Here is a 248,521-nt window from a genome sequence, read left to right on the forward strand (position 1 = left end):
TCTCAGGGTCAAAGAACAAATGGCGAGCAACAAAAAGAGTTTCCTTGTGTCAGCTCCATGTTTTCTGTCCACAGACTGAACAGTCAAACTGAATTGCATTTTCACTCTTCAGCGGGACCCTTTTTTTCCGGTTATTTAAGATACAGGCGATACTTGTGCACAGTGCGGCTTTGTTTTGGCTTATGGTCCTCATACTAGTGTTGCGTGTTAGCATCTTTACACTAAACACATTGTAGATGAGTGACATCTTGCCAAGGAGATACATTTTTTTTTTAAAAATCAGACGAGAAAATCCCTCTATTGTTGATCTGTTCATAACCGCGACAACCTTTTCAAGAGCAATTACAAATTCCTTTTAATCAAACTCTTCAGCTTTGGTCAAATTATCAACCAGATTTCTATGAATAAATTATCTTTTTTAGCGTCACTTAAATTTGGGAAACAATCGTTTTTGTGTGTCCTCTTCATTGTGAGGTGGAGGAAGTGAGAGAATATCTCACCACGGAGGTGCTGTGGAAGTAAATGTTGTTGCAGATGGAGGAGAACAGCTTCATGCTTTCCTGAAGACGATTCTGCAGAGAGGAGACACAAAGCATCACACGGCTGCAGAGGGGAACACAACGTGTGCCTTCCGGTTGCTCTGCACGGAGAGCATGAATGTTGGTGGAGGAGTTGTAGAGTGAAGCCTGTACCACGGAGGGGTCCTCCACCAGGGTCATGTCGTAACCGCTGAGCGCCACCACGAACAGGACGGCCCGGACATCCTCGAAACAACCGATCCACTTCCTCCGCTCGGTTCTCTGGCCTCCAACGTCGTACATCCTTCACACAGACAGGCGTCAAGTTAAAGATTTATCTAAAAAGAAAGTAATCTGAAAAAATATATATACATTAGTTGACTAATGACACATCCAGCAGACGAAGCATTAACCTGCAGCGGTGCATCTGCAGCCTGTTGAATGTCCACACACACACACACACACACAAAAAGTGACAGTAAAACAAAATAGTAAAGTTGTGGGTCATAAAACCAAAATGAGGAGCTGAAAGAAGCTAAAACACATCAATTATTAAAAGACACAAACAAACAAAAAGCTGTGTGACGTGTGCAGAGGCTCAGATAGATCCACGCTGTGATTGTGAATCCAGGTGCAATTGATTTAGAAAAAAAATAAAAAATCAACTCAGATAACAAGTTTCTTATCGAGGCGAAACATTACATGAAGTAATCAAGTCACGATTTCATTAAAAAGCAAGATTGCTTGTCTATCAATTCATCGCTCATTTGACATGGAAGGCAGCACTGGATTTAAGTCGTATAACAGCATGCGTGTGCTTGTGTGCAGGTACGCCGTATGACATCACATTGTGACTGACATGTCCTTTATCAGGATTCAATTCCCAGCAGAGACGTGTGAGCCGGTGCTGCGCTCGTGACCTTCCGTACCGACGGTGGAGCGTACGAGAGCGCCGAAGGGCAGCGCTCATCACTGGCAGATTGTATCGGCCAAGATATTCCTGGAATATGCCACGCAAGTGTTTTTCACTTCTCTGAAGACCGGTCTGCTTCCTTTTTCAATCATAACATTTCCCCCCCAGAGACAAATCACAACGCGGCAGCAAAGGAAGCGTTAAGGTCAAAGCTCTCCAAAAAGAATGAAAGCGAAAAACACAACAGGAGTAAGAGCACATGAGCACAGAGACGGATTAGTTTGTCCCACTTCACCCATTTTCAAAACCAGATGTGCTCCCAGATCTCCCACCTTCCATTGCAGCATCCATCGAGTTAATGCAGCGCTTTATTGAGAGGGGAAATGAACATGTGGAAACACGGACGCGCAAAGAGGGAAACAAACCGTGGAGGGGGTCGCAAAGCAAAGAGGAGGGAGGATTCCCGATAGAAATTTTCCGTGGAAAAATGATGTGCAACCCAGAACATGTCAGTGAAGTGGACACTTTATTACACAAACCCGCTCCCCAGCACATGTGCACGACATCACTCACACTCAACACACACCTCAATCCCCTCATAAGAGGACACCTGGGGCTTCAGGTTTGTTCTGATATATCTCTGATAACTCTGATATATCCGTTTATTACAACACGATTAGGATTTTGAAGCTCTTGGTACAGCTTGTACCAATCAGCCTGTATCCCACATCACACAGAACCACGTAATGTCATGGCACCTTCAAAGAGGCAAAATAATGTCGCTCCAGATCGTTTACCAGAGGAGTGAAACATCTACAAAAGGTCCTCATCTTATACTAAACCTCCGGACAGCCAGAGCCAAACGCTAACTACCATGACAGCATCGCGTTTCTACGACTGCACAAGCTTCAGTTGGAAATGTTGCAAACATTAATTGACAATTACAATTAAAATGGGTGTTCAAATTTCAATTAACGTTACGTTGTTTTGCGAACACCTTTTTTTTTCTTTTACACAAAAGATCAGGACTGTAGTCCGTCTATGGTGAAAGTAGGATCCATTATTTATAAAATTCTGTAGATGAAAACTGATTAAGCCAACTGAAAGCCAACATGTTCCAAACCTGAACCCCGTCTGTACATACAGTAAAAAGGCTTTTCCGTAAATGTGAAAACCGTAACGTCAGCTTACATCGCCTCTCCTGCTTTACGCTGTGCACCACGGCCCTTCCTGCACCATAAGTTCACCCTCATCAGCGGCGTCGGCATGCCAATTATCAGACCGGGCGAGGTGAACGATTCAGGAAAAGACCCACATCGTTATTACACTGACAGGTTAAAGGTCAAACAGGACGTTTGTATGCAAACTACGCCATGTCTGGGTTTAAAATTGTGAGACGCTATGCTCATTCACACACACACACACGTTTCTCATTTGCATGGACACGCTCATGCAAACCTGCACACACAGACGCAGTGAGCAGACGATGGCTCGAGGTCACTGCCTGCGTGGTTGATTAAGTGTTTGAACAGCAGGATAATAAGACCTGTTCTGTGGTGATTGAGGGGATAACTTTAGTTTTTTAATAGTGAGTAACATGAGCTTCAATTCCTGAGAATATGTCATTTAAAATTGTATTTATTCCAATAGAGGATGATAAGTGGAGATCAGTCTAACCCACTCGTTCATATACTAGAACAGCTTTTTTACAAAGATGAAAAGAAGAGGTGCACAAGGTAGAAAGGAAGAACGAGAACGACGGATGAGAGGATTGATTCCACTTTAACACGTGAGCGAGCAGCATTGAGGCGAAGGACTGATTGCACACTATTGTGCTGTGTGATCAGTCCGTCCCTCTTGCCATTTAATGTGAATTACCGGTATACAAATCATGAACATTTGGTCCCATTCATTACACATTATTCGTAGTATAAACTTCCACAGAAGGAACAGTGAAAGCACATTGTTAATGTGTTTTATTATGTAATTATGCTATGTAACGGATTCCTCACAGTACAAGTGTTTTCTAGTTAATGTGAGATGCAGCAATAAAGAGCATTCGTTATAGCTCAAATTAGGACTGTCTGAACCCATGTAAATATTCATCAACTACTATCTTTTTTTATGGAAAGCTCTCATGTCCATCTATGTTGAATAGTGTGCTCGCCTGTAGAATAATTTCACATTCATTTAACTTGATGCACATCCACAAAATATTCAACAAAAGTCTAAAGGCAGACTCAATTTATTTCCATTTCATTCTATATGAGATGTCGAAGTATACTGAAGCACCTTGAGTATGAAGCAACTGGTCATTTAACTGTGGGAGGCAGTTTCACATTGTGTCATCTACACGTGCAGCCTCAATATTTAAAAAATGAGACGCGGTCGTTTTCCTACACCTTTGATGAATAAACACGGATACCTTTCAAATGTTGAAATAAGAGTTTAATACTTTACAAATTTAGTCATAGAAATAGTAATTTTGCTCAAGAACGGTCATTAAAGATTTATAATCAACCATTGACAAGTAAAATATCAAAGCAGAATGGAATATACAATGACAGATGTTTGTCATATTGTCTTTGAACATGGAGATATTCTGCATTATCACAACGCCCCATCAACACCTGAGCTGTTAAACCCTGTATTGCACCTAATACCTATCGACACATTTCAGACTAATCATTAATTCCTGATCTTGTGCCAGAGAATGATAAGAGGTTTCAACAAAATAATAAGAAAAAGCTATAGAAAGGTAGGTAGTAAGAGGTAATAGTACACAAACGTAAAATAGTAAATCAGTAAGAGCTAGTCAAATAGGTAAACTAGAACAAAAAATAAATATTGAACATGATGTGGCCATTATTGTTTTCAGTGTCTTATGTTTCAAACGTCCTTCCTGCAGAATGGGGAGGACGCAGCAACGCTGGTTTCAGGTACTATGCACCTTTCAAAAGGTGATGAACTGCACACTGCGGTTGTGTAATCTTTCTGGGGATTTTTAAGCTTTATTATCTGATGTTTTTATTAATTAACTGCTTTTAATTTCTTGTTGTTGTTGATGCGCTTTTGTTCTTGTGAACTTTCTTGTTCTCAGGTGGGGGAAATAAAAAGATGAAATCAATGAAGACTCTTTTCATAGTAGTTTTACGAAACTAAGTCTGAATGGAAAAACTCAAGCTCACTTTCTGATAAACTCTCCTTTTCTCTAAATCCCCTTAATATCTCTTTTGTTTCAAATAATTACATTGACTTATGCTAAGCTCTTCATCAACCCCACGGGCTTGATCTCACACACACACACACACACACACACACACACACACACACACACACACACACACACACACACACACACACACACACACACACACACACACACACACACACACACACACACACACACACACACACACACAGGCTACTCAAATGATTAAAAACCTCAATCAACAAGCTTTCTCTACCTGTCGGGCGCGACCCTCTCGTGAGCCGCAGTAATATTACAGGTATTAGATGGGGAAATTATTTTACTTTATTGAGAACTTCCCACATTAGAAAAGTACAAAGTACACAGACTGCTGCAATCTGGTTCACTTTGAAAGCGATTGCATTTTTTTAATCCACCATTTGAAAAACGCCAGATGGAGGAGTCACAAAACGTCAACATAAGGTTTTGTTGGGCCGGTGGAGCATAAACATTTTCCTTCTCCAAAGTGGGTCGTGAGTCGTGTCCGAAAAAGTTTGAACGCCGCTGCTCTACAGTGACGCAAACAGTAAGACTGAAGTAAAAGCTGTGCTGCAGAACAGATACGGTAAAACTTTTCCTGGTCTGAAATACTGTCAAATAGCCAAGAACACTGAAGCCAGTAGCAGACGTAAGAGCAGCGTTTAGATTTGACACAATTACCCGTGACGGCGTTCACCTGCTGACAAACTGACTCGCTCTACAATGTTTGTATGCTAAACAGAGATCTTATGAAAAGTTCACCCAACGCGCTTTATCATTTTAATTCCCTATAAGTTGTGACGTGGAGCGCGGACGGTGGACAGCTTGTTATTGTGGTAGAGGAGAGGAGCTCCTCGGGTAGACATTACCAACAATGAAGAGCAATCGCATTTGCTCTAAGTGACACACACAATAAAATCCTTTAGTCCTTTAACCCTGTATCCACGCACCATTGGTCTCCTTATGAAACCAAACGCTGGAAAATCCCACCCGATCCCCCAAGCTGCTGCCAGCCAACACACTAAAAGCAGCCCTCCAGATATTCTCTTCTACGGATCACAAATATTTAGTGTCAATTTGTCCAAACACACAAAGAACTGACAATATTCCCATCAGCATCAGCGTAGTTTGCGTTTAGTGTCTGTGCGCCTGCATGTTAAACAAAGGTGACGGGATAAACACCATTCCTGTGTATCAGTGTGTTCACATCAGAGAGTGTTGATGTGTTCAGATTTCTTTCAAGGATTTCCTTAAATTAAGAGTTTCTAAATATATTACAAATATAATACAATCACTCTCCAGTCAGTTCTCCAACATGAGGATTTTGTTAAATTAGGTTCACAAAATCCTCTTGTACAGTTTGTTGTTTCTCTACTTTTACAAGTTTCAACACATATAATTCCAAGGAACTGACCCCGGAACAGTTTTTCAACTCCATATAGGCCTACCACTGCCATTTAAATGTATTTCAATTTTTAATTATCGACTTCCCCCTCAACTATGACATTGCGAATGTCAGCAGCAAGTATATGAAACCGTTTTCTTCAGTAAATGTAACTACTTCCAGTTTTGATTCCAAGCTGCGATAATAAAACAAGACCAACAAAATCCGGCTTTTAGAACAGTGTGTAGAAATTGTGATTTTGGGCTTTTTTTTATGCTGGTTTTGAAGCATCAGTCAGGCGGCAGATTAATCAAGTTCATCAATATCCGACAAAACCATCCGCAGCTTCAGCAAGTACGGTTCAGACATCGAGAATAGTGACGTATTACGGGGCATCGACTCATTGATCGGAGGGGAATATTGTCCCCCGGCATCAGCTTCGGGGGAGAGGGGGAGGGGGGTCGGGTACCTGCACTCTGCTTCCTCGCTGATAAGAAGCAGCCACTCGTGCTGTGTCGGTATACGTGAAAGCCCAACGACAGGCGCCATGTGGACGTATTGAACGCAGCCGCCCCGCGCGTCTGTAGACGGAGATAAGCGTGCCGCGGCTAAAAGGAGTGAAGTGAGTCGGTGCGACAGGCGCTTGTGGAGAAGTTCAGCTCGGCGTGAGTCATCGCTCATATGCGCCCTTACTCTGCGCTGGTAAGTCTCAACCAAAGGCGTCTACCTGAAAATGAGACGGTTGACTTTGAACTGCGTCTCGATCACGCCGGTCGTCCTCAGCCGTACTCGCAGGACGTCCGTCTCCGTGGGCACGTAATCTGGAGACGTGATGCGGGTCAGGTTCTGAAAGAAACTGTGCAACCAGGAAAAAGAGGGGGGGGGAGTAGAGGAAGGAAAACTTAATGACCTGCAACCAACTTGAGATCAAAAGAGAATCGTGTATTAGTTGCTGGAGTCTCACACATTGTGTGTGTGTGTGTGTGTCGTGGTACTCGGATGCCAGGTGGCGGGCAGAGCGTGCAGTGATAACGCTGTGGACCCGGGGGGGGGCGCAGCCCCTCATCACCATGAATATTCACACTGTTGTTTACCATAATAAACACACTGAGGCGAAGCTTTCGAACACAGATTAACTATTAAGTCAGCTAAGGTGTAATCGACTGGATCATGTGTGCGCGCTCAGTGAAATGTGAGCTTTTTACACACGTAGACACAAACAAACACACAGGCAGTGACGTCTCTGCCTGCCTCAAAGTGACCGTGACATTCTCCGCTAGTCATCCTGCATCAGTTTCTTGCATAGGGACGCGCATCCCGTGGCTCGAATGACCCACTGCCTGCCGGACGCCGCACGCTGGCAGCTTCTGTTGTGTACTTGTGTATTTGTGAGGACCATTCTGAGCTTTAGAGAAAGAGGTCATCTCTCACTTGACTACATTTTGGCCAATCCCACAACAACAGTTAGAGACCTGCTGGTGTGGATGGTGAAGAAAGCTGCAGCTAAAAACGGAAATTTCCCTCAGGAGTTACAGACCAAAAAAAAGAGAATATTGGACTTGCATCCATCAGGTGGAAAGGGACTCAACTTAAAATTACAAATTGTTTGATATGTTAATATCATCTTTAAGATGTCTAAAGCCGCTCTGAAATGTTTGTAACAATCCCTGATTTTACAAGACAAAGAACTTCTAAGTACATTCAGTAAGGGGAGTAAAGTAATTGATGTGAAGGTTTGTTCAATCGTCTCAGTAATAATACCAATTAAAAATGATTGCCTTACTACATGAATAAAATCCAAGTTGGATTTAATTGGAAAATCCCTTAAAAGTTAAGATAAGGATATGGAACATGTATTATTTCAATGAGGGTCCTTACAAATATAGAAGTATAAACACGTGTGTGCGTGTGATGTTTGGTGGTTCTCAGTGGGAACCAGGGAGGCTGTCGGTGTGGATAACCCCAGAGCGCAGGCCTCTCGCTGGGGTGGAGGATGAGAACCGACAGCCTCCCGTTGGGTCCGAGCTCCGCCTTACACACGACGTCCTTTCCACAGTCACATCTTCATCCTCATCCTCACCTCTTTACTTATTTTCAAACATTCACAGTAATCTACGTGTGAGCTTTTTTTTTTTCTTCTAACCTTGCTCTGCATCCCAAACCATCATAGATCCAACTCGCGCACCTTTTTTTAAAGACGTTAAATGTGTGCTAATGCTAGAATGCCTATGAAGGTGTAATTACCAATTGTGAGTGGAGAGGTTACTTTCCTCTCCACTCCCCAGACTCTCATTCCCAGTGACAGCGAGCACACGGCCGAGCAGGTCATCAGCAGCCGCTAATTGGACCCCTGCATCTCCCCGGCACAGCGGCAGTGTGTGTGTACTCACTACAGGGCCGAGTCATTGAGCTCGTACTCGTATCCCCGGGCCGCCGCCGCCCTCACCCCCTGGTCGGCCAACAGACAGGACAGGGCGTGACCAAGGAAAGGAAACAGCACCGTGTCCTCGTCGAAGCAGCGCCCGCATGACAGGACGGAATGGGCGTGGACCTGCAAGGAGAGACGGAGACAGATATGTGGATGGATGGACGGCTGGTCAGGAAGGAGTCGGGGCAGATGGAAAAGAGGACGAGGAAAAGAGTCCGGCTTGGCGCTCAGGACTCGGTAATTGTTACGGATGGATAACTATATGGGTGTACACGCAAAGACGTTTGAAAAAGCCCATGCACACACACACACACACACACACACACACACACACACACACACACACACACAGATACATACATACACACCATGGTGAGATTTAATAGAGGAAATCATTTGGTCATCATCTCCCGGCAAGATGTGCCGAGTGTGCGGACAGTCTTTGAGTTTGATAACTAAAGTTCAATTCAAATTGAAACTCGCAATCCAGTCGTCGACGGAGCCTAGCACTCCGCTCTCGTGCCTTCATATACGTGTGTGTGTGCGTGTGGTGCCAGATGCAGCAGCTGTGGCTGCAGTGCTGAGATGCTGCTCTCTAGTGGAGATCTGGTGCAGTGAACCAGAGACGAGGAGCACGATGGCAAAGACAAAGACCAGAGGGAGTGAAGCATTTGATAGAAATGATGAAGACAAAATGTAAAAAAAAGGTATAAAATAAAATACCTTGTTCCTGGTGTTGGCCAGGTTGATCCGAAGGACGCCCATGCCATGGAGGACAAACTTCATGGAGGTTAGGAGGTTATCCAGCACTGCAGGCTGCCGAAGATCAATGGTCAATGGTTAAGTTCATGAACAGCCATGGCAACGGGAAAAACGCAAATTCATCATTTTGAACAACTATTGAAAACCAACATTTTTGGAAATACCTTTACTCACTTTTTTGCAGAGTGTGAAGATAAGACTGATAACGCTCTCATTTTAAACATGAATATGAGTGGACTTTAGCACACACACACACACACACAGGTCTGTGTGTTCTATCACACCCCGTGGATCAGGGATCAAATCCTGTGAGTGAGCGTGCCGTGTAATTCACGTGAATTAAACTCATAACTCTGGTTTAGTGCCTGATGAGAGGGACTCCTGCAGAGTCTGAACGTGTGTATGCGTATGTGTGTGTCTGTGTGTGTGTGTGTTATCCTCTTCGTCACTCTCCTGCCAGCTAAAGATAAGCTTCACATTCCATCACGGTCTGGCCGCTCTTCTCTCTCGGTGTGTGTTTCAGTGTTCAGACTGAGATGCGTTGCTCTCTAAGTGACATGCGCAGCGAGAGATAATTCCCTGCGTTGACAGGGCTTCATCTTCTGGAGGGGGGGGGGGCTGAGCTAAGGGCCGCTCAAATCACGTCTTCAGGGACATTTCGGGGGAACCTCGGCTGACGGGGACGCATTGATTTGTGTGGGCAAATAAACAGCTTGCCACACTCCCTCTGCCTCATCATCTCGGCATCTGCTCGGATATGCAATTCCATACAACACCGGATATGTTCCATCATAACAGCATTCTAATAGCATTACAAACAATAACTACTGGATGTTGCATGGTGCTGATCATAGGTTTTATGAGCATAAACCATGCAGATGGTGATATAAGGGTGATGCACTCTTAACGGTAGTTACGGGTCAGTTGACACAGATGGTTTGAATCCCACTTCTGCTCAGGGTATTCAAAGCACACAATTAGCCCGGTTAAACAGAACATATATTTAATTGGGCCTGATAAAAATTGAAGGGAGCGTCGGAGCTTTGTAGGGGACTGCTGGTAAATGTGTCATTTCATTAAGGATCAATCAAGGCTCGTTTAGAACATTTGAAGGATTTAAAAAAAAAAAAAAAAAAAGTGAAACAGATTAATTACTGCCTTTCTCTTCTGTCCATTCAGTTGGTTCATTCTTTCCTTCCTTCCTTCCTCTATCTTTGTCCTCCGTCGCAATAGTTTCCAGGATCCTCCCTTTCTGACTGAAGACTTGCTTTGGTTTTGTGTTGCTGCAGCAACTTTTGTGTACCAATCAACTGGTTCCAAATATTGCAACACTACCAGACGGCTACGTTACCCCTCATATACAAACACTGGCCATTCTTTTTACATACCAATGTGCACACGCACGCACGCAATCTACATCCACCATCACACCGTACGTCACCTCTGTGGCAGTGTAGTGTAAAAATACACCCCTAAGTGTGCGTGTCCGTTTACCAGGAAGTGCAACACACACACACACCACAGTTTGAAGCCTTGTGGGAGCCTTATTGTACAACTCCCATTAAAAGCAGTGAAACCTCTAAATCCACCCAGATACACTGGACTATTGTTCATACCTGCTCGCTGAACCCAGAAAACCAACAGTCATTAGCAGTGGTCTTGTGTCAGAGCAATTTACTACCGAAGTAGAACAACAAAGAACGCAGCTGAACGGACGATGGTCTGGTATTTAATTATTAACCAAAAGCTGTTCCGCTAACAATGTATAACTAACTATCTGAGAACGATCCCTGATTCACAAACCTATCCGTCAAACAAACGCCTGAATCAACAAAAAGATTCTTGGCTCGGGAATACAAATTCAGCTCAGAAATGTCACGCATTGCCGCATTAATTTGCGCACACACAGACACACACACACACAAAGCCTCACTTTTGTTGATCCACAGTTGTGTGCATTGGAAGAGAATGAGGGGAAATAACACCACGGCCTCGGGCTGCAAATAAAGGAGGGATGAGACAAAGAGGAGCCAGCTTCCTACATTTCTTCCACTCCAACAGGCCGTCACGGTCCTAACGCAATGCAAACACAACGGCAGGACAACAGCCCGACCAGACAGGGAAAGGGAGAGACGGGGCTGTTCTCCCTGCGCCTTCAGTGGAAATGTGATGGAACAGATAGCGTGCAGCAGCAGCAGCAGCAGCAGCAGGGATTACCTGTCCGGTTCCAGACAAGCTCCGGGGGGTTCAATGCTAAACCGGTCAAGATAGCAGGAAGAGAAACAAATGCACACGTGGAACAATATGCACACAGGCCAGATAATAAAGAACTGAGAGAGGTGTGTGTGTGTGTGTGTGTGTGTGTGTGTGTGTGCGTGCTGGAGTGATCAGGAAAAGGGAAGGGCAGGTCTGGGAGTTAGTCTCATTTTTTCCAAAACAAGGGCGTCACCTGAGAACAAAGGCGAAACTAACTGACAGCGCGGACAACAAAAGAGAGTTTGACTACTGGCATTTAACACGTGTTCACACGCGTGTGCATGCTTGAACGTGTAAGAAAGATTTGCGTACTGCTAAGATTATTCCTAATGCAGCCGTAGTCAAGCGATGAAAAACGTTTGAGCTTTTTAGAAGCTTTGCGAACGATGAAAACGTTCAATAACTGGGCATCATTTACAAAGACCCCGTTAGCCGCCATGGGGGGGAGATGAGCTTCTTCTTTTTCAATTGAAGTGTCTCGTCATCTTTGAAAAGGATTGTTGTGGAGTTTGGTGTGGATACTCAGGATCTCCTCAGGGCTGTTTGCGTTTGGGGGTGATCATCAGGTAAAAACGAGTCATAGTCCAATACTTGAATAATTAATTCACATCGACATTCACTGCAGCTGCGCTTTTCGGTGAGTGTTGTTTAGCAAAGTCTTCACAAGTGATGATGGTGAATGAAGTAACCCATGTTGTTATTGTGAGCATGTTAGTACGCTAATGATAGCATCTTGCTTCTTCAGCCTCACAAATCCACTTTCATCACTGCAGACATTAACCAGTAGTCTGGTTTGTTACTAGTAGCAGTTTTTGGACTAATATTAAAAAAAATAAAAGCATATTAAATGTTGTCAAGCAGCAATGTAAAAATGTTCCTAAATAAAGTCTGAAATAAATGTATACAGTAAGACTGTAACTGTTTATTTAAATTAAGGATAAAATACCATGATAATGAACCAGTGAATCGATACCAACTTGAGGTACTTTTAGGCTTTTTTTTTTTTTTTTTTAAACATCCCAGCTGCCAGTACAGACAACTGGGACCGTCATGTGTCACAGCAGGGCCTGGGTTCATAATCCTGACAATGAGCGAATGCAAAAAAAAAAAGGTTTTGCCAAAGTTTGACAGTGTTTTGAACACAAAGGGGGAATTGACTTTGTTCAAAGTTTGCCTTGTCACTGCGTTGCAGTGAGAGCATGAACCTGCAGCAGGATGAAGACAAAGAAAAGCCTTCTGTCGCCACACAACCCTCATGTGAATGCATGACAGGAAAACATATAGAGTAGTACAGAGCGAGGGGAGGGGAAACGAGGTAAAACTATAAAAGGAAGGGGGGTGTGGGGAAAGACGGGGATTCAATCCAAACAAGCTAGTGTGTGTGTGTGTGTGTGTTCAACCATTTCCATTCTCCAAACCGCTTGTATGATGGAGAAATCAGGCTTCCGGTTGCTCACAGACACACAAAGCCAGAAAAAAAACACTGCGTCCCAACTTGGATGTGACTAAGCCTCGTTTTCCATCTCATCTCCGGTTCACCTGCACCGACTCCACATCTTTCACTGCGCCTGCTGCAAATACCTGGCTTCGCTTTGCTGGAGTCAAGTATATGAAACTGTGCCATGACGACAACATAAACAAATGACATCTTGATGGGTTAAAAGAATACACCAGCTTTACCACTTCCCCTCAGAGGGATTTAACTGCTATCCTGTGTCGTTCTTCTGGAAACCAAACACCGAGTCTACTGTAGACTAGCAAACGGTTACCCGATCAAATGGAGACATCAGGCTGCAGAGTGAACCTGTGTGTGCATTTCCCACCTTGAAGCTGCAGAGCTCTTGCTTGGTGAAGCCGTGGCTGTGAATGATCTTCATCTGTTTGACCAACGTGCTTTTACCGCTCTCAGCTGCACCTGAAGGGAGTTGGAAAGGTGTCAAACTGGGACTTTCTTTCAACGCAGTGGTAATGAATTTCATTAGTTTCATCATCGAGTCTACGAAGGTGCAAATCAAAACAAGTGGACATTGTATACTATCATGCAACGTGCACGCCAGTGCAGAGGAAACATCCGTGAGGTGACCTGAAGGTGTGCAAGTCGTCAGTCTCACCTAGCAGGAGTATTTTAACCACATTCATCTCCCGCTTGGCGCACTCGTACAGGTCTCGGTCTATCTCGGCACTGTGTGTCCTCGCCTTCTTCTGCTCCTCTGTGACTTCGGTACCGAGGCACAGTCCCATCCCGAGCGCTCATCTCCTCCCCGGACCTCCGGCCTGAGAGGAAAGACGGAGGCGGCGAGTCCACGCTAGAAGCTGCAGGTTCTTTACCCTTGACTTTAGAAAGCAGGAAGGTTTCCGGCCGCCTGCGAACGCATCGCTCCTCAAAGCGCACGGGCGCATTCGCTTCCACGCATCGGTCCGGTGGCTTTTTGGCGTTTCCTTCCCCGCGGTAGATCGGAATGTCTGCTTAACTCTTCAGCGAAGCGCGTTTCAAGTCGTGAAAAAACTAAACAAAGCAAAAAAACAACACATTTAACTGTTGTCCCCGTGCGCCACCGCGGTTCAAAATGCGCCCTACCGCCTTGGCAAGGAGCCGAGGCGATCCCAAAAGCGCCTCCTCCTCCTCCTCCTCCTCCTGCCCGCGGTGCAGCCTGCTGCACGGATGGAAAAGTTTAGGACTTCCCTGGGAAGTGACGTCCCGAGACAAAAATACGCTGAATACGCGATTTCACCTGTGCGGGACAAGGAACGGATTCAGTGAAGCTTCATCCCCTCAAGTGGAGCAAAGCAACCGAGCAATTTAAGAAAAGTACCTCCAGTTACGTTTTCTACACATTCGCTATTATATAATTGAACTAATAGAAATATAAAATAAAAGCCCGTGCAATCACACACAGGTGCTGTCAATCATCACGGACGATGGTGTACTATGACTCGTACACACCACGGGTGTCTTTTGAGGAACTAAATACAAGACCAGAACTATTTTTTTTTAAATGTTGCTAAATAAAAACTTCTGTCGTGATCGTTTATTATTCTTCGGCAATCCTTACATTAAAATGTCTTTTACAGTCGTTTCTATCATAAGCCCTTCAGATAAATGGCCCGATAATAGTAAAATCAACAATGCACAACAAGTGGTTAGGACATTGGTTCCCTCTGGAATGAATGTTAATCTTCACTATGTGGAGAGTGAGATCTTGATGTTTCTGTATCATTCAGCTGAGTGAATGGGTCCTTCCTGCAGAAGCTCCTCCAGTACCCTCAGGCTGCAGGATTAAAGGCTCTTTGTGTTTGTAACGAGGGGACAGTTTGCGGTTTTTGTTCAAATCTGAGAGCAGAGTAAACAAGACAGATGGGATTTAGCCGTTTCTGAGCGGCTGTGGCCTCATTTCACAAACTCAGTGAACTGTGACAATGTGCTGATCCAACAAAGATTTCATCAGGCTGCACACATGAAGCTGTAAAACAGACATCCAATGACACCTAATACCGTTTATCCTTTAAAGGGGGGGTCGATGCGTGGCAATATAGTGTTTGAAAGGTTGTGGAAATTCCCATCTACTATTGAGTAACTAATCACTAAATCTTGTCAGTCTCACACGGTTTATAATTCACCTTGGAGTAATTTGCTTCGTGTAACAACAAGAAAGGCGATTCACAAATGTTTGCAGAAGCAGTTTGACCGGAAAACTGGGTGCCAGTTTATTAAGCTGTTGGATTCACTTGGACGAGACAAGAGGACACACTAGTTTGTGAAAACACACCGAGCAGCCAACCGAGGAGAGACCTTACCAACAGCTGTAGTGACACAGTTTAGACTTTTTTTTTTTAAACGTACAATTAAAAAGCCTTTAAATTAGTTAAAGCTATAGGAATGAGGCATGAATTTACAATCATTTACAGTGCAAACCCTCCCACTAACCTCATTCAACACACACACACACACACACACACACACACACACACACACACACACACACACACACACACACACACACACACAAAATCAGGTAATTCAAATCCACATTAAAATATTAAAAGACTACTCCACAGATTACTTAACATACTAATAAGTATGTTTGTCCAGGATGAAAGTAATTTCTCGAAACTATAGATTAAATCTATAATTCTGTGTATTGAAAAATAGACCACATTCAATGTTACTGATCCTTCTTAAAGACTAATATGTTTTAAAATCTAAAAACATAACGGAAAGGCTACGGCTTATTGCAAAATCAGCACTCCCCTTTGAAAGGCAAACCGGAACACATACTGTGTGATTACATCAACAAAAACACTACATGACAGAAGAATTCAATGAGAAGTTCTCTGCGGAGGACAAACGGGATCTGCAGGTTAAAGCGTAGCATGACTTTGGATTTGTTGTGTTCGTGTTACGGCAGATCTGCCAGCTTAGTCTGAAGCAGTCTGTGTAGGTAACTGCTGAAAGAAGCTAAGCCGGCCTTGTGCATCCAACATGTTAAAGCAGGATTCTGTGTCCAGTCCGACACGGCCGTCCGTCCGTCTGCGGTTAGTTCAGTCCGCCCTCTCAAAGCCGAGTGTACCAGGACGAGTGAATCAGACACACCACCAGGGCTGAGGGCTCACTAGAGAGCAACCTGAGCCGCATCGTCACCCTGCTCCTGCTGCTCTCTCCTCTTCATTGCCTCGATCACCGCCATCTCCTTGGCCTCCTTCTTCTGATTCCTGGCTTCAAACTGCAGCCTGGGAACATGCAGAGGTACACAATTAAACGTGATGAAAAAACAAAAAGTATGATTACTACGGCGAGAAATGGAATGCGGATGAATAATGAAGGCGGTCGCTGACCTGTTTTCAATGATCCTCTTGACGATGTCATCGGTGGTGAGATTGTTCGCACTGTCAATTGTCCTGAAAATCCCCCTTTTCTTGGGCTCCTGAGGGTAGAACACAAATAATCGTCAAACCAACATAAAGGTCAAAGGGTCGGTGATTTGGGTTTTTCAGTTTGTGAATGCATGTATGGCAAGTCGGACCAATAAGATCATCCACACTCACATTCATTTGTGGTATTTGTCTTATTTGTTTGTCAACTTGCCAGTGTGAAGAAGACCAGTTGTGGGCAAACGACTTATTTTAACTCTCAAATACAGTGGATTCTGCATCTCGTCTCAAGGCAGGAGGCCCCTGTACTCACAGCATAGGGGTCCGACGCGTCTTTGTCAGGGATCACCTCCGTCTTCCCATGACACACCAGGTCGACCTGTATGGGTACGCAAAGACGTCAGGTTAAACCTCCCAACACAAGCAGAGAGAGGTAACAGAGCCGGTCGCCCGTGAGCCCCGTTGCTGCCTCTGGCTCTCTCACACTAACCACGCACGTCCTCTTCACACTGCACAGGAGGTGGCAGACCTGTATTTAGCTACCGTCACACACTACTCATCCAGACTAGAAGGGGCACTCTAGGGAGCAACAGTATGGAAGTAGTGTGCCACTGATATAAAATGAGCAATTCAGGCAAACATTTTTTAATTCATTTATCTCTGGCTTTTCTAACTGTGGATCAACATTTGAAGAAAAAGCACAGTTCGATATATCTCTCTATGATCAATAGGGTCCTTCCTACCTTGAGTACCTAACTTATACTTACTAAACTTGCATAACTACCTAGAGCCAAGTCACTTCAAATTGAGCCTTTACTTTCTGGTTTGTTGCATTTGTCCACTAGAGGGCGCCACATGGTGCAATGTGGGTTTTTTGTAATTTACAAAGTACATCAATTATCTTAAAGGAGATTATTTCAAATGCAGCAAACAGGAAGTAATCTATGGTTCGGTCTCGTTACTGTCCGAGGCTTTAAAGAAATCGCATAGCCCGGATTTAAAGTCAAACAAAAGCAACTCACCTTAAAGTGATCGAGCAGATCTTTGCCCACTGCATAGGGAGCACCGATCACCACCTCTGACACATACTGTGAGACATGCCCGAGGACGGCCACATGGAAGACAGACATTAATTAAACCTCCCATGAGTGTCACATTAGTTAGTGCAGTTAGTTTACATGTAAAAGCAAAACTGACAAGCACCTTTTGGATACAACCCTGCTCAAGGGTGAAGGTGTTTTTATAGTTCACTGCCTCGATTCTGGCAAATTGAGTAACTCTTTATCAGGCGGTGAGTAAAACTGATGGCAGAGCAGTTTAGCTGTTTTGAGAGCGTGTAACATCTTTGCTTTGTGTAACGTTGGTCTAACTTAAAAACAAACATACACGGCGCCGATTCTTTGTTCTAGACCAGCGGTTCCCAAACTTTTTTTCATGCGCACCCCCTTCCATGTCTCAACCGGGTTGGCGCACCCCCAATTCACACTTAAAAAAAAAAACGCAACAAAACTTTGTTTTATCGTCATATAGACTCATGTTTAAACATGCGCAAATAACCACAACACGCATGACAATAACAACATCAACACAAGCTGAATTAAAATGCAATGAATTACAAACGATCCACAACATTAAAAAGAATAGGCTCCGAAATAGATAAAATAAATAAAAACGGAAACTTCAAGTGCGACAATAAAATTAGCCTACACACGATCCACAACATAATTAAGTAACAAAGAGCGGCTCAAACATAAACTAAATTAAAAGACAATAAAAGAGAATCCATCTGCAAGTCTAGCGCAAAAGTCGCTCAGCCTGCAGAGAGAGAGAGAGAGAGAGAGAGAGAGAGAGAGAGAGACTGAGTGAGGGAGAGAGAATGTGTTAGTATTCCCAACACCCATGTTAATGCGACGGGTGGGCTTGCATCTTGGCACAAAGCTCTTCAAAGTTTGGCGCAATGGAAGACAGTTTAAGCCGCAATTCCTTCTCAACATCATCCAGTCTTTGCCGATGTTTAGTTTTAACTGCTGCCATAGCAGAGAAACCAGCCTCGCAGAGATAAGTTGTGGCGAAGGGCATCAAAACTCTCAAGGCTTGCTTTGCCAAGACTGCGTATGATGTCAGTGACTCGGTCCAAAAATCCACAAGTGGCTTTCGTTTGAACTGTAACTGCAGTGCTCCATCAGATGACAGCTCGATCAGCTGCTCCTGCTCGTGAAATGACAGCTGTGGGACGGGCAGGGAAACTTCAAATGGGTTGCGAATCCAAGCGCCAGATGTGTCCATAGGTGGAAAGTGTTTCCGTAGCTGCTCGGCGAGTTGGTTGAGGTGTTCAATTATGAGCGTTTTTACATGCTCACCCAGGTGCACGTCATTTTCCACCAAGAACTCGTGAAGCGTAGGGAAACACGGGTGTGTGTTCCCACTCACACAACTTGCCCAGAACCGTAGCTTCTTTATCATGGCCTCAACCCTGTCTTGTGTGTTGAACACAGTTACACTGACTCCCTGCAGACTTAGATTGAGTTCATTCAGAGCTGAGAAGATGTCCGCTAGATAGGCGAGCCTTTTCAGAAAATCTTCGTCATGCATACTGGTGGCCAAATGAAACGGATTCTCCTCAAAAAACTGCTGCAATTCGTGCCGGAGTTCAAAGAGCCTTGTCAGCACTTTGCCGCGGGACAGCCAACGCACCTCTGTGTGCAGCAGCAGTGATTTGTGTTCGCTGCCCATCTCGTTACATAACAGTGTGAATATTCGTGAATTTAGTGGACGAGCTTTAATGAAGTTCACCAGTTTGACTGCGTCGTTCAGCGCTGCAAGTAGATCAGCTGGCATGTTTTTGGCTGCGAGGGCCTCTCTGTGAATACTGCAGTGTAACCAGCTGATGGATGGGCAGACTCTCCTAATATGAGCTATAAGCCCTGTGTGTTTCCCCGTCATTGATTTTGCCCCGTCTGTGCAAATTCCCACACAGCGCTCCCAGTCGATGCCATTGGTCCTCATAAAAACGTCAATTAAATTGAAGATTTCCTGTCCGGTTGTTCGGGTAGCAAGGGGCCGACAGAACAAAAACTCTTCTTGTACCGATCCTTCAAAAAGGTAACGGACATAGAGAAGAAGATTGGCCAGATTTGCAACATCTGTAGACTCGTCTACTTGCAGAGAGTAAAACTCACTTTTCTTCACACGGCTGAGTATTACAGCCAGGATGTCTTCAGACATGGCATCAATGCGGCGCGACACAGTGTTATTGGACACAGGAATCATGTCCAACTTTTTTGCCTCTTTCTCTCCAATCATACACGCCACCATTTCTTTGGCCGCTGGCAAACACACGTCTTCGGCCATTGTGTGCGGCAGCCCCTTTCTCCCTAGTCTGTAACTGAGCAGATATGAAGCCCGTAGTGCGTCTTTCGTAGACCCAACGCATGAATGAAACTGCATTTTCTTTTGGCTTTTCTGCAACTCCTCCAATTTCGCTTTAAAAAATGTAAGGGGCTTGTGACTTAAATGGCCATGCTTCGTGTGCATGTGACGACGGAGATAAGATGGCTTCAGACAGCTGTTTGCTAGAACCTCACTGCACAACACGCACTGCGGCTTCGGACAATCTGTATCGCCGATCCAAGTGAAGCCCAGACCCAGATAATTGTCATCATATTTTCTTCTTTTTTTTCCCGTCTGGTGTTCACCCTCATCACTTCTTTTTTGGCATCTCCTACCCTGCTCTTCGGTTTCCTCCCGTGCATCTTCTGACTCCCGCTCATTTTCTGTCTCTATCCTCTCCGTCTCTGTTGCCTCCAAATCCTCTCTCTCTCTTGGTCCCTCTCCTCCTTCGTGACTAATAACTTTATTATAAGACGTCCCACTTGACAGTTTCCCTGATTTCAGCCAGTTAAGCATATTTACACAATCAATGAAACGAGTTGGCGCGCATATTGCCTAGCGGCTGCAGTGTATGAAAGAAGAGCATGCGTAGAAGAAGACAGCTGCTGTCTTCTTCTACGTTTCTATCAAAAAATAATATATTATAGTATTTATATTTAAAATAAAAGCGATTACAAAGGAAATGTTTACTTACTTTCATGCTTTTTTATTGTATGGAAAAATCCTTTTATATATGTCAATGAAAAAATCCCACTTAAAAAAACTGACCGCCATTATATTTTTCCTCTCGCGCACCCCCTGGTGGCAGCTCGCGCACCCCTGGGGGTGCGCGCACCACACTTTGGGAATGGCTGTTCTAGACTGAAAGCTGACCAGCAGGATCAAAGGGAAGAGAGCCAAGTTCACCCTGCCGCACTGCGCGTATTCAGGCCAGAAATACATCCCACTGTGCTGAACATTTAGAGCCCCGTGTGTGTGTGTGTGTGTGTGTGTGTGTGTGTGTGTAAACTCACGCGACAGGCAAGGACACTCAACGTCCTCTCATGGATGTTCATGATTGGATAGTTCTTCCCCTTGTACCGATTCACTTCCTGAGGAAAATGAGGCAATATTTTACTACTTTACATTTTCCCCTTTTAGATGTTCAGCCATCAGACCCAGCAGGGGGGTTGATTGTGAGAATACTGGAGTGTTAACTGCACCTGATCAAAGTGCAGACCCACGATGACGTAAGGCCTCTCCGCCTGCTTGTACACCATCTCCAAGAAGTCAACATGGCCAATGTCTGCAATTTGTGGTCAAGGCAACAACAATAACAACAAACATGTACCACATACAGTTGCAATCAAAATTATTCAACCCTCCATTGCACATTAGGTTTATTGGCAGAATATACAATTTCTCAGTGGTTTGCAATAAACAAATTACACAAGAATTGTTTAAGTAGTTTAATGAAACTAATATTACAAAGGTTTTATCCAAATTCAACACAAAATGCTACTTTTAATGACTTTAATGAATTTACTGCAGTCTCAAATGATTCAACCCCTTCATGACAAGCATCTTCAGTACTTAGTAGAGCACCCTTTTGCTGTTATGACCTGCTGCAAACGTGATGCATAGCCAGACACCAGCTTCTGACATCGTGCTTATTTATATGGTTTTCAGCATATTGGAGCAGACTTTTCTTGTGCTTTTGGGTCAGTAGTGGTGTGCGTCTTGGGGTCCGGGCATGGAACCCTTCAGTGTTTAGTATGCGCCTTACTGTGCAAACTGAAACCTCAGTGCCTGTTGCCACCAAGTCTTGCTGCAGGTGTTTTGAGTCACTCGAGGCTTTTTGACCAGTTGCCTCCTCAGGAATCTGGTGGCAGCCGCTGATAGCTTCTTCTTTCTGCCACGTCCAGGTAGTGTAGCCACTGTTCCTTCAACTTTGAACTTGCAAACTATGTTTCCAACTGTATTTCTAGGGACATTCAGTGATTTTGCATCCTTTTGTATCCTTTTCCTTGTTAGTGCAAGGCAATGATCTCTTCTCTGAACTTTTTGGACAATTCTTTTGACTTAGACATATTTCTAACATGCAATCAAACGTCACTCTGAACCAACCCGGAGCCAGACCAGGTATTTATGTGTTCTATCTCAAGCACACCTGAACTAATGAAGCCCTTGATTAGTTGCACCTGGTGTTCTTGATACAGGGAGTTGAATCATTTCAAAGGGTGCTCTACTAGTACTGTACTACTAGTAAGTAGTAGTATAGTCTACTAGTAAGTACTGAAGATGCTTGTCACGAAGGGGTTGAATCATTTTGAGACTGCAGTAAATTCATTAAAAGTAGCATTTTGTCTTGAATTTGGATAAAACCTTTGTAATATTAGTTTTATTAAACTACTTAAACAATTATTGTGTAATTTGTTTATTGCAAACAGCTGAGAAATTGTATATTTTGCTAATAAACCAAATGTGCAATGGAGGGGTTGAATAATTTTGATTGCAACTCTATAACGCAATATTAACTGAACCACTGGAGAACATGTCTGTATGTTAGACAATGAACTGTTGAAGGGTTTTATACGTTGTATTGCTATTCTTTTTATATCTATCACCATGTGTGTCTGGGTTGTACTGGATTATGGATCCCTCTGGGTCTGAAATACATCAATTATAATAACTCAATTTTGTATATTTCTGTACAATCAGGATACGAAAGAGGTCAAATGCCCCGGCCACGTAGATGATGGTGTCTCCAGGCTGAGGCTCCTTTCCTGAGGCAAACTGGATTATCTTCTGGGACGTCTGGAGGAACTGCGACACTCCGGTCCATGGACTATGGCCTTTAGGACCCTTGATTACAACACAAGAAGAAAGAAATATAGTAAATGCCAGGTGATGTCTGCCATGGAGAAAGGTGTTTAGGATTCATTGTGATGGTTTGACTAAAATAAAAGCCCGTCACTCACTTTTCCAAAGTTGTCTGTGTGCTGCTGGTAATCCGGGTTATCCTGCAGAAATTGTTAAGAGAGGAAATGATGAGGACCAACAAAACAGTTGTTACATGTAGTTGACATGCAACCCCTTCATGAATGCAACTACACATCACAACTAGCAACACAAGTACACACAGTTTAGTGTTGCGGTTGTAATTCCACACCTGAATAGTAGCTAAAAACAAAAAGGTACAAACACAGATCAACTCACCATGTTGCTGTGATGGGCTTTGGTCATGAGAAGCATCCGTCCCACCAGGTCAGTGGTGGAGACCCCCTGTGTGCGTTTACACTCCCGGTAGCGGCCTTCGCGCTTCACCTCCTCATACGTGTCCTTACCGTCCACCGTCAGCGTGATGTCGTCTAGTAAACACATGAACAATGACATCAGCCCCCCCCCCCCTCTCCCTGGAGGTTTGCCCGTGGGACTGGGACACAGAAATGACGGACGGCCGTCCTGTTTGTTAGGGACAGGAAATGGGAGTCACAGAGCAGCTGTGAAGCGGCTCACCTCCGTGCACACAGAAGTCACAGTTGTACTTGTCCAGAGTCTCCAGGGTGGTGACGTAGGGTGCCCCTTCTACCATCTCATCCACCCACTTGATGGCCCGGACCATCTTGTAGCGTTCTTCTTGAGTGAAGACGGGAGGACCTTTGTGCTTGGAAATCTCAGCTTTGAGAGAGGATGAGAGGTAAACAATTATTCATTATTTGCACAATTTGCATCTGTACGGCTGCTTTACTAAAATACAGAATTTCTTGTTTCTGTATTTAAAGAAATGTCCCATTGAAACAAACTTAATCAGTGGGGCTACAACCGGGCTCTATTAACTTAGTGCACCTAATTGTGGACCTGGACAGTTGATGACGAAAACCTTTGACAGAAATGTGTTTCAGTCTCACCGTCAGTATGCACCCCGACTATGAGGTAATCCCCCATGGCCTTGGCCTGTCGCAGCTGGTTGGAGTGGCCGTAGTGAACCATGTCATAGCTGCGGACACAGAAAGAGAGCAATGTCATAAGCATGGAACACTAAATGAACTATAAGTGCACAGACAACAGGAGACACATTCAATGTTTGTTTTTTAAATTTCCTTTAAAAACCACCTTTGCAGGACCGGTCCAACTGGACGGCTCCTGCTGGTCCGTTGTTTAACATTACCTGATCTATTTTTATAGTGACCTTCAAACCAGAGCCAAGTGGGTGTAGGCTTTGCTTTGAAAACTTGCTCTCTAAATCAACACTGGCATTTTAACACGGTGAGGGAAAATAATAAAGGTTACTGGGAGAAAGGTAATGACCACAGACACTGTGCTAATACTTTTTTGTTTAGTTTCCTGACATTAAGTAACTTCTGTTGTGTACTGGCATGCCTTTTTCAAAAGGACGGTATCGGAGTTCTCCTCAGTTGCAGCCACGTTTGTTCAGACTTGAAAATGTGCGTCTGATCCGGCACCCTGCAACTCCACATGCCTACAGAATTAAAACACGACTGGCTCAGGACTGTCCAATACAACCACAGTGTGAGCGGCCCCAAAGACAGCGGCAGGAGGTTACGAGCAGTGCCGACGGTTTAAAATGATGTATTACAAAGGACGCGTTTACATTTTTGCAAATTTAACACATCTCAGATAACGGTCGACTATAAAGACTCCTGTACCTGTAGTCAAACAGGTCGCACCTTATCGGTGACTGGTACGTCCAGCGGAAACACCCCTCCTCCGTAATGACATTATCCCAAGCTGCTCGGCCGAGTTCCCTTAGCAATAATCCCACAGCTCACCTGATCGGGATCAGGCAGACAGCTGATAACATCTCCTGTTCAGAGCGATGTGAGCAGATCCGTGTTTGATCTACAACATAAGATCGAGCTCCTCTTGGCTGAGTTAACATCTTTCTCCCAATAAATACTGAACCCAATAACTGCTACAGATGGCGGGGTATTTATTTGGGGGCTTGACACTGATACACATGATATAACATCTGTGTCTCCATCTCCCTCGCCTTGTGCTATAGAGTCTGTTGTAATGTATATGCTTGCTCTCAGTCGGGCCCCTTCAAACCCCCCCAAGAACAGGGACCCCCGCTGGTCGATCAGAGTGGGGTTTAAATAACAATAGGTTGTCTGACTCAGAGTTTGCTCCATCAGATGTGTGTCGGAGTGACAGAACGAATAACCTTGAGTAACCTCCAGATTATTTACCATTAAGTAGTAACCAGGCATAAAACCACTAACCACTAAAGCACTTTACTCACAGCGGACTCACTGGCTTTTACAGTTTAAGAAAACAGTTAGAACAAAATAATAACAGAAAGCAGCTGTTAGTTGTTCATGTGATCCATTTTTCACGGGAGATCCTCGTTTAACTTTCCCTCCTGGTTGTTTGCGTGTTTACAGCGCGACACACAACACAACGCGCCACGATCGTCCTTAAATAGTCCTCACAGATCAGTCAGGTAGAGTTTCTGGCTCCTCGCTCACCTCGTGTCACCGGCCACAAAAACAACAACAACAACAAGTCAAACATTAACGTGACGCTATAAAAATAAAATAACGACATGTAATAACGCTGCGTTGTTTTATTTAGTTTGCGCTCGGATGGGTTGAATAGCAAAAGTTACTTGAATGTGAAACTAACGACGCTGATGTCATTTAGAGAAAAACGTAACTTTAGGTATTCACGAACACCGTTACGATGAAACGGTTTAACGTCCCGTTGTCACCTGCTGAGTGTATGTACGCAGCTAGCTAGCATTAGCATGCTACCGCCTCCCGTTGGTCCCCGTGTGTGGACCAACGGCCACTTACAGGAAAACACATGTGTGAAGAAACAGTTTAGTGAACCAGAGAGTGAAGAGTAAGTCGGTAAGGCCGGAACGGAGACTCACCAGCCGTCACACCACAAGCGGACAACCCGCTTCCTTTTCTCCGGGCTGCGCACCGAGCCGCCCGGCTCGCTCCAAACAACCTCACCGCCCGCGTCGCCGGTGGTGTGGTGACCGTTTCTGATCATTTCGACGGGTTGTAAATACTCGCTGCCGTTGTTTGTCCAAGACGTGAAGTGCGCTCCAAAGGGTTTGATCCCGACTTCTCTGAGGATTCAGTAGACGTCCGTCCTCCGCCTCGCGTACCAATGCAGTGCCGCTAACCGGCCAACGCCTCCGGTTCTACGTCACAGGGTCCGCCGCCGCTCAGGTTGCATAATCCCTCCTCCCACGTGATCGGGCACAAGACACTCGTGCGTGAGATTCGTTCTGTGGGTTGCAAATCAAGAACATTTATTTTCACTAGACATTGTATTAATGCACAATCTCTGAGGCATTTTAATTAACTTGGCAGCACTCAGCGTGGAACGGAACTGTCAGACCGGGCCAAACTAATACCTTTAATACGGAGGGGGGGATCGAGCGACCCCTCCATATTTGGACTGATCCACCGTTTTGTTTGAATCGTATCCTATTCCTTATATCCGCAGGACATTATGATGGAATGTCCTGCGGAACAGATCTAACTGTGGGGAAAGCACTTTGTTTAGTCTTACGATATATCTCGAAGTTAATATATACGTTTTTACAGCAGTAATGTATAGAACTTTTTATATTTGAATGTGCATGAATTAAAAAGCGATGTTGTAGCAACAAAGAAATGTTGCATGACTCACTGTGATAGAGATAAAGGCCAGCAGCATCTGCTCTGACTGTCACCGGGCTCAGGAGGTCTGCCCTGTGCTCCGGGGCCTGGCACTAAAGTCTAAACTAAATTATGAATCTGTGTTGAGTGCTGTTGGATGAGAAAATGTCTGTTCATCGTCGAGAACCTTTTTACACCATCATTAGCATCACAGGCTTTAAACTTGGAGTACCGGCCATGGTGACACTGTCATGGACGGCAGTGTGGGGATGAAACTTATTCTCACTGAATTTAGGAAGAGGACATTGGATGGGACCCAAGGCCCCTCTGGGACCGACTGGCTTCAAACGTTCAACTCAGCATCCAATTTTTGTGACTGCCTTGTATATTTATGAATTGGAAATGTGTATTGTTGAGCTACGTACATTTATGAAATGAAAAAGTTTAATAAAAAAAGATGTGGGGGCATAACACAGCCTTTCCCTGGCGGGTTGTCCTTTATCGACCTGCCAAGAGCTAATTAAGAAGAAGGAAATGTAAAAGGAGAATGGCTGAATGAAGACAACAAAGACAACTTGGGTGTCTGGTGAACTGTGAGGGTCCCGCCTGGCCTTCCCACCGTTGATCAGAGTTCATTGTTATATAACTTTCAGCTAACCTCTGGTTACGTGCTAGGCTGTTTATAGCGATTAAATACCCAATTCCTTTGTTAAACTCAAAGATTATGGTAAGAAGGGACATGGAGGTTTTAAAAAAATAATAATTTTCCTACGGTTACCAACGTCAGTGGATAAGCACTTGGCTAAAGTGCCAAAAGTACAGCCTCATTACCCCCGTAGGAGGAAAGAAAGAGTCGGGTTGGTAGGAGCACTCCTGACAAAAACAATTGTCCCGGCAATGTTTTTTTATGCAATACTATAACATTTTTAAATCTGCTTTTCATGCCACATTGTGCTAAAATGCATATGCAATTAACATTTCAATGTAAATAAATCTGAAGGCAGCTGAAGGAAGGAGGTAGAGCTGGAGAACTGTGAAATCTGTGTTCTGCATTAGTCTTACTGATATTACCTCACTTGTTAAAGCAAAAGCCAATACAACAAAACTGCACAGGATCCAGACACAAATTCCAAAAATGCATCAAATCGGTTTTTCACCACTACTTTGAGCTAAAAGAATGCGTAAGAATGTACAGCAGGTCGAGTTGCTAGACTGGCCTTTAATAACAGAAATGACACGTTTAGGATGAAGTTAATAGCACCAGATCTCCCTGAGACGTATTCATACCAACACACACATGAAACTAACCTGACACAAAACTACTAATGATAATTTTAGTAAAATTAAAATAAATTTAGATTTAAATTCTTGTAGATAAAAATATGACAAGTAGAATCTCTGCATGGTTTTGCAAAATGTAAACAAATTCAACAACTTCAGTAAGCCGAGGTACAACAGCTGTGCTACTTCGTCTGCAAACCTGAGAATGCTCGACAGCGGATATGAACGTTGACTGAGTTCAGGAAATAATTTATGTAAACACAAAAACCTTTAAAATGTACTCTTTTTTTTAAAGTACATTTGACATTGTGAGTTGTAAACGTCTGAAATAAGACTACAAACATATTTACTACACGTAGAAAAGATCTCTGCTCTGTAACTTGTGTTCTAATGAAAGATTTACCTTGCATGAGCATTTATGTCGTGACTTTCACAACAGACACCTGTGCTTGAATGTCCATTTACATCCAGCTTCTGCTCAAACATGATGGACTACGAGTGTAAACAAACTGACCATAAAGAGGGTCAGCAGAAAGAAAAAAATACATTTCGCAGGAGTTGGTTTGAAACTTTAGGCTTTTTCTTTGCAGGAGACCTCACTTTTTGGTGCGAGAATAAACCGTCTCTGTGCCGGGACCATGCGGAGCGCTTCTAACAAAACACAACCAAAGCCCCCTTTGGCTTTAGGCTGTCATCAAACACTTCATGGTTTCAAACACATTCTTGACCACATTGAATAAATCTATTATGCAGCTTTCTTCTTCTTCTTCCGTCCTTTGCCTTGGCCTCGCCCAAACCAGCCACCCAGCACAGCTGTGGCTTCTTCTGCCGGCTCTCCAGAACCAGGAAAACAGACCTCCTGCCCATCAAGGGGAGCTATGACCTCGCGAGTGTGGCTGTTGACCTCTTCTTGACGCAGAGCTGTGGCTAGACTGAAGACGGGGTCCTTCGCCCTGATGAGACGAGAATGAAGGAAACTGAGCTTGAAGTCAAAACGTTGGACTATTGTTCAGTGGGAATATTCCTAAATCAAAGTGTTGAGTAAAGCATGAAAGATGCACTGAATGAACAGCCAATTTGGATATACATTTAGAATTAATCAAGAACATACTACATTTATAATGATAATAATACAAACATTTTGTTTGTATTGGGGGTAACTACACCATTGAAAAGTTATCCTTACCGGTCAAACACAGGAATTTGAATGTTCAGCGCCTCCATAAGGAGGCTCATGACATCATCACACTTGCCATGAATTTTTAGCACAGCCAGGTCATCTTTTGGTGTCCACTAGACAAAAGCACAGCCACATAACTAGAACCTGAACGGACAGAACTCAATTAGCATCTTATTCAGCTAAAATATCAAATATAAGTGTACCTGGAGGTTGACAATGTAGAGTTTGGGCCTTTTGCTTCCTGGTTTGTTCATGCACCAAAGACAGGGGTATTTCTTTAACACCTGGACAAGCATCAAGAGAGTGAAGATGCAGCAAGCTGATAAGCCATCAAATATAAATCATAATTTCACCTCAATTTTTTCAGATAATCAAATGCAAATGTAGACAAGACATTTTCTTTTTTTAGACCTACTTTAAGGCTGGAGCCTAAGCAGAGGATAACATCTGCCTTCTCTGCGGCCTCAGAAGCGCCCTTCCAGTTAAGCGGCTGCTCGAGGGTCCCACGTTCCCCAAAGTGCACTATGGTGTCGCTGAGCTCACCACCGCAGTGGCTGCACCTGCGTCCTGTCCCGTGGCGGTGCAGCGACGTCCGCTCCGTCACGTCAAATAAACGCACATACTCCCTCACCGGCGAACAGGATGTACACACCTAGAGACGGGCGGGGAACATCACGTCAGGGTAACTTACTTTATTTGGACAGTTTTGCCAGGACGGTGTGAAATCCAAAATCTGAAGAATGTCGTTTCATGCACAATTCCAATGTGAAAGCATTGTGTTTAAACAAATAAGGATATCCTGCTAAAGTCTCCTACTCTGATATTTAAGTATTTACTTTCAGTGTTCACATTCTACAGCCCGCCATGCAACATTTGCAACAACCTTTGATGGTCTCCCCTCCAAACAGTGCACAGTTCCATCATACTGAAGTTTCAAAGCATAAAAAATGCAGCCAAAGCAGCTCAGCCTGTCTTCCTGACGCACACACTCACACCCTTTTTTCTGAGCATTGTTAAAACAGCTGGTGTGCCCAAAGCAAACAAGCCACAAATGGATTAAGCTTGACATTGCCGGTACAGATCCAAGCAAAGTTCTTTTTAAATTTTGAATCATAATGAAATAATACTTTTGGAGACAGCATTGCAAATATCCGGACCCCCCTTTCATCACAGAGTGCGAAACAAGCCATGGACAACAGCTGTGTGTGTGCGTGTGTGAGAGAGTCTGCGAGTGAAAAGGTCTGTATCTACGTGTCTCACCTCGATAAACATGTTTCCGTGCAGCTCAGACAGGGCGTGTCTGGGTAGACCGCTACGCAGGTGAAGTCCATCACAGTTTTGAGAAACAACATGCCTTACCTGTAGACACACAAACAGTATGACAGCATGCGTGGACGCCAATGGAACTTCTACCAAGTCATTTTTCCAGGGCTCACATACCAGGTTTTCCTTATGAAGCATTCTAATGCACATGTGCGTGAGGGTCGGCTCAGCTTTACTCAGATCAGACGAACTGTTCGTAAAGAGAAACAGATGAAACAATAGTAGGTGGGGTTCGGGGTGCGGGGACCAAACCAACGCCAGTGGCTGCACCTCCCACCTGATGGTCCGGCCCTTCTGTAGCTGCGTCCACACACCATTGGGGCCCCTGTAGTCCGGAATGGATGCTGCCTGAACAGAAAGACATCGTCAGGTCGTGTGAAAGTTTTAAAAAGGGAACCGAAGATGCGGAGATGGGCGTACCGTACTAATACCAGCTCCGGTGTAAACCACCAGGTGCTTTGCTTGTTCGACCGCCGCTGCCAACTGCTTGACTTTGCTCTTCAGCTCATCCGCATCATCATACACCTTTGGATAATACAAGCGGAAGCAGATGTTTCAGGTTAAAACAAAACACATCTCTTGTATCTCTGTCATTGTCTCAGTTATTGTCCTCGCTCACAAAAAAAATGAAATGAGTAGTGCTGCACCCTTCTGCGCCGTAAGGGGCCTTAAAAAGATGGGTGCTGCATCATCATTTAACCTTGTGGCCATGTTTTGTGAGGGGCAGCGGCATAAGTTTGACTTCCAGAGTTTACTAAGATTTGGAGATTGATCCCAAATAAACCTTTGGCTTTTGTCATTTAACCAAGAGGCGGCTTCTTGGTTCTTCCACCGCGCGGTTCTGAACGATTGCAGGTGAAATCCCACCGGGCCAGTTGGCTAAACACGGAGTATTTGAGTAAGTCTCACCTCCTCCTGCTTCCTCTTCAGCACATTTCTGCGGACTTGTCTCTTGCAGAGCTCCTCCGCGGTTTCTCCGTGCAGCAGCAACACGGCGGCCTCCTCCTCCGACCGCTCGGCCTCCGGCTTCTTCAGGACCCGCCCGACCTTCGGTGAACAGGACCGACAAGAACCCGATCAGACTCACCTGCCGGGGAACCAGAGTCACCTGCGCGCTCTGCTGCTGCTCCCCGGAGCCGCTAGCTCCTCGCAGCCTGCTAGCTTGGAGAAAACAAAAGTTATTTGGTTTGTGGCCTCGTCTCACCATTCGAACGAGCTTCCGGTCGCTTTCGCGTTGAAGTATTTTGGCTTTTTCAATCGCTTTCCTCTCCGTCCGTGAAGACACGCCGGGCTCTGCCTCCTCTTCCATCCCGTTCTAAGTCAGCTGAGGGGCAGCGAACTGTTCAAAACACCGCACGTTACGCGAGAGAGCAGCGACGGGGCGGGGAGGGGGCGTGGCTGGGATGGGGGCGGGGCCTGTGCGGATGAGGACACGCGGGCAGCAGCGCCCCCTGGCGTTCGGAGTCTGTAACGGTTTTAAATGAAGCTCAACCTCAAAAGATTAAGATAACGTTTATTACCAACGACATGCAAATAAATAACATAAAAAACAGGTCTCTAAATATATATATATATATATAAGCTGCACATTGACATTTCTGTAAAAGTGCCGTATCCCTCAAAACAATCTGTTAATTTCCTTTATATGTAGTTAACATGAGCCAATACATCTGGAGATGGACGGTTTTTGGTGGCAGTGAATTAGGCACATCAATTTGAGACATCAGAATAATTTAATGTTCAAGTCCACCCTCAAAGTAGAGATTCAACATCAGACAAATGGAAAAACAGCTGAAAAAGTAACCCGATGAGCAGGAAACATTTTGAGGTGTAAATAGTATCTTTCACCGTGGCTTTGTTCCAGCAGATGTTTTGGTTTCTGAGTCTTGGTATTGTGGCACGCTGGCTTGTAGCCATGGCTTACTTCATGCTAACTTTTCAACTTGCCAGCCACTCAAAGTGAATGTGGGTGGAACTCCCATCACTATAGTATACTCTGGTGGTAGAGTGTAAAAGAAATGCACAACAGATAATAAATACAAAGATACCGTATGTGGTCTTAAGCAACGGGAAAGTCAAATGATAAATTATACAATAATTAGGTATTTGCCAGAGTATTAAGAGTCCTCACTGGAGCCAAATAGGAAAGTTTAATCACGGTCTCGAGTAAGAACTCTTGGGGAGCCTCTGAGGATTTGTTCTGAACTCTCGTTTGGTTGCAGGCGGCGTTTGGGCAGAGAATCCAGTATTATATCCATCCTTTGTCACAACTCCTCCGTGCCTTTCTGCTGCTTTTTTCTGCATCCTGCAGGGAAGATAATTTTAGCCATTGGCGAAAAGACTACTTATTAAAAAAAACTAGGAGTGGAAAATTTCTATTTAAACATTTGAGATAAAGTGTTTTTTTAAGCTGCTTGCAACATTACTGGAACAACTCTGAAACATGTCTGATCATATAAAAACAATAAATGCAAAATCTACTTTGACATCTGGTGCAGATCTAGAATGTTTTCATCGGATGAGTTCATAGTGTACTGGGGCACAAGCTTATGGTAACCGGTAATCAGGTCCAAGAACTAAGAATTCAAAATAAAAGCATGTTTTGTCTTTATCAGAGTAAAGGTAATAAAACAGGACTGATCCCGTGAGAACTCACATCATTCCTCTCTTTCTCTCCAGGGATTTTTGCGGTGCAGTTGACAGAGAACCTTTCCCTCTGGGATGGCCTGTGTGCACACTCTAAAACACACACACGCACACACACAATTAGTCTGTGCATAATGCACAAGGTTTATTATGATACTACCAATCTGTATCAATAGATAGGAAGCATAGATTAAAACAGAAATAATCAATATTTCCATCCTCTCGGTCTACTTAAACAAATGAGCTCAACACCATCGGTAGTGCACTGGGAAAAATAAAGCAACAATACTAACATACTCATCATAAAAGTGTGGACAATACTAAATCATGATGGTATTCTGAATTTGGATAATTAGACCTATTAAAACTTCTGATGTGTCTAAGTAGTGTCGTTTGGCCCAGCGGAGTACAATCACACATCTGGCTGTAATAATGTAATGTAATCCCGTGTCATAATGTAACACACATAATTCCTCTGGTGTCATCTGTTGGGGGTATTATTTGTAATTGCTTCATTATTTGAAATTGCAGCTCAGTGAGACACCAGCACTCCTGCGCTCTCCAGGATTTGTTCTTCATGTGTAAAGGTTACCCGTCGTCTCTGCTCTCTCTCCTTGACCAGCTCTCTGTCCCAGCGGATCAGCTGCATCCTCGCTCCGGCTGACAGGCTGAAGAAGATGTCGTGGACCTCGTAACGTGCGGCGCGCAGCTGGACGGGGGAACAATTACAGAGCAGACAATGGCTTGAGTGAATGAGCGTAATTATAGTATCTGTTGAGGGAAGTGCAAATGGAAAGAGTAATTGCTCGTTTGGCAGCGAGGCAGAGAAAGTGTAGAAAGGTTAACAGATGTTGGCAAAGTGTGCTTGCGTCAATACCTGCAGAGTGACTCTCTCCTGCAATAAAAGATCCTGTCTGCTCGAATACTCTGCTCCGCCGGGGCTCCGCTGCTGGAGGGCCAGCAGCAACTGATGTGTGTCCTACATAGCCACACACACACACACACACACACACACACACACACACACACACACACACACACACACACACACACACACACACACACACACACACACACACACACACAGTTGTGATTTGTATACAATCTGGTTTGGTCTATGAGAGAGACATGACACCGCTGTTTCTGCTCACCCTGATGGTGCGCACCAGCTGCGCCACTCTCTCAGTCTTCAGAAGCCTGCGAGCCAGGAAGCCTTTGACAGCTGCTAACAGCAGGGGGTGGTGGTGCTCTGAGAATGGGCCGGACGACTGAGGAAGAGGAGGAAGAGCAGAGAAAGGAGCGATGAGAGGGGTGAATAATGAGGACCAGAGGGGGAACTGGGAGGAGAATTCTAATTTCATCAATGACAACCAATTAATTTTCTCACGCAGACTCTCAAGGTCGTTTGTTTGGCATCTGCTCAGCCCATCAACGTAATGGGATCATTGTAATTGGAAATAATACGCAGAATAATAAAGCTTCACTTGTTGATTCTAAAGATGTTGCATTAGGGCGGCGACTTTGTTGAACAACTTCGCTATAACCGAAGCGGAGCTGCCGTTCCCGAGTGCATATGGGAGGAGTCACTGATGGGGATTGAGCGATCAAGGGAGACGACGTTGTTTGTTTCCACCGAGTGTGGCAGCTGACCGCTGATGATCGAAACAAAAACACAACATGAGTCAACAAATGTGATAGTGATACCTGAGAGACGGTAGAAGGGGTCAACGTGTCTCCAAGGTGTGAGCTTGGCACGGAGCAAGGAGAGGACACGCTCTGGAGGAGGCGGTAACGCACCGCCAATGTCTGGGAGACAGAGAGAGAAAGAGAGAGAGGGGAGAAAGATACATGAGAATGGAGGGAAGCAACAGGGGGGGGGTGTGTGTGTGTGTGTAGGCACGCGTACGTGCATGACGGAGAAGGTGGGAAAACATTGAATTGGAAAGGACAGCGCATGAGGAAGAAATTAATTGGGGGTAGTGAAACAGAGACAGAAGGAGAAAGATGGGGCACAGAGGCAAGAGGGATGAGATGAAGAGGAGGAGGAGGAGGAGGAGGAGGAGAGAGGGAGGATGATGAGACAGGAGAGATGGAGAAAATGAATAAAGCCAGAGAGAAAAAACAACGTTAGAGGAGGTAGGAGAAAAAACAAAGCGGGGGATGTGAGGAGACCTGGGGGGATGGAAGAGGAGGGGGAGGGACCATTAGCCGTGGCACTCAACGGGACGATCTGGCACTTAACCACAGACGCTCATGAATTAAACAAATGATCCTTTCTGTTTCTGTGTCAATTCCCTCGGCCCCCTCCACCCTCCACCAGAGGGGTCCAGCTCGCTCTCTCAGCGCACCGCCAATGATGGAAGGACAGAGGGGAGTCGAGAAAGAAGTCTTTTTGTTATTAAAGAGTTATGTTAATTATATTGTTGTTACGGACACATAAATTAAACAGAGACTGTGATTAATAGGCCAAGGACACTGGCCAAGAACGACTACAGACACAAGCTGCAGAAACAAGAACTGGCTGCCAGAGAACAGCAGGCGTCCTTGAAGTCTTGCACACACACACACACACACACACACACACACACACACACACACACACACACACACACACACACACACACACACACAAATACCTACACACACACACGGGCGACCGTGCCAGCTCCTCTCTTAGGGATGTAATGAAACATTTATGGAAGAATCCCTGTGTGTGTTTTTTTTTTTACTGGGGAGAGTCTGAAGGTCTCTTGTAATGAGCAGATTTCTGTAGTCTGCCCACGACCTGCAGGCTCCACAAGCACGCTGTAACAGGTAGGGCAGCACCCTCTGTGTGTGTGTGTGTGTGTGTGTGTGTGTGTGTCCACCTATGGAGCCGAGCCAGAGCCTTTCAAGGGTCCGCGTCTGGTTTCTGAGGAGCATTTAGGGTCAATGTTATCTCACAGCTTAGTGAATCGGTTAGCTTATTCTCTGCTTTTTATGGAAACACTTTTTTGGCCTTTCTACAGGTGACTTTGGTGGTGATTCATGGTTGCCTTTACAAGAACGACACTGGATCTGTACAGCAACAGGTGATGCAACATAATGCAAGAAGCGGACCAATGGGATGGAGGAAGCATCAATATGACGGAGTTTGAAACATGTTGGAAAAAAACGTGTCTGGTAGTCCTTGCGGACCTCTCTTGCGGTTTCTAAATTTTCCATTTTGACGCTTTACTTTTCAAGAAAAAAACAACTTACAGCTGGTAGTATTAGATATATTTTTACGACTGTGAATGAATCCCACGATGCTCCCCTGTAGCCTCGGGATCGAGAACATCTTATTATTACGCTGTGAACTTTGCTATCAAATAACCGGCTAAAACAGAGCGGCTATGTATCTTTAGTGAGTGTTACACAAGCGGAGGTAGATGGACTATTTGTTGGGAACTATTTTCAGTGTATCTGCAGCGTTCATCAAATTAAACTAGACTTTTTGATGACAAATAGAATGCGTTCTGATTTCACATGGTCATACAGGCCAAAGACTAGAAGATTAGAAAAATGACTGAACGTTTTCTCAGTACTTCCAAGTGTATAAAAATAGTGCTTAGAATTGAAGGAATCATTATCCTCCTGCATAAACAAGTCCCACTTCAAGCCTGCAGGCTGTAAGCACATAAATAAATACATATGCTACTAATGTAACCAACTTTAATGAAACGTGACTTTATTTAATCCATGAAACTTTGAGCCCTGCAGATTTGTGTGTGCTAGTATTTATGTAGGTATTTATGGCAGCAAGATGGTGTGTGTGGGATTGTGGACACAACTGGAGAAAGAACTCAGACTTATATCAGCTACATGGGGCTCATCAAGCAAAACCTGATAGTAGTTACAAAATTTAAAATATTGAATTAATTAATTAATATATTCATATTTAATATTCATAAAAAATGTTTGAGCTCTCCCATTAGCAAAAACAATAATTGGGAAGATACCGACTTTGACTATACTATTATTGAAGCTTTCTTGGCTGCTTATGTAACATATTGTGATGTACTCGTCTCACCTGCACGAGTTCCTCTCGTTGTCTCTGGTGCTCATCCTGCAGGGCTCTGACCTGAGCAGCGTGGGCCCTCTTCAGGTCTTCCTGCTTGTCTTCTTGACGGCCACGGCCTTCGTACCACGGCACTGCAGGCAGGTCATACGGGTCAAACGTGGTCCCATAATATGTAAAGAAATGAAGAATATCTGGACAAATACAGCAGAGTGTTTGTGCTGGGTTGTGAGCAAATTTATTTATATATCTAGTTTATCTTTTCTATTTTTTTTCCAATACAACCCAAATAAGGCCTACAACAAAGAACACACGAATGCACTTTCAGCGATTCGTCCCAATTCAATTTTCTTTTTCTCAATCTCTCCGCGCCTTAATAACAACCCTGTATAGCAGACGCATTCTTTCTTCCTAATATTGCCGTGGCCTTACCTGTCGGAGTGCCTGCTCCTCTGCCGGCTTCCGCCCTCCTGTCCCGCGTCTCCTCCGTCATGTGCATGAGCAGCCTCCGTTTGACCTTGGATGTCCCGCCCTGACCCTCGCTCCCACTGTCGGGTGTCAGGTGTTTCCCCTGAGCGAGTGGACCTTCCAAACCCTTGTCGCATCCCGACCTGTCAAGGAGCCACAGGCCGGACGGTGCTTCCACGTCATACGACTGGTTGAGGGACGGCGATGGGGTAGAGTCGGGACTCTCTCCGGCTGTCTCGCTCCTGCGTTCTGCTGGACGGTTACTGGAGACCGAAAGCACCGAAGCGCGACGCCGAGCCGCGGCCGCGGATGGAGCCTTTCTGAATACATCGGGAACTCTCATCCGCTGCGTCACAGAGAGGATGCATTTAGCCGGAGGCCTTCTGCTGGCCCCATGTTGTCCACAACTCTGTGGAAGTTCTTCTTTCCACGGACCTTTCTCCTTCCCTCTCTCTGTAGCTACGGCTTTGACTATCCTCAGCTCGCTGCGGTTAACTGCCTTGGTTTCTCTTATCTGGACGATGAGCGGAACATCGTCTGTGTCACAGTGGTTCACTTCAGGTCCAATATCTTCCTGTATTTTCTTGAATTTGTCTGACGACGGTCTTCTCGGCCACCCTTCGGAACTTTTGTCTTGTTCTGGATCAGCGTTATCGCCACGAACCCACAGTTCTTCTGCACAATAGTCACAATCACTTCGACGAGAGTGCTTGATGCTTTGAAAACTTCTCTCACTTGGAGCGTCGCTCTCAGTTTGATCGTTTTCTGTCAGCGTGGACTCCAGATCCGAGATCAGTACTTTCAGACTGGACAGGTTGGACTCCAGCTCATCCATGTGCTGGGATTTCTTGGCTGACAGGCTCGTTACATCCTGTTCAACCATGAGATTCGCAGCGGGCGGAACCGCTTTAACCTTCGAGTCTTCATTCGAACCCGTCTCATTTACAAAAACTTTCTTCGAGGCCTCGGCCCCATGGAGGATTTCTCCATCTTGGATACTACCTTTGCTCTTGCAGCGCACAGGACTCTTACATAAATTAGGGACTGGGATGTTGTGATACCGCCCTACATCATGAAACAACTCGGCGGGACAGGTGGCCAAGTGAAGCGCTTCCTGAATAGGCGAGGTCTCTGTCGATGCACGCTCCTGGAGGAGGACGGGGCTGATTTGTTTAGGCTCTGTTATCACCTCTTGGGAAATATTCAGCTGATTATTTTTGATGATGGTTTCCTCCTCAATAGTAACGATCTCCTTAGTTTGTTCATCTCCTGTTAAATGTGTGCTTTCAGATTCAAAGTTCGCCCTTCCCCCAAAAAACTCACTATCAATTATACTCTCATTTTTCCGAGACTTCTTTGGCGACGTTTCCGCAGACGGGATAAAGGCGCCCCTCCTCTCTCTAGTGTTCTTCCCCTCTGTGGTCACGGTGGTTTTGCCAGGGAACTCGTCATTCTCCTTATCAGAGAGGCTCTCCTCCGCCCTCGTCCGTTCTTGGGCCCTCTCCTGAATTCTGGTGTTCTTGGCTTGGTTCCTGAGCATCCGCTGGCGCCCCCGATACTCCTGAGATTTCTTTAGCAAGGCCTGGAGCCTCAGACGGTTGTATTCCGCGGGCTCGGATTCGGTGGAGTCGTGCTCCAAATGCAACCCGGTTGTTGGACTGCGGTCGGCGCTTAGTGTCTGTGGCCGCTCTAGGTTGTCTGTAGGGCGACTGCTTTCTGATGAGGAGACTGGGACATCAACTCTGTTCAAATTGTTATCTTTGTCAACATCGAGTCCTACGCTAAAGGAAAGGTTATCTGCACCCTCTCGGCTGCCCAAATGAACACTTTCAGAATTCTCTTCGGGCGGAGGGTCACGCATCACCGAATCCTCTTGGAACGAGGTGCAACAAATGTCTTTTACAACTATTAAGTTATTACAAAAGGATGACTCCAATCCACTCCTTTCCAATTCCTCTCCATCTATGGGCGGGTAGCTAATAATATCTGGCATTTTGGTGATTGTGTTTGAGGTGTTGCGAAGGAAAAAGCCACCCATATTATTATTATTATTATTATAGGCTTTCTCCGACGAGCCAAAGCCATGGCTCTCTCTCTCTGCATCAAACCTTGCAGAAACACTGGGGATGTTCTCCACATTCTCCTGGGTCGAACAACCAGAGGACACCGGCTGGTGGATTGGCTGTGATCCCTGCTGGCTATAATGCTGGGCGATAAGGCATCCTTCATGGTAACTTGGCTGAGGTGTCACTGTGGCAGAATAGGTACTGTATGTTACTGATGTCAAGGGAGGAAGAGAAACACCATCCTGTCCTTTCCTTTCGGGTGGTGGTGAAAGCAAAGTACCGTCGTTCGGTCCTGTGAATAAACTGCACTGTGAGTCTGCACCATCGATGGCGTTAAGGGAATCTGAGGATTTTGTGCTCATCTCAGACTCACGAAGCAGCTCTTCTAGTGTTGGCGTCTTCCTCAGCTGTAATTCACAAGAGGAAACAGTTAGATCTAGTCACAGTAATTAATGAGTCAACTTATCGTATGACCTTATCTTATGTCTGACAATGACTTTTTATACAAGACTTTGTGCACGTTTACATGGAACCACGTGGTGTAAGTCGACTAAAGCGAAACACCAAAAACAAATACCCGAATAAGAGGACAGCTAAAGGATCCGGATTGATATTACCTGAACACTGTGTAAGATAGTTTGAACAAAGGCCATTCTTGAATCATCGTTGCACGTCGTCCTCTTGTGGACAGCAGCTCTCTGTGTCGCTGCATCTCTGTCTCGCTGCATCTCCTCTCGCTGCTTTCCTGAGAGCTGTCATCATCATCATCAGGAGGCAGACATGAGACGTCAGGCACGTTGAATAACAGGGATAGAAATGGCAGCTGTATAGACAATATAATCTAACAAGCTGGACAAACTATGACGATTCAATAAATGGATCAGTTCTGATCTAAAATTCAAAACAAAGAGACAAAGTGATGCCGTTCACGCTTCAATGGTGCAGTTAATAAGTGTCTGCATGTCGTAAGCTAATAGTTAAGTCATGAAACTAAAGTCTTACGAGGGGAGGAAGGATTGATTGTCCATAGAAGCGGATAAGAGAAGCAGCAGGTGGACGTTTGTTGTCTTTCTCCTCACTTCTCCTCAGATGGGAGAGGCGATTCTGCACAAACTCTTCGTAGGCCTCCATCAAGTTTCATCGGGCGCGGTAGGTAACTAGTACATTAACTTAAATATACCGTTGACACCTTGAATGATCAGTGTTTGCTAACGTTAGCTGTTGAGCTGTAACGCTCGCTAGCTTGAGCTAACGCTTTAACCGTCGTTGCGTTTGACAACAACGTAATATTTAAGTCTAGGTAAAAACGATAAAAGAAGAAAAAGAAGAGCAGCTCTGCTCACTTGCTTATGATAAAATGGCGAAAAAAATAGTCAAGCGAGCCACCAAACTGAACGAATCGGCACCGGGATGGATCTGTTTACACTTTTACCCGCCTCTCCTCCCGCAGCAACGCTTAATGAACTCCGAAGACCCGGAGCGGATTCCCAGCACGGATCTGGACTCACCCAATTAAACCACGAATAGACCAATTAAACCACGACCCGCACCTTAAATTCACGAACATCCACATTAACTGCACATATGCAACAGTCTTCTATGTAATAATACTGTTTTAAAGTGTGCATTGATACGGATTATATTTTCACGGCGCTCCGTGTTTTCACGAGATCCAGAGCGGTTGTAGTGGAATGGAGCTGCTGATAACTTGATACCGCCACCTATCGGCCGAACACGCGCGTGGCCTCCATTCATAATACCTCTGAAAATAAACGTTTAGTTCTGATGGTGCATTAAACATCAGCCTCGAGCTTTTGAATATTGCATCACAACAAATCATATTACGTTTCACAACAAATTGAATGTTAAAATAATGAATCATTCATTATTTGATTCAGTATACGTTCCATGTTCTCTTATACATTTAAATGATTCCCTCTCAAACTGATTTGTCTTGTAAGACGGTCATTCATCGAGCCATTGCATTCAAATAACAGACATGTTGTCACATTAGAAATGTTTGTTTATATCTTAAGTAGACTTGATTACATACAATGTTTTCGCTACATTCTTTATTATCTTTTCTTCCTTTCTTTAATACAACAGTAGGACAGACTTGACGTTTTGAGTGCTGGGTGACTGTAGTCTGACTGTAGAAGGGCTGTCACTGGTAAATGATGGATTATATTAGTTGTTGTAGGTATGTTTTTCATTCATAGGACTAGACACTTTTTGTTGAAAAATGTTGATTAATCGAATGTGATTGATTAACATCTTTAAGGCTTATAATTGGGGAGGTGTACGTCTATCCAGGTATGTACATCCATCACATAAAATATTTGCATTGCACAGATTTCTTTTGTGAATAACAAAAAGAAAGATAATAATATGGCTCTAAAGAAGAACTTAATGTAAACAAATTAACTGTTTACAAGAGACACACAATACCATGTTCCATTTCAAAACATGTTTATTGGTCATATACAAAATAAAGTAAGCTGTTTATCAACAAACATACAGTATATACATCAATAAATTAAAAGATGCATTAGACATGATAAAACTGTTAATTTAATGAATACCTTTTCATCATCGCTTATCTACAAATTGGCAAAAAAAATACAATAATTTAGTTGAAGATAAATACTTACAAAGACTGTCACATTTTAAGTATTTTCCCATGTAAAGTACTATCATAGAATAAGTTATTACACCCCATACAGAAATATTACAAAACACAAACTTTCCCATCACAAGGACTCACGACTTTTCTACAGCTTTGAACGGACACTTTTGGAACACAAAAATATGCTCACCAGTTGACACATCTGGCTTGATGGGGAGGAAAATGTTAACTTGACTAAAATAAGACGGAGACTGTTAATAAGTGAATATGATGAAGCGATACTTAAACTCTAAAGTTGTAATGTTGGGGGCTGTTGCAACTGGTAAGGGGCCGCTGAGGGAGCACTACGCAAACATTATGGATGAAAACACCAAACAAACGATCAAAGGAATCGCTTGTTGATTTACTCCCATCGATCCGCATTGGAAGTGGGTGAAAGGGCTTTTAGAGTCCAGTGGCGTGATTCACTAGACAAGATAACAACCCCAATAACTGCATAACAAATGGAAGATAAGAAGTTAATGATTTGCATCTTCTAGAAAGAGTGGATGCATTAATAAGAGGTGGTCGGCAGCCCGCTCAGTTAACTGGCAGACACTTGTAAAAATGGATGGGATGAGTGGAGGGGAAAGCGTTTCATCAGATGTGTCTCCATCACATGTTTGGTTTAAGAGCAGTCGCTCGGGTTTGAGGGGCGGCGTCTTTTCATAAGGAGGTTATGACCCCTGTACAGGCCGCGCGAAAATAAGGTCAGCGCGTCTGTCAAGCTCCTCAACTAAAAACTACCGACCTGCGTTGTTTGATGGTTCCTATTGGTCACCACTGGTCAGCTGATCATATCTGCACAGTGAAAACTCGCAAAGAAACTTCTGAAATCATGTCATTTCTCACTCACTTGTTCGATGGTGCACTTTATTTTTTAATATTTTTTAACTTTAAATATATATTTTTTTTAACTTTATTCTTATTTTATACTAACCCATAGCCTTATTCTACTAACCCATTGCATTCGAATTTCATTTTATTTTATTACTTGTGCACTGCTTGTTGTCTATTGTTACACTGTCTACTGTCACGCACCAACCGCCAAGACGTCCTTGTACATTTGACATATTTTGGCAATAAATGTTTCCTGATTCCTGAAATGTTTCACCTCACTTGTTTAGAGAACTAACACCCTGACATGACGCAGAGCTTCACATCAGAGGAATAAAATAACCACAAAATGTTCGTCCCGGAAGACAAAAATAATGATCTTGTTCAGTCGGACTGCAGGCATTGCATCACAGCTACTTTGCCTCGTTCTGAATTGGAAATGGATAAAACATTTTTGATTTGATGTTTTCACAGTTAGTTGTTAAGTGACAAAGACAAGCCCGATTTAAACAGAGACCAAGAATACATTTTAAACACAGTATATAAGCTCTTTAACCCTGTCACATGATGCAAATACCTGCAATTATAAAACAGACAACTTGACACGACCACAACGAAGGTATCATTGCTCCTGTGCGGCAGGAGTTCTAATTCTGCCTTGCACAGTTTGCATAATTAGAAATGTCTATGAAACAGCAGCCGCCAAGTTGACACATCTGTGCTTCCATAGTACACATCCAACTGAGAGAAGAGGAGCATAGACATGCATGCAGCTCGACAGTGGCACTTTCAGTACAAACACTTTAACTGACCCAAACAAAGCTTAGTTGCGTCTCTTTCTATTTCACACCACCATGACCACAAACACCTCACTATACCTGCCAGCGAACAAACGTCTTTCAACAAGCAAACGAGCGATACAGACAGGAAGCAACAAAACAACAACAACAAAAAATCTAGATAATCAAATAATAGCATTCTGACCGCGGAAACGTGACAAATTAAAAAGAAAACACATACATAAATATACTGGGTGCCATATCTATATTTGCTCGTAGCTGAACACCCTGGAGTATATTCCTGTGGCGTGACATGATAGACGTGAAACCATTTCACGGTCGACTGAACCTGCAAACCAGTGTTAAGATTATGGAGAAATCCTATTTTTAAATCTCAAACCCATTTCCCTTCCAAAGCCGTTGTCACCTGTTTGATATTGTATGAATGCAGATAGAGACAAAACCTCGCTACTCTTAATAACTGCACAGCAGTAGGCTAGTTAACCCTTTTTACTTCACAGTGGAAAAGAAGTGGTTCAGGTGAAAGGCTGAATGTATGCAGGCTACTGTTGATTATATTTCGGTAAATTAACAGCATTAGGTAAAAAACAAAACAATTTGTGAAGTAAACCCAACTCTCTGACAAACAAACCATTAAATAGCGTAATACATTTTTTTCACTTCATAAAACATCAAATACATTAACAAATTAGTTTCACTTCCCTGACACTTACAGAACAATTCAAAAAACAAACAAAACAGGAACATTATATATACAGAACCATATAAAATCTGCACATCAAAAACATTTTTTTCCCCCACACACTAGAAAAATAAGTAGGGGCGATGCAGCCATTGGGGCCCATTGTTAAGGGTCCCATCGCTGATGCCTTGGAACACACAACAGCTTGAAGCTTGTGAGGTTCACCGTCTCACTTCCTCCTCCCGTCAGTCATTGCACCGCCAAGAACGAGCTTCCAACGCTTCGGATGACCAAGATAAAACCACGGGGGTAGAACCGAAGCGACACGCGGCTCTGCCGAAATCAACTTGAGAATGTAAAAGTTGTGAGTGCGGACAACGAGCGGCAAAAAGAGCCGATCCAACAGATGTTCAGTGCTGGAGCTGAATGATGAGGCCGCGAGGACGAGGGTCTTATGATTAGAGAAAGAGCGCAGTGACCCACCGTGACATCACCCGCCTCGGCCTGATGTCCATCCAGGATCCGAGTCACACCCATGAAACAGTGAACGTTACAGTGACCTCGTCACATACCTACACAGCACAGCACACGCTAGTTCACGGTAACACACACGTGCCTAGTCACTAGAGTTAAAACAAAGCTATTCAGTAGTTAAGCCACTTTTGGTACAATTGCAAAATAGAGACACACTGTATATCAAACTGATTTTGTTATTCCTTTTTTTTTTTTTTTACAGGTCGTTACAAACAATGCAAAGATAATTGTCTTTATAAAATTCCAGACTCGAGACCAGACATCGACAACGGATTCTTGGAGTACAGAACACCACGTAAGACTATGGTGGGACTCTGGTGAGATGAAGGAACTCAGAGCGATGTCTCTGCTGGCCGACCGCACCGTCCAAAGTCACACCCGGACTCGCAAAGCGACTTTTGCTGTTAAAAGCAACAACTGCAACATAAAGCACTTTGATTTGAGGGCAGAATGTTGCTGTTGGTGTAATAACCCAGATGCGCCCATTCGGTTGACAATCAAACTCATAAACATGCACACCAAGTATTTTACATAAAAAACTATTTATGTACTCAACAAAAAAGGATGTCCTGTGCAAGAAAGTGGAGCTGTTATGACGACACTTTGTAAATATACTGCCAAGTGGCACAAACGGGTGGACTTAACATCATTAAACCTGCTACTACACAGCAACGCACAGGTAAATGCTGTCACGACCTGATTCCTGACTGGGCAATGTTTCACATTAAGCATTAAGCACAGGTACAGGCAAACACCTGCGCTGAATCCCCACTGTCCTCTTCCCTTCTTCTTGATGCATATCTTTAGGAGACCAAGGCACTTGCCCTTCCAATCATCTTGAATACTTTGAGAGAAGCTCACATTTTGAAATTGCCATTTCCCTGAAAAACCCTACAAACTTAGATAAGACTTTATCCCCTTCTGTCTATAGCATGTTTTTTTTGGCTAAATATCAATTGCCTTGTCCCTCCCCCCCCCTCTTTCTGTGTTGTTCTGCCAGGAAGTACTATATGTAATGAAGGGAACCAGCTGAAATCAAAACTGAATGAGATGGAACAGGCGAGAGGAACTTGGACACAGGAAGTGAACAAACCGTAGAAAAAAAAAATGAACGCTAACTAAATGTAGCAATACCAAAACCAACACGCGCCACAGAATTTCACAGAATTCCTGATATATAACAGTTGACACACAGAGAATACACTTTGGACCTCATGTGCATGACAACACAGTACAAAACAGTAAAAATACAGTTACCACCGTGTAGTATTTATATATATTTCTATGGTTCTTTTGTGAAAAGGTTTTTGGCTTGGGTCGAGCATAACAGGACTTCTCTTCAGCCACTGAAACCAACAGGCCACATGAAAGCTAGTGAATTCTTTTGGAGCTCAGGGACCCAACACTTGTGTCAATGTAATCCAATAAATTCTATGACTAATACATTAATACCATCTTTTTTTTTGTCTAACATATATGCAATGCTAATATTAGAATATTTTTATGTAGGACGAACAAATTTAAACTCACATCTTCTACATCATCATTTGAGGGGAAACAAGCACTTCAGATCTAGTGGGCATTTATGCGAGATTATGAATTTACAGACATCTTGATCTACCAGCAGTAAAACACCTGACTCACATAAATAGCAACTGAACAAAATTACATGATTGAGTGTCTCGGGCATTGACATTTTTGGGATTACCCCCTCCATCCATGGCCTGGATTAAAACTAATCTCAACTCCTTTGACTTTCCCGACCTTTCAGTGACCGTAGGAATGCCGTGTGTCGGTCCTGTGCTGAGCGATTGCGCCTTGACCTCCATCGTTATGGTCCCAATAATCTTCCTCTGCTTCCGTCCTTTACTCCACTTTTACTGATCTGAGACAGGTGACAGGAACATGCTGAGGCCTAGTGGTGAAGACTGCCTCGCTGTTTGACGTCAGTGCAGGTGGAGGAAAGGTGGCCGGCAGAGAGGAAGGATTAAGCCGCCGCACCCGACCCGCCCTCATCCATCGTCCCCTTCCTCAAGACCGCGCATCGGTTTTTGACTTCACTATTGTGATTACGCTCGTGGCTGTTGCCATCTTCCCCGGTATGAGTGGACCAATGACTGATGACGCCATCCCTCCCCCTCCTCCTCCTCCTCCTCCTCCTCCTCCTCCTGCGCCCCCGCCCGCCCTCACCCCGACCCCGACGGAGGGGCTCCGCGCCACAGTCCTGGCGAAGGTCTGTAACGCCTCGTACTTCGACCTCAAAGCGTCGAGCTCGATTCTCATCGACGCGTTCTCGTTGGCCAGTTTGTCCACCTCCTGCTGCAGGTGGGTCTTCTGCTTCTCCAGCTCCTCCTTCTGGGTGACTCGCTTCACCCGGCAGCTGGCGGCGTAGCCCCGGTTCTTCAGGGTGCGCCGCCGTTGCTTCAGCTGCACGATCTCCTCTTTGGTGAGCCCTCTGAGGTGCTGGTTCAGCTCCCGCACGGACATGGTCACCAGCTCGTCGTCTGTGAGGCTGGTGCCATTCTCCCCTGGCTCGCGCTTCACCTGCAGGGGAAAGGCGAGTGAAGGTGAGTGAGACGGAGCGAAACACAAGGGAATCCGGAGTGAAACAGTCACTCGCTTACCTTCAAGGCTTTATTTCCTTTGTTAGTCGTCGTCATGCCACAAGTGCCTTGCTCTTCTGAACAGACCTGCGGAGACGCACAAGAGTGCGAAACGTGAGCAAAGGGAGACCACACGAGGAGAGCGAGTTCTAGTAACGGCGTAAAGAAATACAATCACGTGCTACGGTTATGTGTTTGGAAGAACAACAACGGTTCCTCAAGATCAATAAGAGCATAGTTACTGTGTGTCAATACACACCAGGGTCAGTGGAGACAGGCCCAACGTGAATCCAGTTTTGGAGCCCTGTGGTGTGAGAATGTCACAGGATCACGCATCTCTGTCACAGTGTGTGAATAAAAGTGATGCACAAACCTTTCTTCGAATTTCCCTCACTTCCTGTTACATGGTGGTTACCCTGCAGTGCCCACTACCTTTGTTCTGTTGTTGATCTCTTATTGGTTGGTTTCACGCCAATAGGAATGAAACGAGTGTAAAAGCAAACTGTTAGAGCCCGAACACAAACACACAACACACACACACACACACACACACAGTGTGCAGACAGCAGAGAAGTAGAAAAACAAAGCGCTTTCCCCTCCTCTGGGTTAAAATGAAGGCAAACCAAACGGTGTAAAAACATTTGTACTGCGGAAGGAACAGGAGACAAAAGGATGGAGGCAAACCAGAGAGTCAACAAAGACAAAGCCTGGAAGGGCAGAAGATGAGATCAGACCTCGGAGCGCCCAGCTCCACAGATCAGCGTCTGCACCAGCTCTCAATGAGATGCATTGTGTGGCGCGCTGATCTGGCTCTCATCTCTCAGACCTGTGTGTGTGTGTGTGTGACTGTGTGTGTGTGTGTGTGTGTGTGTCTGTGTGTGCATGCTCAATAAAGAGCAGCTATTGTTTCTGCTGCTAAGCGATCATCATGAAACCGGTCATGGTGATTCAGCAGATTCCTCTCGATACCCCCCACCTCGCCTCTCCCTCCTTACACACAACATTTCTGCTCATCCCCTCACCCCTCACATCTCTGTTGTTACGCCACATACAACCATCAACCTACTTTCCTGAAAAGATGAGGGTTTGCCAAAAATGTAGCTGCAAGCTCAGGGCCTGCGGGGTCAACAAGGACATGTGCTTACATTTGATTGGTCCTCAAATGCACCTGCTTATCTATCAGCCTTCCTAACCTGATACTGCTGAATCAGACATTTTGTTAGAACAATTTTCTGAGTAAGGACGGTTGTCTTCCAATGTAAAATGTACATGTATGTAATGTAATATGTAAAAAAGTAAGTAATGCAATATTGCATTCACAAGTTGGGAAATTTAAAAATCTTTAAAGGAAGTTAAGACGTGAGGCAACAATTCTGTTCTTGTTTCATTCTTATTCTTTCTGTCAAACCGAGCGTGCCATTGAACTTCCCCCACAATGCACCTCTGTCAGTCTTTGAGGGTGCGTGAGTGTTTGTGCAAGCGCTGCCACAAATCCCACAGTTATAAATAGCTGTAGATCAATGTTAAATGTATGCTACAGACACATGCAAGTAATAGCACGTGCAATACAAAGCACATCAAATGCACAGCAAGGCCAAACTCAGACAGGAATTCAGTGGAATTATGAAAAATGTGGAGGAATAGCAGTTTCTTCCACTACCATTATAACAGTGTGGTGAAAATGTCTGGAATTAAAAATACACACTGACCCGTGGCGAATATGTCCGTGTGGCGTTGTGACCCGGGGGAAACACTGAGCAGTGATGCTCCACTTCTCCTCACATGGGAACTTTACTGTAACGGAGCTTAATCCGAGGCCTTTGACTTTAAGCATTCTTTAATGAGTCAGGCTAAGGCAATTAAAATGGACCTCCATTTCCCCGCGTGTAGGTGGAGCTTCTTCTCGATAAACAAATGTCTTGCGTCCTCATAAGCCACTGCAGTTTGCGATATGTCACGCAGCCTCCTACAGCTGGAGGTGCATCGCATAATAGATGGATCAAAGACATGAAGACCGAGGGTGGCTGTTGGGGGTGGGGCTGGAGGAGAGGAGGGGGAGAGGCGGTTTTCCTGCCAGGCACTGGTTTATTTCCCCTGTGCCCAAACCCCCCCACAACACCATCTACATACAAACAAAAAGCATGCCAGCAAAGCACACACACACACAGACATTCCCCTGCTGCCATGCCAGTGGGGCACAATAAAACACACATGGAAAATGCTCTGCTGCAAGCACATAAAAATGCAAATGTAGTTTTGTTTTAAGTGCCTAACAATACTTTTACTACATGCATAAATAGAGTTTGGAATAAAACCTCTGAACCATGCATGTACTGTTCAGAGGTTTTATTCCATATTTGACAACACATAATTAAAATATCTTAGATAAATGGAATTGCTGCAGGTGAACAAAAGGTTTGTAGTAGATAGATTGGTAAAGAAGTCTATAGATTTATAGATGTCTGCCGTTGTCTTAGCTACAGACAGTATGCAGACAATAGCATTTTTTTTCACATTTCAGAAGCTTGAACTAATTGATTTTTTTTTGTTTGTTGCTTGAACAAAATACCCGCTGTTATAGCTAGTGAAGTGGTACTTGCGGTGTTATTAAACTTGCAGAGCAGGAGAGTAAATTAAGTTTAGGGTTATTTGATCAAGGTTATAAAACTGACCTACGCCAAAGCATAAAACTGCAATGAACTCATTTGTGTGTGTGTGTGTGTTGTCTGAGAGCTCAGGCCATGTGTAAGTCATCCAGGTTAAGGATCATCTGCTGAGCGAAGGCATCGCCATTCATCTAGGGCGCACACACGCACACACACACACACACACAGTGCAAGAGGTGTCCTTCCCATAATGCTTGCGGGGTGGTCGCTGCGGTCTGGTCAATGCCACAGCCACCGTTGCTACAACAGACAGCTTTTCTGCTGTTGCAGGCTGTATTTTTATGGAGCAAATGAAAGAATGCTGACAACTCAGGAGCAGAGCTGCTCACAGTGGAGAGACAACACACACACACAAGGAGGACAATAGGGACAGGGATGGAAGAAAAGGTGGAGATGAGTACAATACGGCTAGAAAAGAGCAAAGAAAAGATAAGAAAGTGAGGAGGATAAATGGCGTGGTGAGACTTGGTAAGTGAAGAGGAGGTGGGGGGGGGGGGGGGGTTGGAGTTGGTGAAGGAGGACTGAAAGAATGCTGACGTCTCCAAAGCTGATTAGCGTTACAGCGGAGACATCACACCCACAGCCGAGAAAAATGCTGAGTATGAAGGGAGGACGGGTGCAAATGACAAGGGAAGAAGGAGGAGAAGAGAGGCAAGTGAGTCGGGTGGAGGAGGAGGAGAGGAGGGGGACAGAGGTGAGCGTTGAGGAGGAACAGGATGCAAGGGGTTGTGTGTGTGTGTGTGGGGGGGGGGGGGGGGGGGGGGTATAAAGGGGGGCGGAAAAGCGTTTGGGTGAAAATGCATCCTCAACACATTTGTAAGAGCTTAGCTCTTGGGTACGGAGGGGGTTGTGGGGGGGAAGGATGGATGGCGGTGGATTGGGGGCGGAAAAAAAAATAAACCTGGACTCAGCAACGACCACGACTAAAACCTCCAATTAGAAAAGTTCTGAAGCTGATCCGGTGTAATGAAACTCCTGCTGACCATCCGTCTCTCTCCTCCACGTACGCGCCGTCGCCTCAGTCCAGGAGACGGGATGAAAACAAGAGTGATTGTGAGACAGTGGGTGAACACAGCGATCGCGGGGTTCATGGAGATAGATTGAAGTGCGTAAGGGACTTAAAGCAGGACTCTCTTCCTTTGTGTAGTGCACAGGAAGGTGCACTGTGTGTGTGTGTGTGTGTGTGTGTGTGTGTGTGTGAGCGTCTGGCCTTAGACGGAGCTCTAATTAATCTTGTTTGAGAGAACCTTTTGCTCGCTGCCAACACACAGAGAGAGGAATTTCTTAGAAAGAGACGTCCTACTTAAAGCTGGTGGCATGCTGCACGCACGCGCACACACGCACGCGCGCGCACACACACACACACACACACACACACACACACACACAGGGAAATCGCCAGATTAGACGCTTCAAATGCGACCCGGGGGCTGGTGTGTGTTTGTGTGGGTGGATGCAGGCATAAACAAGCTAGCGTATAGCGAGTGATCAAGAACAGGCCGTGAGAGTCACACGTCGGTTGTGATGCAGTGGCAAGACGGCCTTTATTCGAATAATCGCATCATAACACCTGCCTTAACTGCGCCTCCTCCCTCAGGCAACTCTCTGAGCAATAATGGAGAACACAAAAGGATGGCAGCCGAGTGAGGCGGCGAGGACACCGAGAGGACATGATGGAAAGACACAAAGGGAGCTAAATGTGGGCAACGTGAATTAAAACCTCAGAGCGCCATAAAACTCGCCCCCCCCCCCCGGCTGCAGTCCACCTTGGCTTTGTTTACAACAACAACAAAAAAAAAAACTGCCCTCGCTGATGGAGCGTGGGCCGCGGGCGTTGAGGGAGTCGGCGAATGACGAACAACGAGCACCGCGCGCGCAGGCTAATTGAGAATTAGGAATCGGATGAGCGATAATGGCGACCTGTGTACATGGGGTGGGGGTGGGGGGCCCGGAGATGCAGGGCCACGGGGAGAAGGTGAGGGGAGGAAAACCGAACGCCACTCTGAGCCGTGTCCGTGCAGAGGGAGGCTATTAACCAGGAGGTACGAAGAGCGTGAAATAAGCACGATAACACGGACAGTGAGGGGAACATAGGAGGAGACACGGGGAAAGGGTTGCAAAGGAGGCCCCTCATATGCATATTATAATATAAAGGCGAGAGAAGAGAGATCACTTTCACACTCTCCTGAGTGCTCAGAGGGGGTGCGTGTTCGTGCGCGCGCCGGTTAAGTGTGTGCGTGTGCGTACGTAAGTGTGTTATTAAAAAGGCACGAAAAAAGTCCTGCCGTCGACACGTTTTTTTCCCCCCATTCCAGGTAGTAAGTCGGAGTGTGATGACAAATTTCCCAACACAAGCAAAAAAAAAAAAAAAACTGCACCGTCAGGGCAATTGAGCTCTGGCTCCTTTTTTTCATAAGCGCTTTTTTCTGTTAGAGGAGTGAAGCATGTCCCGTAGGAGAAGTCCTCTCTTTGTGGGTGAGGGAGACAGCGATAAATAAAAACACGACGTTCATGTTTATTTCCCCCGGACGCTGTCAGCACTGCCAAGTTGAGAGAAAAGTTTGGCCCCAAACAAAACATTGTTGTGCGTCTGTGGGGACCCACGCATCGTGTGTCAGTCACGTGAGGGAGGTGACATCAGAGACACACATTCAACACACAAACAAGAGGAGATTGTAGCTCCCGGAGGTGTCATGGAGGACAGGGGGGGGGGGGCTTTTTACCAGAGGCCTTCATTGAGACCATTTGCAGGTCCAACATGTGCTGCCACTTTAAGGGGGGACAAACAAACACACTCACAGGACGGTAGCATTCTTCACAAAGCCCCTTTTCCTTCATAAAGGCCGTTTGTATAGATAGTTCAAATACTTTGGTGTGTGCACATTAACCAATTGGTCTGTTTCTGCGTTTGCGCTCATTTAATAATATATTGGTCTCCAGTAAACACTAAAAATAAATCAAGATTAACCTTGTGTTATACAATTCTGTTTTTTTGTCTTCCAGCTTTGTCAGCTTTAGAGCTGAAAGGTGAGGTTGATTAATCAATGTGTTGATCAATTGAAAAAAAACAAAAAACTGTCTTCGACTTCCAATTAATCCTTTAAGTCATTCTTTAGGAAACTCTATAGGACGACCAGGTTCCAGCTTGTGATGAAATTGAATATCTATAAGTTGGGAACTGTTGACTGGACAAAAACAAACATCTGAGGATCACATGGTGATCAATGTGTTTGGCATTTTTTTTTTAAATGAAATTTCATAAACTAAACAACTTATCTGCTGAATAGACAAAAAGTTGGCTGCGGGTCTATAGTGACCTTTGTATCCAAAAGGTCAAACAAATATACAAGAGATGCATTGGATTGAAATACGAGAAGGGAACTTTCCAAACTTCCACAGGTGAAGGCAAAGAGTTGAGGCACACACGTACATTTGTTCCCTCTCGCCGCTCCTCTGCATTGATCCACGCGGTGTGTGTGTGTGTGTGTGTTGATGCGTGTGTGTATGTATTTTTGTTTTAAATAGGTTCAGAAATTCAAACCCCAATTCTGGGATCGTCACACTGCAGTTAAAAAATGCGGCAATTTGGCGCATGGAGATGATGCAAGCAGCAGACAACCTCTGGTACGGATACTCCTGTTACTACTCCACAGCTTCGTTCTCCATATCTCCGCACTGCACGCACAACAAAACCATTGCTCTGGTATGGAGTTCAACGCGTTCAGCGTTCAGAGTCCGCTGAGGGGAAACGTGGAAACTTTTAAGTGCTGATCACAGAGAGATTGTTGATACAGAACAGCAGCTTTCTAATATTGTTGTTTCAATACATTTCGGGTCAGAGGGTTGGATCGGTAATAGGAACCACTAAAACTGAATTAATCGTGTTTTTAATTTTTTTCATCCTCTTGGCATCTCGCCGGTGTCTGCTGCCGTAGGTTTTTATCTGGGTTTTGTACATTTTTCGGTTCTCAAGGAGGTTTTGTAAATAAGGAGTGAAAACACTTGTGGATGGAAGGTAGATGTAACACACAAACACACAGTCAAAATAACACAAGGACATGCAGCACACTCACACGGAAGCAGGAAAAACAGAGCACAGCAATGATTATGCACTAGATCTGCTTACACCACATTTCATCATTACTGTGGAGAAGAAACACTCCACTATTGATCTGCTTCCTTTTCTCTCTCTCTCTCTCTCTCTCTCTCACCCACTCGCCCGTTCCGTCTTTCAATCCTGCTTTTACTTTCTTTACTTCTCTCTCACTCCCGGAAATTTGCAAAAATAACAACACTTAATAAAAACAGGATCCCAGCAGTAAACAAGGTCATAAACACGCATGATTTCCACTCATACCAAACTCTCTCTCAAACAGACACACACACACACACACACACACACACACACACACACATACACACACACAGGAGATGGACACAATAATGTGAACACCTGTGCAATCTAATGCAATCCAGTACGATAGTCCTGCAATAAAAGGCGACCTTTCTAAAATGTCTTCTGCTATTCGACACAACTAAAATAAACAGTGACACGTTTCAGACATTCACCTTATTTTGTTAACGGGACGGTTTACAAAAAAAAAAACCTTTCACATTCCTTAAAGTAGGTTGTCAATCGTTCTGGTAAATGTCGGCCTCTCAGACACCGATCACACTGGCAATTTGACTAAAGTACAACATTATTAGCTTCCCGGGGACGTTTACAATAGGCAATTGCCTTTTGTGTTATGTCGCATGTGTGTTCCTTGTGCACTTCTTTGAGCTGAAGCAAATTATCAATAAATCACTGAATGATAGTTTTTGGATTAAAATCATTAATTTCAAGCAAGTTACTGAAACCTTTGATTCGAGCGTCTTCAAGAGGGGATTTGCTGCGATTCTTTGTCATACATCACTGAAAAACAAATACATCGCAAATTAGAGAAAGATTTTAACACAACACTAATAATTATTTTCACCATTGATAAGTAATATTTTGGATTAACGGATTAGCAAATTAAAGGCCAAAGAAAGTAAAAAATGTTCATTTTAATTGCATAAATCACAAGCTGAAGTTTCGGTGTTCATCAGCTTGTTTCATCTCACCATCAGTCTACAAAGACGTTTCACTCAGAAGAGACTGAAACCTTGACTATAAAAAAATATTTCTCCCTAATTTTCCTAATCAACTGATCATTTTAGCTCTCAACATTTGTGCAAATCTTCCTTTCAGAGGTAGGGTTCAGCGTTACATCAACTTCTCCCTTGTAAATGCAGAGAATCAAAAATTGTTTTTTATGGTCCCACCCACACACAGCAAAACACATACAGCTCTGATGAGAAGTTATATTAGCACTCATTACTTGGCATTATGGCAAATGCAAAATGCCATAATGACCAACGGTCAGTAAAACCACCTCCCATTGCATCTTCTTTCAACATCTTGCAGTCAACTCTCTCTCTAACCCTTGTTAACACACATGTGCTCTTACACGGCAACTAGCATCTTATAGGTGTTTGACATACCCTGCCTTCTCTTTTCCACACTAACGCGCGTCCACACACACACACACACACACACACACAAACGTGCACGCACATGGCAAGGCAAAGAAACTAGCTGTGGTAAGTAACAAGTGAAAACGCCATCTGTCAAGCGAGAGATTATTTGCTTCGCCTCAGCATTTTCAGGGGAATGCCTTGAAGACAAAAAGGTCCTTGTTCTCAATCTCTCCGCAAATCCCATCTCTCATTCTTCCTCCCTCTTCCTTCATCCCCCTTGCTCCGCGCGCCTTGCCGCTTCGCCACCATCAGCAAAGTTGCACACATAAGCATTGGTCAGCGTTCAATTACCGCAAACACCAGGGAAGGATGGGGAAAGTACTTGACAGAGAAATGCACTTCAAGCACTGATTAAATACTGATACCGAGTATAAAAAGTTTAGCCCCTTGGTTGTGTGTGTGTGTGTGAGAGAGAAAGACAGTGAGGGGGGGGGTGCTCTCCTCTCCAATACTGATTCAACTGTTTCATCATTATGACCCTCTATTACAGTACTTGCCAACTTGCTTACTACATACTTTTGATACACTCCGCAGAGTGCTGACTCGAACTAAAGCTGCTGATATGGAGTCATTAGGGTGTGAAGTTTGTGTTTTTCTTGAGCCCACAGAGCTTCCAGATTACTCCTCTTGCAATACTCATAGGTTGCTAGGAGGCAGCAGATAATGGCCCATCCACAAGAGATCAATCAGAGGATATTCTGTTGCATTGCATGGAGTTCGTTGAGGCGAAGTCTCTGTGCGGGTTCATGAGCAGTCAATGCTCCATATTAAACAGACATGGGAATGCCTCCTGCCCTCTGGCTTATATCGGTTATTGTCCAAATAAATGTTACACTGGCAAAGAGGGCTTTTTTTTAATTATTTGTTGACTATTGGGGGAAAAGGTGAGTGAGGTCACTGCAAGACATCATGGACAGCAGGTATCAGCTGTGTCAGAGTGCCATAAAGGGTTTATTCAAGTCACAACCAGAAAAAAATAAAAATAAAACCAGATTAATCTGATAAATAATCGTCATTGCATTGTGCATCACGCCATTGGTCGCGCTCTTCATGTTTGCTCTAAGGCCACTTTAAGGGGAAACGTAAACGTCTTTGAACGAAAACGTAAGTACTGATGAGATTTTTTGCAACACACCGACAGCTCTGATCATCCCATAAAGCCGTCAACGTCCTCAGAGCCGGAGCCTCGGATACGGAGCGAGCCTCGCTGTTGCCATGGCTCCCTCCTGCCTCCGCTGCGCTCGCGCAAACCTTGAGAAATAACAACGTTGTGATGAATCAGCATCTCTGTCCAGCCGGCGTGCAACCAGGAAATAGACGGTTCCTCTGCCCTGTTTAACCCGCCGCTCGTGTATGTGACATAAATGGAGCACCGAATGTCGATTAATAGATACGCGAACAGACGGTCCGTCGGACGAGCAGACGTCTGACACAAAAGCAGAGTCACCGCCTGACGGCCGGCCGGTTTACCAACACCGCGGTGTCGGCCGGAGTTGTCTACCGCTGTCCGCCGGTTTTTTGTTTGCTTTATTTACACATTACACATGTTTACTTCTGTCACAACGCCGACTCAGCACGCAGGCAGAGAGCGGGCGAAACGTGAACCCCGGGAGTCCGGAGGAGGATTTAAATAAATAAATAAACAAATGAAACGTAAACCGTAAACACAGTGAAACAACCCGAGCACACTTTAACGGACGTCTTACCGGAGGAAGAAGGCGACGGAGCCACAGACGAGTCCGCCGCCGGCGAGGAGGAGGCGGCTGCGGGCTGCGCGTGTCCGCCGCGGCCGCTTCAGCACCCGGAGAGAGCGGACAGTCGGAGGGGCTAAACGCGGAGGTCGTCGTGTGGGTTTCGCCGCGCTAAGGCGTCACGCCGCGTCGGGGCGGAGGTTCCTCCCTCGGCTATTCTTACTTTCAACCTTTTTCTAAATGTCGCGGCATTTAGTGGCCACCGAACAAGGGAATCCCCGACCGCTCCACCGGCGCAGAACAGCCCCCCGACCCCGCACCCGGGCTCCTAATTCCGACACATGGCTTCTTCTTCTTCTTCTTCTTCTTCTTCTTTTTGTGAAGCTTGACAGCCGTGACGTTGCGCCCCCTCTTTGTCTGTGTTGTTACGGGGGGAAGGCGCCGGCCGGTCGGTTGCTCGGTCGGTCGGCGTGGCTTTTCCGCTCAGACCGACCGGCTCTCCCGGCGGCGGCTCACAGTGCGGACGACGGCCGGACCGGGATGATTCAGCACCACCGGCCCGGCGGAGCTGCCGGGGAGTTTCGGCGGGACGAGCGACGGGCACTGGCGCGGCGGTGACGGAGGAGGGCGGCCGCGCACACTCAGCAAAACAACACCGCTACATTCAGCACTTTTAAAAGAAATGCAAATGCTTGATTTATAACCAAACCGACTCACCAGAAGTCAAACCAAGCGACTTTCGCCCCTCGCAGGTTGTGGGTTCACCGATGGTTCGTTGGACCCGGGTGAGGAGAGACCCGATGGAGAAACGCGTGCGTGTCTTTCCTCCGCAGGGCTACATACATGAATCCACTCCTTCCTTCCTTCCTTCCTTCCCCGCTTGTTTTAGTCTCTGGTCGGAGGCGCCAGACGTCAAACGATGTTTGGGTCACGTGGTTTCATTCATGGAGGATCTACGCGGCCCGCATTTAAAGAGACACGGGGCTCCTCCGCCGCGTGAGGCGTGATAACACAACTCGGCGTGACAGCCTCTCTGCGTGTATGTACACCTTCAACACAGGGATGCCATTTAAAAAGGAAATATCTGTGTTGTGGTTTTAGATTATTATTTGTGTGTGTGTGATTAAGGACCCACCAAAAAATGACATTCATTTTAAAGTGGAGAAAACAGAAAAAAGATACAATGAAATAACGTGAGGAGTTGCAATTTCTTTGTGGAGGTCCTGTTTAATTTTGAAAAATCAAAGTGACGTGTAGATTTCTATCGTTGTTCTGAAAGAAGGAAATGATGAAGCACAAAAATATCAGCATTACTTTTGACTTGGTACAAATAGCGTGGATATGTATATTTTTTTAGGACGGTAGCAAAGAACTACATTTAATATCTAATTACATTTATAATGCACATGTGAGAGGTTGACTAAAGGTGTTTTTTCATAGATTGTTATAACTAAGCTTTTTGTTATTTTGCATTTTTGTCTGTTGGCTGTACGTGACCACTTTCTAATCCCACTTTTCCGATTTTAGTTCAGAAGCCAACTGAAAGCCATTAACCTCTATCATAAATTATACATTATCTAACCTCAATTACAATTTAAAACCAAACCCAAACCATTAGGGCCAATGCAGCAGTTCATCAATACTCTATTTCCACCTATGAGGAACTAATGACTTTTTAAACACAAGACAAGAAAGCACTCAACCAATATTAGCAGCCTATTTCTGGATAATGCCAATCAATTTATGAAATACCGCCGGTATTTTAACAACTCATATCTCCACTCCAGCTTTCACAGGCCGAAGCAAAACACTGCCAGGCTGCCAAAGGTAAAGATTTTTAAATGCCACTTAAATCATGGTATGATCTTTAAGAAATTCCCTATACGTATCCCAACTATAGTCACACAGCCTGCTTGGTTGTTGAGAACCAAACAGGCTGAGTTTGAGAACCTCGTACAAGAGACTGAAAAGGCCGGCCAAGCTACGTCAACAGAGCATAGAGATGGTTGGACTACAAAACATAAAGTGATTTCGTCCTTGGCTCAAATGGACATTAGTGCTCCGAATCGTAATTTCAGCAGCTTTAAATTGATGCTTACACTGAAATGCATCAGGAACTGCTATTACGTTACTGTAAAGTGGAGCGTTCTGCATCATGAACACTTTCAGCTTAGTATTGCTGCATTTACTCAAGTAAAATATCGAAGTACTCAACCCAACGCTGCTTGTGCTTGTAGGCCCTCATTGAAGTTAACCACTGAAACAGTCTTGATATATCAACACTGAGGTGAAAAGGTGAAACGTTTAATATATAAAATTTCCAAAAAACAGTTCACCCCGACCAGGAAAAACGTGTACATTCTGTTAACGTACACATTGTTTTGCTGCTTTGTCTTAAAAGATCGGAATATGAGGGTCAGACTACACACCTCTGTGCATGTCTGACTCCCAGGTAACGATCAGTGGACCAGAGCTCATGTGTTTCCCCAGGAATCCTTTGAGAGGAAACCCAGAATGCAGATTCACTCGCTGTGTGGTAACTGTTAGAGCTTCCTCTTTCCGCAACCGCTCCTCCAGACAGCTGCGGCACGCTGATACTGTATCGGCCAGGAGATCATAGCTGTGCATTGGACACTCACACGCACACATACACCGACCGTACACTGGTGCCCCAGTGAAAAAGAGGAATATTTACGACTGATTTCCCACTAACACCTCTTTCCCCGGCTCGCCTCTTTAACTTTTTCATTACGGAGGGGATTAGGGGGGTGTGTGGTGGTGGTGGTCAAAGGAGAAAAAGACCTTCAATCTACTCACTCATCTTGATTTCTGGCACGCGTCCTGCCTCCGCTACGACATGCAAACAACCGTGTTACTACAAAGGTCAGTGATTACACTGATTGAGTGGAGATGACAGGTAGCATCTGGCCTACCTGTGGATAGAAACCCCATGCTGGGTTGGAGCGCGCTCACACACACAGTAGAAACTCCTTGGGATTATCTGCCATTGAACTGCCAGTTTCAGACCCTTTGCTGGTGTTGGGGTGATTGCCGCAGCGCACACACCCTCTTCACCTCAGATGGAGGAGAGATGCTCATAGCTGCCCGACCGACAAAAGGAAACAGAAGTCTAATAATGAGAGGAAAATGGAAGTCTTTCCAGGAATGGCTAATCTTTATGGACAGCGCTAGGAACATGAAGAGAATAACCTTTCACAATAAAAGGGGGATTAACCAAGACACTTCAGTGGCAGAGGGAAAAAACATCGCCCGCACAAATAAACGACACGAGTGCACTAAGAGCATGCAGGGCGCAATTTAATCAAGGGACACTGCTGTGTGTATTAGTTTAAGGGAAATAAACTAATCCTACAACAGCTACAAATTGTTCAATTATAATGAGGACACGGTTCTTCACAAACCATCACTTTTCTTGATGACTATTTTCCTTCTCCATTATGCACCTGTGTGCTGTCTGAATAGACCGAGGGGCCTATCTCACTCCAACACAAAGTGGCATCTGTTAATCCAAAATGTAGCGGCCTGGAGCGCAGGAACGGGCCCAGATATCTCAACTTTAAGTCTGCAGCAAGCTCACAACTTACCCAAAGGTAACGGCTCTCCCGTCACACCCATTCCGAACACATCCATGTGTAGTTTCAAAGAGCGCAGCGATGGCGAGTAACATTTATTAATGCACCGTATTTAAATACACCATTGAGGTTATTACTTATTTCAGATACACATTTCATATAAAAAAAAATATTATGGTAATTTTACAAAATATGTATCCAAAGAGTCCAAAAAGTTTGTCGCCAAATGAGCCTCCATGGCAAATTTCAGTTGAAAGCAGTTTTCCAAAAGCACAGTTCGTCCTAGTGACTCTTGATATTCTTTCATTTAAATGACAATTTGAGGCCCAAAAACTTCAGAAAAGAGACAACTTGAAAAGAGAAGAAAAAAAAGTTTAAAAAAATAGTTTTAGAACCAACTCAAGCAGTAAAGTGTAAATATTTAGCTAATTCCCCATAAGAATATACTACAGTACAATGTTAGTTACGCAAAGATAAAATAATCCAATAATGTCATCAATAATAACAAAGGTCACAGGGGACATATTACTCCAGAATCACTGGTATCAGCTCATACGTACATTGAGCTGATAAAACATTTCTACATTTACATAAAATGGATATTTTATGCAGGACTTTGAAATGCAACTTTGCTTAAGGTTCCTCTTTTCAAGTTTATTTTCTGAATTAGTTTAAAAATACTGTTAAAATGTTAATGTTAAGATCAATAGCAGAGAAGAGGAGACGTTCTGATCTGAGGAGAAATCCATTATCTCATTCATCGGCCATTTGTCCCGTTGATGGAAGGCTTCTAAAATTGGCCTCGGTTTCCCCCGACCGCCAATCACAATGCCCCTCCAGGTTAGAGACGAAAACACATTCATCTCTCTTGACTTAGGCCATACAGGGGAGGACACGCCAGAGGACAGAGGGGACAAAACAAGACATTTTCCATGAATATGAGTGAATGAGTAACTGCTCGACAGCTAATGCTATTAACCAGTAAGAGGGCTTATGTGGGTCAATTAGATGGTTGTCCACGGTCAATATTTAACCATTCCCAACAAGCAGATGTGCTAGAGGCTAATTTGATCGTAGGGCGCCATCTGCAGGCCAGGGTACCTCTAGATTAGATAGTGATGAGTCAGGGAGAGACAAACATCTTTGACACAGAGTGGGTAAAAAAAAAAGCAGTGAACACACAACCGAACACAAATAACGCAGTCAGACGGACGCATTCAACTCAGGGACAAACCAGCGTTAGAAAAAAAATATATATCAATCTACTTTTTTAATTTTAACCAGCACACTGACACTCAATGATTGGTATGCCAAAAAAGAAATGTACATAACGTGTAACATTATGGGGATAAAAATTATAACTGGCATTACAAAATACATCATAATCTATACAAATATATTGTGTCGATTATTGTCCGGTGAGACTTCCAGGTAACAATCTTCCATTCCTTTGAGAGAAAATGTAAAAAAGAGCCTTTCTATAATAAAATTAAAAAAAACAAGTTTCAGAGGTTTTTAAAGAGATTTGAATTTTGAGTAAATATATACCTAAGATGTCCTTAACAAACAGGAAATAAAGAAAATATATATTTGCCAACAAATATCAGATTCTTGTTGAACAACAACCGAACCGTCTGGATTGGGGACGGAACCGTTTATATCTATGCATTGGTTTATCATGTTTTGTTTTATGAAGTTAAGAATAACGTATGTTGTAGCTTGTAGCTTTCCACCTTATATTATGAATGAAGAGCAGTGTTCAAAATCAAAAATTAAGTTAGATTAATTTTGTCCGATCCATATTCAGTCTTTGTTAACAGTGAAATACTGGTGGTTAAACAAAATACAAGTACTTGCAGAAGTAGAATGAGGGTATAGAACGATTTACATTCCAACTTCATTTAATAATAATAATAACAATGGCAAAGATCTTGATCGTTTCCCAGCAGCTGTCTGTGTAACAGGAATCCATGACGGCCCACTGGGCCATTATGGTTTAACAGCCCACAGTAGTCCTTGCCCCAAAACAGACAGACTCCCTTTTGCTCTTCAGTGTGTATTTGGATTCGTCATTGTGCACGTTTGTGTGTATACGGTAATTCTGCATCCCAACATTAGGCCATAGCGGTCTGCAGAGCATCCAGAATGCACCTAAGCTTGTGTGTAAAGTGGCCGTGAAACCCCTGGATGTAACTTCAGTATGAATAAATTATTTGGAATAAACGTCAAGTGTTTTGGAAGCGATTTAAGACCAGATGAGCAGTATGCCTTTTTGCGTGGGTCAGTTCTTCTTCTTGATACTGGGACCGCGGCTGTTAAACAGGCTGAGCCCCGATCTGCCGTTCCCATTAGCCACGCCGCTGACTTCGACTCCGGGCTGCTGGAGCACCTTGTCCAGCGTGGTCTTCTTAATGGCTGCTGGGGAGATGCGCTCCTGGTCTGCCAGATACTGCAGCTCCCTGAGCGAGGAAAAGGAAGCCCACAGATCAGAGGTTTGGCACAAATGTTGGAATGTGTGCGTTTGTATTTCCTTCATCGGTAAACAACTATAAAGTGTGAAAATAATGGTTTCGTAATAAATCATTATTTCCATCAGTTCCTTTGTAGCCGGTGTTGATAGTCCAGTAGTGAAGTGAGTAATAACATGCTCAGCTCTAGTGCCACGATAGTTGGTGTTTGATCAAAGACAATGCTTTTTATATTATTGTAAAATAGTCTTCTTATCTACTAATCAATTGAAATGTATTATTTTATTTATTTATTTGAAGCAGAAAAACAAGAAAATAATCCAAATTGTTGAATAATCTTGTGACCCATGAACATGAAAACTGAGAAAGCGGCAGTGGTTTAAGTTGGCAGGTGCGACTGTCTCACCGTGTTCTAATGCACGAAGCCTCCACTGCATTGATCAGCAGGCTGCGGAAGCCGCCGCTCTCGAGGACGTGCAGGGCGTGGATGGTGGCGCCCCCTGGGGAGCACACGTTGTCCTTTAGCTGGCCGGGGTGCTGCTCCGAGTCCAGCAGCATCTTAGCTGCTCCCTGAAGAGAAACAGGAACAACGCAAAAAACTTAACGAGTGGAAGGAAAACATTGTGTGTTTTTTTTAAGGACCTTCTGAGCCAGTCAGAAACGTTTGTTGCATTAAAACCAGCACCTCAGCTTCTCCGTTTCCAAATAGACAGCTGACCAGTACATCGAGGGACATTGTCATTGACAATAGGAGAGGGGGGAAAAAAAGACATAAATAGTGTGCATGCTCACACAGACACACAACTGACCAATAGGGCCTGAGCTCCAAGTCTGACAGCCAATCTTCTGGGGAGACCCATCTTCACTCCTCCGTCAGCAAGAGCATCCAGGGCTGTGAATGCCTGTTAAAAACACACAAACAGCTGGGAGTTTGTTTCCCCTCTAGGCAGCACAGACATCACATCTTAATCAAAAGTACAGACATCATATCAACGTACTATTGGAATCAACAGATGTGTGGTTTGTCCAGCTTGCAATTCTTTTCCCGTATTACGTGGCCTTCTGTCCTGTCTGCTATAATACATCTTAAGGCACTGACATCTAATAAATTGCTAACTCCTCACAATTATTAAAAGGAGATACAAGCCATTACCACAGCAGGGCTACATTGTACATCATATGCACCCACTTGACCTCCCCTCCCTGACTTATTTTTATATGTAAATATATTACCAGCCACAGAACGATTGCAGAGGATTTTAAAAAAGAAAAATCATTTACTGCTCACAGCAAAGCAGACTTTCTTCCTTCTTCACGTTAGGATTTTGACTTTCTCAACGCTAGTGCCACTTTGATTACTTGTGACTGTCATTATTAATAATACTTATATCCATTCAGGTTAGTCCCTGTAGCTCTCTTAAAAGAAAAGAAAGTTCCTAACCAGTCTATTTTAGGATAAAGGATCACAAAGTGCTACCTTCTACTACAAATCTGGTTCTATGAATCACACACACGCCTTTTTGACGAACACGCAGCTCTGAATTTACTCACGTATGCTGGTCCACTGCCACTCAGCCCAGTGACAGCATCGATGAGGTCCTCCTCCACCTCCGTACAGAAACCTACACTGCCCATCAGCTGCTCCAGCAACTTGCCGTCCTCCACCTAAAAATGCAGAAGAATTAGTTAAAGAAAAACATATTGTATTATAATATCTCAACCTCTTTGGACAGCTTTTGTGATGTTGACAGTTATTGTACAGAGAGATAAAACTAACATCCTAAAAACGTACAAGTCTTTTATTTACTTAACACTTTACCCGAGCATGTGTCCCAGTAGCGTACACCGTAGCTCCCTCTCTCACCACCACGGGGGTGTTTGTCATACACCTCATGACTTTAGGAGCTGGACGGTACTGAAGCAGCTTCTGTGAAAGGAAACACATAACAGGTCGGTAGAGGAGGCACCGTGTTAAACAATGGCCTTAAATCAGTTTGGAAGCATGTCCAAACAGCTCAACAAAGCTTCATTTGAGATATGGAGGAAAAAGACAGAAACATAGACAGGGAAACGGTATTCAACACCGGTCCTGTCCAGAGGGCAGTTTGCCTTCATGTAAACTGGCTGAACTTTGTCATTATGACACGATCAGTTCCGTGAACCGCACTCAGATCGATGAGTTTGGAATAAGCTGCATGTCTGTGGTGTCCGCGGTCATCGATATAAGCAGATCTGTTGGGGAGAACAGGCGAGGCTTTTCAGCGCAGGAGAGGGATAGAAACAGAAGGCTGACCTTCTCTATGGAGCTGATTGTCACGCCTGCTGCACAGGAGACTATGAGGTGACGGTCCTCGATGTCCGGCCCAATTTCATCCAAAACAAAGGGGATGATGTGGGGTTTCACGGCCAGGAATAACACATCACTCTTATTGACCGCCTCTTTGTTGCTCGTCGTCATGTTAACGCCCATTTTCTGTTGAAGAAAAAGGGGGGGTTGTAAGGCTTGTTTTTTTTTTTTTTACAGCAACTTTATAAGCCCTTGGAGAAGCCCACACCCGCACCAATGTTTTGATTTTAACTCCCATTTCAGGGATTCACACAACAAAGCAGAGCAGTTTCTCTTCTCACCCTCAACCCTGACACTGTTAGCAACTCAGAGTCTGGGGAACTGGCTGTTATCCTGTGAGTAGCGATCACACCTGGGGAGGGAGACAGGAGGCCGTGGAGAGTGAGTGAAGAAGAGGAACCATGAGATGTTATATGACAACTGTAAGACAAAACCTTGCAGATCCCATGAGGTAGAATAGTACATAAGGCCGACAAACTAGACAGTCTAAAGAGGCAGGAAACAGAAAAGTGCTTTCTAAAGTGAATACATAAAACAATATAAATGCAGGAAAGAACTCCTGCATGAAGATAACTAAGACCATAGCCGAGATGAATGCATTAGCTGGGAAAGGATAGTCATGAATCTAGTTGTGCAACTCTGTAGGCCTCAATTCAAGCATCAGTGAACGCATGTTCTCTACAGGGCAAATATTGTATAATAAAGACGAGGCATCACCTGCAGCCATGAACCCTTTCACCAGTGCATGAGCCAGCTGGCCCGCGCCAATGAATCCAACACTCATCCTGTCAGATGATGGTTCTCCTCCGACCTGTAAAAACAGCCACATGCATTTCAATGTGCCAAATGAAATGTATTATTATATACAGAATAGAACTTGTCAAGATTGTTACTTCCATATAATTGTTGATCCAATTATTGATAGATAGATACTGGATGATGAAACATCTTTTCTGACACTTGGCAGTACTCCCGGGTGATTTGACTGAGAAATGGGCACATTTAATGATTGATAAAAATAATAATAACGTTCTGGTCCCAGAGACTCAGTTACTAGCTACAGCAGATACAGTGCAGTCTGATGACATCTTCTGCAGGTCTTGATGAAGTCTTACTCCTTAAACAGTGGAGTTTGTAACAGTGTTTTCCAAAACCACTGCTTTATGAAAGTGAAAACCCGCTTTCAGCGGAGTTCGCTGTTTAGCACCGTTTAGCACTCTCCCGTGTAGCTAACGTTAGTGCTAACATTAGCTCTCCAGTTGATGCTGAGGGACGATGATAGCATTTCGTAGCTAGCTGCCTGTGCTCGAATAGCCGCTCCGTAAGCGAGGTTTCATTACCGACAATGAATGAGAAATACGCCGCATTCATAAAATACTCACAGTCTCCTGTTTTTAAATGTTCCAGCTGAGGTTTCCTGAGCAGCAGGTGCGCGCTGACGACGTGACGGTCCGGTGCCGGCGTGAGAAATCCACCCGAAAACAATACTTTTAGTGTCAACGTGGCTTCGCTGGTAGTCAACTTCAATTGTGCGCACGTAACTGTACCAGACAGTGACGGAAGCCAATCACGAAAGAGACATGCGGATTTTCTGGCCAATCAGGGAGTAGATCACAAGATTTGGGCGGGGTTTGCAGTCCTCACGCCCAGTTGCATCAGTCTTCTGGGCGGTTCTTAAGCGGGCACTACCAATGAAGATATAGGTTAAATAAGGGGACCATGAGTCGTAAAGTGGGTTAAATGTGCATTACTGACATGTTTACATTGAGACCATGTATAAGTGATTAAACACAGATATTCTGGACGTTTAGTGTGTGTGTGTGTGTGTGTGTGTGTGTGTGTGTGTGTGTGTGTAGAGAAGAGAGCTTATTTTACTAGTATGTCGTTTTACTACAGAATCAGAGCATGCTGTCCCATTCCTGTACTCAAATAAGAACCTGCATACAGGTATAGTTTTCTATAAAACCAGCCTCTTGCAATCATTACCGAGCCTGTATCTGAACACTCCAGTATTCAAACACACACTCGAACCAGAAGATAATGCGGTCAGTCATATTTACTCAACAGAAAAAAAATCTCCCCACCCTGACCTTTTTTAGAATAGGCCAACATTCATTGCAGGACTGGATAGAGTTTAATCAGAGGACGTTTTTATCGACTACCCTTGAGTGAGACATTATTTTAAAAGATATGTACGTATTTAAAATAAGACAAATTTTCTTAATCGATTTATCTGCTGAATGTTTTGTAAATGCATGTATCGTTGTTTCTTTTAAATGTTACGAAAAAAACAAATGGCAATCAGAAGACAGAGAGCTGGAAGTGACATAACTAAATGGAATGTTTAATCAAACCAATAATTATATGTTGTTAGATTATAAGGTTGGTGGTTCGGTTGGTGAAAAAGATACTGAACCCCAACGTGCTCCCGATCGCTTTATAGCAGCGAGTGCTGCTTAATGCCGGGTGGGTTTAACAGAAGAGGTCACGTATGATCCTGACCACATACGACAATTGTAATAAACTTCAAGTTCAATCACATATGACAAAGAAAAACACCAAAGCCTAATATTTCGGATGCTGGTCAGAGAAATCTGACATTTCTAATTGGAAAATCTCTATTGAAAATAGTTCCAGCAATACAATTTCCATCAACTGACTCATCGATCAGCAGACTAAACATTTCAGCTGTAGTAAGAAAACATTTAAAATAGTCAAATTCTGTTTTTTCAGATGTTATTCATCTGCACAATTTATTTGCCATTTCTTTCTCCTTGAAATACTGTGTCATATTTTCAGGGTTAATTTATTTTTGGATAGAAATGTTCTGAGATTTGAAGATGACTCCCCAAGACACTTCAAGGTACAAGTAGTGGTTTGTGATGTATAAGGGACCTGAATTTAAATGAAGGATTGTTATTCTAACATGAGACTGTCCACCAGCGTCTCTTCGTCTCCCCTCAGATTCGACAGGATCTGCGATGAAGCACAGTGGAATGGGACGCACACTAATGAGCCACGGATCCCAAACACAGTTTGGCTGCCTATCCCTTGGTGGTTCACCAATGCATATTCTCAAAATGAGCCGCAAACTTGGCTCGCAACTGTCAGTTTGATGCTAAAATCTCCCCTGTGCACGTTTTAATAGGACTAACCCTCTTGTCTATCCGCCTTCCCCTCTGTGTTTCTCATGCCGTGCCAGGCCATGCCCGACTAAATTTATACTCCACAAGAGGTGCAGTGCGTCTCCTTTGAGGGAACTCGTTCAATTGACTTTCCCATGGGGCTGCTGCACAGGAATGCAGACAGAGGGAATGCATATGCTCCCGTCTATATATAAAGCAGAAGGCCTTGCAACAGCACCAGCTGTTAGTCCTCTCCAGTCAGCTGGGCGGTGTGATATTCTATCTACGTGTGAACCCCGAAACACAGCGAAATACTGTCATTTATTTTATCCCAGGTCCTTTGTCAGCTAATTTGGATTACTAAAAGAATTAGTCCAACGATACAGTATATTCGGTCAAATATTGTCTAATATAGTATGAGGGCAGATTTATGGATAGATAAAACTTGATCACAAGTCACTTGGTTCTTGAGTCTACACTTTAGAGCCGTCATGTCTTCTGTGGTTCCGGAGGAGCTTACAGAAATCTGATTTCATAGTCGTCTCATCTGACTCACCAGTTTTAGGCTGTGGGCATAAGCCTGCAATTTGGCATCCTATTTCAGTTGACATTCTCCTGCCCTTCCGTTATCTGCGCTGTATATTTGGCCAAGTCATCCGCACAAGACGATTGGGATTGGTTTAAAAAAAATACAAATAACCCAGAGCATTTTTTCAGACAGAAAGATAACGCGTGGAGCGACTGACTCTGCGCTGTGGAGACTAAGTTACAAACTGAAGGTGTGTTTTTTTTAAAGACGGGACATTTAGGGGGCAAAGTGATGTCATTTCATTCTGTTAAACGGAGCATTTAGTGTTTTTGAAGTCCTGCCTACAGAACAGGAAGCGTCAACTATTTGACAAATCTGTCTTTTTAAGTGCCCCGAATTTATGGATTTGCGATTGTGTAAATGTTTTACATTGCAACATGTCCTTGAGTCAGTATACTTTTGAATTTCTTCAAAACAGGACCAGGAAATATACGATTATTCCCTCCCTTTTGATGTTGCAAAGTGCATAATGACAGACGGACACGAGGGGGGAACGGCACAATGTTTCCTTCCCCTTCTTGCTTCAGCTTTTACAATAATTACTTGCAAAACTACCCGCCGAACCTAATCTCAAACAAGCTGAAGACTTCAGTGACGTGGATCCCTGCGACTCTGCCTCTCAGTCACACACAGCACACACACAAAAAGTCAATTTACCACCGCCTGCTTCTGTACCATCTATCACTCAGACCTGGCATGTGTGCTGAGGCGTGACAACGCTCAGTCGCTCCTTCTTGTTTTGACATACGCCCAAGAGATTTATTAAAAATACCCCAAAACAAAAAACAGATTTTTTTCACTTCTTTTCATCCCAAACAGACGCAGGCAAAGCCCGTCTGTTGCCAGCAGTGATAAGGGCCCAGAGGTGTGAGTGAAAAACGTAAAAAAAAAAAGAGAGAGAGAGAGGGAGGGACAGCCGTATTGAGAGAGAGGAGATGTGAATATTCAAAATCACCCCGACGGAAACTCTTCCCCAAGTGTGACTTCATCTCCCTCCTGCAGTCTGAGACAAGAATGAGTCCGAAACAGGAATTACTGCAAAGTAGCTCTAATCAATGTCAGCCTTCAATTTCATGTTGACACCCAAACTAATAAAGCATTTCCCTGAGCTTATCACAACATCTCACAGACAAATCTAAGCAAAACTGGGATAAAGGGATGAAAAAGATTTCCATTTGCAGGCACTGAGCTTAGAGGGAGCTCATTAAGTGGCAAGAAGGTTGAAAAGGACGAACCGTCGTCACGAGGTCACAGGAGGGTATTGATGGATTGTTGTGTTTTTCGTTGTGGAGGATGTCTTTGATTTCCCGTGTCTGGATGTTCTGCAGTTCACACAGTATTTAAACGTTTTTCACTTATAGGCTCAAATCCAGCGAGCCGATGATTTATACAATATTCCACAATAACATTTGGCAAAACAAGAGCCGAGGGCGACGGCGAGGAGGTCGGCGTCAGCAGCGCGCACCAGCGGAGATGAGACGTGACAGCAAGCCAGCAGTCCCCTGTCCCTCCGCGGCCCCGCGGCCATGGAATGAGGAAGGGGCGTCTCCGATGGACACCTGTCGCAGTTCATCTCTGTCAAAACAATTATAAAGACACTCTGGGCTGTATGTGTGTGTGTGTGTGTGTGTGTGTTTGAGACGGAGGCCCGCAAGGAGTGAGGAATAAAATGAGTAGTGAACATGGAACAGCTGCTCGCCGGGGATCTGCAGAGGAGCAGAGGAGCACACAGGCCTCGACGCGGCCACAGTTACCGTCTGTCCCTTTTAGCTGCTGCGTTCTCTGGGCTCCGTCATATTCCAGTTATTTTGTATCCTATTTTGGAAATATCCGCCAGGGTGTAAAGTGAGTAATGCCCCCGGAGGGCCTGTCCATAGAAAGGACCGCAGGAGGACGGCGACGCTTTCCAAAGACACAAACACGGCGCTATTCATGTTTATTCACTGCTGAGCAGTTAAACAGTTGCTGATACAGATACTGCTCATCTGCTTTTTCTGAATGAACACGTTGCTCACTTGGATTCTTAATTACAAAAAATGGTGCATCTTAAAAAGCAAAACTCTAATAACACACAGCTCTTGGATAGATTTGGATACCAGAGCAGCCAACTGGAGACGGTCTTGCTCTACGTGTGCGGTGACTTAATATTATACGTCCATAGCACTGTGGGATACATTGATCACTGTGGGATACATTGATCCTGGATTAGAGCGATGAAGTGACCAAAGCTGAGAGGAGTGAGGATGGAGAGGAGGAGAGGGACGAGGAAGAGGAAAGGGAGGTCGTAGGATGTGAGAGAGGGAAACGGGACAAAAACATCATTTGAGGCTCACGTTTAAAAGTGATCACACGGCTGCAGCTTATCCCACCCAAATAAAACGTGTAATCTTGTGGCACTGGGCAATTGTTACGTTATTACACTACATTAGTGTCTCCGTCTCTCGGCACTAGTCTCTGGTCACAAGCTGCGTCTGTCTGCTGCTCGCCGGTAGACTTTCATAGTTTATTAGAGCTCCAGTTAACGTGGACAACTCACAGAAAAACAATGCTTGGGTTTCACAAAACAATACGAACAATCAGTCAGGTTTAGGAAATACGTCATGGTATGTAAAATGTAAACAACTAGCATAAGAATGAACACATCACGCACGACACCAAAGTAACTCCACAGTGGTCCTGAACAACCGCCTTCTCGGTTGCAAGTCAGTGTTAAACTACGGCATCACTTTCCCTGAGCATTCCCTCTCTTGTAATAATGCAAATGGGTTTACATTGTAGTTACTGAAAGAAACCAGTGCATTTCACATTTATTCTATATAAAACATGGACAGAGGTTCTGTGACGTAAGGGAGATTAAACCAAAACAGTTCCGGACCATAAAACCAAAGAAGAAGCTTAGCGAAGCTGTAAAGCTGAAGGGGAACTGCAGAGTTCTAATAAACATAGTGTACGTAATCATTTGATCTATTGTGAACATCGACTTGATGTTAAACTATGAACCAGTAGTGATTCACACACATCTACAGATTTCTCAGTTAGCTGTAAATGAAAATCTGTTAAATAGAAACAAATCTCTATTTTTGCATTTGACCTGTTGGTCAAGGACTTGTTTGACCTTCTGTGACAGCGTGCAAACACGTTTCGGTCACACTGGCCATGTTCAGATCGTGTAATTGTGGGTCAAACTTCCAATCACCTCATCGATGGGCTTGATGAAGAAGCCTCTCAGAGATGCTTCATTGTGAGTGCAGGCAGCTTGTGTTTATTTTCGGCGGTCAGGTTGAGGGGTGAGGGGGTTCTCAGACGCCACAGATACCACAGATGCCGCAGATGCCACAGATGCCAAAGCCAGATGTACTATTTATAGATGTGATGTATTATTAGAGCAGCATTATAAGTGTGTTATGCCGCTGGTCAAGAATAGCAGGAGTGTCTTTGTTTATGAGGCGCCTGGGCTGCTCGGGTGAGGCTGGCTGTCCTCTCAGAGTGAAGATGGGGTGTCACCTCTGGGATGGGGGGGGGGGGGTTGCCACAGGGAATGTGGGCTTGAAATTCCACGCTCACATTCCAGAGTGGTTTCACGTTGAATTTGAGGTGTCTGGGTGCCTCAGTTAGACCACGAGCAGCACCAGCGATGTTCAAGGATCTTTAACTCCATCACATCCCCCAGTCCCCCAACCCCCCCCTCCACATCCCCCTCTATATGTCCTGTCTTTAAACATCCAATAAATGCACAAACCAAATCAACATGGACGCAGGTAAACGCGCTGTTAAGCCAACATGATAGCGACGTGTGCTAGGCCCGCGAGGCATGGGAAGAGACAAATCTAATCCTCTGAGAGTAGACCAGGTCCGCCACATACAGTCCAAAGTTGACGAAGGAGAACACAGCCACCACCAGCTTGCTGTCCCATGGACACCTCCCCTGAGGGCACAACGACGGCCTCCACGGGGAGCCGTACTTTGCGTCGAAGCAGAACACCGGCCACACCACCGACGCGCTCAGGTAGAGCAGGACCTGCAGGAGGGTGCACACAACCACAAAGCGGTCAAAGGGCAAGCAGCGCACGGCCTTCGTCCGCCCGCACACCGTCATGACGACCACCAGCGCGGTCAGAGCGAAGCAGAAGGCGTACACGGCGACGCAGAAGATCGTCGCGCCGTGACGGGAGAACTCGCTCCCGTTGGCCACGGCGCCAAAGACGATGCAGGCCACGAAGCCCTGGACGACCTTGAGGAGGCCTGACACGGTGGCCATGTAGCCCACCACAGCCTGGCCCGGCCTGGCTCGGCACAAGGCCACTTCGGCCCCGTAGGCCAGAGCACCCAGGATGGAGCACACGGTCACAGCAATGCGGAAATTTCGGACTTCACAGCCGGCGTAGGGGCACTCAGAGCGGACAAAGAAGAGCGGGTAGACCACAGAGGCTGTCACGTACCTGAGGAAGAGGAAGAGGAAGAAGTGAGGGGGGGCAATCGCAGACGCCGGGGGGCTGTTGAAAGGTCTGACGGAGCTTGTAAGTGGAAGTTAAATTTAGTTTGTATAGTTCTGATTGGTTTCTTTTGGCCATAATAAGCTGTAAACACATCAACACTGTAAAGTGAATAAAGTGAAGCTGCATCATGGGTTTATAATGAGAATTGTTCTCTTAATAAATGTAAAGATTTTTTTTGGGCTCTTTAGCTGCTGCTTCTTTCACTAACCAGCTTTCACAGAATTACTTATTCATTTTGTGTAAAATAGGAAATATGTACCTTTACAACCTAACCTTGATGAACACAGTTTTGGTCCGGGTCTAATGTTTGATGGCTCAATGAATTTTTGCTGCGATTGAAATGAATGGATACCCATTTGTTACACTAATGAAGGTGGACATGTAACCTTTCCATCACCGTCAGAAACGTCCCTACATGTGAACTTAGTTTTATCACACGACGGAAAGTAAAGACGTGGAAGCAGAGCTGTTGGACACCATCTCGTCTCCTCACACCAGCACCGCAAACCCAACTGAACACGTGACTTACATGAGCGTCGCGAAGGCAGCGCACGTGACGGTGAGGTTGTCCCAGGAAATAGGGAGGCAGCTGTAGAGACGAGTGGCGTCCAGGAAAAACACCACCACCGTCATGGCAAAGCAGAAGCACCACGCCGCCATACAGAACACGCCATGCGAGCCGCTGTAGCCCGCGCTGTGGGTTACCATGGCGATCACTGCACAGCCCATGGCTAGCTGACAGAGGCGGGCGGCACCCAGGGGTGAGCAGAGGGCCCTCGTGTTGAGGTACGGACCGCCCTGTGAATCCATCACCGGGTGGGTGCAGGAGAGCAGGGAGACGTTGGTGCCGTTCTTCAAGGGGTTGAACCTTCAGGGTTCTTGATGCGCAGTAGAGAGGATGAGGTGGAGTTCAGAGTCTTAAAATGTTTCCGCTCAAGCTTAAAGTCCAAACCAATCCCACAAAAATAAGAGGGAAGGAGCGAAGGATGTGATTGTTGCATCCAGAGATGTCTTTCTCATTCCAGCATCCAGACTCTCGGGTCCTTTAAGGTGCTGTTGTAATTGGTTGTGAGTCTTCTGATGTTGATGAAACTGTGTTCCAGAGACACAAAGTACGAAAACGACTATCCTGACTCTCTTTGAGGTCTTCTATTGAGTCTAAAGCTGGCCAGGCAGTCACACACACTCACCTCTGTGCTGAAGATCACACCGAGTCATCGGTCAAAAATATCCACCGCTGTGCACCAGTCAGTGTTTGTGACACAAGAACTTCTTGTGAGACCAGGATGTTTATCCACCAGCTGTCAGTCAAGTTAAGGGACACGATCAAGTCAAATCTTCCAGCTGAAACGCTCCGGCCCGGAATCGATATTAACAGTCCAGACAGGTGCGCGTTGTGTCTGCTGCTGCGCGACACTCGCTCTGAATCCACGTGGCCACACGAGTCCAAGGCGGCTTTCACACGTCACTCTTCCTCACACACTTTCTCCTTCCTCCCCGTCCCTGCTTGTGCAGTGAGTAGGTCAGTCGGAGTGGAAGTTATTTGGGGTTGGGCCACGAGTGTCACAGGGATGTGTACATGTGGTTGGGCGTGGAGCCGGGCATGCAGACACATTGCAGACCCTGTGGAATGAGGTGCAATAGCTGACCGAGTGGGGTCAGAGTGCACAGATTAGGACCAATGGCAGCGAGTCATCAAATGTCAGCGAGTGTAGGTGGATGTAACCGGGTGGGTTATAGTGACAATGGAAAAACAGAGATACTTTGCATTTCGTGTACTAGATTATTTTCTTCCTGTAGAGCTTCAAAAAAGATCCACCCAGTCTCAGAAGTTCTAGTTATGGCAAAAAATGCACTACTATTTTTTGTCCACATGGGGGCAGTATAGCAAACTAAGAAAATAGCTTTGAGTGGTTCACTCTTTTCTTCTCCAACAATTCCTGAGAAAAATGAGCAGCATTTAATTACAAACTCAGTCTGCCTGTTGTTTGTTTCTACAAGCGTACTTGTGGCCGGCGACTTCTGACAGCTTGGAGCATAAAGGGATAAAGGAAAAGTCACCAAACGCTGTAGTTCTGCCTTGTGAAAATAACACCTGCTTCTGGGTCATTAACTAAATTAATTTCTGTAGTCGAGCAGTCCAGACAACGGAGTCACTTCACCTGCAAAAAAAAAAAAAAAACTTTGCATGTACTCTGTACTTTAATAAAATGAACAAAAAAGAATCCCTCACAAACAGAATGACAACTTTGACATGAGCGAACTAGAAAAAAAACTAAACATTAAATTCTATAAAAAATAATAGCATCCTATGGGCGGGGCTGCAAACTGCTCTCTTCTGCTCGGGGCCACTTGGTTTATCCACAGCTGCCACCAGGGGCCGTCATCGCAGTGACCCAGCTGCCCCCACCTGCAGACCCCACTGCCTCATCACAGCCTCTGGATGCCCAACTGCGTCCGTGCAATAAATACATGAGCAACGAAAAAAGCTGCTTTTTGATATTCTGACTCAAAATAAATCATAAAATACTTCTGTGGAATTGGATCTACATATATATTGTATTTGAATGGCTGTAACTGTACATCTCACAATAGTTAAGTTGTGCCAAGCTGATCGGAGGATAACATTAAACTTCTCACAGCGAACATAAACGCAGAGAACAGCTTCCGAAGAGACTCCAGGGGCAGTTGGAAGTAATTCATTTGCAAGAGGGAAACAGAAAGTGTGTGTGTGTGACAAGTGGAAGGAATGCAACACACACACACACACACACACACACACACACACACACGCACACACGCAGGCACACGCTCCCCGCTGTGTTTGGCCTCTTTTTGAAGTCCCTCCTGAAGCCAACGCAGTGACTGAGGGACATGAGGACGTCTGTGTGTGTGTTGAGCTGCTCGTTTACTCACCAACAAACCAATACAGCGCCTCTAAATGACGGATCAGTACACGTCTTTGGTCGTACCTCACATATTACTTTGCCTTGCCCTGGAAATTATAATAGCGTTTGTTTTTTTCAACTCTACAAAAGGGAGAAAATACAGGAATAAAAGCTGAGAAAAAAGGCTTTGATGATGAAATGCTGGCCATGAAACTGCATAACAGTATTTCATGTTATTTAAAACCACAGAAGCTACAGAATATACTTTACTAGAAAATCCCGACCTCGCTGTGGTTTTGAGTCCTCTGCCCAAAAAATTCTAGTGAAGAAGTTCCCTCCTGGCGTTTTTTGGGATGCACACATTGGGGTGAAACGACCGGACGGACAACCAGAAGACATGACGCGTACGGCCACGGAGCTCACAGACACACAACACCTTCGGTTAAATAGCGGGAATGTACGAGGAAAGTTTGGTTCAGTGTTGTTACGTTTTTTTTCCGCTATCTAAAAGTGAAATCAATATAAAAACTAACTCTGAACTCGAACAATGAACTTCAACACTGAGCGGTTTTAGTACAACCATCTTTATTCACTTTACACTACATTTTCACCTGCTGAATAAAAGCAGCAACTTTACCACTCATCTCTTTAACACTGTCACCAGACCAACCGGAATGAAGCCCAACAATCCTCCAATGCATTTTTCACAATCAGTCTCATTATCTTTGGCCATTTTAAAAACTAGTCAAGTGCAAGCTTCTTCCTCCCTGACGGATTTAGTCCGCTGCTGCCTCAAAGTTTGCCTTCATCAAAGCGCTGCCAGGGTTTAAGAACTCCGTCTTCAAGCAGCTTATCTGACGTCAGTGGGGAAGTCGTCCCACCAGCGGCCTCATTTCTTACCTGTGAAAACAACAGCAGGCGGCAGTTAACAGATCTGAAGAATAACGTGCAGCGTTAATAATTCTTCATTCTCAGATGAACACTTCACTTATTTTGTTTGGTCGAGCTTCAACACGCGAGAAAAACCAGACAATTTTCCAGTCCAGATGTTCCGATATAATTGCCGTGATGCAATTTATGAATATTTTTATTTAAAAAAAAAAAACCACACTCAATAGAAAAGGAAAAAGCTTGTACAGACAGAAAAAAAATAAATGCAACCCGTCCGATCATTACATTCCGCCAGATGTTTTTCTTTTTTTTGTATTTTATTCATCGATGTTTGTGGTCTCAAAAATATTTATTTTGTAACAGCTCATCAACCCCAACTTTAAAAGGGTCAAACGGTTTCTATGCTTCTTTCATAGTGAATGAACCATTTCACACAAACGCGAGATTCAAAGAGGAGCTTTTGTGTGATTTTTTGTTGTGAATCTCAGTTCTGAAGATCTGTGGATTAAATAACGTGTCTGTGGACGCGCACACGTGGCACTAGCGGACACACACACAGCGAGAGAGACACAGACAGACATCAACCAGAAATTAAAACGCGCACACGAAAAAAATGGGAGAAACAAAACCATCAGTGCAGCCGCCACCAGAAACACACATGCTTGTGTAACATGTTTTGCTGCACACAAAGAAAAAATAAGTTGTTGACAAGCAAAGACATCTCCCACGTGTACTGCAGAACTAGATCAGGGACCACAATATCTGTCAAGTGTGACCAATATGTCACAGGAAGTCACGATGAGGCGCTTAAGAAGCCAGATAGAATCCTTCTGACCCTGAAGCCGGACGGGACGGTGTGAGCCTTTGGATACTTGCATTAGCGATAAACCAGCTGCACTCGTCCTACCGATGCGCACAGTCCACACTCCATCTGGAGGGTTCCCACAGAACATTTATAAACTATATCTCCAATGTAATAATCCAATGTCGTTTCCATCCCGTTTGACAAATAATGACCCTGTTAGGACTTCGACTCAGTCCCAGTTGTTTTAATGTTGTCCCTGTCTGTGGATGAATTTGACGTCCCTGCTCTGTCCCGTCCTCACCTGGAAGCTTGAGCCACTTGGGCACCTTTCCCGGGTCAGACCCGGTGGGCCTAGCCGCCCGGGTGGGTGCAGTAGGGTCTGCCTCGCCCAGCGTGGACCCGCTGGTTTCCTCCGTGGGCTCCGGAGGGGGCAGCGGCTCCTCTGAGCCTTCACAGGCGGAGGAGGCCGTCGGGGAGCGCTGCATGCAGCTGAGGTGGTGGAGGCAGGAACAAAAACAAAAAGGTTAATGCTACATTCTTGGAAAGATGTAAAACAGAAGAGTGATGACCGTGTTAAAAGAAGCAAAAAGGACAGAAGCGGGGGTCACTTTTGGGAAACAGGCTCTATATTTAGCAGGGCTGGAAAATCATTTTATGTGAATGCTTACGTGTGTGTGTGCACACGCACACACGGACAGAAATGAGGGCGCACGGGGCACCTGCTGTTTCGGCTGAACCTCAAAGGGATTCCAATGATGACAGCTTTGTGACAGGAAAACAGTCTGGTTGCCGCGGGATACAAGTGCCTACATCCAACCTAATGCACGCATGGCCAGACACACATGTGATAACCCACATGCACACTCACAAAGTGCACACATACCTGGCAATGGACTCATTAGCTTGTAAGGCAGAGACAGACGACTCAAGCAGGTCCGTCTTCATGTAAAAATCTGGGTAGGAAACGAACACACACAAAGTAAACTATTGTTTTGCTGTATTACATTCCTCAGCAAGGCACCAGTATCTCATTCAAAATTGGCATATGAAAGAAAAGGACCTGTCTTAGCGTCAGATCCAAAGTACACCAGGGCACCAGGAAACAGGTCGGCCTGCAGACGGAGAGGAGGAGAAGTGAACGGAAGCCTTCACAATTCATTAAATCAATCTCTGCAAAAACATGGAAAGATAAAAACTTCACTGCAGCCCTGCCACACACACGCATCCATGCACGCAACAAGAGGTGGCAACAGATCCAAGCCAGAGTCAAGTGCATTTTTGTAGATGATTCATTGCTCAGGGGTTCTGAACCAGTAACCGAGGTTTCTTTGAAGCAAACCACTAAATGAGCAACCGTGAAATGATAAGTGAAAACACTCCCTCCCCCCCCCCCCCCCCTCCCCCCGGAGCACAGCTCTCCTCTGTGCTCGTCTCAACACTTATAATGCACCATTTGCATGAAGATACGTTAGCAAGCGTACAATTATGAGGAAGAAACGCAGACAGTCGGGCAAGCAGTGCACGTGTCTGGGACAAACAAAACTAGTTCAAGGTAAACAGTCCCTGAGGGGGGGGGGGGGGTGTCAGCGGGGTTGGGTTGTTTTGAGTGATTGATGATGTACTTGAAACGACTTTCAACTGTGTGACCAACAGCAGGGACGAACCTCAACTTCACACTAAAGAAAAACACAAGTAGCCCCCCCCCCCCCACACTAATCGTTTAAATTTAGCCTTTGACCACAAAAACGGGTACAGGAAAGATACAGGAATAAATGGAATCGTCACTTTCATGAAACTGTTGCTGCTTTTGACTGTTCTCCCTTTTGGTTCCAATTTTAAGAGGCGTCAATCCTTAAGCAACAAACTCCAGCCAATTAAACTCCTGTTTAATGGAGGACGTCCTGTGTACCACGCTAATCAATAATACAACTTACAAGTAGCACTGGGATTAGGCCAGTTTGCTCTAAACAACAACCTGCCTACACACGGTCCTCTCCGCCCCCACTAGCTGGCTGCTAAATTGGGATCAGTGTTCCTAATTGGGGGGGGGGGGTGGTGAAGTAGAGAGAGAGAGAGGGACAGAGCAAAACAACAAAACGTGCGAGAAGGGAGGGAGGGAGGCAGCACGGATCCTGAGGGATGGCAGAGGGAGGCGATGCCTGGTATCAAAGGGCTCTTGCGGTGGAAACATTCCTTTCCTGACATGACACAAAGTGATTAAAGTGTGCGTCCTTGTGCGTGAGGAAGAGATATGCGTTTGCACTCATGTCTACGGGACATGAAGAAAAACCCCGTTCCCTATGTACGTGTGGCGTGTACGTCCAAGATTGATGCATTGACAAGGAAAAACGTGTGTGTGTGTGAGAGAATAATCCAAGGAGATTTTGTTTTTGTGAGCTTTAACGCGATCACACTGCAGTATCACTGCACCTCCACCTCTTTTCATCTAGTTTAGGTTGCGTCGAAGTGTCCAAATGAAAAAAACAAGAGGCACTGTTGCGTCAATCTCCGGTCACAAGCCGCACAGAGAACTCAAGGCCCATATCCACCCCGGACAGTCGGAGCGCACCCAGACTGCAGGGGGCGACGATGCGGCTAATGGAGATTCCACTCACAGGAAGTGCCTGCGTACGAACAGGAAGCGCATGGCATAAAATGTTTGTGGAGAGCTCGGATAGCCCTCTCACTCGGCCCTGAGGAAAAGGACACTGTGGCCACGGCTCCTAATCTCCCAGAGACGCAACTGGTTATCAACCTGCTCTGTTCTTTGTCTGATCCACCAAACCACCCTTAAGAGGAATAAAGGATCACAAAATAAACAGTTCTCGAGTTGTCCTTTGTGTCCACCGGAGAGAAAGCTCTTTTCAAGTTTGGGCAGAGCCGTGATTAATCAGAAAAAACACACGAAACTTGACAGTTGATAACCAGCGTGGCAGCAAGAACAAGGATCAAAGGCCTGAAGTCAAGCTGTCGACGCAAAGGAAGAATTGACTGGAAACGTTTTCACCATGGCAAAGGAAACTCTTTGGTCAAGCAACTAAAGCAAGAGCGAACCTTAGCTAAATCTGCTTTCACTAAGCAAGCAAACTACCTGAACAAAGCTTCAGATGGGATGATTAAACATGAACTTCTAGAAGAGTTCAGCAAGCTCAGTTCCTTGGCAAAGCATGTCAGCGATGCTAATGAAGACTACAGGGCTAGACTACTGGCTGAAGTAGGAACTGAAGAGGACGAAGAAGTAAAGCTCAACGAGCACCAGCAGGCTGAGCTTGAAAGGACAATGGAAGAGTGCGACATGAGACTGGGGAACATCCGTGAGGCAGTCCAATCCAACCTCTGGCTAAGATATGGTAAAGAGGAGGTAGACTTTGCAATCCAAGAAGCGAAAAAAGCCTGTGACAGAGCCCAAGCAAGCCCCATCACTGCTATCAATCGGGACGGCTATGAACTACAGCTGGAGAGAGCGAGGAGGCTGATCCATAATACAACTATAAGCCTGAAAGACTGGGAAAAATGGATCCCACATGTTCAGGCAGCAGACCTGAAGGGCAGATTGAAAGACCTGAGAATATTTGGGAGCAACCTTGAGGCCAGGAGAGCAGAATTCCTCACCGCACAAAGAATTGCAGAAGACGAAAGAAGAGGTCCGGACCAACCGCTTCAACCAACAGCAGTCCCACAGCCTGTGGTGAGAATAAAGCCAACACGTCTACCCAAATTCACTGGGATTAGGAGAAATTTCCATAGATGGCAGAGAGACTGGGAAAGTCTGCAAAAGCAGGGAGAGCCGACTGGATCGGTGGAAGTGAAGAAGTTCCAACTCCTTGACAGTGTGGAGGAGAGGATATGTAAAGACCTGGGTTTGTCAACATACAACCGTGCTGAAGACATTTTTAGAGTACTTCAAAACAGGTATGGAAACAAGCAAACGATTGCTTTGGAGGTAATTGAGGACCTAGAGAGGATCCCTCCCTTAAAGTCACACCAGCCAAGGAAGGTAATTGACCTAATTCAGGCTGTGGAAAAGGCCCTGAATGACCTCACGGAGCTCCAAAGCACAGGAGCCATAAAGAATCCCCTTGTGATCAGATCCATAGAGAGCAAGCTCCCGGATAATATAAAGAGGGACTGGCTGGCGTTCATGGTCAATCCAAGAAATGGAGTCACCCATGATAATCACTTCGACAGCCTTCTAACATTCTTAAAGACACAAGAGGAGATTCTAGAGAGGCTAGACCAATTGGGCGTAGGTGAAAAACCTGAAAAGAAAGTTACGTACCTGGAGAAGAGGTATGCCTTCACAAAGTCAACAAGGAAAGGAGGATGTGTTGTCTGTGGAGAGGAGAAGCATCGTGACAAGATCTTCTTTTGTAAGCAGTTTAAAGAACTGGAACCTAATGAAAAGCTGAATGTTATTGAAAGGCTGGGAGCATGCAGAAGATGCCTCCGATGTCACGCAGATGATGGTGAATGCACCGACACTTACCTGTGCAGGAACAGAGACTGCATGAGAGGAGGCTCTTCAGATCACCATTTCTTTCTCTGCCTGAAAGGAGGATTCAAGGGGAAAAATCCTGCGAAAGTGGGAAAACCCAGCACCAGGAGGCAAACATTCACGGAGGAACAAGAGAAATTGATATCCGAGCTGACCCCAGACATGGCAGGAAAAGTCAGGAGAGCCTTCTCCAACATGGCTGCAAAATCACAATGCACTGGAAGAAGCCTCCCTGTAGTGATGGACTCAAGGACATGCGAGTTACCAGTTATTCTTATGCTTCTCGAAGTAACTACCAACGCAGGACAGAAAATTGGAACTCTCATTGACTTGGCATCAGATACCAACTACATCACTCATGTTGCCGCCAAGAGACTGAAGCTTCAAAGTGAAAATATCACGCTTGTCGTCCATGGAGTTGGAGGCATGGCCATGAAGGTGGAGACCAAAAGATACTTACTCAAGGTAAGAGTCAAGACACCCAGAGGCACGGATAGAGCTCATGAGTTAATCTGTTATGGGTTGGATGAAATTGCAAATGTTCACAGAGTAATCAAAGCACAGCAACTCAAGAAGTTCTTCCCTGAGACCAACCTGGAAGATCTTCACAGACCGGAACATGTTGAGCTTCTCATAAGCCACCGTGAAGGAAGACTTGCTCCACAGAGAATAAAAGTAGTAGGAGATCTCGTCCTGTGGGAAGGCCCCTTAGGAAAAACTGTTGGCGGAGCACATCCAGACCTCTGTGAAGTAGTGGGTATGGCCCTGCACAATTCTGAGACTCACTTTGCACGGTCAATGAGGGTCACAGCAGTGAAGTACCAGGAAATTGCCAAGATGCAGGAATCCAGAGCTCAAACCAAAGCCACTGTTATTGGCAGGGAATTCTTGGACTGGTGGAAGTCGGACAGCATTGGTGCGGCTTGCGAACCCATGTGTGGAGGATGCCGGTGTGGTAACTGTCAGCCAGGAGGCAAAGACATGACTCTGAGTGAAGAAAGAGAGCTTGAGATGATCAGGCAGGGCCTCAGCTATGTGAAGTCAGATGCGCATAGTCGAGAGCCTCACTGGGATGCAAAATACCCGTGGATTGAAGATCCAAGTTCCCTGCCCAACAACAGAAGCGCAGTGGAAGCCACGTTTCTGAGGACGGAGAAACGGCTCAAGAAAGAACCAGAGTGGCGTACAGCATACTCAACTCAAGTCCATGAGATGGTGGAAAGGAGGGCAGCGAAGAAACTCACTAGAGAGACCATTGCTGACTGGAAAGGACCAGTATGGTACGTCAGTCACTTGGTGGCGCCAAACCCGAACTCTGTAACGACACCTGTCCGACTGGTATCGAACAGCAGCCAAAAGTTTAGAGGAATCAGCATGAATGACCTTCTCCTGAAAGGGCCTGATGTGCTTAATCCCATTCGAGCAGTGCTACTAAGGTTCAGGAGAGGAGTCCATGCTGCCCTCGGCGACATCAAAAAGATGTACAATTCTGTGTGGCTCGAAAACCTGGAGATGCACCTCCATAGATTTCTCTGGAGAAACAGCGAAGATGAAGAAATTGAGGAATTTGCCATCACCAGGGTCAACATGGGCGATAGACCGGCAGGGTGCATCGCACAACTGGCCATGAGAGAGACAGCAAGGCTGCCCATGTTCACTCACCTGGAAGAGGAACGGAGAGTCCTTGAGGAGGATTCCCATGTAGATGACATTCTGACATCCCACAATGACCTGGAAAAGCTAGACAGAATCACCAAAAAGGTCGAAGAAATTCTGAAGGCAGGTGGATTCTTCCTAAAGCCATGGGTCCGATCAGGCCAAAGTGGGAGGCAGACGTCCACATCAGAACGTCCAGCATCGTTCGAGGAAGTCTTCATTCTCCCCAACCAAATGAGGGAAGGGAACAAAGCCCTGGGAGTTGGTTACCTGGTCGAACCAGACAAACTATACCTCACGACCTCGATAAACTTCTCAAAGAGAAAAAAGAAGATGAGAATCGGTCAAAATCTTGTCGAGGAAGAGGTGAGGAGAAAAACTCCAAACCCATTGAATAGAAGACAACTGCTTAGCCAAGTAGCTAGTTTATATGATCCAATAGGCCTTGCAACACCTGCCAAACAGAAAGGAGCCATTCTGGTCAGGAAAGCATTTCAAGAAACGGGAGGCAAGAATCTTCTATGAGACACATGGGACACACCGCTGTCTGAAAGACTCAGGGAAGAAGCCATCCACCTGTTTGAGGAATACACACGCCTCAACCAAATTACCTTCCATAGAAGCCTCACACCAGTCAGAAGGATTGGAGAACCCTGGGGGATAACATTCTCAGATGGTAGCGACCAGAGCTATGGAGCTGTTGCATACTTCAGGTGGGAGACCGAGCAAGGCATTCTGGTCCGGCTCATTGAGTCCAAAGCCAAGCTCACACCACTTGACCAAAAGGGAGAAGCAGTGAAGGCTGAGGTCTGTGGTGCTGTATTTGCGGCAAGACTGAGAAAATACATTGAAAAGCACAGTCGGATACAAGTCAAACGGTGGCTCCATCTGCTGGACAGTCAAACTGTGCTGGGTGCCATCCAAAGGGACAGTTATGGGTACCAAACCTTTTTTGCGAACAGAGTGGGAGAGATCCAGAAGTCCACATCAGTTGGAGATTGGAGATGGATTACAGGTGAACAAAACATTGCTGACCTTGTTACAAGAGGAGCAACGCCAGAAGACCTCAAAGAAAACTCTGTGTGGCAGAATGGCCCAGAGTTTCTGAAACAACCTGTGGAAGAGTGGCCGACAAAGTCAGCCAAAGACGTCGCTGCGGATGCTAAAGAAGGTATAAACCGGCTCCAAAGGAAATGTTTTACAGCAGCACTGACCCGAGCGCAGTTGGAAAAAAACCGACATGCTCCACCTGCCACTGCAATGCCCCCACCGTCAAACCAAAACAAGGACGACTTGCAAATCCAAATCCAAGTCCGGAGGCCACCTTCTGGTTCTTCAGTGAGGAAATTACTTAACATCAGTAAGTTCAGCTGTTTAACCAGGTTGATAAGAGTCATTGCCTGGGTGTGGAGAGCTGCCACAAAGTGAAAAGAAATGCTGGCCAAGACCCCAACCAGAAGCAAGCCAAAGAGGAAGGAGATTCTTTCAACTCTTGAGATCAAGTCCAGAGTCAAGGAAGCTACACTTACCATCATGGAGTGTGAGGATGCACTCAGGGATCTCTTCCTTGCAGCTCAAATGGAGGTAGTCTTGCCAGACACCACACTCAGCAGGCTTGCCGTGGTCAGGGAGGAAAACACTGGACTATTGCTCTGTGGAGGAAGATTCCAAATCTTTAATAAAGAAAAAACTGCAGTACCAGTCTTGCCCTGCACATCATGGGTATCCACTCTTCTGGCTCAAGAAGCCCACAAGGCAAACCATGAAGAAATTGCAGGCACACTCCTCCGGATGAGAAGGAAAGCATGGGTGGTGAGAGGCCGTAAACTAGCTCAGAAGATCGTTGATAACTGTGTGATATGCAGGAGACTTAAGGCCCGATGGTGCCAACAGATCATGAGTGACCTTCCATCGGAGCGAATAACACCAGCCAATCCATTTGAGTACACAACGGTGGACTTATTTGGACCATATGAAGTGAAGGATGAGGTAAGAAAGAAAGTGAAACTCAAGGTGTGGGGAATCGTCTTCTGTTGCATGGCGTCCAGAGCTATGCACACAGACCTAGTCAGTGACCAGTCGGCTGAAGGCTTCCTGCTAGCCTACCAAAGATTTACGGCACTGAGAGGACACCCAAGGAAATTGTGGTCGGATCCTGGGAAGAACTTTGTCGGAGCCAAACCTGCCCTCAAAGAGCTCCACAGGTTTCTGGACCGACTGGAAAAATCAGAGCTTGGAAATGACTGTTCCAAGCATGGCACAGAGTGGAGCTGGAAGATCCATCCAGCAGACTCACCTCACAGAAACGGAGCTGCTGAGGCTGCTGTCCGGACTGTGAAGCGGGCTTTGCACAATCTGGGGGGTAATGGAGTCTTCACATGGGGTGAGTTTCAAACTTTCCTCTATATGGCTTCCAACCTTGCCAATGAACGACCTATCGATGCCAGGACTCAGAGCCGAGAGGACTGTATTGAATACATTAGCCCAAATGCACTTCTGCTTGGAAGAACTGGACCCAGAGGGGATCCAGGGACCTTTGACTTTGAAGGCTACTCTTACAGCAGGTTAAGAACCATCCAAACAGAAGTTGACAGGTTCTGGAGGAAATGGAGCCAGTTAGCCGGACCAAACTTGTTTGTCCGGACTAAGTGGCACACAGCTCACAGGAATGTGGCAATTGGAGATGTCGTCTGGCTGGCCGACCAGAATGCCTTGAGGGGTCAGTTCAGGCTTGCCAGGGTCATTGACGTCAGCACTGACAGGAAGGGAATTGTGAGGGATGTATATCTCCGATCCTTTCCCAGCTACCCAGTCGCAACTGTGAAACTCACTAAAAAGGGAAAAAAACGCTCGAGCAAGATACCTGCAACAATTCTTCACAGGGATGTCCGGCGGATAGTTGTCCTACTCCCAGTTGAAGAGCAGCAGTAGCAACAGGATCAAAAGTGGAGTAATTAAATCTGACACTACATAGGTACTGGTGTGACCTCCTTGGGTTGAGGAACCAGGAGGTCAAGTGGGAGGTGTTGCGTCAATCTCCGGTCACAAGCCGCACAGAGAACTCAAAGCCCATATCCACCCCGGACAGTCGGAGCGCACCCAGACTGCAGGGGGCGACGATGCGGCTAATGGAGATTCCACTCACAGGAAGTGCCTGCGTACGAACAGGAAGCGCATGGCATAAAATGTTTGTGGAGAGCTCGGATAGCCCTCTCACTCGGCCCTGAGGAAAAGGACACTGTGGCCACGGCTCCTAATCTCCCAGAGACGCAACTGGTAGGACAGTATGATTTATTGTTTGTTCATGCTTTGCTTTACTTAGTGAAATGTGTCATTTAAATTAAGTAATGGGGACTTATCCTAGGTTTATCTGAATAATTTGGGTTTGGTTTGGGAATTCAGTTGCATTTATTTATTATTACTTTAAGAAAGTTATTATCGAAATGTACTCGACTAATTCATGGGTTTTGCTTTGTCTGAAAGGTTATCAACCTGCTCTGTTCTTTGTCTGATCCACCAAACCACCCTTAAGAGGAATAAAGGATCATAAAATAAACAGTTCTCGAGTTGTCCTTTGTGTCCACCGGAGAGAAAGCTCTTTTCAAGTTTGGGCAGAGCCGTGATTAATCAGAAAAACACACGAAACTTGACAGGCACGGATGAGGAAAAGGTTGTGGTCGTATTGAACAAAATGGATCTAAAAATAAAAGTCGAGGAGGACGTCTTGGCCAATGAACCACATTAGGGAACAACTATTTGTTTCTCTTTGCTCGCTTTCATTATTTGAATAGTTGAGAAGAGGCGACAAAGCATAGCTGCCCAATTCTGTGCGTGTGTGTGTGTGTCAAGATCAAAGCGAGGCCTGTATTAACCCCATGTGCCAGTCTGGAAAAAAAAATCAAGCCCAGCTGGGGTCAAGGAGGGTGGGAGGAGGGTGGGAGAGACGAGGGGGAGAACGGGAATGTGTTGGGGCTTTGAAGAGGAGAGAGGGACCACGCGATACATTTTACAATCTATCTCCGAGTGTGTGTGTGTGTGTGTGTGTGTGTGTGTGTGTCTCGAGATTTTTGTTCTTTTGCGTGTCTGACTGTTCTGGTTTGTTTGAGTCAAACCATTCAGTTCATCACTGGGGAGAAGAAAGTGTTGTACGAGAACTCACCTGAAACAGTGTAGCTGAGGGGTCGTCCAGGATGGTTTTCGGGGGGGTGATGACTGAACAAAAAGCGAAGAATTAGAAAGACGGAAGACCGGTAAAATCTTTACTGAAGCCAATGACTTTTCACTGGGAAATTAAACGGAGTGAATTTAATAAATAGAGAGCGATGTTTGCAGAGCGACTATTTGTTAAACTTGTGGCTTTTCCGACTCACTGTAAACAGTTTTCATGTGAAATGAATGACATTTTCATTACATCGACCATTGACCATGTACAAAGAGGCACTGGATGTCGAATAAAAACAAAAATGTGGCTATTCAATTGAGAAAAGTGTATAAATTAACCAATAGGAATTCCAGTTAAACACAAAATAAGTCTTATTTTCATAGTCCTGGTCACCAATTTATTGCCAAGATTTTCAAATTAGATCATTAAAGAGAAGTCAGGGGGGGAAAACACGAGCAATCAGACGATCGGACAGACTTTAAAAGGAGAGAATAGCCAAATTAAGTTTGAGAGAGAGAGAGTAAGTAATAATCTCTCGGCTTGTTCACAACCTCTTTGACTGTTCAACTTCTCCTGTTGGTTTGGAGTGATGGACTCAATCAGAACTACTTCCTGTTTCCAGGTCTCAGCAGTTACTTAACGATGAGACGGTATGACCGTGTGCATGATGGCTGATAACAGGAAATTTTGGTCATAATCTTAAACAACAATAAAGACTTACACAAGTAGAAACTGAGTTGAGGGTCCTGCAGGTGGCTCCTCACAAAATGCATCACAGCACCAACTGGACAGAAAACAAAGAAATCATGAACAAACTGATGACTGTGACCTGTGACTGTGTGGAGGATAATTCCATTTTGGGATGGGATTTCCCTCAGATTTGTTGTTCTGCCGGTTGTCGTGTCGCTGTCGGGCCTGAGGTGGATTTAATCTCTGGCATTACAGACCTGTCTCATTATTTCTGTCTCTGGTGATAAATGTGGTGAGGGAGCCGCCAGTAGCTCGAACATCGCAGTCATACCTGTGGCTAGCCAGCTGAAATGAGCCCCCTCCACCCGCACGCACACACACCTGTTTCTAGAGGCCTGAAGAAGCCCTGTAGAACATGCCTGTCTGGAAACTGGACCCTCAGGACCACCTGGAGACGGAGTGGCAGCGGGTTATATACGGTCTGTATATTTCCGGCAAAGACGGCCATTTCAAAACAAGATTGTGATTCTCCATCTGTCCTTGTGCTAACTTTAGGATATCGTTCCATCTTCTCCCTCATCTGTGCTTCTCTCAGAGATTTAGTCATCAGCGGAGTCTCCTCCAGCAGCTTCCTGGGGAGAAACAAACACACAGTTACAATAAAAAGAACAGAGAACCAGTGGAATCAACAATGGGAAAGACAAGCGGACGATGTTTCATCTTCTACCCTCACGCAGAGGCAGATACAAATTGCTGTGGTCGGTTTAATTGTAATCGCAGTCATTGACACAGTAGTAGCGAAGCCATGAGGCTGCCGGCTACGTTGGTGTAGGCGGCGATTAAAGGATGTCCGTACGCGGCGGGGTTCCAAGCGGACGGCGTTTGGCCGAAGGATAAACGTCCTACTAACTAAACAGGCCTACTAACGGCTCCCTGGATGCCGTATTTAGAAAGGTTTGTAGTGTGCGCCGTGGGTGGTAAATGAGTAAATGTTTGCAAACACACACACACACACAGCCGCTGGAGCCGCATTCACAGCGCACGGCGGAAACTTCTCCACATCTGTTTTTGAAGAAGCGCTCATAAACAAAAGCGTCTCTCAACAAATAAGCAAACACATTTCAAAACGCATGCGGTGATAACTAGCATTCTCCCCGCCTATGGCCTCTCATCACGGCTATGGTATTCTGCAATTAAGGGTTGTACATCGACGAAACACTGCAGGACTGAATGCCGGACAGACTAATTATCTGGTACAAACAGTGCAGGAACACATCTGATCCAGACGCGTTTCTGCAGCAACACGGTATTTATACGAAATATCACACGCAGTCCTCGGACCTAAAGCCATCCGACCGATTCCATCCGCGTCCTTCTCCCACCTCTCGCTCTTCAGCTGGGCGAAGCGCTTCCGCACGTCATCCATCGTCACTTCAAAGAACTCGTCCGGCGGATCTCTCTGGTCTGCGGAGTGTCGGGACATCGCGTCCAGGTGGTAGACAAGAGGCTCCCTCCCCACGGGCTGCAGGAAGAGCGCGAGAGTGAGGGACAGGCTGGAGACACGGTGCAACGGGGACAGCTGGTTAAAACGGAAGTGTAACAGGTTAGACGTCAGGAAAAGTGTTTGCACCTCCAAGGACGTCTCCCCTTGATCCATGTCCTCGTCTGGCAGATTGGATTGAGGCTGGGGGAGGAACACAGAAGGGCGTTTATCCAACCGTTTCAGGGTCATTAAATAACCATCAAGGACAATGATGGGTAATCTACTTAAATTAAATAAACTAATCTGTCAATGAGGCGTACACTGTTACCACAGTGTCCTCCAGTTTGATTACAACTCTGTCTATTACTTTCAGCTAAATGTTGGAGCTAACAAGGAACATTTTTACGTGTTTAGGACTGATGGGACTCACCTTGGTGAGAGAACTGTGGCTGGATTTTGCTTTCTTGGCTTTTGGTGATTCTACTGCTGCAGTCAGAGCTGGCAGAGACGAGGAAGACGAGGACGAAGATAGAGAGCGTCCCGCAGCGCTTCCCCGTGGACCCCCGAGGCGCTGTCCACCTCCAGAGAAGGGGATGAAAGGAGCCGAGGGAGCAGCGACGGGGGGAGTAGATGGGTCAGAGTTCAGCCCCGATGGCCCTGCTTTCTCGCCATCCTCCTCAGGCTTTCCTCTCCCGACAGGGGGGATCTTTGGCCGAACTGCATCCTGCGAGTTTGGAACCTCTTCCTGTTGAACGGGAAGTTTGCTGCATGGGGCAGGGGCGGGAGTTGGAACTTCGGTTCGCCTATAGGGGCCAGAATTCTTATCTTTCACGTCTGTTGTTGCCGTTTCTGGACATGAGGGAGCAGGACCGGGCTGAGATGATGGGCTAGGGGCGGTTTCCTTGGCAACAGCTGTGGTTGGAACAGCAGCTGTTTCAGTAGTGTCTACGGCGTCTTCCTGTCCCGGTACTTTGTTCTTTTTAAGTAAAAACCTTAAACACATTGAACAATAGCGTATAATAATAACAATAACAACGCGGTTTTATGTGCAGCATGATGTTCGTAAACAAGCAACCTACCGGACGATGGCATTTCCTCCTGTAAGACCCAGAGACTTCAGAGTGGCTTTCTTAAGTGCTTCTTCACCACACACCTGCACAAACACACAGCAGCGCACACACACAGACACACACACGCCTGAGTACCCATAAAAGCCACTTTATTTTCTTGAAACATTAAAAGCAACAGGGCTTACCTCCTCTCTCATGTAAACACACACAGGGGTGGATTCTGACTCGGACAACTCAGACCCACTGAGGTGGAAACAAGAAAAACAGATTCAAGTTAAGGGTAACAGCTGCATGTGTGCGTGTGGGTTATCGAACGCAATAACGCCTTCACTTTACAAACCTTGTGCCTACTTGTTTGGACCATCTCAAGCACCTTACCAATGATGCATGTTGTCAATACATAGTGAAATGGGAGACAAAACTAAATAATCAAACTTGGTCAACACCAAGAGACGGTGAGACGGTATTTCAGGCAACCCTGATGGGGGGAGTAACAGTCCCATTCATTAATCCACAGACAAAGTCAGTTATATCACATCTGTCTTAGATCGGTATGGAACTCTGCTGGTTGAATCCTCTGTACTACGCTCAACCCTAAAGCCAAGTCCTTAACTGTGAGGTTAGAAACACAGGAAGATGTTCAAGTGGTTCTCAGTTGGATCCTCAAAAGGATAGATGTTCAAATCAAACACAGCTGTACACATGCGTGCAAACATACACACACACACACACACACCTGATCTGGGGAAAATGTGTGAGCAGTTCCCACAAACTCTGTCCACACGAGAAGGAGCCCTGGAGTCGAGAGCCGTCCTGCATCTGTAGTGCAATCCGCACCTGAGGGACACGAAACCAGTCACACTCAACTTCAGTTTAAACACCATGAACACAATTTACATAAAAATCCGATCTAGGAATCAGAAAAGGGTCAAAATCATCAACAATTCTACCCCATCTCCAACAGTAGTTCTTACTATAAACAGGTGGTACAGGCAGTTGTGAAATAACCCTAAAGGGCCAGTAAGTAACTGACGTTGTTGTTTAAATTATTTAATAATTTTACTTAACTTTTAAAAAGTGCCGCATAACTATTCACGTTAATTGAACGCGTTACAAAGAGAAAACTCATTAGGCATCCGTATGCTCTTAGCTCTGCAGTCTTGAGACATTATGCAGGAAGAAAATTCTTTGCTAATCAAATCAGATAAAGGTGCACAGTCCGGCAGTGAGTCACACCAGGCATCAGCGCGTATCTCTGTTGTTCTTTTCCTCTCAGAGCTGTTTGTGTTTCCTCAACAACCATGTTGTCAGGCATAGAAAGCCTGCTGCACATCGGTGCACCCGCAGAGATGAAAAGAGCACAGAGGTGAACGTCGGGAGGTAAACGAGTCAGTGTGTCTGAGTACATGAAATCTGGGAGGTATCAACAGCCAACCGTCTATCAAATGAACTAGAACAACAGATTAAACCCAGCCGGGATCGTACTCGTGATGTCATAGGAAACTACAGCTCAGCTACAACAAAGGGTTTGTGTGAATACAAGTCAGGTCAGACTTCTGAATATCTAGGTGCCGTCTATAAAAGCCCACACAAACGTCTGACAGAAGTACCCAAATATTACCGAGATTATAACCATCAGTTCTCCCCAAACATGATTTTGGGGGGAACTAATAAATCAATACCTTGATATGGTTATGTGACCAAATCAAGATATTTTTACCCGACTATCACATTTGATTTTGTTAACTTTTTTATTTAAAATTGACAGCTCTGAAGTTTCACCGCACAGAATCACACAAAAGCACCAATTTAAATCTTGTGTTTATCAAATATGCACCCATTAGTTTCTTGGAAATTAGTCATTAAAAAAACATTAAAAACTGCCTTTTAAAGAAGGGAAGGTTCCTAAGCTTCCCAAAAACATTCAGTGTGTATTCACCGAAAATTATTGCATTGGTATTATTCTTTTCCCAAGTGACATTTTGGATGTGTACCCAGTATCGAATACTCAGCCAATTATTTCCTTTTCTTAATAATAACAGTAAGTCAATTCAAAATACAAAATATTATCGATGTTTCATATATAAAACATGATAAACAGAACTTTTGTTCATAATTGAAACAGGAAAAACTATATGTATGTGTGTTCAGTATTTTACACAATAGATTACTACTGTAACAACTGCGGTACAAAGAGGACGATCCTGTACTGACTCACGCGCATACCCCCATGACTCCCATTGTGTGTCTTCACTATGTAACTGTGGTCGGACACCATCGTCTCGCTCACAGACTTGACATTTTTGTATAAACTAACCTGGCTTTCAGCTACAGCCTGTTTCCTTGGTCTTGTCACCATTTCCAGTTTTGCATTGTTGGGCAGGTTGGCGAACCTCCAAGGCAGCGTGAGGTCAACGGCAGTCCTCTGAAACCTGTCAAATGGACACATTTGATGAAATAGCAATCCTCTTGGCTTCTCCTATTATTTCAAATCAAGTAAGTATTTCTAATCCCATTGTAAATAACATAAAAGTAACGATTCTAATCTCTTTGTATTTGATACAAATTGTGCAAATGAGATATGATTGTAATAATCAAAATCAATGTTAAAAACAGTCTCACTGATAAGTACAATCCAGTGCTTGATTTCACCTCTTCTCACCCGAGTAAGTTGGGACAGACCACTGCTGCTCATAATAACAATCAACTCGTCCAATATGAGCAGCCATGTAAATGCACACAGAATTCGTCCCTACTCTCTGACCTCACGTGCTAAACTCAATGCAGTGCACACATACGGCTCAGTACAGACACGCAGTCTGTGCTCAGGGCTTCAGTAATTTAGGGTAAATATCAGAACTGTGACAGCTAGCATCCCCGACTGATACTCACTTTAAACCGTGTTCGTCAGGGTTAAATCCATGTTTTTTGCAGACATCCTCCAGCACCTGAAACCGAAAAATACAGAGTCAGTAAGAGCGTTGAAGAACTAATAAGGGAATACTTTTCCTTCATCCGTGGGGGAAAAAAAGAAACTGATCCGTCACTGGCTAACGAGTTTTAGCCAAGTACGGTTAGCCAAACAAATAGTTGCTCTGGATTGAAGACAACAGGAGCGAATAAAACAAAACCACCCACGTCATAAAACATGTCATTTGACCACAAGCTACCTGTAATAACGGGGTGTTTGAGGACACTTTGACTGCTTGTCTTCTCCCATTAGGAGTGAGAACCGTCACCGCTGTACCGCTGGCCGCCATTGTGTGTCGTGACGACGCGGTGTTTGTTTGAATAAACTTTATTGACACAATACCAGTTTACATTTCAATGGGAATTACATGAATTGATGTTTGGCAGCAATATATCATTAAAAAAACAACACAATGTAGATTATGCTCACTTCCAAACCATGCAATGATACAAAAATAGATGCATCGTTAATAAATAAACCGTTTAATGTATCACCCACACGAATGCATGCGAACGATTGACAAACTAAAAAGAGAACTTGAATAAATTAGAAGAGAAACAAAATGATGCTTTCATACAGTACGGGTACCATATACTGTGGAATACAATATGATTTTATTCTTATAGAAGCATGTTGATGTAGGCATAATTGATTTGAATTACACCTGCCTTTACCTTATTATTATATAAAATGTTGATGCCTTCATGTACAGGGCACAAAGAAAGATGACATTGATTTGAGTCCAACGCTATCTGGATTTTTACAACACACAGAGATGGGAGATTTTCAACAAGTTGTCAGCCAGAGTCCTCACAAGTCTGACATACAGAGAACATACAGACAAAACAGAGCAAGCCGCCTTTCACTTACGCATAAATCTACAATATTAAAGTTTTTCATTTAAAACTTTAGAGAATGTCAAAAATTCTCACAAGTTATCTTTTTGTCATTCGCTCTACAGTAAAATCTTAGTTTGTTTCATAAATCTTACCATTCTCATTTAAATATATCTGTATTTATATTTCAACAATATTAATCATCACACCTTAAATTTGACAGCAAAGTGTGGATGCTAAGATTTATTTAACACAAATGAAATAACTGCCATATAAAGCTCACAATTTGTTTGCAAAACAACCAAAAGATGATTTATTGTTGTGCTAACTAAAAGAACATATTACACAACACAAGGGCACTTGAAGTGCACCAACACTCATAAGAGAAGAAGATTTGGTGTACTGTACATCCAATCTGTTCTAACGTGGCCAACCTTCATTTCTAGTTTGACAGACAACCTGCACCGACGTAACATTGAGGCCTTTTTTCTTTAACGTAACTCGTGTTGGATCACAGCATGAATCACACTGCAACAGGCAACAGGACAGGTGTTGCCAACAGATGAAGAGGTGTGAAGACAGAGCTTCAGAGGACAACTGAGACTGAGCTACCACAACATTCAGAGTCCAGCTGAAAGAGGGAGAGGTGAAAACAGTTAACTGTGTTCCAGGGGGAAATGGCCAGCTTTGAATAAACATACAAATAATGAGCTCCTTCCTCACTCTGCAACTTCTAAATTTAAAACATGTCATCCACAGCATGTTCAACAAAAAGGCTTTAATCATTGATTAATGAATAGCAACACTTATTGAAAACAGGATTTCCTCCCTTTCAACATCAGAAAACAAACTCAAATTTAATGGCAGTGTGGCTGAACATCAGACATCAAGACGGGTGGTCTGGTTTAAATCACACTGATTTCAAACAGTCTATCTTGGAGTGAATAAAATAGAGCTTATATTATTTGGATCATGACAGGTTGACGACGGATTTCAAAGCAACATGTGTTTTTTTAATGCGCTTAGACGAGGATGGGGAAAAGAAAGAAAGAAAGAAAGAAACTCAAAACCTTTACCTGAGAAATGCACTCACATACATATGCACTCTTCTCTAGAGGATTAAACACATGCGTCACAGGAAACTTGTTTGCGTTGGACAACCGGGGGATGGTGTGACCATCCGCAGCATGTCCAACTGCGGTCCTCCCCTCGCACCACATTCAACCAGAGACACTTCAAAGGCAGCGAGCCCATACGATGACACTACATCAAAGAGCCCATCCACTCAACCGACTGGGGGGGGGGGGGGGGGCGTGCCAGGCATAAGCACACTCTTGGTGTGAAACCGACGCCCCGCAACGAGCATCCGCCAACGATAATAACTATTGGCCCGCGGGAGTGACAAGCACGGGGCAGGGAGCATTAAGGGAGGGGGAGGGGGGGGGGCTTGACATAAATGTCCACCTCGTCTACAGCTCTTGAGGACCTGGACCAAGACTTAGGAGGGACACTTAGCTGACTGATTGAGCACCGGGGACTTCCACGCCGCGCGTAATGACGCTTTACATCGCTTCCTCGGGGTTTTTAGAGGATGATGCGCGCAAGCATTCGAAGTGAATTCTGAACCAGCTCTCCATCCCTCGAGGCACCATGGCGAACCAGAACCTGACTTCATCCTGCTCACCTTTCACAAGCGACCACTGCAAAAAAGTTTTCGTGCGTTTTCAAAGAACTCTTTAGTTTTCTAACGACTCTCTCTTAACATATCCCGTGTTTTTTATTGACGTCCCCTGCGCACATTTGAGATCGGCTTTTTCCGCTATCCGCTCCCAGACATGCAGAGCCGTAGTGCGCCGGGGTGCTGGGCCGGTCGGTCCGCGGCGCGCTCCTGCTTGCTGCTGCTCTTGATCCACACGAGCGCACAAGTGGGGGAGAGGAGCCCAAACGGCGGTCGGGCGCAAAGTCGGCGAGCGCAGCACCAGCAGCAGCTGCTGGCGCACAGGGAGCGGGTGGATGGAGCAGAGAGCTTCCCGTTGGACTTCACGGCCGTGGAGGGCAACATGGACAACTTCATGGTACAGATAAAGAACTTGGCGCAGTCGCTGTACCCGTGCTCTGCGCAGAAGCTGGATCAAGACATGAAGTTGCACTTTTTGAAGAACGCAACCGTGACTTGCAACGACGGGTCATCAGCGGGGTAAGTGAGCGGGACGGGCTGCACGTCCACAACTTAGAACATGGCACACGTGGTACGCTGTTTAGAGTTTAACATGTGCACTTTGGATGTGACTTAAAAACGGATCAAAAGGATCGGATCAGTGTGAATGCACGTGTTCTGCTGCTGAGCGCTGTGGTGGTTGCACGCGTGCGCGCACCCGATAGAGTGTCACACGCTTCATAGACCCTCAAGGGCCAATTAGATTTTAGACTGAAGTTGTTGAGTGTGACGTTAGATTTGCACCAGCCAGGTGAAGATCTATTATAATGAAAGCTTTCACTGCAGTGGAACAAAAAGAATCACAACAGCTTGCATATTAATTCATCAGTTACGTTTATGGACTAAAGCACAACGAGCAGCAAGGTGTTTCACGTCAGCAGTTTTGACACAACATAACTGTCAGTCTCAGCCGAGATGTAACTCTCAAATAATGATAAAAGTGGATCTTCAGAAGGCCCACGTGACTCCACTGCTGTGCTGCAGATCTGTGCAAGATCCCACTTTTAGTCAAATTTTAACACGCAAAAAAGAAGTGAAAGGATGGATAGAGGGCACGTTCTGGTGCCCCAAGGGTTGTGCCAAATCAATTCAATATACATCCACAGAAACAATACATCACATGTCACATGCGCATGAATACAATCTCATGATCGTTATTGTTTACGGATGAGGTGCAGCTAATTGACAGTCTGTGACGCTTTAAATTTACTACACAGCTTTGATTCTACATTAAGCTGTAGTGAGTCTGCAATGCCTCTGTGATTGTGTGCGCTGCCAGCAGCTTGATGAGTTTCCTCATATTCTTTTTTCAGTTTGAGAAATACCATATTTAGCTGTGAAAGCCACGCAGCAGACTCCTGCTGTGATGCATTTTAATGGTGCGATCAAAGCCAAAATCTTTCAGGTTAGGTTAGATCAAAAGAAGCATCCCTACTGTGTAGCTTGTGCTGTGTGTGTGTGTGTGTGTGTGTTTGTGCGTGTATGCAATGATCTGTGTGTGCATACTCACACATTAACAGGGATGTGTTTGGGCGCTCCCACGCAGGTACTACATCAAGGAGTCTAAAGGCAGCAAGAGGTGGCTGCTGTTCTTAGAAGGTGAGAATAAACCCACCACAGATGTAGAGCTCATTACAGGAAAACACAAGCGTATGTAACGAGTGTGTGTGTGTGTGTGTGTGTTGTTCAGGTGGATGGTACTGTTTTAACAGGCAGTCCTGTGACAGCAGGTATGAGACAGTGAGAAGACTGATGAGCTCCACCAAGTGGCCGCAAACCAGAACGGGTAACAAAAACACGCGTGTGCTGCATAATCTATGCACACATTTTATGCACAAACATGTACACACACGGCGGCGTCGGTTCCTGCAGCTTTTGAAAACTCTGCTCGGCCTCACTCCCATTTTTCAGTTTCCCCAGAAATCGCCTGAATGAAGAAGATTCATAGACATGTTTGTGTTTCCTCTGTAGCTGAGTTTGCGCTCATCTTTAAAAGTCAAGTTCATGGCCATCGGGGGACCACTTGTTTGTTTATGACTCCGCCTCTCTCTCTGTACAACGTACGCTGGGGGCCGAGCAGCAGCACAGAGCTCTTCAATGCCTGCATGTAAATGCTGAGCAAAGCAGGAAAAGTGAAAAACAAAACATGCAACAATACAATACAAGATTAAAACATGCATCTTACAATGTTAGCCTTTCTTACGATGAGGACATCGGTCGAGGGAGTGTAGCAGACGTTTGATCTCCCCTTCTGTCTCTCACAGGAACAGGAATCCTGTCTCCTCAGCCGGAGGAAAACCCTCACTGGTGGAACGCCAACGTGGTGTAAGACCTCTATTTCCATCATGTTATGGTCTTTACTGCGTCACATGACTGTGTGTGCTACTTGGAGTTACAATAAGTACATTAAAGATGTAACTGGACAGTTTGGTTTCCCCTCGCGGTCAGTCTGATCCGGTTCTCTATCAGCAGCTTCTTGTCATTAATGAAAGATACGCACTCATCCCACCGCACAACGTCTCTCTGTCTTTGAACACACGCTTTCTTTGCCAGGTGGGAGGTTATAGGAATAGGAATATTGTATCAGCCAAATGGTGCAAGTAATAGTGTTGCTCTCCCTCTGCTGTAGCTTCATCCCGTACTGCTCCAGTGACGTGTGGAGCGGAAACACACCGAAGACCAATCACAGTAAGACAGAATGAATCGTCTGCGAGCTTTTAGATCTGCTGGACTGGCTTTTTCAAAAAAGGCGGAGAAGAGGAGCGAGTGAGCCAACAGATCACAGTTCGCTTTGCCTTTAACCATGTCTGACTCATTTTATTGTGTTGCGCCGTGTTCAGCAGCTGTATGCCACAGATGTTGAGTTTGAGCAGCAGTGTGTCACGAGGGTCCGTGTCAGTAAATAAAACAACTCATATTCGTTCTCAGGTGACTATGCGTTCATGGGGTCTCTGATCATTCAGGAGGTGGTGAATGAGCTGCTGACAAAAGGTCTGGACAACGCTAAGGTCCTGCTTCTGACAGGAAGCAGGTAAGTTCGGCCCACAAATGTGTGTGTGTGTGTGTGTGTGTTTGACCAAAGACACCAGCTCACTTGCACCTTCCGATCCGACTCTCCTTGCCCCCCAGTGCGGGCGGTACAGGTGTCCTGCTGAACGTGGACCGCGTTGCGGAGCAGCTGGAGTCGCACCGCGGGGTGCAGGTCAGGGGCCTGGTTGACTCCGGGTGGTTCCTAGACAACAAACAGTACAAGTTCACGGACTGCCTGGACACCATCAGCTGTGACCCCACTGAGGCCATCAAGAGAGGCATCAGGTAGGGCAGGGTGTTAGCACGTGGGAGACGGGTGGATAGACCGATGCAGGATAAGGAGTTGAGGTTCATAAGCACTACAGGTTGTGTAAAGCGGTGACACTTTGCAGGTATTGGGGCGGTTTGGTGCCAGAGAGCTGCAGACAGGTCCACGTGGGAGAAGAGTGGAACTGTTTCTTTGGATATAAAGTCTTCCCCACGTTAAAAAGTGAGCGCTCTTGCACATGGCTGACGATAGAGGCAGTCGCGTCAAGTGGAAGTCCGACCTGATGTGCGTCGTCTCTCCCGTCCAGGCCCGGTGTTTGTGGTGCAGTGGCTGTTTGACGAGGCCCAGCTGACGGCTGACAACGTCCACCTGACCGGGCAGCCGGTCAACGAGGGCCAGTGGAGATACATACAGAACCTGGGACAGGAGCTGAGGAGCACGCTGCGCCAAGTACCGTAAGGCTTACGCACACAAACACACACACACAATGCAGCAGAAGAGACCGTTGTGTTGACTGTGTGATTTCGTGTTTTTGAATGGCAGGGCGGTGTTTTCTCCGGCCTGTCTGTCGCATGAACTCATTACTAGAACGTAAGTAAATAAGACTTTCCCATATGTCTTAAAAGGTTTCACGATTGAATCCACCACTCTGCTGCTAATGTAACGCTGCAACTAAAGCAGTAGCATCGACTTTGACGGATCAATGATTAGATATTGTCAAAGAAATATCTTGAGACGCCTTAGAAACATTGTCGCTGTTGCATAGTTTGACTGACAGGCACATTGGTAACAATTCCGAGAAGTGAATTCAAGGGATGCAGCTCGATCAAGCTTGTATGATATGTTTGTGTAAACAAAGTCGTGCTCGTGGTACACATCCTCATGTCGCACAATCCTATCACTGTGTTAAATCACACTGCAGGACACAAAGATTGCATGCGAGCATGTAGATTTCACATGTCAATAACCTCTATGTATTGTTATCGTCCCTGCAGCTACTGGACGGACATTCAGGTGAAAGGCACCTCTCTGCCCAGAGCCCTCCACTGCTGGGACCGAAGCCTCCAAGGCAACAACCACGTCAACGGCAGCAAACGAGCCCACGGGACGCCCCCGGCCAGGGGTTGCCCACTGCATTTGATGGACAGCTGCCCGTGGCCTCACTGCAATCCCTCCTGCCCGACCATTCGTGACCAGCTGACGGGACAGGAGATGAGCGTCATCCAGTTCCTGAAGCACATGGGCTTCGACGTGCAGAAGATGGCCCAGCAGCAGGGGATGGACCCCAGGGAGCTGCTGGGCATGCTCAGTAACGGGAGCTGAGGGGCTTTTTTTCGTCGGTGCAGAAAGGTGAGGGCTTCTTGCTGGCGTGAGATGCTGAACGTAGATGGAGGACAGCAGGAGCATGAACGTTGTACTCTAGAGAGAAAACTGCCAATACTTCCAATATTGTCTTCTATCAACAGCAAACAAGACTCAAAACAGCACAAGTGCCGATGAGTTTGGTGTTGTTAAGCTGTTGAAACTCAACATATGGGCTCACTTGTTTTAACACACAGATATGTTCTGAAGACATGCAATTAATGTGAGATGTACACAAAGACAAAGGGGGTTACGATGTTTGTAGTACACCCACTTTGTTGATAAATCCCCACCAGAGAGATACACCTGCTGCTGTTACCACCCTCATTCAAATATGCTGCTTTTCTCATTTTGAAAAAATATTATTTAACGGGGTATTATTTACTAATAAAAGGTACAAATATTGAGATTATTACATTGATCTTCAGGGTACTTGAAAGTGAAGAAATATATATTTTTCTACTGAGAATATCTAGTCTACTGTATCTTCCGATCAGATCCATTTATCTACTGTAACAGTATCGCCATACATTTTACTTTTGTATTTGCATGTTTACTTGATATATTGTAAGTAACCATATGTACTATTAATGCCAATAGTATAAATTATATCCATATCATTTTGACTGTTTTTGTTCTTGTGCTGTAGTAGTGCTCACACTTAACATAAGTAATACAAATACACACTGAGATGATAAAACATTATTTAATCACTACAGTATGACAATACAGTTGCCTCTAAACAGAAAAACTCATTTTCAGTTTTATTCTACTCTGATCCACAACATTCAAACTTAACCTCATATAAAACATGCATACTAATAAAAGAATTTAGAAAATGTAAAGCATTTAGAAACCTTGCAGACAGAAAGGTTTATACACAAGAAATGATAAAAATGTTTTGTTCACAGTTGATATGAAAGTGCTTTTACGAGAGACGACTGAAATCTATGTGAAATGATTGACATCAGTAATTCTGTAACAGGCATTTCATCTATAAACAGCACCGTATAAAGCACACAGCTTTGTTCCACCTGATGTTTCCACTTGATTGCTTTTGCCTCACTACAAACAATCCAGCCAGTAAAATCCAACCACATTTAAAAAGATTACATTTGCATTTGAACCGTGCTCCTTTCCTGTTATTATTCCAGTTACAGTCATGCAGGTCAATGATCTCCCCAGCACTCAGTGCTCATACGTTGAGCAGGTTTTAGCTACTCGAGGTTGAGATCTCATCACCGGGACTCCTGAAGGAAATTGAAAAAACACACACACACACACACACACAGGTTAGAGGAGGTGAGGGTATAAAGATAGTTTTAGTAAAGCACTCGAGCAGCAAACACTGACCTGACTGGTGAGTCTTTGAGCAGGAGTTTTTCTCCTTTCGTGGATGGACTGGAGGCGAGTGATTAGAAACTTCTTATCCTCTCCCTCCTGAGCAGAGATGTGACAAAGCAGACGGGGAACCGGATCAAAAAGAAAAAAACACATCAGACAAGAATTACTTTCACATCCAAATATTTTTTATTCAACTGTATATTGAGAGATAAAAAAGACTGAGCGCTTTATGTGAAGTTGATGTCTTACGTTTTCTATCTGTTCCTGTAGCAATGCGATAATCTTCCTTTGACCGTCCACCACCTGACTGTGGAAGTAGATGACAACCCTGATGGGAGGAAACGACAGAATATAAGAGCGATACAAACACATAATAAACGTGCTTCATGACAGATACAGGAAGTTACACCAGATCAGAGTCCGTCTGCGTTGTATCTCTTTGTACTCACAGGAAGATGCCTGCTCCCACAAACAGGAAGAAAGGGTTTTCCACCAGGTACGAGTGAGCCCTGGCCAGCACGGAGAGGTTGGGATTGTCTTTTTCTAGTGCTTCCACCCACCGCTTCCCCGCCTGGAACATCGTTTTGAGCTCGCGGAACGGACCGCACGATGAGGAGGGCGTGAGGCTGAGGGCAGACGTCAAGACTGTCACACAGGGCTCTTCATTTATTGCACCTTTCTCTGAGGTGTCCATTAGGACAGAATATCAGGACCAAGCGCGCGTACACTGATCTGTTAATAATGACTACAGGTATCCATAGCAACGGTATTACCAGTTAACTCTCACTTGTCAAACCAATATGACCATTGATCAAAATTAATACAACCAGTCTTTAAAAATGAGTGATGATTAAAGTTATTGGTACCTTATTAGTGGGATATCTATGGAAGCCCTCAGAGTTTAGTGGGAAAAGTAACTGCGGCTTGTCATTTTCTAAGTATGATCCAATTTTTGGGACATGAGAACAGGTGAAAGAAAGGTTTAAACAGGATAATTTGAGTTTTGTAATAAGCATTTATCAAAAAGCCAGTTTTAGCAGGTGAATGGAGGAGGAGCTTCAGCGAGACGGATGTGAGCATGCTATTCGCAGAGGGCCTTAAACGGCTGCAGTTTGATGCTGGATGAACCAACATTTACATCCAAACTCTTCATCACCTCCATGGGGTCAAAAAGCAAAGAGCGGTTGTTAACCACAGCGAACAGGCACAGGTGGCTAATGGCCACACTCCAAACAACACCGGCCTCAACGGGCCGGCAACACGTCTCAAAACAATGAAAAGCAGCCGTGTTTTCTTCCATGTGAATTTTCACACTCCACTAAATAAAAGAGAGCAGATGTAATGTGTAACAAGCGCTGTAAATCAAAGTGTTGTTGCCAAAACTTTTCCTGTTTGACGGTTTGACCGGTTCCCATGTCATAAACACAGGGGAGGATTCTTTTTTGAAAATACCTAAGAACGTTTTACATCCTCACCTGACTGTGTGTGTGTTTATTTAAAGAAGGTGTCATGTCGAGGAAAATACCATGACAGCACAAAGGTGTGTGTGTGTGTGTACCTCCACATGGTGTATGTGACACACACAGAGGCCCCGAGGAAGGAGGGGAAGCAGAGGAGAGTGATGAAGACGGTTGTCATCTGGCTGACCCTGTAGGGCTTCCTGGGGGCCTGACAGTTCATCATCACGCTGCTCTGTGGGGACAGAAACAGAGGGTCACCGCCTCCATCAGCCAACAACTACGGCTCCACCAAGAAATCTCGTTGTCCCACTAATGTTGTCGAAGTCACGAATGAACTTTCGTGTTAATACAAGTTGCCGTTCAGTAGACATCAATTGAAAGCGTTACTTTTAGACAGTGATGCATGTATTACATACAGGGAAATAGAAGGAGTTATTATTGTAAAGATGACTGTTAAAACGTTTTTTCTTCCCTTGTATTTTTATTAAAGCTTACATTTTGAGCATTTTGATTGTAATGTATTAGTTTATCTACCATTTTAATGTAGAATAGTAGCAGGAGTTTGCAAATCTGCACTGCAGGAAGGAGAGGAGTGAAGAGAACGCCCAACCTGAAAAACACATCGACAATCTCATTACACAAGAACTATTTGACTGTACGGAACGAGACTGTGTACATCGCAACAGCGAGTCGGCTACCAGGCCAATGTCTGTCCATAGATGAGCTCAAGGACGTTCCTGGCGATATCAAACACGGGCTTCCTCCTCCTCTTCAGCACCTTCTCAGAAAACAACCTGAAGACAAAAAAACCTGAAGTGAGTTCATAAGTTGTCATGTTTTCAGCAAGAGTGAATATAAAAACTTAATGCGAGCTTTGCTGTAAAAAAATAAATAAAAATACAACCTCCAAAGAAACTCCCCAAACAAGGTGTCCAGTAGAGTGAAGATAAACTCCACGAGAAGGAAACGATAAAGCTCCTGGCCCACAAAACTCTCCCAGCACTGAGGACAATATTATCAAACCAGAACAAAGTCATCTAATAAAGAAATACCACACTGAGCCACTGCTCCGCTAGCATAAAAGTGAGTCATCTCTTACCGTCCGCTTAATGTTAGGGTCCGCAGCCACACGACCCAGCCAGTGGTAGCACAGGACTCCCAGCACGCTTACTTTTAACATCAAGTTTCTAAAAAAAATTTTAAAAAGCAGACAACCCCCAACATGTTATCATCCGCACGGCCCTTTCATAAACTCCTTACATCTGCACGCGCCCCAAAGCCACGTTCCTCCGCCCGTACCTGCCGATGGCGACATATGTGCGTACTGACGGCGAGTCGTAGTCCTCCATCCAGGCTGCCAGGTTGAACAGGCCGGGCAGCAGCAGGTTGATGAGGGAGACGACCACAGGGAGAGCCAGCAGGCTGGCCTCGTCCAACAAGGGCTGCTGGGTGGCACGAGAACTTCGCTGGAGGTTGTGGTGGGGAGAGAGACTTCAGGAGTCACTTCTTGAATACCATCTATTTCTTACCCTTCTATTACCAGCAGGAGTCACCAGAAACTCTATTGGGGCTAAAAAGTCAATATAGTTAGAGCTGCTATTGTTTTATATGAAGCAACCACGTAGCAGCTATTCCCAACTAGCTGATATTTTGGAGTAATTTATAAAGTTTGTTTTGATAACCTAATCCAAATTGGCTCAATAATGCACATGAATGTGAAATTCAAATGCATGATTTCAACGACCGTGGCAACTATCCTTCCCCTAACAAAAGGGTTTGGTTTTTGCAAAACAAGGAAGTGATGTGAGAGACAAGCTTCCAGTAAACGCTCTGAAGCGTGCCAATGTGTTGGCCTTGAGTTTCATAAAGTTGACAAGCCCAGGTGTAAAGAAGTCTTAAACATTTGATTGGAAGTCTGACAGCAAAGATGTACAAAGTTTAACTAAATACAGCCTGAAGTCTCAGTATTCATTCATGGAAATGTTGACTTCGGACCCTGATTCAAACACGCCTCACCTGATGCATTTTATCAGAGAAGTAGTAAATAGCGAGCACACAGGCGGTGGTGCTCGCTATGCAGATAGCCCAGGCCAGGCCATGAACCATCATTCTCCACAGCTTCTGGCACCCAGTGTTCTTGACATGCTTATGATTCACCTCCGCTAGCAGCTCCTGCAGACGGAAGAAGGGCGATAGAAGAATTACTGACGGGGGAAGGATAAGATCATCCCATTCCTACCTGCCAATTACGTGACAAAGAAAGAGACCAGGAGAGTGATAAAGTGTGTGTGTGTGTGTGTGTGTGTGTGTCAGCCGTCACGTACCTTGACCTGGGTGCAGATGTTCTCAGACATGAGTTTGACAGAGGATTTCTTAATGACCTTGAAGTCCCAGGAGCAGAGGACCTTCATGGCCAAAATACTGTGAGAGTTGTCGATTCTGAAGCTCCGACCAAACGACTTGGACATGCTGTTGGGACATTGCATGTTGGCGCGCTTCATGAGATATCATTACAGTAAAAACTAAAAAAGGACATTTAATGTTAGTAGAGTTTGTGCTACAGCATGCCTTTGAGCTAGCAGCAACAACGCTGTACCTGTACACAAGGATGATACACGTGATGAAGAAAGAGACTCCGATGGTGGAGAAGTACGCGAGCGGCATGTTGTACGAGAGGCGCTTGGACGTGCAGTCCGGCCTGGTTCCATTGGACAAGGAGACGTTCTGGCCTCCATCTTCATCCCTGCAGCTGCTACTCAGTGTGTAGTTACAGTAGTACCCATAGTACATCACTGTGTCCGAGAAGTAGCCCTAAGACAAAGAAATAGAAGAAATAGAAAAAATCTCCACCACTGAAAATTGTATGAAGTGTGTACTTGTTGCTTAACAGCTACAGCACTTGGACACACGAAGAATGCAGCTGGTGTTTTTTGTCAAACAGGAGCCTCATTGCGCATTGGAGGTTGTTGCAATAACATGTCACAACGGCACACGGCTCACCGCTCCGGTGAGGAGCTCCAGTCCGACGAAGGAGCGTCTCTCCGCGGGCAGCACGGGAGGGTGTATCGCCTGGGGCAGCACCAAGAAGGCCCCCGTCACCAGGAAGAGGAAGAAGTTGAAGAAGAGCAGGGTCTTAAGGAACAGGAAGTACGAGAGGACGCCGGTGCCGAAACGCCCGCTCACTCTCTTCAGCGGCACTTGCCACAGCTGGAGGGAGTGCAGGAAGGACAGCCAGCTGTACCAGCTCTGTCTGGCACCCTGGGGAGAGGGGGAGGGGGGGAAACTTATCCATGTTCTACACAACGTGACTCACAAGGCAGCAGTACAATCCGGGCAGAGTGTAAACACATGTTTGTTGAGTCTGACATCTGTAACATGCTCAGGCAGTGATTACACAGAGCACTCTTGTGTCAAGAGTGGTGAAACAGGAACAGTCACAACTTTATTATGTCCAGTTGTGAGGACTAAACATAACAAATGGAACACAAACAGAAACTGTGGCAATGTTCCCACAGATTACAGAGAGCGACTCCCAGGTCCTCAGTGAACTACCTGTCAATCACAAGTAGCTCACATCACAGGCAGCAGGATGACTCCGGCTACTGGACCGTGTGCTCTTTGTTGTAAACGACACTGACTGAGATATTAAATGATCCTGTTAAAGTAGTGGTAGTGTCATAATACATAATCGTTCAGTTTCCACCCTTGAAATGGAAACGTGAAGATCTGCAAACGTCATTTTCTGATGAAGATCGTATGACACAATGAAATCATTAAAATACAGTAAATGTACTGAATGGACTTATAAAGGAGCAATAACAAATACAAGCTGGTACAGTATTTAGAGTCAGAGGAAGAAGGACTCAGCGTTGTACACGTGGGAAAGTAAGTAGAGCACAGAAAGATGTTTCAGATGAAGTGCGTGACTTACAATGATGATGTAATATTTGAGTTGACTGCAACAGGGGATGTGACTGGCAGAGATTGGGTTTTTCCCCTGATGTAAAGTTGACTGGCTGGAGACAAAGAGAGAAAGAGTCACGCTGAAGCACAAAAGACACAGTGAATCGACAGGAATACTGAGAACAGGGATCACATCTACCGGAGATTCCTCTTCTCAGTTAAATTGAGAGGCATCGCTCTGAGCATCCGGATTCTGTCGCCCACCGACAGGTTCTGAAGGTTGTTCACCAAACGATCCCGCTTACTCACTGTAGCGCACACACACACACACACACACACACACACACACACACACACACACACACACACACACACACACACACACACACACACACACACACACACACACACACACACACACACACACACAGAGCGGCAGCATTGATCACACAGTGAACTTCTGGGTGGAGCTCTTGTTCCAGGTGTGTCATCGCATCATTCCCCTCACCCTCTGCGTCCGTAGTGTCGACCTCGATGCCGTAGCCTCGTATGCTGGGCCGGGCGGAGTGGGGGAAGTCCCGGATGGCGGGTCTGCTCTGCCTGCGTCTCCGGAGCTGCATGGTCCTGTTGTAGTACTGAGAGATGATGGCTCCCCTGCTGCGACCTGACGGAGGAAGAGGAGGGACAGCATTTACTGCTTCTGCGGAAAAAGACGCGTCCGTCTGTGTCTGCAGGCTTCCCGTAGTTTGCAATGAAATAGCAACGCTTACGAAGGTTGGACTGAAACCCGGGACGCAGCGTTTAATGGGACAGCACCGTAAGAGTCTTAAAAAACCCCACCGGTAACCAAATCTACAGTTTAACCAAACCAAGGAACTGATTTTAAAAGAGTTTATAACATTGAATGCAAGAGACCTCATGTTGCTGTCTGCAGTTTGATCTCCAGCAGCATGAGGCACCTGACAGGAAGACAAACAAACAGCTTCCCCATGAAACTGCTCAACTAAAACTGTAATACGTGTTTTGACTGATCTGCAGCTCAACATGGGCAGCAGCAGGTTCCACTGAACGCACCAGCATAGCTTCGTGCGTTACATGTGGTAGTGCACATACTTTCAACATGCCATGTATGAGTGTGCTGACAGGGTTTCCTGTATGGAAACTTATGACCCACAAAGGTACATTTTTCAGGAACTAAAATAGAGGTTTTGTCTCTGCAACCAGTCCTGCGCTGGGCTTTGAATGTTTTTTAACAATTGCAGTAGGTTTCTCTACCCTCAAAGCAGCTTTTGGCATTTGAATACTACAACAACCTGCTCAGTCCTGCTGCAGCTGATAACAGCGGCCGTGTCCCAGAGTGATTTTACCCCTAATTATTGTTCCAACGTGGCCGTCCACAGGACTCACCGATGGTGCGACTGGGCATGGAGGACAGGACCCTCATGGTTGCTGAGGACCAACGTTCGCCTAGGAGGGAGTCTCCCAGGTTTACATCCTCCTCCCTTCCCACGTTCCTCTGTCCCTGCCTCCTGTCCCTGAACACGTGCCCAGGGCTGGACAAGGAGGCCACATCGTCTGAGGAATTAGAAGAGGGAGAAAAAGAAAACGCATGAAGAAAATAGGTCTACTGCTGGGAATGAAAGTCAGATGTGTCATTTCGATCCTCCGTGTCTATGATGTCAGGATGCGGATTAGGGACGTCAGTTCTATAGACATGATGACTAAAAGAAGGTGCGATTCAACTGTTAAATATTAATTAATTAATTGATCTAACTGTATAATAAAGTCACTTAAATACGAAAAAAAAACATCTCCCTTTGCCTGGTGTGTGTGTACGCGCGGCTCTTCTTTGTGCATTCACGTCTGGCCCGGGACTCACATGGATCCTCCTCGTGCAGTTGTCTCTGCAGCTGCTGCAGCTCCACAGCGTCAGAGGCTCCTCCATGGTCCCTCTGCTCCGCGATCAGCCGACTGAACGAGTCGTGGACGCCTTCCTCGTCCACGGGGCTCCTGACAGAGGGACACGGGGACAGATATCTCAAAGCTCAGAGATACAGGTTGGGATCGAGGAGCCTGGGAACCGCAACCAAACGGCCCATGTCATTTCATTCAGCGGTGGGAAGCGCAGCCCAGTTTGCCTGCTACGTGACCCCCTTCCTGCGCTATCTAGACGTGCTGACATGGCAAACGGGACGCATTGTTTTCGTCTCAGAAAGTCCAGTTCCCGTTGAGTCAGATAGCACGAGAAGAGGGCCACACAAGAGACAATCAGGACCGCGATGTCTTCTAAACAGAGCGTATGCAAACACGGTGCAGCCAAACAAATAGGAGTCTCTTAAAGTTAAAGTAGGTCTCGCGGTTTACGAGAGGCGACGAGGCGCATTGCGATCTGCCCGCCCGCCCAGTGCCTAAAGGGACTTCAAAGAGCACCGCTGATCCCGTCACCTCGGCTACTTATTTTCGTCCCGCCAAACAGTGAACCGAACAGCGAAACAAAAAAGAAAAGAGGAGGAGCTCGACGGCATAGAGGACCGATTGAACACTTACTCCAGTTCAGATTCAATGAGCAGGTGGTCCAGGACAAAGTTGACACGCTGAACCATTCTCCTTCTCCCGGGAAGGACCCGATCTGCGTCGCACAGCGATCACGCCCTCTCCCGCTCAGATCCGCACGCCACTCCCACCATGGTGTCTATTCGTCTACCTGAGAGGGGAAAGGGAGGGCGAGGCGGGACAAAGGTGAGACGAAAAATACCGTCAGACTTCTCAGGAATTTGAAGGATCTGGTCTCTGCTTGTCCTGAGCACATTTTTAACTGCATGCTGAGGAAACAAACCGGGAGTGTATCCATGATCATTTACGCTTCAGTGTGTGACCTGTGTCTGGATAAGACACAGATTACGTACCAGAGGACACATGAAAGAACTCCAGATGCGCCATGATGGGTCAAGCAGTTCAGGGATTGGGTCATTTTGTCCAGACTGTGAGCTGCATTGTGACGCTGCTTATGATGGAGGCTGGTGGAGGGTCAGACAGCACGGTGTCACCAGCTAAATGAATATTCATGGCTGGAGACAGAGCGACGCATTGTCAGCATTGTGAGCTTGTTGTGCGAGGGCTCTGGAGGAAGTACGCTGGTTCCTCTGACTTTGTGGACATTTAAAGGGCCACTCTTCTATCCAAAATCTGTCATGTCATGACATCAGATCATGTTCTGGTCTTTTAAAACATGATCGCAGAAGTTTTCAAAGCCTTTGAAAGTCTTCAAATAAATTGGAGCTGGATATCTACTGGAGACTAGATTTATTTTCCAAAACGGCCTTGTTAAAGCAAAGAAAACTTTCAAATAAAAAAAAAATAAAAGTCAATCAACAACTAAATTATGCTGTGTGAAGACTTGAGAAATTGTAGCAGAGCACAGAAAGAACCCATCTGATTATATACCCACATACCTTACAGTTCAGTATAATATGATATTTTAATATTATTATTATTATAATATTGAATTATTACCAAGCGGCCCTGTTTGAATTCCAGAATAGAAACTTAGCCTTGAAGTCTCGGTTAGGGATGTTTATGGGTCGGGTAGCAGCTTTTTTCCAAAGATGAAGATCCAGGTCAAATATAAATGTCAGTTGAAAGTTCACTGTAAAGAACACTTGAGGTCCCATTAACGTCAGATCTACATCCTGTTTACACGCGCCGCGTGCAGACAGAAGTTCATAGGGATGTGCTGTGTGATAACATCTAGTGATTGGGGGTCTCCTCTGTGATACAACGTTGTAGTTCCCCTGCATGTACACCTATGTGGGTAAACTAGTCTGAGGTCAACAGCTAAAATCCTCTTAAAACTGAATCTTACAATATGCACTCACGTTGGGCAAAACTTCAGCGTTTAAACATCCATCATACAACAAGTGTTGGTTGTGTTTGTTTAATGGGAGTGCCCTCTGTAATGCGAAATGGATTATAGCAATGTGCAGTGTGTGAATATTTCAAGCATTACACACGCACAAAAGTGTGAGTGCGACACCCAGCCTTCTGCTCGGGTGGAGGTCCCTCAGGTTCTAGTCTGGAGTGAATATGATATCAGCAGCATGAAGAAGGCGGAGCTCTCAACATCAGCCAACAGCGACCCAACGGAAGAAAAATGTCCCTCTGCCAGCACCAGCGGTAATCCTTCTTTTGTGCCCGTTCTTGTTCAGGCCCACGTTGACCCAATCCACTGCACACAGATTGGGTGTTTCCAGCATCCCGTTACACCTTTCATAATGGTCCATTTTCGCTGCAAAATTGTAGTTTTGGACGATCCTTTCTCGTGTTACTTCATTTCTGTCTCACACGCACGGAAACTAACACGGGTGTATTGAACCTTGTGTTACTATTTGTGCCTTGTTATGATGTTGCATGTTGCAGGATAATAAGAGGGTGGGACGAACGCTTTAATGCGCCCTGACAGGCGGGTCACAGCTGAGCTGCACTATTGCCAAATACAAGATGGGAAAACCAAGTAGAGGAATAACAGAACACAGATGGGTGAATCAATCAGAGTCTAAGTTGGGTTACAAGTAAAGTTACAGAAGGTCACCGGAGAGCAGTTTAACCTGGAAGGTTTCCCGGTCAATAAAAGAAAACAGAGGGCCGTTATACACAATACAAGTGAAGGGAGGGATGAGAAGGAATCTGCCCAATGAGTCAGATTTCAACAACAGCATGGAAATCAGTTCCCAGAGTGCTGTGAGGAAGAAAAAACAATAGTGGGGAGCAATGCAGCCCAAAGCTACAGCAAACATGCCAGCAGATCTACTTGTATTCAGCTACACACATGTTGTGTGTTGGGCTGCAGCTGGCCTCGAGAAGGAGGGTTCGCTGTAAGAATATGGAGACGATTAAACAAGCAGATGTTTTAGTTCAAATCGAGAATACGTCATGTAATGCTGGCGGGGGGGGGGGGGCATTGCCAAGAAAGACAAGTAAAGGGGGGCAGACAATGGTAACAGGGTAGTAACAGCGGAGATGAGGAGGACAAAAGGAAAAATGTGCTCGCAATTAAGTGGACTTGTGTCTGTGTCTAACGCGGTCAGGCATGCGCGTGCGTGTGCATACGCAACTGACAGGTTACGCGCTTAGTGCGTGCGAGGCCCATCGCACTTGCAGGTCCTCGTTTAAAACAAGGACACTAACGTTGCTAAAACACAGGTGTTGCAAAAAAAAAAGTGGACGTCACTGTTCAAATTGCCAAAGTGTCCAACGTTAAAGTTTAAATGTGAACTCTGCACCGACGGCGGGCTGCGCAGAGACAACGTGTGTCGTGAGGCTGACAAATGTTTTACCTTCAAGGTGACAGCCAGGCGGTGGTTTAAGGGAATCCAGAGGTAGCGAACAGCTTAAAAAAAACAACTTGTTGTTGTTGTTTTGCAGTTGTTCACTCTTCCGTTTGGTGCCTCGAGAAACCAGTTGAGTGAGTGTTGAAACCACTGTCAGTCAAAGGAGTCTCTCCTCGCGCAGCCGGGACTGCCGGGGAGAAACCACTTCACACGAGGGGTGTTCGGTTTCTGCTGATCTCAGACAAAACGCTACGAGGCGAGATTGGAACATTCACTCAGGTTTACAAATTCCCGTTGCTCGATTACCCGTAGTCTTCAAAACATGCATGACCTTAACTTGTTCACCAGCTGCTGATAAACAGGTGGGTTAAATCTGACCCCCCACATGGAAGACACTTTTGGTTCAGTCGCATTCAGAATTTAAATCGTGGTTTAAATAACCAACAAAACAAGACAAAGGTACTAAAAGGCAGTCCGACAACAACAATACCAGGACCGTGTTAAATCAATTTGAAATGTAAGTGGGTATATAACCTACAAATAGTGCCTTTAACACTAAAATGTAATAAGAGCTTAACTAGAAGTAAAGTCATTACATAACACACCTGATAACTTGAGATAGGGAACAAACATTACTATAAGTCAACTTCCAACTTAAAAAAAGAGTCACAAAGTGACTCACCTGCCTATACCTGACCACACCTAGGCTACGTCAGCAACAGCAACGCTCTGCTGTGTCAAAGTAGGAAAAGTACAAATGTAAATGATACTGAATGAATATGCTTGAATTCCATTGGGCTTATTCAGTTTCAGGATTGTGATATTTTGCAGCTCACTGTCTCTCTGTTGTGGCTTACTGGATCACTGTACAGCCATCTTTAATGTCATTATTAACATTAGTGCTGTTACAGTGAAAAGGCCTATAACCATCCATAAATACATGTGCACCACCGCAGGGGCATTATTCTTACATTTGTAGTAAAACCAGGTGTCCTTATAGGATCTGGGTAATGACAGTGCAACAATTGAAACTATGCATACTGACAAGCTCATAAGAAAGGAAACCAATGCTCGAGTTACTTTGAAAATGAGTCTTACTGGAGGCCTGTAATGCGTTTGTGGTGATAGTGGGTGGAAACAGCCTTTCTGCTACATGAATGAAATCAAAACGTTGGTTTCCAAATGATGGTACTCACCAGTGAGGCTCATGTCAATTCTGTATTGTATGAGAGTGAGTCAGTAAAAAAGCCAGATGACTACTTACTTAATTCTTTGACTTTGTTGGCTTCACACACATTAAAACCATACTTTGGGAGCAAATAACACATAATATTGAGATTCATTTTAAAGTTTGTTCAACATTGTTTCCTAGTGGGTTTACAAACATTTCCTCATTTGTTTCAGTCAAATGTGTTTGCTTGGGTATTTCTTGTTATGTTCAGCCACCAATGCAACACCTGCTTTGGCATCCTGTCATGTGATTTCCTGTAAGCTGTCAGACAAAGTCATATTTGGACAGTTTAACAACAGCTCGACTCGCCTGAAAGTGAGCCGTATACAAACAGGACTTTGGGAAACAACGGCACATCGGCCGCTCGGGGGTCTTCCTTTCAGGGGGACGTTGATCGGGGGAAAAGCAGGATTTTTAGATTCACTTTGAGTTGCAGCTTTGGTGGCGATGTTTGTCAACTGATGCTTAATTCACTGCGAGAAGAGGAGTTTTTAAGATTTTTGATCAAAGAGGAAGTGCACGGAGAATAAAATGGGGGAGCACAAGGCTGTCAACTTCATGAGACTCCTGTCAGGTAACAGAAAGATTTAACCAAAATATGCCTTTTGTGTTTTCTGTGTGTGCGTGACATTAAGGAGTTGCATGAGCTTTGAATTTAAATGCAAAGGCTGAAAAAGACCATTCCAATGTTATATACAGGCTGGAAAAAGAAGAAAAGGATGAAAATGGATATGGTTCTCTATTATTACAGATATTGTGTAACATAATTAGTAATTGAATTATTATTTCAAACCATAATTGTCAAACATCTTCTGGTTCCAACCATGCAAACGTAAATGTTTGTGTCCAAGCCGCTGCTTCATTTAATATATATTTGCCAGAATACAGATGATATAGACATCTTTAATACACATCTCAACAATAGCTACAATTCAAGAAAAAACAAAACCAGGTCTGATTGCAAGTCACAATACAGTAGTCTCTAATAAATTATCATATCAATTTAATGTTGAACCAATTAACATACATAACATATTTGACGATGTGATTTTGGAACTTCTTAACTACTTTCTCATTGCAATAAAGTCAATAATCTGCAGACTCATGATGACAGTGAGCGTGACTGCCACCTGTAACGAAAGAGCTACGTGAAACATCTTGTGTGTGAACATGCACTTTAATCTCATTCCCGCGTTCCAAAGAGGAAAGCACTGTTTCCAGCGCGTCGTCGGACTCCTGTGAGTACTACCAGACCGAGATATTTGATCAGCTGCCCAGCATCCAGGCCAGCCGGCCCGAGCAGGACAGGCAGGCTCTCTGGGGAGCCAGCGAGCCCCACCAGGGTGGCCCAGAAGCAGCGGAGAGGATCGGCCATGACCACCTGTCCAGAGGACCCAAAGACAAAGCCTTTACAGAGCCGCTCAGGAACCTGGTCATGTGCATTCAGGGGAAGAGAGGCGCCAGGTGGGGGAGATTATTTTAATATCTCTTTTTAGGCCACAGCAGAGGGCACAGATGACTTTTTGTTATGCTTTTTCCTGGATAGTTGATCTTTGGGAGGGATAATTGCAGACAACATACAATTGTTCCTTTAAATATGTTCAATTACAAGTTAGGAAGAGACTGTTTGCCTTTTTTGCAAAGCGTAACGTTCCATTTTAAAGTGTTTAAAGTATTTTCCTGCACCGTGTTTTACACGTTAAGATAAAATAGAGATTCACGAAATCACTTATGGACTCTGCTCATTAGGGATAGAAGGAAGATGCAAATCAGCAACATTGGTTTCTGGGAGTCCTGGAGGCGGAGCCAAAGCATAAACAGGAAGAGGGTTTGGGGGCAAATGGGAGGAGCTCTATCAGGCCTGTTGCCATGGCAGCACACGCTCCACGCCATCGAAGGTAAGACATGTCTGAGTATGAGAAGGAGTACGATGACTTGTTCTGCCACTGGTTGGTTTCCAGTCTATTGTGTTACCATGACCAGACGATTTCACCACAACACAATTTCAAGTTCTAACCCTCGCTGTGCTGTTCCAGGCAGGTTCGGAGTTGGCGTGAAGGCTTACTTTGTGTTCCTCAGATACCTGGTTTACTTAAACCTACTTCACTGTGCTCTTGTCGGGGGTTTCATTCTGGGGCCTACAGCATTTTATGGCAGGAGCAAAAGCAGTGGTGAGTCCCCTGTAATGACGCATGAAATCATCTGCAACTCAGAAAAGCCTCCTGTGTGAACACTGCTGAGCTCTCTGTGCTATCACAGGGCCTTTGAGGTTTGGAGGCAACGACTCGGTTTTGGATTTCTTCCTGGGATCGGTAAGAGTTTGTTTGCTTGTGTGCTGTATGCGTTGTGCGTCTTTCACTTAATGTATCTTCTCCTTTCTACAGGGTTACCTGGATCGTTCTCCGGTCTTCTTCGGTTTTTACACCCGTGGTTCCCTGAATTTGCAGTGCTTGAATACGCCTCTGCTATACCTCGCTGGAATGTTCCTCATCCTCATCCTCAGTCTCATCCTGGTGGTCCGTCGGTCAGTTAGGAAATAACTGCAAAAGGACACTTTAAAATAAGAACCAAACGCTTTAAAATCACTTTTAAACTTTGCATCTTAGAGGAAGCTTATTAAATCTGTAAACTCCTTTGATAGAACGACGGTTGGCTACAAGCACACCTGGATGCTCGGGAAGCGTTACAGTACTAACGTGAGCTACAAGATCTTCAGTGGTTGGGACTTCACCATCCAGGACCCTTCTGCTGCCATTCTAAAACACAGCTTCATCAGAAACGACCTCAAGGTGAAGGGACGCACATATTTAACAGACATACAGTACGTGATGGTGCTGCTCTGGATTACCACGGTTACACGCTAAATGCTGGTCAAACGGTGAATCCGTTATTTCCCAAACTATAATGATGGGTCTGCCATGATGGTCTATGGTGTTCAATCACCCGGTAGTGTCTCCAGGCTTTCAAAACAGACACACACACACACTTTGAAAATGAAATATAAATGTTATATTTGATTGAGTTAAAACACGGCAGATGCTCACAGTTGAGAGGTTTTCCTCTTTCTGTCCTTCCTCAGCTCTTTCTGGAGGAGGAGAGTTTCTCTCTGCGAGAGGCTCAGAGGACAGTTGGACAGGCGGTGCGTCTCTACCTGCTCCGGTTTGTCCTCAACCTGCTGGTTCTGTCCCTGCTGGCCGGAGCCTTCTATCTCATCTACTATGCCGCCAAAACATCCCAGAAGAAGGTGAGACCTTCATGCTGGTTTTGTCACAGTATGTCCTGGTCCTCTCCGGCCTCGTGGACTTATGTCCCCATTTGACTGTCTTTCTCAGAGTGGGGACTACTGGCTGGTCAGCCTGGTCCTGGAGTACCTCCCTCCCATCACCATCACCTTTGTCAACCTGGTCCTGCCTCACATTTTCCGAACGATCTCTTCTTTTGAGGACTATTCTTTTACCATGCAGGTCAATGCCACGCTTGTGAGGTAAAGTGCACACGGAGATAAACACAGTAGGACATAAAGACAACAGACAAACAAACACGCACACATCTGCACGTGTTCACCCCGTCTTTTCTTCAGGAGCGTCTTCTTGAAGCTGGCCTCGCTTGGGATCTACTTATATCTCATCCTCACAACTACAGAGCCTCATCAAGTGAGTCAATAGATTCATGTCTCATGGACAATGACCAGATCCATGATTTTAAATGTGTTCTTAATCCTTTTTTCTGTTACAGAATCCTTCTCGCTGCAGGGAGAACGTGTTTGGTAGAGAGATGTACAAACTGTGCATCTTCAACTTCCTTGCCACTTTCTGCAGCACGTTTCTCTTGAACTACCCCTGGAAGTGGGTTTGTTTGAGATCAACAGCCTGTTTCTCTTTCAGTCATCGTTGTGGTTTCAATGGAAAGATCGATCTCTTAACTACAGTTTTTCTAATCCAAGGAAAGAATGAAGCTCACTAAGCCGAGCCATGAAAAGATTCATTCATTTTCCTCTGACTGACAGGCTGCTGCAGGAGACGTACCCCTCATCCCCGCTGGTCCGGCTTTTAGGGAAACAACGATTCCTGATCCCTTTCAAAGTGTTGGATCTTGTGCACAGTCAGACAGTGTCCTGGGTGGGAGTCTACTACTGCCCTCTGCTGCCTCTGATCGGAACCGTCACACTGATGGCCACCTTCTACATCCAAAAGGTTGTGTGGGATACGAGAGCTATGGACTGTCTAAACTCACATCACTCTCTCGCTCTCTCTCTCTCCTTGTTGTGTCTCTTGAATCCGGTCTAGCATCCTGTCCTAGCACAAATGTCACAAAACATCTAAGAGCAATGATCTAAAATAAACTAGATACTACTTCAATAAATACATTTGAAAAACTTTGAAGAAACCATGCGTTCCGTATACAGCCGGGTGATATTGTTTGTTAAGTAACGTAACACTTTTTGTGCCAAATATTCTAAAGAAAGTCCAATTTTGAAAAAAATGACAGAAATACGTATATTTTCTTGAGAAGAGTTAAATTAGAGGATTGTCTGTGTGCTCGCGGCTTGTCTGACCTGCAATGTTTTGATAGTTAACTATCTTTATTATACAGTTTTTTCTATTTCCTATTTTTGTGTCTGGTTTGACCTAGATCATAGTAAATGACTAGATGGAGATGTGACCCATCACCAGAAGCACCGGTGACCGTCCAGACTATACACGAACATCTCCCAGCAATGTTCATGTCCTTTTCTCCAATTCTGTCTTCAGTTCACTGTCCTGCGGTGCTGTGTGGCAGAGCAGAGGATGTTTCGAGGTTCCAGCTCCTCTGTGTTATTCCACTTCATGTTGCTGCTCGGCCTCCTAATGGCTGCAACCACGCTGGGCTTTAACATTTACCAACAAGAAGCCACACCCGACAAGTACATGCACTCACATACTGGCCGCCTCAACTTTTTAAAAGTATCCTTTTTTGCACCACATTTGTTTCTTTAGCTGTTACATTTTTTATATTGTCAATTTAAAAATGTTTTTTTCTTTTTCTGCCTATAGGTCCTCCTGTGGTCCATTTGGAAATGGAGAAACTGTATTTAATGTGACAGGAGTGTGTATGAACAGCCTCCCAGGCCCGGCACAGAGCGCGCTGCGGTACCTGACCTCTGAGGCCTTCGCCCTGCCGCTCATACTCGCTGAGATGTGAGTATGCAACGAAAAATAAATAGAACGAGAAGAACGAGAAGCTGAGTTTACAGCTGCAAACATGTAATGATGTTCAATGGCTACAAGCTGCTTTAGAGTAGACAAACAGTCCTTTCTTCTGATCTCCTGATCTTGATTCTTCTAGTATAATCCTAACCTCATATGTGTCACGGGGACAAGCCAATCAGAAGGCCATCGAGAGACTGAAAGATATGCTGGTTATGGTAAATGATGTCATCAAACACAAACGTCATACCAGAAGCAGATATTTCAGTTGCTGCATTTGATTTGCCGTACTTGAAATACTTTACATTTCTGTTTGTGTTATGCTTCTCTGGTGTATCTGTGTGCGTGCTGTACTTATACTTTCGTATGTGTTTTGTCTCGCAGAGCAGCTCAGATAAGCGTTTCCTGGTTAAACAGCATGCCACGGGGCTCAAACGTCAGAGAAAACCCCAAAGAGTCTGTCCTACGGCCATCGAAGAGGACTCCGCCCCCTCCTGACAACCCCCCCCCAACACACATACTTCAATATAGTATTAAGCTGGGATATAAAGACTTTCCGTCAACCACAGATGGGCTCGGGCCCGGGGGTGGCTGAAACTAAAAAGTCAGAAGGACTGTTCCAGTTACACAATATGCAAAGATAAGAAAAGCACTTTCTGCAAAAGTCTTTTCACAACATTCAGAGGATGTATTCTCACTTCTGCTGTCCGTTTGATAATCAAAGCTTTTATCATTATGATTAGCCAAACAGTGATATGCAAAAATGCTTTCATTTTTTATATACCTTTAATTAAAAGGTATATAAGGTATACGGTTAAAAGATATATTACGGTCATAATGTTTGTATGTTTAAAAAATAAATGTCCCTCTACCTAAATTCAATAAAACTGTGAGTGATTTACAAATGTGTGGCTCATTAAAACTTTGTTTAAAAGTTTTGTTTGTCTTGCTTACATTAAAACCAAACATGCAGTCTAATATGTTATCTATTTGCAACACATGTGTTGTAACACAATCCTTCACACCCCCACACGCAGACACACACACACACACACACACACACACACACACAAGATGGGTATATTGAGCCAGGCTTTGGAGAAACCATGTCAAAGATAAATGTGGAGCTCTGTTATGAAGAATCAACAGACTTTAAATTTGCTGCCAGTTTTGGGTGAGTTAATCAAAAAAGTTAAAAATAGCAACATGAATAAATAATTTGATTGGTTCATTTACATTATTTTAACAATGTGTTGTTGTTTTCCAGCTCTAGCAAGTTTCTTCGATGGTACGTTGGAAGTGGAGCTTAGTAAGATCTGGTTCCACACTGACTGACGGATCTTTAGTTGCTTCAGAACCCCCGATATTAATTTCAAAACCTGAAATCCAAAAATAAGTGGCTGCATCTGCTCTTACTCTCTTTAAAACTTTTCCGGTCTCTACCTAAACTCCATGTCTGTCCTCAGGTGGATCAATGTCTCTTCAGCCGGTGCTTAGTGGTCCTGACGCGGCGTTCCTCAGTTCCAGGGTGACCTTCCGCTGTATTCGACCTGACTCCTCTCTGCCAGTCACCTATGAGCTGATTAGGGACGGCAGCGCCCTGATCGCCGTAGTCGCTGACCTTCCTGGGGATCAAAAGGCTTTATTTCACCTGAAGGTCACTGCAACGTCGGAGGGGTCGTACCACTGCAAGGCGACGACACCAGAAAGCACAGGAGTCAGCAACAGCATCAGGCTGAGTGTAGTCAGTGAGTGAACCACAGAGAGAATCTTATTTCCCTGGAGACACTCTCAAACCTGACCTCCGTCTCTCCTGCCCAACCACCCGTCCTTCCCTGCCCTTCAGCTCCAGCCTCGAACACCAGAGTGACCTCTGACCCCTTCCCCCCTGCCGCGTACGAGGGGTCACGCATTGCACTGAGCTGCAGCGTTGCAAAGGGCTCCCATCTTTTCTACACCTGGTTGTTCAACAGGAAGGAGGTGACATCTTTAACCTCTCCTCCCCTTCTCCTCACTGGGAACGAGCTAGTGATGGGGAAGGTGGCTCCAGAGCATGCTGGGTACTATTCTTGCATGGCTTGGTCCGAGGTGCAAGGCGACAGGAGGTTTTCCAGCAGCCAAGAGGTCCAGATGACAGTCAAAGGTGAGGGCTGAAAAAAGACAAAAAAAACGAGACCTACTCAAAACGTTGGTTCAATGTATTTTCACTTCAGCGTAACTTGTGCTGTATCATCCCTGTCCTCGTCTTCTCCCCTCTTTATTCCCCCAACAGCCTACCTCTCAAAGCCAAGAATCTCTTACTCCATCTTCAAACAGGGAGCCAGTCGGTATGGCAACGTGACGTGCTGGTCAACAAGAGGGAGCCCTCCGGTCAACATCTCTCTCTCTGTAAATAACAAAGAGGTGGGATCCGTCACAGGCGCTCAATCCCTCGTTGCCTGGTTCCTCGTCGCCATGGCACCGAGGCAGGACACGGCCGTCGCTCGGTGTCGCGTGAAGACTGAGGTGCAGGAGTTGACGAGTGAGCCTGTGACTCTGGAAATGGGTATGAACTACACCGACATGTGTAGGAAGTGTGTGTGTTTGTGATTGTTGACCCGTCTTTCTCTGCCGTTCGTCCAGTGCCAGTCGGAGGTCACGTGAAAGTGGAAGTTGAATATCTTTACAGTGCTGATTCCAAACTAGTTGCTGCCAAGCTGACCTGCCAGGTCAGCAGAGGAACTTTCCCTCACATCTCTTGGCTCTTGAACAATTCCAGCCTTCCCTCTGAGACACATGAGGACTCCCTCACTCACCCCGTCCCGTATCACGGCGCCCTGGCTGACCGTAGACGAACACTCTTTCTGGCCAAACTTGGCCCAGAGGAGTCTGGGTATTACGTCTGCAGGGCCAGGGACAGCTACAACGACTCCGGCGCCTGGCTGGAGAGTGCAACCGTGCTGGTGGGAGTCACAGGTGAGATGTCTGTACGGTAAAGAAGCCGCAGTCAAACGGCTGCCTTGGTTCTGTCCAAAGTTCACCAAATCTACCAACCAAACATCTAACGCTCACTAACATACATGTTCGTAAGTTAACTGGTCATGTGTGTGTTGTTTGGGCTCTCAAGTGTTCCACGTCACAATTTTGTGTGTTTAATAAATGCCTCGAGCAACATCCTCCACTGAACCATCCCGCAGAAAGTAGCACATATTGTTTCTCATTCAATTCAACGAAAGAATGACTCATGTATATTTGGATGCGTTACTTGCTGCCTCCACAGTACGTAATACTTCACCTCGTGCCTTCTCCTCCACAGAGGTTTTTCTGAACACCATCGAAGTCCTCACCATTGTGTTCTGCTGCTTCCTTTTTCTGATGCTGGCCGTCGGTGCCGGCTGTGTTTACAAGATGTTTGACCACAAGCACGGTGTGTGTGTGTGTGTGTGTGTGTGTGTGTGTGTGTGTGTGTGTGTCTATTTGTATCCAACAGAGAAATGAACCCACTGGAGATGTTTAACTTATAACATTTAATCTATGTTCATTTCTTTCACAGCTCAAGCCCAAGTTGCTACAACAGAGTAAGCTTGGTCTTTGGAGGCCTGGAAGTTAACTGTTCTGTAAGTCAAGTCAACTTCTTTGACCAACTTTTGTGCCTTCCTTTCCCAGTTCTGATGCTTTTCCTCTATCGGCACACACATCCCCGTCAGGAGGCAGACAGGACGATACTTTGTCCAAAGACTTTGATTTTGAGAGTGAGGTACACGGCCGCGCTTCATATGTTCAGATGTATGTTCTTCATATAAACATTGATTGTGATTTAGAATTACTGTCATATGACGTACTGTCCGGTGATTTGTCACTTTATAAGTCCCTTAGTTTTGGCATTTACTAGACTGAACCGATATTTCACTGTAATGTTACCGGGAAAGACAATTTTATTAACCTAATCTGTATGCTGGAAAGAAGTGATGGTTTTGTTTTCACTAATATGATAAACAGACTTCTACATGGACTCTTGTATAAACAAGAAGACATGACTGTTGTCTCTGCTCTCTCTGATCTAGATCACTGTATGAAACAGGAGGAACCTGCACCTCTCCTCATTTCCATCACCGCTTCATGAAAATTAATCAAAATCTGCAGCTACATTTTTTTTATCTGCAGGCAGGGCAACAATGTCTTTTCCAGAACTGCCGAGTTGCTTATAAAAACTGGTGGAACATTCTAAAGTACAACTAAAAAGAGTGAGATATTATATTCAAAGCAAAACTGTATATCATTATGTGTTGGAAAATAAATACAAGAATACCAACTAATGTCTTATTGCCGGTCTTCTTTTCAAAAGTTAAACCAATAAAATATATTAGTGAATCGATTACACCTTCACGTCCTCACGAACACTCCAACTTTTGTTGTTGCTTTGACACTCACATTTTTCAAAATATGTCACAACACTTCTGTGTACACTCGTGATGTTACTCAGGGGGACGCAGCAGGGAGGGGTTAGTTTATCACTATCAGCCACATGTCTGTCTCTAAGTCAGTGTGTGTGTGTGTGTGTGTGTGTGTGTGTGTGTGTGTGTGTGTGTGTGTGTGTGTGTGTGTGTGTGTGTGTGTGTGTGTGTGTGTGTGTGTGTGTGTGTGGGAGGGAGGGTACGTTTTACACCACGATCAAAGCTGTCACGCATAACACTGCGTTAGAAGTGTATAGTCATATTAAACTGACCTTCAAGAATGTTTGCTTGCCTCTTTGTGGTCATGCTGGGTAAGCTACTCATCACAAACCGCCCTGCAGTACACTTATTACACAACATCACGCTGGTGTAAACCTCTTGACTTCGTCTTCCTTTCAACAGGGCTTTGCTTCTGTAGCAAAGGGAACAGTAAGTCATTTTTGAGTGTGCGTCAGTACATTTCAGTCAATTATGAAACTCCTAAGTGTATTTTTGTTTTGTTTGTGATAGGCCAGTCTACTCTGGGGCGTCCAAGCCTTTTCATCCCTTCGGAAGCTCTGGTGGACAGCTTTGCAGTTTTTTATTGTGAAATAGAATTCCCTCCAGAGAATGAAACTGTCCTGTTTCAGGTATTCAAGTGAGTATCGGTTAGTACAGTAAATCCATCCTCTAAATTAGAAAGCTTTAAGTAATGACAGAAAACCACTCTAATCATCAACATTTTCTAGCAAGGATAACCATGACAGGTTGCTGGGCGAATACACCTCCTTGAACAGAGAGGCTGCAATAATTCCCAAGATAATCCAACTGTACCATGAGGGCAACCTGGAGTGTGTGGCCAAGGCTCAAAACAACTCTAACGTGGAGCCCACTGTCAGCGACACACAGTACCTGAAGGTCATTGGTGAGTCTCTCTATTTCCAATTATGCATTCTATCTCAAATATACATGGCTTCTTTGTAGCAGTAACAGTTTGTGCAAGTAAAAGCTCAGCAAAATGATTGGAAAACCTTTCTCAAACTGTATTATTTTGCAATGTGCAGGGCTGTAACTTTCCTCTGTGCCAAATCTCTCTCAAACAAACAGATTTGAATCGCAGGGAGATTTATCTCCAGCAAAATAACTAAATTAACCAAACAAATAATTCAGAAAATATTACATTTTGTGAATTGAATGCAGGCCCCCCTTCAACAAATGCCATTAAATATGTGACACCCAGCTGTTTGGTGGATTTGGTGTGAAATAAGACCAGGATCTCCGTCTGTTGCAGAGCCAGTGAGGGGTGCAGAGGTTGTCGTTCCACAGAGTCAAGTGGACTTCTTTGAAGGGGAGACACTGCAGCTAAACTGTGAACTCACTGCTGGAAACCATGTCTCCTACAAGTGGCTGTTGAATGGACAGCTTGTCTCACCGTCACCTCTCCACCATGTTGCAGATAAAAATCTCTTGATCGACAGGTTAGTGGAAACCCATTGAGATGTTAGTAGATGGTTGCCATGGTGTTGTCAGCTGCTGAATGTGCGGTTGCTAACATAAGACTGGGGTCCTATACGTCGTTGCTACGTAGTTGACAAGGGTTTCTTAGCATGTTTTCCATTGTGGTTCCAGCTGGCAGGGAGTGATGCGCGAGTGATAAGGTGAAGAATGTGTAAATGATCGTCACAGAGTGGTAGAAGTAGCCGTAATGTTAGTAGTAGCAGAAAAGTAGGAATCATTTTTTTTTCTCCACTTAGCTGAGAGTTGTTACGTTTTATATGAAGTAGGAGCAGCATATGAGCCTATTAGTTAGCGTAGTATTTAAACTGGACACAGTTAGCTACCTTGGCTATAAGTACAAAGTACCGCAAAAGCTCACTAAACAACATGTGAGTTGTTCGTTTTATTTGTTAGACCGAAAGCTAAAACCCTGAAGTACTAAGAGAGACATCTAACCCCAAAGAAATGCACTTATTGTAGGTAGCTTTGGATAAAAGCGTCAGCTAAATGAAATGTAAAAGAAAAATATAAATGTGTCGATGAACCAAAGGGACGCTCTAAATATTACACAGACAAAAAAAGGGGGCTAGAATGCTCAACAAACATTCAAGTCTGTCTGTTTTTCATGGAGGCCAAGTGTATAACTAAAGGTGTGATGACGGGTCAATGACGGGATGATCTGTGTGATCTACAGAGCTACTTCGAAAGACACGGGATACTATATGTGCGTCGCCACCAACCACTTCAACAAAACTAACATCTTCACCTCCAATAGCTCTGAAGTTATGATCACATTCAAAGGTCAGCTGCAATGAATTGACTCTCAGGTTCAAAGTCTGCAGATGTGAAATGGTTTCATTGGACAACATTACATTCTCTTACATCTTACTCCCTCAGAGAGGGTGTCAATCCCGGACATCTCCTTCACCGTGTTGAAGGAAGATTCCCACAACTTTTCTGCCATGGTCACCTGTCGGGCCACAGAAGGGACTCCGCCGGTCACCTTTTCAGTATACAACACGACAGAATTGGTTGCCAATGTAACAGTTGAGGAGAGAAACGCAACATTTAAGGTTCCGCTGGTTTTGGGCCGGGACTTGGGATGGCTCCACTGCCAGGCGAGCAACGGAGCCCAGATCCAAAACAGTCCACGCATTCTGCTGAAAGTTGGTACGTGAGATGTTTAAAGCTGCTGACACGACGCTGTGGCACACACTGCTTTCCGTAATATTACTCCAGGGTTTCTCTTTCTGGTCCATAACATCTCCAACAGTGCCGGTCGGTGGGCCTGTGAGGATCCGTTACGACTACGACGTAGAAAACTACGCCGTAATCGGCCTGCGGTTCTACTGCCGGGCAGCGAAGGGATCTCTTCCCCAGTACCGGTGGTTCCTCAACAAAACCCTCCTACACGACAGAGGAAGCTTCTACCATGTGGTCAACCAGCCTCCAGAACAATCCATACTCCTGCTGTCGGCAGGCCGGAGCAGCGCTGGAACGTACCACTGCGACGTGTCGGACAGCTTCGACAGCAGCAGCTCCATCAGCAGCAATAAGCTGTATTTGGATAAAGAAGGTATACAGTTTGGCCACTGATAGTCAGGTAAAACATGGGAGAGCTGGCCTCATCTCCTCTTCTTCCTCCGACTCCACCAGTGCTGAATCGTCTCCCCGTCCTGGTGGTGGCAGTTGTCTTTGGGTGTTTTACCTTCCTGGTTGTCCTGGTCTCCATATGTTGTTTGGCTGGAGTGATATTCAGTGAGTTCTGGTTTTTATTCGGTGTAGCTACTTCCGCATTGCTACTGAGAATAAATCTTCTTTTTGTTCCCTCTTGTTGCAGAACAAAGGCAGTATGGAGGGAATTCTCTGTGAGTTAAATGATCCCCACATTGAAAAGTTACTTCCTCTTATGAAGAGAGCTGTGCTAACGAACCCTGGCTCAGTTCACCATCTTTCTTTTACTGAAGGAGAATCTGATTTTGACTGTCTAGACCACTTTAAAATAAGAAAGAAACAACGTCCAACACTGTGTAAGGTGCTCCATGTTTAGTGCACTGCAAGGGTCCTAAACAGGAACAGATAATTTACTGTACAGTCTGGTTCATCTACATTTTTTGAATGCACTAATATTAAAAATAGATGCACTGCACTTTTAATTAAAGTTGCAACTTGCATATGCAACAACTTTCTTTTTGTCCTTTTCAGGTTGAGCTTGGAGATGAAGGGACTGGCAGCTGCATATGAGGACGAGCTGGTTGGTCAATATTTTTTGTGGCTCACCATTTTTCAAAAGCCTCTCACTTCCCCCATTGAGCCGCTCAATAAATATTGACACAGATCTCACTCTCTTTCCTTCCAGGATTTATCAGAGTACAATAAAGACGCCGTTTTTGTGGAATTTGATCAGGTTAGAACTAAACTAATTGGAATTAATCACGGAATCAACCAGCAAGAAGTCCAACTCTGTTTTCTCCTTCAGGCATCCGGGGCCTCCTCAGATGAATGGCCCCGAATTGAGGAAGAGAGGGCGTCGCAGGATGAACCAGCTGAGGGGCCCTGAGGGGCCAAACAGTTTAAACACGTCTGTTACCGTTAAACTGTCTGCTCGTGCTGTCACGTCTTTTCAGTGTGATGCATTAGACCGATTAAAGCATTTGTGGTGACAAACAGTAACGATACGACTCGTGGTTTTTTTGTTTCCGGGCCGCTGCGCGCGCTGAGCTCCGCCCCCTCTGACGCGCGCGCAGCGGCTCCTCTGGGTGCCGCTGGTCTTCACGCGGAGAGGAAGCACGACGAGAGCTGACACTGCGGCGCGGCTTAGTTCGGTTCAATTCAGCGGGCTTTACCGTCAGCTTCGTTTGGGGGAAGCGGTGAGCTCCGGACAACCTGCTCCGACGGGAGGGACACATGGAGGAGACGGGCGGTGCGAGTGCGTACGGGGCTTCTCTCGCCGGGGGAGGCTTCGACTTCTACAAGTTCGTCCGACAGCCGCAGACCATCGTGCGGGTCCTGAGCTGGGTGAGTGCGCCGCAGGTGTAGGAGATTTACCAGCGCGTGTGTTCGAAAGGGGGTACAAAGGCGCACGCGTCTTGCCCGACAGGTGCCCGGCAAAGTGGCCCAGTTGGAGCTGTTTCCATCTGGCAGAAACAACTGTGCAGGTCGCTCCGCGGGGCGTCGTGTTGCACGCAGCTGGTGTGAGACAGCAGCTCGGCGACGAGCTCAGGTCGACGCTGCGTGTTTTCAGAGGACAGAAGACTAAACTACTGTGCGACAACGAGGGAGAGAAGAAAAACACCAGGTGGTTTGATCGTGTTCATGTGTCTGTGACACCCAGGAAGGTGACCTTTGACTCCTAAAGACAAACCGCAAGACTTTTCTGCCACAGTACTTTTATATATCTGAATAGATACATGGCAGTGATATAAGCGGTTGGTGCTCATCACCTGTTGCTAGGTAGTCTTGTGGCAAAGATTTATTTTTGTGGCTGAGACCGGATCTGGAAATTCCCACATGAGTTGTTGCCGGACAGGTTTTGCAATAGAACGTAATTTGCTTTGTTTTCTGAGCACTTGGATTGGGTTTGAACCGTAAAGTCCATGAACCCCACATGAAAAGTTAAACAAACGATCTGGACCCTCATTCACTCTGTTTTATTATTTATTGTTTTATCGCGTAGGCCTTTGGCTAATAACACATGCAGGGTGATTGTAGGTGTGTGAGAAAACACACAGCTACCCGAGGATACTGTAGAATATGATTCAGCGTGGTAGATGAGGACGCAATGTGCCCTTGGCCTGTTTAGTGTTTATATGTTGGGGCAAATGGATGATGTGCGTGTCACTGGTAAACAGGGGCCGATGGACGGGTAAGGTGATCCCTCTACTCGTGGTGAATGTGTACCACTGATCTCCCCCTTAACACACAAACACACACGTTGATTCAGTTAGGCTCCTCTTAAATTCACACTGACTCTGCAGATTTTAATCTTACTTCCACCTGAACATTTATGACACCAGAGAAGATTACTCAGTCTGCAACACCACCAGCCGGTCCCATAATGCACCACTCTGGCTCCTATATTTAAGATAGATAATGTCACTGCTATTCATCATTTAAACTCATGTCAACAGTAGAAGGCTGTCGGTATTGTTTGTGCTACTTAAGAACATCTGACAGAGCAAAATGAGCCCCCAAAAAACATCATGCGTGAACACGTGGGCCGTTTTTAACATGTTTATAACATCCGTCACTCGGCACCCAAACCATCATTCCTATTACCTCGTTGACACGACGCACAGAAGCATCCGTCTGCTCCGCTAGCGATCACACGCTCTCTCTCACTTATTGTTTTTGAGAACTCCCCAGTTTCACTTCCCTAATGTCTGCTGCTACTTTTTGGTACTTTCCATCTCATCCTATCAGCAGGATTGCGGCCTGTTTCCTCTCTCACCTCGTCTCTTCCTTCCCTCTAATTAAACAGTCCCTCTCTGTCCTCCTGTCAGGCTCATTGCGAGTGTTGTTGGTGGAGTTTGTAGCGTCATTGGAGTCACACGGCAGGCAGCTGCACTGAGAAGGTCACATGGTTTGGGTGGGTAACCAGAGGAGGAACCAACACCAGCTCTACACCAGTGGATTGGCAAATGTTGTCAAGTGATGCATGTATTTTAAATTGTCTGGAGTATTTGCTTGTGTCTATGTTCAAAAAACTCCTCAGGCGTCAGTTTAACAGTAAGCGACATGATATGAGAAAAAAATGAAATCTTTTTTTTAGCATGAAGGCCACAGTCCAAATCCTGAAAGCGCAAAGTGACCAGCAGGACTGTGAAGTATGCAATTGGAAGTTAATGGATAAACTGGAAAGGCCTGTGCTATTTCTCCTTCAAAATGGCCCTTCCTATTTGTGGCTTTCCGGATCATTGAAGGCCAACCTTCCTTTTTGCTCTTGATTCAATGTAGATATTTGCCCTGGTGGTGTTTGCCACCATCACAACAGAGGGATACGTCAACTCTGTCCACAGTGCCGAGGCACAGTGCATCTTCAACCACAACGACTCGGCGTGTCATTACGCCATTGGAATCGGAGTGATTGCCTTCCTGGCATGTGTGGCCTTCCTGGTGCTGGACGTTTACTTGCCTTTCATGAGCAACGCTCAGGAGAGAAGGTACGCCGTCATGGGCGACCTGGGATTCTCAGGTGAGCGAGAGCGTAATCTTTGTCTGAAAGTGACTTTAAAGCTGCAACTAATTCATATTTTTGTATTCACAGCAGATCACATGTCTTTGTATAGTGTGAAATGTGTTGCCCATAGCGATACATTGTATTTAAAAAATGTTTAGGTCCCACTACTTTACTGTTTTGGTTCGCTCTCAATATTCTCATCAACCTCGTTTCCAGCCACAGTCATGTTGTCGGTTCATAGTGAAATAAACTACACTCTAGGGTTGGTGGGGACCATAACCAGAGCTAAAAGAGAGAAACTGTTTCACTAAACCGACTCCAAGTGAACTCATGCGTATTAGAAGCTAATGTTTGCTAACATGGTCGCCACATATCAACCTTTTTAGGTGGCGTGTATACAAATGTTTGTTTCTCCAAACAGAAAGCCCCTGGAATTGTCGTAATGTGCAACATATCGCTGCCTCTTTTCCAGACATAACATGACCTGTATTATTCTTTGTTTGACTCGGTAGCAACGTCCGCTGTACGCGCCACAGTTCACAGTCGGCCATTCTTCAGGGAAACAAAGAAGTCGTAGTTTGAAAAACCGCTTGTGGCTCATTTGAGCAGACAGGAGCGCCCTTTGTTTCTACTCAACATTGTTTATTTTCACAGGAGTTTTATTTTTCAAACTGTATTTTCACACTTGATGTCTTTTCATCCAGTAAGAGAAACATTTCATATCGGTGTGTGTTTATGCACCTGTGTGTGGTGTGTTTTTATAGGGGCTTGGTGCTTCCTCTGGATGGTTTGTTTCTGCCTGTTGGCCAGTCAGTGGGCTAAAACTCTGGATGTCACTGGCGTGCCGCAGGACGCAGCACGAGCCACTGTGGCCTTCTCATTCTTCTCTATCACCACATGGGTGAGCAGGACTGCTGCTGTCTTCCTTTTCATTAGAAACGGCGCAGGATTTCCATCTCTAATTACCTGCAGGATAAAATGTATAAGTATTCCTTTTAAAGAACCCAAGCTGGTACAACAACTTGCCAATTACTTTAAATCGGCATAAATACAATTGAATTGTATTTCCCCTCCGAATTTAGTAAAATAACACATTAAGTTGTTTGAAAGTGTTTTTAAAAGCACTGCAGGATGTACTCTAGTTCCTCTCATACAGACGATCCATCTTGGAAAATGCTTCTATGAGCCTTAAGTTACAATAAGAACCTGCAATTGTTTGGTTCTTTTATCTTGCTTTCAATTTGTGTTGGAGCTTCACTTCACAAACTCTCATCAGCACACATAACACATGTTGCAATATGTAATGCATCGGCCGACTAAATGTCATTGTGGAGGAATGTCTCCAATAAGACGCCTCAGGTCTCTGCAAGTTTATGTTGACACTGATACAAAGTAAACCGGGTCAGTTAGAAGATAATAAAAATCCTGTACCCCCCCAAAGGTATACAAAATAGAACAGTTATTTATAGAAACAATGGTGGAAATAATTGTAATAACATGGGAATTTGTTTCTCCTCTTGCAGGGAATCCTGGCGTACTTTGCATTTATCCGTTTCCGCCGCGGTGTGAACGAAGTAACCATCCCGACCTACACAGAGCAGCCACCAGATCAGCACACCCCTTACCCGCCGACCTACGCCCCCACCTCCTACAACCCCACCACCTACACCCCCACCACGTACAACTCCTATCCCAGCAGTGTGCCCGACACGCACAGGCAGCCGCCCTTCACGCCAAACCCGCAGTCGCAGGGAAACGCCGAATACCAGCCGCCCAATTACTGAGACGCAGGGAGGTCACATGGACCGGATCATCTGTTGGCACACTGACTGTAGTTGCACTGCACAGACTCCAAGCTGTATCATATTGATGTGGTTCTTACCTTCCACCTGTCGTACAATTGGAGAGCCTGAGCAGTGCAACTGCAAGTTAGAGACGAGGGACAAACGTCTGTGGATGTCAAGACGTTGTGAAGAATGTTTTCCTCTTTACTCTCTGGGGGAACCGGAGAATCCACCTTACAGAGCCGCCATGTGCCTGACTTTCTTTGCTTATTTGGTTCAGTGGATGTGGGTTTTTGTAAAATGTCGATTATGTATAAATTGAGCATTCAAGTTTCTCAGCCATAAAATCACCCTTGAGAAAGATTTGCAATCTTTTTGCCACAGTAATGTTGCTCCTTGGTTTGCCGTCTCTTAAGACCGCTTTAATGTCCTGCTTACAATGGTGACATGAGAAAACACAGAACCCCCGTTTCTTCGAGTCTGATCCTTACGATATAACAAACTTATGTGTGCCAACCTGTGGAGGCGTTAATAGTTCATACTTAGTGTTGCCCTTTTAAACTATTAGCCAACTTTCAGATGAACAGGAGGAAGGACAATGTATAAAACCACTTATTGAACAGGTTTGTCCACCTATCAGAAAGAATCCTCCCCCTTACGGCTGCAAACAGAGCGGTCACACACATCCTGCGAGGTTTAGTTTACAGGGTTCTTAAGATGAGCAGTTTAAAGTGGACAGTGGTGGATGTGTCTTTACCAAATTCAGATTAACATCTCAGCCTGCAGCACCTTTCCTCAGAGTACAGGTTTACTTGTTGCTTTGCCTTAAATCATGAGCCGAGGTCCCAGTGGATTTTTATTAACCGACTTGATCTGCACATGACATACCGGGATTGTGTGCATATATCATGATGCTATTGTAACAAATCAAATACATTTGTACAACAGGAAATACATGCTTAATGGAAATCACATGCACTTTGGGGAGCCAATCTATGAAAAACACATGACTTGTCATTGGTGCCTTCAGAAGAAATGTAACATTAAAGGGTTTTTGTGAAAGAAAAATAAGTGAGATATTGTAATTTATTTTGAGTAAGATTGCATCAACGATGTAGAAGAAAGGCTGGATGACTTATTGTGCCTGATGAATAGAGAAAGAAAATTGCTGCTCAATTAATCTTTATCAGTTAAGTTTGGCCTCTTTGGCATAATTTTCACCGTGATGTCAATTATTATTCACATGGTGTCATTGTAGCATCTCTACACTGCAGTAACACAGGTTTTATATTCTAGGGATGACAATATTATTCCACTCCAACTGCAGTGTCAGAGCCTGCCAGGATTTAAACAGGTTATTTTGGTCCCCTGTAGTATGTGAGGGCGTTGGGTTACAAATCAGAGTTAAGTGTGCCAGAGTTAAAAACATACTGTAAGTTTTAAAATGGGGGAAGGAATAAATTAGTATAAATCCAATTTGACCTAAAACAAATGATAAATATGACAAAACATTAAAAATGTATTTTCTTTATAACTAAGCAGAAAATACAATACGCATACATAGAAATGTTAAAAACCTTTGGATCGATCAGCTTGTTACAGTTAAAGATGTTGAGAAATCCAAACGGCAGTGTAGTGAAACCAAAACCTGTCCATTTAAGGTCATTAAGTGCACGGTCAATAAAAAGAAAGAAAAATATTTCACACCACATACAAATACACACTAGAGATTGAGCGAAGAGAAAAGCTTCCTTGGAATCGCAGAGTCCGCCAGTTTTCCTGAGAGGATTTGTTGTGGTGTTTCTTTCCTGAAAGGAGACCTGTTCTCTTTGTCCACCACCAGACCTCCGTAACACGTTCTACACACCGCCTGATACTTGTCCGCTCCACCAATTACTTCCACCTGAAGCACACAGGAAAAACAGTGAGAGGTTTACAAGAATTCGATGAAAGAAAGAGGCAGAAGGCTGACAGACATCAAAAATATTGCACCTAGCAAAACGTTCTGGAGAGGTGGAATAAATACATAAAGTATTCTGTGAAAATATCCTGTTGTAATAGTTACGGCATACAGGGGGATTTATTTATTTATTGAACCCAGAAAAGGGTTCTGAAGCACTTTTCTTTCTCTCTTTTTTAAAGGATCGCCTCCTTACCTCCTTCTCGGCTCCTATCCTCTTAGTGTAGGCGGCTTCTTTGTAACACTGCATGCAGACGGCGTGGAGCTTCACAACGCTCTCCGCCAGAGGGATGAGGTTGAGGATGTTTCCGAATGGCTACGACAATGCACAGGACAGCAGAAAAGCACTAAGTACCACTGAATGGACGACGGTACGATCGCATCACGAGGACAGAATGGACGCACTGTAGTGAAGAATAATGAGCACATTGAACTCAGTTATATTGCTGCTCTTGCAGGTTCCACCGTTAAGGAGTTTCTAGTCTTGTACATTTTGCTGCGTCCACATCTAGAGGTGTTCCGTCTGCCTCCGCAGCATCCAGTGCAGTAAGGCCGAGATCCTCCTTGTGGCAGTGGCAAGTGGGTGGCATCAAACTTGAGAGCCCCACCCCCTACACGGAACCCGCTGGTCCAAACCTAAAATTAGCCTCTGTAATAAGAAGACGGGGGCTCACGTGTCTCAAATAAAATTAAATAAAATTAAATAAAATTAAATATTTACAGCAGCTGACCTGTCGTACAAATAACAGTGGTTTCTGGGAAAAATTGGCTCCTCCCACCCAGCGTGCCGTCGTGACGCCGACTGATTTACTGGCGATTGCCGCTGCCTGTCACAAAGTTGCCACCCACTTGCCACTGCCACAAGGAGGATCTCGCTGTCACTCATCCAGTGTGCGTTCGTTAGGAATGTTTCCCAGTATCACAATTACACGTGGAGACGAAAACACAAATACTCACTTTTCTCTGAAAGGTTCCATCCAAGGCAGCAACAATGACGGTCTTCCCTAAATTTGCCATCTCTTCACAAAACTCCACCGTGTCTGGAAACTACAGCAGCAGCAGCAGTTAGCGGGGAGGTGTTCTCAATTGAAGTGAATAGCAACAGAGGGTAAAGAGGAAAATACACAGTATATGTAGACTTACAAACTGCCCTTCATCAATGCCGATGACACAGGCCGCTAACGCCAAAGGCCGCATTTCTCCCAGACAGCTTGCTGGTACAGCTTCCATTGTGCTTCTAAAAGACAGACAAGAAGGTTGTGTTGGTTCCAGCCTACATCAAGTTGCTGAAATATAATGCAGAGTCCGAACGCAATAGAGGTGTGTGTGCAATAAATAAACAAAAGGCACTCATTTATACAAGCGCTTTCTCAAGCTCCTGCGGTATTAATGTCAAATATTTATACGATTTCTTTGATTAAAAAGGTAAATTGTGATCAATAAAAATAAAAAGTCCAATAATAATGTCCAGACAAACATTCTTATGAAAGAGTACCTTTGCTGAATAAAAGGGTTAATGAGGACTACCCACTTGTCATGCGTGGCCATGCCCGTGTCCGAGTAGCGCGTGTCTCTGGTGTACTTGATCACCAGGCAGTCGTACTGGGCGACCTGGAACCGGCGCACTCTCCGCATGAGCTCAGTGCTGCAAGAACAAGCGCAAATATTACTATTGAAGTGAGTTGATCTCAGCAAAATGATGCTGAGATCAACTGATGGTCCGCGAACATGACCGGTTTTAGGTGTTTTTTGACAACAATATCCCACAACTTGCAAATGACGACTATGCGGTCAGACTTCGGGCGTGAGGTAATAAGTACTGTGTAATATTGCTTGGTATAATGCGCATTATCAATCAAACACACACGCGGTTCATTCCACAGGAGGGAACGGAGTAAACAAAGGAGGACATTTGGCGGCACGTTCAAATTTGAGCGGAACATATTGTTCTGATCCGGATAAGATAATGTAAAACATTGGAGCTGAACAACAACAACAACAACAGCTAAACGCGCCTGTTAGGAGACGTGCTCAGTCGATGTTCGTGGGTGAAGAACTCACCTTTTGCCTGAAAACATCGGTCCAAAGATGACCTGCCGAAGAAGGTGGAGAAGCGGTTAGTCAAGACCAGGAAGTGTTCAACCTTAACGGAGCAGAACGCACATAGCAAGGCACGCATTAAAATGAAGACCACTACAGCGACCCACTACTGCGTTTGATGCTGGCTCATTTTAGTTTGTAAGGGGAACGATGTGATAGAGACAATGTCGTTGTTCGTTTTCAGCTTAAACAAATACGAACCTGGATTTGTCCCCGTGCTTTCCTCGGGGAGTTTGGCAGAACTCTCGGAAAATCCACACAATCCATAATGATTCAAAGACGCGATGAATAAACAGTTCAATAAATAAAGAAATATACTACAAATGTAATCCGACAGGCGAAGTTGTCCTGAATCACAGCGTTGAAGTAGCGCGCCAGCAGATGGGGGCTGTTTTATGTCCAATTGATCCAATGAACGTAGAGTCACCCGAGTCTTTGAACCAATCAGCGATCTCAGATTAGAAAGCGCTGGCGCCACTTCTGACCAATCAGAGCACAGAACGTAATGTCACTAGGACGACACGCACCGGTGTCACAGCTTAACTTCTTTTCCCTTTTTTGGACAGGGATTCACGATGACTTGTTAAAATACAATGTGGGATTATAAAATGATACTTACATAATTTAGAAAGAAAAATAAGATATATAACATATATTTTAAATACAAATAAAAAAGTATATAGCTCAGTTTGTAAACCTTCCCTGAAGAAGCTAGATACAGTTTAAAGCCTCAGGTGCCATGAAAACAACACCTGGAAGAGCTCTGGTGGAGGCAGAGGAAACCCTCCTCTGTCTAACTTTTACTAAACTCTCAACTACATATTGGGTCAGATTACAGGGAAGTACTGACAATCCAGCAATATCTGTACTTAAGGATTGTTGGGAGTGCTACAACAAATCTAGTGGGTTTGTATGGAACATAGATAATACAGCATATCAGTATGGAATGAAAAATCTAGAATGTAGCCCAACATTAGCTCTGAGTTCCTCCTCAAAGATGGCAAGAAGATGAATGGGAATCTGACCCTAAAGCTTGACAATACCACAAAGTACAAAGCCAGGTGGGGGGGAAAAGAGTCTCCGCATTGGATATTGACGGAAGAAAGGAAAGGGCATATATAGACTTAGATTAGGTCATACACGTCTTAATTCCACACTTGATGATAGGAAAAGGTAATGGTTTATGTACTGAATGTAATGTTAAGGAAGATGTTGCACATGTTCTTTTCAATTGTAAGAAAAATAATAAGTTCAGAATGAAATGGCAAGAGGTTGAAGCTGAAAACAATAGGCTTATAAATTATATTCTTGAGGAACAAGGGATGCAACGAGAGAGAATCAAGTCTTTTGTTATGTTCCTGAATGATTCAGGTCTAATGAAAACAATCAAAGTTATTTATTTAGTTGTATTTTTTATTTATTTGATCTTTTTTTTTAAATGTTTCGACTTTTGAACAATAGCCTTGCCATAAGTCCCTTGACACACTAGGTGGCGGTATACGGTAATATCGCTGTAACTCGCCGAAAAAAGAAGAAGAAAGAAAAAGTAAACACTTGGCAGCTCACTCGGAAGATAAAACGCACATAGTCCATTATCATTGGCGAGGTGCACCTAAGGTTAGTAGTCCAGAGTCCGGAGGCCTGGTCCCCCACCTGCACGCACGCGGTTCGGATCTTTCTAGCAGGACACTTTCCGCGACTCCCAAGGAGACAAAAAGAAGATGCATTGGACTAAAATGAAGAAAGACGTAAGTTTAACTTTAAGTACTTTACTTGTCTCTCTCTGTTTGCATTCTGAGCCATTTGGGTTAACGTTAGCGGGACTACTTTAATTGTGGGATCAAATTAATTTGAACGTTTTGAAATAAAACATATTGGTCACACGGTGGATCGGCTCCTCCTGGCCGCCCGACTGACCGGCTCTCTCCCCCCTCTCCCCCCTCCCTCTCCCCCGTGTGACAGGAGCTGGAGCGGCAGTATTCACCCAGCAGGTGGTCGCACAGGATGTCGGCCGACGACGTGATTGAGGACCACGTGAAGGCTATGAAGGAAGGTCGGTCTGTTTGGGAGCTAAAATGCTGACATGCGGCTCCATACATACATATATATGTATTTATGTGTGTATATATATGTATATATATATATATATATATAATGTATATGTGTGCGCATTCCATTATGTAATCATGTGTAAAAAAATAACCAGAATACTTGGGACACAAAATGGGAAATTGGGAATAAGGGTTTAAAATGTAATGTAATTTCGATCAGCAGAATTTGAAGTCTTTGGAAATGTTAAACCTTTTTAATCGAGCCCCAACAGCAGGGAAATGAGATGAAAGTGACCATGAGGGAGTTGGGCCAGTCAACGCAGTGCTGACGATCTGTTCCCTCCCAAGCGGAGCTCCCATGACAAACTGCTAAAGGATAAAACAACTAATGGGAATGTCTTCTTTCATCTAAATCGGCAAATTAAGACACGTCAGGAAATTATGGCATCGTTGCCAAAAAAAAAAAATGTTCACAATCCTTGACCACACTGACCTAACACACCCAGAAATATAATGTCCCTCACAGTGTCCTGCGCTGAACTGTGTGTCCAGGTACGGAGCGAGCTCGAGGGCTGGCTCAAACGTTGCTCAACGTGCCGTACGGGGAGGGCGATGGAGAGAAACTAGACGCCTACATACCCAGCACCAACTCCTTGGGTACGGACGTGTGTTACTCCAAGAACACCGCACCGTTGGCATGCCGCAAATAGCACCAGCTTTGATAATGCGTGAGGGTTAAACGGGCCCGAATCCCTCTTGTTTCAGATGTTCCCCTCGTTATTTACATCCACGGGGGATACTGGCAGTTTCTCAGGTCCAGTTTTGTGTTCTCGTCTGCATTGTTGGCGCATTTAAATGTCTTGTTTAGGTTTGTCACATTAATGGTTTGTGCTCCCACAGCAAGGAGCAGTCAGGGTTCATGGCTGTTCCACTCGTTGATAAAGGTGTGGTGGTGGTTGCTGTTGGTTATGACACCGCTCCCAAAGGTAGAGTCTCTTCGTTTCTGAATTTGTTCAATGACGACAAGTTAAGCGTGTCGGCCTGTGCCCCTTTCAGGCAGCATGGATCTGATGGTATCTCAAGTACGCAGAAGTGTCGTGTCCATCGTCCAGCAGTATTCCCACATCAGGTAATCGTGCTGGTTCATCTGACACCTTGTAAATTCATTTCAAGGCATCACATTAAAAAGCATTTTTAAAGGTTCCACCCGACCTCGTTCTGCTCTCACCCAAAAAGAGATCAAATCAACGTCATCATCACCGTCACATCTGTTTGTCTTCCCCGTTTGAATCCCTCAGCGGTCTGTACCTGTGTGGCCACTCCGCTGGGGCTCACCTGGCTGCAATGGTCCTCTCCACCGACTGGTCGCAGTACAGCATCGCTCCTCAGATAAAAGGTGAGGTCCATCACGTCAAGCAGTTAAGTGACGGAGGTGACCTGCCAAACGCAAATATTATATATATTATAATATAGCTGATGTAGTTCTTTCTCTCACTGTCTGACAGGTGCATTCCTTGTTAGTGGCGTATATGACCTCCTGCCCATCCTGTCCACCTACGTCAACGAGCCTTTGAAGATGACAGAGTATGTTCCTCACTGCAGCGCTTGTACCTGTGGTGCATTCACGCACTGATTGCTACCGACCTTCTACAGCAGGCTTCCCACGCGTCTTAGGGAAACTGGTAAAAATGTTGAATCATTTTTCCAGTCATTTAAAACAACTGAAAAATAAGTTAGATTATATAAATAAAATATTGTGTTTTCCACTGTGGAAATTGTTCCAACATCCGCCCCAGTAAACAGTACAAGTCTATCAGAACTTCCCACATTGTAATCTGAAGGGGTTTAGTTGCATCCACGTTGATGGATGACCATATTTTTGAACATTTGTGGAAGAGCCGTTAAACAACCCTGAATTTAAGTAACATGGCGGCGCATGCAGGTTGGTCACGTTACATTTGCTTAAGATGTTAACAATAGTCATTGCAGGCTGGCAGGAGTGGTGGTTTTTATTATATTGTTCTATGATTAATAAGTCATGATTTATAAGCATGTAAGAGATGATTTTATAAATAATCTAGTCACAGACATCTTTTAAATCAGACCTCCACAAACCGGAAAATATTAGTGTAAGAAAAGCCCCAAGTGACACTCAGCGTGGTTACATGGATTCGAATAACTGGCTTAGTCGGACTAAAATCGAGTTATCCGTTTCATGTGAACACCTTTGTCCGACTATGTGCGGTCCGACTACGATCCGACTAACACCCCCTGATAGCTCGATCCGATCCAGTTGATAGTTTGACTATTGCGGCATGTAAATCGGATGAGGAACTGGACTTTGCGTCTTTGCGCATGCTTGAGATCCCGACTGCGTCTTCTCTCCGTTATCAAATCAGCCAATAGCGCCATTCGCATTCGCTGTGCTCCTATTAACATCATGCACACATAGTAGAGGGTTGTAGCTTCACCTTGCTCTCCGCTCGCCATCTTACTCGTAATGTTGATGTTGTTGTTGTTGGTTGTTGTTGGTGGTGAAGCGGTCAAGCGGAAATGGCTGTATCACAACTAGTTGTAATGAAAACAGCGCCACCTATCGTATCGGATATGACATGCTTTCGGCCAATGATTCGATTTATTCACTGCCATGTATATTGGGATAATAGCACTTTCCCCGAAAGAGAGCATAGTCCGACTAAGCAAAGATTCCAATTATACCATCATGTAAACACACTGAGTGAGTTCATTGATGAATGGGATGGTGAAACCCTGGAGGAGAACTGTATATGTAAAGCTTGGTGTGTGTTTGACTCCTCTCTCCCCCCCCGGGTGTCCCTTGTTTGCAGGGAGGTGGCGTTGAGGAACAGCCCCAGCAAACTGCTCCCTCAGCTCAAACTCTCCTCCTCCAGCTGCCACATCGTCGTGGCCGTTGCGGAGAACGACTCGCCCGAGTTTCGCAAGCAGTCGGGGGAATACTACAAAGTCAGTGCTACTGAGCATGGGCATCGCTTAGAGCATTCAACCATCCATTATCTTTAGCCAATTATCCTGTTGCAGGTCGTGGGGAGGGGGTTACCCCCACAATCTGAATGCTAAAAGATTAACCAACGCTTCAAAAATGGAGGCAGGTGGAGGGAATAAACCCTGCCTACTTCTGTATGACTACATCTACGGCAGCTTTTACAGTTGTGACCATTTCACAAACTGAAAAATGAAATTTCCTTGCAAATTATTTGTATTCATGTTTTACTAAGATGTATGATTTTTTTTTTTAAATAACTGTGTGTGTGTGTGTGTGTGTGTGTGTGTGTGTGTGTATAATGTGTACTATTCCTTTTTCTTCTGGCTCTAAAGACTTTGGAGGCATTGGGACTTAATGTGACCATGGAGGATGTGGCCAACACCGACCACTTCAACATCATTGAGCAGCTGGTAGACGAACAGTACCAACTAACAAAGGTACACGCGTTCACAAAAAAGGCAGTAATGAAGGTCGATGTGATTTTTCCAGTCTTATTGATTTTGTCCGACCAATGTTAACCCTGTAACTGTGTAGCAGTAGTCTTTAAACAGCCTCATTTTTATCTTCCTCCCCACCTTTCAGTAGCTATTCACAATATTCAGTCGACACTTATTGACTGTCCGTTAGACTTTAAACGTTGTTTTGGGGTCATGTAAGGCACTTAAACCAGTTTTTGAATTCATTTCCTCTATTTTTCCTCTGTAGCTTCTGTTGAAGACAATGGGGAAGAGCTGAGCTGGAGGTCTTTGTTCCATCATCATACATCTGCACCTCCAGATCATACACAGTGATAATGAATGCATTATTTAAGCTTTGTACAACGGTGATTGCACCATTTGTCATAGACACTTGTTCAGTGTGTGTGTGTGTCAGAAAACCGTTTCATGACAACATCGACCGCATTGAAAAAAGAAAGCCGAGTCACTTCAAGGATGCTGATTCTAGCAAATGACACCGCTGCCAAACCTGCTTGGGTGGAAATAGATTATTTAACGACCATTGGGCCCAAAGTTATCATGGGGAAGTTCTGTTCCTCCACCAGTGGTCAGATAAGTAGATTATTGTTGTACTACAGTGGTTATTTTGATGAAATGTGCTTTGGATTTGTAGTTAATTATTTTATTTTGTCCATGGGATTGTACTTGTTGTATGAAAATTGCTTTTGAGTCATTTATATGAATACATATGATGTCATTCTTCATGATAAATGTGTTTTGAATAAGTTGAATTTGTTGTTTGAGAGCAGACGAGTCTGTTCCTGTCCACGTTTAATCCGATTCAGCGACTGGGTGGTTTAATAGCAGATTTATGTTGTGTGTCGTGATCTGATGATTGGCGGGTCAGACTATATAGGGTATCCTTTGGGGGCTCGTCCGGTGTTTCCAGTTTTTGACTGCTGTTTAGTATCATGTTACGCTCTGTTTGGATGTATGTGTGAAACGTCTGATTTAAAATAAACTGGCAAAAAAATGGACTCATTTGTATCTTAACTGAAAAGCAACTGGACTCCCATTCATCCCTCATGGTAAATTAGCAGCGCGTCAATTAGGTTTCCTGTTAAAATGCCTCAGTGGCTTAAAGCATTGGCTTAGCTTAGCTTCTACAGGTGGTTTAATAGCACATGGTTGTCTTCAAAAGGCCGATGTGTTTGTGGTAGTGGGGATAACTTAAATACCTTGAGCTCATTGCATCAGTGAAGCAGCGGAAAAAAAGAAGCTCGAGCACAGAATAAGACATTTTAATATAAGTTTCAAAACAACATTTGGGCATAAAGATGTTCTATTAGAATAACAATTAATTGGAATCACATTAGCATTAATACTACTACATTTGGTTACATAACATATCAATAACACAACTATAATACATTCTGGTGGGTTGCAGAGGGAATCCTCAGGGAATAGTGGAGGGGACCTGCGTATCCTGCATGTGTTCCTCAGCATTCTCATTCGACGGCTTAATCAGACAAAACACAACCTGTAAAATTCCACACCACCTACAAACGCACTTGGTGAAAATGAAGCTCACCTCTACTCCCAGTTCATTTAGGGACAGCGCTTCGATGAGTGCCACGCCGAAGCAGTCTCCCAGCACATTGACCACAGTGTTGCAGCGGTCTCTGGAAGACGCCGATCGCGGTAAACCATGAAAGCAAATGATACAGCAACAGGACACGATACATTAACTCCATTTCTCGCGAGCATTAAAACTTACAGCAGCCATTCCGTTGCCATCAAGATGGCGGCATTCTTTGCAGGTATGCCGACTAGTGACATGACAAAGATGGTGGTCGTGGCTCCCGCCGATGGAAGCGCTGATGATCCCAGACTGGAGACCGCTGAAGCCACTCTGCAGGGAAAACACACCGAGCAGTGAATCACTAGTGTCTGAAAACACAGAAACATGAAACAGTACTTTTCAATTCTTAAATACGCCATATTATGTCATCTTAATTGATATCTAGGGTTTCTTTCAATTGAGGAACAGAAAAGAGAAACAATAACTGCGACTAACCCGATGGTGAGTAGCTGGCCCATGTTCAGATTGATATTGTAGAATTGTGCAACAAAAACTGCAGCGGCTGCCTCGTACAGGGCCGTCCCATGCTTGTTCATGGTGGTGGCGATGGGCAGCATGAAGCGGGTGATTCTAGGGTCAATCTTGTTGCGGCTCTCACAGCACCGCAAAGTCACCGGCAGTGTGGCGGTGCTTTGAGACACAATGCAATCATACACATGCATTATCTTACTTAGCTAATCTGCAGCTTTGATGATAAATATGAGAATGGAGCATCTGCTGAACTGTGCTTTCAAATATCCTCTTACCTGGAGGTTACGAACCACGCAGTGAGTAAGGCAGGAAAAACCCCTCTGACCACAGTCCACGGGTTACGTCTTACAATCCAATAGTACAGCGCCGGTAGAATGACCACTGAATGGAGCACGAGTCTGGAACATAATAACGTCAAACATGTCTTGTGGGAAGAACTTGCCAAACCTGCAACCCTCATTCCCTCTCACACACATCAAGGGGCCTTGAGAGACATAATACTTCAAAATCTACAAACATGCTGGTGTTTTGGTGCCAGTGAGGAAACGAGAGCATACCCTAACAGAATCACACCCAGGAACTTTGTCAGTCTGTAGAAAGTTTCCAAGTCGTGAACCTCAAGAATACTGTTGGCAGTCAGGAACAGCATTCCAAACGGGAAGTAACTGGAAAAAAAAGAGTTCTACTCTAGTTCTGCAAATAAGTGTGATATTCCCACATGGTATTGATTAGGCTGTTTCAATTTACCACAGTATCACGCTGACCACAAATCTATTGGCCGCGTTGATGACGGCAACGATGTCAACAAGGATTCTGCTTCTTTCCAGCGTATCCTGCAGAATCCGTCCAGCAACGAAGGAGAAGACGATCAGGCCCAGTGTGCTGGATCCGCCTACGTAGCTTCCCACCATAGAACGTGTCCCGTTTGACGTAAACGGGAGCAGCACAGTCTTGTGCTGAGAAAATAAAAGATAGTAAATCAAGTAACATTGTACTCACGTGAATATTAAATTGTGGGCGTTGAGGAAAGAGGTAATCGGTATCGGTCTGAGAAAACATACATGTTGGAAGCAAGCCTGGATGGGATTCGGTGGAAACATGTTTCTATAAAGAATAAAGGAGACTTGTTGACCAATCACACGTTAAATTGAGCTTAAACTCTGATGTAATGGCACTTTCTTCTCACCTCACTACATCGAGGAACGCATGGAGTGGGGGGAGCACTTTTTCCAGCTCACCTTGTCCAACCGTCTGTCCCACTCCAGGCTTAATCAGGAGGACCAACGCCAATCCTACAACACGTATTCAAGGTTGGACATGAGCGTCAAATGTGACACGCATGCCATATTTAATATGGATCGCAACTTAATGAAAATGACAGTTTAATATATTTTTATGAAGGTTCTACTGAAAATTAGAACAGAAAGAGGATACCTATTCTAAAAAAATATAATAAGCCTGTTTTCATTGTCTTCAGGGTTAGAGTTGCTCCATGGTTATTTGTAACTAAGAGTAAATAGACTTACTTTTCATTACAAATTAGTTTACATACAATATGAAAATAAAACATTTTGTAAAAATTACATTTAAATACGAAAACAAGAAAGAAAGAAACATTTCTCTTACCTAGACACACACATATGATTGTCAACAACAAAATGTATGCTGCCCCACGCCAAGCTATTTTCTTGGTGGCCTCAGCAGTCAGGGCAGTTACTCCTACATTCAAAAGATAAAAATAAAAGATAAGAAACTAATAATAATATGCATGTATGAAAAAAGCTAGCTGAAATCTCACAAGCCACATGTGTAACAGTTGATGGAGGTAGAAGTGCACGGGTTTACCTAATACTATACTCGTAGTAAGCGTAGGAATGGAGACCAACTGAAGCATACGAATCAGGGAATCTCCTGGGATTCTGATGGACATTTTCTCAATAGGGGTGAGATCCATGCAGTTTTTCAGAAATAAGCCCATCGCAAGCCCTGTGTGAAAACAATAAAAGAGATAACATAGAAGAAGTAAATGGTTCAAAATGTGTGTGGGTATAGGAATGGGGAAAGAAAAAGAAAAACCTAGCTATTGGCAAAGGAGGTAATTACACCGGTGATTGAGCCTACACCCCCCCCAAACACACACACACACACACACACACACACACACACACACACACAAGACTAGTTAATCAATGTCTAAGTGACATCATCATTGAGTCAATAATGCCTCCACATCCATTGACATACAATTTAACTGTCATCATTCAAGTTGAGCAGGGATAGAGATCACATCTGACCCCCAAATGCATTACAGCCCGATCAAAACAAACGATGAATCAGCCATAATAAACACATTTTAAAAATGATTTTGAATGTGGATTATAGGAAACTGTTCACCAGATGGACGCGTTTAATAACGGGATCAGACCCCCTCGTCTCACACAGCACTGTATGCAACGCCAGACACGGGGCTACGGTTAAAGCCCACGTGGAAACACTGGCTTTGAGCGGGGAGGCAGAGCCGAGCTAACGTTGCACCAGCTGGCCTTCCGTGACGCGCCCGTTGCCCGGGCAACAACAGGCGGCGATATTAGCAGGATTCCCCACGCAACGATAGTTAAGTTAGCTGAGACTAGCATAAACTGCTATAGTAGTAAAACAAAAATAATATCATGTTCAAATATATAAAACCAAAGGAAGAATCACTGTCACAAGTCAAAGTATCAGTTAACTATGGGGCGCCGTTTGTAAAATGTCGCACGTTCTAAAATCCTGCGCAGTTTTGCCACATTTAGCATTATCATATGAACAAAAAAGCACGACAATATTCACATGTCACTTTTTCAAACATTTAGAGAGCCCCATAGTTAACGTTGTTATTTGGTGAGTAACAAGCGGGACATGTTGGAATACCTTTCAGAGACGCACTAACATATGACGTCACCAACCCAGTGAAATTACGACTCACCTAAAAGAACAGCTACCACGTTTGTAATATGGAAGGCGTTCATGGTGAAGTAATGCCAGCGGTTCCTCCTGCTCCGAGTGTGAAGTCCCGGTGAACCGTAGAGACTAACGGTTCTCTAACCGCTGTTTGATGTGCTTCAAAACGCGATTCGAATCATTAGGAGAAAAACACAGCACTCAAAACTGATTAAAAAAATGCAGTCTTGTTTGACAGTTCGTAAATTCTCATTATGTTATTTGTGTTTGAAATATTTAACCAAACTTTTAGCTGTCAAAAAGACAGACACACTTCCCAACCCAAACAAAAAGAAAATAAGGGAAACAAACCAAAAGAAATACAAACTCAAGGATTAACTACTCAGTTAGTCAGCGAGAATAGCAGTAGACAGTCCAGACACTCCTTCGTCCTTTAGCCGGGGGGACAAACAAAAAAGGCATTACAACACAGAAATAATCTCTTTAATAATATGTAAACATTGGTACTTCAATCTGAAAGTTAGATATAATTTTTGGGGAGATTCTTTGGCTTCTTTTTACATTTTAGTAATTTCAACAAATCTAAATCTCCCGTGTCCCAATAATCCACCATGTATGATTAACAGTTTTCATGGGGTCCTTTTTTAAGTGGACTTTTCCAACCAATGAGAGAAATAAACACGGTTTTATTTATTTTGCCTACATTTAGCATCATCACAAAGCTCTTTCAAGAAGATTTTAAAGAAAATTAAAGCTTTCTTGAGCTCAACATTACCATTACCTTGTTGCTGTCCTCCAAAGCTTGCACAATGACGGCCACAACGAGGTTGGCGAGCACGAACTGTGCGATGACCACAAAGGTGATGAAGTATATCGGAGAGACCCACGTGAGGTAGAGTGAACACTCTCCAGGACGGCACTGCTTCAAGGTGTCCTTCAGAGGAGCAGAGAGAGGTTCAGAGAGGGAAGAAGAACTTTAGACAGACGAGGAAGTTAAAAGAGAGAAACAAGTTTCATCCCTCTCATTTGCTGCAGGGTGTGGATCACCTTACCTTCCATCGGATGTGTGTGTGTGTGTGTGCATACCATCATGATCATGCTCCAGTTGTCCCCGGTGCACACCAGGAAGAGGGTGAACAGGGCCATGCCGAAGTGCTTGAAATTGACATACTCGTTTAATCCGAGGCACAGGTCGTCCTCGGCGCATTCTGAGAAAAAACAATGCACGCGATTCAGACGCCGACTTTGCACTTTTTGAACATTTTGATGGCGCAGGATGAAAGAGAAGGACCCAAGTATTCTGTGTACTAGTCCACCATCAAGATGAGCTAAGACAACATTGGCCAACGACACTGAACTGTTTCTGATGTAGTTACTACACTCACTAGCCCGCCCTGTTTAGCTAAGAGCTTTCTTGGTTTCCTTAGCAACAATATGTTTTGGGGGGGAGCTCTGGGGCCGCAATCCTTCGCTGTTAGCCTTCGTGCATGCGTTTGTTCTGCTGCCAGTGTGACTGACCTAGATGGCCAAAGAACTCCACTCCTAGCGTTGCGTAGATGGTAAAGAAGAACAGGAAGAGGAGACAAATGTTTCCAACCTGGTATCAAAAATAAGAGTTAGCTCCGCCAGGTGCAACAAAAGCTACAGCATGGAGGACGTCAGGTCTGAACCAACATGATGTGCGTCAGCACACGCCCCTTCCTCAACACAAACACAGATGCAGGAGAAGCAAGCCACAGATAAATGCATTCATTCTCAGTCTACATTGATGAGGAATAAATATATAAAGGGTTTACCTGCGACAGCGTTTTGCCGATCGTTGTCAGCAGGACACGAATCCTTTTGGCCTTCAGGACTAAAGAGAGATGCGGTGGTGGTGATGAATAACGTTTCTTACGTGCATTCAAAACGTGCGCAGCCATCTTTTAAAAATCCCCACAATCCCCTTTTGTCGAGTGTGCGTACCTTGTCCCATCCTCAGCACTCTGAGGACTGTCAGGATGGTGGGATTTACAGGAATTTGCTGTGACACACTCATCATGTTTAAAGCGATGCTCGTGATGGATACCGAGACGACCACGAGGTCCACGAGGTTCCAACTAAACACAAACACGGGAAGACGTGAGTCACTGACTGGAACAAGCAAACACAGACCTTCCCCCGGTTGAAGTGCGTCACCTGTTTCGCAGGAATCTCAGCCCGCCAAACGCCACGAGCTTCAGCAGGACTTCAATCAACAGGATGGAGGTGAACACGTAGTGGGAGTACTCTGTCAACCTCTTGATGTACTAGACACATGGACACACACAGAAACTCCATGTAACACTCATTCTCGCTGTGGCTGTGGCCAGTGATCGTATCGTGCGTGTGTGTGCGCGCGCATTCACCAGAGGTTCTTGGTAGTGCTCGACGGCCATGATCAAAACACTGATGACGATCAGGACGGCTATGAAGAGGTCCAGCGGCCCGCTGGTGCACAGGGTGTGGATGGACAGACGCATGCGGGAGTAGGACGCTTGGTACGGCGTCTCCTTGGGAACCTCAGCAACATCCTCGCCTTCGCACGCACGAATGCAGATGTTCAGATGGTCACACACGTGTCTGCAATCCCTTTCTGTCCCCACGCTCCTCACCTGCGCCGCGCCGCAAGCTGTTTCTCGCCTCCTCAGACAGTTTATTTTGTTTCTTCTGACAGTCGTGGAAGGTGTGCACCATCGCGCCGATGAACATGTCGAGCAAGAAATAGCTCACGATCATGAATGAGATGAAGAAAGGAAGTATCCATACATTGTAGTTGATCATGGGCTGAGGGGGAGGCGGAGGAGGAAAGACACGTCAGATTGTATTTTCACTTACACCATGTCAGTGTGAGAACATCAATCCGATACCTGTTGGTCCACTCCAACGGCGTCCAGTCCATCATACATGAGGGTCACCCAGCCGTCCTTGGAGTACATCACGAACAGTGAAAGCAGGGCCTGAATGGGAGACACTCTTATATTGAACTTTGATGTTCAGCTAGCTGAATATGGTTCTTTCCGTTTTTTAATCAACTCGAAAAGACATTTAACAAAAACATTTTCAAAGAGAGGCCATTTTTATGTCTAGTGGCCCATTACGTTAAAATAATGTCAAATTTGTGAAAGTAACAGCATTTGAATGCTACTATGTCGACCTCCAAGCGCGATGGTCCGTACCTGCGGCAAGCTGTCAAAATTGAAATCCTTCTGCTCCCAGCGCTGGTTGGCCGACAGACAGTCCGTCTTGTTGGTGACGTCATCAATGAACTCGCCTCTGCAGATGTAGAACTTCCCCTTGAACAACTGCAGTGTGAGAAAAGCACAGAGACAGTGTTTCTTTTCCCCCCACTGTGCTGTCCTCTTCTGAACTGCATCACACTCACACAACCGATCCGCGTGTGATTTCCCGCGTTACCTGCAAGCCGAGGATTGCGTAGAACAAGATGAGGGCGCAGCACAGGAGCAAGATGTTCCCGACGGGTTTGACGGCGGTGATCAGAGCCTCCACCGCCAGCTTCAGTTTCGGGGATCGCTTGACCACCCTGGGGACCCACAGGCAGAAGAATGTTTGTTAGATGCTCACATTCACAAACAACCATCATCTACACTGTACACAACCACACCGTGCACAACAACAACAACAAGAAATGGCGTACCGCAGCGCACGAAGTATGCGCAGCAGGCGCAGCACTTTGAGGATGTCCAACATTTTGCTGTGGCTTGCAGGGGACAGCAAGACGACGGTGTCGACCACGGAGGCGACCACCAGCAACCCGTCCACGATATTCCAGGCAGAGCGGCAGTAGCTCTCGCTCCCAATGAACAGGCCGAGGGTCAGGACCTGTTGATACGGACAGTTAAACAGTGATATTACTACTTCATACTGCATTATAAAACATTTATAATGTATTACCATCTTCCTTTACAAAAACACATATAAGAGAGCAGAAAGTATTACAATACTAGACCTTACAAATCATGTGATGCTTATAATAACAATTAGTAAATACTATAAGCAGACAAAGCCTTTTAAGTAGGTTTGTAATGAATCATAGTGTTGGTGAAAGAAGCCACAACGTACTTTTATTGATTAGAACCAAATCAACATTTCCCAGTGACTAAAGATTTTACCTTAAAAAGCATCTCTACCATGAAGACTGCAGAGAAGACGAAACCAGAGATGGTCAAGAACGTTCGCTCCTAAAGGGCAGAGGGAGATTCACTTCAGACCTGCATGTGTTTTTATTAGGGCTGTCAATAGAAAAAATGTAACTCATTAATCAAACATTTTGAAAGTCCGGCACACCGGAAGACCGAAATTAAACAAAGTTGTGTTAACTGCTTTAAAATACATTATAGCATTAATCTCTGCCACATTAATTGCATAGATTAATGCATTTATGTTAACAGTCGTAATTTTAATTACATATAATCAGATTCATGTTAGATATTAATTGAGTCATTAAGTGCATAATGTCCAGCTTGACTGACTGTGTGTGTTTCTCTCTGTTTCTTTGCACACAACGCTCCTCCCCAGGCTGCATTATACATTTTATATACATGTGTGTGTTTGTGTGTGTGTGTGTGTGTTCTCACCTTGCTTCCAGGCTCAATTCCAGGTCTCTCCATTGCAATGGTGATACAGTTTAGGAGAATAAAGAGGAGAACTGTGTATTCGAACAAATGGTGAGACGTCACACTCTTGCAAAAGAGCCGGAGCCTAAACACACACACAAACACGCACAGGCACACACACACATAGAAATTCATTGGTGCTAGTCTGCCATCCATACAGGACTTGTACATCTGCAGTCAGGAAACATAACTGAAGACGCGTCTCACCCGGACACAACCCGTGCCAAATGAAGAGAATGATGGTTAAGTCCTGCTTTGTGTGTGTTCATGAGTGTGTGCGTGTGAGACTTACCTGTTCTGGGGTGACAACACGTAGAATGACCACTCTTCACGCTTTTTGCACCAGCGCAGCGCCGTCTGGTTTCGGTTCTGAGATCTCTGCGGTGGCAAATTATCACAGATCAGGCGCCTCATAGACTCATGTCAAAATCATGAGCTTGAAAAGACGCTGCTAAGAGTAAAGACAATGAGGCCGAGGTCGCTGTGAGGAACTCACGTTTACCTCATCGCCGTTTACATCTGCAGAACCGTGCTCAACGGTCGGGGTCGGGGTCACGGAGGAAGGGCTCTCGCCAAGTGTTCGCTGGAAAAAAAAAAATGAAATAAGCGCTCGGCTTGAGTTTGGATGGAAAGTATGCGAGTTTGCTACACTTTAAAGCTTCATGTCCAAATCACGAGCAGAAAGCTTAAAAAGACGCTGCTTGGAGTAATAATAATGGCAATGAGGTCCAGGCGGCATTATCACTGTGAGGAACTCACGTTTTCCTCATCGCCGTTTGTATCTGCAGAACCGTCCTCTGAGGTCGGGGAAGAGGTCACGGAGGAAGGGCTCTCGCCAAGTGTTTGCTGGAAAAATGAGGAAACCAGCGCTTTGGCAGGAGTGTGTATGGAAAGTATGCGAGTTTGCTACACTTCACATCGGGTGTGAGCTCTCTGAGAAGCAAGCTGTCCTCACCCTGTCTTGGAAGCCCTGAAGGACAATACCCACGAGGATGTTGAGAAGGACGTGCTTTCCCATCACGATGACCGCAACGAAGTAGATGAAGGCCCACGGAGAGGTTTCCGCCATGATGTTGTACAGCACCGTGTTCCAGTTCTCCTCCGTCAGAATCTGGATCAAACAAAGAGATTGAGACTCAAAATTTCACAACGGTGAAACACAAAATCTGGTACTCAGACAACCGACCTGGAACACGGTGACCATGGACCAGAGCAGCGTGTCAAAGTTCTTCCTGTCATTGATTGTGTTCCGTGTGTCTAACCCATGACCGAACAGATGCATGCCCACCAGACTGCAGAGGAAGAGGAAAAAAAGGTGGGAGACAGTCAGTGGAATGTGTGAATCGGGTGGGTGGCGGCCACACGTCTCCAAGCAGACAGGTGGGGCAGAGAGGATTGGTGTGTGCACGTGCCTGAAAACAAAGAGGACAAAAAGGATGAGCATGCAGAGCGAAGCGGCCTCCTGCATGGCCTTCTTCAGCACCAGCAGCTGTGTCCTTAGGTAAGGGAGGTAGTGCAGCAGGCGGAAAGCTCGGAGGACCGACAACCAGTCGTCTTCTTTGGTTCTCATCTCCGAAAGACTGGAAAACACAAGCAAACACGTCTCAATGCGGCGTAACTTGGTAAGACATCAGAGGAGCGCATTGCTTTATGTTACCATTATGAGCTTTGATCGCTTGTTGTACATCACTTTGGTTCCAGGGCTGCTGTTTTGTTTTTTTAAAGGGCTATATGAATAAAGTTGGACTGGACTTTTGCTGACACCAGAAAAGCTCAACCCGGTTGGGACATATCAAATATCAAAGATGGCACACAAAGGACAAAAAGTGGAGTCCAAAGGCATCATTTTACCTGATGATGACGATGACAAAGTGGAGCAAGTTGTTTCGGTCCTCAAAGTACGCCCACTTGAGAACCATCCACTTTAAGAGCATCTCCACCACGAAGATCACGGTGAAGGTGAGGTCACAGATCTGCAAGATGTTGGTCAACACGTTTGGCTGCAGGAGGAGAAGATGGACAGAAGGTGGAGTGAGGGCTGATGATGCAAAGAGAGGAAGGGAAGTCAAGGAGGGAAAGATACATGAAGCAGTAAATACTCCTTTTGGAGTTTGCTATTTGAGCTTTCTCAGGCTGGGTGTCACCAACAAGGATACATTTTTTAAATCACATAAACAAAAAAAGCGGCCAGAATCCCATCGCCTCTCACCTGGTTATGATGCTGAATGGCCAGGGTGAGAATGCTGAGGAGAACTGCGCACGCGATCAGCCGGTCGAAGACTTTACTGTTGACGACTTTCTCGAGTCTCGTCCTGAGCTGTCCCCAAATGTGACCCTTGACCTAAAAAGATGACACGACGCAGGTGGGTAATCCATTGTTAGCGAGGGACCAACGGCGCTGCTGGTGGTGGCGCAGAACGTTGCTGACAAGTCTTACCGTCAAGTCGTCGGCCCTGCTGTCGTCGTCATGGTGGCGCACCCTTTCGCGTTCAACAAAAGCGAGTAAGAAACACAAAATAACTCAAAGTAATCCCCAATTATCAACTGCGGGTTTGAGCAGAAATCCCACCAACTTGTTTGAAATGACTTGCAGGCTGCGGACAGAGACCGACCTGTTGGATGCACGCCGTCTGATGACTGCCAGGCAGCCGGTCCACTTGGAGCAGAGCCATTCACCTAACACGTCGCTATTCTCCCTCCTGGTTTCCCGTCTTCTCAGGTGCTCCAGGTTGTCTGAGAACTGGGTGGAGATGACGACGCCGCACACGTTCATCATGATGTAGGAGCCCATCTGGTTGGCGAAGTAGGAGGGGTTCGTAAAAAAGCTTCAGGGAAAGTGCACCTCAACTCAACTTCTTAAGCAACCACAACGAGTGTAGGGTGGTTATGAGAGGGTTTATCCTCTGCATATGTATAAATATAAATGTATGTATGACCATGTTTGCTGCTGAACATAAACATAAACAGACAATAAAGCTCAAATCTAAAGTTCACAGAAGGCCTGTTTATTTAAAAAAGTAGCGACCCAGGACAGACAAAACGTACCGTGTGGGATAACACATATATATAAAAGAACAAGGTGAAATGCCACAGTTGTAAAGACGAGGATACTCACAATGACAACAAATATGAAATAGAGGAAACTCCAGAAGGAATACACATTCATGACATAAAACATGATGTTTGACCATCCTTCCAGTGTGACAACCTGCAGGTGGAGACAAAGGAGACAAAAGAATACGACCATTGAGTCACATAGAGCCTGATGGCGAACGAGTAGCAGTGGAAACGCAACAACAGCGCTTCATGCCGTCAGCGCAAAGCGAATGGATATAAAAGAACAACAAGCCTCTCATCCGTGAGAAGGAGGGAACCTTCACAACACTTCCACACATTCTAATGACCACATAAGGTCAGCACCTTACTCCATGACTTTCACTGATTGGAGTCAGCCCAGGTTGCTTTTGAATGAAATTAAATGTGTCCATTAGTAAGCAAGCTTTGCTAATTAGCATTAGTTTTCCCGGCTGCGCAGACGTGATATGACGTGATTTTTTTATCAATAGCAGCTGATCTACTGGTACTGCCTTGGCGATCGACCTATTGGGAACTCCTGTGATAGATGGATGGATGGATGTATTTTGCACAGCCCTTACCTGAAATATGCTTATCCAGGCGTAGCCGATGTTATCGAAGTTGGTGGCCCCGCTGTTGGGGTTCTGGGCCCCGGCCCGACAGACGTTGTAGAGAACGTTCCAGTTGACGCAGGCGTTGGTGCCGGCCCCCGTGAGGCCAAACACACTCGGCGCGGGAGGGGCCAAGGAGCAGATTTGGTGGTTCTCTCTGTTGGGCGGCACCTCGCCGCAGTGACGGCCGCTCGTGCCTTCGGGGGAACAGAGGAACGTTTGGAGCTCACCGTACTTGTTGACGTAGTACGGGCTTAAGGACACGTTGTACATCCTGGTGTGAGGAGAGAAATGACGTAGAGTGCAAAGAAGAATAGTTTAGCGACACGTATACAACAGAGGGAATCATTTGGAAATGTGAAGATACCTCAAAACCTAATGTTCCAAAGTCTGGGATTTGTTGGGAAATGGATTGTAGTCTGGGGACAGTTATTCTTATTTGATAAACTTGAGTTAGTGCCTTTATTCAGCATTTTGTACACATTTAAAATATTGTGACATATTTTAGTGTTCAAACAGCAATTATTTCATTAATTATGATAATCAAATCAAAATCAGTAGACCAAACTACCAAAGTCAAGAGGTCAACGGGCAGATCATTTGATAATTGTAGGTGGGGGGCAGAGAGAGAAACCATTGCAACGACTGGAATAACAGAAGCAGCAGCATCCTTACGCAGTGGGGTCCTCTCCCAGGAAGCAGCGGTTGCGCAGACGCCCCGCCCACAGCTGGACCCCTATCACGCCGAAGATGTGCACGACAAACATGTAGAGGCAGAGCACGTTAGCCAGCATGGGGAAGATGAACAGGACCGCTGACACGATGTCACGCATACCTGCAAGGATGAAGACAAAAGACGCCGTGAGTTGTTATTTTGGACTAAAAATGCAATTCTGCACTAGGTAACTGACCTCCTTAATTCTTCCAAATCAACTTTCTTAAAGAACCTTTAGTCGGACGACTGTCAGAAAAGCTACAGTGATGAAGTGTGTATTTTCGGTATACGGTTTACATTTTATCATCTATTAATATGAGAGTTGTCGGATCCGTCTTCATGTTTGTGCTCGAGAAATATTCTTGTTGGATAATTGAAACATTTGAATTCACAAGTGCTCTTAAAGTTCCCAAAGTGCAGTTTTCACACAGTTATTTCTTAAATGTAATGGAAATGGACAATTGTATAGAAACAGGTTGCTTTGGGAGGATTATCGAACGGATTAACAACAATAGAAGTCAGGTGAAAAGCTTGAAATGTTAACATGGCTCCATAATACTCTTATTGGGGGCTTGTGTGGAAACACTGAGCAAAAACACCAGGACGTGCACTTACTCGCTACTCTGCTGATCAGTCGCAGCGGCCCGAGCACTTGAGAGACTTGCAGGTGGAGGCCGAGGTGATCCATAAAGAAGTCAAAAAACCTGAGGGAACAGAAACGGGGAGAGAGGAGTGATGTCTTTATATGCACAAAATGTAAACGTACACACATTCTAGTACTTGATATGAAAGCATTCTGATCATGAATAAGCCAAGAGCTGATGGCATAAAAAACCTTTCCAGTGATGCGTTCTTGAAACTACGACTGACATGTTGTTAGCTGCTAGGCTACATCCATCTCAACATGTACCCTGCCTGGCACACAGTCTGCAGAGGACCACCACTCAAAAAGTCAGGTGACTCTGAACAAAGCTGAGCAAACTTGCTGTTTCCTCTGCCACGAGATACGTCTGTGTATGAGAGTCAATGGCGTTTCATTTGACCGCAGAAATGTGCCGTTCTCCTACAGTGACCGGCGTTTTCCATCAGCAGATGGAGGAGAAAACAAAGCGAAAGGCATTGTGGGATACTCACTCTCCTAAGTTGATGAGTAGGTCCAACCTGTTCCAGTAGTTGCTGAGGTAGCTTCCTTTGTAGCCAAACAATCCCATGGCGAACATTTTGCTGAACATCTCACCCACGAAATATGTTACTACAATGGAATCCAAAAGCTGAGGATGCCAAGTAAAAATCTCTGTTACACAAAGTCAAAACAACAGCTAATGCTAACTCAACTGACTAGACTGCTGTTGGAATCACTCATGACTTACAGAGGGACGTATGAAGCGTATTGTATACAAAATAAACATTCTAAGTTGTCATCAGCCCTTTGGGTTAGGATTTTGCAAGACTAAAATATGTGGAGTGTCTTTTCACAAACACAAAAGTTGGGGAGCTTTTAGTTGAATTTTAAACATAAAAGAGCGCAGGTTTCAATCCAACCTTGAGCTTGTAGCTCCTCTGCTGACCGGGGACGTAAATGCCCAGACTCACACAGTCGAGGAGGATCACAAGTATGGACACATACCGCAACCATGTGGAGGAAGAGGTTAAGGTCAAAACTCATACGTATTCATCTATTGGTAAAACGCAGGATCGATGTTTACATACGAGAAAGACCTAATGGGACTAACAAACAATGTTACAATGTATTAATAGAGACAGGTGAGCGTAGCCTTTGCTCTAAAACATACGCAACGTATATTCACACAAGCATGTGTTATTTTTTACACATATTTGGTCTTGCTGGGTGTCAGACAAAGGTTGGACTACCAGCAGTAAAAAGGGATATGGGCCACAGGCCCCTTTCAGACACCAATTACGGGGTCTCGATGTCTGTTTGAAGCAGCCCAAGACCACCGGGGCCAGATCCGGGTACGGCAGCTGCTCCTGCTCCTCGAGGCCCGGGTCGGGGTTGGGACCTCCGTGAGGTTGTATGGTGAGTGCCACCTCAGGCATGATTGAGTTGCTACGGAGGGAGGTCGAAAAGAGAGAAGAGATGAGAAGAACGGGCCAAAATTAAGAAAAATACTCAGATATTTTGAGGAATGTTATGTTGTGTAGACGAGCTCATTGTTTGTTTTATAGATTTATTAAAAATTAATTATTTACAGAGAAGCGTTCTAATTAAAGCAAATAGCAACATAGCAATACTTCACAACAAAATAAATCAGGAATCAGGAAACATTTATTACCAATATATGTCAGACATACAAGGAATTTGACTTGGCGATTGGTGCGTAACAGTTAGACAATGGACAACAAGACAGATAAGACGATATAGAGTAGAATAGTACAGGTTGTAAAAACTAGTTTGCTGTTTTTTTTGGACACAAACATTCCAAAAGTGTCCCAGTCGATTTTGTGTGTGCAAATTGTTGCAGCTGACCGAACATAAACAAACACATGCAGATGCTGAGCAACGCAATTCCGTTGAAATACTGTCTGATACATATATGACACTAAACAACTGTAATATTAATATATATAATATATATATATATATATATATATATATATATATATATATATATGTATCAGGCGTGATACATTTATGAAACTAAACATCTGTCATAGTAATGCACATTATTATGAATGACAACAAGTTTTGCCATGGAAGTAGTTCAGATCATCTATAAATCCCTTTTATATCAATTAAAAACAGCTGACAGGAGGTAAACATACACCCAGCAACGCAAATCTAACAGCGCATTCATACTTTTTTAAAGTATCACGATGTTTTGCATGCAGTATTCTTTGATAGCTTTGAATCTCCAAACAACATTTTGTAAGATACAGTTTTTAGAATGACTGATACATATTTGATGGTAAACATGAACAGTGCCTATACAATATTATTACACATAATTATGAATAAAAACTGTTGCTATGGACTTAGTTCATATCATGGACTCCCTAAAAATAGTTTTTAAATTAATTTTAAGATTCATATCTTCTATCAATTTCTTTCTTTATTTAGTGGCACAAGCACACCACTTTTTCATTGTTTTGCATACCAGTTAAATGTAAGTAACGACACTCTAAATTACCACAGATGCTCAAATTAATTGGTTCCTTATAACTTTCTATTAAACTAATATCGGAAACGATTTGGCACATTTAACGGTTAAAAGGTAGAAAACCGTCCTGTAGCCGGATGAGTGTTTCTAGCTAACGCGAGTTAGCTAACGCCAGTTAGCACTCGGTAGCTAACGTTACATTTGTTGAAACCGGACTAAAATCAGCAGCATGATCCTTGTATAACGTCTGGGTTGTATTAACAAGTAATCGCCAGTTAGTGCTCGGTTTTCTAAAGACAACCAATTATCACAAATTAATGAGCGTGCCCAGTATGTATGGTGCCCGTATAGCATTAATAGTTCTCACCTGAGGGCGAAACGTTCCGGTTTGACGGCTGAAATCACAAATCCGTTGTCGACTGTAAATTGCACTTGTTTCCACTTTGTCCAGTTGAAAACTTGTAAATTCCACGTGTTTCCGCTTTGTCCAGTTGAAGTCCGTTCAGAATAAGCTCAAAAGTTGTCCAAAAGTCCAAAAGAGAGCTAACGTTTTGATATTAAACAACATCAACATGCTGGTTGTCGGGTTGCCTGGTGACAGCCAATGAAATTGCAGCAATTGCAGCACGAGGCGTGCGTAACAGCGGTCATCGTGATGGGAAAGCACGTCCTTCTCAACATCCTCGTGGGTATTGTCCTTCAGGGCTTCCAAGACAGGGTGAGGACCGCTTGCTTCTCAGAGAGCTCACACCCGATGTGAAGTGTAGCAAACTCGCATACTTTCCATACACACCCCCAAAGCGCTGGTTTCCTCATTTTTCCAGCGAACACTTGGCGAGAGCCCTTCCTCCGTGACCTCTTCCCCGACCTCAGAGGACGGTTCTGCAGATACAAACGGCGATGAGGAAAACGTGAGTTCCTCACAGTGATAATGCCGCCTGGACCTCATTGCCATTATTATTACTCCAAGCAGCGTCTTTTTAAGCTTTCTGCTCGTGATTTGGACATGAAGCTTTAAAGTGTAGCAAACTCGCATACTTTCCATCCAAACTCAAGCCAATCTCTCCGATATACTTCATCACCTTTGTGGTCATCGCACAGTTCGTGCTCGCCAACCTCGTTGTGGCCGTCATTGTGCAAGCTTTGGAGGACAGCAACAAGGTAATGGTAATTTTGAGCTCAAGAAAGCTTTAATTTTCTTTAAAATGTTCTTGAAAGAGCTTTGTGATAATGCTAAATGTAGGCAAAATAAATAAAAGCGTGTTTATTTCTCTCATTGGTTGGAAAAGTCCACTTAAAAAAGGACCCCATGAAAACTGTTAATCATGGTGGATTATTGGGACACGAACATAGGATAGAACAATTTATTGATTTAACTGCTATTTCTTTGTTTTAATAATTTGTATATATTCACGCATCCATGTTTATTCCTGATGTTCCTTTTGAAAGCAGCTGTTTTGTTCTAATAGAACAATTTATTGATTTAACTGCTATATCTTTGTTTTAATAATTTGTATATATTCATGCATCCATGTTTATTCCTGATTTTCCTTTTGAAAGCAGCTGTTTTGTTCTAATAGAACAATTTATTGATTTAACTGCTATATCTTTGTTTTAATAATTTGTATATATTCATGCATCCATGTTTATTCCTGATTTTCCTTTTGAAAGCAGCTGTTTTGTTCTAAGAACAATTTATGTTCATGTATTCATGTATCTTCATGCCCAAATGTTGTTTTGAAACTGTTATAATAAAATGTCTTATTCTGTGCTCGACCTTTTATTCTTTTTTTCCTCTGAGATTTGCTTCACTGATGCAATGAGGTATTTAAGTTATCCCCACTACAGCAAACATAGTACAACACTACAACAAACACATCGGTCTTTTGAAGACTACCATGTGCTATTAAACCACCCAGTTGCTGAATCGGATTAAACGATCAAAACATATTTGTCACGAAGGATGACATCATATATATATTATAGAATATACAGTGCATCCGGAAAGTATTCATAGCGCTTTACTGTTTCCACATTTTGTTATGTGACAGCCTTATTCCAAAATGGATTCATTATAATAAATAAATTAATTATTTTCCTCAACATTCTACACACAACAACCCATAATGACAAAGTGAAAACTGTTTTTTGCACATTTTTGCAAATCTGTTAAAAATAAAGAAAGAAAACATAACATGTACTTAAGTATTCACATTCTTTGCTCAATACTTTGTTGAAGCACCTTTGGCAGCAATTACAGCCTCAAGTCTTCTTGGGTATGAATCCACAAGCCTGGCACACCTATTTCTGGGCAGGTTCTTCCATTCTACTTTGCAGAACCTCTCAAGTTCCATCAGGTTGGATGGGGAGCATCGGTTCACAGCCATTTTCAGATCTCTCCCGAGATGTTCAATCGGGTTCAGGTCAGGGCTCTGGCTGGGCCACTCAAGGACTTTCACAGAGTTGTGCCGAAGCCACTCCTTTGTTATTATGGCTGTGTGCTTCGGGTTGTTGTCCTGTTGGAAGATGAACCGTCGCCCCAGTCTGAGGTCCGGAGCGCTTTGGAGCATGTTTTCATCGAGGATGTCTCTGTACATTGCTGCATTAAGCTTTCCCTTAATCCTGACTAGTCTCCCAGTTCCTCCCGCTGAAAAACATCCCCACAGCATGATGCTGCCACCACCATGCTTCACTGTAGGGATGGTATTGGCCAGGTGATGAGCTGCGCCTGGTTTCCTCCAGACTGACGCTTGGCATTCAGGCCAAAGAGTTCAATCTTTGTTTCATCAGACCAGAGAATTTTGTTTCTCATGGTCTGAGAGTCCTTCAGGCGGGCTGTCATGTGCTTTTTACTGGGGAGTGGCTTCCGTCTGGCCACTCTACCAAACAGGCCTGATTTGTGGAGCGCTGCAGAGATGGTTGTCCTTTTGGAAGGTTCTCCCCTCTTCATAGAACAACGCTGGAGCTCTGTCAGAGTGACCATCGGGTTCCTGGTCACCTCCCTGACTAAGGCCCTTCTCCCCCGATCGCTCAGTCTGGCTGGGAGGCCAACTCTAGGAAGAATCCTGGTGGTTCCAAATAATACTATGACATCATGTGTCTAGCAGGAGGACGTGTAGAGCTTAATTTTTATTCTAAATAAATGAGTAGACAAACGAGCATTAAGATACATGCTATTGTTCCTCAAGTCTGTTTATATGATCACTTCTGATTCCTCACGTGACTCTTTGATTCAAACATATAATTATCGAGATATGACTTGTAACATCTTTTTTTGTATTACTCTACAGTGTCGTGTCCTGTGCTTTACTCACTTTTGCAATAACATGTAGGATTTACCTAAAGTTTGTGTGTGGATATACATGTATGTGTGTGAGGCTCACCTCCCTATTCTATCTGCAGGTCACATGGTCAGGATATTTTCATCTAGTTACAAAATAACTCAATGAACAAAATGTCAGCTTTGTTCAAGAACCTTTTATAATTTCAGGAATCTGGGACATTTATTGCCAAATATGTATATAACATACAAGGAGTTTGACACGGCGGTTTAAATACACACTCCACAGGACTCATTTAAAACCAAAATTGACCCACTTGTGAATAGATACTATGGATATTAATTATAACTCTCTAGTCAAAAACAAATAAATGGAAAAGCAAAAAAGGAGCCAAGTATTATTAAAAAGGCAAATCGTTTTTCTTCACACTGGAGGTGAGGATAAACATTGCCCATCAGTTCAGACTCTGTTTCAGCACAAAGCACCATAATGTCACGCGGTCACGTGCTCGGGTTTGGAGCGTAAACCTGAGAAACGGACCAACAGTCGCTGACGTCGTCGTCAATAATCACTCCGCTGTTTAACTTCTTTTTGTTTTAGCAAACCATCGGAGCGCGGAAGCGGAGGGATGGAAGGAGACGCGAACCCAAGACGCTGCGCAGCCCGCGTGCAGAAATGCTACAGGAACATCGTGCGGGACAAATATCCGGCATTGAGGCCCGCAGTTTGTGTCCTGGGTAAGAAGTACTGACGGAATTAACGGTTGCAGTTAAGAACCCTGTTTTGTTAACAGTAGTTAACCTAATGTTGAATAGACGTGGAAAAGTGACGTCACTTATAGACCAATTTTCAACGGTTGCCATAGACATCTTCTCTGGGAACATACAAGTTACACACTTTACAGTTGTCATGTTAACAGCCCTTAACAAGGACAAACACATTATTTTATTAATTTGTATGTATTGATACATACTGATTGATACGTATTGTTTGATCAATATAACAACACTATACATGAAACACTTTTCCTGAACAAAAACAGAATACAAAAATAAAATATATTTCAGGGGAAATAAACTATGGAATTAAAAGTGCAGAAACAATATGGACAAATTAGTTTAGGATTCTGTGTTTGTAGGCCATTTTTGTGAATCATTGGAACTTTATGTTCACATTCTGTAACAAGATCTGGCTCTGAGTCCCTTGAATACCTGAAATCAGCTCCGTCTCCCTCCCAGAATGCGCGGTTGCAGATTCCTCTGGTCAATGTGTTTATTCAAACCAAATAACTTCGTTTTGTTAAGCCTGAAATTTGAAAATAAGCCTCCATCAGATAGAACCACCGTCAGATAGAACCATTACATTACATTACATGTCATTTAGCGGACGCTTTTATCCAAAGCGACGTACAATAAGTGCATTCAACCATAGGGTACAAACTCAGGAGAACAAGAAACAAGAAAGTGCAATTTCCTCAAATAAGCCAATTTACAATTTGCTATAGATGAGTGACGTTACAAGTACAATTTAAGTGCTACAATTTGTTAGTCTCTAGTCGAGGTAGAGTCTGAAGAGGTGTGTCTTTAGTTTGCGGTGGAAGATGTGAAGGCTCTCTGCGGTCCTGATGTCTTCAGAGAGCTCGTTCCACCATTTCGGCGCAAGGACAGCGAAGAGTCGAGACCTAGTCGAGTGTTTTGCTCTCAGTGAGGGAGGGACGAGTAGTTTTGCAGATGCAGAGCGGAGAGTGCGGGTTGGAATGTAGGGTTTCACCATGTCCTGGATGTAAGCTGGACCCGATCCATTCACAGCATGGTACGTGAGCACCAATGTTTTGAACTGGATGCGGGCGGCCACCGGTAGCCAGTGAAGAGAGCGGAGGAGTGGAGTAGTGTGGGAGAATTTCGGAAGGTTGAAGACCAGTCGAGCTGCTGCATTCTGAATGAGCTGCAGAGGTCGAATGGCGGTGGCAGGGAGACCAGCCAGGAGGGAGTTGCAGTAGTCCAGGCGGGAGATGACAAGAGCCTGAATCAGTACCTGCGCTGCCTTCTGAGTGCTGCTCAGAAGCCAGCCTTCTGCGCTGCCTTCTGAGCTGCCTTCTGAACCACCGTCAGATAGAACCGCCGTCAGATAGAACCTCCATCAAATAGAACCTCCATCAGATAGAACCTCCGTCAGATAGAACCACCGTCAGATAGAACCGCCGTCAGATAGAACCGCCGTCAGATAGAACCTCCATCAAATAGAACCTCCATCAGATAGAACCTCCATCAGTTAGAACCACCGTCAGATAGAACCTCCGTCAGATAGAACCTCCATCAGATAGAACCTTACAATGTTTTGGCTTCTTGTTTACAGACCACAACTTGTTGAATTCAGCCCTTCGCCCATGCAATCTGTATTCAGCCCCTGTTGCTTTAAAAACGTGTATTTTCGGGAAAAGCAATAATGTTATATGGGCACGGCATCAATCTAACGCATTAGCAACACCAAACACACAGAAACTATTCTGGGATGTTCACATTTGGTCCAGGTCATCATGCTACAAGACTGGCCTAAAAAGCTTTGTATTCAGAAAGGTGTTTCTTACTCTGTTTCACCATGTTTTTACTTTGTTTAATGTAGTTTTATGTTTGTGTTACTCTCTCTGTGGTACTTGATCAGATTCGTATAAATGAAAAGTGCGTTACAAATGAAATGTATTATTATTATTATGACGAAAAAAGAACCCCTTTGCTTAGACTCAGAGGGGTCGGGATTCGGCTGGTTATACTGCTTTGTTTAAATCAACACAGGTTTTTTTTTTTTTTTAAAGATGATGTAGGTTCAACAATTTTACTTGATCACAAATTGTTTCTTACTTTTTAATAGACTGGTAAGATTGATTTATTTAAACCAATACAAACAATTGATGTTCATATTTACTCATTGTTCCACTTTGTTCATGGGTTTCTTAGGTACAAGAAGCGTACAAACATATCACATATCACTTTTGATGTAATTGATTGATTTATCAGATTCATAAACCGATTGCTAAAGAAGGACTTCAGTATTTGCTCAGAATCCATCTGATTCCAATCCACAGTTTATATTGACAACTGCACTACATTTAGAAACAAGCTTCCCAATTGTTTTACAGGTATTTCCCTGGGCTTGATTCTCAAGTTCAAAGTCCCTGCGGCCGCGCGGGAGGACCTCATCCTCGTCGGCTTTCCAGGAGAGATAGTCCTAAACTTCATTCAGGCGATTAGCATCCCTTTCATCATTTCAACCATAATAACAGGCAAGCTGCAATATTATTTCACACCCTGTTAACATTTACAAAATGCTGCGCACACAACTTTTATAAGGAACATACGGGTTGTTTGGGAAGTTGACACATATTGAACCTAAATAAACCTTCAAGCGAGTTCGTATAGTAAGATCTGCTGACAGAACAGAATGTAATTATAATTTAAAATATAATTATATCAGTATATTAACTGATCCTTATTGGTGGAATCTTGCAACACCACAACGGATCTTTCAATTGCTCCTAATACGACACACAGATATGCCTTTCTGTGAGACCTGATGACCCAGGAAGCCGATAGCTGCTTTTTTAAACAGCATTTTAAACAACATTGTCTTCACCTCAAAATTGGAATTCATACCGGTCGGCCTCCCAAACCAAACGAGGTCCAAGGTCCCTTATCTGACAACATGAAGCCGCGCTGCCTGTAAGTACTTATTGAGTCAATCTTGACAACAAATCACAAAACCCGTCCTGCTTTCTTCGACTAAGAACAATATCCAAAATCAAACATATGCTCCCCACGCCTCGACTCAGGAAAAGTAACTATCAAGACCGTTAACTAGTCCTTGTCTCCCCTTCTACCACTTCACGATGCACCAGCTGGTCTTCTCAATGGGTTTATCGGACAACGTCACATCCCCCAAATCTTTTCTCCCCTGGCTCCCAGTTTCTTACGTGTTCTTTTATAGGTTTTTCTGCAGTTGAAACTTCCACAAAAGTAGGACGACGTGCAACAGCCTTATTTTTGTCGACCAGTCTTCTGTCGGTTACTTCAGGTAAGACACATATGTACATCAGTCTTGTAAACAAAGATACTTTCCATTTAACAAAACACACGGCATATGTGGCATTTTAAAATGACTATTTATTTCCTTCTTTGAGCTTGTAAATGTGCGTATTCAATAATCACACATGTCATCATGATAATACAGCACAGCTGTTTCACGCAGGTGACACATTTACTAATATCTTCCGTGATAATCTTCAAGAATGTGTTCCTCCCCATAAGCCTCTCTCACCGCAGACCCGTCACAGGGAAAGGCTCACATATTATTGACCCAGTGACGTGTTGTCTGCAATACTCCTTTTTTTTCTTCTTCTAATTTTTGTGTGAGGCACTGTTGCATTTAGAGTAGTGATTCCTGGTCAGCACATTTGAATCTAGCTGCAGTGTGGTGCTCTCACTGCACACGGAAGATCTACAGCAGACGCTTCTGGTTCTCCGTTGCAGGGTTGATACTGGTTATGTTGATCCAGCCAGGAGTCACTTATGGTGAGACGGGAGAAGATGCAGAGTCTTTCGCCATTGTCGAGGACTTGTTGGATGTATTGTGGTGAGAGGAACATTTATATTTTGACATCATTTCTAGTTTCTCTGCACATTCCCTCCAGCAGGTTTTTAGTTGCAGTGCCTTCATCTCAGAAAAGCCCGTTGAGTTACAGATTTCACGTCCACTAATGTTTTTTCTTAAGTGTAAATAATTTGGTATTTAAGCGGTTCTCCACACAAACGTTCTACAAATGTCACATCTTGTCGTTGATAAAAAAGCTTGAATAATTTACTAACACTGTCAAGCCAGCTGATAAGTGTGACTTTTGCTTTTTTATTTCTAGGAACATTTTACCAAGTAGCCTGTTTGTCTCTTGCTTCCAACGGGTATGTTTGTCATTAAGGCGTATTAATGATCCTCTCTTTCCCTCTAATGTAATTTATGATTTTAACACAATTCGTTTCTATTGTAGCACAACAGTGAGAGGAGGGAAGCAGATAGTAATTCTGGTCTGGAGACGGTAAATGTTTTTTCCACGTCACTAAAAAAGATAACTAATGTTCTATTAATCTAAATGAGTGTCTGGTCTTGTTACAGAATGCGGCGCATTATGTCGAAGGCACCAACACATTGGGGCTGATTTTCTGGTCCTTCGTCTTTGGCCAGATCTTCCACAATGGTGGAAATGAAACAGAAAAAATTAGAGGGACCTTTGCTGCCCTCAGATTTTTCTCAAAATCTTGGCTCCACTATTCTCTGAGGTAGGGCGAAACAACGCACCATTAAAGACATCGTTGCCTTTCTCCATTGAATGCAATTACAGTTTATATTTATGATGAAATATTGAATGCAATACAAATGGGAAGTATTTTCTGCTCAAAGTTTTGCCATTGGAAATAGTAAAATGCTGAAAGGTATTCACTTATATTGAGTTTGAGGTTATTTTCTGAAGTGGGAGAAAGATAGCTGCTCTTTGTTATGTACTAATATATTTATTCGATTCAGACAACTGTGTTTGCCAGTCAGTCCGTTTTTCCTCCCTTGATCTTTTCAGTTTCTTGCCATTTGGAGTGCTGTTTTTGGTCTCAAGCCAGGTCATTGAGTTTCAGGACTGGGAAATAATCTCCAAACTTGGAAAGTTGATTGGAGTAGTTCATGCTGGGTATGTTCACTTTTTTGCTGTTTTATCAATGAAATTACATCACTACTAAAACAAACTTGACTCTTAAATTAAATTACACATTATACAATTTGCTATAGCAAAGTCTAGCGAAAGTTTGTTAAAACAAACCCCCCGAAGCTGTGACAAAATCCCAGCGTGTAATAAGGCGTGAGAGGCGTCTCATTTTTCCTTCCAAACATCACAGTGCCGCTTTAAGTCTCGGATGTGATTGCATTTAAATAACAAGTATCGATGGATTACGCATATATTATGTCTTTCAGGCTTCTTTTCCATGGAGCAGTAGTTTTACCGCTGATCTACTTCTCGTTTACGAAATGTAACCCCTGTGCTGTCCTCAGAAAGGTTTATCCTGCCTTATTGTCTGCATTCCTTAACTCATCCAGGTGAGACGATGTAACACATCACCTGTGAGTTTGTGATCCGGGATTATCAGCGCATTCATCTTCAGAGCTCCATGAGAGATTTACATTTCAAACATTTTCATTTGAGTAGTGCACAAACACAGGATGTCTTGCATTTCTCCAAGCTCTGCCACTTTGACACTCACTTTACAACGTTGTGAAGAGGAACTGGGGGTCGATAGAAGAATCAGTCGCTATATGCTGCCAATCGGGACCAAAATCCACAAGAATGGAACCGCCCTGTACGAAGTGATCGCTGTGGTTTTCATTGCCCAACTCAGTCACATCCATCCGGACACCAGCCAGTTGATAAGCATTTTGTAAGCTGCTCTTCCTGTTCTTTAGTAAATCTCATCATTATCATTACGGACAAAGTTTATATTGAAGATACTAAACCAATGCATGGTACATCTTTCTGAATATGTCTGTTTGATCTGCAGTGTATTAGCAGCTGTGATAGCAGGAACAGAGGGGATCTCATCTACATGGTTCTTGACGACCTTCTTTGTTTTGAGGGCGGTTGGTTTACCAGCAGAGGGCGCCGCCATTCTTGTTGTCATCGATTGGCTCATGTAAGTTGAGCTTTCTGTACTCTATTATTTAGCTTAAAACTAGAAGTTTACCAAATTGCTGATGTACAATAAGGACGATTAAGGATGACACGCGGCGTCCCGTCCAATCAGAAGCATTCAATGGTGTAAACTGGATGTCACTGCATCATCACAAAGTGGCATATATTTCGAAAATCTAAACGTTTTAGGCCAATGCTTAGTAAATGTAGGTGTCACTTTGTTTTATTTAACTTACTGTATATTCTTGATGTGTATGCATGTGTTTGAATTTAATTAATTAATTAAGTTTAGAATTCCGAATAGACCATGCTAAGCCATGTGAGCTGATGTTTCTATTTCTATTTCAATCAGACATTATTAACATAACAATTTGGAAATTGAGGCAAATTTTGTAATTGTTGTTATATGTGATTTAAACTATTGAAGTTTAAGTTCTTAACAGCATTTAAGTGTCACATCGGATAAGTATTTATTGCCTTTGTATTGGTTATTAGTATGTATTAATGCTAAATTAGTCATATATCAGCAAGCTAACAAATATCCTGTTGATTTGTTCAGTCAGCTATACAACAGCCACTTGTATTAGTTTAGTGTTAAAAGAGCTGTGTAAAGCAGCATATATCCTCTGCTGCCATAGTCTGATGTTATCTCTTTCTTTCAGAAAGCCTTGCAACACGGTTGTTAATGTCTTTGGAAACTGCATCGCCGTGGCACTTATTCACGAAGTGTCAAAAAATGATCTAGAAGAGATGATGGAGTCCGGAGAGGAAATGGGAAGGTACAGCTCTTGATGGTGGCGTGCTTATTATTCATATTTGCACCCAGTCCATTTGAATTAAATGAGTTAATCTGATGCAAATTGTTATTACAAGTAGGAATAAGACAAGAAGTTTAAAATGCCTCCTTACACCAGTGATGACCAAGCGGTGCCTTCTCCTGCGAGGATGCATCGCAGCAATGCTGAAGGCCTCCATCAAGAGGACATCGAGCTCCACATCCTCAGTCAGGCCAGTGATGACGCCCTCAACACCCAGCCAGAAACCCCAGCAGTGGAATAAAGTACACAAAGGAGCTCCTCCGGGATGAGGACCAGTCCAAAGAGGAGCGGAGATCCTGTGCCCCCCAAACTTGAATAAAATGACCTCACAAAGACATCAATGACTTTGAAAATTCTTATAATTTTTAGGGATTCAATATGAAGTTTCCCACGGATAAGTGTGCAATTTAATAATTGATGTCACCAATCAGGTTATTGAATCAAATAGAAATGTTGCATAGTTTTTGACTTATTTAATGCAGGACTGAATTGCACATTTGAGCGGTATAAAGGTATTTAATGAATTTGTGAATATTAACGCAAAATGTTCTGAGAGAAAAACTTCCTTTCCTTTATTCATCAGAAAAGCTTTGCACATCTGCAGCCGAGATATAGATATATATAGATACAGTGAAAGCTGAAATGCAGGCAAATCATGTAGGTTTCATATCCTGTTCTAAATATGTTCATAAAATAGACTTTCAGGTGCTGCGACTTTTTCACAAAAATGTTATTCTGCAACTTTGAATCTTTTTAATTCAGTAGCTGTTGATGAGGTGCTTTTCAGGACGCTGTGTGTTGTTTTGGCCACTGCTGTTGGCCTCGCTGAGTTGGTGAGGACCTTCAGCAGGACTGCAAAGGACTGTGGGCACATAGAAAAGAGACATTAACATATATTCACCCCGTATGTAATTCGACCACTGTCTACTGTCAAAGAAGGGGTTTCTCCGCTCCATACTTCATATTATGGAAAAGATGAATTAACCCTTATTTATTCAACCGGAGGGGAAATAAAAGGGCACCAAACACACTGCGCTCTCTTCATTTGCATTCAAAGAATCATAACTAGTGTCAAACCAAAAAAGTCATGGAATTCTGCTAAAAACTCTTTAAATCTCTAAATTATGCTTTTCACCTTGAAGCAGCAGAATTTAACAAATCAATCTCGGTATAACCTGAGTTTAGCAGTGCATGTACTAGTTATAATAAGTTCAGTGCGGTTTTGACTGACATGTAAATACAAGAATGTATAAAAAGTGAGTTATGAGATGAATTGAAGAAGCTTCCTTCCTCTTACCATTACGTTTATTCTCTCAGCTGCTGCAATTCCTCTCATCTTCCTCCCTCTCCTCAATCACACCGAGTCTGTGACAGAAGATACGTTGATCCAGACAAGAACCCCAAAATGATAGGCTTTAATAATCTTAGACTCTTCATGTTAGGAATTGTGCAATGCAGTTCTGTTTTACTTGAAGCTGGCACTGATCATCTCGGGCCGCCAGTTGATTCCGGATCTCGGTCACCTCAGCCTGCAGCATTGCGTTCTGGTCCTGGCTTTGGATAACAAAGTCCTCCAGGCGCTTTGCCATGTCCAGCTCACGCTCGGTTACCTGCTCTATCCCCAGACGGAGCTCTGGTAGCTCCCGAGCATGCTGGGATGTGAATGACATTAAATCAAATTCCAGTCCATTAGCTAAACCTACTTGTCACCAATTAACTTAAGCTGCATGTTTTTTGGAGCTCAATATGGCACCGGGAAAACACACAAACTACACACAGAAAGGCCCACCACCCTGACCGTGAGAGCAGAGATAGTCAACCTGATTCCTTCTAACGCACCACACACAGTCATACTCTCTCACTGCTTACATGGACGCATAACCTGCTGAGTCCAGGAACCCAAATTGTCAAACTAGGACCACTGCTCCTCTTTGTGCTCACAGTATTTGTTGATGAGATAAGTGGTTGGTTGGTCTTCATCTCTTGCTCATTGTCAGCAGAGTTTCAGAACTCGTCTGCCTCTTCAAGGTATGTTTTGCGTGACCAGGACGTCTGTGTGCAGCACTCTGAGTTGTAGTGACTGGTTTCCTCTCTCTCACACTCCTCCGAGTCCGGCCATCCCTGTCCATGTAATCAATGAATAAATATATTACTTATTTAAGTGCCTTACGTCCAATGAAGCTACAGCAATGAATAGATTAAATGAAGAAATGCTATTAAGGCAAGCTGAACATGAAAACATCCATCAAGTTGTGGTCAATTATGCCAGAGTAGATCTGGAGCTAGGCCAGCAGATTGAAATTAATCACAAATATCCAGCTTTTTATCCATAAAGTATCTGGACACAGACACCAGTTTCACTATCAGTCTGATAAGCAGGTAATCAGAGACTTATTAGTATATTCTTTATTCTCATATATATATATATATATATATATATATATATATATATATATATATATATATATATATATATATATATATATATATATATATATATATATATTCTGGATGACTTTCTGGATGACTTTCTTGGCGCCAGGCCAAGAAAACAAGAGATGGTCTTCAGACCGTGAACGCACGACTTCTTCTTTTTCTTCTTCTTCTTCTTCTTCTTCTTCTAATGAAGTGTTTTGCAACTGTTTATTTCACCAAAACACCTCACACGTCTGTACACGTTGCATTCAAATCCGAGCACCGGAGCCCGACGCGACGCGGCGCCCGCAGGTTTGCGCGCCGCTTCCTGGCTGTTGCGGCAGCGCTCATGTGACCGCGCGGGGCGCGCGGGACGCTCGCTCGGAGCAAACGGAAACAAACGCTCTGCGCGTCGGAGCTCCGCGGCTCGCCAGTTTCGTCCGGTGCAGTTGGAGGAGCCCGCTCGGGACTCCCGGAGATGTTTTCGCTGGGGGAGAAGATGGAGTTCCTCGTGGGGAACCCCTTTTCAACGCCCGTCGGGCAGAGAGTCGGTGAGTCGCCGTCGCTTCTTGAAACTCCCGATTCGTTCCCGGTGGCGCTCGGCCGATCAATAATACGCCATCGCGGTGTACGATCGAGTCACACTGATATGAAACATTGCAAAATAATTTACTCCAAATTTGACAGAAACATTAAAAAAAAAAGTCTTCAGAGCCAATGACGCGACAGAGGCGGGACTCGAGCGTCCGATTGTTCGTCTGGTTTTTGCAAGTGAATTGACAGCTGATTTGACGAATCGAGGAGGCGCGTCGTGTTTCCTTCTCGCTTCCTCGATCACTCCGTCGTTTCGTCAAGATGCAGTTTCACATTTAATTGCTAAATTTGTCACTGACGCTCTTCACGCAGCGTGTTTCTCATCAAACAGCTTTGCAACCGGCCGCGTTTCGTTTTTGTCAAGCGAACAAATATACACGAAACTCTCTCGACAGATGCGTGATCGGGACGCGCCAGATGTGGGACAAAATAACACAGAGCCACATGTCACATCTTTTCGTCTTGACTCATGCAAACACTTTCTCACAACGTCACAGAGGCTTCTGAGGCCAATGAGGGCAGAAAGCAGCTGACAGTCACATGCAGCGGAGGGAACCAGGGGGGATGCAAGGGAGGGATTGGAAAAGTGTGTGTGTGTGGGGGGGGGGGGGTGTAAGAGGTGCTGGTGAGGGGTGAAGTGCAAAGAAAACTGGCTTTGTTTGCTAAATAGTTTGGAGGGAAATACGTGTTTAAGCTGTAAAACCGACTTTCTCAATCCGCTTGTGTACAACGAGGTCTAATAATAATAAAAAGCAATGTTATCTGGAGAATACCAATCACTTTACAGGCTTCAGTGTTCGATGTCTGTCTGTGCTCCTCTCGTCGGTTTAAAGTTGATTGGGCCTTGTTAGACCAACACAACAATCAGAATCATTGATCCAACCACGTCAGCACGGCCTTTAACAAGCAGGTTTGATTGTTAAAGGGGCTCTTGACCCAAATTATACAAGGGGACATTGTGGTTTGAAGTCTCACGTATCGCCCAGCCTGTGCAAAGTGTTTTGTGTTGCGTTCATCTGAAGTCTGAGAGCATCATGATAAATTCATCAGGCTCGGCATCGCAACACAACGTGGTTTTCTGGCACACAACTTTACCATTCTTCATCACAGGCAGCTGTTGTTCTGCAAAAACAGGACGCAAACAGCAGAGCAGATGCAGATGGTGACGATGTGATGAAGATATCTGTGCAGTTAACACCTCGACAGCCAAATATCCCATATTCGTATTTCCTTTTAATAAGGGTTTTTCTTTTCACGTTGATCATTGCTTGTGTTTCACAAACATTTTATTTTTCAATAGAAACCATTTTAAAAAACATTGTCTTAGTGTGTAACCTGTGTGATATGATATTGTGTTATTTTTCTATTCCAATATCAGTGCCGCGATATAACTGTAACTTCATGGGATTCCCTCTGTTGACAGAGCGAGCGACCAGCGTCGCTCTGCAGTCCGAAGACTGGGGCCTCAATATGGAGATATGTGACATCATCAACGAGACGGATGAGGGGTACGAGAGTAACCTGGTTTCACGAGAAGCCTCTAACGGTCCACATTGCCTTGCCCTTCTTACCTGCACGCATGTCTTCTGTTGTTTTTTAGCTGATTTATGTATTTCACGCACTCCGTGTTTCTATTTTAACATAATCATCCCTTGTTTATTTTGCGCTGTGCGCGTGTTGACTTTGACAGCCTGTGTGTTGCCAACGTGGTCTCCAAAACCTGTTCGTAAAAATGTATACGAAAATCTTGAACATTTAAATTTGTAACAATACATACGAACTGGCGGTGGTTAACCACGCCCCTTGAGTGAACAACATGGCGGACCATGTCGGATTCTTGAGTAAACGTCTCTCCGCCATGTTGGATCTTTTGAGGGGGTTAGGGTTAGTATTCCATACTTACAAGTTAACATTGATTTCTCGTTAAAAATGCAATCATAACACGTTTATTTTACATGGTTAGACTTCACAAAGTGTGTTTACGGGGTGCAGGTCCCCATTCACTTTGAATAGGTGACGTCATCAGTTGCAGTCCGTATTGATTTAGTATGCATCACTACGAATTTGTATGTTCAAGATTTTCGTATACATTTTTACAAACAGGCTTTGGAGATCAGGCTGGTGTTGGACGTGTTTTGCAATGTAAAAGTTTTTTATTCTCACTATTTTGTGTACGCATTGTAAAGAATCAATATTGTGTAACCTTTTTAATTTCATCTTCCGCATTTACAAAAATGTTTTTATTAATGTGCACTCAACCGTATCAAATAACCCCCCCCCCCCCCAAAAAAAAGAATACTGTTTTGAATTTATCTCTGCACATTTTATTTTTGCCTTTTTTGTGTCACGTCCTGCCTGATTTCTGCTTATTTTCACATTTGTAAGTATCATTTTTTAATTTTTCTCAGGCCCAGAGATGCAGTCAAAGCAATCAAGAAGAGAATCGTGGGAAACAAGAACTTCAGAGAGATCATGTTGGCCCTCACAGTGAGTAGTCACCTGTATGTGATCTCATCCGTTCCGTCGGTGTGAGGTGAGATTCTGGTTCTGATTGACCTTATCGCTTATCGGTGATTTGTAGCTAACTTTTTCACTCTCATGGATTGACTTACATCCACAATTTTTCACTCAGGTTCTTGAGGCCTGCGTGAAGAACTGTGGCCATCGCTTGCACGTTCTTGTTGCATCGCAGGAGTTTATTGAAGGAGTTTTGGTGCGCGCCATTCTGCCCAAATATAACCCCCCAACGGCCCTGCATGACCGGGTGCTCAGCCTCATACAGGTGTGTGGATGCTGCTGCAGAGGGCAATGCATGACAGAAACTAATGTGTGTTTACCTTTGTGATTAGTATGCTGCTTGTTGGGTCAAGTAATTGAATAACCGCGTCTATACAAAAGAAATAAAGAATGCATCTTATCTCATTTTACCATAAGCAAAAGTTTATGTTTATTTTTGCCTGACCATTAGTTCTAAGCCCACAGATAATTTATTTACTAATATAGAACACAGAGGAAGCCAGAAAAGAATTTCAGCGGTATTATGCGGTATTTACGTTCTGTTTGTTTATGTCCCACAGCTTTTAATGTTTGCTAAAGTTGTCTTCTGTTTAATGGCTGCAGGCTCGTACAATGACATTATCAATACTGTTCGTTGGGAATTAAATACCCTCAAACATTCCTCCTCACAGCAGTGATATAATTAGATAACATTGCTGAAGAGGATCAATCCTTTTATTTAGCCTTTAGTTTCCTCTTGTTTTGTTTGTTGCCAGTAGTCTTATTTAACATACGGTTTATGGCCATATGATCCCCAGTCGTGGGCCGATGCCTTTCGGAGCTCTCCCTCCCTAGCGGGGGTGGTGTGCGTCTACGACGACCTGAGGAGACGTGGTCTGGAGTTCCCCATGACAGATCTGGATGCTCTGTCTCCCATCCACACTCCGAATAGGGTGAGAGGAAATAACGCACCAAAGGAAGAGCACCTGCAGGTGTCTTATCTCGCCATTGCACCGCCATTCATTCTCCGTTCATCTCGCAGAGTATCCCAGAAAACAGGACTCCCGATGCAAATCCCGTCGCTGCTCCCACACCAGAGTCCCGACCAGAAGCCCCTTCCAGTGCTCCCACTCAGAGGACGTCACCTGTGGTCCTGTCCAGTGAGGGACCAGCCTCACTCTCTGCAGAACAGGTACACCAGCCTAAAGACAGCATCGGTCACAGACTACACTGAGCAGTGAAGAAAGCTATGACCTTTCAAAGTTTGTGATATTTGTAAAGCCAAGATGAATTTGCATTCACTTTGATTTTGAAAAACCTTTATTAGTTTCAGTCTCGTTCGAAATACCCAGGCTTTAATAGTATACATGGCATTGTAATGTTCAGCATCTTTTGATATGGATTCTTGCTTTACCTCCAGAGCAGCATTTAAAACATTACCATAGACTCAAGTTAAACTGCATCTTAAATGGGGTATGTGGTTCTCAAACGGGGCACTGAATCTTTCAAGTGTCTTGTGGAGAAGAACTGACAATTTGACTTGTAAAATCCTTTTACTTTAACCTGGGATTTGCCTGCTTTTTCATGAGGACACTAAAATAACTAAAACATAACTGTATCACGTGAGTATTAGGCTGTTTCTATTCCTTCATTTTTTGACCACTTTCATTTTTTTTTATGTCCCTTCCAGAAACAGAAGCTCCAACGTGAGCTTGCGCTGGTTAAGGGAAATCTCACAGTGATGAGTGAGCTGCTGAATGAGCTGATACCTGGACAGAGCCAGCAAGAGGATACAGAGCTGCTGCAGGTGTGTCTGTGTGTGTGTGTGTTTGTCTAAATCCATCATCAGCGCTGTTGAAGCATTCTTAGAAGTATGTTGCTGTGTGTCACAGGCCGGCTCATAGCCTGTGGCAAGAATGAGGGGACACAAACACAAAGTATAGGCCAATCAAAAGAAGTTTATTATAAATCAAAAACTAGTAACTTTAAACAAAGAAAAGGAATGAGGTGTGCGAATGTCATAGTGTAAGGTGTATGTAAGGTGCATGGTTGAGTGAATCTGTATGTGTAAACATGACTGAGTGTGAACAACGTAAAACCTTCAAAGGAACAAACAAAACAGGATCATACCTGGAGGAGCAGAGAGCACGAGAGAAGTGGTTAGAGGCCTTCTTATACCTAGAGCCCAGGTGGCTCCAATCGCTAAAGACCCTCCTCTGCCTGCAGGGGGAACCGCCCCTGCAAGGCCGAGGAGGAGCCGTGACATGTGTGTTTTTGTTTTGATGCTGCATTCTACTGTGAAATTATGTTACTTTGTGACTTTATTATCAACTTGCATGCAACATTTGTTTGGTACAATTAGTCAATTGATTTACAAACGCCATGTCTATATTAATCGATACTACATGGGGAAGCAGAGATACCTATTAATTGAACTTCACTTTGATACTCTTTCTCCCGTCAAAGATGGATGATATCCATTTGTTCTATGTAATTAGGGATGATAATGAATTAATCTTGCTGTTATGTGATGTCCAAGCAGCAGCTGTATCTGGTGTGTAAGAGCATGCAGACTCGAGTGGTGGAGCTCATCCCCCAGCTAATGGATGAAGGGTTTGTTGAAGAGCTGCTCGTGGTCAACGATGACCTAAACAATGCCTTCATCCGCTATGAGAGGTGTGCAGCCTAGCTTTATGTTTTGGATCATAAGAGTGTGATATGTATCAGTGCTTTCGTTTCGTAGGGTTTTTTTTAAGCTACTAATCATCTTGCCTCATCTGAACACTTGAGTATAAAGTATGAAAAGTTTGATTGATTATGGATTCAGCCAGGATAATCAATCTATTATAATTGATTTTTAGGTTTGACAGACTGAACAAGGCACAAATTCCAAATGATCAACAGGTGAGAAAGCTTCTCCCGCATCCTCATTTCTACCGCAAGAACAAGCTCACGCACAAGGTGACGACCCACTGTGTTCTGTCCTCACTCTAGCAGAGCTCTGCAACGAGCCCGAGCACCGCCAGCCGCACCCAACCTGCAGTCATCACAGCAACCAGTCAACCTGCAGTCATCACAGCAACCAGCCAACCTGCAGTCATCACAGCAACCAGCCAACCTGCAGTCAGCAGCACCTGCGTCAGTCTGCCGCAGGCAGCCGACCACAGTGAGTAGACATTTTATGACATCTGCTTCGTATGTGCACTCTGTTGCAAATACCAAGTCGGAAACTGGAGTTATGCATTCATTATTTGGGGGAAAACAGGATGTTGGGGCTGAGAATGTTTAAAAGAGTGGGTTCGTAATAACAAACATCACAGTGGCATCAATATGACAACTTGGGAGAAAGGAGAAAATCTCAAATTGCGCTGTTGCACAACATGACGATTTTGAAAGTTTCCTATTTGTACAAAATCACTGTTTTCTGTAAAGATAATTACAAAAAATCTGCCGGAACTTGGATAACAGAATGGAAGAAGGTTTTACATTTTCCTTTAGTTGTGACATCATCTGTAAACATCTGTCTTGCAGAAGAGGAAGGGGAGTTTGACATGTTTGCCCAGACGAGAGGCAGCTCCCTGGCCGAGCAGAGGAAAAGGTGAGCAGTGCTGACAGCATAGCATAGCATGTTGCTCTAACAGTCCAATCTTTAACTCCCGAGCCAAAGACCTGTGTTGAAATGAGTATTTTGTTTAATCTGTCATACACTTCTTTAATTACAATAAATCCTTTCCCCAGTGTCCGGTATGAAGACCCCGGGGCTGTGGAGGGCCTTGCTGGAGCTCTGGACACGAGGTTGCAGGTCACAGGAGGGGTGAGTAAACCACAGAGATAATTGTTAAGTAGAGCTAAAACACAGCGTCACCTTGTCTTAAATACTTTTCCCCTTAGACGGCACCAGCCCAAAACTCTGTGCAGAACGATGTTGGCAAATTGTTATCTGGTGATATGGTGAGAGAAAGCTTCTGCCTTTTAAACAGTGTTTTCTTGAAAAATATCAATTTGATTTGTGATTTACTGCAGGATGATCTATCTTTAATGTGTTGTATTGTGTGTACATGCAGGAAGACCAGTCTTCAGTTAGTGAGGGAGTTTCCAGTGCAGGTAAATTGTTCGGTCTGCGGGTACATTGCAAACATTTTTGTGTAAAAATAATGATTTATAGTTTGTATGCGTCCATGCACACACACACACACACACACACACGTCTAACTACAACTTTTCCTTTCAGAGTTTGATCAGTTTCTGAAAGATCGGGCGAAGGCATCGGACCAAAGCGGACAGGCGATTCGAAGCGCGCCGTCTGGCCGTGGAGGGTGCTCCACGGCCAGACCGCCGCTGCCGCAATCTACCCGGCAACAGGAAAGATCAGACCATCTTTTCTCACTTTGAGTTAGAGGACAAACGAGGCGGCAGGCGGCTGTAAATATCCACATACTCACGGCATTATAATGTTATATGACAATCAATTACAAGCACATACTGCATTACGTCAGGTTCCATCGTCAGACACACCCACACACATAAACCCGACAGTGCGGATCTGCTGCCTACTATCAACTCATTGATTAATGCAATATTTCTTAGTTAATTCCTGCTTTGTTATATTTATGTACCATAGTTTGCACACATTTCTCATTCAATTGAATAGAAAGTGTGTCCAAATTCTCACTGGTAGTATAACTTCCTGTCGCCGTATTTATGAAATATATTATTATAATGTTGATAAACAAAAGCTTAAATTGAAACAATTGTTTAGAGAATAAATATGATGTTGAAATATGTTTGATTTCACGCAGTCATGTGCCTTTGACCGAGGCAGCTGATTTTGTGTAGATGAGAATAAATCGGGTTCTTGTTCTGCAAACATGTTGCTTCTGTCCTCTTTTTTTACAATTATGTTTGCTGTGTCATTATCTAATCTTCCATGATTGGAATTTACCCTGAAGCTCGTTTTATAACTGATATAAGTGCAACCTTTGCGTGACAGAGCTGTTAATTTTAAGTGTGTCAGAGGTCACTGCTCCACCAGATAATTTTTTTTTTTTTTTGCTCATACAAAATCTTCTTGATGACGTCTCAGTTGCTTGAGATCATCACACCGAGGAAATCTGTTTTGAACTTTAGTAGATCTGGTAATCTAAACCTGAATCCAGCTTCTGGCACATGTTTGCTTTGAATCTAGCCATAACACCAGAGCCTTGAAAAAGAATGTGAACTTGCTGTGGCCATGCTCAATAATATGTCTGCTGTTTGTGCTGAAAGGCGCCGATTTCAGTATGTTATTGTTCACAAGCTCAAGGATGTCTGCTGTAGGAGTCTCTGAAGCGCCCAGAGGAAAACCCACAACTCATCCTCCCGTTGTACCGTCCACACCTAAAACCATGACTCCACCATTTAACCGCGTCGTCTTTGTCTGCTGGATTTCCGTTTCTGTCACTCTACGTGGATTTGCATCGTTTGCTTCGAACATTTCAACCCAGATCCAAGCAACTGTCGTTCAAGACGAGGAGGACACAGACGGGAATTCACCGTTTGTGCAGCTGAGAGCAAGTCTGCTGTCCTACTCGCAGCCAGTCCCACCTTACACCCTGCTGACGAACGCTGAGGACTACGCCTACATGCCCGAACCCAGTGACCGACAGCCCTCTCGCCTCCTGCTTCTCCTGGGATCCTCTTTTGACCTGTTCTGGATGTCCATAGAGCAGCCGTCTGAAGGTCATTCGTCCCTGCTTGGGAAATTACCGAATTACACCGCTGCGAGAAAGAAAGTCAACTCGAGTGCTTCTCCAGAGCTGAGAGAGGCTGCGGCAATGAATCGTCAGAAGCTGGCGAAGGAAGCTGCGGATCTGGACCTGAGTTCTCTGTCCTCACGGGTCGCCAGTTCACTCAGACACTGGTTGGTGCGCTCTGCCACTTGTGGATTGAGCTACCAGTGGGTGGATCTGGGTCCGGCTTTCTGGCCACGTTGGGTGCGTCAGACTGATTGTGAAACGTCTGATGGGTTGCACGGTTGTTCTTTTCCAGGTGGGATGGAGTGTGTGCGAGCTCAGACGGCTCGCATAAAGATTCTGGCTTGGCACTGCTTAGAAATCAGAGGGGGAGATGTTTCGAGAGGGAACACATCTGACAGTATGGATGGTAGAATTGAGATGGGGACAGGTGACGTCACAGAGCGGTGCATTTGGAGGCCGGTGCTTTATCCTGTGGTCTCCGCATGCACGTGCTCTTGTAAATGAATGTTTTGCTCACTCTGGCTTAAAACGTTCCATTCCCGTGATATCCCAGATGTTTAAAAGCAGTTTATCATGTCATTAAGTGGTTATTGATAAAATCAAAAACGTGTCAACGGATTTTCCAAACCTAATCATATTTGCTTATAATAGATTAGAAAGGGGTTGCACGTTAATGTTGCTAGCTTTGAGCAGAATTTAATGCAAAATATTTCCTTCTGATGATAAATTGTCGAGTTATTTAGTTACTTAAGCAGCATGCTCTTTTCCCACCTTGATTTGCGAGAGAGTTGACACTCACGTAGTGCTCTATTGTTGCTTCATGGAAGCAGCTGCAAAGTGTCTATGCAGTGAATAAATACTGAAAAGGCTTCTCAATCACTTTTATCCATTCTGTGATGGTCCGGGGCCTTAAAACGGACACATATTTGTTCACAAGCTATCCTCACTGAAATTCAAGTTTCTATGTGTCTGGTGTCAGCAACCGTATACCGACCTTTGGTACAGCTGTATATTCTCTTATTACTTATCGGTTATTGATGGCCGACTTTTTACATGTCTTTTTGTCAGCTTTTGTCACAATTAGCCTGCCTGTACTTTTCCTGTACTAACGATTAGTACAGGAAAATCTTATAGATATTGATGTACTATTGAATGGTCACCTCAATAGCCGATGTCTGCTGACTTTCTTATAGTCATAAATAAAGCCAGAGATAGATGTTTTCTATATTTAACCATTGATCATTTTAACTATTGGTATCCTAATAACGCTGTTTAAAATATGTGTACTGTGTGTTCCCATGTCTATTTAGCAGTTGTGTTTGCAATAAATAAAAACTGAAATGCTGAAATGTTTTGCCCATCTTGCCCCCCCCCCACTCATATCAATAATACCTCAATAAGCCATTCCTCCCACATCCACGACCAGATTTCGACCAGATTAGTTACTTGTCTCTCGTTTGACAGTATATTCCACCATTTGCACAGACATGGTTAACATTTTGTCCGAGCGGCCATGAAGGCAGCATTGCGGTACATCCCACCTGCGCTGAATAGTGTACACAGACAAGATGGCAGCTTCACTGGAAGACGAGTTTGAAGACGCGCCTGATGTCGAGCCGTTAGAGCCAACCCTGAAGAATATCATCGAACAGAAATCTTTGAAATGGATATTTGTGGGGGGGAAGGGCGGTGTTGGTAAAACGACATGCAGGTAGGTTGAACGCGAATGCCTTTGGCTCTTGCACAAGCTAACTAGCTAGCTAGCTTAGCTGCAACCTGAGCCTGACGTGGATTTTTCTGTTAACGAAGGCTTTCACACAATACCAATATAATGAGCAGTAACCTTAGATCAAAGTCACAGGTTTAAGGTTTAAAAGACCATCCCGTTACACGGAGGACAGCAGTTATCCAGCGTTAGCGGAATTTATTGTAATACTGTCAAGCACTGTCACCAGCTAACGTTAGCTAGCTGACTATAATTCTTGACTTTCTCAAGTGGTTTGACAGACCCGATGCAGGATGCCACCGGTGGTTTTCTTCTGTCTTGTGTGTCTTAACTTTTTTTTAGCTTGTGAAGCTAATAGAGTCAATTTAAGTTTTGCTGCTCAATAGACAGCTGACGTTATCCCTGGGTAACATATAAACTTGCGCAAGTTTGCTTGCTTGCTAGCTAGCTAGCGTTAGCTGTTAATTTTTGCGTAACGTTGTTTATAAACTGGCAAGTTGCGCGAACAGTCTTTGGAGTCCTGGACCTAAGATGATAAATTAATGAATATAAAAAATCAATAAGAGCGAAATATGCAACATCTAACGGTAAGTAGTAACTTAAAGGTCCATCTGACAGTTACAGGCAGTCGCAGCGGGCACCTAATGTTAATCATCTTACTTCAAGTTACTTTATCACTGCACTTAACTTCATACAACTTTCAAGATTAAAAGTATCCCGTGATGTTTTTCTAGTTGCAGTTTGGCTGTCCAGCTCGCTTCCGTCAGGGAGAGTGTCCTCATCATTTCCACCGATCCTGCTCATAACATCTCGGATGCTTTTGACCAGAAGTTCTCCAAGGTGCCAACTAAGGTCAAGGGTTATGAGAACCTCTTTGCGATGGTGAGTGGCACTTTTTTTCGGGCTACATTTGAGCTTAATTTGTTTTCACCATTTTTTCTCAAAACAGAAATCTGGACTTGTTATGGCATAAAAGGTTGGGGTGTCCCTGATAACATTAATTGGTGTCTCTGTGCCATTTAATCGTCTTGCCAGTGAGCCAACAGGCACCTTTATGGCCTTTCAAATGAGTAAACAAGACAAAATGTTTAACATATGGTACTCCTATAATCATGTGGATGCAGGTCATGTATACAGTTAATAAAGATAATACAAAAAAAACGCATACATAAAGCAAAATCCTGGTTAACCTTAATACGCTATTATCAAAAATAACATCTGTGTGCTATAACCGTGTGACCGAAAGCTAGCATGAACAGTACCAGGACCCTGCAACAGAAGGGTCACTACTGTTATTTACACCAGCTGTGCAATGCATCTATTTCCCCTTTTGCTTCTTGCCGTTTCCCCCAAAATAGGTGGACCTGTGGATAGAAAAATAGGAGCATTTGTTAACAGAGAGGTTTATTTATGCTGTGTGAGTGAACATGTGGTAACTATATCTCTAGTGTCACAAGGAGAGTCGATTCCACATCTGCGTCCCAAACACAAAGCATCACTGTGTAGCTAAACTGACCTGCCGGAGGCCTTAAAATCATTTAATGTTGCACAAGCCCTCAGTTTGAAATTTAGCTGATTACTTGTGCCTGTGTGGGTGCAGGAGATTGACCCAAGCCTGGGTGTGGCAGAGCTGCCCGATGAGTTCTTTGAAGAGGACAACATGCTCAGCATGGGAAAGAAGATGATGCAGGAGGCCATGAGCGCCTTCCCTGGCATCGACGAGGCCATGAGCTATGCGGAGGTCATGAGGTAAGACATGGTCACTGGAAAACCAGATAACATATACAAGACATATTTAAACCTTTTAAACCTTTTTGACTGATTAAATAAAGAAATGAGAGTGTTCTACTAACTCTACTAACTCGGCACTCACGTCTGCTTGACCCTCAGGCTAGTGAAAGGAATGAACTTCTCAGTGGTGGTGTTTGACACTGCCCCTACTGGTCACACACTGCGGCTGCTCAACTTTCCAACGATCGTGGAGCGTGGTCTGGGTCGGCTCATGCAGATAAAGAATCAGATCAGCCCTTTCATTTCTCAGGTAAGGAAGAGACGAGCAGATCCTCTCACTTGTTGGTGTAGTCATTTTTATTGGAGGGTTATTTTATAAAAAGTTTTATAAAAGTTCTACAAAGATGCTGCTGAAGTAGAAGTAACGCTGCTACAAAGTAATTCAAGATATTTATTGTCATGTGTACAGTTTAACAGAGTTACTCTGTACATTGACATGGAAGTGGACAAGTAATGAATAAACAAACAAATCCAAGTTTTGCATTCAAATAATGAATTAATGCATTTTTCCACATGGAATATTAGTTGTGATGAAATCTCCTTGTGTGACTTCTCTGTTTCCCCCTCACTGTTGGTAGATGTGTAACATGCTGGGCCTGGGTGACATGAACGCAGACCAGCTGGCATCTAAGCTGGAGGAGACTCTGCCGGTCATCCGCTCAGTCAGTGAGCAGTTCAAAGATCCCGTGAGTCCCTCTAGTTGCTTTTATGTTACATATTGAAGTACTTGCTTTGCTCAACACAGACTTTTCAAACTACACTTAGTCACTGAAGTCTTTCTGTGGCTCTCTTGCTGATGAACAAAAGATATATTTATACATTTCATTGTTGCCGGACTAAGTCAGATGTTATGCTCACATCCTAGTTCTATTTTATATATTTTACTCTCATTGCAACTCTCTATTGTGTTCAAATTATTATTTGTTTTTTTACATCAGCATTAGGTAGGTAATAGAATTTAAAGGAATTTTATAGCAACCGAGCACCTAATATTAAAAGCTTTCTGTAAACTCGTATTTTCTTCTGCCCTTTCCTCGTCTCCATCAGGAACAGACCACCTTTATCTGTGTTTGTATCGCCGAGTTCCTCTCTCTGTATGAGACGGAGCGCCTCATCCAGGAGCTTGCAAAGTGCCGCATCGACACGCACAACATCATCGTCAACCAACTTGTTTTCCCTGAATCAGAGAGGCCGTGCAAAATGTGTGAAGCCCGCCACAAAATCCAGTCCAAATATTTAGATCAGGTACGAGTCCTTTTAGTTTTATGTGGTTTTGAGAATGCTGCTGCATGTTCTGTGCCTCATTAATGGTCTGTCCACTCCCTACAGATGGAGGACCTCTATGAAGACTTCCACATAGTCAAGCTACCGCTGCTGCCCCATGAGGTTCGGGGGGCTGACAAGGTCAACACGTTCTCTAAGCAACTTCTGGAACCCTACAAACCCCCAAACAAATGAACACCCTCCCTGCAGGACCTCCGTTCTCCCTCCTCCAGACTACACTTTAACAGTTTGAACTCGCCTCCTCTGAGCCCCCCCCCACACACACACACACACACACACACACACACACACACACACACACACACACACACACAACAAAGCCTCAAACAAACCCTGCAGTAACAGCCTCAAGTTCCTCGGTCAGTCATCCAGACCACTGCAACAGCAGGACACAAGTCCTTGTTGAAGGGGAGCTGATGAACTCACACATACAAATACTTAACCTTCTATATTGTAAGAGAAGTACTCTTTCACCTCCTTTCCTTCACAGTATGTGTGTGGCAGATGTACTACTCTTACTTAAAGCATTTCACTTTTTCTCGACAAAAAACTCGTCCATCATTCAGGCAGCAGTGTGTGTCCTCCGTGACGGTGCTGTGTAGTCCAGGATAGAAGCAGCTTTCAGATGGTTTGTGTTTATGCTTTTTCTTATTCTACGTAGTTGTCGCTATTCTCCAGTTTGACTTTTGCCCAAAAGTTGATTCAAATGTATTTCTCACAAATCCGGAACTTACATTAAAATGTCTATAGTCAGCGTTTGATCGCTGAGCTAATTTTAAAAAAATCTGGAAAGATCATCGCAGTCCGTAGTGTGTATTTTACCGGTTAGCAAATCAATAGTTCTCACGTTATGAGCCTGGTGTTATGCAGTAACCTAATGTCAATGAGATTTTGAATCAAGTTAAGAGTTATACATAATATATATCATTGTTTGAACTGGACAGTCTTAACGGCTCATGTTAAATATTCAAGCCACTGCAGCTGCCTCAGGGTTTTTGTTGGAGACACTGGTTTGGGGAGATAAAGGCAAACATGTGAGCGCAGCAGGAAGACAAGTTTGTGACAGCTCTAGTTTCACAAACAAATACTCAAACATTTTGTTTGCAGACAATTAAATGGACAAACTATTCAAATACATTGTTGGCCTTATTCTTAGTGCGTTGTTAATAAAAATATATAGAATGTTGCAGGAATAAAATATGGAACGAATGAATGAATGAACTTCATTGACAGAAGGAAGGGACTTGTAAAATCACAGCATCTTTGCCCTGGTTATTAAATACTTGACTGGTAATTCCAACAGGATGTTACATCATCAAAATTATCTCATTCTTGTCACTGAATGCTTTTGGGTCAATAATCTGTTTTCTATAGATATTCTTTTAATTCTGTTCCAAGTGTTAATTAAAAAAAAAAAAACTTGCCTACCCCGAGACCCGTTTGTCCTTTTTATTTAGACACTGCTGCACAAAGCAGACAACACAAGGCCTCCTAATCAACCTTCAGCACCACAGTTGAGTGAATGGTTCTAATGAAATAACTTACAACGGATGAAGATGCCCCACAGGGAAACAAAGCGACACACAAACGATTCCTTGAGAATATTAAAGCCACATCAGGAGCCACTGCCTAAAATAGCCAAAGACACCCGAAGAAGTCATTAAGTCTGTTGTTGTAAAATATGTCCTGGTGGGAAAGTGCCTCGGTAACGTGCGGGATTATTGCACCCCACTGGCATTTTATTTATTTCTTGAAGGAAGAAGCCCCCCCCTCCCCCATGCAGAAAAAAAGCGTTATTCAACAAGCGTAATTATAAACCTTGTAAGCTTAAAAATGTGTTGTTTTCAATATCACTTAACACGACAGTTGGCCACGGTTCACTGGCTCCTGTTCCCGGCTGCACTGTACGGTCCGTGCGCTCCTGGTGCCCTGTCGCTTGTGGTCCATCACCGGGCCGCGCTCTCCCGGTCGGGGGCCGTGATAATGAGCTGCTCCTCCTCCTCCTTTTGGGGGGATTTACCCCAGGGCGCACTGACCACTGGACGCACCGAGGAGGCTCAGAGGAATTACTGCCACGCAGCCGAGCGAGCCTGGAGTAGACCAAGCTGACGCCGGGGGGATATCAGAGTTATTATCAGAGCTCTTAGCAAGATAAATACATAAAACTCCACTGGTGAGCACGGAAAAGACCGTATATGATGAGTGAAAATGGGAATTCACTTCTGCGGTGGGGCCAATCACGCACAGAGAGGTGTTGAGCAAATGGCACAGTCATAAAGGAGAGACGCTGGAAGAGGTAAGGAGACGTAATCTTTGTATTGTAGTCTGTAAATATTCTATCTGTGAATCAAACGACTGACCGGTCTGAGTTGCATAGTTTGAGCATTGAGCTCCTTGTTACGTGAGCATGCTTCTTTCTTGTTGCAGGTGTGACCCCCCACTCCCCCCCAGGGAGGATTGTTTCTTTTTATTGAGGACCTATAATCTGACCGTCACCAATGACTGTCACCTACACAGCTAGAGTCGCAAACGCCCGTTTCTGCGGCTTCTCCAAGCTGCTTCTGGCCTGGAGAGGCAGCATCTACAAGGTTTTATATAAAGAGTTCCTGGCTTTTTTTGCCATGTACGCCGCCATCAGCATCACATACAGGTGAGACGGAGACCAGAGCTTCCTGAACCACTGCCGGCTCCTTTGTGGACGCTTTGCTTTACAAACTGCATCACTGTCTTTCAGATTTCTCCTCTTTGATGATCAGAAGAGGTATTTTGAAAAGCTGGCAATTTATTGCAACCACTATGCCAGTCTCATCCCCATGTCCTTTGTACTGGGTAAGAGAACCTTTCTCTTTCTTTTCCCACGCAGGAAAAAACACAATTTACAGCATTTTTTCAGAAAGGATTGCACTTCATCACGTTTACAGACTCCCCCATACATTTTTCAGTTCTTATTGTTTATAATCTGATATTGTTTAACCTGTCCGTGTTTTATATCTGTTTTAATGTTTCTTGTTTATTTGTAGAAAGAAACTAACTCCAGTATGGGGAGGGCAAAGGATAAACCGTCAAATTCCAGCTGATTTGTGAATCAGCTAAAATACTTTACAGCCTGTGTATAATTAAATGACACACATTGGCTCTTTCCGTTGAGATCAATAGCAGAAATGACAGTAAAGCCTAATATTTAATTAATTAATGAATTAATTTAGCTTGGGGGCCCCAGAGGCCACTAAAAGGGCTGTTCGTGATAGAAAATGTGGTCTGTTGGCCGCCTCAGTGTGTCTGTTCTCCCCGGCTGTCTGCAGGTTTCTATGTGACCCTGGTGGTGAACCGGTGGTGGAGCCAGTACACCAGCATCCCGCTCCCCGACCGGCTCATGTGCGTCCTGTCGGGGGGCCTCCAAGGGACCGACGAGCGCGGCCGCCTGCTGAGACGGACCATGATGCGTTACGCCAGTCTGTCGGCCCTGCTCATCCTCCGCTCCGTCAGCACGGCCGTATTCAAGCGCTTCCCCACCATGGACCACGTGGTGGAGGCGGGTGAGTGGCTACTAGGACAGGTGGGGTGGCGGTGATGGGGGCCATGCGGCCCGTCTGTAGCACCCACTGGGAGTCTGCAATGACTGATCTATTTACAGTCATCCTAAGAGGTTTTAAATAAATAAATGATGCTCCTCTTCAGCAGACGCAGAAGGCCGTGACAAAGCGTCACTATTTGACATCGAGGGGGAATTAGGCCGGGGCAGTGTTGTGGACGGAGAGATGTGATCAGTCACACTCACGTCATCTGAGTGTGTTGTTGACTCTCCAGTAGATCCTCCAAATCAGTGGACGGGAGAACGCACAAGGACAGGCTTGATATACATGTGTGATAGAGATTTAATTCTCAGGAGACGATGGTGCAGCCGTCCTCTGCTTACGGTTTCCTAAATGAACCCTAACCATGATGTCCTCGGTATTGGATTGACACTGTGTGACTAACAGTTGAAAGCAAGACGTCAACAGTTATAAGAGACATATTTCAACAAGCTATTTTCTCACTGAAAAAGCTTTAATTTTTTTTTTTGTAGAACCGCAAATTTGTTTTCACCTACCATAAAAAAATAATTAATTGGAGATTAGAATCCAGTCAGAAGGGGAAAATGTACTTGAATATTGAACTCAAGCAGAAGAGTACAAGTTGCTGCGTTACATGTCTGTTAAATTAATGACTTCGTTTTTAACTTCTAAACAAGCGGAACAACACAGGCCAACCAAAAGATGGTTTCTCTGCTTTCTGTGCATTCAACCAATTATGACTTGTAGTTGATTTATGTAAATGTGGCTACATTCCTTAGCATCACAAGAATTAACCAGAAAACAAAGCAAAACTCAGAAAATTGTTGTACTAAAAACCCCAAACAATAACTACAACGAGCTGCGGACATGATGACGCCACATAGAATCAATGTACTTGAACAGTCAAGTACATTGGAGACCTTCATCGCTGACCTCCAGTGACCACACACATTTTAAAGTGTCCCCTCTGCACACGGAGCTCTGCCCTCACGTGACCGCGACCACACCTGCAGCTTCTGTCTGCAGTTTGGGTTGAGTTCTCACACCGATTATCACGACTCTCATCTCTCGTTGAGCTGATTTTGTACGTTTTTCTGTTCACGCAGGATTCATGTCGAGGGAGGAGCGAAAGAAGTTTGAGTGTCTTCACTCTCCATACAATAAATACTGGATCCCGTGTGTTTGGTTCACCAACCTGGCGGCTTTGGCGCGCTGCGAGGGCAGAATCAAAGACGACCACACACTCAAACTGCTGCTACAGGTCCGGCATCATAAACCAGTATCATGAACACGCAAACACACGAGGATTCGTACAGACGGGGGGTTTTCACAAAGGCCGCTTGGATGAATTCTGTTAAGTGACCTAAACGATTCTCTGAATTTGTGTACAGGAGCTGAATGCGTTCAGAGGGAAGTGCAGCATGCTGTTCCATTATGACATGATCAGCGTTCCCCTCGTCTACACTCAGGTATGAGATCAGGAGCTGCTGTGCTTCAAACCTCACTTCATACTCACATCTGTAACTGAACTCTGAATTTCATACATTCATTCGTTTTATTTTCTACATTGGTACTGAAACTTGAACTGAACAGGCAATAGATTCTTTGTGACATGCACATTGCCTCCGTCCACAATTAATATTAAAGTATTTAATAGTACAATGGATGAAGCTACCGGTTAAACAGTTTGAAACATCCTGTGGCTTCCGGTTTACTTTCTTAGTTAAACAGCAGTTGGGTTGATAATACAACAGCTCCCATCGGCGTTAGTTACAATCTCTTGGAAAAGATTCAAGCCAAAAGTACAGCATACATCAGTCCAATAGTTTTTTAATTCAAACATTGTGGGGAAAATTATATTTTGTGCGACAATGCTTTATACTTTGTTAGTGGTGAATTCAAAACCTTTTTTACAGACTAATTTAAACTAGTTCTAAGAAGAATAAATACAGGTCCATCTGGCCTTGTGGTGTTTATGGGTGTAACTGATGGAGGACAACGAAGAATGGTCAGTTAAATTGTCCCAGTTAAGAGCCAGTTTGCACAACACCCAGGACAAGGTTATTAGTGGCAGGACAAACGGCGAGGAAGGTTTTATTGCAGATTACGGAAACTTATATTTAACTCCTATAAGTCAGATGTAGAAAGTAATCTCCATTAAATGACTATCGTTCACTTTAATCATTCTTTCCTTATTTCTTACATGTCACATTTTATAATGATGTCATTATCAATTGGTGTACAAAGATAATTCATTGTCCTTGTGAGCAGAAACGTTGGCGCATTCTTGTAGTGTCTTCTAAAAAATGTGCATCAAGACCAGGGGTCTCAAACTCAAATCAGCTGCGGGCTAGATGCAGCCCACTTCAACCGAACGCGGGCCAGACTAGCGTCCGAACGGCATGGTCGACAATAACACAACTTAACACTCACTTTCAAAAGCAGTCATTGAACCCCACCCTGGGGGATCGGTCCGAATGAGACTACAACACTAGTCCTCCTTTAACTCAGCGGGGGAGACCTAAGGTCATGTGACCGTGGAATTCCTTTATAGCCAAACGTGAAGTTACGTGAATCGAAGCTGCGTAGTAATGGACGGAGACGCTCGTCGGTGACGTCAGATGCTTCATGTGTTGTTAGTGTGAGTCGTAAAGGAAAACTTTATTAAACGAGCGATGCTAACGGTTAGTCACATGATCACCTGCGCGAAAGAGGGCAGGAAACTGAATTTCACCCTCCTGCTCTCTGCACCTCGGCCGACACACACGACCCGCCCCCCATGTCAGTCAAATGCATGCCACGTTCACTGGACAAGCCCACAGTAGGAAACCAGAACATCATAACATGTCCCACACAGCAGCTGACAGTGGGGTTACAGTATAAAACTTGCGGGCCGCACTAGCATTACACTTTCATATTAAGGATGGGGCCACAAAATATCGTCCCGAGGGCCGCAATTGGCCCGCGGGCCGCGAGTTTGAGACCCCTGATCAAGAGGAATGTAACTAGTAGCAACAAAACAAAAATAAAACAAAAGGGAAACATTATCCATTAACCTCAACTGAGAAACAATACACAAATATGACCATGCATCTTTCCCAAAGGTGGTGACTTTGGCCGTATACAGTTTTTTCCTGGTGTGTCTGATTGGTCGTCAGTTCCTGGACCCCAATCAAGGCTATCCAGGTCATGACCTTGACCTCTACGTGCCCATCTTCACCCTGCTGCAGTTCTTCTTTTATGCTGGCTGGCTCAAGGTCAGAGAGCGGACCACACGTCATCTGTTGGGATACCGGAGCACGATACAAAGAAGAAAGCGATGGTTCATGTCGTCAGCTGTTTGCATTTCCTGTCTCCTGAAGGTTGCAGAGCAGCTGATCAACCCTTTTGGAGAAGACGATGATGACTTTGAGACCAACTGGCTAATAGACAGAAATTTTCAGGTTTCTCAATGCTAAATTTGTCTCTTCTTTATTTTTAGCTTCTTCGGCACAATATTTTAGCCATAATCTTTATGTCTTTATTTAGCACTAACCTTCTTTTTGGCTTATAATCCCACACGCGATAGATGCTAAATTTACCATTTGAGCTTTACTGCCTTTCTTTAAGATCAATATAACTAACTGATTTATCCTAAAATGAGCTTTAACGTCAATACTTTGACTGCGTGTGTCTCTCTGTGATTCGCTCTGCAGGTGTCCATGATGGCGGTGGACGAGATGTACGGGGATCTGCCGATGATGGAGAGAGATCGATACTGGAATGACTCCAACCCCAGGCCCCCATACACCGCCGCCACTCTCTTTGTCCTCCGCAGACCCTCCTTCCAGGGGTCCACTTTCGACATGGCGTGAGTCTCCCGCTCGGTCTACGTGTGCTCCACCTGTGACTGTGGTACTTTCAGTTTGAATCGCCCGCTGGGTGGGAAAGTTTGGGTGATGAAAGTGAAAGTATTCTGCGCGAAGTAGTGTGAAACAATCTGTGCTGAAAAGGTCAAAAATGTCCAAACCCAACCGCTGTAATATGTTTTCTGGAAATCAAGAGGTGAATTACCGTGACTTGTCTTGACAGGATCCCTAAAGAGGAGATGCACTTCCAGCCCCTGGAGGACATTGCTGAGAACCTGGAGGAGTCGGGCAGTCACCACCCCAACATGGCCCTCTTCAACCGCCTGCTCAAAGTAGCCCCTTCCCCCACCGGCTTCATGGGAGGGGCCCTTCGCCGCACCTCAGCACAGCTCCAGAGGCTTCGCCACTCTCCCAGCATTGACCAATGCACCAGCGAGGATGAGGATGATGAAAGTGGTAAAATAGGCAAAGCTGGGTCTCTGCCTTCAGGCCTGGGGCAGGAAACCCAGAGCACAGTGTGCAGTTTTAGGGAGGAGAAGGGCGCTAGGACACCTCTGCTGGATGTTCACTTTGGGGCGAAGCGGCAGGAGAGGCGGGGAGGGCCCCCTCCTGCCTCTGAGAAGAAGGGAATGAGAGCAGTGGACGAGAAGAATGAGGAAGTGTGGCAGATCAGAGAAGAAAGAGGGGAACTGGAGGTTTCAAGGGGGGAGGCCCAAGCTCCTGCGTCGCTGTGTCCTCCTTCTCCCCTGTCCTCAAGCGAGACGTCCACCCAGTCAGCCTCTGCCATTCCCTTCCCGTCCCGTCACCCCTCTGCCTTCCTGTTTCACCCAAATGCCCACTCCGCTCTGGAGCACTGCAGCTCCCAGCCGGCCATCAACCGGGACAGAGCCGTGCCCGCCATTCCCAAACCTCCCTGCAGTGGAAACAAAATGTCGTTCCTCGCTGTGCCGTCTCACGATGAGCCTCAGCGCTTTCGCAGCGTGAGCATGGGCTCAGAGCTCACGGGGGCGTGGATAGAAAACTGAGCTGCCGCTTTTAAGGGTGGACACTGATGTTGTCTGAACGTCATGTGAACTGTAAGTTTCTGGGACTTGGGAAGAAGGTTTGTTTTTTAAGAGGCTATTGGGAACTTTAAATAAGCATTTTGGGAAAGATTTGTGATCCGACTACTACGTCGGTTTAAAGAAAAAAAATATACAAATTACTGCGTATATATTTTGGATAATTGTGCTAAACTTGACGTGATGAGTGCTTTGCACAAGGACTAGACATCCCTAGTAGTTCAGAATGATCCACCAAGCCATCATCATCATCATCATCAACCCTGAGACAGATCATTGGAAGTGCCAAGTGGCAGTTATCTTAATAATTGAACTGGGTCTCTGCCTTCAGGCATTGGTTCTTGCTTTTGAGTTTTTTTCAAATAGTTGCTACTGTACGGTGAGACAGCTGTGGAGTTGTTTACAGCGATGTTTGGCGCACCTAAGCTGGATATTTCCCACCACTTTCAGTTTTTGTGCTAAGCTCGGCTAAACCTGCTAAACCTGTCAGGGCCAAATGTGAACAGAGCAGATCAGGTTTGTGTTTAGTAAGTAAGAAGATATTCCTGGTTTTCCAGTTGTCTGCACATTATACTCGTCTACTTGCATTTTAGCATCTACCATGTTTGAAAGAATTGGTGATGAAACCTATTAGTATTAGTTTACTTTATTTTATTTTTTTAGTATTAAACAATGATTTGAATGCATTATCTGTTGTATAAGAAATATTAAATAAACAAATAAGATAACAATCATTTTACATTATTGACTAAATGAATAGTCATTGTTTTGCACTATTTCTGTATCTTACCTGAAAAAATAAATGTATATATATTATATAATAGGGAATGGAGCAGGAAATATGTATAAAACATAAAACCAGTGATTACTATTTATTTTTTCATGTGGAACAAACGATATCAGTCGAGAGTTCCAACATTGACCAGCAGGAGGTGACAGCAGCAAACCAAATAGAGCACAACAGTCATTCAATGAATTTACACACAATCACACCTTCTTCCACAATGCGTCCTGCCCATGAGTCGAGGGGGGCTTCTGCATTTCTTCCTGCGGAGGGAGGCTGCTACCTCTGCAGCAGCCGGGGGGAGACGGCCCTCCTGGCCTGGGTGGACTGCCTCTGCTTGGCCAGGAAAGACTGAGCCGGTCCTGGAGCCCTGAAGTCCTCACACAGAGCTGAGGGCTGCAAGAGGCAAACGCAAAGTCAGCTGTTAGTGTAGTTTACTATAATTTAGGCCTGTTAATCACACCGCACTGAGACCTGTTATCACGATAGCTGCTGCTACTACCACTACCACCACCACACCAGCAATTCAGCATTTAACACTTGCCTTAGGGCCATAACAGCTCTACGAGTACACAAAAAACATTTCCAAACACCTTATAAAATGTGCATTTGTAAAACAAGACCAGGCCTTTACATTGTAAGCTGCTTGCTTTCTTGTGAGAAGCCAGTGAAAGACGACATGAACAATGCACCTGCCAGAAGAAGCTTGTGGGTTTAAAGAAGATTTAACTTTACTCAGCATTTCACATCCTCCCCGTTGGTAAAGGTAGACTTACCAGTGAGTACAGGGGATTTGACCATAACATACAAAATTGTTGAGGAAAAAAGCCTGGCAAATTGTATTCAAAAACATACCTTTAGTTTGTTCTCAACGCAACCACTTGTGGATATTTACTTTTGATAAACAGCACCTCATTCAGATCGGTTGAAAGTCTCTAGCGACACATCTGTATAGATTTATTTTCCCTGTGAACTCACCATGCTTTGCCAGGCAGCCAGGATCCGCTTCTCCTCTTTTTCCTGTCTTGACCTTGTGTCGTCATCATCCCCAGTGTCCTGTAGCAGTCACACTCTAAATGTTTTAACGAATTACAATGTGCACAATGTGATAAAATGCCCAACACAGCAAAAAAAGTAATAGAGTCTTGACATACACTGACCCACCTCTGGAGCAGCTGTCCTCATAGGATCGAATGGGCCGGCCTCTTCCTTGCTGGTCATTTTTTGAGAGATAATTGACCACTGACGAATGCAACCCGATAAGAGGAAAACAAATGTTAGCGTGACTGAATGACTTGTACACCAGCAGCCTCCTGACCTGCCCCGTCCGTCTGCAGCTCGCTGCTGCTCTTGGCTTTATTTTGCAACCGAGGCCCCGGTTTTGTTGTGCGGCTGACAGAACAATATGGAGAGGTGCTGCGGGCTTAAATGCTTTGGCTCCTCTCCACAGCCAAAGATGCCATCCTGCTGACTGGGGCAGATTCAACGGCCTGGAGATTAGAAGGTACTTACCATAACACAATGCAATCATCTACACAATGGATATGACATGAGTTGATATTGATTGCCTTAAGTTGGGCGGCATAGAATCATTTAAAGCAGACGCATCAATGAGCCGATGCGGCAGTTCAAAATGAATTATGGTGCTGATAAGAGAATACAAATTTCACGCTTTGATGTTTCTACAAACAAGTGCAGGTAATATATGACTGTTTTCAGTGACTCAGAAATGCTGTAGTTCCCCCGTTTATCACTTGACCAGCATCAAAGGCAATAACGGCATATTAAGATCAAGCAGGAGGGGATACGAGTGACCACCGGTGGCCAGTCCGCTGCCTCTCGATTTCCTGTGTCAGTCTAAAGTCAGTCTTCACAAAAGTGAACCCATTCCAGTGTTTGTGCTTTAGGGGAAACGGAGTTCGTTTCTGTCATTAAGTGTGAAAAACGCAAGTGTGGGGGAGGATTTCAAAGAAGTGCTTGAGTGTGAGTTTCTCTGGAACCAGGAGTAGACGGGCTTACTGACACTGTCTAAATTAAGACGGAAATCTACTCTGATAACAAACAATCTGGCCATAAACTTTCAGTTTGTGGGATTCTGTGGAGAGAAAAAAAAGCCTAGCTGAAACGAAAAGTGAAAGAAAAAACAACAAGCTCTAAAGCCTCATGCAATCTGACCTCATGTGAGAACTACGAATGTTTACCGTGTATTGACAGAGATGCAGGCCACAAGAGACGCACGAGGCACTGCGGATTCCTGTTAACTGCAAGACGGGGCCGGAACATCTGCTGTGAAAGCTTCCTCCTTTCTGAGACGCTGTCTGGTCGATAGTTTCCTGAAGAGTTCTGCTTCATCCTAATCAGTTTCCTCGCATCAACTCATCTCATGGAGAAAACTCGTTGAAGTATAGAAAGAAAAATGATCTTCAGGTTTTATTTGTGTAGTTTCGACCATCCATTTTATTGTTATTATAGCAAATTCTGAGACCTGGGAAATAGGTAAAACGGGGAGAGACACACACAAGCGGTTCATCAGATCATGTAAACCGATTTATTTTGATGTAAGTCTTGATGTCAGTGTGCATAACAGAAATGTCAGTAATTACCTTTAATTGTGCAGTGAAACTGTGTGGGTATAAATCTGCTGGGAGTGAGGTAGATCAAAGTTTATCCAGGAAGTTGGACTTTAAACTGTGGTGGAGGCCAACAGAGTTCATTTCACTGTGCTTCCATGTTTTAAGAGACAGAACCGGGAGGTTTCCATCTGACGGTTTCTCACATACCCAGCGCTGACTTTTCACTGACGTCACAGAAAGTTTAGCTTTCAACTTAACGCATATATTCTTATCATTACCCACGTAAAAAACTTTCCCTTTAAAAGCGACATTTAGCCTGTATGAAGTCACTGATGGCTGATAAATGATCCAATTGATACTACGTAAATACTGGATGACCACATAACACCAACATATGGATAGACCTTAAAATGGAAAGCAACATAGACAAAACAATAGAAAAATGTACATCTTTCTTAATTAAAAAAAACAAACTTACATTTCCGAAAACTCCTACTCCGATAAAAAAAAGATAAACTCCCACACACAGTTATACCAGTTCAAATAAACACACACTCAGCCTCAAAATAAAGTCATTAATGTGACCACTGCGATATTTATTTTGACTTGTTTGCTGAGTGAAGTACGCACTGGCGCACAGCCAACGCGCTCTTTAACTGGGTAAACACACGTGACTCCACTCGGTATTTATTGTACCAACTCTGACCCTGTACTCTCACACACTCCTTCTTGTGTGTGTCTGTGTCTGCTCCTGTGTGTGCGTTTCAGGCACTCCCTGTCTTACACACCCAGCTTCACAGGAAGGACTCTCTGTGCACGAGGACCTGTCTGCCTGGTTCTGTGTGAGTGTGTGTGTGCGTGTATCATTGTGTCTATCAGCGCTGTTGGATACATGCCGGTTCTCTCTCTGCTTAGCAGTAACATACAGTATCTTTATGGCTCGCTGCTGTTCTGACTTTGTTTAAACAAGACCACTTTATCAGTATTGTCTGAGCCAAAATGAATGAACTGTGTGTTAATGGTCTGTCTGACAGTGTTTCCAGATGGATGGCAGAAAAGAAAGGCTTGTGTGTGTGCGTGTGTGTCTACAATGATGTGTAAAGCACCCAATGGTTAACATATTCAATCTGTATCGACGGGACATTTTCCAGTTTGGGAAATTAAATTAACTGAATGTTAAATGAGAAGATTGAGGCCAATCTCATGTTCTAGTGATAAATATAAAGCTAGCAAAAGCATTATCCAGGCCAGCTTAGCACAACGGCTGGAAACAGCTGGCTGGCTCTGTACAAATGAAGCATATCTGATGCCTGCTCCTTCGGATATAACATCTTCAATCAAAATTGAGAATAAAAACAACCCTGCGTGGTTTTACAGTGAGTCTGGCTATTTTTCTGTAAGTATCTATAGTCTTATTGTTACTTTGACTTTGCCAGGTAACCAGGACATAAGCCAACAAATGGTGGCTGCAAAAAACTAACAAATACTTTACACCTATATAGGTGTGTGTGTGTGTATATGCATATACCAAATATTTTTATCACTATTATCACTATTTTTTTCCACTAGATGTTGTTAAATGTTACACAGGGAAATGTTCTTTAATGTTCTTCCCCCCTACATTTTACTTTCATTCCCCTTGAAAATCTCAGTTCTTCTTTCTTCACGAATGAAAAGTATTTGCATTTTGTGGACATATACAAGTATTTCCTGGTCTACATGTATGTGGCTATATATATATTTATTAGAGACCTGGATTAAAAGTAACTGTGTTTGACTCCTGAATCATCAGAAAAATATTTGTACATTTAAAGACGGCTCCGCTCACCGTGTCTGCTCTTTACTCTGCTGGCATTAACTCACAGATATATCATTTTAAACCAAGTTATATTTACCAATAACAATGTTCTCAGAAGTGCATCCAAAGGATATTATTTTTTTGAAATCTAATTAAACTGGTTCATGGTCTAACGGGAGATGTGTTTTTGGCAGGGGATGAGCCGGGGGCGGAGGTGAAGAGCCTTTGATGTCAGCAAGCTTAAAACCCCCCTACACACAGTCTGTTCATTGCAGAAACACTGCGTAAGTGTCTGATTTGTCAAAACAGTGTTTGCACCTGGGTGTCACAGGCCAGCAGACATGTTGCTCACGGACTCGCGGCTTCCTCTGCCGGACACACCGCTGTTTTTGTCTGGGCTGCGGAGGCCGGCTGCAGCAAAACATGTTTTCCCTGCTGGGATCTGAAAAGTGTGTGGATGAGGTCTCCACAGTGAGGCTGCAGGTCATTATCTAAGTCAACCCGAGGATGTTATTATTTCTGAGTGTAAGGTGAAGCTGCCTTAAGGTACGAGGGATTTCTACACCGTGACCGTGATTTGAAAAAGGATGACTTTCTTCTGATATATGGATCAGCTGTTGCATTGAAGGACCATTGGTTTAGGTCGGCTGAATCAGTGGTATTCTTCCTCTGCAGCGTCCAGAGTTCCAACCTGGCTGCCGATCTCTGATTCGTTCGTCTAATTTAAATGAAGTGGAATATAAAGCCAAAGCTATGTCAGTACATTTAAAAAAGGTTGAAATTCTGACATATGAGAGCATTGAATAAAATAAAAAAAGGGTCACACTTTTATTCCCATCTCGTGTCACGCATTAATGCATTTGTATTTTAATATTCCACCTGTTTATTCCTGCATCATTTGAAGCAGTGACATGTAAAACACAGCTCCGTAGAGAAGAACGTATTGAGAAATCCAACAGCTGCAGTTACACATCTGCAGCGAGAACAGATGGAGAGGGGAGGAGGGCGCGTGGGACAGCAAACAAGTGTACTCCAGGGCTGCAACGATGGGCTGAGGGGTGACTAGTTAAGGGCCGACTCCCCACCCTGCGCTCTCCTCCTCCTCCGCCTCCGCCTTGCCCGCTCCCACGTCACCCCCAGGCTGCCTGATGGATGCTGACAGTAACGGCTGTCCTCCGTCCCCCAACCCATCCCTCCTCCTCCACCCCCTCCTCCCCTCTCCTCCACTATGCCCGTTCAGCGGTGACCACGGTGGCCTCTCTTTGGAAGTTGCCATCCTGCAGTTCAGCCTGCAGCTTCTTCAGGGGGGAGTGGGGGGGGGGGCAAAGTGTCCAAGCCGGGCTGTCAAAAGCACATCCGGGATGCGATCCGCCACCCGTCCACGGCTGTTACTTGGAAAAGTTGTGTTTCTCAATGCTACGGGCTAATCGCTGCATGTCTCTGAAAAAAGGAGAACTTGTTCTTGCATCGCAAGTATCCATGTGTGACTCGTGACTCAACTGAAATGAAGCGGGAGAAAGATATTTGGGTTGAGTCAGTTTGACACCTGAGTGACGCTAAGACACCGATTGCACACAAGTAACGATCACCACATGGCAATCACTTTTCTTACACAAGGGTGTGGCATTCTCAATCCCCACCACACACACACACACACACGCACACGCACACACGCACGCATACACTCCTTCCCGTATCCTGTTGTGCAATTTCATAAACTACATGTGAAGGTTGAACTGGGTGGAAGATGACAGATAATCAGCACAGGAGCTGATGTGGAAATGAAACACTCACACACAGAAACGCGCACACACACACACACTCCGCACTGACGTGGGTCAGTAATGATGAAGTAAACTTTATGAAATAGCCGATGGAAGGGGAGAAAGTGGAGAATGTCATCCTTTGGTGGGGACATGTTTTATTCATGCTGTCAGCGGAGACGTTGGTGAAGTCACGGCCGTGTAAGTAACAGCGTGCGTCACATGAATCAACAGCAATGATGACCTCATTTTTACCACAAAACTCACTCCACACTCTTTGAGCAGCTCCAGATGCATGAGCGTTCACACACACGCACCTTAAACATATGACTTCCTGTCTGGCTTAGGTGAGCGGATTAATACCACTGTGATGTGTGTACAGTCAAGGTTAGCGCAAAGTGCACTGTTCACTCTGACACTTTCATTTTCTGCTGTTTCTCTTAAATGTTTAAATGTTTATTTCAGTGTTTTAAGTTTGCAAGCATGAATATGATCCTGCATGTTCTGACTTGCACTTCCTTACTTGCATGTTGACTTTTGAAGGGGGGTGGAATAGATATAATAATGTGGATAATATGGTGTCCACTCCTTCGATTGTTCGAGCCCGTGCGTGTGCTGTACATTTTGGGTGTGGTAAAACACAGACATGTTTAGTTTAATGTCCACTCATGATAAGACGTTAACAAATGCGCTCATGCACAACACGGTGGGCATTATGCATGAAGCTACCACTGGCACCCGGTTAGCTTTGATTAGCATGAAGACATTAGCCTAGCTCTGTCCAAACGTAAAACAAAACCAGTCACAATATCTACATATTAACCCAGAAATAGTGCATGTCAAGTACATGTTATGCCACTGATAAAATAATTACACCCTAATAAGTACACACTTTAAAAGGGAATATTCAGACATAGGAACTGGAACGTGAAAAAAAAATACAATGTTGGTAAATAAAACGGGAATTACATGTTTTTCTAAATATTCAATACCAGTCAAAGGTACATTCAAAAAAGTGTAAAATGTATGGACTAAAAATCATGGGTTGATTAGAATGTATAGTTTATTTCAGAAGAAAATAAACAAAGAATGCTAATATTCAAGTAAAGTACCAGCACTTTACAGTATGTTACTTGAGTGAATATTATTTTCCAGGATGACACGGTCATGTTCAAACAGATGTTTGTTTGTCTTTTCACATGCTGTCGTCTCAGAGCTCATGCAGGTGTTGTGCCTGGCGGCAAAGCCAAATACCCAAACAACTACCGTCACACCTGGCTGGAACCGCAGACAACCGCATGGTAACAAACTCTCATTCCCACACACACACACACGCACACACACACACACACACACAGGCATGAGTGCACATGGCAACACACGCTCACACACACACACACACACACACACTCTCTTGTTACCACTGAAGACAACTGAGACAAGTCATTCCCATTCTCAAAACACATACAGGCGGACAGACAGTGTCCAAAAACGTAATTTTCCCATGGCCTCAGAGTCACACAAAACCACATCCAATCAAATAATATAATACAGATGCGTCTGGTCTGCTTTGTGGTGAAGGCTATAAAAAAGTCGTCCCATTGAACACTTTTCCTTTTTGTCTTAAAAAAAAAATGTCTCCAAATCGTTCTGCTCATGTTCCTGAGATGCAGATGGGCAGGTTCTCTCTCGGGTCTTTGCCTCCGGGCAAACCTCAATCCTGGACGGGATGTCAATAATTTCCCGAGCCTTTATTTTCCGCCTCCCTTCGTGGCAGTTCTTGTCCTGTCTTGCTGCCTGTTGTTTTGCAGCTCAGGAGCTTTGAGAGGTGATCTCATCTGCGCCTCGCTCCTCAACCCCCCGCTCCCAAAACAACAGTGTATTTATCTGACCAAAATAGCCACCTCAGGCTGGAAAAACCCTAGTCAAGACAAACAGAAATAGGCCAAGAGTTTCCAAGGAAGCCAGTCTGGGCCGGAGGTGGTGCTTTTGAGTGACAACAGCCACGGGGCGGCATAACTAGACTCTGCACTTACTTCTCTAAGGTGATGGTTAGAGGCAGATATAATAAAATATCTTATTATTATTCAGCTACTGAAAAAATGATAAAAGTACAGGAGCGGTGGACACATTAACTTGAACATATAGTGTAGTGTACAAGCAACAAGAAAAAGACGTTTCTTTTTCATTTGGATTCTTACTGGTAAAGATCAAACCTATTAATTGTCATCATCAGTATTTTTGAAATCATGTGAAGAAATGCAGATAAAATAGTCCAGACCAGTTATTTGTCCTTAGTAAAATCCAAAATTTTAATCAAAAGTTCTTTTTACCTTGTACAACATAACACCCCCTTTTACTAACAAGGTCCGACTGTGCACTTCATAGTTAGATCGTATTTCTGTAATTAACTTCAAAAAAAAGAAAATGTTTTGAAAAGAAAGAAAAAAAAAATGTATTTTTGTACATTATTTATTTCACACTTCAAACCACGAGAGGCAGATCAATTTAAGTTTTTGGGACTGAGATGGTTGACAGGAAAACCTCAGGTTTTTCATTGATCGGGTTGTGGTTTAAACCTGTGTTTCACTGTTTTTGCTGAACGGAACATTTATTGTCGTCACTGTGAGGTTGTCTCAGCTTCCCGTCAAGAAACTGACGGAAACTAAAAAAAACGGTAATGTGTTGTTGTTACACGGTTTTTGATAATAAGGGAGTTTTATGGTGCTAGTAGCCACATTTACTCCCTTTGGAAAGAGCCGAGTTGGCTGTTTACACCTGTTTCAAGTCTTTATGCTGAGCCAAGTTTGCTCACTGGCTGTCCAATGTAGCTTCATTCAACCAACACAAGAACAGACAGGTATCATTTTCTGCAAGAAATCAAAATGTCAAACTTTTGCTTTTAAAGGGGCCACGTCGGAAATGGGTTTTGATTGTTTTCCAACATGCGGCTCATTGCTAACAGTACGTGCTAACAGTACTTGCAGCGTTGCAATTCCCTTCTCTGCTCAGGTAGACCTTTTCTAGTTTCTAGTGTCTTAACAGACACAGAAGCCACACTTTGGCCTGGTCTTTGGAACTCGCTCTCTCCAGACACCAGCGACTTAATACGGACTATCCGCTCCCACTTGAGACATTCACACAGACGCAACACAACATTCACGCAGACGGATAAACACTAACCCAAAGTCTGACCCTCCTTCTCCCCACCCGAAAGGGGAGGAGGGAGTGGGGGGAAGAAAAAAAAATGAAGAATTAAAAACACATTCCAGTTCCCGTAAAGCTGGGAGAAGGAGCGGTGAGTCACTGGAGCAGTTTGAAACTGGCCCTTTCTAGTTTGAGACACGATGTGTTTGAACGTCTACGCATGGAGCTTTTGACCTCCATGGGTCCTTCACGAATGTGGTGTATGCTGCCTTTCTTCATCGACCCCTCTGACTATTTGTTCAGAGCTACTAAAGTGACTCATTGATCAACTAGTCAAAAAGCGATCGGTCTCATCAACTGCAGGTCATATGCTCCTGCACACTTCTTTATCTACTGCTGTTAACACAGGTTCCCAAATGTCTTTGCATTGATTTTGTTAATCAACATAACATTGAAACATTTAACGCGCAACCACAAAATAAATACAATTAAATACAAAAGAGGTACAATCCCATCAAGTAAGCACCACATGTAATAAACCTCTACCGTGTTTTTCCCCCCAGACGATGCCAAGAAAGGATTTTACTGTGAAGTCAAACTGTAACACAACATGTGGTAATAAACCCTCCTTCTTTCTTTCTTTCTTTCTTTTCATCTTTCCACCTCCTCCCTTCCGTCCAGACAGAGGCCCCCCAAAACAGACTGAGACCCTGAAATGATGCTGGTTTTCCGGTTGATTCACCGGCAGCATCTTGAGTCACAGCCATTGGGTCCGACTCCAATCGCGCAGCTGCTGCCAGCTTAATGGACTCCAGCGAGGAATCGTCTATTTTATCTGTTCTCTTAATTCTCCTGCTGACGGGACCGACTCACATGCTGATGTTCAGGTGGACCCGCTATCATTGGAATCTGTTCAAGCTCAACGGGTGGCTTGATTAACGGAACATGGTTTAGACCAGCTGGCTCACGGCTTCTTCATTTCTGCTGTTTTTGTTGTTGTCATTTTTTTTGTCTTTTATTTCTTCAATTTACAATCCTTATTTTTTATTTGTATGCTAAAAGATAACCAAACCCTGGAGGGCCTCAACCCTCGAGCCAAGTGACGTCTACCGTCGGCTAATTTTGTGAAACCAGTGGAACATTATCAGGACATTCCTCTCCGTTCCCTGGAAGTACACATGACAACGTCTGCTGAATCGGCGTAAAGGATTGATGGTCTGGCACTAGCACTGTGCTTCCCCATACTGTGACACGAATGAATGGATGAATATCATTTAGGGGCCTGCTAGCTGGCTCATTCCGCCATGTTGTCATGCTACTATACGGAATATAAAAAGCACCAATGTGAAATGCTTGGCTTGGTCTACTTTACTTCAAGATGTAGACATTATACTTTTTTAATCGACATACTAATCGCCAGCACTAATGCTAATCACCCAACCCGACAGCGTATTTTTTAATCTGTTGCCCGTATATTTTGAATCCATAATTTTGAAACCCAAAGCCAATTTCTTCCTACTGAAGACATCTGTCAAACAGCTCAGGTCTATATATTTTCATTTTTATAAAATTGAAATGTAAAAGTCTATTTTTAGGGACTACTTTTAAGCAGCAAATTGATTTACATTTGATTTCCGGCGAGTAATTTAGAAAGACTGTGTGTATATATATATATATAACTATGCCAATGAGAGAGCATGTCACACATAAAGAGCAACAATGTGGCCTGTCGATGCATTTTTCGAGATCTGTGGAAAAATCAATTAATTTTGTGTGCTATTATTTACATTAGAAAAGGTGATGATAAAAGAAATTGAATAGTGTTTATAAAGAAAAGAAAAAGAAAAGAGGAGAGTAAAAGTGTTTTTTTAAATGTTGTGTTTTAAAGTCTGCTTACCGATCTGTGTGTTTTTTAAATGAGATAAACTAATCTAATCAGATGGAAAAACAAAACAACTACATAAATAACTTTAAAAAGACAAAACATATTTGTTAAACGATGTATGATGTATCCAGTTTTGGACACATTCATGGACTTGAGTCATCAGGGCAGAGTGTTCAGGTCTGGGCTGCTCCAAAAGACAAATGAACACACACACACACACACACACACACACACACACACACACACACATATGGATGTGAATATGCACGCACATGTAAACAGACACACTAAGTCTTTTTAGCTTTTTCTCTAAAACACACTCTCACATAAACCCTTCTTCACTGCCCTGGCTGTGCACCCAGAGGGACATCAGTGACTCAGAACGAGTCACGCACACACACACGCACACACTTCACAAACTCTCACTATACACGCAAACACTGGCTAAAAGGCCAAAATTGCGGCAAACTTCATTGGTTGCATGCTTCTGAGCTCCTGCAGATGTATGTTGGTGTGTGTAAGGTTCAGGGTTAAATACATTTAAGAGTTTTCTGACCTTCACACAGAAAGCCGAGAGATTCAATGACATGTGACCTTGTTCTATTGTCGTGGTCAGATTATCCGATATCATTCTTTTTGTCATCTAGCGTTGCTAAAAATAAATCAATCACATGGAACTGACATGATGATCGTCGGCCATAAAAGTGACAATGTGAAGAAAGATGAACTGAAGCTAAAGTTTATATATATATATATATATATATATATCAGCACTGAAGGGTGCCAGCGCTACGTCTTTCTTTGATGCTGGATTAAGGATTAGCATATAAATATATTTAGTTTTCATGTCAAAATAATTCTGTATTAGGAAAGGCTGCCTAAACCACGGCAACACCGTCGGACAAGATTTTCAAACAGCTGACATCTTTGCTCATATGTGGGGACAATTAGCAGGTCAACAATTACGAGACCAGTGTCACTACACATCCTTTCATCCAACAGCAGATATGAAAAGAAGTTTCAGGTTTGCCACCAGAGCACGCTTGTTGTATAAATGTAGGTTGTAGATGCCTTGAGGGGATGGAGGAAAAAGGATTTTGGCAGAGTTTTTCATCCACCCCCCCATCCTCCTGTAGAACCATTAATCACAGACAATATGAAGTCATCGCTCCCTCATGGGATTTTACTTGCCTGGAAAAATAAACCTTGGATAGCTCATAAGCAAAACTGCTTCCACTGAAATCACAAAATAGCAAGCTTTGGCAGAATGTGGTGCATTCTTCTTTTCAGGGTAAAATCGTGTATGAAAAAAAACAACTATTTAATCAAATCAGCTTGAATGGAAGAATTGATTATGTGTGATTCCCCTTTTCCGTGAATTTTGACACTAATGAAATGTGAGGAATCAATCTGTGGTTTAGTGGAAATGTCAGATTTCCTGGTATCTGGATAGTTTCCAGGAATGATCCACAACTCTCTGAATGCAAGTTTAAACAAACACAGGAGAGGAGACAAGGAGGAGAGGAAGGGAGAGAAAAGCACGGAGCAGAAAAAAAGGAGAGAAAAAGATGAGCGGACAGATGGATGTATGTTGTAACACAGAATGGGGAGGTGAAAGAGGGCGGTTAGCTGGCATGGTGTTTGTGAGCAAATGTATGCGTCACTGAAGCTATTCCAAGATGCACAAATGCACCCTTGCACACGCACGCACGCACAGTCTTATAGGCTCCGGCTGTTTCCTTGACAACAGTATAGTATTTTTGGGGATCAAAGGTGGCCATGTCAGTATTTGTGTGTTTGACAGCACTTTTAAAAGCTTATTAGTCAGGAGGGATGTGGCCAAAATTGCAAAACAAGGTTGTGTTTCCAGTGAATTCAGTAGTTTGGCGTCACTGACAGAAGGGCCGCTTTCGTCACACTGCCTTAAATAGTTTTAATAGTTTAATCAGGAAAAGAACAGGTTAAATAAAGGACCAGAAGATCTTTCAATGGCCCAAAGATTTAAATTGGTTTTGCAACACAGTCATATAATATTGCCAATGTGTCAAATCTATTCTTAGATCATCTAATCGCTTTCAAAATGCATTGACGTCATTTAGGGGCAGAGGCAACAAACCAACGACAACTCTGGATGGATTTGAAAATATTCTGTACACTTCCGTCACAGTCTTAGATTTGGTGATTAAATATTCACACTTATCTGCATCTAAAAACTCACACATCTCTGGTAACCCAATAATTGTCAATGTGAGACTGTTATCCGTTCATAATCAAGAGGATCTTCACGAGAAATCGATAGATCCTCAGATGAAGATGAAATGAAGATGAAGATGAAACTTTGACACACAAACACAGACACACGCTCTGAATATGTCAGACACGGATGCAGAAAAATACACAATAGCCCCCACCAACACTTCACTACAGGAAATCAAGCATTTCCTGCTGCACTGGTACAGGATGTGAGGTTAGTAACTCGCCGTGTTTCAGCGTATTATGAATGAGAGCCACACTCACTGTGGACCACACTCTCACTCACAGCACTTTTGAAGTTCTATAATCAGTGATAATCATATTTACATGAGATGCTCCGCTCCCACACAACTGATAAATAAAGATCTGTGTTTATAAAAGGGTCACGATGGCACATGTGTACTACTTCTACTACTTATATTACGAATATAAAATATTAAAGATGGTAAATTAACGATAGGAGGAATTCTCAGAAAACTGATCACAAAGTTATTTTTAAATCAGACCTCGTTTATGGGACTATTGCTTCTTATGTGTGTGTGGATGGTGAAAAAATACAGTATGAGTTTGGACATACATTTGGACAAATGTGCCAAAAGAATGTAGTGTAATGCAGTTAAACATTTTAATTGTACACTCTAAAAAATGTCACCATAAATTAACGGTATTTTACTGGCAGCAAGGACGCCAGTAATTTACCGTTATTTTACGGTACGAGTCCGTAAATGTTTTTACACTATGTTACCGTAAAATGGATTACTGTATGTTACCGTAAACTTGAATCAATTTTACTGTGAATTAACTGCAATTTACTGGCAGTCAACGCTAGTAACTTACTGTTTTATTTACAGTGCCCTACCCTAATATACGGTATGTTGTCGTATATTGGATCACAGTTTGTTACCATACGATTACTGTTTTTGTGTTATAAATACCAGAATTTCACCGTTTACTTATAACCGTATACTTTTGCCTTTAATTCCCCACAAATTAAAGAAAGACAACCAAACTCATTTTGGTCATAGTGGTTGGAGTTTATTAGATGCCTTTAAGACAAAAATGTTAGGCATTTGTAACCAAGAACAAAACAAAAATATGCAGCATGTATACAATAATAAAAAAATTAATCATAAAATCATTAGGAACAAGGTAAACTAACTGCAACAATACGCTATGGAACACTTTCAATTGACCGCAGAAAACGGCTGGCGTCCTTAATCCAGTGCCTCTGTAAAACAAACCAAAATAAAATATTTAGAAACACTGTCATTGGTAAAATATTAAAATGACAAAGTTGAGGAAGACAACAAGATGTAAGGAAGGAGAATGTTAATCATGCTATGCAAATAACACTTACCAACGTTACTTGGAGAGACGAGGCAATGAGAAAGTCCGATGTTGAACTGCACGGACAGGTGTTCTGGATAAACTGAGATTACGCGTCTGACGTCACGTTCAGGAGCAGTCGGTCACGATTAACACTCAAATGACTTTTAGGCAATGAACACTTTCAATAATACAAATATTTATAATCTTTACATTCCGGCCACTGAAACGACAGCGAAGGCGGCGCATGCGATAGGGAGGGTATGCTGTGCTGCACAAGGTTGGCGGTTTGAATCCTGGCAGCTCCCTGTGCCAAGTTGAAGTGTCACTGAGCAAGACACCTAACCCCCAAATACTCCACGTAAATGATGTGAAACCATGGGCGTTTTGGATAAAAGTGACAGCTGCATGTATAGTAATGTCCTGTAAGTCAAAGTCATCATCGTATCTAGTGAGATACTCATATCTAATTATGATGACTTACAGGACCTGTTTTTCAGTGGCAGACATGGGCTTCCATTCAATAACCTACAACAGATATAGATGGATTGTGATTCACTGCACTTATGTGTGTATTTCCACCACTTCATAAAATATATGTAACATGCAGTTGAATTACGGTAATCTGCTATTATTGTAAATTGACAGCTTTAATTGTTTATTCATGACATTGGCCGTTAATTTACATGCAAGGGATGGAAATGTAACTGTATGTTACAGTTATTATGACATACTGTAAGATACCGTTAGAAATGCACCGTAAATTTACAGCAATTTGTTACAGTGTACAACTTCTCTCAAGCATTACAGATCAATACAGAATGATGCTAATTTAAATTGCAAAAAAACAGCGCAAGCTGGCTGCATATGTCAATGCCCCATCAAAATTGACAGTCTTTGTTAGAGAAACGAGGCCTGCTTTTGTCTACTTGAGTCTAAATTTAAAGGCTCATTGTTGCAGCAGTGATGACTGAATTGCCAGAGATAAATCTTCCCCTGTTATCATTGTAAACTACAGGGCTTAGTGAGGGCGGTCAATTAGCAGACGCTCTGCACAACAGTGTCAGCATGTGCGCACTTGCATGTATGTTTAGTGATCACACAGCTAAATGAAAAGAAGACTTCATCTCATCACTATTGTGTGAGCTCCTGCAGTGTAAACAAGGGTCAAGTGTTTCCCCTGCGGGGAGAATTTTAAAAATACTGCTTGTGCCAAGAACGTATAAAATAAAAACACCCCAAAGGCGAACAGCATGCTCAGCAAAGCACACATAATGCACGCATGTAAGCACGGACGAAAAAAGAGACGGACAAATGCACAGAATGATGGACAGATAGATTAAAAGAGAAGATGAGATGCAGAGAGTAAAGGAGGCAGTTTGCAAGCAGCCAAGCATAGATCTTTTTGCACATTGCCTGATGGTTACTATCAAACGTATCTGATTGCGTGTTAACACACCGCACCTCATTTCTGTGCACCAGACTTCACCAGTAATACCAGACAGCTGGGAGGCAGAAAAAGCAAAAGTGCAGTTTAACCGTTTCACTGCCAGACAGAATTGAGTTGTTGTGGTCGTCTGACTAAAACCGTTCTCTCCCAGCGTCTATATATTAGTGTTTCACGACAATGAGAGCTGATGAAAGTGTCACCAGACCTCTCCCAGTCACGCCTGTCTCTACCGCTACCTGACAGAACACAGCGAGGAGTCATCTTTATGATTTACTGCTGGTGCTAATGGCTGGTCTGCCTCCGTATAATCTGGACCTTCCTGGAATGAAACCAAATTTTCAGATGAAACTGATTTATTCAAACTGATTATGTTCATGAGTAAAACACATATTGTTCATCTCATCACTTGAAATGCTAGAAGAGCTCTCCACTTCTGAATTTCATTACGGGGATGTTTTTTTTCAAAGTTTTGACCACAAATGAGTCTGCATTTCCCCCCTGCTGTGTGTATCTTTCCCCTGTGTACGCATGAGCGTGCAAGGGGAGTAACTATAAAAAAACATATTCTAATTTTCTAAGGGTGCATAAACGAATCCTAATCCTCTAAAATTCAATGTTAATTGGATAAAAATGTGAAGCCCAGTGCTTCTGCAATAGTGAAACGCATCCACACTAACGGACCAAATGGCAAATGTTTTTTTTTTTAAACGTTTGCATCCTTCTCTCTCATTGCTCACCGCTGCCCTGATGTAATTAAATAGGAGTAGTTAGAGAAGAAGAAAAGAAGAAAACATAACACAACTGAAATGAAAATGAAAGAGTCGTGATGAATGTTGCAAATCGAATCAAGCCGGATGCAAACATTAAGTGGAGCGGTTCTTCTTTTCAATTCAATTCATTCAGTTTTAATTGTAACCACCTTTAATGGCTTTTCATTCAAAAAAGAAAGAAGTTTTGCTTAAAACGAACGTTTAGATTAAAACAAATGACAATTTAAGAAATTGTTATTAGAAATTGTGGAATCTACCAAAGATGCAGATTCCAAAAGCCCCCTGTATTTGTGCGTTTACACGTAGTATGTGTCATGTTTCTGTATGACCGAAAGGAGAGTGAGAATCTGCAGGCGACACAGTCAGTGTTTGTTGTTTGTAGTTTTAACGAGACGCAGTGTCAAATGTTGTGGCTTGATGTGTGTAATTTGTAATTTGACAGTTACCTTTGCCAGGTCGTGCTAGCGGTGCTCTATATGAGGCAGGACAACACTAATGGATAATCAGACGGAGTCAGATGGTGTCAAATGAAAGACATCTCTGCACAAAAGGTTCAGTCATAGGACTTGAGGACGGCAGATACAGTGAATTATGCAACAAACAGGCAGCAGTATCTGCTCGCTCAAGGACTGAAATGCCTTTCTACATATGAAGACAGACACAAAAGATCCACTTCTGGCTGTGAGCAGGGGCATCAATGCGCATTAAGATAAGCAACAGCCGCCTTTGACCGCCTTTATACTCGCTCGCTTTGCTGTCTTAGTATGAGAACAACTATCCTTTGACAGGAAAGTCTGTGTGTGTGTGCGTGTATAATTGAGTGTGTGAAAACCCAAGCTGGTAAACCACTTCTGGTAAATGAAATCGAGGTGGGCTTTCCTTTCTGTTGCACCTCTGCATTGGTGTGAAAGCAGATAATTAGGCTGAATTCAGACGAAAGTTAGAGGGTCTTAAATGACTGGCGTGTATTATGACTGAACCCCCTCTCATTGGAAGCAACTTGATTTTGTGATTATTATTATGTTAATGTGCTATGTGCATGATATCATAGTACTGGTACATTGCAATGCATTAGGGAGTGTAAAAGCCACACGCATGTAGGTTTACACATTAAGACAGCAAGAGCTGATTATAGTGCTCTATAATCTCTTCTTCAACGAGGCACATTCATGAGCACGTGCTCGCAACTCTCAATTTCCAGGAAGCATTGGAGCTAAGTGCTGAATCTCAATGATCATCAGTCAAGGCGCCTACACAGTTTCAGCTGAACTTGAAACTTTGATCTCTCCAGTAAGCACAGGATTAAACACACACTGCCCTTTCCTTGGATTTGCTTAGAGTCACTTTGGTAAACATTTCTCATAAAGCTGCTGCGCTCATTGCAGGAATGGACGCAGTTGGCAGAGATACAATCAAGAAACACAAAAGGGCCGACTGAAACGTGCAAGACACGTTGACTACTGTGGCAAACGTGTTTACAAGCAGGCTCCTAATGTCTAAAGTCATTTAAATATGAAACACGTAGTAAAGAGACACAGTTGTTAGAGATAAGAGAATACTTCTTGGAAATACGGTTTCCTGAGTGCGTTTTTTTTGTTTCAAACTTCTATTAGAGATCATTTCTTATCTCCTATATCTGTAACATAATCTGTCTCTGCACTAAGAGATACACTTGATTTAAATGACCTGCTGGGAAACTGTGTAGACTGAAGTCGGCCTCTAACCTCAAACCAAAACCACAGCTTCTCATTTTACACGGTGAGAGTAATTAAGCCAAGTCATCCACCAGCTACTGTGATCAGTGTTTCAATCCGCCCTCGTGTGTACGAACTCTCCTCACAGGTAAGTATTTACTTCTGCTCCCTGTTTTGTATGATGCTAATGGAGGAGGCGGCGATATAAAAACAGGGGGCTGGATTTTAATTGTCAAAAACATTACCCCCTAAACGTCTATTTCTAACCACTGTTCCTTGACCTCAGTGGAAAACGTCACAGGGTCAAGGAAAGATGGTTAGGACCACTCGTGAGGAGTTAGGAAAGGACAACCGCGGCGTTTCCGTCTCCACTACTCAGGTACGTAGTTGTTACAGTGCTGAGTCATGCAGACAACAAGTACTTTATTAACAATATAAATGAGTTATGCTAACGGTTACATGCCAGCGTTAGGAAGTTGTTTACTTGCTATTTCCACTATTCCCTAATGCTTCTCTGGGTACAGAAAATGAGTTGAACAGCGGGCTGCTGGCCAGTGGCAGCACTGGGTGTAACAGTCCATCTGCCTCACTCCCCAATGCTGCGGTGGAGGATAAGCTACCTAATGTTAGCCAACTAGCCAGTCATCTGTCTCCAGAGCGCCATTTCTCCCCGGCGAGCTGTGACACCACTTCCCGGACCCTCTGATGTGTGGCATCCAACGACAGTGTTTTGTACTCATACTATGAACACAGAAAACAGTCTGTTTGGCCAGAGATTTGTGTGTGTTATGCTAAAAACCTCTTACACAACGATATGTCCTTTTTCAACAAAGCCTCATTTTGAGAAACAAAACACTGTAAACATATGAGTGATTTGCAACAAAATGCATGTGAACGAGGTGCACATTATGCTACGCTATTCACCCTATGTGGACTCCAAACTTAAATAAAAAAGGCTTTTTTTAAGAAGATGTGTAAATGTCCAACATTACAAATTTTCACATTCTGTGTTAAATATGACTTAGGGAGATGGTGGGTTTGGCATAAACACTGTCGCCTTGACAGGACCCGCCATGAGTAATATGTGACTTGTTATGGTGGCAGGATTTAAAAATCAGAACCAACATCATATAGATCCACTAATACTTGTGTGTGATTCCTGACTTGAACCTTTTCAAGCCCACTGTTGCACCAACGGCACCACAGCTGCCCGTTACTGCACCCGATAAAGGAAATGAAAATGCGGCTTACCCAAATCCTTCACACCCTGGCCTCCTGCCACCGTACATTCACTTCTCCTATTTTGTCACAAAGAGGAAGTATCAGCAGAGGACAGACCGAGGAATCAATCGTCTTCAATACATCCCACCTCCCCTCCATAGATCCAACCGTTTAGAACAAATCAATTCCCCTCTTTATGAAGCTCATTGTAGCATAAAATGCTACAGCTAATACACTAATGTCCAGGTGCCGATCGGCTGCCTAATAAGGCAAGTTCTGTTTTACATGAGTGTCGTTCTGCAGTTGGAATACATTCGACTGTGTCTCCGCGCTGTGAGCAACCTTTTAGTCACTTACAGTATATGTGCTTTCGTAGCTACACAGTCACAGTAAACATGTGATGCTTCTTGTTTGGGTTTGGGTTAGAAAAGGGAATGTTTGGCCTTTCATCACTCAACTCTTACTCTCATGTGACACCAGCATTTGTTTGCTAGCATTCCTGAAAAAACTCCAAGCCTTGTTCCTTATTGTCCAACCAAACAAAGGATGCCCCAAAAGACTGAAATATATCAGAATAATAACTAACCTCATGGTTAGCATTGCTACATGCTCACAGTTTCACTCCCCCCAAATTTCATTTTTTAATATTTTTTCCAAACAAAAAGACAGCTCAATTACAAACCAAACGGGCATGTAGAATCAGATTAGACCTAATTAAACCCCCCACTCCGTTTTTACGGACTGGCAGAGTGACAGGGAGTTTAAGCATCCGTGTAGATGAAGGGGAAGTGGGAAGGACAGCTCCATATGCGTTACGTCAGCCGGGGGGGACAGCTGGGTCCGACTGTCTTTTCCTGCCACACTCATTTGGCCCCAGCAATCATCCTGTCTTGTGCTAAAGGTCTCTCGTCGCTACGAGGCTCCTTGGCACTATCTGGGAGCTACAGACGAAGAATATGCTGATTAAACATGCCTTCATTAAAGCGATTACATGCACAAGGGGGCTCAATTTCCCACAGGCAGCCAGATAACGATGAGGGGGAAGAAGAAAAGGGCTTTTGGTGAGCGGTTTGGGGTTCGGTTCATCGAGGAGGGGAGGAGGGGGTTGTTGGGAGTTTGGGGGTGGATTGACTACGGCTGCTTATTAGCGTTAAATTAAGTGACCCACAAACTCTTTAAAGGACTTCTGACTTAATACGCCGCTGTGTGAGCTGTCCTCTCCTCGCGGGGACAGCCAGCTCTTTTGCCCCGACGAGCAGCCCTACCTGACTCACCACACCTACAGGCCGCTTCCAGGTCACCGAGCTTCCAGCGCGGAAGACCTTGCCAAAGACGCGGGGAGCAAAGTTACTTCTGGTTCATTTAATAAAGCCGGCCGATGTTTTAGAGCCTGAACAAGCTGCGGAGGTTTCGGTGGGAGGCGATGAGGAGAGGAGGGAGTTAAAGTTGCGATGAAGGCCAAATGAACATCAGCGGCTTTCGGGTGTTCCTCTGTTGTGTCCTTCTCTGACAAAAGTGTTTTTGAAGTGAGTGAAGGACAAGATCAAGATCAATCAATTGTTTGCGCAATTACATACAGTCCTAATGTTGTATATCCAAATCACTGTTTTGACATGACATGATTAAACTAGCCTTTTCTTTGCCTTTCTTTGTAAAACCAACCGGACATTCCCCAATGATTTTGCGATTCACCTCATGTGTAATTACACCAGCTCGGTCACTCGACCTGGCTGGTTCCAGATCATTGAATTCTCAGTAAAAAATATATATTTGGGAAGTGTGATTCATAGCTGAAAGAGACCAAATGTGTTGTTGACATTTGGACTTTCTGATACATGACACACTTGGATGGTACAATGTGACATATTCAACTATTCCCTATCATGTATTTTATTACGACTTGTGCCTCCCACAGTTCACTTCTCTCTCTCCTGGGCACAGCCAGCAGCCATCATGTGGTCTGCTAACAATCAATGACACAGATAGTGGTCTTTATATTGCTCGGCCATAGGTCTGTACCACCATAGGTAATTGCACCTACAAGCTTCGCTGTGGCTTTCATGTTTCTCGTATCTCTGCTGCTGCTTTTGTTCTTTATTGCCCTGCTGTCGACCTGAATCCCCCCGGCGCTCAAATATAGTGACAGAATTGCATGTATGAGGTGTTTGAGCTGAGCGCTTGTGAATTCCAGCGCGTAGCCGCATGAAACGATGTGCATGCGAGCAAGACATTTTCACAGTCTCAGAGCCAATTAAGGGTCTCTAGTGGGAAAGTCCCACGTAGATAACAACACATCGCCCTCCCTCAAACTGACTTCAGGTTCGAGTCACACATTCAGACAAAAACAAAAAAGCTGGCGGACAACGCGTTGAAATATTTCTAAGAATCTTCCTTCTGTTTCTGATCTTAGCGATTGCAAACGTTTAACCGACCACAAGCTGTAAGAGGTCATATTCTTGTGATTATAGTAACCTTTCGTGAAATGGATGAGTGACCTCATCCGTTTCTGGGACTGACCGCTGAGTGATACTTCTGTTTCCTTGAAACTACTTCTGTTTCTCCTCCCTGACACCGGCACATCAGGCCACCGCTTCAGTGGGAGGAGCTCGGCCCAAACTGACCTTCACGTAACAGCTGGCCAAACCGCTTGACTCCCCCAAATCGAGGGAGTGGTCGGGAGCCGCCAGATATTCTTTAAAAAAGGGCTTAATGGCGTCTATGTTACAGAAAACCTGGTCTTACAAAACTGAAACACAATTCAACAAAAAATAGTTTAGCCTCGTATTTAGTATCAAACCAAACTGTTAGGCCAGGTATCCACGCGATTAAGCACCGCTCATGCTGCCCACAAATAGTTGAGTTGGGACAGTTAATTTTGGAAGGCGTAGGGCGTCTAAAGAGAGATGATGTTATGAGAAACGTAGGACCTTGTACAAAAAGTACATATTTCAATGTTTTTGATCCTCCCTTTTTAAGTCACTTAAACCCACTAAAATCCCAACACTGAGTCCAAAACTGAGGAATTACCTCATTTACCACCACATAACTTTGCTGTCATCTCTCTCGTCATGAGTTAAAGCGGCCCGTGAGACAAACAATTAAAAGTATAGTTTAGATTAGACTGTTTTTCCTATTACAATTTGGCATTTCTCCCATTATCTTTAAAGTGTTCCGTTTTATATATTTAACGGTTAAAGCTAGTGAGAATACTTTACCATTCATTTCATTTAGAGCCTAAGAATGACCTCATCCTATCTAAAATGAATATCGCTACAATATTAATAAACGTGTAGAAAAGGTGCTAGATTAAAGAATGTGTATATGGTGGTGCCATGATGAGAATACACACGAACACACATGTGACCTGAGGATAGCTGGCGAGTAGAACGAGAAGAAATGAACGTGCGTGGGCGCGCAGCCCTGCGGGAAGTGATTCAGAGGTCATTATCATATAGACAAGACAAAGACGTCTCTCTATCAAACAGGTGTTCAGTCCAGGGGACATGTCTTTACACAAACATAGCGCACCTTTACGCCTGCGTCTTTGTTTACGCTGCCTTGATTCATATTCGGTTCTAATAAAAACAGTGAAGTAGGGAAGGAAAAATACACACTCTCGTGTCAGCTCCAAATAATACTGCTTTGGAATCCACTATTGTATTTCTACAATATTAATTAGATGTGCATTTTTTTGTGAGCAATGCTGAACTCGTTTTCTGATCATCCAATGTACTGAGTAGTATTTTCTACATTTAAATACAGTTAGAATCGAGCACATGTCCTCATTTTCCTGGCAGACATTATCCTTCGTGCATTTCTTTTTTTTAAGACATCACGCCCAAAAGTTCACGCCACCTAGCCGTCCTCTCCCTGCCTGCGGGGGTGGAGGCCGACGCGCAAAGCAAGCGCGCCTCCTCCGCCTCCCACATCCCCGAGCGCTGGAAGCGCTCCAACATGGGATTGGCTTCCCGCTCCTGTCGGGGAGGAACTGGTGCGCCAGGACACCCATATATGGACTGTCCGATATCAGTCTGGATGGCGTGACTCAGCACAGGACTATATATCCTCACCGCTGGGGTCTGTTGATTAGAGTAAGAGGCAAAGCGGTTGTTGAGAGTGTTTTAGACCCCGATAGACCTCCATTTGGAAAAGGCTACTTAGTGTTGTTTTTTTCTGGATGTCTTTGAGCTGGGCGACACATTCAAACTTCACCAGTTCATAAACAATAAGGAGTGTGGATGTGCACTTGCATCTTTTTTTTGCCCACGTTCACCCGGGTTGAGGCGCGCACCGCACGCCGGACAGGCCTCTTCTGTGTGCGGTCCGTGATCCCGGCAACGACGTCAGCAAGCGTGTCCGACTTCCCGGAGGCGGGGACCACAGAGAGAGAGAGAGAGAGAGAGAGAGAGAGAGAGAGAGAGAGAGCCAATCAGCGGGCTGGCTGGAGCGCACGAGGAGCCGGTGATATAAGAACAGCAAGCGCGCGACCGGCCGCTTGTCACTACAGAGGAAACGCAGGACGCGCTCGGTTTGAGAGCAGAAAACGAAACAAAAAAAACCCCAAAGACATTCTGCTTCATACGCGTGGAATCAAAACACCCGAGTTAGTCACTGGACTCCGCTTTGAATTCAACTAAAGGCACAAATCGACGACTTGGTACAGTACAGTTCCAATTTTTTGGAAGTTTTGCTCTGTTTCTGATAGCTGTGGTCTTCAGTATAATAATTCGGCGGGACTGGTGCCGGAGATTGAATCAGTTCGGGACACTGAAGCCTCGGTGTCCACGCAGCATCTTTTGCAGCGCACTCTTGTATTTGACTTGTATTTTGAAATATGTCCACAATAATGGAACAGCCTTTTTATGACGACTCGTTTCTCTCTGCTTACGGCCATCCAGGCGCAGCCCTGCCAGACTACAAGCTGCATAAGCAGAGTATGAACTTGAACTTCTCCGATTCTTACCGGAGCTCGAACTTCAAGCCACAGCACCTGCGCGCCGATAGCGATTTCTATTCGGCCGGGTCGGTGGACGTGGGCTCGCTGAAGCTCGCCTCCCCGGAACTGGAGCGACTGATCATCCAGAACAGCAACGGGGTCATCACCACCACGCCGACGCCCGGCCAGTTCCTCTACAACCGCGGCATCACAGAGGAACAGGAAGGCTTCGCCGACGGTTTCGTCAAAGCGCTGGACGATCTGCACAAAATGAACCAGATGGCTCCCCCGAACGTGTCCATCGGCGGCGGGGTGTCGTGCGCGTCGATGCAGCAGGACGCGCTGGAGTACACCACCCTAAACAGCTGCGGCGCCAACCCCGGTCTGTCGTCCGCGGCCAGCTATCCCTCCACCACCATCAGCTACCTGCCGCACCACCAGTACCATCCTCACCCTCACCTCGCGCACCACCACCACCACCACCACCCGCCGCCGGCGGCCGTTCCGCACGGGTCGCACCATTTCCAGCACTCCCTGGCCGGCGCGGGCGTCCACTCGCAGCGGTTCGGCGGGTTGAAAGAGGAGCCTCAGACGGTTCCGGACATGCTCAGCAGCGACGGGTCTCCGCCGATGTCCCCCATCGACCTGGAGAACCAGGACCGCATGAAAGCGGAGCGCAAGCGGCTGAGGAACCGGCTCGCGGCTTCGAAGTGTCGCAGGCGCAAGCTGGAGCGCATCTCTCGCCTGGAGGACAAGGTGAAGGTGCTGAAGACGGACAACGCCGGGCTGTCGAACACGGCGTCCGTGCTGCGGGATCAGGTGGCCCAGCTCAAGCAGAAGGTCATGACGCACGTGAGCAGTGGCTGCCAGCTCATGTTGGGGCCCAAAGTGAAGTCTTACTGAGGAAAGGAATGCACTTTAGAACAAGAAAACACAAACACTGGACATGAACTGCACTGACCGCCCAATGAACATGAACTTTATAAGTCCTTTACGAGAGAACGGGACCGACGTGTCTGCATGGCTGGAAGGCGCAGCAGAGATCACACGAGACTAAAACACTTAACGCATTTTTGAATAGTTTTTTAAGTGTCGTCTTTGGCTTTGCCTGTTTACATTTGACTTTAATTGACATCTGTGATACATTCTTATGTAAGTTATTTTTGTTCATCAGGTTGAGCCTGTTTTTTTTTTTACCTGTACAGTATATATTTAAGTAAATGAAATTCTGAAACAAGAGGCGTGTACTTTCTTGGGTTTGTTTACAACGGTCTTACGTTATTCCGGTAATTCTCGTTGACACGACCGATGCTGTCAGTGTTGTCCGCAGCAGAGTTTCGCTTGACGTTGGAGGCGTCCCAGCGTGGGACCGTTTCCCGTTTGACGTACGTACGCGTCGTTCCATATATGGTCCGCTATGCTGTCAAACGTCACACAATGAAAAGGTTTCCGGGAACTCCCTCCTACATTACCCGTCAGACAGGCCGAGTTCCCCCCCCCCGAGCACCGCAAGGTGCGTGCACGCGCGTCAGTGAAGCGGCTTGCCCACGAGCCGTGTATTGGGTTGAGGGAGTTCCCCCCCCCCCCCATTATTCAATTTCTCAAAACAATTCGTGAGAACATGAGCTGGGGGGGGAAAAAAAGTTCCAGACAAAAAAAAAAGCTAGTCTAAATACTATGTTATAAAAGACACCCAGAAAACTAGATTTAAATTTGATCACACAAACAAATGTTTCCACTTCATTCAAAATAAAGACGGCAGGTGGTTTGGGGTATTTTCCAATGTTACAATCAGTCAGAAAAGAACGTTCTCAAACATCAGGATGCATCTGGAGCTGGGACAGTCATGTCTTTATAACCGCATCCAACAATCCAGTCTTTCCCAATGAACTATTGGCCCATTCGCCAATGGCAGATGGTTGAGCGGAGTCCAACGTAACTCCAACATTAACCAACACATCATGTGTGACGTATTCAGGCGAGGAGCCCTCGACTGATCGCCAGTGTTTGCTGGCATTAATTCTCCCACATTCTGTAAGCACCACGGCACCGCCTGGAGGGCACAAGTGGAACGACACTCACAATGTACAGCTTCTGCTAGTTACATTTGTCAAACGAAAAAAACAACACACAAAGAATTTACCCACTGTTTTAATAAGGATGGTAGCAAACCATTCAATTACAGCAAGGAAAAATAGATGGGTTTTTTTCTGAAAATTGAACAGAATATAGTTTCAGTGCTTGAGACTAAGGTCACCCCACCAATTATACACTGGACGTACAAAGATTCGCAACAAAAGATTTATCTAAAAGGTTTAGACATTTTGTCTTTAGATTGGACGCCATTATATACTGCTTCACAGGAACACCTCATCTGAAGGCAAGTGCTAGTTGGGAAGTCAGTCAGAAGACCTCCGCATTTACTGCTTGGAGAAAAAGACTTTGCTCTTTTCAATGTCGGGGACGATCGTATCGCTACCAGGTTTCCAGCCAGCAGGGCAAACTGCGGGAGGGGGGGGAGAAGGAACAAAGTTTAGCACAAGGTGGGAGGGACAGTGAACATGACATGCCCCGAGAACAAAGTACATGTGTGAATACCCCAGAGGCTAAACCATTCAGCTAAGGCTATCTCCAAACGACCTCATTTATACACATTCAATATGTTACATGGTAGCTTTACTGTACAAAGTATCCCTAACGCATACAATTGAAAGTTTATTATAATAATAATAATAATAATAATAAATGCTCGTGAGATCAAGCAGACAACCACAGCTTCAAAAAATAATCCATGAAGGTTAGAGGATCCAAAAAAAAACAGGCCACAACCAAATAAGTGCAGAAGCAAAAGCCTTCAACATTAAAATAATTTAGTTACAAATACATGTTTTTGTTTGCTGTATAAGAGTTTGAAGAAAGAGCGTAACCACACAACAAGCATTGTGCATTTGCATGCATCCCTGAAGCCCAAACAACCAGCTGCAGTATTAACAGGGGTTTCACTCACCCTCTCCATGTTTGTCCGTGTGCTTGAAGGCCTGGACCAGGCGCAGAGTCTCATCCACAGAGCGACCCACGGGCAAGTCATTGATTGTGATCTGCCTCAAGATGCCCTTGTCATCAATGACAAACAGACCCCTGAAAAGGCACAAATTAAGATTTAAGTATAGCAAACACATCATTTTTGATCGTTGGTGACTTGTGTCCTGAGATAAACTACCGACCAAGTTAGATGTGTATGTTATGGTTCTCCCTCAAGGGACACACTTCTCTTTTGAAGTGGACTTGAGTGAGGTGGTCCTCCACAGCAAGTTGATAGCAGTCAGGACCATATACTATAACCTTGTCTCATCTCAAATCCCACAGGATCCATTGATAACAGTAATTTTGCCTTGCTGGACACGGGGGCGGCTGGTCATAGATGAACAATGTGGCTCCAGTTTTTCTTTTAGGACAGCTACAATATGTTTTCACAGCCGTCTCCGTCCCCAGTGGTACATTGCTTTGCTCAAATTGCGGCGTGCCAACCACCACCACTGCAGTGGCTACTGGCATTCGACAAAGACAGTTTTTCCCCGACCTGTAGGCGATGCCGTCGTCTTCCTTCAGCACACCGTAGTCCCTGGAGATGGTTTTGGTGAGGTCTGCCACAAGCGGGATTTTCATGTTACCCAGACCTCCCTGCTTCCTCGGGGTGTTGATCCTGTTGAGAATAAATATAATAATATAAATGGCATTTCCAAATTCTATGGACACACAAAATCAACCCGACAAGACAGTATTACTCTTACTCCTGATGCACTGTTCTTTAAGCGTGCCAGAATCCAGCTCGCATGGAGAGCCAGAGCAGAGGCCGTTACCTCAGGACTTATCAAGACCATGCAGAGCAGCACAGTGACAGGAGATAAACTCTGCTGCTTCAGATCTCCCAAAAACTGTTTCTCGAAGCGGAGCTCCAAGAAGTTGCAAACTTACAATGTCTTGATCTCAGTCATTTAATAACATATATTTTCCTACACAGTTCCCAGTGAAGACGGATCTTAAAGTAGGTCATGGACAGAAATAGTTAAATCCTCAAAAGGAATGCTTGTGTTTAGTCTCAGACTTTTTTTTTGCTTTTAGTTATTTATTCTAACTAACTAAAAGACCCTATAAAAACTAAAATACAGGCCACCAAATCTCTCACCATGCCAAGTGACTGAAGTGAGAGTCTACAGAGCAGCCGATCACCTCACAGCCGATACTACGGAATTCCTCCACGCGGTCGCTGAAAGCCACGATCTCAGTGGGACACACGAAGGTGAAGTCCAGTGGGTAGAAAAAGAAGATCACATACTTCCCTGAGGAGAACAGGACATGTGTATTGACTTCTGATCGACCCATATTAGACATGGCATTAAATATTCCTTGTGAAATAACACCAAGTTACCTTTGTAGTCCGAAAGCTTGATGTCCTTGAACTGGCCATCAACTACGGCGGTGGCTTTGAAGTCTGGAGCGGGATGGCCGATCTTAGCATTCGCAGAGGACATGGTGATGGTTGCAATGCCTGAAGGAGACACAGCACATGCGGTTACCACAAAATGATTGATGCCACGAGATAAGAGCAGCTGGGGGAGTTCTGACATCCCGAACAAGTTGAAAAGAACTTGAGCTTGAGGCTTAAAAAGAGGCACAACTAGGTTTTACGGCTCTTTAGACAAATGGTGCTCAACTCAAAAGCTCGCTCGGATAGAAAAACCCTGTCAAGTCACATGCAAGTCATGGTGGGTCCGCAGGGGAACAATAGCAGTTTAAGAGGCTTACGTAACCATGATACGTTAAAAGGGAAAACATTGAGGGTACACGTTTGTGTCTGGTAGAAATTTTTTACGCGATGGTTTAATTGGAATAAAAAATGTAAAAAAAACTACGTACAATTTAATAGAAATGCCGGAAATCAACTCGTTTACACGATTAACAAAGTATTGATCCGACCAGGCCCTCGACGCTGCCACACGGTGGTTATTCCTTTAAATACCCAAAAATACTTAGTGTACAATGAATATTGTGTGCATACAAAGAGAATCCGTTAATATTTAGTCAAAAGCTAAGAATCATTTTTTAATTTTACAGATAACAACGTTAAGTACCCCAGAAGCAGACACCGCTGGGTCAAAGTTCAGCGTTTTAAGTCAAGTCTTTGAAATATAATTTTTTTTCTCCATGGAATAAATGGAGCCCATCAACCTGTTCCTCCCCTCCAGCTGCAGCACTGGGACAAAGAAAAGGAAGAAAAAAGGCCCAAATACTTAAGAAGGAGGAGAGCGACCGCCCGGCTAGCTTAACATTAGCTTGATCTCACGTTAGGGCCCCTTTGTTGCCGCTCGCTCTCTCTCACTCTTCCAGGAAAAAGCGGCCTCTTCTCCGGCGGAGCCAAGCCGAACGCACCGTGAACGTGTGGCAGGTCAAACGGACGCACAATTTAACACTCACCCGTCGCTTTGTGAAGCCGAGGAGAACTTTTGCAGAGTGGTCGCGGTCCGCTGCTGACAGGGGGAGAGCAGTCAGAAGAGGGAAGGGACAATTGAGGGCAAAAAAAGGAGGCGGGGCGAAGTTTGCTTCCCGGAAGTAAATAGTTTATTTCAAAGTAAAGGTGGAGACTAGCGCGTGAGTTCTGTGTTAACTTGATGGCAGGTGAACCAAGTTACTTGATGGGAAAGATATTAATGGCACACATTACTTATATATAACTTCGAACAGGGATAAGTGTATTACCTTTAACATAACTGAACACTTTCTCTGTAAATGTGTATTGCACCCAAATCCATCTAGAAGCAGTTTCAGAGCGTTGGCCCATATTACATGGCAGTCCTCATCTGTACATTTAGTTTATTCTGTTGACAGTATACTTTTTACGGCAAAAAATTTAAGTCGCATTTAACTTTAAAACACGTTTTATTGTATTAAAGCAAACTGCACATTATCTTTGCTATATGTATGTTAAGTTTAACACAATACTTCAACAACCTGAACTTCAATAAAAAAAGTTTTGCTGCAACTTAACTGCAACAATAAAATATATCAACAAGAATAATTATTGTTAAGAACTAGTCGCAATGACCACTTTTCTGCAACAAGTATTCGTATGTATATGTACTGTTTAAGTGTATGCGTTGAGTTATTTTGGTTTTACAGTAACTTACCTGAGACTTACTGCTAGTTAATTACTGTATATTTCCTCGGTATTTTTTTACAGTGTGAGCTCTCCTGACACAAACACAGCCTCAGTGGTCAGAAATCCCTTCAGTAACATTAGTCGTGGGATGTGACTCTTGGAAGGGACAATAGTTACAGCAGCATCGCCTTAGTTAATTTATTTTGAAAACATTGCTCACCGGAAATATAAGGACCCCAGCTTCCTCTAAGCTTGTGGTCAATGCTTGAAACATATCTAACATTACTGAGCTAATGTGTTCAACCTTGTAGGTAAATTAACCTCTATTTACATTTGACAAGTGTCGTTTAGTTTCCATTGAAATGCATAGGATCTGTAGTTAGTCACTGTTTCGTTAAAAAGAACGTTTAACGTGAGCTAGCATGTAGCTAACATTAGCATTCTTCCGAATCAAAACAAAGGGTGCAGCAGCGACAACGTTAACCTAAGTTAGCTTTAACATGAAATATGTTCAGCCAGTTACATGTTTATAATTAAAGTTAATAGGTGCCCTGTGTGGTTATGCTCTACTAGATGTTGTAATGCGAATCGGACTATTATAAATAGAGACGATTCTCAAAGTGAATGACATTTCAAGTTGCAATGCATTCAAATTTTTTAACTGGCAAAAAAATATGTCGCGATACTAGAATCGTATCTCGTTGTAGTGAGCTAAAGTTGGACTTCCACTCTAAAAAGCATTACAGATCAAGGTAAACTCAGTCGGTGAAACTGTATATAAATATATAAACGATTGAACTGCATAACCTGAAGTCCAAACAGGTTCATCTCCATTGTTCTGTGACGTCATGAGGTCGGTCGGTTTGGAACATACACAATACACAATATTTAGTTCACATCTGCGTACTAAAAGTCGGTAAGAGGCATCCATGGACACCACTGAACCCCAAGCTCTAAAGCCATGTGGAGGAGGACACTTCTGTATCGACCCTAGATGAATCCATGCATTTTATAAATCCCCAAACAAGGGAAAGGCTGTGCACCTTCACTCTTTGTACATCCAAAATCTCCACCGTCACCTGACTTCCGGTCATGAAGCAGTAAAAAGTCACCCTCTGGTGATCAAGGCTGCTGCGGACTGCACCCATTTCAATGAACAGAGTGCTGCGTACCAGTTTACCACCAGTAACACGAGCTGTCACATGAACCTATGACGTCAGGCTGAACATTAATACTGCATTTTACAGGAAAAAATTGTATTATCATTAAAAATAATTATTATTTGAGCTGAAAAATAATCAAAAAATGTATTGTCGTTGGAGACCACATGTTACCCCAAAGATATCTTATTTGGTATGAGTATGGTTGAGAAAGACAGTACATCATTTATGTATCTTTTGACACATTTAACAAGAATGTATAGAAAAATAGGTGAGATTTTGTATAATCATCTTGCATTTTTGTGCTCTCAATTTGCAGTCGACTCTTCCAAACCTGAAAAGAAACCCACATCAATGTCAGCAGCCATGGATTCACAGGGTAGGAGACACTGTCATGAATGGGCTACTAAGAAATACAACATATGCATTGTTTTACGAGAGCCAGAAGGTGCTTGATCATTTATTGAATTGCTCAATAATTATTTGAAGAGTCAAAAGATATATTGGAGCAGCCTTATTGGTGTGTGTACACGTTTCTCTTTTCTGAGTCTTGACGTAAGTAAAGGTTGTCAAGTCTGTCTCAAGTGGCAACAGCTTAATCTACTCATTACAAAACAAGCTTCAGGCTTGTTCTTGTTGTTAGAGACTCTGATGACTCAAGTGTTTAAGTTGTGATGACAAACTCCCATCTGAACTTCCCAACAGCTGCAACTGCAGCCCCAGTCATTTGTGAGGTGTGCGGAACGATCTTTGAGACACGACGAGGGCTCTCCAGCCACGCCCGCCTCCACCTACGGCAGCTTGGTGTGACGTTGTCAGAAAGCAGCGGTGCTCCCATCGAACTGCTCTACCAGCTCATGCAGGAGAAAGGTGACTCCATCAGTGATTTCAAAGCCTCGTCTGTGTGTCGGCCGACCACGGCCAAAAAAGCATCTCAGCAGGAGTCCGGGAAAACCTCAGCACCAGAGGAGAGGATTGTCTCCGGCAGAGCGGGGAGTGCGGTCATTACAACATCAGATAAGATGGATCATCAGGGATCTCCGGCCCGACTGAAAGAGTCAACGGCCTCCCTCAACCCCTCTGGTCCTGGGTCGGTTGAGTCGAGGACAAGTGAAGGCAGCAGCTCATTGTCACAGCGCCAAACCAAAACCAAGCCGCTGTGGGCGCCGCTGGAAACTGACGCCCCCATCTCCTTAGGTAGGACTGAATTCTAGATGTTAAAGTAGTGGGGGTGAGCAAGACAGAGCTGAAACACCCGGGTACCTTATTTTTTGTTACGGGTAGTTAGTAATGTTACTGTATTTTGTTGGAAAGTAAACACAAATAGGCTCCTTTCACTCATCGTTTTCTTCATGCTTGCAGCGTCGGACACCAAAAATGAGGTCCATGTGTGTCAGCTCTGTGGCTGCTGGTATGGGACGCGTAAAGGCCTGTCCAGCCACGCGCGGGCACATCTGCGCCAGATTGGAATCCCCGACAGCGACATCAAGGGCAGCGCGATTCAATTGCTTTACCAAATCATGGAAGAGGAGGACCTCAAGCCCATCGGCAACGAGCAGCAGAAGCGAGCGGGCACCTCCAACAATCCCTCTAAATCCGCCTCTAAGCGGCCCTTCAATCGATCCTCTGCTGCCACGTCAGCACCCAGCAAACGGCCTAAACCGGCAGAGGACTTCACCTGCATTCTGTGCAGGGAGAAGTTTGAGAATCGTAAAGGCCTGGCCATTCACGCGCGCGCTCACCTGCGTCAGATTGGAGTGGCTGACCTGCTGGGGAAAAGCTCTGCAATTGAAGCCGTCCAAGAACTGGTCAGCAGTGGCATGCTGGAAGCCATAGAGCCTACCAAAATGAACAGTGCAACCAGCTCGTCCGCAGCCACGGCTCTCTCCTCAAGCCCCGCGAAGTACGCCCGGTCTCCTTTCAACAAGGCCCCAAAGGCTAAGAAAGGCTTCCGGCTGGCTGTTGACCCCCTCCTTAGGAAGCCTAAGCCCGAGCCTGTGGAGGTTGAAGTGTTTGTTCAACCCCAGGGATCCGCCGCTACCAGCAACTCTCCCACGCAGAACTCCCCCGCTGCTTCGAAGCCTCTGAATGCAGGTGAAGCAAAAAGCCATTCATCTAAATTGCTAGTTGTCAAATGGTATTTGTGAGGTGCCATATTTTAGAAACTGGCGATAAAGACCTTCTTTAAAAAAAAAGTATTCATTTGTTTGTATGTGTACACCAATGTATGGATTCATCCTTTTTATTTCCCCTCCCGCCAGATTCTGCAGATGGACAATCCCCGCCCACAGTCCTTTGCAATTTCTGTGGCCAGCTGTTTGAGACCCGCAAAGCCCTGTCATGCCACGCCCGCGCCCATCTGCGCCAGCTCGGCCTTACCTGGTCGATCAGAACGTCCCCGATTGATCTCCTCAAAGAGGTCATGATACGCGGTGATGAAGGCAAGGAAGTGTCCGTGCCCACCAGGTCATCAGGCAAAGCCTCGTGGACCCAGCAAGGTTCCAGAAGGTCCCACGACAGCCTCCGGCCGGGAGAGCCGTCCGCCAGCCCCTCCACGGCACCTCTGGATTATTCCTTGAAGGAGAAACCCTCATCCGGAAAGAGCGCGGCCTCGCACACCGGTAGTATATTCACCACACTGTAAAAACTGTATTTTAATCATTTTACAACCATGAAGTTATAAGATGCTGAGGCACATTGCGGTATTCTGTTTATTTAAGATTCAATCCTCTAGACTCGGTCGTGTCTCGGTCGTGCTCATAACTCAAACACGCCTTGAATACTCACTAGCAAGCGGTGTTTAAAACTGCAGTGGCCAGATTTACATGGTAAATAGGAACAAAAATGATCTGAGCGTAACAGAGAAGGTGGATTAGGAAGGTATTCAAGACAGAAGCATAGTTTAGTTTTATTCATTAAGGAAAACATAGCAAAACCAGGCTTGTCCTTTAAAAATGTAGATTTGTTTATTTTCACGTGACTCGGCCGTCCCTTTTTAAACTATTTCACTGATTCAACCGACGACACACATGTACGCTTCACGATCAGATAAAAAGGTTCAACACAAATGTAGCACAAATCAAAATGCATCCGCAATTATAACATCTTGCAACTCACTGAACCAGTGAGACCACCAGATACTGACCCTCGTCCTCTCTGCGTCAGACGCGTCCTGCGAGCTTTGTGGCTTCGACTTTGAGAACCGCAAGGCCCTGGCCAGCCACGCGCGGGCGCACCTCCGCCAGCTGGGGATCATCGAATGGAAGGCAGACGGGGCGAGCTCGCCCATCGAGCTGCTCAGTGAGTTGATCCGCAGGGACCCGGCCAAGGTGGCAGCGATAACCCAGCGCTATCGCATGGGAGACCTGTACATCAAGAAGGTGGGCTGTGCTCCGAAATACGCTTCGAAGGGTTCCAGTTCACATCAGGATATGTACGAGCAATGCTGCGTCACCTCTCATGATGCCTTCATTTTGCTTCAGTCCCAAAGAGGTGCCGCCTCGCCGTCTTTGTCCACAGACTCTGACTCTGTCGCCGGCGGCAGCTCGAAGCCTTCGGGGGCCAGCGAGAACCCGGGCGTGAATGCGGGTCCCTCCAGACACTCAAACAGCCACGCACGGAGTTTCGCAGCACACGGCGACCCCGGCGTGCGCTTCCCAAGGGGTCAGAGACCAAAATAGCCTCATAAAGTTATACTGTAATTGATTAAATAAAAGTATAAAAAAATACTTTTTTTCCCTTCCTCTGTGGTTTCAGGGGTCCACCCTCCCAAACGCGTACCAGCAAGAGAAGAAAATCAGGACGGCAGTTCCCAGCAGCCCACGCGGTCAGGCAGCATCCCCGCTATGCTGCCAAAGCCCCCACTTACACCTCTGGTCAAACTGGTGGGCAAAGTCTACTCCCTCAAGTGCAGGTCAGTGCAAAACAAAGAGTCACATTGCCCTGGTAGTCAGGGAATGACCAGGATGGGTAGAAGTGAGCGTCCTCACTGCTCGCCAATCCGCTCCGACTCTTCAGTTAACATCTGTGGAGAGCTGCTCACAAACCGCCTTCACCAGGCCGGCTGACAGCAGACTTTTACTCACGACGTTTGACTGTAGTTCAGTGAGAAAAAATCTGGTGTTTGTAGTCTTATTAATGTACCTTGTGTACCTGCCTAAATGGAAACCGCCAAGCTCACAGACTTGATCAATCAATGCTCATATAGCTAGTTTGTTCAAGAACTAGTATACCTGTGGATATTTGTGTGATTATACACATTTAGCTATAGAGAATACACCCCACACAAAGCAACACAAAGGCACACAAAGCAACTAAAAAAAGCTGGAGATCTTCACGAGGTACCTCACAGAGTCAATTTGAATTGAGCAATCCACCCAAAAAATAAAAATCATGAAATACCACATGATAAGCGGCAGCCTCCTGGTGGGTCATTCTTTACAAAATGCATGCCGTGCTGCCCAATATTGCTTAAACCACAATAACTTTATTTTAAAATATAGAGGAGACCCCAAAACGTTTTAAAAGATGACAAATATGTCTAGTCATGCCTTTTTAATGTAGACTACATTATTTTCTTTCGTAAATATTTCACTCAGTAAATTTAAATAAAGAGTTAGAAACAAAAGTTAGAACAAGAAGTTCCATGATTAGAAAATGTGCAATAGGACGATATGAACAACCTTAAAAGACACTTAAAAGTGGGAAAAAAAGAGAAGCAAGACAAAACTAATAATACTAACTAATTCAGTCTGTTAAAAAAGAAAACAATCTGTTATTTGGGATAAATGATAACCGGTAACTATTTCTATGCAGCCCAGCTGTACTCTGTACTCTGCTGTTAATTAAAGCCTACTAGAAATTGTTACTTATGTAACCCAGTTAAGATCGTACTTCCCCTCCTGTTCAGGTTCTGTGAGGAAGTGTTTCATGGACCACTGTCGGTTCAAGGGCGATGGATCACACACCTGCAGAAACACATCCTGTCGCTGGGCTACAAAGGCAAAGCCTCTCCTCCGGCTGCCCCGGTGGCAGCTCCAGCACTCGCCCATCCTGTCGCTGTGTAGTCACAACAAAGTCTGTCTGTAGTTCACATTAAACACCGTCGTCGTTTTTACATGTCAATGCATAGTCGAGAAAAAATCTTTACGTCTACTTTGAGGTAAAATACTGTCAGTAAAAAGTGCAAATGTGTCACTGTGTTTGTCCTGGAGAGGGCGAGGATGAGCCGCATGAGGGAAGCAGTGAATCCTTTCAGGTAAAATCCACTGAATACAATAGATTACAATACAGGTCACTGGATGTCTTGGGGTTAATATTGAAAGCCAGTTCATCCCTCATTTTTATATCCACTGCTTTCCTTCTCCTGCTCACACTTGCCACCATTTGTATAGATGTTGTAAATGTGTTTGAATCATATATATTCAATATTTGTCATTATTTAATGTCGGACACTGAAAAAAAACGATCTGGGTCAGTTCTCTTTCTCTTTGTTCTACTGAGTGGACGGGTGTGTTTGTCCATCGACTTCATCTCCTTCATCAGCTTCTTGTTCTATGAATTCATTTTTCTAAGGGGTTTTACCATAAATCTGGATCGCTTGTCCCTTTTTCGTAAATGGAAATGCTTTTGAATAAAAAAAAAAAAAGAACTTGAAATAACAATACTGGAAAAACATATCAGTAATAATTTAAAAAATGATTGACACTTTTTTCAGGTATATCTTTAAACACTGTTGTTTTTATGGTGTTTTTAAATGTTTTTTTAACTCTTGTATTAATTAAATTGTGTCTTTTATTAAAAAAAACTGTTTGGTTATTTTTTTTACAAATGGTCAAATAATAATCAACAACCTTCACCGCAAGATACAATACAAATAGTCCACATAGCAGCCGATGTCAACCATACAATCCAATATATTGATCTTGAGTTAGATTCAAGTTAAATCCTTTCATTGACATTGCAGCTTTTATTTCCCGTGTCTGCTTTCATGCAGGCTTTTTTTTCATTTTAGGGATCTCACTTGATTTAAAAAACAAACACGTGGGCTTATTTAGTATTCTTTATTCTGGGGTGACCAGCGGAGCGATGACAAGAAATGAGATGTTGCTGTTCGTGCTCACCACCTTAAACCCAAGGCCACGTTGTTGTTTCTCTCTTCATCCCACCAGGATGTAATTCCTCCTCATGGCCAGACCTGTAAGCAACAACGCTGTGTCCAATAACTCTAGATTAGTTTATATTGTGTGTATTGTTCCACAAGTTACAATGAAGGTTAAAGATGAAGCATGTAAAGTGTAAAAAAACATGTTAATTTGTTCACACATTCTTTGAAACATCGACGCTTAAAGCGTGTTCCCGGACATATTGCATCAGAACTGCCCCCCCTTTGCTTTAAACAATCTCATGCTCACCGTCTCAGATGAGATTTCGGTTACGCACAGCGTTTAGTTGGTACAACGTTGAACTCGTGAAGAGGAAAGCTGCACGTTTTTCAATCGGAGTCATGAGCTTTTCATGTTGTTCTAAACCAGGATCTTTCCCACAGAAGTGTGTTTGTGTACTGGTACTCAGGAAAGGCTTCCAATTTAGGACATTATGTTGAAAAATGTGTCCAGCAGTGAAAAAATCAGTTTGGTTTTGATTTGACCGAACAAAACATCTGTGAGCTGCCTGTGAGATCCCTTGTGTTGATAATGTTTAAAGTGTGGTTCTTAATTTGATTTCCTCTACCTTCCGGCTCTTTAGCCATCAACGTGGCGACGGGTGGTCATTGATCTAACTCCCCGTACGGCCTCCATCCTCTGTTGCTCCTTGATGGACCTGGAATCTCTCAGCCGGAGGTCCAAAGGTTTTAAATGAGTGAACTCTGCTCTCAGCAACAAAGAGTATTCTCGCCTGTGTCTCAAGCCGTCATGTGTCTTCTACGTCCTCAAAAGCTACAGAATATATTGCAAAATGCATTATCTTTCTTATTTACACATTGCAACGGGTGTCCACGGATACCACAGGCGAGCATCTGATCCCACTTGCATCTCATCTCATTATTGTTCAGGTAAGAAAAAAAAAAAGATGCATTTCGTTCCTAAGACGAACATCTCCGTGCCCCTGTTGTGCTCAGTATGTTGCCGTTTGCTGAATCAAAGCAAATCTACAACAGCTGTCCACACAGCACAACGCCTCTGTTTTCTGCTCCGTCTCCACCACAGGCCAAGTGTGGTCTCTCTCCTCCGCCTCTGCTTCATATTAACATCACAGCGACGATCTGTGAAGTCTCATTCCATGTGAGTTACCAGCACGGGGACGTGGGTGGCGTGTCGACGCTGATGGATGGTCTTCCCACTAGTCGTGATTTCATTGTAATTGAAATTCATTCGGCATTTGTCATTAGGACCCGTCTAACACCGTCTCAATTGAGGTGGCAGAGTTCTCGTCAATCACAATCAGTCAGTCACCACTGCATTTTCATCTCATGCTCCGCTGTTGAAAAGGTTAGTTATTTGAAAACAACAGCGCGAGATAAACAGCGCTAGCTGAAGTGGATATTAATATAACTTTTTCTCCTAAATAATAGACTCATGCTATCCACTAGAGGGTACTTTGTAACCAGGATACTGTTTATTTATTACGCACATACACACAGAGCATTTTTACATCAGGGGCTCCATTTGTCTTTTTTTTTATGAACCATATTGAACCTGGGGAGTATTTACACATACATATGTTCCAAATGGTACAAAACCACCGCCGTATAAAACTGTACTTGATCCTTAGCAATTGTGTATAGTGAGTAGAGCAACATATCCCAGTACCAGTAACTGTAACGATTACCAGGCATGAAGAGGAAAAGGCTTTCTGTCTGTTCTCAAGCTTGATTCCAAATCTGGACATTAGTTCTTCCAGAATTTCCAGTGGGATTTATATGTTACTCTTGGCAAAAGATTGAGTGGTATCACACAATCCTTCACTTTTCAACCTTTCCCCAGAGTGGACAGATCCAGGAGGCTGCAACTTTCCAAACGTCTGCAATTATAAGTGCATTTTTGCTTTATTAGTGAAAACAATCAATCATCTTCTTGTTTATTTGCAATTCAGCATATTTTTTTGTGCACTGTCATTTCCTGGCAGAGAGGTTACAATTACAACTCAAAGTGCTCTTGTCTGCTGTGGTCAGCAGTTTTCAACACAGACACTGGACACCAGGGACGAGCAAAGAGCCCTTCTCAGGAGGCCGTTGGGCTGCGCGTGTCATCGGGCTGCGCTTTAACAGCAAAGCACAGGACTATATATATATATATATATATATATATATATATATATATATATATATATATATATATATATATATAAACCAGGGCGGCACGGTGGCGTGGTGGTTAGCACTGTTGCCTCACAGCAAGAAGGTCCTGGGTTTGATTCTGCCCAGTGGCCTTTCTGTGTGGAGTCTGCATGTTCTCCCCGTGTCTGCGTGGGTTCTCTCCGGGTTCTCTGGCTTCCTCCCACAGTCCAAAGACATGCTCTGGGGATCAGGTTGATTGGGGACTCTAAAATTGCCCGTAGATGTGTGAATGTGAGTGTGAATGGTTGTATGTCTCTGTGTTGCCCTGCGATTGGCTGGCGACCAATCCAGGATGTACCCTGTCTATCGCCCGAAGTTGGCTGGGATGGACTCCAGCCCCCCCGCGACCCTGTGTGCAGGATAAGCGGTCTGACAATGGATGGATGGATGGATATATAAACCAGGGGAAGGTGATCATGCAGGTGAAGAAATCAGGAGAAACACGAGGGGAGGAACTGAAATGACAGGAGAAGGTAGTCAAAAACAAGCATAAATAGCCATGAATGTTTTTGTTGGATTTAAGAAAGGAAACAACATTTCATGTGTGGATGTTGTATTTATTAATGCAAAAGTCACAGAATAAACACAGATATAATTTATTGGGGAAAATATCCCCATTGTGGAGCTCTAGAGCAGCCCGCTGGTCACACATTATGATATACAGTAATATCTATTTTTTGATGAAGTGGCTTCATTTGCTAATTTTATTCCGATAGAGAAATATTGGTGACACAGTATTTGTCAGTAGTGAACAGTGATTAAGATTAACATTAAACCTGCCGTTGCTGCCATTTCTCTTTACAATCGTCCATGTCTGATACGGTTGGCTAACAGTTGTCTATTTGCACATCAAGCAGACACGGAGTAATATTTGCATTAAGAGTTATTCATTGCAGTTTGATGCGGCCAAAAGCGAAGTGAAGCAAAAAAGGTTAAAGAGAACCAAAACAAGCTGCTTTGGTTTTCACTACAAACGACACCATTCGATTACAGTTAAAAAGGCAAATATTAATTATATATTCACTGTAGAAAGGAATAATATAGGCTCAGTAAAACACATCGCATCATCCAAATGTGTTTGATGTTTGCTTTATTTAAGAAGGGATAATTATCCATTTAATTAACCTGCATTAGCCATCATGCAAATATAACAGATTCAGCCATACAGGGCTCCTCTTCACCTGCAAGTTAATTGCAATAAAGGAAACACGGCACAGCCTCATTGTTGTAAAAAGTGGTGCGCTCCCTTTCTTTACTGTAAAGAATAAATCATACGCATCAATCCCAAATGAGAGATAATCCGAACAGAAGATGAAACCATTTGGTTTTTATCTGAGGAGTGACCTCTGTTCTGCAGCAGGGTTAAAAACCGTAACATAGAAAGGACATTCTTAATTTTTCCCCAATAGTTAGGAAAAATAATTCAAAATAAATGTGGCTAAATGAAGAACAAGGGTTAATTTTTCTGTCGTGAAGAATGTCTAAACGGTGCTTTAATTTCCATTATTTTGTCACATAATATTCTCAGTAACATCACAATTATTTGTCATGTCCATGGGAGGCAATTTTCATTACTAGTCTATTTTAATGAATTCATATTTCTTTTAGGGAGTGATATTGCTTCCACAAATGAATTGGTTTTTTTCTTCCTCTCCACAACTGCATTTGATTTGTATTGACTCCAGAGAGGATCTTAAGAAGATAAATCAATCCTGCTGCCGATCCTCATTGGAGAGGAAACCATGTAAGTAATTCCAGTAGTTGAAGGTCGTTTCTCAGGAGCACATGAGAACAGTGAGGGCTTTGGTTGCATTATACCCACTGGTGAGCTAAATACCGAGCAGCAACACAATACCAAAACTGCATTTCTAAAATAAGCTGTGCAAATAGCCTGCGGTGGCTTTTCTGCGTTAAGCTTTTCAACTGAAACCTTTTACATAAACAAAATGTGGCGCTGCTTCCCTCCCAACATATTAGTACGTCAAAGGGAATATTGAGACTTTAATTCCACCTTCTCCGTTGTCAGACCCCAGTTCTCGCCATTGCTAATAACTGTTCTTTGTGTCCAAGTTGACCATATAAACAAATGTCCGGCCAGAAAATCACAACAGGTCTCAGTGGCTTTGAAACATTACATGTCTTCTGTGTAATCCCTGACATTTTCCAGGCTCTCTGTCCAACTCCCACTCCTGATTTATCTACGGCTTCCCTCCCCCAGCAGCACCCCTCCACATTTACCGCACGTATGTAGTGTGAACGAGCCCAGCGAGACCACTACATTTCAGATTAATGAGATGAGAGATTTGATATTCAAAGCAGACGATCAGTCCCCGGATTCACTAATGGTGAAATAAAAGGCCCTTTCTCTCCTACTAACACTGTGTAACCTTCCTATTTTAAACTTGGTAAGATACTGTTACGGGGCACATTAAGACTTTTGGGTTTTGTTCATTCCAGAGGAGAACCTCAGCTAAACGCAGCATGCTACAAACCACCGTGGAAACAGCGAGCATTTAGGTATAAGCCAGGCAAAATGGTTAGGTAAAGGTAAGGGTAAATCCCCCCAAAAAAGCTTGAGTACCCCAAACAGAACGTAAAACGTATTGAGAAAGTGGGAGAGATTGACAGAGCTTTGAAACATCAGAGCAGACATTTTAGAATTAAACTGTGTTGTAGAGCAACTATACTGATCATTATGACAGAAAAACATGGGCTTCACAACAAAATATTGCATAACAAAATGAGAGAATGACATTGGCAGGTGGATTACGTGTCTGCAGACAGCAGCATTAGCAACTTTGAAGTGTGTAGTCTACATGTCATTATCTCGAGAAGTGGTTCCTTTAGTCCGTTTAAAGCAGAATAAATCAAACTCAAGATACGGTCATTTAAAAATTGGCAATTTATATTATCTCAATAGTTTTTCTGCTTTGCCTGTGTGTGAGTTTAAACCCGAGTGGACATGAGAAGGAGGTTCTACTAGTCATACTTTGTAGATTCACATTTAAATCATCTGTGCTGTATTTTTAACTCTCATCCTGTAACTGATGCAAACTGAGCTGTTTTTCATTTATTTAACACACAATAAGCAAACTGTACACATTGACTCAACTAAGTCCAGGAAAGTCCTGCCCTGCAGTCCTGCTCGGGCGTCGTGACTGTTAAAACCGAGATAGATTTGCCTCTTGCACTCATCGACACCTCAGTATAGTTCATCGGAGGGGGAGTCAGCAGGCGGTCACCAAGGTACAGACGCACTCGATAAACACCGAGCGAACAGGTAACACATGCGTGGTGTGTTGGGGTTAAGACCCAGCTTGAAATTGTATTTGTGTCTGAGAATAAACACCTTATTATATCATAAAATTATTCCAAATACAACTTCTCGTATATATATATATATATATATATATATATATATATATATATATATATATTTAAAATAAAATCAGTGCAGCGTTACAGCAATCCCATATTCCAGTCACATCTTCCTGATTAAGGGCCCTGTTTATATTATTATAGATAGCATTAAAACTGAGCATTTACCGTCCTTCCATGAGTAACAAGAGCCGTGTTTGTGAGTCACACATTATTGGCTATACAGAACAGTGAAAGTGTACATTTGGATTTCTTAAATAACGCTCACTCCTCAACGTGTCACATAAACACATGACTCCTCCAGCTGTGATGCTCAGCAGGACGGCACAAGCTCCAAATATGGAACCAAAAATATTGGGGAGCGACCAAAATCCCTAAAAGCTGGCTGTATGATTTTGTCTCTGGGATGTTTACACTGATGCCTCGTTCCGCGTGGACTAATGTGACAGCCCGCCTTGTCTCCATCCCGCTGAGGGAACCAGCAGAGTTTGGCTCCCAAACAGCATTTGACTCATGTTGTTTGGTAACAGATTGTTCCCATTCCTCTTCGATTTGTCTCGCAGTGTTTGACGCCTTGTATCTTTTGACGTCGACCTCAAGGAGAGCGCTGCACCATCGGAGCATGTTGAAGTGTCAAACATTTTAAAAACAGCCTTATGTGAGGTTTACGAACACTACAATTGATGCATTTTTTCATTCAACAGCTTTACTTATCATACCAACAGTTACATGAGCAAACCAACTGTACACAACCGATAATGCGTAAGTATAAACCAACACCCGGGGACACGTGCATGCCACTCACGGCTTGCAACTACAGGACGGATGGTTTTTGAATTCCTGTGAGGTTGCAAGCAGACACTAATGACCTTTCCATGATGGATCTTGTTTACTCCCTGACGTCAGCTCTGTATCGGCAGACCCGTTGGTGGAATTTAAGTGATGGAAACGGATCAATCCGTCCAAATTCCAGTCAGGAGGGACGTCCACAAACAGACAAGGTGGGTAATAGATAAATTAGTCTCAATTGCTGAAAGCGTCAGGGTTGTCACACACTGCTGCTGCGCCTCTTCGACTTCTCATGAGCTGTTTCAGGCATGGAAGTCAGCCAGCAGACCCCAGCCGCTCCTTTTGAGCCCTGATGACAACAGTCCAGTGCACCGAGGTCAGTCAACACAATTTTCTTAATATCATGTCCTCGAAAAGAAATCTTATACTCGAAAGTATAACCAACCCAAACAGACCATTGGACCAAATGCCCAAGAAAGTTATGTTGGACAAACCGCAAAAAAAGATCAATGGCACTTACAGATACTCATCACACCCATTAGAGAATCCAAGTGGTTTTCCTGTTTTTTTCCACCTCTTTCACCTGCCGGCTTCCACTCCTCTCTCCTCAGGGTCTTTGTGATTCATGCGTTCAGTATTTCAGAAGCCAATGGAGAGCCGAGGTCCAGGGGCCATTGGTGTGATTGGGAAATGCAAAGCAGCTCACTCGGGTGTCAAATATTTTTGCTGCAATAATAAAAGACAGAAAATTCTCAGTAAGTAAATACCAAGTGAAAAAAGCCCCCTGTACATTCATCTTTAGAGCACCTGTCGCACACCTGTCACACACCTGTCACACAAGTTTACAATGAGAAAGCTGGACGTTTTCGGGGAGGTTTTTGGCAATAGCTGCTTCATTTTGAACAGAGGTAGACATAGTGGGCCTCTTTATTTCTAGCCTGTGGTGAGTCAATATAAGTTACAGTGTGCTAGCTAATTAAATTAAAGTTAACTCGATGAATCTTGCTGTTTCAAAGTAATTCTGGTAAAAAGGTCTCAAATATATGCACTTAGTGATACACGATCTCATGCTAAAAGGCTGAGGTTATAGCTGCATGCCCAGGAAAAAAGTTGCCACTTGATTAATCACACAAAAAACATAGAGAGAAGGTCGTGTATTTTTATGGCTGGCTTAGCTGCCCGCCCTTCCTCACGCCTCCTGCCTCCCCCAGGCTACGGCCATCTGATGCCCCCCTTCATCGAGGGGATCTTGTAGTACGGAGGCCTGTCAGCCTGCATTCGGCCTGACCTTTGCCCTCTCGCTGCTCTCTGACATGGTGGCCCTGCTCACCTTCCACATCTACTGCTTCCACGTCTACGGAGCCAGGTGAGGCGTCCGTGCTCCCTCCAGTTTCTCTGTCGTAGCTCTTAGTGTCCTACTTTGTTGGTTTGAACTGACGACATCACCCTGAACATCTGGTGCTTCACAGAGAACTTGTACATTCAGTCTGGTTCCCAGCTCTGCTTTGTGCAGACATAACTTGTTTGTAGGCTACTATGTAACAGAAAAAAGGACACGGTCAGACTCTTTGACCCCTCCTTGGCATTGACTGGAGTGGGGCGAAGCTGCTAACGTAATGTTCTAAACTATTCCAGGATTCACACAGTGAGCATTTGATACTACATTTAATTGTTGCAAGCATATATCTTTTTTTAAACCTGTGCAAACTAATGTAGTTTTTGTTTTTATGTACTCCTTGCTCTTAATTAGTAGTAGTAGTTGGCCAGTTGCTGGACATGCTATATGCTCACATTACAACTTTTTAAACTCAGACTGTCGCTGTTACTACAGCTCTGCAGGCACCTTTTCAACATGTGGAGGAATGCAAAGCCTGACACGTCTGCCATGCCTAGCTTCTATTCCTAAGTTAGAAAATAATTTATTAGGGAAGGGTTTTCTCTGCTGCATAATGACGATGGCCTACTGAAGAACACATCTGTTTTTGTCCTTAACTACAAGTTCGACCTTGAAGGTTGTCAACACAGTCACATAAATTGTGAAAATAAGCGACAATTACCGAACATCATTAGGGATTTTACATGTGATACACTCATCATGTAAATATCTAATGGCTTTTCAATGGCTGCACTAAGGTGGACATCCAGTAAATGTGAACCACAAAGTAAAGTCCCATCATTCATCCCTCAGTATTAGCTTAATACATATTCCAGGCACTCAGGCACAAGAACATACAGCAATTGCTAACATTAGCTGCATAGGCCATTTTATAACAGTTGGCTGGTCACTAGGGGGTTGATCGCTTTGCACTTCAGTCTCCAAAGCTGAACCCCAGAAGCCAAAAATGGACCTGAGTTCAAAGAGATGCTGTCTGAAAACAAACCACCAGTTCCAAAGTCTGCTCAATTCTTCAGTTCCAGTTCTTGAAAATCATATTTAATCATGTTTGTTTGTTAAAAGCTCAAATTTAAAGATCATTTTAAAGGGCCGAGTTGAATTGAGTTTGGATACTTAATCTCACTGCTCTCTTGTTGCATGTCTCTTACTGCACTGACTTCCAAATCAACCTTCATCTATTTACTTAATGCAGCAGCATGTAATGTGTCGTTTACACCACAATGAGCGACTTTCTATGTCGAAACCGTGGTCAGTTTATAGGAACTTCCCTGTTTCCCCTGTTTCCCTTGTGTCCAACCAGAGCCTGATCTACTCTGGACTCTGAGAATTGGAGAGTGACAATTGGTACACAGGAAGTACTAGAAATCGCACCATAAATGTTCACCTGCTTTTACTTGTGCAGCTTTTGTTAGAAAATGTATTATTATATTAAAAGACATTAACATACACATTCTGAATTCTGTATCCTTTTTATAATTTGAGGTTAGATGTGAGCATCCCGAGGGATCCCGTATGAGTCATGACTCGTGATACATTTCCCCTGACGTTAAATGTATTGACTGCTTCTGCATCCTTTTTTTGTGTTAATAACATGTTTGTTGTCTGTTGACATATTTTCCTTCTAAAGAAACCTTTGGCCTTCAGCATGAACACATTTCTGCATGGCCAGATTCATTACACACTAGTTTGATTAAAACAGGGCAGTTTATTATCATAGTCTGACTTATCTGGCCACATCTGGTTTACACTGAAACATTTGAGTCGGTGGACAGACTAACTGCAACATTACAACTGCAATCTCCCAGTACTATGCGACTAAATACCCCGTTAGCTGACCATTATATAATGTTTTTCCAAAAAGGTGGAGAATACACAGGGATGCAAAGACACATCACAGCACATAAAGCCCTCTGATCACACGCACACTGAAAGTACGATTGAAGGCCAACCTCTGGCGGACGATCCCCCATTATTCTTGATTTTTGAATTGACTTTTTAAATGTAAGACCTTTCTGAGTACACATTATCCATAATAACATATAGCTATCCTTTTCAGCTGCTCACAGTATTTGTGAAATGTGAAAAATCTCACATTTTGCCCAGATTTTGTAAATGTAACATTTGTTCCAGATGTTCTGCAGAAGTGCAGTTTTCTTTGTCTGAACTTTTGACAACAATGTGACCTATGTGGTATTTAAAAGAACTCCACGCTCTAATCAGTTCCTCCTGACCCATGGACATAGATATGTATGTAAGGTGTATATTTATCCTAATTTCTTGCATATTCCATTCAGCACAGAATAAAAAGCTAACTTCAGTTTGTTCAACCTGGATTGATTTTTTACAATGTGACAGGAAGTATAATTGAAAAGTGAATGTTCGTCAGTCCTGCGATTGACCGGCGACCCGTCCAGCATGTCCTGTCACTCGGATGATGCTAGCTGGGATTGTCCAGCCAAAAATTGCCTCATTTTCTCTGCAATGTATGCAATTTTAAATGCAAACAATTGCAATAATATGCAATACAATTATGTCTAAATAAATTGACAAAAATACACATTCTGTTTTTCACGCCTAATGAGAAGATGAATAGCACGCTAATGACAGAGGTTAGCTTAGCATAGACAAGCCACTTTTCAGGTTCATTTTGTTTTGTCCATATAAATGTATAGATTGGATGCTGTATAGATGTATAAATGTAAATGTATAGATGTTGGAAATCTAAAATCAGAATTCTGTCACTCCTCTGTGTCCTCATGAGCTATGAACGCCTCGACTCGCTCACGGCGACTCTTTTGTCCAGCCATGAAGTTTATCTCACAAAGGTTTGCGATAATGGGAAACATTGGATCCATGTTTGTTAAAGGTTGTAAAAAATATTAGAAAAAAACATTCTTAAATAACAGAGGACAATAAAAGAGGATCACGTGAAAACAAAGACATGTACGCTTGTTGGTTTTTCTGACCGCTAGATCTATTTACAGGTTAAATATAGTTTTATATCTCACCATTTCTACTTCTCTCCATGACAAAATGTTCTTGCTATAAAACCTTTATTGAATCATGCAACCACATTGTCTGTCATCAGCTAAAGTGTCTCCCGTCGGCCCATTTTCACACAGATCTCCATTTGCCTCATCAAAACTATTAAAAAGCACAAAGACAAACATCCCGGTAACTGACACTTTTTAAATTTTATTTCTTTTACGAACGGTGCTTAAACAGACAATGTCTTTCCACATCAAACATGGTTCTACATTACAGTGGACATGAATCAACTTGATACACAAACAAAAGCAATCAATGATGAGTGTAATCACATTGTACCATATGTAAAGGATATCTCAGTTTAAGCTGTATTTTATTAAAGGAAAATAAGACCAAAGAACTGACATGAAAAATGCCTTGCGTCTGTGTCCGATGACCGATGATTAGAACAGTCCAGTAAATGAGGGTCATGTTGGAGGTATTATGTTGTGGGAAATGCATGTGTCACAGTTCAGCTGTGTTTCCATATTCAGACCATGTTTATCTTTATTAAATTCACTTCACAGTGAACCGTAGACACCTGAGTCACATCACTTTCAACCTGGACTTTGGAGTTAATGGGTGAACAGCTGTCTTATAATGGGTGAACAGCTGTCTTACCCCAAGTGTTTGTGTTTCAGAGCGAAAAGGAACTTCAGTGTATCTGCAGGGAAAACCGTGTCACTTAAATTGAATCGAAGGAAAGCGGTAAACTACAAAATATCAATCTGAAATTGGTGTTGATTCAGTTTTGGGATTTAATACTTTACAGTCACATTCCAGATGTTTAGGATGAACTGTACCACCACCTCCATGTAAATTAGATAGATTAAATGAAATGAAAGGAACACCTGGATATGTTCGTGTATCTGCTTGCAACTGTTATATTAATATTTATGTACTACTAATAAATGCAAAATACTGAAGAATTAATGTATGCTATCCAAGACCAAAGTCTCAATCTTTGGGTGGATTCAACTGATAATATACTTTTTTAAAAAGTAAATATCTCCCAATTTAGAAGGTCACCGTTGACATGTATTAGTCGTTGGAGCCCATGTGATAAACTTGTAGAGAAGGCCAGACTTGAGCTATAACGTCGCATGATTAATATCAGACGCGGTACCAAAATCTGTGAGCTGTCGCGTCACTTTTGTCGTGTCACCACAGAACATCATGTTCCCTGCGGAGAACTATTTGCTGAGTTTGATGTGGGGAACGCAGCCAAAGTTTCTTAAGAAACGAGTTATCTCTCCGTCCGCCTACACTGTCACCCGTGGCTTCACCGCTGTGCACTGAATCATTCAAACACTTTGCACTTATCTCTGCCTCAGCATTCAGGCTGCAGGGAAAGTAACAGGAAACAGGCTTCTCATATCTTTGCACATTTTTTTTCAGAAAAGGGCAACTTCCATGTGCTTTTGTGACAGAGAACATGTTGATAAATGCCATTGATTTCTGCCCTCAAGCCGCACAGGACCACCGCTGACATTTCATCATGAGGTACTGATGGCAAAAAGGAACAACAAGAACAATGTCATGTATTTGGCTACATTATATTCACATTAAATCAAGGTTTTTGGAATGTATTTCTTTAGCAGTCCGGTCACATCATTTCCTTGGGTTGGTTTGTACGCTGGCTTTCAACATTTTTATAAAGGATTGATGGGAAATAAATGTTTCCCACTTGCTTCTTCAAGTCAGAAATAACAAATAAAAAGACAAAAGAGACAAATGGGCCTTGTTCCCTTTCCTTTAATGGATCTCTACCACAGAGATCCTTGTGGGTCAGCTTACAGAACTGTTCAGTTTGTCTTCATTGGATGGTTTTTTATAACCTCAAAGCTTCTCTTGCTGGTTATTCTGCTACAATTGAGACCGACCTGCAGTTATTTAGGTTCTTTATGCTAAGCCGGCAGTTTGCAAGCTCCAGCCTGAGGTTTATTGCATTAATGTCAGAACAGTAATTTTAAGAAAGAAAAAAACACAAATCTGAGAATTGAGCTCGTTACTCTTATGATCACCCTGATTAAAAACTAGAAAAGACCAGTAATTTCATCCATATCCAAATGTTTTTCCGGCATTCTGTTGTAGACTCAGAAATAAGTGAGAAATGCCCTCACTGACGTCATGAAACAAATGGTTTCTGGGCATATTTAGAGCACTTGTTGGCAGGTGCTGGTAGGAGGTTAATGTTTTTGCCTGACCGAATATGTGGTGGACTAATTGTTTGTTTGTGTGAGGGGTTGTTGATCCTGTAGGTGGTTTGACGCATGTGTCACCATCTGACATTAATATTGTCTCTGCTGACTTAATTAGCAGGCTGTGGTTCTTAAATCTTGCTGTGCTGCAGACCCACTTTAATTACCACTGCCCCTCTTTTATTCACACTGACAGGACGTCTCATCAATCACTACACACACACTTATACTCCCACGGACACACTTATACTACCGCAGACGTCAGCAAACCAGCAAAGCGCCCGCCCCATGTGGTATGATGGTGGGCGGGGTGAGCAAGCACATCGTTCCCTGCAAAATGTATTTATCCGCCCAAATCGCATTGAAAATGTGCCTTATATCTTCTTTGATTTAATTGGTTCTGGAAGAGGTTGTTTTCATTATTTATGAGAACAACAGTCACAGAAATGTTGTGTTTCACCATTTGAAAGACGAGGAGAGGAATGAGTTTTCGAGAACTCAAACTGTCAAGAGATGACAGAAATTGTAGATGTGGAGAAAATATGGCATTAAGATTTGGGACAAATTAGAATCCTGAGATGTGAGACGGTTCTGTGCATAAAGTATCAATGATGAAGGTTTTTTTTGTTGGATTTCAAATGAAGCGTATTATTATTTGTTTTGTTTTATTGCAGTTTCT

General features: G+C 44.1%; 27 protein-coding genes and 4 long non-coding RNA genes across 62 annotated transcripts in view; 16 read left to right on the forward strand and 15 right to left on the reverse strand.

The window, feature by feature from the left end:
- gnav1 (guanine nucleotide binding protein (G protein) alpha v1) overlaps positions 1-14,320 on the reverse strand; it is a 17,770-nt gene extending 3,450 nt beyond the window's left edge. The window contains exons 1-7 of the mRNA XM_040185882.2: positions 13,602-14,320; positions 13,314-13,405; positions 9,196-9,288; positions 8,435-8,595; positions 6,772-6,900; positions 693-822; positions 501-572 (exon numbers count right to left, since the gene is read on the reverse strand). Of these exons, the coding sequence (XP_040041816.1) occupies positions 501-572; positions 693-822; positions 6,772-6,900; positions 8,435-8,595; positions 9,196-9,288; positions 13,314-13,405; positions 13,602-13,731 (807 nt within the window). The 5' untranslated portion in view covers positions 13,732-14,320. The remainder of the gene's footprint in view (positions 1-500; positions 573-692; positions 823-6,771; positions 6,901-8,434; positions 8,596-9,195; positions 9,289-13,313; positions 13,406-13,601) is intronic.
- An 850-nt stretch (positions 14,321-15,170) lies between these two features.
- pcyt2 (phosphate cytidylyltransferase 2, ethanolamine) lies at positions 15,171-26,104 on the reverse strand. Its single transcript, XM_040185878.2, has 12 exons — positions 25,628-26,104; positions 23,640-23,728; positions 23,248-23,409; positions 22,948-23,099; positions 22,710-22,751; positions 22,455-22,593; positions 20,952-21,034; positions 20,763-20,840; positions 17,382-17,447; positions 16,673-16,738; positions 16,324-16,412; positions 15,171-16,218 (listed from the first exon to the last, which is right to left on the reverse strand). Exons 1-12 carry the CDS (start codon positions 25,750-25,752, stop codon positions 16,101-16,103), a joined length of 1,209 nt encoding a protein of 402 aa, XP_040041812.2. The 5' UTR covers positions 25,753-26,104; the 3' UTR covers positions 15,171-16,100.
- A 1,467-nt stretch (positions 26,105-27,571) lies between these two features.
- On the reverse strand, positions 27,572-31,655 carry sirt7 (sirtuin 7). 2 transcript variants are annotated; one of them, XM_040185876.2, is made up of 10 exons: positions 31,358-31,655; positions 31,063-31,200; positions 30,574-30,678; positions 30,431-30,501; positions 30,271-30,343; positions 30,091-30,189; positions 29,246-29,482; positions 29,034-29,114; positions 28,837-28,943; positions 27,572-28,603 (listed from the first exon to the last, which is right to left on the reverse strand). In XM_040185876.2, exons 1-10 carry the CDS (start codon positions 31,460-31,462, stop codon positions 28,396-28,398), a joined length of 1,224 nt encoding a protein of 407 aa, XP_040041810.2. In that variant the 5' UTR covers positions 31,463-31,655; the 3' UTR covers positions 27,572-28,395. The 2 variants fall into 2 exon arrangements, with proteins under 2 accessions (XP_040041810.2, XP_040041811.2); XM_040185877.2 differs by lacking the exon at positions 28,837-28,943 and having other exon boundaries at positions 31,358-31,572.
- cp110 (centriolar coiled-coil protein 110) lies at positions 31,650-40,942 on the reverse strand. 6 transcript variants are annotated; one of them, XM_078080303.1, is made up of 11 exons: positions 40,375-40,942; positions 39,990-40,124; positions 39,746-39,779; positions 37,271-39,664; positions 36,851-36,972; positions 34,504-34,605; positions 33,951-34,067; positions 33,677-33,778; positions 33,392-33,508; positions 32,810-32,892; positions 31,650-32,458 (listed from the first exon to the last, which is right to left on the reverse strand). In XM_078080303.1, the coding sequence occupies exons 1-11, from the start codon at positions 40,501-40,503 to the stop codon at positions 32,308-32,310; spliced, it is 3,486 nt and encodes a 1,161-aa protein (XP_077936429.1). In that variant the 5' UTR covers positions 40,504-40,942; the 3' UTR covers positions 31,650-32,307. The 6 variants fall into 6 exon arrangements, with proteins under 6 accessions (XP_077936429.1, XP_040041703.2, XP_077936428.1 ...); XM_040185769.2 differs by having other exon boundaries at positions 36,851-37,032; XM_078080302.1 differs by having other exon boundaries at positions 37,271-39,779; positions 40,375-40,529; positions 40,716-40,840.
- Positions 40,943-41,824: 882 nt separating this feature from the next.
- Positions 41,825-58,492, reverse strand: mafgb (v-maf avian musculoaponeurotic fibrosarcoma oncogene homolog Gb). Of its 5 annotated transcripts, none has more exons than XM_078080305.1 (4): positions 58,130-58,297; positions 56,857-56,972; positions 47,515-47,580; positions 45,416-47,434 (listed from the first exon to the last, which is right to left on the reverse strand). In XM_078080305.1, the coding sequence occupies exons 3-4, from the start codon at positions 47,548-47,550 to the stop codon at positions 46,922-46,924; spliced, it is 549 nt and encodes a 182-aa protein (XP_077936431.1). In that variant the 5' UTR covers positions 47,551-47,580; positions 56,857-56,972; positions 58,130-58,297; the 3' UTR covers positions 45,416-46,921. The 5 variants fall into 5 exon arrangements, with proteins under 5 accessions (XP_040041862.2, XP_040041863.2, XP_077936431.1 ...); XM_040185930.2 differs by lacking the exon at positions 56,857-56,972 and adding an exon at positions 47,753-47,797 and having other exon boundaries at positions 58,130-58,290; XM_040185928.2 differs by lacking the exon at positions 56,857-56,972 and having other exon boundaries at positions 41,825-47,434; positions 58,130-58,492.
- Positions 49,183-49,409, forward strand: LOC144383281 (uncharacterized). The gene is made up of 2 exons (XR_013450644.1): positions 49,183-49,289; positions 49,325-49,409. It is a non-coding gene; the product is annotated as an uncharacterized LOC144383281 (long non-coding RNA).
- A 3,764-nt stretch (positions 58,493-62,256) lies between the features above and the next one.
- Positions 62,257-67,492, reverse strand: pycr1b (pyrroline-5-carboxylate reductase 1b). The gene is made up of 9 exons (XM_040185893.2): positions 67,203-67,492; positions 66,538-66,631; positions 66,102-66,172; positions 65,767-65,946; positions 65,293-65,400; positions 65,025-65,138; positions 64,283-64,375; positions 63,880-64,043; positions 62,257-63,464 (listed from the first exon to the last, which is right to left on the reverse strand). Exons 2-9 carry the CDS (start codon positions 66,602-66,604, stop codon positions 63,287-63,289), a joined length of 975 nt encoding a protein of 324 aa, XP_040041827.2. The 5' UTR covers positions 66,605-66,631; positions 67,203-67,492; the 3' UTR covers positions 62,257-63,286.
- Positions 67,493-71,455: 3,963 nt separating this feature from the next.
- LOC120824814 (myeloid-associated differentiation marker-like protein 2) lies at positions 71,456-75,564 on the reverse strand. The gene is made up of 2 exons (XM_040185895.2): positions 74,560-75,564; positions 71,456-73,973 (listed from the first exon to the last, which is right to left on the reverse strand). The coding sequence occupies exons 1-2, from the start codon at positions 74,838-74,840 to the stop codon at positions 73,331-73,333; spliced, it is 924 nt and encodes a 307-aa protein (XP_040041829.2). The 5' UTR covers positions 74,841-75,564; the 3' UTR covers positions 71,456-73,330.
- A 1,922-nt stretch (positions 75,565-77,486) lies between these two features.
- On the reverse strand, positions 77,487-95,461 carry aspscr1 (ASPSCR1 tether for SLC2A4, UBX domain containing). The gene is made up of 17 exons (XM_040185815.2): positions 95,341-95,461; positions 95,063-95,118; positions 94,488-94,602; positions 92,907-93,007; positions 92,356-92,413; positions 92,180-92,253; positions 91,531-92,092; positions 91,248-91,301; positions 91,000-91,139; positions 90,168-90,249; positions 89,999-90,065; positions 89,649-89,711; positions 88,925-88,977; positions 79,675-79,726; positions 79,498-79,567; positions 78,916-79,103; positions 77,487-77,818 (listed from the first exon to the last, which is right to left on the reverse strand). The coding sequence occupies exons 1-17, from the start codon at positions 95,428-95,430 to the stop codon at positions 77,808-77,810; spliced, it is 1,836 nt and encodes a 611-aa protein (XP_040041749.2). The 5' UTR covers positions 95,431-95,461; the 3' UTR covers positions 77,487-77,807.
- Positions 95,462-97,388: 1,927 nt separating this feature from the next.
- notum1b (notum, palmitoleoyl-protein carboxylesterase b) lies at positions 97,389-103,312 on the forward strand. Its single transcript, XM_040185835.2, has 11 exons — positions 97,389-98,174; positions 99,241-99,293; positions 99,385-99,480; positions 99,959-100,019; positions 100,324-100,382; positions 100,623-100,725; positions 100,824-101,009; positions 101,117-101,214; positions 101,300-101,447; positions 101,536-101,583; positions 101,988-103,312. The coding sequence occupies exons 1-11, from the start codon at positions 97,813-97,815 to the stop codon at positions 102,313-102,315; spliced, it is 1,542 nt and encodes a 513-aa protein (XP_040041769.2). The 5' UTR covers positions 97,389-97,812; the 3' UTR covers positions 102,316-103,312.
- Positions 103,045-114,657, reverse strand: tmc6b (transmembrane channel-like 6b). 6 transcript variants are annotated; one of them, XM_078080311.1, is made up of 22 exons: positions 114,395-114,547; positions 111,968-112,078; positions 111,609-111,765; positions 110,941-111,071; positions 110,469-110,636; positions 109,570-109,725; positions 109,261-109,369; positions 109,090-109,174; positions 108,159-108,416; positions 107,755-107,969; positions 107,483-107,627; positions 107,175-107,330; positions 106,458-106,624; positions 106,258-106,345; positions 106,063-106,160; positions 105,857-105,952; positions 105,693-105,768; positions 105,257-105,390; positions 104,148-104,324; positions 103,948-104,026; positions 103,708-103,794; positions 103,045-103,604 (listed from the first exon to the last, which is right to left on the reverse strand). In XM_078080311.1, exons 3-22 carry the CDS (start codon positions 111,662-111,664, stop codon positions 103,593-103,595), a joined length of 2,493 nt encoding a protein of 830 aa, XP_077936437.1. In that variant the 5' UTR covers positions 111,665-111,765; positions 111,968-112,078; positions 114,395-114,547; the 3' UTR covers positions 103,045-103,592. The 6 variants fall into 6 exon arrangements, with proteins under 6 accessions (XP_077936437.1, XP_077936436.1, XP_077936433.1 ...); XM_078080310.1 differs by having other exon boundaries at positions 111,968-112,129; positions 114,395-114,543; XM_078080307.1 differs by having other exon boundaries at positions 106,458-106,633; positions 111,968-112,129; positions 114,395-114,535.
- A 1,205-nt stretch (positions 114,658-115,862) lies between these two features.
- tmc8 (transmembrane channel-like 8) lies at positions 115,863-121,710 on the forward strand. The gene is made up of 16 exons (XM_040185803.2): positions 115,863-116,193; positions 116,822-117,083; positions 117,369-117,517; positions 117,656-117,790; positions 117,879-117,931; positions 118,004-118,143; positions 118,261-118,408; positions 118,699-118,863; positions 118,952-119,103; positions 119,200-119,272; positions 119,355-119,464; positions 119,626-119,812; positions 120,371-120,522; positions 120,653-120,796; positions 120,945-121,023; positions 121,190-121,710. The coding sequence occupies exons 1-16, from the start codon at positions 116,151-116,153 to the stop codon at positions 121,301-121,303; spliced, it is 2,106 nt and encodes a 701-aa protein (XP_040041737.2). The 5' UTR covers positions 115,863-116,150; the 3' UTR covers positions 121,304-121,710.
- Positions 121,711-121,826: 116 nt separating this feature from the next.
- Positions 121,827-125,096, forward strand: LOC120824784 (Fc receptor-like protein 5). Of its 5 annotated transcripts, none has more exons than XM_078080312.1 (10): positions 121,827-121,979; positions 122,073-122,114; positions 122,272-122,553; positions 122,652-122,948; positions 123,078-123,350; positions 123,428-123,760; positions 124,101-124,211; positions 124,338-124,362; positions 124,451-124,541; positions 124,849-125,096. In XM_078080312.1, the coding sequence occupies exons 1-10, from the start codon at positions 121,925-121,927 to the stop codon at positions 124,858-124,860; spliced, it is 1,521 nt and encodes a 506-aa protein (XP_077936438.1). In that variant the 5' UTR covers positions 121,827-121,924; the 3' UTR covers positions 124,861-125,096. The 5 variants fall into 5 exon arrangements, with proteins under 5 accessions (XP_077936438.1, XP_077936439.1, XP_077936440.1 ...); XM_078080313.1 differs by having other exon boundaries at positions 122,073-122,093; XM_078080314.1 differs by lacking the exon at positions 124,451-124,541 and having other exon boundaries at positions 124,338-124,401.
- A 239-nt stretch (positions 125,097-125,335) lies between these two features.
- On the forward strand, positions 125,336-129,387 carry LOC120824779 (platelet endothelial cell adhesion molecule). 2 transcript variants are annotated; one of them, XM_040185836.2, is made up of 13 exons: positions 125,336-125,549; positions 125,641-125,667; positions 125,749-125,875; positions 125,967-126,142; positions 126,509-126,695; positions 127,409-127,515; positions 127,612-127,884; positions 127,988-128,290; positions 128,371-128,472; positions 128,555-128,582; positions 128,920-128,968; positions 129,074-129,121; positions 129,194-129,387. In XM_040185836.2, the coding sequence occupies exons 1-13, from the start codon at positions 125,519-125,521 to the stop codon at positions 129,272-129,274; spliced, it is 1,539 nt and encodes a 512-aa protein (XP_040041770.2). In that variant the 5' UTR covers positions 125,336-125,518; the 3' UTR covers positions 129,275-129,387. The 2 variants fall into 2 exon arrangements, 1 of the variants encoding a protein (XP_040041770.2); XR_013450645.1 differs by lacking the exon at positions 128,555-128,582 and having other exon boundaries at positions 125,416-125,549.
- Positions 129,194-134,745, forward strand: syngr2b (synaptogyrin 2b). Its single transcript, XM_040185904.2, has 4 exons — positions 129,194-129,732; positions 131,671-131,908; positions 132,658-132,794; positions 133,417-134,745. Exons 1-4 carry the CDS (start codon positions 129,622-129,624, stop codon positions 133,675-133,677), a joined length of 747 nt encoding a protein of 248 aa, XP_040041838.1. The 5' UTR covers positions 129,194-129,621; the 3' UTR covers positions 133,678-134,745.
- On the reverse strand, positions 134,521-138,156 carry tk1 (thymidine kinase 1, soluble). Its single transcript, XM_040185905.2, has 7 exons — positions 137,939-138,156; positions 137,699-137,730; positions 137,169-137,282; positions 136,781-136,874; positions 136,595-136,684; positions 135,834-135,953; positions 134,521-135,580 (listed from the first exon to the last, which is right to left on the reverse strand). The coding sequence occupies exons 1-7, from the start codon at positions 138,002-138,004 to the stop codon at positions 135,401-135,403; spliced, it is 696 nt and encodes a 231-aa protein (XP_040041839.2). The 5' UTR covers positions 138,005-138,156; the 3' UTR covers positions 134,521-135,400.
- A 1,042-nt stretch (positions 138,157-139,198) lies between these two features.
- Positions 139,199-144,307, forward strand: afmid (arylformamidase). 3 transcript variants are annotated; one of them, XM_040185897.2, is made up of 11 exons: positions 139,199-139,485; positions 139,700-139,790; positions 140,341-140,445; positions 140,554-140,602; positions 140,689-140,774; positions 140,845-140,917; positions 141,087-141,184; positions 141,294-141,372; positions 142,635-142,770; positions 143,143-143,247; positions 143,516-144,307. In XM_040185897.2, exons 1-11 carry the CDS (start codon positions 139,459-139,461, stop codon positions 143,543-143,545), a joined length of 879 nt encoding a protein of 292 aa, XP_040041831.1. In that variant the 5' UTR covers positions 139,199-139,458; the 3' UTR covers positions 143,546-144,307. The 3 variants fall into 3 exon arrangements, 2 of the variants coding, with proteins under 2 accessions (XP_040041831.1, XP_040041832.1); XR_013450646.1 differs by having other exon boundaries at positions 139,258-139,485; positions 142,635-142,912; XM_040185898.2 differs by having other exon boundaries at positions 139,258-139,485; positions 140,689-140,732.
- A 225-nt stretch (positions 144,308-144,532) lies between these two features.
- Positions 144,533-148,731, reverse strand: LOC120824789 (excitatory amino acid transporter 3-like). Its single transcript, XM_078080318.1, has 13 exons — positions 148,683-148,731; positions 148,326-148,459; positions 147,206-147,346; positions 146,987-147,079; positions 146,547-146,652; positions 146,422-146,464; positions 146,108-146,316; positions 145,918-146,025; positions 145,636-145,758; positions 145,325-145,519; positions 145,025-145,159; positions 144,839-144,929; positions 144,533-144,766 (listed from the first exon to the last, which is right to left on the reverse strand). Exons 2-13 carry the CDS (start codon positions 148,366-148,368, stop codon positions 144,704-144,706), a joined length of 1,350 nt encoding a protein of 449 aa, XP_077936444.1. The 5' UTR covers positions 148,369-148,459; positions 148,683-148,731; the 3' UTR covers positions 144,533-144,703.
- LOC120824749 (voltage-dependent T-type calcium channel subunit alpha-1I-like) lies at positions 148,451-159,032 on the reverse strand. The gene is made up of 30 exons (XM_078080317.1): positions 158,899-159,032; positions 158,491-158,627; positions 157,972-158,060; positions 157,317-157,476; positions 156,612-156,915; positions 156,071-156,163; positions 155,568-155,746; positions 155,393-155,435; positions 155,165-155,296; positions 154,807-154,955; positions 154,142-154,535; positions 153,911-154,066; positions 153,715-153,801; positions 153,458-153,538; positions 153,248-153,333; positions 152,917-153,040; positions 152,452-152,520; positions 151,977-152,161; positions 151,736-151,862; positions 151,498-151,623; positions 151,189-151,278; positions 150,934-151,105; positions 150,688-150,857; positions 150,479-150,588; positions 150,266-150,399; positions 150,097-150,155; positions 149,819-149,897; positions 149,387-149,508; positions 149,082-149,234; positions 148,451-148,731 (listed from the first exon to the last, which is right to left on the reverse strand). The coding sequence occupies exons 2-30, from the start codon at positions 158,586-158,588 to the stop codon at positions 148,687-148,689; spliced, it is 3,816 nt and encodes a 1,271-aa protein (XP_077936443.1). The 5' UTR covers positions 158,589-158,627; positions 158,899-159,032; the 3' UTR covers positions 148,451-148,686.
- A 5,233-nt stretch (positions 159,033-164,265) lies between these two features.
- LOC144383287 (uncharacterized) lies at positions 164,266-168,443 on the forward strand. Its single transcript, XR_013450647.1, has 3 exons — positions 164,266-164,493; positions 166,893-167,824; positions 168,280-168,443. It is a non-coding gene; the product is annotated as an uncharacterized LOC144383287 (long non-coding RNA).
- A 225-nt stretch (positions 168,444-168,668) lies between these two features.
- Positions 168,669-171,629, forward strand: LOC120824780 (excitatory amino acid transporter 3-like). The gene is made up of 8 exons (XM_078080322.1): positions 168,669-168,705; positions 168,792-168,839; positions 168,917-169,080; positions 169,374-169,481; positions 170,029-170,223; positions 170,344-170,475; positions 171,137-171,253; positions 171,389-171,629. Exons 5-8 carry the CDS (start codon positions 170,102-170,104, stop codon positions 171,531-171,533), a joined length of 516 nt encoding a protein of 171 aa, XP_077936448.1. The 5' UTR covers positions 168,669-168,705; positions 168,792-168,839; positions 168,917-169,080; positions 169,374-169,481; positions 170,029-170,101; the 3' UTR covers positions 171,534-171,629.
- A 124-nt stretch (positions 171,630-171,753) lies between these two features.
- On the reverse strand, positions 171,754-172,897 carry LOC120824846 (uncharacterized). The gene is made up of 3 exons (XR_005713053.2): positions 172,762-172,897; positions 172,590-172,657; positions 171,754-172,154 (listed from the first exon to the last, which is right to left on the reverse strand). It is a non-coding gene; the product is annotated as an uncharacterized LOC120824846 (long non-coding RNA).
- A 1,074-nt stretch (positions 172,898-173,971) lies between these two features.
- On the forward strand, positions 173,972-181,664 carry LOC120824785 (target of Myb1 membrane trafficking protein). Of its 4 annotated transcripts, none has more exons than XM_040185848.2 (15): positions 173,972-174,258; positions 175,725-175,809; positions 176,710-176,788; positions 176,934-177,083; positions 177,616-177,750; positions 177,840-177,989; positions 178,488-178,604; positions 179,340-179,473; positions 179,659-179,701; positions 179,792-179,963; positions 180,329-180,395; positions 180,536-180,611; positions 180,689-180,748; positions 180,862-180,901; positions 181,029-181,664. In XM_040185848.2, the coding sequence occupies exons 1-15, from the start codon at positions 174,186-174,188 to the stop codon at positions 181,187-181,189; spliced, it is 1,542 nt and encodes a 513-aa protein (XP_040041782.2). In that variant the 5' UTR covers positions 173,972-174,185; the 3' UTR covers positions 181,190-181,664. The 4 variants fall into 4 exon arrangements, with proteins under 4 accessions (XP_040041782.2, XP_040041783.2, XP_040041784.2 ...); XM_040185849.2 differs by having other exon boundaries at positions 173,973-174,258; positions 179,795-179,963; XM_040185850.2 differs by lacking the exon at positions 176,934-177,083 and having other exon boundaries at positions 173,973-174,258.
- Positions 181,665-181,928: 264 nt separating this feature from the next.
- Positions 181,929-183,867, forward strand: LOC120824812 (noggin-3-like). Its single transcript, XM_040185894.2, has one exon. The coding sequence runs from the start codon at positions 182,077-182,079 to the stop codon at positions 183,034-183,036; it is 960 nt and encodes a 319-aa protein (XP_040041828.2). The 5' UTR covers positions 181,929-182,076; the 3' UTR covers positions 183,037-183,867.
- Positions 183,868-183,972: 105 nt separating this feature from the next.
- get3 (guided entry of tail-anchored proteins factor 3, ATPase) lies at positions 183,973-188,766 on the forward strand. Its single transcript, XM_040185886.2, has 7 exons — positions 183,973-184,243; positions 184,993-185,140; positions 185,859-186,007; positions 186,149-186,299; positions 186,628-186,735; positions 187,097-187,294; positions 187,379-188,766. The coding sequence occupies exons 1-7, from the start codon at positions 184,101-184,103 to the stop codon at positions 187,505-187,507; spliced, it is 1,026 nt and encodes a 341-aa protein (XP_040041820.1). The 5' UTR covers positions 183,973-184,100; the 3' UTR covers positions 187,508-188,766.
- Positions 188,767-189,392: 626 nt separating this feature from the next.
- On the forward strand, positions 189,393-196,614 carry best2 (bestrophin 2). Of its 2 annotated transcripts, XM_078080320.1 has the most exons (10): positions 189,393-189,629; positions 189,761-189,983; positions 190,068-190,162; positions 190,636-190,869; positions 191,994-192,148; positions 192,279-192,356; positions 193,992-194,144; positions 194,250-194,330; positions 194,583-194,737; positions 194,959-196,614. In XM_078080320.1, exons 2-10 carry the CDS (start codon positions 189,832-189,834, stop codon positions 195,758-195,760), a joined length of 1,905 nt encoding a protein of 634 aa, XP_077936446.1. In that variant the 5' UTR covers positions 189,393-189,629; positions 189,761-189,831; the 3' UTR covers positions 195,761-196,614. The 2 variants fall into 2 exon arrangements, with proteins under 2 accessions (XP_077936446.1, XP_077936445.1); XM_078080319.1 differs by having other exon boundaries at positions 189,402-189,629; positions 193,992-194,330.
- A 35-nt stretch (positions 196,615-196,649) lies between these two features.
- Positions 196,650-198,912, reverse strand: LOC120824826 (protein Hook homolog 2). 2 transcript variants are annotated; one of them, XM_040185917.2, is made up of 4 exons: positions 198,782-198,912; positions 197,745-197,822; positions 197,559-197,636; positions 196,650-196,976 (listed from the first exon to the last, which is right to left on the reverse strand). In XM_040185917.2, exons 2-4 carry the CDS (start codon positions 197,799-197,801, stop codon positions 196,860-196,862), a joined length of 252 nt encoding a protein of 83 aa, XP_040041851.1. In that variant the 5' UTR covers positions 197,802-197,822; positions 198,782-198,912; the 3' UTR covers positions 196,650-196,859. The 2 variants fall into 2 exon arrangements, with proteins under 2 accessions (XP_040041851.1, XP_077936449.1); XM_078080323.1 differs by lacking the exon at positions 198,782-198,912 and having other exon boundaries at positions 197,745-197,954.
- A 3,827-nt stretch (positions 198,913-202,739) lies between these two features.
- LOC144383288 (uncharacterized) lies at positions 202,740-207,708 on the forward strand. Of its 2 annotated transcripts, none has more exons than XR_013450649.1 (3): positions 202,740-202,915; positions 203,929-204,015; positions 206,547-207,708. It is a non-coding gene; the product is annotated as an uncharacterized LOC144383288 (long non-coding RNA). The 2 variants fall into 2 exon arrangements; XR_013450648.1 differs by having other exon boundaries at positions 202,744-202,915; positions 206,543-207,708.
- Positions 207,709-220,417: 12,709 nt separating this feature from the next.
- On the forward strand, positions 220,418-222,633 carry LOC120824809 (transcription factor JunB). 2 transcript variants are annotated; one of them, XM_040185890.2, is made up of 2 exons: positions 220,548-221,117; positions 221,359-222,633. In XM_040185890.2, the coding sequence occupies exon 2, from the start codon at positions 221,397-221,399 to the stop codon at positions 222,297-222,299; it is 903 nt and encodes a 300-aa protein (XP_040041824.1). In that variant the 5' UTR covers positions 220,548-221,117; positions 221,359-221,396; the 3' UTR covers positions 222,300-222,633. The 2 variants fall into 2 exon arrangements, with proteins under 2 accessions (XP_040041823.1, XP_040041824.1); XM_040185889.2 differs by having other exon boundaries at positions 220,418-222,633.
- Positions 222,634-223,531: 898 nt separating this feature from the next.
- Positions 223,532-227,004, reverse strand: prdx2 (peroxiredoxin 2). The gene is made up of 6 exons (XM_040185922.2): positions 226,872-227,004; positions 225,826-225,945; positions 225,583-225,736; positions 224,977-225,099; positions 224,404-224,534; positions 223,532-223,899 (listed from the first exon to the last, which is right to left on the reverse strand). The coding sequence occupies exons 2-6, from the start codon at positions 225,926-225,928 to the stop codon at positions 223,817-223,819; spliced, it is 594 nt and encodes a 197-aa protein (XP_040041856.1). The 5' UTR covers positions 225,929-225,945; positions 226,872-227,004; the 3' UTR covers positions 223,532-223,816.
- A 746-nt stretch (positions 227,005-227,750) lies between these two features.
- LOC120824761 (protein Wiz) lies at positions 227,751-234,519 on the forward strand. Of its 3 annotated transcripts, XM_040185799.2 has the most exons (9): positions 227,751-227,864; positions 229,033-229,092; positions 229,419-229,910; positions 230,076-230,807; positions 230,975-231,334; positions 231,879-232,093; positions 232,196-232,376; positions 232,470-232,626; positions 233,623-234,519. In XM_040185799.2, exons 2-9 carry the CDS (start codon positions 229,068-229,070, stop codon positions 233,777-233,779), a joined length of 2,319 nt encoding a protein of 772 aa, XP_040041733.2. In that variant the 5' UTR covers positions 227,751-227,864; positions 229,033-229,067; the 3' UTR covers positions 233,780-234,519. The 3 variants fall into 3 exon arrangements, with proteins under 3 accessions (XP_040041733.2, XP_040041731.2, XP_040041732.2); XM_040185797.2 differs by having other exon boundaries at positions 231,879-232,376; XM_040185798.2 differs by having other exon boundaries at positions 227,774-227,860; positions 231,879-232,376.
- The last annotated feature ends 14,002 nt before the right edge of the window (positions 234,520-248,521 follow it).

Source organism: Gasterosteus aculeatus, chromosome 9 (assembly GCF_964276395.1).
Source record: "Gasterosteus aculeatus chromosome 9, fGasAcu3.hap1.1, whole genome shotgun sequence".
NCBI lineage: Eukaryota > Metazoa > Chordata > Actinopteri > Perciformes > Gasterosteidae > Gasterosteus > Gasterosteus aculeatus.

Excerpts from the sequence above, each read along its gene's own strand:
- pcyt2 (XM_040185878.2), bottom strand. The coding sequence starts at position 25,752 with ATGATCAGAAACGGTCACCACACCACCGGCGACGCGGGCGGTGAGGTT. Across the intron at positions 23,410-23,639 it reads AGTCGGGGTGCATACTGACG|CTGAGATTTCCAAGCACAAA; the intron begins GTGAGACTGAAA and ends CCTCTCTCAAAG. Across the intron at positions 16,739-17,381 it reads ATCTGCTCGATCACTTTAAG|GTCGACCTGGTGTGTCATGG; the intron begins GTGAGTTGCTTT and ends GTACCCATACAG.
- sirt7 (XM_040185876.2), bottom strand. The coding sequence starts at position 31,462 with ATGGAAGAGGAGGCAGAGCCCGGCGTGTCTTCACGGACGGAGAGGAAA. Across the intron at positions 30,502-30,573 it reads CCGGAGCTGGTATTAGTACG|GCAGCATCCATTCCGGACTA; the intron begins GTACGCCCATCT and ends CTTTCTGTTCAG. Across the intron at positions 30,344-30,430 it reads CAGAAGGGCCGGACCATCAG|TTCGTCTGATCTGAGTAAAG; the intron begins GTGGGAGGTGCA and ends CTTTACGAACAG.
- cp110 (XM_040185767.2), bottom strand. The coding sequence starts at position 40,503 with ATGGAGGCCTACGAAGAGTTTGTGCAGAATCGCCTCTCCCATCTGAGG. Across the intron at positions 40,125-40,374 it reads AATCAATCCTTCCTCCCCTC|CTCTCAGGAAAGCAGCGAGA; the intron begins GTAAGACTTTAG and ends TGATGATGACAG. Across the intron at positions 33,779-33,950 it reads AGCTGGTGCGCACCATCAGG|GACACACATCAGTTGCTGCT; the intron begins GTGAGCAGAAAC and ends GTGGCTATGTAG.
- mafgb (XM_040185928.2), bottom strand. The coding sequence starts at position 47,550 with ATGACGACGACTAACAAAGGAAATAAAGCCTTGAAG. Across the intron at positions 47,435-47,514 it reads AAGGAAATAAAGCCTTGAAG|GTGAAGCGCGAGCCAGGGGA; the intron begins GTAAGCGAGTGA and ends TTTCCCCTGCAG.
- pycr1b (XM_040185893.2), bottom strand. The coding sequence starts at position 66,604 with ATGAGTGTTGGATTCATTGGCGCGGGCCAGCTGGCTCATGCACTGGTG. Across the intron at positions 65,401-65,766 it reads CAATCAGCTCCATAGAGAAG|AAGCTGCTTCAGTACCGTCC; the intron begins GTCAGCCTTCTG and ends TTCCTTTCACAG. Across the intron at positions 63,465-63,879 it reads GCTTCGTGCATTAGAACACG|GGAGCTGCAGTATCTGGCAG; the intron begins GTGAGACAGTCG and ends TTCCTCGCTCAG.
- LOC120824814 (XM_040185895.2), bottom strand. The coding sequence starts at position 74,840 with ATGGATTCACAGGGCGGTCCGTACCTCAACACGAGGGCCCTCTGCTCA. Across the intron at positions 73,974-74,559 it reads GCTGCCTTCGCGACGCTCAT|GTACGTGACAGCCTCTGTGG; the intron begins GTAAGTCACGTG and ends CCTCTTCCTCAG.
- aspscr1 (XM_040185815.2), bottom strand. The coding sequence starts at position 95,430 with ATGGCGGCCAGCGGTACAGCGGTGACGGTTCTCACTCCTAATGGGAGA. Across the intron at positions 95,119-95,340 it reads CAAACACCCCGTTATTACAG|GTGCTGGAGGATGTCTGCAA; the intron begins GTAGCTTGTGGT and ends TTTCGGTTTCAG. Across the intron at positions 90,066-90,167 it reads AGATGGAACGATATCCTAAA|GTGGTCCTGAGGGTCCAGTT; the intron begins GTTAGCACAAGG and ends CTCCGTCTCCAG.
- notum1b (XM_040185835.2), top strand. The coding sequence starts at position 97,813 with ATGCAGAGCCGTAGTGCGCCGGGGTGCTGGGCCGGTCGGTCCGCGGCG. Across the intron at positions 99,481-99,958 it reads GTGGCCGCAAACCAGAACGG|GAACAGGAATCCTGTCTCCT; the intron begins GTAACAAAAACA and ends TGTCTCTCACAG. Across the intron at positions 101,584-101,987 it reads CATGAACTCATTACTAGAAC|CTACTGGACGGACATTCAGG; the intron begins GTAAGTAAATAA and ends TCGTCCCTGCAG.
- tmc6b (XM_040185786.2), bottom strand. The coding sequence starts at position 111,664 with ATGGTTCAGCGTGTCAACTTTGTCCTGGACCACCTGCTCATTGAATCT. Across the intron at positions 107,628-107,754 it reads TGTATCATCCTTGTGTACAG|CATGTCCAAGTCGTTTGGTC; the intron begins GTACAGCGTTGT and ends ATGTCCCAACAG. Across the intron at positions 105,391-105,692 it reads TACTATTCTACATTAAAATG|AGCAGCGTGATGATGAACTG; the intron begins GTAGATAAACTA and ends CTGTCCCCACAG.
- tmc8 (XM_040185803.2), top strand. The coding sequence starts at position 116,151 with ATGGGGGAGCACAAGGCTGTCAACTTCATGAGACTCCTGTCAG. Across the intron at positions 118,409-118,698 it reads TCATCAGAAACGACCTCAAG|CTCTTTCTGGAGGAGGAGAG; the intron begins GTGAAGGGACGC and ends GTCCTTCCTCAG. Across the intron at positions 119,465-119,625 it reads CTCTTGAACTACCCCTGGAA|GCTGCTGCAGGAGACGTACC; the intron begins GTGGGTTTGTTT and ends TCTGACTGACAG.
- LOC120824784 (XM_078080312.1), top strand. The coding sequence starts at position 121,925 with ATGTGGAGCTCTGTTATGAAGAATCAACAGACTTTAAATTTGCTGCCA. Across the intron at positions 123,761-124,100 it reads CGTGCTGGTGGGAGTCACAG|AGGTTTTTCTGAACACCATC; the intron begins GTGAGATGTCTG and ends TCTCCTCCACAG. Across the intron at positions 124,212-124,337 it reads GATGTTTGACCACAAGCACG|CTCAAGCCCAAGTTGCTACA; the intron begins GTGTGTGTGTGT and ends TTTCTTTCACAG.
- LOC120824779 (XM_040185836.2), top strand. The coding sequence starts at position 125,519 with ATGTTTGCTTGCCTCTTTGTGGTCATGCTGG. Across the intron at positions 125,550-125,640 it reads CCTCTTTGTGGTCATGCTGG|GGCTTTGCTTCTGTAGCAAA; the intron begins GTAAGCTACTCA and ends TCCTTTCAACAG. Across the intron at positions 126,143-126,508 it reads ACAGTACCTGAAGGTCATTG|AGCCAGTGAGGGGTGCAGAG; the intron begins GTGAGTCTCTCT and ends CGTCTGTTGCAG.
- syngr2b (XM_040185904.2), top strand. The coding sequence starts at position 129,622 with ATGGAGGAGACGGGCGGTGCGAGTGCGTACGGGGCTTCTCTCGCCGGG. Across the intron at positions 131,909-132,657 it reads GGGCGACCTGGGATTCTCAG|GGGCTTGGTGCTTCCTCTGG; the intron begins GTGAGCGAGAGC and ends GTGTTTTTATAG. Across the intron at positions 132,795-133,416 it reads TCTTCTCTATCACCACATGG|GGAATCCTGGCGTACTTTGC; the intron begins GTGAGCAGGACT and ends CTCCTCTTGCAG.
- tk1 (XM_040185905.2), bottom strand. The coding sequence starts at position 138,004 with ATGGATTGTGTGGATTTTCCGAGAGTTCTGCCAAACTCCCCGAGGAAA. Across the intron at positions 137,283-137,698 it reads CCGATGTTTTCAGGCAAAAG|CACTGAGCTCATGCGGAGAG; the intron begins GTGAGTTCTTCA and ends TTGTTCTTGCAG. Across the intron at positions 136,875-137,168 it reads GGCATGGCCACGCATGACAA|AAGCACAATGGAAGCTGTAC; the intron begins GTGGGTAGTCCT and ends TCTGTCTTTTAG.
- afmid (XM_040185897.2), top strand. The coding sequence starts at position 139,459 with ATGCATTGGACTAAAATGAAGAAAGAC. Across the intron at positions 140,775-140,844 it reads TTATGACACCGCTCCCAAAG|GCAGCATGGATCTGATGGTA; the intron begins GTAGAGTCTCTT and ends TGCCCCTTTCAG. Across the intron at positions 140,918-141,086 it reads CAGCAGTATTCCCACATCAG|CGGTCTGTACCTGTGTGGCC; the intron begins GTAATCGTGCTG and ends TGAATCCCTCAG.
- LOC120824789 (XM_078080318.1), bottom strand. The coding sequence starts at position 148,368 with ATGAACGCCTTCCATATTACAAACGTGGTAGCTGTTCTTTTAG. Across the intron at positions 147,080-147,205 it reads TACTACGAGTATAGTATTAG|GAGTAACTGCCCTGACTGCT; the intron begins GTAAACCCGTGC and ends TTTTGAATGTAG. Across the intron at positions 146,653-146,986 it reads AATCATATGTGTGTGTCTAG|GATTGGCGTTGGTCCTCCTG; the intron begins GTAAGAGAAATG and ends TACGTGTTGTAG.
- LOC120824749 (XM_078080317.1), bottom strand. The coding sequence starts at position 158,588 with ATGTTCAGCAAAATGTTCGCCATGGGATTGTTTGGCTACAAAGGAAGC. Across the intron at positions 153,041-153,247 it reads GTGTTGTCACCCCAGAACAG|GCTCCGGCTCTTTTGCAAGA; the intron begins GTAAGTCTCACA and ends GTGTGTGTTTAG. Across the intron at positions 149,235-149,386 it reads ACTGGAGCATGATCATGATG|GACACCTTGAAGCAGTGCCG; the intron begins GTATGCACACAC and ends GCTCCTCTGAAG.
- LOC120824780 (XM_078080322.1), top strand. The coding sequence starts at position 170,102 with ATGCTGCCAATCGGGACCAAAATCCACAAGAATGGAACCGCCCTGTAC. Across the intron at positions 170,224-170,343 it reads AGCCAGTTGATAAGCATTTT|TGTATTAGCAGCTGTGATAG; the intron begins GTAAGCTGCTCT and ends TTTGATCTGCAG. Across the intron at positions 170,476-171,136 it reads GTTGTCATCGATTGGCTCAT|AAAGCCTTGCAACACGGTTG; the intron begins GTAAGTTGAGCT and ends TCTTTCTTTCAG.
- LOC120824785 (XM_040185848.2), top strand. The coding sequence starts at position 174,186 with ATGTTTTCGCTGGGGGAGAAGATGGAGTTCCTCGTGGGGAACCCCTTT. Across the intron at positions 174,259-175,724 it reads GCCCGTCGGGCAGAGAGTCG|AGCGAGCGACCAGCGTCGCT; the intron begins GTGAGTCGCCGT and ends CTCTGTTGACAG. Across the intron at positions 178,605-179,339 it reads AGGATACAGAGCTGCTGCAG|CAGCTGTATCTGGTGTGTAA; the intron begins GTGTGTCTGTGT and ends ATGTCCAAGCAG.
- LOC120824812 (XM_040185894.2), top strand. The coding sequence starts at position 182,077 with ATGTTATTGTTCACAAGCTCAAGGATGTCTGCTGTAGGAGTCTCTGAA.
- get3 (XM_040185886.2), top strand. The coding sequence starts at position 184,101 with ATGGCAGCTTCACTGGAAGACGAGTTTGAAGACGCGCCTGATGTCGAG. Across the intron at positions 185,141-185,858 it reads ATGAGAACCTCTTTGCGATG|GAGATTGACCCAAGCCTGGG; the intron begins GTGAGTGGCACT and ends GTGTGGGTGCAG. Across the intron at positions 186,008-186,148 it reads AGCTATGCGGAGGTCATGAG|GCTAGTGAAAGGAATGAACT; the intron begins GTAAGACATGGT and ends CTTGACCCTCAG.
- best2 (XM_078080319.1), top strand. The coding sequence starts at position 189,832 with ATGACTGTCACCTACACAGCTAGAGTCGCAAACGCCCGTTTCTGCGGC. Across the intron at positions 189,984-190,067 it reads GCCATCAGCATCACATACAG|ATTTCTCCTCTTTGATGATC; the intron begins GTGAGACGGAGA and ends ACTGTCTTTCAG. Across the intron at positions 192,149-192,278 it reads CACTCAAACTGCTGCTACAG|GAGCTGAATGCGTTCAGAGG; the intron begins GTCCGGCATCAT and ends ATTTGTGTACAG.
- LOC120824826 (XM_040185917.2), bottom strand. The coding sequence starts at position 197,801 with ATGACCAGCAAGGAAGAGGCCGGCCCATTCGATCCTATGAGGACAGCT. Across the intron at positions 197,637-197,744 it reads TGAGGACAGCTGCTCCAGAG|GACACTGGGGATGATGACGA; the intron begins GTGGGTCAGTGT and ends TGACTGCTACAG. Across the intron at positions 196,977-197,558 it reads TGGCTGCCTGGCAAAGCATG|CCCTCAGCTCTGTGTGAGGA; the intron begins GTGAGTTCACAG and ends TGCCTCTTGCAG.
- LOC120824809 (XM_040185889.2), top strand. The coding sequence starts at position 221,295 with ATGTCCACAATAATGGAACAGCCTTTTTATGACGACTCGTTTCTCTCT.
- prdx2 (XM_040185922.2), bottom strand. The coding sequence starts at position 225,928 with ATGTCCTCTGCGAATGCTAAGATCGGCCATCCCGCTCCAGACTTCAAA. Across the intron at positions 225,100-225,582 it reads CACTTCAGTCACTTGGCATG|GATCAACACCCCGAGGAAGC; the intron begins GTGAGAGATTTG and ends TATTCTCAACAG. Across the intron at positions 224,535-224,976 it reads GACGACGGCATCGCCTACAG|GGGTCTGTTTGTCATTGATG; the intron begins GTCGGGGAAAAA and ends GTGCCTTTTCAG.
- LOC120824761 (XM_040185797.2), top strand. The coding sequence starts at position 229,068 with ATGTCAGCAGCCATGGATTCACAGG. Across the intron at positions 230,808-230,974 it reads TTCGAAGCCTCTGAATGCAG|ATTCTGCAGATGGACAATCC; the intron begins GTGAAGCAAAAA and ends CCCTCCCGCCAG. Across the intron at positions 232,627-233,622 it reads GTCTACTCCCTCAAGTGCAG|GTTCTGTGAGGAAGTGTTTC; the intron begins GTCAGTGCAAAA and ends CCTCCTGTTCAG.